The sequence below is a fragment of the Cetorhinus maximus genome, chromosome 20, assembly GCF_964194155.1.
Source record: "Cetorhinus maximus chromosome 20, sCetMax3.hap1.1, whole genome shotgun sequence".
In the NCBI taxonomy this organism is placed as follows: Eukaryota; Metazoa; Chordata; class Chondrichthyes; order Lamniformes; family Cetorhinidae; genus Cetorhinus; species Cetorhinus maximus.
In genome coordinates this window covers 50,716,568-51,004,925 of record NC_135898.1, presented here as the reverse complement: position 1 = coordinate 51,004,925, position 288,358 = coordinate 50,716,568, and the positions used below count along the sequence as shown (strand labels likewise).

The following is a 288,358-nucleotide window of genomic DNA, read 5'->3' as shown; positions in this document are numbered from 1 at the left end:
CTGATGTGGGTTTGAAATTTTAGTTCCTTGGATGTGGTGGTGTGGTGGAGAATAATATCAGGGCTTGAATCCACCTGGCTAATAGGAGGAGAATCTTTAAAATGTTGACAGCCTCATTCCAGATCATAATGGATTATAAAACTACTCATAACTTAATTCCAGTTGATCAGTCCTGATTCAACTCACCATATGGAAAGCTAGTGTAGAATACGGAAATGTCATACTGGGGCTGGTGGAGGTGTTTTTGTGGGGCTGAAATTAAATCAGAGTGCTGATACAATGTAGAGAGAGCATTCACCTCCAGCTAATGTATGCTATGCCTGATGTGATTGTGAATGATGTCATATTCTCTGCCCAACACCAGCATCTATCTTTTGGTGAACAAAAGATCATTTTGAACATTAAGTACGAAATGCAATAACAAGTTTATTACAACACGTTTCCCAACAGATATTTGAAATTCTTGCTAGCAATTGTATGTTTAAAGTGTATAGGAAAGAACATTGAATACTATGATAATTTAAGCATTAACTGAGATGGAGGAGGAACCTTAGTTACACTTAGATGACAGCTAAGCACCTATATACATTTATCTTTGGGGCTTCAAACTATTATTGATATGGATATAACACTCATAAAACATGAACATTGGATTAATATTTATCATATTTAAACTGTAAAGGTATTTCAGGGTGTGTGTGCATATGCATCTTTTACATTTGATTAGCTTTCATCATAACTGAAAAATTTTTTTAAGAAATAATTAGATCCTTGTAAACTGCACATTTGCATGTCAGAACACATAAATTACTTTGTGCGATCTTGAGTCTCCAATATCCATTTCTCTCATGTTTGACATCCTACACTGCATTAGTGATGACCACACCTACGCTTTCAACTTTCTCTGATGCAACACCAGTTACTTTTCATGGTGGAATGAACTCTGATCATTTGCTACTGTACATATAAAACATATGATATCTTCAGAACTACATATTGACCTCAAATATCAAAGCTCACCACACCACCTGAGGAGGAATGGTAGAGTAAGATTCCCAGGCACCTGAATCAAAAATATTGACCCCTTCCTAACTTCCAGGGACTAGTTCACTGAACAAGGATGCCTGCTCTGAAAAAATGATAGAACATTGGAGTAACATCCTACTGCTCTGGCTGGGGACTGGGGTGCCAAAGATGGGAATTTCCCACCAAAAATGCCTTTTCCTCCAAAATCCAGGCTGGGATCAATTATCATTCCTCAACCATTTGGAGTCTTGGGCAGACCTGTAAAGGAATTCACATCCGGGGTAGGATTTTCCCGCAGACCTCAAGACCCCAACTTTGGGACCAAATGGGGGTCCTGAGCACACATTTGCCAGACCGGTGACACTGTTTTCCTGGAGGCAACCTCTTAATTGGCCACCTCCGTGCTCACTGTCCTATTAAGGACGGCAGGTGGGCTCCCAATGTTGCTGGCCTCATCATGGGGCTGGCAGCTCTGGAGCCTCAGCGGCCCTACCAGCAGAGGTAGGCACTTCTGAGGCAGGTCTGAGAACGTGGTCATGCCTCAAAATAGAAGAATCCTCCGAGGCATAAATTTATACTAGAAATTCGGGGGGGGAGGCAATTCAATGGCCCCTTGAATTGTGGTCTTTCCTGTCGATGGCCCCCTTTTTGGGAATAGATCCTCTGCCTCTGATGACAGCCCCCCCAGCCTGCTGCAGGGAGGCTGCCTTGATTGAGCTAGAGGCTTCCCTGAGCAGTGGGGGAGTGTTCTCCTGCTGATGGGCTCTTTAAATCACTCCTAATTGGGGCCTTAATCACTTAAGTTGACTGCCGGCCTCTGTTCAGTGTGCAGCCAATCCAAATTCTGCCTGCCTCTGGGAAACTTCCTGGGTGCCGGGAATTTGTTGGGGATCTATCCTGACGCTGCACCCCGCTATTTTCCCAGTTTCCCCACCCCCTCCAAGCTCGCCATCTGCCTGGGGAATAAAATATTCACTGTTTGAGGTAAATTTTCACTTTCAGCAATGGCGTGAAACAAGCAGTAGCACATCGAGCGCCCATTTTTCTTGAGCCTTTTGAATTAATTGAGAAGGTTTTAGGTCTTCAGTGGCTGGAAACATTATTGTGCAAATAAATGCTGTTTGTTATTTTGCATCAGGGAACATCTTCAGTGAGTTGGAATGAAAATTCAATGGACAGGAACTTCAGGCAATGTCTACAGTGGCCAGCTGATTTACAGAAGGCCCGTTTACACCATCAGTAGAAGGGAAAATCTACCCTTTTGAGTGAGGGTGAATGGTAATAATAAACCCACATTGTTCAATGGTTATGGAACCATGAGAGGGTATTTCTGGAGAGCTGTATCAGGAATAACAGGAGCTTCAACAGAGGTATGTTTGAGTCTTAGCCGCTATAAATTTTGAGGATTTCTTTTGACTTTTTCCACCCTGTTAACTTTTTTCTCTTCATCTCTACACTACAATTCATTCGATAGATCAGAAGAAAGCATTGTATATGAGTGCACCAGGCTTCAAATCATCTCTTCCACAGTCCAGATGAAACCTTAGAAGGTACTTTTAATTTATCAACAGGCAGACATGTGTCCTACTCAGTTGTGAAGCAAGAATCTTAATGGCAATGGTACCCCATTTCTTTTTTTCCATTTACCCTTGTTTCCAATAAACAAAATAAGAAACTGAGTTGTAAATTTTTACCATATCTGATTTCATTGTTCCTTTCCATCATTGCCTCAGTCTAATGTATATCCTCTCTACCTGTGATAAATAATACAAAGTATAAAATTTCATCTTCATATTCATCAATTAAATTACCATGAGCAGTACATTGATATTTTGAATATAATGCATAACAACATTTGGTCATTTACCTGCAGAACACATCCTAGGTTCATCTAAAGTCGCCTACCATGACTAATTGAATGCCATCGTCTGCTTTCCTGTGTTTCAAACATCATTTAGTTAAAAACAAAAAGCTAAAAGCTACTGCGGATGCTGGAAATCCAAAACAAAAACAGAATTACCTGGAAAAACTCAGCAGGTCTGGCAGCATCGGTGGAGAAGAAATCAGTTAACGTTTCGAGTCTTCATGACCCTTCGGCAGAACTGAGTATAGTTAGGAGAAAGGTGAAATATAAGCTGGTCTAAGGTGGGGGGGGCGGGGGGGAGAGAAGTTGAGGGTGTGGTGATTGTGGAGATAAGCAAGCAGTGATAGGAGCAGATAATCAAAAGATGTCACAGACAAAAGGATCAAAGAGGTGTTGAAGGTGGTGATATTGTCTAAGAACAGTGCTAATTAAGAATGGAAGACAGGATACTCAAGGTACAGCTCTAGTGGGGGTGGGGTGAAAGACTAACAAAGTTTTAGTTTTAGATTTAAAAATAATGGAAATAGGTGGGAAAAGAAGAATCTATATAAATTATTGAAAAAAAAGGGGAGGGGGACGGAACGGGGTGGGGATGGGGGATGGGGGAGTTTAAGATCTAAAGTTGTTGAATTCAATATTCAGCCCAGAAGGCTGTAAAGTGCCTAGTCGGAAGATGAGGTGCTGTTCCTCCAGTTTGCGTTGGGCTTCACTGGAACAATGCAGCAAGCCAAGGACAGACATGTGGGCAAGAGAACAGGGTGGAATGTTAAAATGGCAAGCGACAGGGAGGTTTGGGTCTTTCTTGCGGACAGACCGCAGGTGTTCTGCAAAGCGGTCGCCCAGTTTGCGTTTGGTCTCTCCAATGTAGAGGAGACCGCATTGGGAGCAACAAATGCAGTAGACTAAGTTAGTGGAAATGCAAGTGAAATGCTGCTTCACTTGAAAGGAGTGTTTGGGCCCTTGGACGGTGAGGAGAGAGGAAGTGAAGGGGCAGGTGTTGCATCTTCTGCGTGGGCATGGGGAGGTGCCATAGGTGGGGGTTGAGGAGTAGGGGGTGATGGAGGAGTGGACCAGGGTGTCCCGGAGGAAACGATCCCTATGGAATGCCGTCAGGGGGGGTGAAGGGAAGATGTGTTTGGTGGTGGCATCATGCTGGAGTTGGCGGAAATGGCGGAGGATGATCCTTTGAATGCGGAGGCTGGTGGGGTGATAAGTGAGGACAAGGGGGACCCTATCATGTTTCTGGGAAGGAGGAGAAGGCGTGAGGGAGGATGCGCGGGATATGGGCCGGACACGGTTGAGGGCCCTGTCAACAACCGTGGGTGGAAAACCTCGGTTAAGGAAGAAGGAGGACATGTCAGAGGAGCTGTTTTTGAAGGTAGTGTCATCAGAACAGATGCGACGGAGGCGAAGGAACTGAGAGAATGGGATGGAGTCCTTACAGGAAGCGGGGTGTGAGGAGCTGTAGTCGAGGTAGCTGTGGGAGTCGGTAGGCTTGTAATTCATATTGGTGGACAGTATATCATCAGAAATTGAGACAGAGAGGTAAAGGAAGGGAAGAGAAGTGTCAGAGATGGACCATGTGAAAATGATGGAGGGGTGGAGATTGGAAGCAAAATTAATAAATTTTACCAGGTCCCGACGAGAGCATGAAGCAGCACCGAAGTAATCATCGATGTACCGGAGAAAGAGTTATGGGAGGGGGCCGGAGTAGGACTGGAACAAGGAATGTTCCACATACCCCATAAAGAGACAGGCATAGCTGGGGCCCATGCAGGTACCCATAGCCACACCTTTTATTTGGAGGAAGTGAGAGGAGTTAAAGGAGAAATTGTTCAGTGAGAGAACAAGTTCTCCAAACCCAACAACAAAGCAAACCTGCAGAAGTTTGCAACATACAGGGGAGCAGGATTTTACGATAGCTTGGAACTCCCCATAAGTAAGGAGGAGGTGATAGAGGCCATAAAGGGCATGGATAAGAACATGGCGGCAGGTCCCGATGGGATAAAATGGGAAAACATCGATGACATCCAGATGGAGTTTGAAGAAAGGATTCCACGCCTCTTCACTCTCTGGCTCACGTCTGGTTCCATCCCTCAGATGCTGAAAAAGAGCCGTACGGTCCTCATCCCCAAAACTGATGATACGGAGAAGCTTAAAAGTATAGACAACTGGCAGCCAATAACAATCGGCCCGATCTTATTAAGGCTCTACACAAAGATCATCGCCAAACGCCTAAGCCAATGGGTCCAGATCGACCCTAGACAGAAAGGGTTCCTGGTGGCGACTCCTGGTTGCAATGAGAATATAACGATTCTCAGTAACATCATGAAAGGGGCGAAACGCAACAGGAAAGAGCTGGCCTCTCCAATTAAGTATCTTGGCTAGAAATGTTACAGTTAAAAGCTGGATTTCTGCATACTACAGATAAAATAAGCACTTTGCAAATCTTTGAATTCCAACTCATTTCCTATTTTATTCAAAAAAAATCAATTGCCATACATTTTGTATTTTGCATTCTAAATTGTGCTGCTGGCTCTAAATGGAATTTTCCTCTTGATTTATTGTATTTAATGCATTTAAGTTGAACAATGTTCAAAGGTGTACTTCAGAATTATATTAGACACAGCATGTGCTTAATTGCACTTAACTACAATACCAGTGGGGCTTGAGAATCTGTGGCGGGCGCCTGATGCACTGAAGTGGGTGCCCCTTTCCTTGCAGCCTTGAGGGTCCAGTGCACTTTAATGTGGCTGGCTAGATGAAAACAATGCCAACTAAATTTCTAGACAAGAATCTGGGTCCTGCTATATATACTATTAAGCATTACGATGTAATCAATACCAGTGGAGTTCTATAGGGGTTGAGCTGACCCAGGTGACAATCTCTTTGAACTTCATAGCTGCGGATAGAAATTTGGTGCCTTGCAATTTGCAGATTCAAGACTGTACCCTGGCATCACCCTGTGTAGTGGATTGGGGCACTATTTCACTTAATGGACTCTAAATTTGCAATTATAAAGCTAAATCTTTTAGAACTTTAAAAAATTTTATAGCACTAACATTTCATTTTGTCACAAGGGTCTTTACCAGTAACTGGCTTCTACACTTTGTTTCAATAGTCTAGCCTCCAGCTTCAATGTTTAATCAACACAGGAGTCATTTACTGCTTCATAAAATCCTGAGGAGTGCATCAAGGATTTTTGGCCTTTTGTTTTGAAGATAAATTGAAATTGGATCAATATCCTGATTCAGATCACAAGTGATAGAAATATCACCTGAGTAATTCTTTTAATGTTATTAAAGCAAAGTATTGAAGCCCCTTGGATTAAAGGGCAGCAGCCTCACAAATACAAAATCAGCTAAGGGACAGAAATCAGAGTAGTGGTGAGTGATTGTGTTCCAGACTGGAAGGAAATGTGCAGTAGTGTCACCAAAAGTCTATATTAGGACTATGGCTCTTTTTGATTTATTTTAATGATCTGGATTTGGATATACGGGGCATAATTTCAAAGCTTGCAGATGAGACAAAACTTAAAAATGTAATTAACAGTGAGAAGCATAGTAACAAACTTTAGGAGGACATAGGCAACATTCAAAATTAACAGTATGCTGAGTGTAAATATATAATTAGTTTGAAATATGGAACAGGTTAGTGCTGCAAGTTTCATTTTTACTGGAAACTACTTAGAGTTTTGTTTCACTGGAAGCAAATCTCGTGGAATGATTATTCTTAAGTAATGGTAGTTGGCCCAAAAAGGGGCCATAGTTGGGTAAATGCATAAATAGATAACCATACTACAAAGCTGTGTTAGGTTTTTCATGTAATCTTGCTTAATTAAGATGCCTGCTAGAATGTAAAAGTTAATTGGTATGTAGGAATAGAATGGGAGTTACTGTAGTGAATCACTATGGTTCAATAATCTGATAAGAAATAAAGAACAGCTGGACTGAATAACCATTTTAAGTAGCTCATTAACACACCTTATGGACAGCTTTGGGCATAAACAGCTGATAACCAAAATAATGGAAGCTCTGAAAATGAGTTGAAGTCTGGAGATGGAATATTTCGAGAGCAGATGAAACTGTTAGGGGGAACAGCATGAAATAAGGCAAGAAAAGATAATGCAAAGGCCTCATTGATCAAGGGCAGTTGGTACGTGCAAAAGCCCTAGAAGCTCATGGCAGGTGGATAACATGAGGACAGGCTCTTACCCCATGGTTTAGACAAAGAAGTTAATATACTATTGGGAATAAAGTAAATATAGGACAATTAGGTCCTATCAGTATAACAGCCAGGTCCGCCCCTGGAAAAAGGTATTAAGTAAGAGACTTTGGAAAGTTGTGATGTTATGGCATACAAGGCTATAGGCCTAGTGCCGGAAAATGGGATTAGAATAATTAGGTACTTGTTGACCGACGCAGACTCGATGGGCCGAAGGGCCTTTTTCTGTGCTGTAGACTTCTATGACTCTATGAATTTCAACGTAGTTAGGCATTGGAGATGAACTCTCAAGGATGAGTCCAGTCCAAAACTTTAGGGAGTTTGAGAATTCAAGAAGACATGAGGCACTGAAAATTCCAGCTGTTAACTCTGTTTCCCTCCTGTAGATGTGGCCCTACCTGTTTAGTATTTCCAGCATTTTCTGTTTTTATGTCAGATTTACAGCATCCACAGTATTTTTGCTTTTGTAGTTTTTAAAAATAAATTATTTGGGGCTAGGAGATGCAGGATTGCTTCTCTGGTCTCCATGTAATCACCCTGGGTTCCTGTCATTCCAGATCCACCCCTCTCTATGGTCGACCCCACCCACTCCCAACAATAGACCTAATTCCTCCAGCCTGGAGTTTAGCTTTGATTCTGCCTCTGCCCCAGGTCCATAATATCATAAGGAATAGGAACAGGGATAGGCCACTCATCCCATCGAACCTGCTCTGTTATTTGGTAAGATCATGGCTGATCTGATTGTGGCCTTAACTCCACTTTCTTGTCTGTCTCCCATAACCCTTAACTTCCTTGTCTATCAAAACTCTGTCCTACTCAGCCTTGAATATATTCAATGACCCAGCCTCCACCGGTCTCTGTGGAAGAGAATTCCAAACACTAACAACCCTCAGAAGAAGAAATCCCTCCTCATCTCCATCTTAAATGGGAGACCCCTTATTTTTAAACTGTGCCCCCAGTTATAGATTCCCACAAGAGGGGGAATATCCTCCCAACATCTAACCTGTTTAGTCCCCTCAGAGTCTTATATGTTTCAATAAGATCGCCTCTTACTGTTCTAAACTCCAAAGAGTATAGGCCCAGCTTGCTCAACTTTTCTGTGGTGGCTTGGAGCTAGCAGGCTTCTGTGGACATTCATTTTAATTCACAGCCTAACAACCTGGTGTCCAATTTGGACCGGTCCCTCTGATTGGCACTATTAGGCTTCCAACCAATGGACTTTGCTGGTCAGCTCAACAAAACCTGTTAAAATCTCTACCATTGTCTTATTTACCAAAGCTGCAGACAGATCAACAGATGATGTTAAATCATATTTCTGATTATTAGCGCATGCAAGGATACATCTCCTTGTGCAAAGCACCGCACTACTGAATTGCTTCTGCCATGTTTCAAGAAATAATGGCTTACAAATTAAACTGTCATCTGTTTTGGATAGCTGAACAACAACTAGTCTGCCAGTGTATTATGGCCTTGACCTATCAGCTTGTTTAGTATGTGTTGTCTTACTTTACAAGGTTGATGTTGTAATTTGTCACATTATGCAAATTCCAGAATGAAGTGAAAGAGACAAGGTCAATGTAACACCGGACATAGAAGCCAATAATCTAGTTCCAGCACAGCGACACTGCTTATAAGGCACTGCTTCCAGATTGGGAGGCATAAATGCTTTTGCCCCCATATATAAATCAGCTCATTCACATGCTTAACAGATGCTCTCAGCAAATAGCTCATTGTATGTCAACAGCAAGGGGCAAGATATCCAAATCCAATTATTCTTAAAGTGCTGTTGGCGACCCTCCAAGGTGTCTTTCTTTTTTGGCTGGAAATGGGAACAGAATGGCCTCTTTCAGCAGAAGGATGGGCAGATTTACCAGGATGGCACAAAGTGTCACAAAATAGAGAAATAACAGCAACTTGCATTGACATGGCGCCTTTAAGGTAGTAAAACATCCCATAGCCCTTCATAGGAGCATTAGCAGATAAAACTTAACATCAAGTCAAAGAAGGAGAAATTAGGACCAGTGGCCAAAGGCCAAAGCATCTTAGAGGAGGAGAGAGCGCTGGAGAGCAGAAGTGGTTTGGGGAAGGGATTCTAGAACTTAGGGCTTAGATGGGTGAAGGCACAGATGCCAATGATGGGCAAAGGGATTTGGGAATGCACAAGAGACCAGATTTAGAGGGACACTGAAATCTCGCAAGGTTGTCAGGCTAAAGGAGATCACAGAGATATGTAGGGGTGAGACCATGGAGGTATTTGACCACAGCAATGTGAATTTTAAAACTGAGGAAACAGAGAATGTAAGAAATAGAAACTCAGAGGTGACAATGTAAGTTTGTGAGAAGCATATAAAAACAGAGTGGACATTTCCAGAAGGCCATCCCTCCACAGTTGCAGGAAGACACACAACTTTATTTCTATTTTCTTTGGAAAGCATGACCCCAGAAATGAAACTGAAGCGGATTCCATTTCTGGAGCTCAGACATATCCATTTTATAAATGATTAAAGGTTGAAGCTATCAAAAAATTAGGTTGAAGTTGACACATGTTTTCTCCAAAGGTAGGGCAGCACTAGAATTTTCATGGGCCATTCCCGCATTTATCCCATGCAGAGAAGTAAAAGTTAAGTTGGAGAGTCCAGTAAAAGGTAGAGGGCCGAATTTACCCTTGACCCACTCTTCCTGTGCTAAGTGCCGTGTTGCAGGACTTTAGGTTGCATTCCCGGTCCCGTCCTATTCCAGGGGTTGGAGATGTTTAAATATTTTGGGCGCCCACTCATGTACTTATGATGTTGTTTGGGTCCCCGCCTCAGGTGGCAAATAGGAAACTCACTGACAACCTTGCTGTTGGCCAGCTAGGTATGTCTGCTGAAACACTTAAAAAAATGTCAGCAAAGCCTTTGACAAGGTCCCACATGGGAGACTTATAAAGAAGGCAAAGGTACATGGGATACAGGGTAATTTGATAAGGTGGATTCAAAATTGGCTTAGTTGTAGGAGACAGAGGGTGATGACAGAAGGATTCTTTAGTGACTGGAAGCCAGTGTCCAGTGGCGTACCACAGGGATCTGTGCTGGGTCCCCTATTATTTGTCATTTATATAAACGACATAGATGACTATGTGGGGGGTAGAATTAGTAAGCTTGCGGATGACACAAAGATTGGCCGGCTGGTTAACAGTGAGGTTGAGTGTCTTGGGCTACAGGAAGATATAGACGGGATGGTCAAATGGGCAGTTAAGTGGCAGATGGAATTTAACCCTGAAAAGTGTGAAGTGATACACTTTGGAAGGAGTAATTTGACAAGGAAGTATTCAATGAACGGCATGATACTAGGCAGTTCTGAGGAACGAAGGGACCTTGGCGTGTGTGTCCATAGATCTCCGAAGGCGGAGGGGCTTGTTAGTTGGGTAGTGAAAAAGGCATATGGGACACTTGCCTTTATCAATCGAGGCATAGATTACAAAAGTAGGGAGGTCATGTTGGAATTGTATAGAGCCTTGGTGAGGCCACAGCTGGAGTACTGTGTGCAGTTCTGGTCGCCACATTATAGGAAGGATGTGATTGCGCTAGAGGGGGTGCAGAGGAGATTCACCAGGATGCTGCCTGGGATGAAACATTTAAGTTACGAAGAGAGGTTGGATAGACTTGGGTTGTTTTTGTTGGAGCAGAGAAGACTGAGGGCCGACCTGATCGAGGTGCACAAGATTATATGGGGCATGGACAGGGTGGATAGGGAGCAGCTGTTCCTCTTAGTTGAAGGGTCAGTCACGAGGGGACACAAGTTCAAGGTGAGGGGCAGGAGGTTAGGGGGGATGTGAGGAAAAACTTCTTTACCCAGAGGGTGGTGACGGTCTGGAATGCGTTGCCTGAGAGGGTAATGGAGGCGGGTTGCCTCACATCCTTTAAAAAGTACCTGGATGAGCACTTGGCACATCATAACACTCAAAGCTATGGGCCAAGTGCTGATAAATGGGACTAGGTAGGAAGGTCAGGTGTTTCTCACGTGTCGGTGCAGACTCAATGGGCCGAAGGGCCTCTTCTGCACTGTGTGATTTAGTGATTCTGTGAATGCAGCCAGGTTTTCAATTTGGCAGCGGTGCTATTGGAATTGATCTCTCTGCCATCGATTGCAGTAAAGAAAACCAGGCATTAAAAATTGAACGTCTTCCCAGCTCTCTAAAACACCAATCGCCAGGGATTCATGTGATTCTCTTGCAACTATCGTTGCCAACACACACATGATGAGGAATATGTGAGAAGAAGCTAATTCCCAGTTTCAATACTGACAGATGGAGTAAGGGTCAAGGGGGTGGCAGAATCACACCACCCAGAAAATCCCACTTCTTCACAGCTAGATCCCTAGAATTTCCATATGTCCCACTAGGGATTAGACATTTTCTGTGGCAGGGAATTGAATTTTCCATTTAATTACTGTATAATGTGAGGAGAGAAGCCCTTTCTATAATACTTCGAATTTATAGTAATAATATCACTTATATGACATTTACAGTTAAATATTGTTTCAATGTGTGTATTTAGAAAACAGAAATAATAACATGTTGATAAATAAAAATCCCCTACCCCAGTTGACAGCTCGTTCTGCTATTAGCTTTCAACTGGACTTCAATGGCCTCATCACAAATTGGGCCCTCTCACAATGAATAAATTCCCCTGAAAGAGAAACAAGTACAATCAGTCAGTTGTTTTAGCATAGCTGCTGCTATGCTCTCTGAAGACCACATCCTATCCATGACAATAAACAGGAAGTGGGCTTCACATAAAAGTCAGAGTTTGTGCACTGCTGTATTTTCAATCTTCTTTCTTCATCAAAAGTTGAGCTGAAGTAGATTTTTCAGAAAGAACTCTGACACAGCAATTAATGTACTTTTGTATTAACTTAAACCTCAAGACAAATCGAGCTGACAAATAATATCACTGAATTGCAATGATGAGGATGGTGGTGTATGTATGGATGAGTAGAATTTAATGCCCTCCCCCAAGGCAATTAATGCCCACTTAAGGGCCTCATCCCACCGCCAATGGTATTCAACCTGTAGTGGGCAGGGCAGTGTTCACACAGGGAGCCCAAAAAACAAACCCTCAGGAGTTTGCTTGTGGGCTCCTGGGGGAGGGGTCCCTCATTATCAGACACAGTGCCTGATTGAGGGACCTGGCATTGAGATGGTGGGGGGTGCCTGCTGAGAGCCATCCCCCTGCCCTTGCCTCTGATCCACCTGCACCCCCTAGCCAGCAGCCTCTTCCCCATGACCCCCATCCCACTCTCACTTACCTGTGGCCTGGATCCCATGTTGAACCTGGGCCTCTGGATGGTGCATTGCTGGCTGCTCCTGGTAGCGCTGAGGGCAATGGAAAGCAGCTCTCTGGGTTGTGGGGGCATCTTCATCTCCTTCCCTGGGGTCCTTGATCGTGCGTGTGTGTGTGTGTGTGTGTGTGGGGTTGTGGATGTAGATATGTGGGTGTGGGTGTGAGTGAGGGTGTCTGTACACATGTGGATGTGTGCAGTGGATGTTTGGAGGAATTGTCTCAATAATTGTACCAATCACATGGACAAAATGTCTGCAGTGAGTTATTCTGGTTTCTGATGCACCTCTTGGTGTTTGATTTGATCTTTAGTTAGCATTCATGCATTTGCACAAATTTAGCATTGATGAAAAGCTGCAACTATTTCACACTGGCGCTAAACTCAGAGTGTAAATCAGGTGCCAAAGCAAAGTAAAAAGAGCTGAAGTCTCCAGGCAGTCTTATAACACACTGCCTGACTAATACCTGATCCATGGACTGGTCGGAAAAGCTACCTCAGCAGGTCGTGTTGTTAATGGTATCAATTTGTAAAAATGCTTGCAGTTACACTCTAGACAATAAAAGCACTTGTGAAACACAGGCTGCATGCAGTATCTTAGCTTAAAACTTTGGCTTGTAAACAATAACCAGAAATGGGAACCATGTTATATTGATACTGAAACATGTCGTGGAATACGGGAAATTTAGCAGTCATTAAAGTAAGCTTCTACTGCATGTAATGCTCCACCTAGCAATTAGAATCTTAGGGCACACCCACCCTAAAAATATAACATCTGTACAAAGTGGCCCTGCTTCAAAGCAATTTTGCTGTTACACTGTAAATAGAGTCTGTGCTTGTGTTAGAGCCCAAACTGACAGTGTAGTATGTTATTTGTGCCCTTACACTAACTATTTTTGCAGTGTCAGCTTTATTTATGTGGTGTGTTGAGGTTCTGGTCCCTGTTGGGCCTAGAATTGGGAACTTGTCAAAGGAGGTTCAGGAATTTTTGCAGAATCAGTTCCCAGTATAATAAATGTGGAAGCAGGAGGCCAAGTGTGTGGTTAAGTGGCTAAGTGATGGAGGAGCACAACACTCCAATCCCATCTTCAATGGGTAATAAGATGGAGAAGGTGCAGATGGATGTGATAAGTAAGGAACATAGCCCAGCTGCCATTTCAGTGTACTGTCTCCGTGGACAGGAATGCAGGGTGCCTGGAAGGAGGCAGAGGAAGAAGAATGGATTAATAAAATTTGTACATTTATTTATACAGTGCCTGTCAGATCACTGGATGTCTCAAAGTGCTTTACAACCAATGAACTACTTTTGAAGTGTGGTCACTAATGGAGGGAACGTGGCTGTTAATTTGCACACAACAAATGCTTTTTGGATGAGAAGTTAAGGCAAGCCCTGTTGGTCTTGTGATATGGATGTAAGAGATCCCATGGCACTATTTTGAAGAAGAGCAGGGGGGTTGTCCCTGATGCCATGGCCAATCATCCCTCAATCAACATCACTAAAACAGATTATTTGGCCATGATCACATTGCTGTTTGTGGGAGCTTGTTGTGTGCAAATTGACAACCACGTTCCCTCCATTAGTGACCACACTTCAAAAGTGGTTGATTGGTTGTAAAGCACTTTGAGACATCCAGTGATCTGACAGGCACTGTATAAATAAATGTACAAATCTTATTAATCCATTCTTCTTTCTCTGCCTCCTACCAGGCACCCTGCATTCCTGTCCACGGAGACAGTACACTGAAATATCAGCAGATATATGTTCCTTACTTATCACATTCATCTGCACCTTCTCCATCTTATTACCCATTGAAGATGGGATTGGAGTGTTGTGCTCCTCCATCACTTACCCACACAGTGTGTAAGAATAATAAGGCAGTAATAGTAGGGGATTTTAACTACCCAAATATTAATTGGGATAGTTTTAGTGTGCAAGGTAGGGAGGGAGCAAAATTGTTAAACTGCATCCAGGAGAATGTTTTTAGCCAGTACGTAGAAAGCCAAACAAGGGAGGGGTCAGTTCTGGACCTAATATTTGGAGATGAGCCCGGGCAGGTGGAAGGTGTATCAGTAGGGGAGCATTTTGGAGATAGTGACCATAACTCAGTTAATTTAGGCTAGTTATGGAAAAGGATAAGGTTGGGCTGGAAATAAAAGTTCTAAACTGGGGAAAGGCTAATTTTACTAAGATGAGATACGACTTGGCCCAAGTGGACTGGGAGCAGCTACTTACAGATAAAACTGTGTCAGAGCAGTGGGAGGCTTTCAAGGAGGAAATAGTGAGAGTACAGGGCAAACATGTTCCCATAAAGACAAAAAAGGGACCAAGCCCCAAGAACCCTGGATGTCAAGGGACCGTAAAGTTTAGGATTAAGAAAAAAAGAGAAGCTTATGGCAGATACCGAGGGCTCAATACAGCAGAGTCCCCAGAGGAGTATAAAAAGTGCAGAGGGGAACTTGAAAAGGAAATTAGGAAAGCTAAGAGAGTGCATGAGAAAGCATTGGTAGGTAGAATAAAGGAAAACCCCAAAAGGTTTTTCAAAATATATAAAGAGCAGGAGAATAATTAGGGAAAGAGTAGGAACTTAGGGACCATAGAGATAATCTGTGTGTGATCCCGGGAAACGGGGGTACAGTCCTCAATTAATACTTTGAGTCATTCTTCACAATGGAAAAGGACAACACAGGGCGGAGGACTGTGAAATATTAGAGGAAATTAACATAGCGAGAGGGGAGGTGCTAGTGGATTTAGCGGCCTTAAAAGTGGATAAATCGGCAGGCCCGGATGAGATGAATCCCAAGCTGTTGAGGGAGGTAAGGGAAGATATTTCAGGGGCCCTGGCAGTAATTTTCAAATCCACTCTGGCCGTAGGTGAAGTGCCAGAGGACTGGAGGACTGCTAACGTTGTCCCATTATTAAAAATGGGAGGAAGGGATAGACCAGGAAATTACAGGCCAGTCAGTCTTAACATCGGTGGTGGGGAAGTTACTAGAAAGAATTCTGAGGGACAGAATATACCTGCACTTGGAGAGACACAGATTAATCAGGGATAGTCAGCATGGATTTGTTAAGGGAAGGTTGTGTTTGTCAAATTTGATCGAATTTTTTGGGCAGGTAACCAGGAGTATTGATGAGGGTAATGCATTTTTTGTGGTCTACATGGACTTTCACAAGGCTTTTGATAAGGTCCCTCATGGCAGACTGGTCAAGAAAGTAAGAGCCTATGGGATCCAAGGCAAAGTGGCACATTGGATCCAAAATTGGCTGAGAGGCAGGAAGCAGAGGATGATGGTAGAGGGATGTTTCTGTGACTGGAAGTCTGTTTCCATTGGGGTTCTGCTGGGGCCCTTGCTGTTTGTGGTGTACATAAATGATTTGGACTTAAATGTAGGGGGTATGATCAAGAAGTTCGCGGATGACACGAAAATTGGTAGAGTGGTAAATGCTGAGGAGGATAGCCGTAAACTGCAGGAGGATATCAATGGACTGGTCAGGTGGGCAGAGCAGTGGCAAATGGAATTCAACCTGGAAAATTGTGAGGTGATGCACTTGGGGAGGGCTAACAAGGCTAGGGATTACACTATGAATGGTAGGACCCTGGAAAGCACTGAAGATCAGAAGGACATTGGGTGCATATCCACAGATCCCTGAAGGTAGCAGGACAGGTAGATAAGGTGGTTAAGAAGGCATATGGGATACTTGCCTTTATTAGCTGAGACATAGAATACAAGAGCAGGGAGATTATGCTGGAACTGTATAAAAGTCTGGTTAGGCCACAATTGGAGTACTGTGTGCAATTCTGGACACCACATTATAGGAAGGATGTGATTGCACTGGAGATGCAGGATGTTGCCTGGGCTGGAGTGTCTGAGCTATGAGGAAAGATTGGATAGGCTGGGGTTGTTTTCCTTGGAGCAGTGAAGGTTGAGAGGGGACCTGATAGAGGTATATAAGATTATAAGGGGCATATGAGGGGTGGGTAGGAAGGCACTTTTTTCATTACTGGCGGAGTCAATAACCAAGGAGCATGGATTTAAGGTAAGAGGTAGAAGGCTAAGAGGGGAGTTGAGGAGACTTTTTTTCACCCAGAGGGTGGTGGGAGTCTGGAACTCACTGCCTGAAAGGGTGGTTGAGCCAGAAACTCTCATAACATTTAAGAAGTATTTAGATATCCACTTGCATTGCCATAGCCTCCTGCTTCCGCAGTTGTTATGCTGGGAACGGATTCTGCAAAAATCAGTGAGAGCACAAGATTCCTCCCTTGGAATGGGACTTGAAGCCAGAATATTCTGACTGAGAGGTGAGAGTGCTACTAACTGAGTCACAGCTGAAAATAAAGGAAATGCCTGTAGGGAATTTTTGATAGGAAATATTAAGTTTGAGTCTTGTCTTGTCTAAGACAATAAAATCATCAAGACAAGACAGGAGACTTATCAAATTCTGAGTGCATCAATAAATTATTTGGTTAACATTTCCTAACACTTACTCTCTTAGAGATTGTCTTAGCATTGTGAAAAAGTACAACTCTACCTGCCCCTACAATCTTTAGGTGTCATTATACTATATTAGATCTGATTGCCTGCTGAGAGACATGTGGTGCTGGCAGACCTGAGTTATACTACCAGCTCCACATCACCCTCTATCCAGAGAAATTACACTCTGGTAACATTGGAAAGACTAACATTTCCCTGGACCAATAATTACTTTTAGAATTTTGCTTTGCAGCTTATTGGAGCCACTATAAAACCGCACAATGTGAGGTTACCCACCCAGGTTAGTCAATCTTCCTTGTTAAATCTAATCCAGGTGACTTTACAGCCAAATCACACTGCACCATTTGCAAAGCCATTTTGAATTCAAACTGTTCAGGTAATTGGTCCATTTGCTAGCTTGCTTTAAAACTCTTAAAATGCTTCTCACCCTTATGAGTAGAGTTACAGCTTTAAAGAAATCCCAACCACAGCTTAAACCGAGAACTCTAGAAGATGTTTTACTTTCTGTCTTAGCATATTTCAATAACTGCTCTATTAGTTAAATGCTTTAAACAAGTTTTAAAGCAGGCCTAATGTTTAATTTATAAAACGAGCTCAAATGTAGTGTGAGAACAACTGAAGCAAATATGCTGAACAGTCGCCAATAATTCACAAATGCAGGGGTATATAATTCCCACATAAATCTCTAAATGTGTTTGCGGTGGTCACTGTGAGGCAGTGATACAGTGTTTTAAACAGGTATCTTGATGTGAGGTTACGTTAATGAAGAGGGATGTATTTAAAAAAAGAAACTACTGCTATCACATTTCCTGTATACAATCTCTGATCTGCTTCTAAACCACTTTGCTGAAGAAAGTTATGCTATCCAATCCCATGTTCAGTGAAATTATTCAAATAAATTGTCTCACTGACCCACTCAGCCGATGCCAACGATAAGACTTATTATACCAATGGCAACTCCTTAATGAATGGCAGCATAGACGAGACACAGATCATCACACTTCACTGAGATGCACCTGCTTTTTATTAGCTGCATAGTACAGAAAACTGACAATGAATTCTTTGGACCATTTGTGTTATTGACAACACAGAACAGCAAAGGACATGGCCTCCATCTATTTACATCAAGTTTATATATTGTCCATCTGTCGTCACACTTGGATACATGCAAATTTATGCATTGTCATGTTCATAAATAAGAATAAATCACAATGAAGACATGGGAGCATACCAATAAGCAAGTAAGATGCGAAATGAGAAATGCGCCAATATTAAATTCCTAGGACACAATACCCAACGACATGGTATTATGGTCATTCCTCAGAAAACAAAGGTCATTACTGTGCCTCCCTAACCAACATGCATCACTTGTATTTAACATTTCCTGGGGATAGTAAGCCAGGTGGGAAAGTTTATCCCTAACTTGGTCACGTTCACAGAACCCTTGAGCAATCCCCTTGGAAGGGCCAACAATGGTTCTGCGGCGCTGAACAAATCAAGGCCTTTCAATTCATTAGAGATCACATAGTCTCCTTGGGTGTCCTGGCACACTACAACCCCACGTTGCTTACGGTCGATGCTGCAGACACTTCCTCTATGGGCCTCGACGTTGTCTGACCCCCATTTCACCCTAACTGCAGTGTTCTGAAGCCTGGGGAGGGAATCCTGCCCAATAAACTGCTTCAAACACTTTTTGTAACTCCTTTTAGTCACCATTTTGTTTTCTTAATGTATTCCCATTAAGCTGAGGGTTTAACACTGGAAATACAAGGTTTAACTTAATAAAGTTACAAAACTCATAAGAAAATTAAGACACTGGCTGAAACAGCTGCTTTATGTGTTCTTCAAATTCTAAAGGCACAAAACCTAGGCTGACACTCCAGTGCAGTACTGAGGGAGTACTGTACTGTCGGAGATGCCACCATTTGACAAGTCAAACTGAAGTCCTGTGACCCTGCCTGCCCTCTCAAGTGAATGTAAGGAATCCCACGGCACTGTCTGAGGGAGATCAGGGGCATTCTTTCTGTTGTCCTGGCCAATATTTATCACTTAAACAAAATAATTAAAAAAACAATGATCTCGTCATTATCACATCTGTTTATGGGAGTTTGCTGCACACAAATTGATTGCTACATTTCCTACAATACAACAGTGACTACATTTTTTTAAAAATGAGGCCCTAAAAGGTATTATGTAAGCTTATTTAACCTGTGTAATATCATGAGGTTTCACTTGTCAATAAAGTTATTATGGAGTTCCAGAAGATAGCAGAAATGGTTTAATGGCCTCAAAATAGTGGTGATTATTAAAGCATTACACAAATAAAATGTAAAATGATCTGCAGAGGGAAGCAACAAGATGCTTAGAAATATTCTCCACAGCCTGCGAAGGTGAAAGTTCAAGTGTTTCCTCTCCAGGGCAAGAATGACAGCTCCAAGGTGACAGAGTCTACTACAGAGTCCGGGTAAGTGGTACGATATTGTTTGCTGTCTGATTTAGTCATAAATAAATATCACATCAATGCCCATAAGCTCTTCCATAATGTACATGTGAATAAATAGCAGTGACAGCTTGTAAATCCTCATATACAATATGCTGTGTCCATATTATTTCACATTGTTTCACCTCAATAAATTATTTAATGCTGGTTCCTCTTCTGGAGCAGTCTAATGGTTAAAAAAAGGAGTTCACACACAGTTCAATGTTCAATATTGAACAGTGTCTCTGATATCTTCACATACAAATCTAGTTCCAGCCATTTTCTCCAAAGCTTCAAGGCATTTTATCAATGCCATATGGGACCCTATTTCCCTAGAGTTGATATTTTTTGACAACAGCTCAGTTACAAATGGAACACAGCCATTTTTTATTAGAAGCTGCATAAAAACTGTGGCAGTGAGTAAAATATATCTGAATTGCACTTAATCCATAATATTGAAGTATGGTGATATATTAATGTTGACTTTTCCACGATAATTTTTAAATGGCTGTTGTGTAGATCCGTCCAGTATCAATTATGAAAATGTGAACGGCACATGTAACTCATTTCAAGGTAGTTAGAGAATAAGGTTCTGGAATCTCTCAAAGGTTCCGAGTGTTTCTAGGAGATTCCTGTTTGGCTTGTAAGACCAGGAAGATCCATCTGTCCCTTACAAGGGAAGGAACTGAGTTCCATGTGGCTGCAAAACTAGTTAAATCGTGTATTAGGTATAGAAGTACAGCAGTTCATTCAAATGCAGATCAGGTTTAGCAATACTGCAAGAGAAAGCTGCCTAAAGTGGTAATGATAGATGTTGACACCAGCTCATAGGGCCACTGGTTATGCAGATGCCCAAGGTTTACTCCTCAATTTTACATCTCACCATATTGGTGGGCATCCTGTTGGAAGGCCAACAACTTTATATAAAACAGACATTTTGAATATATTATAGAAAACACAAATAGATTAATTGCTTTCACTTCAACCTCAGGAAAATTCTGTGAGGTTTTTTTTCCATTTTCTATACCTCATTAAAGGCTCATCAAGTGGACTTACCAGTTTTCAGTTCTAATTCAGTTTGATGATTTATGAATAATATTATGTTGTAGGTCCTTACTCACCAGGAACTAGATCAAAACCAAATCCTTACAGCTTTCAGACAGGAAACTTTCAAACTATTAGTTGGGGTGGATTTGAATCAGGCCCCTGAGGTAAAATAAAAAGAGAGTTTGTTAACTCAATACACACCCGGTACCCCTCAAAAATCTCTTTACTGTTAGGGCCCTCAGCAAATTTATATTTCTGCTAACATTCTTCGATAGTCTAGATTGGTTTGTTTGAAGAGTAAAAAATTAATATTTTATTAAGAAATTTGGGGCTAAAAATTGGTTTGTGCAGATACTCAGGCGGGAAGAGGGGATTGTCATTCTCAACCTGCCGGCAGTGGTTCCAGTGTAAGTGGAAAGAACGCAAATTTGATGCTTCAACATTATTACCATGATTTTGGCACTGGGCTGACCATCTTCCAGGCCGCTGGTTTCCTCTCTGCCCAACAAGGAGCCAAGCAGCGTTGTGCTAATGGCATGTAGTGTAATCAGCCTTCAGTTCTTAAAGGCAGTTTGTCCCCTTTAAAGGGGATCTAATGCAATGTATGATAGGAGGTTGGCACTGTTCCAGCAATTGGAAAGAAGAAAAATAGAACACCAGGGTAAATAAAGGGCTCCAGAGTCTTGGATGTGGTGCAGGAAGCCTTAATGGTGCAGGTGGACAGAAGGAGAGATGCTGTGGTTATGTGGGAGGCCAGGAGGCTCTCAAGAACAAATCTCAGAAGGGAGAACATTTAGAAGTACGGGCTGAATTTTACATCCTGCAGGCGGGCACACTCCCGACCTGATCGGGTGTAAAATCACACGAGAAGATATCGGGTGAACATCCTGACGTCATCGTGCACTCACAATATTTTGCTCGGCGGGCACGCGCAAAAGTCAGAAGCGCGTCCGCCGACAATTAAGAGGGCAATTAAGCCCATTAACTGTGCAATTGTCTCCGATTTTCCCTGGCCCATCCAATCTTATGGTTGGCGGACGGGCGAATTGGCCTTTACATTTTTCATCAAACCTCATCCAAAGGCCGGATGAAATTTTCGCTTGCCCTCTTCCCACCCCACCCCGGCAGCGCTGAGGTTTTCAGTCCGCATATCATGCTGGCTGGCTGGTAATTGGCCAGTCAGTGTGAAATCACAATCGGGGGCCTGTTTACCGACCACTCCCGGGCCCGCCAATTGCGCCCGCCCACCAAAGGTAAAATTCAGGCCTATGTTACATTCCTGCCTTATTCCCCTTCTCAACTCCCAATTCACTCACATCCTGCTATCTATTATGATGATGCAAGCTGCAGATAGCGTGACCATAAACCTCTTGCTCTCCACTCCATCTCCATTTCCTCACCCCAAGCTTTCCCTTCTGGTTTTCTGCTCTCAGATACTCAAGAGCTGCCTCCTGCCTAGCCCCAGAAACCCCAGGAGAAGAAGGGAGAGTAACACTCATGAAGAAGAGCCATCACTTGATCTGACACTTGCAGCATCCAGCTCAGATACTGGCACTACGTGTACCTTAGAGGTTAGTATAGAGTTGGTATCGGTACATGATGAGTCACCAGCATGAGTGGGCTGCAGCCAGGCCAGGGGTAAAGGATGGTTTGTGTCGGCTCACCGGAGGGTGAGGTTGTATTCTGTTACAGGATACCCCGATGAGGATCTTGATGGGGCAGCACACAGGAGAATACTGAAGGACGTGCACACTGAGATGCTGAATGCATTGGCTGGCTGGCCAGATAGCCTCCTGTCAATGTCAAGGAACATGGGAGAGCCTGGGTTCAACTTGGCAGGTGTCATTGTGCAAAGCTGTCCTTCTCTTCAGGCTCTGTGCCATCGTCCTGTCATGCTGCAGACGTATGTGGTGTTGACCCATGTCTAACACGTCCTACGTGCTTGCCTGTGGTATCAAGTAATAACCAGGATGCACAAGTTTCCACTTAAACAATCACAATGCTTTATTTTACTAAAGGTAGCTTAATGACTAAATATCCCAATTACATTAACCAAATACTCTCCTATGTGTGTGATATTACCTGTCTGTCCTCAGGGTGATCAAGCCTGCTAGTGGGTACTTGCTCACAAAGTCCAACTTCGGGTCAGCTTCTGGAGTGTTGGTCCCAGGTTCTCCTGCCTCATCCGGCCTTCAGTCTTCCTTTTATCCTTCTTTCTTCATGCATGACCACAGCCGCTGGAATTCGGCTTATCAGTGGTATTGTACTGTTAATTAACACATCTCTTATGCCCAACCTGCTGGTTGATTAATTCATCTCTTGTGTTGCTCTTCTCAACAGGACACAATGGGCCCCACCTCATGGTGAGGACAAGTCCAGCTCTAAATGTGATCAATTCTGTTGTGATGGTGTTAAAGTGCAATATCACAGCAAATACCACAGCTTGTGGTTAAACAGTTTCCAGTAAGTTTATTATCATTCAGGAATGTGATCATCAGTCCCTGGTCATGCCCATCTCACTGAATTAGCTGTTTTCTGACACATTCTTGTTAGGTTAACCCTTTACTGGGTATCACAGTGGGCAGGTCACCTTCTCCTCTGCCTTTCCTGTGAGGACGTTGCAACTCTCCCTGCCTGCAAGTTGGATGCCTGGCCCTTTAAATACCAACTGGTGCTGCATCCCTCTTGCAGCTGAATTCTTGATCTTTTATAAACGATGTGCAAATGTGTTGAATGGGCAAGTATGGCCCAGATTTGGTACATAGGTAAGTGGGTATCACATCAGCCAGTAGGGCTATGTGATGCCACAGTATGACCAGTTTGTTGCTTCCAGCACTTGCAGGAGTGCCCCACATAACTGCCTGTCTCAAAACGGTGTGCCAGGCTGCTGGTGCTTACCTCAGGGTTGGGGGGGCGCAGGTGTGGGTACTGGCTTCTATAGTGCTGTCTCCAGCATTCTCCTGTCATCCTTGTGACTTTAAAGGTCTGGATTTCTCACTCTAGAAATTCACAGCAACCTGTAACTATTAAATGAGGGAGGGAGAATTCTCTTAAAATGAACAATTGAAACTAAATAATACTGTCACTAAATTCCTTTAGGGAATGAAATCTGCCATTCTTACCCGGTCTGGCCTACGTATGACTCCAGACCCACAGCAATGTGGTTGGATCCTAACTGCCCTCTGAAATAGCTGAGCAAAATAATCAGTTCAAGGGCAATTAGGGATTGGCACTTAAATGCTGGCCTGGCCAGTGACACCCATGTCCCATGAAAAAAATAAAGAAAAAAAGTAAATAATGCAACTAAATAAAAGCTGTTCCTCTCTGAGAATCAATTTTCTAAAGGTGGACAGCTAGTCCTTGCCAGCTGCCTATTAGGGACTGTAATAGGTTGAGGTTTGTTTGATACATAATCACAGCACACACTAGAGAAGGACAACAGAGTGCTACATAGTTCATACAACAGCTTGTCTGAGAGTTCAGGATACAAAATACACAGATCAGAGCCAGGTTGGATTAGAGAGGCCAGTAACCAGATCAATATCTACTGGTCTTGGCAGCAAAAGCACTTATCCGTATAATCAAGACATATATCTAGATCACTAATATAATTTTCTCTGTATATTTCTTCATGTCTTCTTCTCTTTCACTTTTTATCCTTTTGTTCTCTTTTTCACTCCTTTCCAGGGAGAAATAAACACCAGTGAGTTGGATTCAGTCACATTCATTTGGCGAAATTATAACCATGAGCCTCATCATATTGCAAACATACATGGTAATAAGTCATTCACAACCTGGCACTCTCACATGAACAGCAATGACTGTAAATGAGGGGCCTTTGCTGCCAAATCATCCATAATTAAACCATGCCCACAATGCTGAGAGTGGCGCAGCGTCAGAATTCAAACCCTATACATGCTGATAGGATTGTATGCTGTAGCAAACATACAGATAAAGCATCTCGCACATGAGGAGCCCGTAACTATACAACAACAGCTCTTTAAAAGAACTTGTGCACCATCCATCCATCATAGCGAATGGTCCAGTTTCCGATGTGGGCACCACATCCAACACCCCTGGCTTCCATATTCCCCTGTTTACCACACAAATCACATCCTGTGATAACTGAAATGCAAATACAGCCAAACTAGTGGGCAGAGCAGACAACCAATATTACCTGGATGATACATGGCCTCTCGTGCTGTGATGCCAACACCTAGACTAGTGTGTAACACTGCAGGGCAGATGAATGCCTCGCACCAGTCCTCATGCTTGAGATGCACCTGCTGCCAGCATCTGTTCATGGGGATCTAATCATCGCATCTCCCTTAAAGTCCAGCTTGGGCGGACAATAAAAGAAGCATCTTAGTGCTTGAGCCTTTGAATAACTGGAATCTTATATGTGATACAGCAGAGAAGGAAGAAGCCCTCCAAAGCATCACAAATCAGCCGACAACATTGATCCTGCAGATGGCACGTCAAGATGGTCTCAGCCGCCCTCATTATGACTGGTAAGAACCGCCTTCATAATGTTACCATTCTTTCTGAGCTCTCTCGTGTGCAAACACACACTGTGGGTGGAATTGCCCCAGATTTGCACTAAGTGCGGTAGCGGGCAGGAAAAAGGACGTTTTACCCGCTGGACGCAATGGCGGTTTTTCATGCTGTATCGTCCCATTCCCACCTTATTAATTATGCAGCCACACCAAAAAGGCCGTCTTGCTGGTGGGCTGCCTCTGCTTTTCCCGCCACACCGTTACCTCACCACTTCCTCACGCAGGCCGCCATATTTGAACAGCAGCTGCATGCACCCTTCTCAATGCCTGCAGCCCTGGAGGGCACCGGTGAAGATATGGCCCCAAGTTCCAAGAGGAATGCAGCCCCCCCCCAATTCAGTGACGCATTCCTGGGATGCCTTCTGGATGCCGTGGAGGCCCGTCGCGATGTCCTCTATCCCCGCTCTGGCCGCAGGAGGCCCATCAGAAAACCACTCCGGCTTGGTTGGCAATGGCAGAGGTAATCAGTGCTAATGCTGCACACAAGAGGTTGGCCATCCAGTGCAGAAAATGGATGACTGATCTCATCTGTGCCGCCAGGGTAAGGCAACCATCTTATCACTCTAAACACACACACTCACAAGACCATCACACATTCATTGGCATCTCACTCACTGCCAGCTCAAGGGACATCATCACACACTCTCTTACACACACCCTCACATCTCCATCTGGCCTCATCTCCTCTGGAGACTGCCTCCTCAGCCCTCACCATCTTGAGGCCACTTGCACAGATCAATATGTGCCCCCACACACATGCTGGGCTAGCCCCCTTCCCCAGTACAGCCCTCACCCTGCAGCCTCTTCCCTTGCCTGAGGCCACCTGTTCCCCTTCCCCAAGTAAGCCCGAGCCCTGCAGCTGTTGAAAAGCCACCCCTGTCTTATGGCTGGTCTGGTGGGACCTGCCCATGATCCCCCCTAAAAGTGATGTGGTGCTGCCTGTGAAGCCTGGCGCCGATGACCACAAGTGCTGCCCAAAGCAAGGTAGGCAAACAAACCTTGAGGTCCTGAGTGAAGTGCAGCTCGCCGGTTGCATGTCGCTTATGTAAAGTTGTGAAACACGTCAAAGTGCAACCGATATTGGACGTTGGAGAAGGCCGCCCACCATCGACGGCTGGAGCAGACGATCATAAATTGGTTTCACAATGGCGCAAAATTGATTTTTGAGCTTCTTGCCATATTGTTCCCCCCGCTTCCACCCGCCATGATGCCCAATGCCAACGGGGCCAGAAAATTCATGATGAGTCATGTACAAGAGTAAGTAAGTGTATTCAAGAAGTGCTCAAATTGCTATATACAATGTGAAAAGTGTAACCATGGTGAACCCATTAGTGCTCTAGGCAAGACAGCACCCTTCGCTCTTGCACGTTCCTACAAAGTGCCCCCCTCTCCACCACCCTCCGGAGGAGGTGGAGGCAGGCAACTGACATCTTGGTCTATACAGCAAGGAGGAGCATGGTTGCCTGCCTCACCATGCAGGCACCCGCTGGGGGACCTCCTTCAGACTGCTGCCTCTACATGGGCAGCTGTGGTCACTGGTACCTGTGGAGCAGATGAGGGCTCTGACAGAGGGGCTGGGGAGGTGGAGGAAGATGAAGGTGCTGAGGAGCTCTTGGCACCTTCACTCTCCTCATGGTCCTGCACAGCCCTGGCTTGGCCTTCAGGTGGGGTTGATGGGTCTGGTTGCTGGTGCACAGCAGTTGTCCATTCCAGCAACTAATGGGCCAACTATGCAACTGTCCTGTTAAGGGTACGAAGTCCTCCTGTACTCTGTGGATGTCAGCGCTCATACTCTGAGCAGGCTGATCCATGCCACTGAGTGAGGTTTGCAACCTTTCCTGGCCAAGACACTGCTCTTGCATCCACTTTGAGAGTTGCTACACGTATCTCTCCATAAGATTGGCCAGCTTCTCATGGTCATAGCTCATGTGATTGAGTCTCTGGGACAATGTGGAGCTTGTGATGGTGATGGACTCCTCCAATCACAGTTCTAAAGCTCCCATTGTCTCAGGCAACTCTGCCAGATATCCACATATCTGCTGCTGATTATCTAACCATTGAGCCCCAAAAGCTGACTCCTGAGGCACCACGTTCTTACCCACTGGAGCATCGTTGTGACTTTCCTCCTTCCTCTGAGGGGGACTGTGCACAGATGTCTCTGACCCTGACACTTCTTCCTGCACTTTGGCTCAGTGACTTTCACGCAGTCCCACCAACCCCACACATGTGCTACATCCTTCCAAAGCGCTTGTATCTGAGTTGGGGGGGTGTGGGCTAGTCAGATGAGACGCTGCCTCCTTGGACATCTCCTCCATCTCTTGATGCCCAAGGGATGATCTGGCCCGGTGGAGGGAGGGGTGAGCGAGCAGAGCTGGGACCAGTGTGAGACACAAAGGGAATTATTTAGGAGCAGCCCCTGTAATTGTAAAAGTACGTTCTGATGCACACCTCAATCATTCTTGCACTGCCCATATGACACAACCTCATTGTTGCATTCTCGCATGCTAATGTTTCCTTGTGCTCAGTGAACTGACAGCATGACCACCACCATTACCACCATGTGCCAAGGTCATTTCAACACCATCTTTATCACCTGCTCCCAGCAATTCACCTTCACCAACAGACAGCTGTTCAGAAACCTGGCAATCTCTGTGGATATCTGTTCTACAGATCAGATGCATCTCAGCCAGGCTGACCCACTCCCAGTCCAGGCCATCTCCGTGCTATTCTTCACCCTTTTAGACTGTAATGACAACATGAATTGATGTTAGCCTGATATATAGAGCTCTTCACTGCGCCTGTGCATCCCAGTGCTCATTCACATGTGTTCTGTACGCACCTACATGAGTTGTGAGGCAGCATTATGTGCTATGCCTCACACCTCAGCTGCAGCATGTAGATATGACCCTTCCCTTGGAGTTCTGTGTAGATGCGCCAAGTTACTGACCTTTTTGGAATGCAGCAACTCATTGAACTATTTCCTGCACTGAATCCATGAGTACTGATGGTCTCCTGCTGCACTGACCACAGCAACTATTTGAATCCAGGACCTCTTGATTGTTGCAAGTGGATTACAGTGGCCAGCAGGATGGAGGACTGGGCTCCTCTTCTGGACCCCTTCCACCAAAATGTGAAGGTCCTGGGAAGAAAAACGTGGGGCAGTTGGACCCATCCCTTCCCCCGCATCTCTTCTGTGTGACTTTCTATGAGTAGAAATGTAAGGCGAAAAGGACCGTGAGCCATTCAGGTTACAATGCTCTCATTCACTTTTGTCTGCTCACATGCACTAACCATTGTCACCATTCCACCAATAAGTATTGGTAAGGTTTGGTGGAGAAAATGGCTCTCCACAAATGCTTGGTGCCATTTATGTTGGTGCTGTGACTCCGAGGGAGCATTCTCGCTCTGTGACTACTGGCAGCCTTACTGGTTTACTCCCTCTTAATCACGCAGTTATGCCATGACAGCGTGCATCTGTGAGGGTATTGATCAAGGGTCAACTGTCTGGGCACATCCTGATGGCAAGAGGGCAAGTGGATGGGGTAATGAGCATGGCAATGTTCATCATTCATCCACCCACTGAGTCTTGGCAGCTAACTACATGACTGAAAATATCTGTAGCAGGTAGTGGTGGCAAGACGATGCCATCTCCATGGCTGTGCCTTGAGAATCCACTCCATGCTTTCAGTAGTTCTGTGGAGTACACTTTGATTAAGCAGCAACAATGACGGGTCCACCTTTGACCCCTCGTTACTTCTGGAGACGCACGCCCCAACTCCTATTCTAGCTTGCCCCCTGGACTGAAAATTGGAAGTCCGGGCAGACGTTTTTGTTGGTCATGTTCGCAGAGTTGGGAATTCTTCCATCTCTGAGCACTCAAAGCGGGAGCGAAAATCTGGGCCTTGCTGTTTCTTGCCATCATTTTCCCAGTACAGAAATGTAGGTGTAGTCTGCCATCTGGTGGTCAGATTGTGTATTACGTAGCTTTATAGGCTCAAAAGAAAATACTTGTCTAACCTGCAATTTATAGATTGCCTTTTATGACCTCCTGATGCCCCAAAGCTCTTTATTGGCAATGAATCCTTTTCAGGTGTAGTAACTGTTGCATTGCAGGAAACCCAGTTGCTAATTAGTACAATTAGTTAATCTGTTTTTAGTGCTGGAAAAACTGAAACAATTTCTAATACATTTTGTGGACAGTTAACAACAATGGAAACTTGAGAATCTGAGGAAAGTTACGATGCTGAAGAGTGCTGCAGCTAAATTACAGGCTGAATGCACTGTAAACATCTGGAAAAATTTAGAAATTATATTACCATAATAAGACTGACAGAGATTCCAAACACAGTTAAATACTTGGGTGTACCTTTGTTTTTTTTTAAAGAGTTACATATGTCAAAAACATTCAGGTTTGTAAACTTAGATCAGTACCAACATTCCCGACAATTGTCACATTCAGACAGGTGGCTTGAGCTGGAGTTTAGTTTCACTAGGTGCTATGGGAGGTGGGTGTCCTTGAAGTGCAGGGAATCTAGAAAGCAATGCACCTGTCAATAGCTTTGAAATCAGCCACTACATTAATATATCATCTGCATATTTCCCAACCAATTAGGTTGAGCAGTCATGATGATGACTCACATGAGTCCATTTCAACTCCAGTATTTAAAGGATGTTACAATCCCTGTACAGACGGTAACTTTTAAGAAGAAATTTCAACTTCCAGTAAATAGCTGAATGATGACATGACAAGATTGTAAGGCTTCTACTGTAACAAACAAATTAAAAGCACTATGACTAAGCACTATATCAGCAGGCAAGTTATATTTTAAACTACAGAACAGAACTTTCCCCTTCTACTTTTAATACAACTGAAAATCCCACTCCATGGTTATACTTTACACTGTTCCTTTAGTAGACATTCAATTCTCCAGAAACCAGTCCAAAGTGATTCTTAGGGTTTACTTCCATTCTTTTCCTTTTCCAACCTGGTAACCTTTAAACTCCAGAATTGTCTTTCACAGTCAGGATTTTCCTGGAGATTATCTCTCTAGCTCAAGCTAGGTGAATCTCCCAGCCTTATTTTAAATCCTCATGAATTTAGTCTTGATTCCTCGTTTGACCACAATAGTCTTTTTTCAAAGGATCCATTTGCCAATTTAGTGAATGTTTAACTGTTTACATACTGTGACCATAACAGGCATGATCAGACAGGTTTTCTTGAGTTTTTAAAAAGAAAAGAGGATAGATTTTATTGTACTTAACCTGGTCTAAGTAAAATATTAAAAACACTTTAAATTGCTTATTTTTTCCCTCCCACTCTCTAATATATTTGTATGTGTGTGTGTGTGTGTGAACTTTGAGTGTTTGTGTGTGAAAGTCAGAGTCCAGTAAAATTAAAGGGATATATGCTTCTTAAAGATTGGTGAACTGGCTGGCTTCAGGCTGAACAGTGGTCCTGCTGCTTTTGGCGATGAGGCAGTTTAAAAATGTAGACAGACGATTTATCTGTTTTTCTGTAAATAACATCTGCTGGTTTGAGTTCTTTTCAAAATCTCTGTCTGTGGCACCTGGATAGTCAAAATCAGCAGACAGGGTTCAAAACTTGCAAGCTGGATGGAGTTGGAGAGAGAAAGGGAGAGAGAGGGGGGGTTGTAATTAACTCACGGTCATGCTCCTTCAGCATCTCAGTTGCTTGACCTGTCTTGCAGAAAATGGAGCAGTTGCTTAAGCATACAAAGGGTAGCTGGCTTGTCACATGACCGCCTATCTCCAATTGCCCAGTGATCCAAATATGGTTATGGCTATGGTTTCCAGTTGTAACTTGATCAAATCATGGCTTGGAATTCCTCTCTCAGACAGGGTTCCATTGTTCAAGTGATTCTGTCCATTGGTTTGCCTCCACCTAGTTGAGTGCCCAGTTGATTGCCTGGACACTTTACTAATGGGATAGGAGATGGCCGCCATTTATACTCCTCCAAGACCATTGTTCCTGGTGCAGCTTTGCAGACAGGTTGTCTCCATTTCAATGCATTTAGAATGTAGAAGGTCCAGTGATGCAAATGTGTAGCCATCTTTGACTGTGATCCCAAGCCACTGTAATGCGAATTTACACTTTAAAAAAAAAATTCAAACAGGCTTGTCCAGCCTGTGGCCTGTGGGCTGGATGCTCCCCCTGAAGCCCCTCTATGCAGCCCCAGGAACAGTTTTCATAATGCCGGTCAAACAGGTAAGTTGGAGTGGAAGATTCTGCAAGGAGCTGCACCTCCAATCACAGGCTGCTCCATCCCCATGCTGCTGCCAATAGGCTCAGTGAGGAAGAGGCTGGCTGGTGTGTTTGAGAGATTCAGTGAGTGTGTGTGTGGGAGTCAGAGATTGAGAACATGTGTGTGTGTGTGTGTGTGTGTGTGTGTGTGTGTTAAAGAGTGAGTCTGTGCGTGGGAGTGGAAGTGAGAGTGTGTGTGGGGCTGGTGGGGGGTGTGGGGGAGTGAAAGAGTAAGTGTGTGTCTGTCTTACTCCCAGTCTCACCACCACACACCAACACATACTCACACCCACTCATACAATGGGCAAAATTTTCCATGCCCGCTGGCACAGTTGTATAGGTGGCATGAGTGGACAATATGGCATGAGCGATTTCACAATGGTGGGAAGGCAGGTTGCGATTGTCCACTCAGTCCACCCACAGCGGGCCACGTTAGTCGCCATCGGTGGTTGGGAACCTTACTGTAATACATCAGCATATTGTTATCAGGCTATCCCGTCAGGCCCTTGCACACCAACTAGATCGTCCGTCCATGTTGGTGGGAAAGCACACCGACGTGTTTCACAACAGCACAGAGGCAATGTGCACTTGGCAGCCTTCACTTTGGGTGAACTGAAAGTGCACAGCAACGTTCTGCAGAGCACGCCAGGGTTGCCTGCTGCTTTGCAGGCTTCAGAGGCACCTGTGTGTCGGGGTTAAGTGCCGCCCTGCCCGACTGGGGTCGGTGGGGATGGAGGGGGGTTAGGGGGCAAGTGCAGCCCTGACTTTGAGGTGACATTTGAGGGTGTGGGTGAGCACCGTGATGGGACTTCAGGGAGGGTGCCTCCAGATTCCTCTTCAGAGGTTTCTCCGGGGTTTGATTCAATGCCCTGGGTCATGGACTCTGTCGGCTGTTTGGCAGATGTGCCTGCGAAAGCAAGGGGAGATAATTAGTGACTGGCAGTGGCCTGTGAAAGAGGACACATCACTCACACCATGGTTGTCTGATGGATGTTGCACTGCTGGATCCTCACTTGGTAGAGCAGCGCTGACCTCACCGTCAGCACAGGACCGGTCCCGGTCATCGCCGGCCAGCTGGATGGTGGACCTTGATTTCAGGTATTTCTCCACTGGTCTGCGTCCTCTCCCTCTTATTGTGAGCCAGTTTGTCCTGCATGAATAGAGATGGGGAGAGTGTATCAGGACGCCTTCCAGGCCAAATGACATATATGCCTGGCCTATGTGGGTGGTGAGTGATCCCATGGATGGGATGAGGACAATGACGATGTGTGTGAGAGAGTGAACGGTGATGTCCCTTGAACTGGCAGTGAGTGAGGGCCCTTTGGATGTGTGATGGGTTTGTGAGTGTGTGAGTTGAGTGATGAGAAGAGTGACTTACCCTGGTGGAATGGAAAAGATCATTCATCCTCTTGCGGCACTGTGTGGCTGTCCTCCTTTGCAGGGTGTTGGTGCTGACCACCACTGCCACCCCCTCCCAAGCCGGGTTAGTGCTGTTGCTGCCCATCCTGCGGCCAGAGCGGGGGCAGGGGACATCCTGATGGGCCTCCACAGCATCCAAAAGTCACTCAAGAGACGCGCCGCTGAACCTGGGGGCTGCAGCCTCCTTCAGTTTCAGGGCCATGGCTTCCGTGCAGCAGTGTTGGTCTGAAAGCACTGAGACGTGAGGCTGCGCCTGGGCTTTAAACATGGCGCCCGGTGTGACGCAGTGGCGGGGTGGTGGGAGGAGAGCGAATGAGAGCCTGCCCACCATGGAAATGGCGTGTTCCCCGGGAGTACATAAATAATGAGGCGGGTTCGGGACAATACGGCATGAAAACCCGCCATTGTGACCAGCGGGTAAAACATCGTTTTACCCACCTGCTGCTGCACTTGGCGCAAATTTGGCAAAATTCGACCCAATGGGTGAGGGTGAGTGAGTGAGCACCCTGAGACTGGGAGTGAGTGAGGGTGAGTGAGCACCCTGAGACTGGGAGTGAGTGAGGGTGAGTGAGCACCCTGAGACTGGGAGTGAGTGAGGGTGAGTGAGTGAGCACCCTGAGACTGGGAGTGAGGGTGAGTGAGTGAGCACCCTGAGACTGGGAGTGAGTGAGGGTGAGTGAGCACCCTGAGACTGGGAGTGAGTGAGGGTGAGTGAGCACCCTGAGACTGGGAGTGAGTGAGGGTGAGTGAGCACCCTGAGATTGGGAGTGAGTGAGGGTGAGTGAGCACCCTGAGACTGGCAGTGAGGGTGAGTGAGTGAGCACCCTGAGACTGGGAGTGAGGGTGAGTGAGTGAGCACCCGGAGACTGGGAGTGAGTGAGGGTGAGTGGGCACCCTAAGACTGGGAGTGAGGGTGAGTGAGCACCCTGAAACAGGGAGTGAGGGTGAGTGAGTGAGCACCCTGAGACTGGGAGTGTGAGGGTGAGTGGGCACCCTGAGACTGGGAGTGAGTGAGGGTGAGTGAGCACCCTGAGACTGGGAGTGAGTGAGGGTGAGTGAGCACCCTGAGACTGGGAGTGAGGGTGAGTGAGTCAGCACCCTGAGAATGGGAGTGAGGGTGAGTGAGTGAGCACCCTGAGATTGGGAGTGAGTGAGGGTGAGTGAGTGGGCACCCAGAGACTGGGAGTGAGTGAGGGTGAGTGAGTGAGCACCCTGAGACTGGGAGTGAGTGAGGGTGAGTGGGCACCCTGAGACTGGGAGTGAGTGAGGGTGAGTGAGCACCCTGAGACTGGGAGTGAGTGAGGGTGAGTGAGCACCCTGAGACTGGGAGTGAGGGTGAGTGAGTGAGCACCCTGAGAATGGGAGTGAGGGTGAGTGAGTGAGCACCCTGAGACTGGGAGTGAGTGAGGGTGATTGAGTGGGCACCCTGAGAATGGGAGTGAGGGTGAGTGAGTGAGCACCCTGACATTGGGAGTGAGTGAGGGTGAGTGAGTGGGCACCCAGAGACTGGGAGTGAGTGAGGGTGAGTGAGTGAGCACCCTGAGACTGGGAGTGAGTGAGGGTGAGTGGGCACCCTGAGACTGGGAGTGAGTGAGGGTGAGTGAGCAGCCTGAGACTGGGAGTGAGGGTGAGTGAGTGAGCACCCTGAGACTGGGAGTGAGGGTGAGTGAGTGAGCACCCTGAGACTGGGAGCGAGTGAGGGTGAGTGAGTGGGCACCCTGAGACTGGGAGTGAGGGTGAGTGAGTGAGCACCCTGAGACTGGGAGTGAGTGAGGGTGAGTGGGCACCCTGAGACTGGGAGTGAGGGTGAGTGAGTGAGCACCCTGAGACTGGGAGTGAGTGAGGGTGAGTGAGCACCCTGAGACTAGGAGTGAGTGAGGGTGAGTGAGTGAGCACCCTGAGACTGGGAGTGAGTGAGGGTGAGTGAGCACGCTGAGACTGGGAGTGAGGGTGAGTGAGTGAGCACCCTGAGACTGGGAGTGAGTGAGGGTGAGTGTGTGAGCACCCTGAGACTGGGAGTGAGTGAGGGTGAGTGAGTGGGTACCCTGAGACTGGGAGTGAGGGTGAGTGAGTGAGCACACTGAGACTGGGAGTGAGGGTGAGTGAGTGAGCACCCTGAGACTGGGAGTGAGGGTGAGTGAGTGAGCACCCTGAGACTGGGAGTGAGGGTGAGTGAGTGAGCACCCTGAGACTGGGAGTGAGTGAGGTTGAGTGGGCACCCTGAGACTGGGAGTGAGTGAGGGTGAGTGAGTGAGCACCCTGAGACTGGGAGTGAGTGAGGGTGAGTGAGCACCCTGAGACTGGGAGTGAGGCTGAGTGAGTGAGTACTCTGAGACTGGGAGTGAGTGAGGGTGAGTGAGTGAGCACCCTGAGATTGGGAGTGAGGGTGAGTGAGCACCCGGAGACTGGGAGTGAGTGAGGGTGAGTGAGTGAGCACCCTGAGACTGGGAGTGAGTGAGAGTGAGTGAGCACCCTGAGACTGGGAGTGAGTGAGGGTGAGTGAGTGAGCACCCTGAGACTGGGAGTGAGTGAGGGTGAGTGAGTGAGCACCCTGAGACTGGGAGTGAGTGAGGGTGAGTGGGCACCCTGAGACTGGGAGTGAGTGAGGGTGAGTGGGCACCCTGAGATTGGGAGTGAGGGTGAGTGAGCACCCTGAGACTGGAAGTGAGGGTGAGTGAGCACCCTGAGACTGGGAGTGAGTGAGGGTGAGTGGGCACCCTGAGACTGGGAGTGAGGGTGAGTGAGCACCCTGAGACTGGGAGTGAGGGTGAGTGAGCACCCTGAGACTGGGAGTGAGGGTGAGTGAGCACCCTGAGACTGGGAGCGAGTGAGGGTGAGTGGGCACCCAGAGACTGGGAGCGAGTGAGGGTGAGTGGGCACCCTGAGACTGGGAGCGAGTGAGGGTGAGTGGGCACCCTGAGACTGGGAGTGAGTGAGGGTGAGTGAGCACCCTGAGACTGGGAGTGAGTGAGGGTGAGTGAGCACCCTGAGACTGGGAGTGAGTGAGAGTGAGTGGGCACCCTGAGACTGGGAGTGAGTGAGGGTGAGTGGGCACCCTGAGACTGGGAGTGAGGGTGAGTGAGCTCCCTGAGGCTGGGAGTGAGGGTGAGTGAGTGAGCACCCTGAGACTGGGAGTGAGTGAGGGTGAGTGAGCACCCTGAGACTGGCAGTGAGGGTGAGTGAGTGAGCACCCTGAGACTGGGAGTGAGTGAGGGTGAGTGGGCACCCTGAGACTGGGAGCGAGTGAGGGTGAGTGGGCACCCTGAGACTGGGAGCGAGTGAGGGTGAGTGGGCACCCTGAGACTGGGAGTGAGTGAGGGTGAGTGAGCACCCTGAGACTTGGAGTGAGTGAGGGTGAGTGAGTGAGCACCCTGAGACTGGGAGTGAATGAGGGTGAGTGAGTGAGCACCCTGAGACTGGGAGTGAGTGAGGGTGAGTGAGTGAGCACCCTGAGACTGGGAGTGAGGGTGAGTGAGCACCCTGAGACTGGGAGTGAGGGTGAGTGAGTGAACACCCTGAGACTGGGAGTGAGTGAGGGTGAGTGAGTGAGCACCCTGAGACTGGGAGTGAGTGAGGGTGAGTGAGTGAGCACCCTGAGACTGGGAGTGAGTGAGGGTGAATGAGCACCCTGAGACCGGGAGTGAGTGAGGGTGAGTGAGTGAGCACCCTGAGACAGGGAGTGAGTGAGGGTGAGTGAGTAAGCACCCTGAGACTGGGAGTGAGTGAGGGTGATTGAGTGAGCACCCTGAGACTGGGAGTGAGTGAGGGTGAGTGGGCACCCTGAGACTGGGAGTAAGTGAGGGTGAGTGAGCAGCCTGAGACTGGGAGTGAGGATGAGTGAGTGAGCACCCTGAGACTGGGAGTGAGTGAGGGTGAGTGAGTGGGCACCCTGAGACTGGGAGTGAGTGAGGGTGAGTGAGTACCCTGAGACTGGGAGTGAGGGTGAGTGAGTGAGCACCCTGAGACTGGGAGTGAGGGTGAGTGAGTGAGCACCCTGAGACTGGGAGTGAGTGAGGTTGAGTGGGCACCCTGAGACTGGGAGTGAGTGAGGGTGAGTGAGTGAGCACCCTGAGACTGGGAGTGAGTGAGGTTGAGTGGGCACCCTGAGACTGGGAGTGAGTGAGGGTGAGTGAGTGAGCACCCTGAGACTGGGAGTGAGGGTGAGTGAGTGAGCACCCTGAGACTGGGAGTGAGTGAGGGTGAGTGTGTGAGCACCCTGAGACTGGGAGTGAGTGAGGGTGAGTGGGCACCCTGAGACTGGGAGTGAGGGTGAGTGAGCACCCTGAGACTGGGAGTGAGTGAGGGTGAGTGTGTGAGCACCCTGAGAATGGGAGTGAGTGAGGGTGAGTGGGCACCCTGAGACTGGGCGTGAGTGAGGGTGAGTGAGTGAGCACCCTGAGACTGGGAGTGAGTGAGAGTGAGTAGCTACCCTGAGACTGGGAGTGAGGGTGAGTGAGTGAGCACCCTGAGACTGGGAGTGAGTGAGGGTGAGTGTGTGAGCACCCTGAGACTGGGAGTGAGTGAGGGTGAGTGAGTGAGCTCCCTGAGACTGGGAGTGAGTGAGGGTGAGTGTGTGAGCACCCTGAGACTGGGAGTGAGTGAGGTTGAGTGGGCACCCTGAGACTGGGAGTGAGGGTGAGTGAGCACCCTGAGACTGGGAGTGAGTGAGGGTGAGTGAGTGAGCACCCTGAGACTGGGAGTGAGTGAGGGTGAGTGAGTGAGCAGCCTGAGACTGGGAGTGAGGGTGAGTGAGCATCCTGAGACTGGGAGTGAGTGAGGGTGAGTGAGTGAGCACCCTGAGACTGGGAGTGAGGGTGAGTGAGCATCCTGAGACTGGGAGTGAGTGAGGGTGAGTGAGTGAGCACCCTGAGACTGGGAGTGAGTGAGGGTGAGTGAGTGAGCAGCCTGAGACTGGGAGTGAGGGTGAGTGAGCACCCTGAGACTGGGAGTGAGTGAGGGTGAGTGGGCACCCTGAGACTGGGAGTGAGGGTGATTGAGCACCCTGAGACTGGGAGTGAGGGTGAGTGAGCACCCTGAGACTGGGAGTGAGTGAGGGTGAGTGAGCACCCTGAGACTGGGAGTGAGTGAGGGTGAGTGAGCACCCTGAGACTGGGAGTGAGTGAGAGTGAGTGAGCACCCTGAGACTGGGAGTGAGTGAGGGTGAGTGGGCACCCTGAGACTGGGAGTGAGGGTGAGTGAGCTCCCTGAGACTGGGAGTGAGGGTGAGTGAGTGAGCACCCTGAGACTGGGAGTGAGTGAGGGTGAGTGAGCACCCTGAGACTGGCAGTGAGGGTGAGTGAGTGAGCACCCTGAGACTGGGAGTGAGTGAGGGTGAGTGGGCACCCTGAGACTGGGAGCGAGGGAGGGTGAGTGGGCACCCTGAGACTGGGAGCGAGTGAGGGTGAGTGGGCACCCTGAGACTGGGAGTGAGTGAGGGTGAGTGAGCACCCTGAGACTGGGAGTGAGTGAGGGTGAGTGAGCACCCTGAGACTGGGAGTGAGTAAGAGTGAGTGGGCACCCTGAGACTGGGAGTGAGTGAGGGTGAGTGGGCACCCTGAGACTGGGAGTGAGGGTGAGTGAGCTCCCTGAGGCTGGGAGTGAGGGTGAGTGAGTGAGCACCCTGAGACTGGGAGTGAGTGAGGGTGAGTGAGCACCCTGAGACTGGCAGTGAGGGTGAGTGAGTGAGCACCCTGAGACTGGGAGTGAGTGAGGGTGAGTGGGCACCCTGAGACTGGGAGCGAGTGAGGGTGAGTGGGCACCCTGAGACTGGGAGCGAGTGAGGGTGAGTGAGCACCCTGAGACTGGGAGTGAGTGAGGGTGAGTGAGCACCCTGAGACTTGGAGTGAGGGTGAGTGAGTGAGCATCCTGAGACTGGGAGTGAGTGAGGGTGAGTGAGTGAGCACCCTGAGACTGGGAGTGAGTGAGGGTGAGTGAGTGAGCACCCTGAGACTGGGAGTGAGGGTGAGTGAGCACCCTGAGACTGGGAGTGAGTGAGGGTGAGTGAGTGAGCACCCTGAGACTGGGAGTGAGTGAGGGTGAGTGAGTGAGCAGCCTGAGACTGGGAGTGAGGGTGAGTGAGCATCCTGAGACTGGGAGTGAGTGAGGGTGAGTGAGTGAGCACCCTGAGACTGGGAGTGAGGGTGAGTGAGCATCCTGAGACTGGGAGTGAGTGAGGGTGAGTGAGTGAGCACCCTGAGACTGGGAGTGAGTGAGGGTGAGTGAGTGAGCAGCCTGAGACTGGGAGTGAGGGTGAGTGAGCACCCTGAGACTGGGAGTGAGTGAGGGTGAGTGGGCACCCTGAGACTGGGAGTGAGGGTGATTGAGCACCCTGAGACTGGGAGTGAGGGTGAGTGAGCACCCTGAGACTGGGAGTGAGTGAGGGTGAGTGAGCACCCTGAGACTGGGAGTGAGTGAGGGTGAGTGAGCACCCTGAGACTGGGAGTGAGTGAGAGTGAGTGAGCACCCTGAGACTGGGAGTGAGTGAGGGTGAGTGGGCACCCTGAGACTGGGAGTGAGGGTGAGTGAGCTCCCTGAGACTGGGAGTGAGGGTGAGTGAGTGAGCACCCTGAGACTGGGAGTGAGTGAGGGTGAGTGAGCACCCTGAGACTGGCAGTGAGGGTGAGTGAGTGAGCACCCTGAGACTGGGAGTGAGTGAGGGTGAGTGGGCACCCTGAGACTGGGAGCGAGGGAGGGTGAGTGGGCACCCTGAGACTGGGAGCGAGTGAGGGTGAGTGGGCACCCTGAGACTGGGAGTGAGTGAGGGTGAGTGAGCACCCTGAGACTGGGAGTGAGTGAGGGTGAGTGAGCACCCTGAGACTGGGAGTGAGTAAGAGTGAGTGGGCACCCTGAGACTGGGAGTGAGTGAGGGTGAGTGGGCACCCTGAGACTGGGAGTGAGGGTGAGTGAGCTCCCTGAGGCTGGGAGTGAGGGTGAGTGAGTGAGCACCCTGAGACTGGGAGTGAGTGAGGGTGAGTGAGCACCCTGAGACTGGCAGTGAGGGTGAGTGAGTGAGCACCCTGAGACTGGGAGTGAGTGAGGGTGAGTGGGCACCCTGAGACTGGGAGCGAGTGAGGGTGAGTGGGCACCCTGAGACTGGGAGCGAGTGAGGGTGAGTGAGCACCCTGAGACTGGGAGTGAGTGAGGGTGAGTGAGCACCCTGAGACTTGGAGTGAGGGTGAGTGAGTGAGCATCCTGAGACTGGGAGTGAGTGAGGGTGAGTGAGTGAGCACCCTGAGACTGGGAGTGAGTGAGGGTGAGTGAGTGAGCACCCTGAGACTGGGAGTGAGGGTGAGTGAGCACCCTGAGACTGGGAGTGAGGGTGAGTGAGTGAACACCCTGAGACTGGGAGTGAGTGAGGGTGAGTGAGTGAGCACCCTGAGACTGGGAGTGAGTGAGGGTGAGTGAGTGAGCACCCTGAGACTGGGAGTGAGTGAGGGTGAGTGAGCACCCTGAGACCGGGAGTGAGTGAGGGTGAGTGAGTGAGCACCCTGAGACTGGGAGTGAGTGAGGGTGAGTGAGTGAGCACCCTGAGACTGGGAGTGAGTGAGGGTGATTGAGTGAGCACCCTGAGACTGGGAGTGAGTGAGGGTGAGTGGGCACCCTGAGACTGGGAGTAAGTGAGGGTGAGTGAGCAGCCTGAGACTGGGAGTTAGGATGAGTGAGTGAGCACCCTGAGACTGGGAGTGAGTGAGGGTGAGTGAGTGGGCACCCTGAGACTGGGAGTGAGTGAGGGTGAGTGGGCACCCTGAGACTGGGAGCGAGTGAGGGTGAGTGGGCACCCTGAGACTGGGAGCGAGTGAGGGTGAGTGGGCACCCTGAGACTGGGAGTGAGTGAGGGTGAGTGAGCACCCTGAGACTGGGAGTGAGTGAGGGTGAGTGAGTGAGCACCCTGAGACTGGGAGTGAATGAGGGTGAGTGAGTGAGCACCCTGAGACTGGGAGTGAGTGAGGGTGAGTGAGTGAGCACCCTGAGACTGGGAGTGAGGGTGAGTGAGCACCCTGAGACTGGGAGTGAGGGTGAGTGAGTGAACACCCTGAGACTGGGAGTGAGTGAGGGTGAGTGAGTGAGCACCCTGAGACTGGGAGTGAGTGAGGGTGAGTGAGTGAGCACCCTGAGACTGGGAGTGAGTGAGGGTGAATGAGCACCCTGAGACCGGGAGTGAGTGAGGGTGAGTGAGTGAGCACCCTGAGACAGGGAGTGAGTGAGGGTGAGTGAGTAAGCACCCTGAGACTGGGAGTGAGTGAGGGTGATTGAGTGAGCACCCTGAGACTGGGAGTGAGTGAGGGTGAGTGGGCACCCTGAGACTGGGAGTAAGTGAGGGTGAGTGAGCAGCCTGAGACTGGGAGTGAGGATGAGTGAGTGAGCACCCTGAGACTGGGAGTGAGTGAGGGTGAGTGAGTGGGCACCCTGAGACTGGGAGTGAGTGAGGGTGAGTGAGTACCCTGAGACTGGGAGTGAGGGTGAGTGAGTGAGCACCCTGAGACTGGGAGTGAGGGTGAGTGAGTGAGCACCCTGAGACTGGGAGTGAGTGAGGTTGAGTGGGCACCCTGAGACTGGGAGTGAGTGAGGGTGAGTGAGTGAGCACCCTGAGACTGGGAGTGAGTGAGGTTGAGTGGGCACCCTGAGACTGGGAGTGAGTGAGGGTGAGTGAGTGAGCACCCTGAGACTGGGAGTGAGGGTGAGTGAGTGAGCACCCTGAGACTGGGAGTGAGTGAGGGTGAGTGTGTGAGCACCCTGAGACTGGGAGTGAGTGAGGGTGAGTGGGCACCCTGAGACTGGGAGTGAGGGTGAGTGAGCACCCTGAGACTGGGAGTGAGTGAGGGTGAGTGTGTGAGCACCCTGAGAATGGGAGTGAGTGAGGGTGAGTGGGCACCCTGAGACTGGGCGTGAGTGAGGGTGAGTGAGTGAGCACCCTGAGACTGGGAGTGAGTGAGAGTGAGTAGCTACCCTGAGACTGGGAGTGAGGGTGAGTGAGTGAGCACCCTGAGACTGGGAGTGAGTGAGGGTGAGTGTGTGAGCACCCTGAGACTGGGAGTGAGTGAGGGTGAGTGAGTGAGCTCCCTGAGACTGGGAGTGAGTGAGGGTGAGTGTGTGAGCACCCTGAGACTGGGAGTGAGTGAGGTTGAGTGGGCACCCTGAGACTGGGAGTGAGGGTGAGTGAGCACCCTGAGACTGGGAGTGAGTGAGGGTGAGTGAGTGAGCACCCTGAGACTGGGAGTGAGTGAGGGTGAGTGAGTGAGCAGCCTGAGACTGGGAGTGAGGGTGAGTGAGCATCCTGAGACTGGGAGTGAGTGAGGGTGAGTGAGTGAGCACCCTGAGACTGGGAGTGAGGGTGAGTGAGCATCCTGAGACTGGGAGTGAGTGAGGGTGAGTGAGTGAGCACCCTGAGACTGGGAGTGAGTGAGGGTGAGTGAGTGAGCAGCCTGAGACTGGGAGTGAGGGTGAGTGAGCACCCTGAGACTGGGAGTGAGTGAGGGTGAGTGGGCACCCTGAGACTGGGAGTGAGGGTGATTGAGCACCCTGAGACTGGGAGTGAGGGTGAGTGAGCACCCTGAGACTGGGAGTGAGTGAGGGTGAGTGAGCACCCTGAGACTGGGAGTGAGTGAGGGTGAGTGAGCACCCTGAGACTGGGAGTGAGTGAGAGTGAGTGAGCACCCTGAGACTGGGAGTGAGTGAGGGTGAGTGGGCACCCTGAGACTGGGAGTGAGGGTGAGTGAGCTCCCTGAGACTGGGAGTGAGGGTGAGTGAGTGAGCACCCTGAGACTGGGAGTGAGTGAGGGTGAGTGAGCACCCTGAGACTGGCAGTGAGGGTGAGTGAGTGAGCACCCTGAGACTGGGAGTGAGTGAGGGTGAGTGGGCACCCTGAGACTGGGAGCGAGGGAGGGTGAGTGGGCACCCTGAGACTGGGAGCGAGTGAGGGTGAGTGGGCACCCTGAGACTGGGAGTGAGTGAGGGTGAGTGAGCACCCTGAGACTGGGAGTGAGTGAGGGTGAGTGAGCACCCTGAGACTGGGAGTGAGTAAGAGTGAGTGGGCACCCTGAGACTGGGAGTGAGTGAGGGTGAGTGGGCACCCTGAGACTGGGAGTGAGGGTGAGTGAGCTCCCTGAGGCTGGGAGTGAGGGTGAGTGAGTGAGCACCCTGAGACTGGGAGTGAGTGAGGGTGAGTGAGCACCCTGAGACTGGCAGTGAGGGTGAGTGAGTGAGCACCCTGAGACTGGGAGTGAGTGAGGGTGAGTGGGCACCCTGAGACTGGGAGCGAGTGAGGGTGAGTGGGCACCCTGAGACTGGGAGCGAGTGAGGGTGAGTGAGCACCCTGAGACTGGGAGTGAGTGAGGGTGAGTGAGCACCCTGAGACTTGGAGTGAGGGTGAGTGAGTGAGCATCCTGAGACTGGGAGTGAGTGAGGGTGAGTGAGTGAGCACCCTGAGACTGGGAGTGAGTGAGGGTGAGTGAGTGAGCACCCTGAGACTGGGAGTGAGGGTGAGTGAGCACCCTGAGACTGGGAGTGAGGGTGAGTGAGTGAACACCCTGAGACTGGGAGTGAGTGAGGGTGAGTGAGTGAGCACCCTGAGACTGGGAGTGAGTGAGGGTGAGTGAGTGAGCACCCTGAGACTGGGAGTGAGTGAGGGTGAGTGAGCACCCTGAGACCGGGAGTGAGTGAGGGTGAGTGAGTGAGCACCCTGAGACTGGGAGTGAGTGAGGGTGAGTGAGTGAGCACCCTGAGACTGGGAGTGAGTGAGGGTGATTGAGTGAGCACCCTGAGACTGGGAGTGAGTGAGGGTGAGTGGGCACCCTGAGACTGGGAGTAAGTGAGGGTGAGTGAGCAGCCTGAGACTGGGAGTTAGGATGAGTGAGTGAGCACCCTGAGACTGGGAGTGAGTGAGGGTGAGTGAGTGGGCACCCTGAGACTGGGAGTGAGTGAGGGTGAGTGAGCACCCTGAGACTTGGAGTGAGTGAGGGTGAGTGAGTGAGCACCCTGAGACTGGGAGTGAGTGAGGGTGATTGAGTGAGCACCCTGAGACTGGGAGTGAGTGAGGGTGAGTGGGCACCCTGAGACTGGGAGTAAGTGAGGGTGAGTGAGCAGCCTGAGACTGGGAGTTAGGATGAGTGAGTGAGCACCCTGAGACTGGGAGTGAGTGAGGGTGAGTGAGTGGGCACCCTGAGACTGGGAGTGAGTGAGGGTGAGTGAGTACCCTGAGACTGGGAGTGAGGGTGAGTGAGTGAGCACCCTGAGACTGGGAGTGAGGGTGAGTGAGTGAGCACCCTGAGACTGGGAGTGAGTGAGGTTGAGTGGGCACCCTGAGACTGGGAGTGAGTGAGGGTGAGTGAGTGAGCACCCTGAGACTGGGAGTGAGTGAGGTTGAGTGGGCACCCTGAGACTGGGAGTGAGTGAGGGTGAGTGAGTGAGCACCCTGAGACTGGGAGTGAGGGTGAGTGAGTGAGCACCCTGAGACTGGGAGTGAGTGAGGGTGAGTGTGTGAGCACCCTGAGACTGGGAGTGAGTGAGGGTGAGTGGGCACCCTGAGACTGGGAGTGAGGGTGAGTGAGCACCCTGAGACTGGGAGTGAGTGAGGGTGAGTGTGTGAGCACCCTGAGACTGGGAGTGAGTGAGGGTGAGTGAGTGGGCACCCTGAGACTGGGAGTGAGTGAGGGTGAGTGAGTGAGCTCCCTGAGACTGGGAGTGAGTGAGGGTGAGTGTGTGAGCACCCTGAGACTGGGAGTGAGTGAGGTTGAGTGGGCACCCTGAGACTGGGAGTGAGGGTGAGTGAGCACCCTGAGACTGGGAGTGAGTGAGGGTGAGTGAGTGAGCACCCTGAGACTGGGAGTGAGTGAGGGTGAGTGAGTGAGCAGCCTGAGACTGGGAGTGAGGGTGAGTGAGCATCCTGAGACTGGGAGTGAGTGAGGGTGAGTGAGTGAGCACCCTGAGACTGGGAGTGAGGGTGAGTGAGCATCCTGAGACTGGGAGTGAGTGAGGGTGAGTGAGTGAGCACCCTGAGACTGGGAGTGAGTGAGGGTGAGTGAGTGAGCAGCCTGAGACTGGGAGTGAGGGTGAGTGAGCACCCTGAGACTGGGAGTGAGGGTAAGTGAGTGAGCACCCTGAGACTGGGAGTGAGTGAGAGTGAGTGGGCACCCTGAGACTGGGAGTGAGGGTGAGTGAGCACCCTGAGACTGGGAGTGAGTGAGAGTGAGTGGGCACCCTGAGACTGGGAGTGAGGGTGAGTGAGTGAGCACCCGGAGACTGGGAGTGAGTGAGGGTGAGTGAGTGAGCACCCTGAGACTGGGAGTAAGGGTGAGTGAGTGAGCACCCGGAGACTGGGAGTGAGTGAGGGTGAGTGAGCACCCTGAGACTGGGAGTGAGGGTGAGTGAGCACCCTGAGACTGGGAGTGAGGGTGAGTGAGTGAGCACCCTGAGACTGGGAGTGAGTGAGGGTGAGTGAGTGAGCATCCTGAGACTGGGAGTGAGTGAGGGTGAGTGAGCACCCTGAGACTGGGAGTGAGTGAGGGTGAGTGAGTGAGCACCCTGAGACTGGGAGTGAGTGAGGGTGAGTGTGCACCCTGAGACTGGGAGTGAGTGAGGGTGAGTGAGTGAGCACCCTGAGACTGGGAGTGAGGGTGAGTGAGTGAGCACCCTGAGACTGGGAGTGAGTGAGGGTGAGTGGGCACCCTGAGACTGGGAGTGAGGGTGAGTGAGCACCCTGAGACTGGGAGTGAGTGAGGGTGAGTGAGTGAGCACCCTGAGACTGCGAGTGAGTGAGGGTGAGTGAGTGAGCACCCTGAGACTGGGAGTAAGTGAGGGTGAGTGAGCACACTGATACTGGGAGTGAGGGTGAGTGATCACCCTGAGACTGGGAGTGAGGGTGAGTGAGTGAGCACCCTGAGGCTGGGAGTGATTGAGGGTGAGTGAGTGGGCACCCTGAGACTGGGAATGAGTAAGGGTGAGTGAGCACCCTGAGACTGGGAGTGAGTGAGGGTGAGTGAGTGAGCACCCTGAGACTGGGAGTGAGTGAGGGTGAGTGAGGGTGAGCGAGCATCCTGAGACTGGGAGTGAGTGAGGGTGAGTGAGTGAGCACCCTGAGACTGGGAGCGAGTGAGGGTGAGTGAGCACCCTGAGACTGTGAGTGAGTGAGGGTGAGTGAGCACCCTGAGACTGGGAGCGAGTGAGGGTGAGTGAGTGAGCACCCTGAGACTGGGAGCGAGGGTGAGTGAGTGAGCACCCTGAGACTGGGAGTGAGTGAGGGTGAGTGGGCACCCTGAGACTGGGAGTGAGTGAGGGTGAGTGGGCACCCTGAGACTGGGAGTGAGGGTGAGTGAGCTCCCTGAGACTGGGAGTGAGGGTGAGTGAGCACCCTGAGACTGGGAGTAAGGGTGAGTGAGTGAGCACCCGGAGACTGGGAGTGAGTGAGGGTGAGTGGGCACCCTGAGACTGGGAGTAAGGGTGAGTGAGTGAGCACCCGGAGACTGGGAGTGAGTGAGGGTGAGTGAGCACCCTGAGACTGGGAGTGAGTGAGGGTGAGTGAGTGAGCACCCTGAGACTGGGAGTGAGGGTGAGTGAGTGAGCACCCTGAGACTGGGAGTGAGTGAGAGTGAATGAGCACCCTGAGACTGGGAGTGAGGGTGAGTGAGTGAGCACCCTGAGACTGGGAGTGAGTGAGAGTGAGTGAGCACCCTGAGACTGGGAGTGAGTGAGGGTGAGTGAGTGAGCATCCTGAGACTGGGAGTGAGTGAGGGTGAGTGAGTGAGCACCCTGAGACTGGGAGTGAGTGAGGGTGAGTGAGCACCCTGAGACTGGGAATGAGTGAGAGTGAGTGAGCACCCGGAGACTGGGAGTGAGGGTGAGTGAGTGAGCACCCTGAGACTGGGAGTGAGTGAGGGTGAGTGAGTGAGCACCCTGAGACTGGGAGTGAGTGAGGGTGAGTGAGCACCCTGAGACTGGGAGTGAGGGTGAGTGTTCACCCTGAGACTGGGAGCGAGTGAGGGTGAGTGAGCACCCTGAGACTGGGAGTGAGGGTGAGTGTGCACCCTGAGACTGGGAGCGAGTGAGGGTGAGTGAGCACCCTGAGACTGGGAGTGAGTGAGGGTGAGTGAGCACCCTGAGACTGGGAGCGAGTGAGGGTGAGTGAGTGAGCACCCTGAGACTGGGAGTGAGGGTGAGTGAGTGAGCACCCTGAGACTGGGAGTGAGTGAGGGTGAGTGAGCACCCTGAGACTGGGAGCGAGTGAGGGTGAGTGGGCACCCAGAGACTGGGAGTGAGGGTGAGTGAGTGAGCACCCTGAGACTGGGAGTGAGTGAGGGTGAGTGAGCACCCTGAAACTGGGAGTGAGTGAGGGTGAGTGAGGGTGAGTGGGCACCCTGAGACTGGGAGCGAGTGAGGGTGAGTGAGCACCCTGAGACTGGGAGTGAGTGAGGTTGAGTGAGCACCCTGAGACTGGGAGTGAGTGAGGGTGAGTGAGCACCCTGAGACTGGGAGTGAGTGAGGGTGAGTGAGCACCCTGAGACTGGGAGTGAGTGAGGGTGAGTGAGTGAGCACCCTGAGACTGGGAGTGAGTGAGGGTGAGTGAGTGAGCACCCTGAGACTGGGAGTGAGTGAGGGTGAGTGAGTGAGCACCCTGAGACTGGGAGTGAGTGAGGGTGAGTGAGCACCCTGAGACTGGGAGTGAGTGAGGGTGAGTGAGTGAGCACCCTGAGACTGGGAGTGAGTGAGGGTGAGTGAGCACCCTGAGACTGGGAGTGAGTGAGGGTGAGTGAGTGAGCACCCTGAGACTGGGAGTGAGTGAGGGTGAGTGAGTGAGCACCCTGAGACTGGGAGTGAGTGAGGGTGAGTGAGTGAGCACCCTGAGACTGGGAGTGAGTGAGGGTGAGTGAGTGAGCACCCTGAGACTGGGAGTGAGCCAGGCACACACACTCTGACTCTCTCACACTCTGGTCATTTTTATTAATTACTCTTTTCTGAATTAACAATTTCCTGCTTTGACATTGCTTTATTTTTGTGCAGAAAGTTGTTTCTTTTCTTAATAGCGTAACTTTGTTTTGAAGTTCAGTTTAATGTTGCGCCAGACCTCATCTCTCTGAAATTTGTTCATCAGTGAGAAAAAAAATGAAAATGTGCCCCCCCCCACCGCCCTCCCATGTGGAAAGATTGGACAAGCCTGATTAGGGGTTTCCAGTCAGTAAATTCAAAAACCATTTTTTTAATATAAAGCATGGTTTCACAACACAGCCCTTGTACCGAAGTCACTACCACAACTTTAGATATTTGTAGGGCTCCATTGCAACGCTGAAGACTGGTGTGTGCAGTCCTCTTCCAATTGTTCCCCCACTCCTGATCACTTGCCTCCCTCTCTGAATTGAATTTTCTCTCCCAGTCACCACCATCCCAGATCCTTTCCCTTGCCCTAATCATCCCCTCCATCCAGATTTCCTCACCTCCCCCTCCCCATTTGCCCTAGTCCACCCAATTGCTTTCCCTCCCTCTTTATTGCTTCCCCTCAATCCCAGGACCTACCTGACACCTATTGCTGGCAATGCACACACCCAAAATTGAAACCCTCTTTGGGCAGGTGGGAGCAGAATGAAAACTGACCCCAGGGAGGTGCATGATGCTAGTCAATTCTTCTTTCATAAACATCAAACCGTGTGGAACACTCATCACCCTTGGAAACATATGGGCGGTCAATAATAAAATGTGAATGAAGTGCAACTTCTAACTGATAACACTGGACATGTGCCCGTGTTGCATCCCCCACCCCGAAAAAAACCTGCCCACAGCATCAAATCTGTGTTTGACCAGGAAAGAGCAATTAAAATCAAGGCCTAATATTCACTTATTTAGCAACTCCCCACCAGTCAACTCTTCCTCGATAAACCTCACGCAGTCTGCAGATTGGCAGTAACCAATAAAGTGCCAATGAAATGGCCATGTTCACAGTAATATTCTTGGCACCTCCTGCTGGCCATTTAAATGGCCCTTATGTTGGATGGCAATCTCTTTAGAGACACAATGTTTATGATCCAACTCATTGAACCTGAGACACAATTGAGTGCAATGATGCAAGCAATAATGTTCTGCTGCAGAGATGTTGGCGCTCTGATGTAGAACAGAGAAACTCTCTCCTTGATTAAAACAGAAGGAATAATGAACAGAATTGGGAAGAATGCTGATTTCAGAGGTTATTTTAGTTACAACTCTCTTTGGTCTTGATGGAGGGGAGGTCCTCAATATGAGAGTTGCAGTCTGCTGAGGCACTGACAGACTATAATTGCACATTCTGTTCCACCAATTCAGGTTTGCTGTACCAATGCTCTCTGCATTCAGAGTATTTCAATTGCACAACCACATTCTTCACTCGTTCAATTCATCATTACTGTACAACACAAAATGGCTAGAATATACTCCCTCAGCATGTGCCAGTTATACAGCTGTATTCTTTATTATATTCAGTTCATCATTTCCCTCTTTCTTGCATGAATCCATTAGTAGCCAGCTTCAAGGTAATACCTGTCCATTCAAAAAGGGGTAAAATATATCTGCATGAATTGCATCAAGTTGACAATGTGATGAATATTTTCAAGTTGCAGTTTAACATTGTTATAGCTCAGAGAGTTTTTGAAATTCTGCTCAGATTATTATAGGGATATTGTAAACAGGGGATTCAGTAGAAGAATCTGTTCTGCTGCAGTTCATTCATCTCCTGAATCTCTATTTAATTCCAAAACGAGGCATCATCCATTAACATTTTATATTAATTGTATCAATTAATAAAGATGCCTTGTTAGGGAGCCTTGAAAACATTGTGTGTAATTTTACAGCTGATTGCAGGAGTTGAAGATGTGAACAATGTCAGCTGAGAAGTCATTCAGAACGTATACATTCCCCAGTCTGCTAACAACATTCAAAACTGAAGTGCAAAAATTAAATATTTCATAGATGTCTTCAAGGTAAATAAGCATTGTGAAAATATGTATGTAATCTAAGCGAGTTGAGAAAAAAATTATAAATGAAACAATGGAACTGCTATGATGATGTTCATGTGGCATTGGAAAATATGATCTATTTCTTGTTTATCGCTTTGCCTGTGTCTCTATGGGCAGAATTTTACGTCCCCCGGGGTGGGCGCGTGCCCGACCTGATTGGGTGTAAAATCGTGCGAGATGACATCGGGCAAGCGTCCCAACGTCAAAACGCACTCATGTGATATTTCACCCGGCGGGCACGCTCACAAGTCGCAAGCGCACCTGCCGACAATTAAGCGGGCAATTAAGCCTATTAACAGCGCAATTGTCTGCAATTTTTCATGGCCCGTCCAAACTTACGGTTGGTGGACGGGGAATCGGCCAGGCGGCCTATACATTTGTCGTCCAACCTCATCCAAGGTCGGGATGAAATTTCCGTTAGGAAATAAAATGAAAACAAATGTCTGGGGGCAGCATTTTTATGAGGTATGCTTTCAGGTGCTTGATGGTGATGCATGGACTTTTTTTTTGCAGCTTTTTTTACAGCTTTATTTCATTATTTGAAAGTCTGCAGCTCATTGAGGCAGCTGTCTGCCTTCAGGGAGCTCTCCCGCAGCGCGCACCCGCGCCCGCGGTGACGTTATCGCCCGTCCCCTTCCTGACCCCACCCCGACAGCGCTCAGCTTTTCAGCGCACGTTTCACACTGGCTGAATTAATTGGCCAGCCAGCGTGAAATCGTGGTCGGGGACCGATCGCGGTCGGAGGTCCATTTCCCGGCAACTCCCAGGCCCACCAATCGTGTGCGCTCGATGGCTGAAAACTTCAGCTCTATGTTTCCACTTCTGCTTTTGTCTCACTGTTCCTCTCTCTCCCTAATATCAAGAAACGGCTGAAGACATTGGTACTGCAGAGGCTGTGGGCCCTGACAATATTCTGGCAATATTACTGAAGACTTGTGCCCCAGAACTGGCTGCACTCTTAACTAAGCTGTTCTTGAACAGTTACAACATTGGCACCTACCTGGCAATGTGGAAAACTGCCCATATACACAAATATGCTGACACATTTATTGCAGTCATTTATACTCGGTCAAATACCATGTAAACAAACTGTGTAACACCTGCATCAGTATGTAATCCAATGCATCATTTAAGAAAACTTTTCAAAAGATTAAAAAGTATAATTTTTTCCATTATTATTTTTCCACCTGATGGTAGTTTACTCACCTGCAGCATCATCACACTTTGAAAATGTCAAAAAAATGCCAAATCCCTTAAGTAAATCCAAAATCATGAAAAAAAGAGAAATTGCTCCTGTAAAGCCCATGTTGAAGCATTATTCTGTATGTTTAATACCTGTGTAACCTATAGGGACCCTAATTGTTGGTCAACTTGTTCACACGACTCCAAGCACCAAAACATTTAAGAAGGTGGAATCAATGCTAATTCTTCTCTGTAACTGGCCACTATCAGTCAAAGTTATTCCTATTTCCCCCTCTTTGTATGATGAATTGATGAGCATTTGCTTAACACATCACTGGCCTGAAGATTAGCAAGTTATCCACGTGGAGAAACGTGGACATGTTCAAGTGTCAGAATATCCCTTGGCCTGTCACACATGTACAGCAGTGGAAAATGCTGCTGAGCCAATTAATTAATATTGAACAAAAAGTAACATTTGTTCAATAGGCTTTTCTTTAATCTTTACTGTAAAATGTACAAAGCTTCAATGATAAATTTAGCTCACCACAATAATTCCCAGGAGATGGAGCTAAGTAGAACGAGCAGTTTATTTTAAAATGTACGATATTTAAAAGTATGATATAGTCAAAAACTAGAGGTCCATAAATATAAGACAGTCACTCATAAATCCAATAAGGAGAAACTTCTTTTGGCAGAGAATGGTTAAAATATTGAACTTGTTACTGCAGGGAGTAGTTGAGGCACATAACATAGATGCATTTAGGGGGAAACTAGATAAACAGATGAGGGAAGAAAGAATTAAAGGATATGTTGATGGACTTAAATAAATTAAAAGGTAGAGAAGGCTTGTGTGGGATATAAACACCAGCAGAGATCAGTTGGGCTGAATGGCCTGTTTCTGTGCTTTAAATTTTATGTAATACTGGTTGCAGTTTGCAATATATGAAAACATCTCACAAGTCACACATATTGGCCTAGAAATTGGTTAACTCCACACTAATTTTACAGGTGTAAAATGGGTGCCAAAGGACTCATTATGCAGGCAACATACATATGGACATTACTTACCAGGAGTATTCTGTCCGTTATATTGATAATGGTAGAAAAGGAGGCATCCAGTTCCTGTGCCTGAAACAGGTGTTAGACTTTCTACTTACACAAGTGAAGGCTCACTGTCTGCTTCAGACACCCTTTGTTAAATTGGTTTGCCCTGAACACAGCCAATGCCAGGCTATGCAGCTGTGTTCAGAATAATGTAGTCTATAGGCGGCTTAACCAGTTGGTCCTTAAAGGGACTACTGCAAGACACAGCTAAAAGGTACATCTGTTAAAAATACTCAACTGAAATTTACTTGCCAAAGACTGTTGCCAGCTCTGATACTTAACCCGATCCCGATCACACCTCCGAACCCCCAGATCTCTTCCAATTGCTGCAGCCTCTTGATCGCGCTCTTGGGCCCGATCAACCACTCCTCCAAATTACATTCCCCTTTTCCAGTTGCTGCTTCCCTCATGATCACACCCCCACACCCACACCCAAACCCACCCCACCACACCCAACCGCATCACTCCTGATCACCTCCCTCCCTCCTGATCACTTTCTCTCCCTTTTCAGTCACTGGACCTACCTGAAGGTTGTGCCAGTGATACAGCCACCCAAAATCCCAGGCCAAATTGCTGGTAAAGTACCTGGGAGGAGATGTTCAGCATGCATCTGGAGCTTGCTGTTCTCATTCAAGTGAGATGTAATCAGGCCCAATATCAGGAGTGCAGTGTAAGCTGGTGCTATTTAATTTCTAGGAAATTTAGTTTAAATGATTTGTGTTTACAGTTTCAAGGACTCTATAGCATGAAGTCATGCCAACAGAGCAGGTGATCTGATCCAAGAACAGGTCTAACTGTGTGACTGTGTTATCAGTTTGTCCTCTAATTGAGACAACTACAGCAGCTGTATAATTCTTAAAACATGCTTATTTTTATATTAGATCTGAGAAATATCTAAAAGCATTTCATGTACAATGAGTTATCTTGAAGCGCTGTGGCTTCCTGTGCTCATAAATGTGGCAGCCATTTTGAATAGAGCAAAATTCCCCAAATAGCAATGAAATGAATGACTATTTAATGTGTTTTTGGTTTTACTCTTTGAAGGAGGGATATTGCCCAAGTTATGAAGAGATTCCCTGCTCGTCTTCAACTAATCTAATGAGATTTTTAATGAGCATGGGGAGACCAGAATAAAGCCTCAGTTTAATGTCTACTTCAGAGAGGGGATTTTAATATGGGGGAGAGGGTGAGATCAGGTGAGGGTGGAGACAGGGGTCGCTAAATGCCCAAAACATTGAAATAAGTTGCTTAGCCAGCTCCAACCTGCCAACCTCTTTACTGAGGCAAGAGAAAGGGCATGTAGCAACCTGATTCCAGGGCGCGGGATGGTATTTTACAGATGCGAATGAGACTGGAAGCCTCAGATTTGCTGGTGTAACTGTGGCTGGCTGTGGGGGGGCGTGGGGTGGGCAATACATGCGGGCCAGAAGGAACAGAGCTGCTTCCACCCAAAGCCCCTAAACTGTCCCATCATCCGAATGATCCCACACCAGCACCCCCCCACCCCCCCTCCCCCTCCAAACCCCCCCACCCTACAAACCCAACCAGCCCCAGTCTGGGATTGGATGCCCCTTGATATCAGTCTTCCTTTGGAATCAGGCGCTCCCTGCTCTGGGATTGGCCTCATGATGTCTCTCCCCTCACCACTATTGGAGATTGGAGACTCCTGGGAGTAGGGCTTGGACAACTCCATTCCCTTCCCATTCGGGAATTGGATCTCCTTGGATCAGGTGAATCAGACCTTCCTGGCCCTGTGGCCTCTTCTTCAGTGCTCCCCATCCGATTTGAAGCCAAGCCTGTCACTCAGCCTGACTCCCAGCTTGGAACCTGTCTGTGGCGTAACACGCACACTGTTGAATTAAAACCCCACAGCATATGAGGGAACCTAAACTTCCAGATTCCCACCCAATAGTGAGCAACACAACCCCCACTGTTTCCAGCATCTCTCAACTTTAAAATTCCCGCAAAGGTTTTTAAAAAAAATTAATTTACAGGATGTGGGCTTCACTGGCTGGACCAGCATTTATTGCCCATCCCTAATTGCCCTTGAGAAGGTGGTGGTGAGCTGCCTTCTTGAACCGCTGCAGTCCATGTGGTGTAAGTATGCCCATAGCGCTGTTAGGAAGGGAGTTCCAGGATTTTGACCCAGCAACAGTGAAGGAACGGCGATATATTTCCAAGTCAGGATGGTGAGTGGCTTGGAGGGGAACTTCCAGGTGGTGGTGTTCCCATCTATCTGCTGCTCTTGTCCTTCTAGATGGTAGCGGTCATGGATTTGGAAGGCGCTACCTAAGGAGCCTTGGTGAACTCATGCAGCGCATCTTGTAGATGGTACACACTGCTGCTACTGTGCATCGGTGGTGGAGGGAGTGAAATGTTTGTGGATGTGGTGCCAAACAAGCGAGCTGCTCTGTCCTGGATGGTGTCAAGCTTCTTGAGCGTTATGGGAGCTGCACTCATCCAGGCAAGTGGAGAGTATTCCATCACACTCCTGACTTGTGCCTTGTAGATGGTGGACAGGCTTTGGGGAGTCAGGAGGTGAATTACTCGTCACACGATTCCTAGCCTCTGACCTGCTCTTGCAGCCACAGTATTTATGTGGCTAGTCCAGTTCAGTTTCTGGTCAATGGTAGCCCCCAGGATGTTGATAGTGGGGAATTCAGTGATGGTAATGTCATTGAATGTCAAGGGGTGAGTGTTAGATTGTCTCTTGCTGGAGATGGTCATTGCCTGGCACCTGTGTGGCACGAATGTTACTTGCTGCTTGTCAGCCCAAGCCTGATCACACCCCCATGCAGCGCCTGATCTCGCCCACCATGACTCTCACTTCACTTTCGATTTAGACAGCATGGTGGTGATTCAGTTCTCTATTAACTTCACCGTCCTTTCCCCTCCCCCAGTCACCCATTTCCTTCCCCCATCACTGCTGACTCCCCTGTCATCACGTTCCACCTCCCCACCGTCACCTACCAGCCACAACTCTTTTCCTTCAGGGGTGTCCGGGTGAACGTGCACGTTCCTTTCCTTCCCGAAAATCCAACCCCCATCCCTGACTTCCCCCTTCCCATCCCCTGGATCCGTGTCTGCCTCCGAGTCCCTACCAACTACCCTCACTGGTCCTTCTGCCAATACTGTCGAACCCTCACCCTCACGCCCTACCACCTCACTCTGCCCTCGGTCATTCTCACCATTCCCTCCTACCACGCCCACCCTCAGTTCACTCCCCAGGAGGCAGTCATGGGCTCATCAGAGCCCTCCCTTGCACGTTCACCTGGATATCCCCCCCTATGGACCCCTTCTCCCCTTGGAACCCCTCCCCCCTTTGGAACCCCTTCCCTGACCACCCCACCCCACCACCGTCGGACTTACCCCACCTTGGTCCTCCCTTCTTTACCACTGGACTTCCCCACCCCAGAGTCCACCCCCACTTATTTCTTCCCCCATCCTGGCACCTTCAGACACTCTTACTTCTTCCTCAGACACTCTCATGCACTTGAACCATCTCATCCTGTGGACTAAGGAGGAGGCTTAGGGAATGGGGAGGTGGGGTGGGGTGGGGTGTGGTAAGGTGGGGGAGTGGGGTGGGGTGGGGTATGATGGGGAGGTGGGGTGGGGGAGTGGGGTGGGGTGAGGTGGGGTGGGGGGTAGGGTGGGGTGGGGTGGGGTGGGGAGGTGGCGTGGGGGTGGGGTGGGGTGTGGTGGGGTGGGGGAGTGGGGTGGGGTGGGGTGGGGTAGGATGGGGAGGTGGGGTGGGGGAGTGGGGTGGGGTGAGGTGGGGTGGGGGGTAGGGTGGGGTGGGGTGGGGTGGGGAGGTGGCGTGGGGGTAGGGTGGGGTGTGGTGGGGTGGGGGAGTGGGGTGGGGTGGGGTGGGGTAGGATGGGGAGGTGGGGTGGGGGAGTGGGGTGGGGTGAGGTGGGGTGGGGTGGGGAGGTGGGGAGGGGTGGGGTGAGGTGGGGTGGGGTGGGGAGGTGGGAGGGGTGGGGTGGGGTGGGGTGGGGAGGTGGGGAGGGGTGGGGTGGGGTGGGGTGGGGAGGGGGTGGAGTGGGGGTAGCGGTGGGGGGGTAGGGCGGGGTGGGGTGGGGAGGTGGGGTGGGGTGAGGTGGGGGGGTGGGTTGGGGTGGGGTTGGGTGGGGCGGGGTGAGGTGGGGAGGGTGGGGGAGTGGGGTGGGGTGGGGAGCTGGGGAGGGGTGGGGTGGGGTTGTGTGGGGAGGGGGGGTGGGGTGAGGTGAGGAGGGGGGAGCTGCAAAAAAAGTAAAGGGAAACACTTGAGGGAAAATGAAACAATGACAAATTCTTAATGTTTTCAACTCTCTGTTGTATTTTCATTTACTGATGTAAGTATAGTCTCATTTATAATTTGTAGAGAAAGTTGAGGCTGAACAATGAAAAGAGCAGCATATAGATTTAGAGTTGAACATTATGATTACTTAAACTCAACTGACGAGTATATGTAATGCTCCCTGTCGAAAACCATTTTCAAATTATGATAAGTTTTACTTTTGGTAAAGGGCTTTGGTACATCACATTTAAGCTCTCTATCTCCTTTCTCCCATCTGATCTTAATTAATGAATTAATAAAAACAAGGAAATTTTATCGAGAGTGCAGTGAAAATCATTACTTCTACTTAAAGAGCCACCCTTATTCCAGAGTTGTCTGCAATCCATTGTACAGCAGATGGCATAGCTTTACCTCATCGGGCAGGCGCATGCCCAACCTGAACGAGTGTAAAGTAACGCGCAATGATGTCAGGCGAGCGTCCTGACATCATCACGCACTTGCACGATATTTTGGCCTGTGGGCGTGTGTGCGAGGGAGTCAGCAGCACGCCCACCGACAATTAACAGGCCTATTAATGCCTTTCAAATATCCATTAAATGTAATTTTTCGCTGCCCATCCAACCTTACGATTGGTGGGCAGGCAAAAAGGCCAAGCATGCGCAAAGTTCCCCACTCGCCCTCCTCCTCCCTCCCACACAGTCAGCGCTGAGCGCTGCAGTGTGCGTTTCACGCTGGGTGGGCCAGTGTGGAATCGTGGTCCGGCCTCAATCGCGGGCGGAAGGCGGCTTCCTGATCGCTCCTGCCTACCCCTGCCGAGCCTGCCCGGCGTGGGCAAAAGCCTGGCCTCTGTGTTGTGAAGCAGAAGGAGTGAAGAACAGGTGTCCATTATGTGCCCGAGTGGAAATGTCTATAAACGTATGGCTCTTAATATTAATGATCGTAGCAACCAAAGCTAATGAAGTAATGTCTGGATTTTACAGTAATAATAATGGCAAAACTGTCAGTATTGACTGTCATTACTCCTCTGAAATTGACAGTAACTTCTGGAGTCCACAAATGTGTAGAATAACACAGAAATCCAGCAATTGCTGTTAGTGATTCTACGCTTTCCCATTAGGTGTGCAGTTCAAGTCCCCACAAGCTACAATCAATCAATCAAACACCCTGAGGGTTACCATAGGCCAGAAACTGAACAGACCAGCCATATAAATACTGTGGCTACAGGAATAGGGCAGAGGCTGGGAATTCTGTGGAACTCACCTCCTGACTCCCCAAGCCTGTCCACCTGTACAAGGCACAAGTCAGGAGTGTAATGAAATACTCCCTTGCCTGGATGAGTGCAGCTCCCACAACACTCAAGAAGCTGGACACCACTCAGGACAAAGCAGCCCACTTTACTGGCACCCCATCCACACCTTAAACATTCAATCCCTTAAACATTCAATCCCTCCACCACCAAAGCAGTGTATATCATCTACAAAATGCAATGCAGGAATTCACCAAGGCTCCTTTGACAGCACCTTCCGAACCTGCGACCTCTACCATCAAGGACAAGGACAGTAGATACATGGGAACACCACCATCTGCAAGTTCCCTTCCAAGCCATACACCATCCTGACCTGGAACTATATCGCCGTTCCTTCATTGTCACTGGGTCAAAATCCTGGAACTCCCTCTCTAACAGCACTGTGGCTGTACCTACAACACAGGGACTGCAGCGGTTCAAGAAGGCAGCTCACCACCACCTTCTCAAGGGCAATTAGGGATGGGCAATAAATGCTGGCCTAGCCAGCAATTCCCACACCTTGTGAAAGAATAAGAAACATCAATTAGAAAAAAACGGAACTGACAAAAACCTGACATTTTATGCTATTAGTTAAATTGTAAAAAACCCTTGAGAAAGTTACACCTTTTTGAATAAGGGTTAACTGGGTTTTTAATGGTATACTAACTTCATAACTACTGCTGAACAATATTACTATCCCTGGAAAAACTAATTTTACATTTGTGGAATGTAATTTTTTTTCCATTATGAGTAAAAATTCACATTTTTAAAATAAAATATTTTTTGAGGTTAATTACGTTTCAGTTTCTACGTTAACCCCATGACTGTATTCCAATTGGATTATTTCACTATCTGTGAAATTTCAATTAAAAGTGAAAAATTCAGTTACTTCCTGGTTCACTGTCTGTGAGAATGCTTCAATGTTTACCCTGCTTGATGGCGTCACTGTTGCTGGGCATCTGGAGATCCCCTTGACTTGGCACCAGATTCAAATAATAATTACGAAAGGGGAAATCCACAACACAGTATTTTCTAAATCTTTTCTTTGCCCCACTGCTGATTGCAAAATCCAGCGCTTTAAAGTGCTGGGAGCCAAAAATAATGGAGGACTATCAAGGAAAGCAAACTAATACCTGGGACAAAATGTAATTGAAAACGCTAAAATTGCCAACAACAAAATAAGCCTAAACCTCCCCATGTGCTCAATTCTGTGGGTAAGCAACATGATATGGACGAAGCCATGCCCACAACTAGGGAATCTGGCAAAAAAAATAATTCAAATATTCATCAAAGATGTTGCAATTTATATCACACTCAAAATCTTCTCAAATTGTAGAATTTATCTTCAGATGTACCTTTTCACCCTTGCTATTTCACTTGTACCTATTGTTGTGATTATTGCAATACCCTACAGTCTAAATGCAGTGAATCCAAGCATGTATGCAAAAATGCCTAACAGGTTTTCAGAAGCACAGGTTTACAGTGACTCTCTGTCAGTGATCACTTATATTGACCAATATGCTTACTAGCTGTTCTAAAAGGAGCTAAAAGTGTTTCAGCCATTGAATGAAATTTATGAATATAAAGTAGAAGGACTTTTAGAATTCTGTGCAACAGTCTCTCTTAGCAATGATCAAACTCACCATAATATGATAAGATGTGGGTCAGTGCCCAGATCCTAAGCTTCTGATTTAAAATTTAAAATGAGGACGGCCAGCACTCTCATACCCACCACTTGTGTGACACCCCGTGCGCATGGAATGGGTCATGATAAGTGCAGGCAACAACATTGTAGTTTTAAATCAAGATTCATTACTGTTGATTATGTTTGATTAATAAAGATGTAAGGTAGGTATTAGTTTCTCAGAAGAAGATTGTGATGATTTTATAACACATTGGAATGTTTCAAATAATGTTCCCTTGTAATATTAATGTTTACAATATGAAAATGTCCAAACTTATGTTTCTGGCATGAATTAATAATATATTTAAGATATTTAATTTAAAAAATGCATGTGAATTTAGCAAAAAGGCAGTGGAATGTTTATAGTTTCCATAAACGTATAGACTATAGTCATACTTCCCATTAATTCTGATGAGTATATTTTTGTGGTGGCAAGCAAAAGCAGGTGGAGTAGGACCATTCCGGTCGGACACAAAGATGGGTAGGAAAGTATGTTGTGAAGAGGACATGAGGAGGTTGCAGATGGATATAGATAAGTTGAGTGAGTGGGCAAAGATCTGGCAAATGGAGTTTAATGTGGGAAAATGTGAAGTAATTCACTTTGGCAGGAAGAACCAAAAAGCAGAGCACGACTTAAATGGAGAACAGCTGCATAATTCTGAGGTGCAGAGGGATCTAGGTGTTCTAGTACACGAGTCACAAAAAGTTAGTATGCAGGTACATAATTACTTGATGGAGCTAATGGAATGCTATCCTTTATCACGAAAGGGATTGAACATAAAAGTGAGGATGTTATGCTCTAGTTATACAGGGCATTGGTTAGACCGCACCTCGAATACTGTGTGCAGCTTTGGTCTCCTTATTTAAGGAAGGATGTAAATGCATTGGAGGCAGTTCAGAGGAGATTTACTAGATTGATGCCTGGATTTAGTGGGTTGACTTATCAGGAAAGGTTGGACAGACTGGGCTTGTTTCCACTGGAGTTTAGAAGAGTGAGGGGTGATTTGATTGAAATATACAAGATCCTGAGCGGCCTTGACAAGGTGGACGTCGAAAGGACGTTTCCTCTTTGGGTGAGTCCAGAACTGGGGGGCACTGTTTTAAAATTAGGTGTTGCCCTTATAGGACAGAGATTAGGAGAAATTTTTTCTCTGAGGATTGTGCGACTTTGGAATTCTCTACCTCAGAAGATGGTAGAGGTGGGGTCATTGAATATTTTAAAGGCAGAGGTAGATAGATTCTTGTTAGACAAGGGAATCAAAGGTTATTGGAGTTAGATGGAAATGTGGAAATCGAAACACAAGATGATCAGCCATGATCTTATTGAATGGTGGAGCAGGCTCGAGGAGCTGAATGGTCTACTCCTGTTCTTGTTTCTTATGTTCTTATGATATGTAAGGCTAATAATAGTTACAGATGTCTTTAAAACATTTGTTATAAATACATAGGCTTTTAACACCTTTTCCTCACACCATGAAATGGCCAATGATTGTTCATCATCTCCAAACAAAGCGTTAAAGATAAATGAAATTAAAATTATTGCTGTTTTAAAACTGAACTTGAGTCATTGACAATGCTGGCAGATAATAGAAGACATTCTAATGCTTAAGCTGGGGAATTGATTGTAGTTGTATGAGATGTACTAACATTCCCACCATGTTGTTATAGAAAGGCATTTCTGGTCTTTTCAACACCACAATAGCAATGTTCTTTGCACATAACCTCGCAAAGCAGTGGTATTAGTTTTCATAATGCTTTTGCACTGATGCAATTCACTTTTGACAGCATAAATGTTTACGTTAAATGACATGATTTAATTTCTAAGTTGCAGTGGGTAACAGCTGGATTCATCCCAACATTCTATTAAATTCCCATGTAATAGACTTGCCTTCAGCACTTTTTTTATTATTATTTCTGAAGTGTCAGATGCATAATGGTGGAAGTGATTGTAGTGCATCGTTTTGGTGCATTTTATTCCCATTCACGTCTTACCATCACAATCTTCCAAATGCCCATTAAAAAGCTGTTGTCCTGGGTTTTATTATGCCAGCGACATAACTTATGTTGTTATGCATGTGATAACTGATATTTTCATGTTTGTCATAGATTTGCTACTTTAAAATGGTTACAAATGCTATAAAGACTTGTATCTTTGAAGATTAATGTTGAAGGTTGTAATCAAAGTAATTTTCTAGATGAAAATTGTTTGCTTTAGCCAGTGCTGCTGCTCACCAGCTGATGTCATCTTGTGTCATTTTGATAAATTAATATTAAATGGTTGACTCATCAAGTGTTGGAAAACAAAAGATGATAACAGTAATTCTTCTTGTTGGAAAATGTTGCAATTTATTCACAAAATCTTTTGCACATGGATTTAAATTTCAAACTGACTATTTGAATTAAAATAGAATATTTTTCTGCTATAACCTCCTTTACTGGCTAGTTTATCATTATTATACAATATTTTAAAAGTCAGCTCAGTGGTTAGAGCACTGACTCTGTAAACCAGGGGGGTGTGAGCTGGATCCTTGCTAGCGATTGGCATGGTTCAGTCATTAGCAACTTGCCTCTCACAAGAAAGTTGTAGGTTCAAATCCCACTCCAAGCTTTGAGCATAAAATCTAAACTGTCACTTCACTACAATGCTGAGGCAATGCTGTGCTGTTGGGATTGCCATATTTTGGTTGAGGTTCCTGTCTGCGTTCTGAGGTACATGCAAAAGATCCCCTGGCATTATTTCAAAGGAGCACAGAGGAGTTATCCCTGGTATCCTGGCCAATAGTTATCCCTCAATCAACATCAGAAAAACAAATTGTCTTGTCATTATCACACTGCTGCTGTGGGAGTTGGCTGCGTGCAAATTAGCTACCATGTTTCCTACATTACAACAGTGACTACACTTCAAAGGGTACTTCAATGAGATACTGTAAAGCCAGCACATACAGTAGCATAAGCCTTTTACAATATTAGAGATGGTGTTTATATATTTAGGAAATAATAGGGTTGAGATTGGTACAAGTTGCAGTCTTGTGGTTTATCATAAACTACTGCCATATTTTACTTGTTCAAATGAATTTTTAATTGGACTAAGGCATTGGGCATTTAAAATGGAACTATGCAAGTAAACTGTATTTTTAAAGGAAGCACGTTTTACTGTGTGCTTGGGGTCTAGGTGGGGTTCTTTGGGGCTTGTCTGTTTTCCTAAAGTAAGCTGCTCGAGACTGTAGTTTGTTAAAACCATAACTCTTTATTTCCAGCTACCATATACATATTGGAACCCCTGCATGAGGTTGGACTTTCTCCTTCCTCCAGGTTGCTGTCACTCAATCATGTGGTACTGCATTAGCATCATATGATTCTGATGTTAACCCTCCCATCTCCCCGCAATCTTTATCCCAATTATATACATCCTCCTTCATCTTCCCCCAAAGTCTCAGACTTCACAGGGCTACTCCAACCAGCGGAGAGTTTTCCATCTGATTCCCATTGACTCCAGTTTTGCTTGGGCTCCTTGAGTGTGGCATCAAAGAACCCTAGCAAAACTGGAGTCAATGGGAATCGGGGGAAAACTCTCCATTGGCTGGAGTCATACCTAGCACAAAGGAAGATGGTTGTGGTTATTGGAGGTCAGTCATCTCAGCTCCAGGACATCACTGCAGGAATTCCTCAGGATAGTGTCCTAGGCCCAAACATCTTCATCTGCTTCATCAATGACCTTCCTTCCATCATAAAGTCAGAAGTGGGGATGTTCGCTGATGATTGCACAATGTTCAGCATTATTCACGACTCCTCAGATACTGAAGCAGTCATGTCCAAATGCAGCAAGACCTGGACAATATCCAGACTTGGGCTGATGAGTGGCAAGTAACATTCACATCACACAAGTGTCAGGCAATGACCATCTCCAACAAGGGAGAATCCAACCATCGCTGCTTGATGTTCAATGGCATTACCATCACTGAATCCCCCACCATCAACATCCTGGGGGTTACCATAGACCAGAAACTGAACTGGACTAGCCTTATAAATACTGTGGCTACAAAAGCAGGTCAGAGGCTAGAAATCGTGCGACAAGTGATACACCCCCTGGATCCCCAAAGCCTGTCCACCATCTACTAGGCACAAGTCAGGAGTGTGACGGAATACTGCCCACTTGCCTGGATGACAAGACTCAAGAATCTTGACACCATCTAGGACAAAGCAGCCCACTTGACTGGCACCCCATCCACAAACATTCATTCCCTCCACCACCGACGCACAGTAGCAGCAGCATGTACCATCTACAAGATGCACTGCAGGAATTCACCAAACCTTCCAAACCCACGACCACTACCACCTGGAAGGACAAGGGCAGCAGATAGATGGGAACACCACCACCTGTAGGTTCCCCTCCGAGTCACTCACCATCCAGACTTGGAAATATGTCGCTGTTCCTTCACTGTCACTGGGTCAAAATCCTGGAACTCCCTCCCTAACAGCACTGTGGGTGTACCTACACCACATGGACTGCAGCGGCTCAAGAAGGCAGCTCACCACCACCTTCTCAAGGGCAACTAGGGATGGGCAATAAATGCTGACCCAGCCAGCGAAGCCCACATCCCGTGAAGGAGTAAAAAAAGGAGTCTCTAATGTGCCTCGACCAATCTCCCTGATCTTATTCTGATCTCTTTCTGAGGTTGAGGACATTCGACTTCTCCTGGGTGGCTGAAAAGCTTTGTCTTGTTCCTTTTGCTTCATCAAATCTTTGATGGTTCGCACGCCTCTCTCAGCTACTCCATTTGCCTGAGGATAACAAGGTGAGCTGGTTACATGAATGAATCCATATTTCTATGCAAAATTTTGCAGTTATTCATTAGCAAATTGCGGACCATTGTCTGACACCACAATGTCCGGAGTGCCATGTGTTGCATAAATTCTCTTCAGTGATTGAATGACTGCTTTCACTGTGATGCTGTGCAATCTGTTCACTTCAGTCTACCTTGAGTAGTAATCAATGAAATGACAATGGCCCAGAACTTCTGATCTCTAAGGGAGGGTTGTACCCCGGAGTTACCCCAGAAGAAGCACTAGGCAATCCCCCCGGACACCCCCATACAAGGACTGCAAGGACTGCATGGGAATTGCCTTGGAAGTTTAAGTTTCCATTGGGCAATTACCCTGCACCTAGAACCATCTGATACACATTTAAATCGGAGGCTTTGGGTGTTCCGACTCTCTGAGCAGGAAAAGCTAGAATGATTAAAACCACTTCTAACTCCTGGGTAACTCTGGTACTGACCTCCACCCAACCCGCCCACTACCCTCCCAACATCCGGACTACCCCAAATCCCTCTTAATAAACCTATTGCTAAATCTCCCAGCCTACCGACCACCCGAGTAACCCCCCATGACTAACCCCTCCAACCCCCAACTATCTCCCCACCTAACGACTTCCCCCCCAACTACCCCCACACTCCTCGACTAACCGTCCACACCCCAACTACCTTCCTGACCAACTGATTACTCCCTCCATCCCCTGACATCACCCCCTCATCCCAACAACCCTCTAACGACACCCAACCCCTGACTTCCCTCCTAACCACCCCCTGACCACCTGAACGCCGACTAACCCCCACCCCACTCCCCAACTACCCTCATAACCCCCAACTACCCTGACCCCTCACCCCCGACTACCTTCTCAATCCCCCCACCCCGACCACATGACCCCAGATTCACACCCCATTCCCCCCAACTACCCTCCCAACCACCCAGTTCTTGCTTACCCACCCCACCCCCACTACCCTCCTGAACCCTCCCAACTACCCCCAAGCCCCTAGACTACCTCTCAACCCCCCAATCCCCATGACTAGCCTCCCCCACCTGGACCACTGGCCCCTGACCCCCCAACCCACCTGGCCCATCTTAGCCCCGAGCCCCCTTTGAACCCCATGATGCCCCCAGGCCTATCCTACCCCTGACCTATTCTACCATCTCAAGTCCCCCAACCCAGTCTACCACCTCCGACCCATTTTATCCTCCTGACCAATCCAACCCACATACCTTATATGCTTACTTTCTCCCTGGCTTCTCAAAGTGACATTTAAACACAGGGATCTTTAAACCTATTGCTTAATGGCAGCTTGTACCCTAAAAGGGGGTGTGGCTTCACTTCCTCCGACACTGCTGCGTTGCACTGGAAGGACTTGGGAACCTTGTACACATTTGTCACCAGGGACAGAAGCCTAGGTGAGAAATGTGCAACTCCCGACCTGAGTAAGTTAAAACGAGTGGAGTAGTAATCTGACTTTGATTGCCTCTCCACAAAAGTTCTGGGCAGTTAAGGAATATCTTGCCATTAAAATCAAATAAATCCATTCCTGGGCACTCCCATGGCCTTGATGGAAAAGTAGATTGTGATAGTTGTTCTCTTTGCTCTTGGCTGCTCACTGCACGCATAAGACAGCTGGAAATCATTCCTTCTATAGAATGAGTGATGCATAGCCAGCAGACTGATTGCTGAGCTCTCGTATGATATTTTGCTATCCCTAAGTGAGCTTGGTGAAGTCTTTGAAGGATACTAAGCTGAAGTGTTATCTTCTTATCTGGGCACATTCATCATCTTGCTCCTTTGCTTGTTTTATCTCTTGTACCTTCTTTGCAGTAGCCAGTAAGTATTGAGTAATGAGAGATGTTTATGCTTCCACTTCTCGATGAAATGCAAAACCTCTTGATTGGTTCCTTCGACTGGCATCCTTGATAGTACATCTGCTGTCATTTGGTACTTCACTTGAACGTACTCTGTTATGGAGTCATATCTCATTAATCTTAATCTGGACCATTGGATTCTAGGCAGCATCTTCACAATCTCTTTCATGTTCAGAAGAGTGACTAGTGGCTTATGATCTTTTTCAACTTTGAACTGCAATCCCATCATGTAGTCTGAGAATTTCTCACACACCCATGTTGCTGCCAATGCATCTTTCTCAATTGTAGCATATCTTTTCTCTGTGTGAATGACCTTAAGGTAAAGTAAACTGGTCTACGTTCACCATCTTTGTACTTGAAATAATAATATACCTGGAGCTGTTGATGATGTACCTGCTGCTGCAATGGTCAATAGTTCTGAATTGGAACATGCCAGAATTTCAGAAGAAATTAAAAGATTTTTGATTGCTCAAAAGCATTTTGCTGGTCCACATTCCAGCACTGTGTCAACAGCTGTCTCAAAGGCTCATTGACTTCTGCCAAAATTGGTAGGAACTTGCCTACTTAGTTGACCGTCCCGAGGAATCCCTGCATTCTGTAATGTTCCTGGGTTGTGGAAACTCTCTGATCATCTTTGTTTTTTGTGTGCTGACTGTTATTCCAGAGACTTATGCAGTGTGACATAGAAATGTAATCATAGGTTTGGTGAACTCACATTTTTCATTCAACGTTAGGCCTCCATCCTGGAAGACTCTTAGGACTGCTGTAACTCCACAGTCCCACTCTTCTCTTGTGGAGCCATGTACAAGTATGTTGTCCATATCGCATTTTACTCCTTCAATGCCTTCTAGGGTTTGAGGCATTGTCCTGTGGAAAATTTCAGGAGCGGACGCAATTCCGATTTGATAATCTATTAAAGCAATAATGCCCAAATGGTGTTGTAAAAGTGGTCAGCATCAGGATTCTTTGTCTAGACGCAACTGCCAAAGTCTGTTGTTTACATTTAATTTGGTGAATAGAGTACGCTTGGCTATGTTGGCAAGATTCTTATCCACTGAGGCCATCGGGTGGATCTCACATTCCATTGATTTGTTTAGCTGCGTTAAATCCACAAAGATTCTAATTGAGCTGTTTAGCTTTGGGACAATGACCATTCCTGAACACCATTTTGTTGGCATGGGACCAGTGATATAACTGCTTGCTATTGCACATTCCCAATTTCACCCTTGACTTTGTCCAAGAGTGGGTGAGGGATTTTCCTTGCTGTTGCAAAAAATTAGTTTAGCATCAGCTCTTATGATAATATGGTACTTGGTCTTCAGTCTTCCCAAACCTGTAAATAATCTTGGAAATTTGTTCCTGAATGTACTGCTGTAATGCTCATCAGGAACTATATCAATTTTATAGATTAGCTTCAATTTTAAGCACGCCTTCCTGCTTAGTAAAGAAGATTCCTGATTCTGGATGACATACAGAGGTTCAATGATTTCTGTATCTTTGTACTTCAATTTTGTCATGTATTTGGCCTGGAACTTTCATTGTAGTCCCACCAGGATCCTGTAACTGGGTAGATGAAGGCTGTAGTGTAATGTACTTAAGCTATCTTACTTCATTGGCTAAGACAGAAACTCCTGCCCCTCTGTCTAATTTAAACTCTGTGGGGTGTCCAACCTCATCAAGTTTAATACTCCAGTATTTATTTTCTGTTTCATTTACTTCCCCTAGGAAAGTTATTTCCTTTCTTGGTGGTTCTTCCATTTCTTTTGCATGGTTTGGCTTTAATATTTTTGCCTTCTTTTTGCAGGTTGTCAGCATTTTAGATCGGCAGACAATTTTAAAATGTCCTGTTTTTCCACAATTGTGGCACTCTGCTCTCCTTGATGGATATTCTTCCCGCTTGTGCGGGTTTTTCCTGCCGCACGGAGAACATTATGGCAATTGGCATGCATTTCCTCAATTTTTTGGACTTCTGCTATGGTGTGCTTTCTCTCTAATGGCCTATGTACTGAACAGTCTCACTCATTCTTTTCCATGGGACCTGACCTTCTCCACGAATAAAGTCTCTAATTTGTTTTCTGAGCTCAGCTTGTCTCGCAATTTGTACTGCCTTGACTAGAGTTAAATCCTCTCTCTTCTGCAAGAGATCTGATACAGCTTCATTTAAGACTCCAACTACTATTCAATCATAAATCAATTCTTCCCTCAATATTGCATAATTTTCTGCCAGTCTGTATAGATTGTTGATGAACGAATCCATGCTGGTCTTTGCTTTCACTTGTTAAATTTTGCCCTTCTATAATTAAATTTTTGTAAATACTGAAATATGAATTAAATATTTGTTGGACTTCATAAGAAGTTGAAGTCTCATTGACTCCCTGCCTCGCTATTACGTCATCGGCAATAGCTCCAACAGCATAGAGTAACGTAATGACCTGATCCTTCTGATGCTTTTTTGTGCAAATCAGAAGCTGTTCTATATCTGGAAAGCCTCTTTCTCCAATTGTCCCAGTGCTGAGCCCGTTGCAAGCCTTCAGTGCTCTAGAATAGTTCTGGGAATAGTAGTGTGAATTCCATGCTTCTACCAAGCCAGGAATAGTTGCCGCTTCACTGGTGTTGCTTCTTGTTTTTGGTCTGTGCTTACTGCTGTCCAGACTCTGGTTCTGTGTCTCAGCTTGCATCTGCTGCATCCACGATATTCCGACTTCTCAGTGAGTTTTGAATCCATTCCTTCCACCCTTCTAAGGATCTCTTGAGTTTCCAGGTCTGTAGCTGCGTCTTAGACTTTTTTTGGGTCTTTTATTCGCTGTCTACTGCCACCATGTTTTGCCACATATTTGGGGTCTAGACGCAATTTTTGGGGCTTGTCTATTCTTCTGTAGCAAATGGCTTCAGACTGTAGTTTGTTAAAACCATTACCCTTTATTTACAGCTGTTCTCTACATATTGGGACCTGTACACGTCTCCTCTCTCCAGATCTCATTACTTAATCATGTGGTGTTACACCATGATTACATCAGGGCCATGTGCTTCTTATGTTAACCCTTTACTCTACAGCAAGTGGCTTCGAGTTCATAAAGGAAGAATACACAATAACTATTTGGATCCAAATCTAATTTAAGTCAAATCTATTTAGCTAAACCAATTGTCTATTGTTGTAAATTCCTATTGTTTTTCGGCTGTCAGTGCAGTATGTAATTCAAAGTGGGACACTGACATTAAGTATGAGGGATACCTTTTTAAAAAATCTTTTGTTGTATAGCTTGGAAATCAAAGTAAAAAAGCCCTATAACCTTCTGGTGCCCTATGATTGTCTATTCCTCCTGTTTGCTGTGAGGCTTTAGTGTCAGTTTTGGTAAAAGTGTTGCCTCTGAGTCAGAAGGTTGTGGGTTCAAGCCCCTATTTTATCACATGAGCAGTGTTGATACTCTTGAGGAGCATTGAATTGTCGGATTTGTTCCCTTGGGTAAGTTGTTGCAATCAGGTGGATGCAATTGGCACACGGCACTACTTGATGACAAGCAGGAGCAGAAGATGTCAATGATCTGGTCATGGAGGCAACAAAATGGCAAATGGAATTCAAAACTGAGAAGTGAGAGGTATTGCATTTGTGGAGGGCAATAAAGCAAAGGAAAAGAGCTTTGGGATATCCCAAGGATATGAAATGTACCATGTAAATTTAAATTCTTTAATGCAGCATATAATGTAAAAAAGGAAATTAAAAATATCAGATGTAATGCAAAAGATTCTATGGAAAACTTTTCATGTTATGTGAAAATCACACATGAACTATATCAAAATATAAGTGTACACAGTGCCTATTAATCAAATCAATGAGGGGTGATAAATTTTAATGAAGTTTCATTTTTATTGCCAATATAATACACTGACTCCAGGGCATGTAACCCCAGAATGCCAAAACATACAAGTATGAAATTAGATTAATTTTTATCAGCGTCTGTACTCAAAGTCTGTGTAAGCAAATTGTGGAACAATACCAATGTACATCAGTGGAAAATTCTACTCAAAAGTAATGACGCTGAATTTTATCAGGCCTCCTGATGCCACACTGCCGTGACTTCACTGGACGTGTGCAGAAAGTCCTGCAAATTATGGCAAAAGAGTGTCAGAAATCACTTTCCCCTCCAAAATCAGGTTCTATGTTGTTGAAACCTAGTGAAAAATGTGTACCATATGACTGAGATTGCATTGATTATGACAATTATTAATAGATTATTGCTGTGGCTAATTTATCACCAGCATTTCATCCTGGGATGTTTAATGTTATTGTCAATATTGTGGTGAGAGATGTATATTTTTATGATTATGTTGTCTGTGTAGAAAGCTGTGGGTGTGTGTGTGTGTCCAGGATTAATTAAACAGGAGGAAGGTTACTAGAGGCAGCTTTGTTTGTGAGGTCTAAGAGATGAAAGGTTAAAGGTGCTAGGTTTGTGCATTTGTAATGAGAGATTATGGTGGGTTTGACTTACAAGTAAATAGGTTGGGTCTGAAATTTGCATTTTGAGATAAGTCAGGAAATTGATTTTTCAGCTGTTGAACTTCAAAAGGAATTTCAGAGATAACAAGGAACATTTGCATATTACTGTGGTTCCATGAGTAAACAGGGGAAGGTATATTAAATTTTATTGACCCAAAAGAAGAGGAAAAATAGAAACACGAAAGAATTTTATATTTGGAGAAGCTGAGTTTCAAAGAGGTGTTTGAGGTCAATGGAACCTGAGATGAAAGGGAAAAAAAGATAATTAAGGAAAGGGACATTTAACTGTTGGAAGTTGCTGTGGGGAAACTCTCTGAAGGACAGCTTCTTTGTGTGTGAGCTGCTGAGAAGCTGTGAAAGTTTTGAATTGGAAGCAGCCGCCCAGTGTTAAGCCAGGAGAACCTTTGCTTTAGGAAACAGTTTGTTTTTGAACCCCCTTTTGGGATTCCACGTCAGAGTGGAAGTGTCTAAGAAGTCATGAGATGTATCTTTATTAAAGTGACAACAATTCCTTGATTTGGGTAATATTTACTGGATTTTTATCGGTAAAAATCTATAAGGGGTTGTTGCCAGAAAGGTAGTTTAATTGTGTACTTATGTCCAAGCATGCTTTTTGTGGGTTGTCCTGTAAGACTGTTTTAATGTGTAACTTTTATCTTGTATGCTTAAGGTTTTTTACCTTTTTAATAAATCTTTTAATTTTTAAATGTCTAAAGGCGTTACTGGTGTTCTACGTTTTTGAGGCCAGTAGCTCTTCTTTCTTGTTGTTATCATTAAAAAAAAGGATTATGATCAGCGAGACAGGCTTTGCTCTGGAGTCTGGCTTGCTCAGCAATAACACCAGCTGTGGTTGTAATAATGTATGGTCATTAAAAATATTTAATAAAATGAATAACCTGATGGTATCAGCACAGCTTATCCAAAGTTTCCTGACAAGATATTATACATATAGGAATATTAGGGATAAGCGTTCAGATTAATTTGGAAGTGGGTTAAATTTCTTTGAAATTTGCACTATTCTAATATAAATCCTTTTATAACGCAATAACAATATCTTTGAAACTGATGAGCTATACTATTCTGTTGGAATGCAAATTCCCTTGTATACTTGCCCACTTTCTCTTTCTTCTTCCTTGAAGATCCCAGGAACTAACTGCACGAAGAATAGTGGAGATAATCTGCCTCCTGCCAGTCTATGTTGGGTCCCAAAAGTACACTTAAGGCGTTCAGAACAACTACACATACCTTGAATTATTTTCCTACCTGAATATTAATAGTAGGGATGGCAAGGAATTGCTGAAAGATCAGTCAAAATTTGGAGATATAAAGAAATATCAGGCCAGGTAACCAACAGCTTGGTCAAGGAGATAGGCTTTAAGGAATGTTTTAAAGTTGAAAAGGTGGAGAGGCTGACATTATTGCAAGATTTCCTTTTGTTGCTTACTTATATTTTCTAATTAAATTGTGAGACACACATTCCAAAAAGTCTTCTCTTTGGACCCTCCTATGTGATGCTGAGAATGAAGCATTTTATTTATTTCTAAAAGCAGCTCACCACCATCCCAACAACAGCTATATCTACTTCAGCTTGGAACTCTACATACTCAAAACATTGACCAAAAAACACCCTCTCCATCGGAATATTATAAGGTGATATGCAAATGACACCAGCAGCACCTGGAAGTGAAAGATGCAGAGCCAGGAGTGATAACTTAAAGCAATTATTGCACTGGCTAGCGACCCTCACAGGGGCCCCCTCTGATGCCCAGAAGTGAGGGCGCTTTCTGCACTACCAGGAGAGATCAAACCATAATCAGGTCCTTCATGGATAGCAACTTCACTGAGATGTGTGCCACCCAAGTCCTAATGGAAAAGTCTTAGCTACCTCTCTCACAAACACATGAAAATAGGAGCACTATGGAAGAGTAAGAGGTCAGCTTGTCAAGTAAGCAGGGTGTAGACCCAGTAGTAGATGCTGTGTTAAGAAATACAGAATGATGTGGCGATCGGTAATATTTGATTTTTTTTTGTACATTGGTGTCCTTGTGCATTTTCACATTAAACTCATCAGGTTTCTCTTAATTCAATGATCCAGTTTGGTACAAACTTTGCCCTGAGAGTTTTGGTTTGGCACATTGATTACATAGGAGCAGTGGGCTTTACAAATGTTCATCCACTCCCAGTCATGCCTTCAACTGTCTGGTTCCTAAGCTCTGAAATTCTCTCCCTAAATCTCTCCATCTCATTCTCATCTTTTAACACCTTCATTAAAACAGACCAAATTTTCCTCCTCTAATGCTCTTTCTTTAGTTTGGTGTCAATTTGTACCGGGTTATGCTTGGGAGGATTTTCTATGTTAAAGGTGCTAAATAAATGGAAGTTGTTTTTGTTGTTGTTGAACAGTGCTTCTGTGCTGATCAAACTATGACTAAGGTTACCTGTGGCTGCTTGGATTAGTCCTGTTGTCTAAAAATGAAGAGCTTTGTCAGTATGACAGGCACTGACAACTCACTGATAACTGCATTTGAAGGTTATCAACAGCACACCTACCAAAAGAATATAGGATCATAAAACAAACCGAAAAGGGGAATAAAGATGATGAGGATCAACTCCTAGAATATATTAGGAAGATATGGAAAAAAAATAGCATCAACCTTCTTCTTTCTTCTCATATTGTTGAACATTAAATACTTAAACCTTTAAACATGGACTAACCACAGATATTTGATCTTAATAGTCATCTTGAACTCAGTATAGATGACACAACCATCAATAATGTACACTTTAAATGAATTCATAAGAATGTTGACTATATCCTTTTGAGGTTTTTTTATTGTTGATGCTTTCAATTTTTCAGGAAATTCTGCTGTTGAACAGTAAACCTTCCACATGATGGTGCTGTTGAACTTCTTAGAAAGAAAAGAAGGATCAACTTGCTCAACACATTTCAAGATACTAATCACAATGATGCGGCAACAGCTGAATAGTGATCATTCAATTTGTTACTAACTACTAAAAAATGTTAACAATTGAAAGGAATTACTACCACCCCTTGAATGCTGATGTCGACAAGTTAAAATCAGCCCCAATTTTGAGTTTTGCGGTCGAGGAGCAGTCATTTAGCTGAGGTTCTGGGAGACAATTACAGCCCAAAAGAGTAAATGCTATTCAATGGAGGAATAAAATCAACAGATATGTCAAGAATGCCTTCATTTATTGCGTTTACATTAGGAAGTATCAAGAAATGAGGTTCCCACTGGTGCACTGATGTTTGGCTGTGTTTGTGAAAAAGCAAACCATTCACCGAATCAAACCAATATCAGAAAGAATACTATTCAAAGAAGAAAATCTCTGGGTAAATGGAACAACTTTTAATGTTGGAAGATACATATGATTATACATGAAACATAGATCTGCATTTCAAGATATGGCATTCACCATTAGGCATTTGATTTCTTTGCAGCTCAGTGCTGTTACAATAAATTTAACATAATCAAATATTTCATTTTAATATTTTTAATACTTGAAATAAAAGTATGTACAATACTTTAAATATTGTATATACAAAAATAAAAATAACTACTGGTTTGACTATTTATGGGCAAATTCCTTAACATTCCCAGTTTTGTCCATTTTAGTTATCAACAAAGTAAGCTTAATATTAAATTACTGCATGACCACATCAGTGCTCCATTTCGGCATTGTTAACATTAAGGGAATATGTATTAGCAAGCAGGCTGTGATTATATAATAGCATTCTCCAGGTAGCTTTATGCTGTTTCACTTTTCTTAATTGAACCAAGAGCAAATTCTTACTTTACATTCAGGAAATATAGATACTTAATCACATATTTGCATGTGTGTAGCATTTAAGGTAATATTTCTTGGCATTCCAGTAGTGTGGTGAAATGATTGGTATTGCTAGACTTTCTTTTCACTTACAGTAAACTTCCAATCTGAACTATAATAAGACTTCCAGTTTTAGACATAATCAATAATTCTGAATTAGGGCACGAGGGCTTTTGGATGACTGGTGACATCTTAGTAATTGAGGAAATCAATGCCAGCTTTGACACATTTGGAAGTGGCAATATCAACAGCCATTGCTTTTATCTCAGTGTCTCCAAACTGCATTAATGTTTGAATCTCTCTTCTTGCTGGCAGTGATGAACTATCAGTTCCCGTTAGGTCAAGACGAAGAGTGCCACACTTCTTCACACTAGTATCAGTGATGAAGTTAACATCATCATTTTCTGAGCAGTATATATTGATCACTATAACCATTTGTGATGGCTTTGCGGGAGTGTAACTGCGTTTGACAGTCTCTCCAAGAGCCACAGACTGGTCAGCTGTGATGAACTTGTCAAACACATCAGTACACCAGCGAGTGCCATCTTTAACCAGTAGCTTCTCGGTAGGGTGCTTCCCTTCCACAAATCGATTCAATACCCCAACTCCATAGGTCAGTGGCGAACGCCGTACTTTAATGATAGTGGGGTCCAGTCCAAATAGTACTGCTCCTTTTAGAATAGTAATTCCCACATCGTGAGGAATTATGACACGGCACTTGTCAGCGAGATTTGATTGAACGGCCTGCTGCAGTAAAGGTGACTCAGCGAATCCACCCACCAAGAACAGAAACTTCAAACCTGAAACTTCAGGTTTCTGGAAAAGATTAACTGGAGAAAAATAGAGTGATCAGAAACATTTTCTTATTAAACACAGATGAGTTCCTCATAACATAAGCACTTTTGCCAATGATGCTGGTGTTGCAAAATAGGGAGATTTCTGTATTGCATTTCAATTTGATCTTAGATGGGATGTATAAACATAATTTATAAACTAGGTTAAGCTAGCAATATCTGTAAAAGTATCCCTTTTGTCTCTATGATGGGGATGTGGGGAGTTGGGGGTAATACGGTAATTGACTAGCGTTATTTATATATTCACTAAGGATTTGTCTGGTCTTTGCTGGTGTCATTGCCCCAATATTAATTAGGTCAAAGATTGCTTATTGAGGAAGGAATTCTCTCTTTTAAATGTTAAGGTGTGTGAGGCTACAGAGCCAGGAGAATAGACAAATGCATAATGCCTCACTGTTGAGCCTAGCTGTGAGGGAATGTTTGTAAGGAAGATATTTAATATTTCAATATTAAAGCCTCTAAAGTAAAAGACTTTGTTTGGCATGAATGACTACTCTTGCTCTTCATTAAGTTTAGTTGTGAATTGATATCTGGACTTGATATATTTAACTAAAAGTCCTGTCACCCATGTGTAGCATTGTATCATGAAATTGTCTCAGATATGGCAGGGATAGATTGCAAGGTTTAGTCCATTATAGATCTGCTTATGGAAACTATTTCTTTTGCTGTGAATACAAGTTATAAGGTGTTGGGAGAAGATTCAAACCATAACACCTGATTAAAATAAATAAATTGCCTAGTAGTCTGGACAAAACTTGAGAAGTGTTTCATGAGATATATTTTGGAATGTTGCACTGGAACGAAGAGTGTTTGTTGCTGTTTTATATAAACAGGAAGTGCTGAAATTATACACATCTGAAAGAGAAAAACAGGTTAACATTTTAAATGGGGCCTTGCAGAGGGACCCTCGCATCTGAAACATTAGCCTTTCTTTACAGATGCATATCCAACATATAAAAAAGTCTCTATTTCAGATTCCCAGCATCCACAGTATTTTGTGTTCCTAATAGCAAGAGTTTGCTGCTATACATTTTTCCATTTGCACTTCTCACATTGGACCACTTGGCCTTACTATGTGTTGTGATAGCCTCTATAGGTCCAGTACCCATCAGAGATGCTCAAGAAGTATGTGATTATTGGTACAATCATGTTGATATTTTGCTGCTTGTTGTCCTGTATAAAATTAAGAGGCTTTGTGTCTGAAATTTCAATAAAAAAAAGTGATAAAGAAGCTCATAAGACAGACACTTTCACAACAAGATGTTTCTAAAAGCTCAGAACACACCTCAACCTTTTAGCTGTAAATTATGATATTTGTGGTGCATTTTCATGGTACTAATTTGGATTATAGGGCTTGGGTTATTCTGTAAAATTTATAAATAACATGCATTTGTATATTAATTGCTCTCTGAACTAACCAAATCAATCTTTAATTACATCTAATAACTCTGCGTTTTCATCTCAACAGTGTACTTACGTAGATGTTGGATGATATGGTCAACAGTGGGTTTAAATAGAGCATTCATAGCATCTGGGTTCATTCTTAGCATCCCTTGAGATGACCACTTTACAAAATTCACACTGCAGGAAAAATAGAATAACGGTTGAGCCAATGCACAATCTAAGAATGAGAATGTCTGAATCCAGTTATCATTTTGCTGTGTGTTAATAATTGCTAACTGGAAGAATAACTGTCAAAGAAAACAGGTCAGAATTACAGCTAGGTCAGCAGGGCGGGTGGGAATCTTATCCTTTTGCTACCCTGTCAGAAAGAGGGAAATCCAGTTCTATGTATCAAATAGTTCTAACAAAACACTCTGCATAGCCTTCACCGCTATATTAAAGTCTTCCCACTTACAAGAGAGAGTGACCCACAACTGTCAGGAATCTCAGGTATCGGGCTTTTGTCCTTTCTAGAAATCTGGCTCTGATATTTCATGAGGACAAGGCCTTGAAATTCTTGGGCCCATATTGCTAAACCTATTGGAGGTGGGGGATGCAGAAGGGCTACGTTAGGTCTGGTTCACCTGCAGCTCACCTGTGTAATAGTTTGAAAGTTCAAACACAGTGACATGTCACACAATTGGGCAAACTTACAACATCTGTTCATGTTTCTTTTGTCTAGATATCCCATCACAAAGTGCCAGAGAAGGAGGAGAAAGAAAAAGGTGAGCTGAATTCCAACTCTGCCCTACCAGCTTGATTCTTACCTACACTATCGCCAGCTCAGAATAATCCACTGTAAGGAAATATAGATAGTGCAGTGAGAATTGTTCACTGAGTGTGCTACAACACATAAAGGTGCTGCAGAAGTCAGATATAAATGAGATCTGACAACAGGAATGATGTGTTGCCAAAGTTCAAATCCCACTGTGGCAGCTGGGAATTTACATTCAGGCCAGAATTTTCCGATCCCATTGGCGTCAGGTATCATGGCTGGCAGAGGAGAAGAATATGGCGAGAAGGCCAAAAATGGGTTTTATGCCATCATGAAACCAGTTTGTGATCGTCTGCTCCACCCGTCAATGGCAGGTTGTGTTAGCCGCCGCTTCACGTCAGGAACCTAATTTCAATACTTTAGCATCTCAATATAAGCCCTGCTCGCTGGAATCATCCCCCCATGTCACATTTACTGCCTGCGTTGGCATAACTTCAGAACGGCATGCTTCACGACTGCATTTAAAAAGGTGCGCACCTGGTGACCTGAACTTTGAGGGGAACTCTGAGGTAAGTGCCCACAACCTTGCACAGCGCTTGCGAACATCACCCGTAGGACATCAAGGAAGAGGCACTGTGCATTTGCCGGGGTACAAGCAAGTCACTTTTTCCCAGCTGGCATTCAGTGCGGTGCCAGGACAACGGCTCCAGTGTGGGTCAGGCCGAGAGGCAGCAGCTCCTTTGACATGCATGGAGTCGGGCCCATTAAGTTTTTCTGACCACTCAAGAAATGTAAAAGTATGAAAATGCCACCAAATGCTCCAGAGTTTTTCACTCCTCTGGTACAGACTGCAAATTAATGTGTGTTTCAGGGGAAAGCAGAGCAATTGGCCGACTGGGCAAGTTGTAGAATCCCCTTGCGAAAAGTGGCCATGGCGCAGTCACTGGTGGAGGTGCTCACAGCCCCTTGCAATGTCTTTATTAAGGTTTGGACCAGTATCCATCATGGTTCAGGCTAACAGCGCATCCTTGCAGTGCGGGTTAGGAGAAGCCTGCGCCTGAGCTGAGGGCACAGCATGCAGTCCAGTGGCTGAAGCTGTCGCCAATCGGTCAAGTGCAGTAATGTGGAGGTGGTTGAGGTTTCAGACAGCCAATGAGCACACTACACACTGCCCATCCAAGTGGTGGCCAGCACCCTTCATGCATGAAGGGGCCTTCAGACCTAACCAAAATAGATTCTTAGTATACCTATGCTAACCCATGTGTCTCTCTCTTTGATCCTGCAGGAGGAGAACATCAAGATCATGGAGCCTGGTGGCTTAGTGGTATGCCTCATGGCTTACAGGGAGCAGAGAAGGAGGAGTAGTGCGGTGGAAGCATCTAGCTCAGCAAAGGGAGGTGCACCTCCCTCAAGATGAAGGGGTGGCAGGGCCTGCTGCGCACGCAGCTGAAGATCCACAGCGAGCTATTGCTTGTAGATGCCTTGCTAGACCCAGGGTCTATAGACAGCGCTTGTCATCCCTGCAGATGACTGAGAACCAGTGTTGCCGAAGACTGAGCATGTCAAAGGAACCGGTCGGTCATATATGTCACCTGCTGCAGGATTTGGCGTCACAGAGGCATGGAGGACATCTACTGCCAGTGGCTGTGAAAATGATTGCAGCGCTCCATTTTTATGTCAGTGGCTCCTTCCAGGGCTCCACAGGTGGCCTGTGCGAGATCTTGCTAGCCTCCACGCACAAATGTATCCAGGAGATCACGGATGTCATCTTTGCAGGGGCACAGAACTTTGTGCATTTTACCCAGAATCAGGAAAGCCAGGAAGCAAGAGCACTGGGATTCGTGCAGATATCTGGTTTTCCACAGGTGCAGGGTGCCATCGACTGCACTCATGTAGCACTTAAATCAGCAGGTAGAAACCCTTGCGGTTGACGTAGCTGACTGCTTGTTGCCATGGAGAATGTTCAGCTGGTGCATGTCCACCGCAAAATGCATCCTACAGGTCTGCACACGATTCTCAGGGAGTGTCCACAACTCCTCCATTCTTAGCAGGTCTCAGGTCCCTGGCATCTTCCAGGATCTAGAGAGACTGCAGGGTTGGCTCCTCGAGGACAAGAGCTACCTACAGAGGATGTGGCTGATGGCGTCCGTGTCGCAGACTCAGGCTGCAGCAGAGTGATGGTACAATACATGCAGTGACCCAGACTTTGGTGGAGCAAACGATAGGCATGTTGAAAATGAGGTTCCAGTGCCTTGACAGGTCTGGTGGGGCACTACAATAAAGTCCACCAAAGGTGTCACGCATCATCATTGCTTGCTGTGTGCTCCACAACCCGGCACTGCAACGGGGGGAGGACCTGACTGAGGAGGAGATGGAAGACCTGCACGTCTCCTCCGATAAGGAGGATGTCAAATGGATGATGGGGATGAGATCCTCGAAGGCGAGGATGCCGGCCATGAGGGCATTGCACTGGCCAGATGAGGCAGGCATGCTTAGGAGGCCCTCATAGAAGCAAGATTTGTGGAGGATGATGACGAGATGCAGTGAGGACAGCCCTGACATCCCCACCTTGCATCTGTGAATGTTTGACTCCTATGTGGCTGATGGCAGCACACATATCCTCAGTGCTGAGGCTCATGTTGTGGAGATGCAGCGAAGGTTCTGACAGTTGCTCGATTCCAGGAGGATGATGATGACATGCAGTGAGGACACTCCATAGATCTTCACATTGCCTCTGTGAATGTCTGACTCCTGTCCTGCAGAGGGCAGCTCGTTTGCGCTTTGTGATCGAGGTCATATCATGGAGACGCAGCTGTGAAACTTTAAATGCGCCTGATGCTTTGTCAGCCTTCAGCACCTGTCCCCTTCAGGAGCACACCCAGAAGAAAAACACAGTTCAGATCAATACTCTTATTTCCTAGTTTTTACTGGTGTTCCATTTGAAGTATACAAGACCAGTTCGGACCAATATTCTTATTTCCCAGTTTTTACTGTTTTTTTCCTTCTGGGCACCGTCACTGGTCACAGATGCTGAAGAGACGGGGTACAGAGGAGGGGCTGGGAACACACAGAAAGAATGACGGAACTATGTGACACTTGCCCACTACATTCTGGCAGCAATGACAAACACCACTGAGGTGCAGGCATCAGTAATGTGTCCAATGAGTGTGAAGCCAGACGATCACTTTGGTCTGAAAGTTACACACTGCACAGGGAAGACTCCCTGGACAGAGAAACCTGCATTTATCTTGTGTGGGAACCAAGGTTTCACTGCTCATCAGAACAAGGGGCCATAGGCAAGGAGACATTCTTGGGAGTTAATTTACAACAGTGAACATTATATACAGTGATTTACACCTATGCCCAGGCTGTGCAACTACATCTTCTTAACCTTCCTAACCCTGCCACTACATCATGGTGCTCCCGAAATCTACAGTGGAGGTGGAGGCAGCCTGCTGACTGCTACGCCCTGTCCGTGATCATTTTGGCGGGTGCCCTCTGGAGGGCCCCGGTCTGCTTTCGGGGTCCTGCTGTGTTGCAGTGGCACCCTCTTTGGCCTTTGAAGCTGGAGCAGGTGGGAGTCACAGGAAGAGGGGATTCGGATGGGTTGGACACTCCTTTTGGGTGGATGGCCCTGGGGTGTGCACCTGCTGATCCTCCTCCCTATGGGTGCCTGAGGGCCCCTGGCTGAATCCATGAGTAGAGTGAGATCAAGCTGCCCCATACTCCTCTCGTGTTGACACTGTTGTGACATCAGTGATGGAGCTCAGCTCATGCTGTAGTGCAGGACCGATGTCCTGGACCTAGGTCTCCATGCCAGATGCCATCCTGCCAATGTTGACCTCAGTGCATTGGCATCACCTCAGACTGAAGGTGGACGGAATCCTCCATTGTGCCTTGCAACCTGAAGAGTGCAGCAGACATGCCTTCCTGATGTTTCCGAGCTTGCCTTTGCAGCTCCAGCAACTGAGGTATGACTGAGCTCAAAGGCTCCTCATCTGACTCAGACTCAGCAGGTTTCTGGCCTCCAGCAGTCCTCTGAGTACTGAAAACCTGGGAAATTCCTGCTGCCATCTGCTGTTGATCAGATAGTGCGATGTGCTCACCAGATTGCGATCCCAAGGCTACTCTAGAACTAGGTCCCACCGAGGTGTGTGTCTCTGCGCTGGTGGAGGGTGTGGGCGAGCACTGTGACGGGTCTTCAATTAGGGTGTCATCAGATTCTTCTTCCGAGGAGTCTTTGGGGCTTGAGTCGAGGAGCTGGCTCATGGACCCCTTGGCTGTTTTCCAGATGTGCCTGTGAAAGCGAGGAGAGATAATTAGCACATGGCAGGGGACTGCGGAATAGGGGAACTGACTCATAGCATGATTGTCTGATGGATGTTGCGCTGCTGGATCCTCAGTTGGTTGAGCACTGCCGACCTCACTGTCAGCACAGGAATGGTCCAGAACCTCGCTGACCAGCTGGATGGCTCTATTCTCAAAGTCTGCGAGAACCCTGATGTCAGGCATTCTTCCACCAGCCTGTGACCTCTCCCTTTTGTTGTGTGCCAGCTTATCCTGCACGAACACAGGTGGAGAGAGTATAAGCAGAATGCCTGCCAGGCCAGATGAGAAGGATGTCTGGCATGTGTGGCTGGTGAGTGGTGCAATGGATGAGATGAGGACACAATCCACAAGTCAGGTGAAGGTGTGTGCGAAAGAGTGAATGGTGATGTCCCTTGAACTGGCAGTGAGTGAGATCCCTGTGGATGTGTGATGGGTTTGAAAGTGTGAGAGTTGAGCGAGATGAGAATAGTGACTTATCCTAGTGGAATGGAGATCATCATTCATGCTCTTTTGGCACTGGATCGCTGTCCTCTTTTGTAGGGCGTTGCTGCTGCCACCACCTCCCATGCTAGACTGGTGACCTTGCTTGCTGGTCTTTGCCCAGAGCAGGGGTAGAGGACTTCATAACGGGCTTCCACTGTATCCAGTAGGTACCCAAGGGAGGCATCGCTAAATTTGTGGGCAGCATGTTTCCTCCCTTTGGCAGCCATGACTTTCCAGTAGCTTCCGATCCCATACAGTGCTAGCTCTGTGCATGGGTGCCCTTTAATTATGGCACCTGGATTTCTGAAGGCCTGAGGTGCCTGTGGGGCATGCGAATCAGAGGCTGCCCTGCCAGGAACCTGGCATGTTTCCCGTGAATGCATTATTATTGCCAGGAATGGGACGATGTGGCACAAAAACCCACCATTGCGTCCGGAGGGTAAAATGACTTTTTTCACATCTGCTACCACGCTTAAGAGTAATTCTGGGATGATTCCGCCCTTTTACTCCAGCTTTATTTAATTAAATTAATATCAGTCATGATGACCATTTTCGTAAAAACCTATCTGGTACAATAATGTTCTTTCAGGAAAAAAATCAGATGTCCTTACATAGTCTGGTCTGTCTGTGACTTCAGATCCAGAACAATATGATTGACTCTTAGCTGCCCTCTGAAATGGCCTAGCAAGTCACTCAATGTCCGCAAGGCAATAAATGCTGACCTTGCTGGTGATGCCCACATCGTCCATATGAATTACAAAAAAATTCTCTTCTTAGCCTTCCCTGCTCCAGTGGAAATAGTCCCAGTATCCCAAATGCCTCCTCATTGGGTAAGGACAAATAAGAGGCTTCCTTTACCCACACATGATTGTACATGCGAATAACAGGTCTAATACCTGCCTGAGGTGCCCTGCACCAAGATTGGTTGTCTAGATGCAGCCAGCTCCATCATGGGCAGCATTCAGGAAAACCAATTCATGGGATTGCCTGCAATAAAGAAGTTAAGCAGCTTAACTGAATTTTACACCACATTTCACCTCCCTTTACTAGGTTGAGCCAATTCTGTGCCCCCTCGCCCCCACAAGCTGAGATACTTATATTTACCAACAAACCTGTGCTGTGCAAATTAAAGAATAAGGTACATGTGCTCAGACTACATACCTGCTTTTTCTAAGGGCATGCTCCACACTGTGACCTCGGAATTTTTTATAGTAATCGATGAATGAGAAAGGCAAATTGATATTGAGTGGATTGATTCTTCCAGGAGCAGCGGCCCTTTTACGTGACTCAAATGCTATCATCAAATCTACCCAAGCCGCTGGGCGTTTGATTTTAAACTGTTCAATGAAATCCTCCCCAAATATTTTACAGAGAAGTTTTTCAAACTCATAGTCCACTCCTATAGAGCCATAGGGACCACCTGGAATTTGAAAAAGGTATAAGTAAGAAAAATAACAACTTGCATTATTTAACTTCTTTAACATAGTAAAACATCCCAAGGTGATTCACAGCAACGTTATCAAACAAAATTTGACACTGTCACATAAGGAGAAATTGGGACAGGTGATCAAGCACATGAGCCTGAATTTTCATGGAGATGGAATGGCTCCACACCTTAGCCAAAATGGTGTTGGAGCCCCAAATCTGGAAGTCCCTCCCCCGTATTTGCCACTCACCATTTTCGCTGGGAGGGGGGTGGTGGAAATGAGGGCGGGACAGATTTCACATATCTGTGGTTCATGGAGGCAGTGGCATCTTCACTCAGAAGCAATTTTTATCACTCAGGTTTCTGAAACACAACTCTTGGGCTTTACCAATTTTAGGAAAAGATCCAAACCTACTGGAGTTCTTTGAAGAGGTCAGGTACCCTTTTGGAATTGTTAAGAGTAGATATGAACGTGAATAAAAGGTGGTTAAGGTCTGTGTAACTGTCAAGCTGGCAAATCATTTAAATCTCCAGCTCTTTAAACTTTGGGAAAAAAACAGCCTGCTGTGTTTGAACAGTTGAAAAAACAAATCGGTGCTCACAATTTCCGTAGATGTTTGTTGACATAAGCCTGCAGGCTATAATTCTAATATTAGTATTGCTTAGCTGCTTCCACAACCTATCATTATCACAGCAGGGACCCTGTAAATTTACAGTTTGATTGACAGCTCCAAGTGGTTATAAAGGGATTAGCTGTCTTTGATGTGGGATCATGAATACAAATGTTTACTGTTTAAGGGTTAAGTACTTAAACTGAATTAAATGTATTGAGTGGGCTTTTATCAATGTGAGTGTTTTATTAATATAGTGACAGCTGTAATAGATACATAGAACTTTATTTTATTTCATCTCAGTATGGCTCCTAAGGACTACCTATGGTGGATACTGGGTGAGTTGGCATGGAGGGTGGCAAAGGGTGACGGGTGAGAGGCATGGGTTGGCACTAAATTGGCAGGTAGTCATGGGGATGAGTGGAGGGTCATGGGTTGGCTTTGAGGGTATAAGAGGAGGGTATAAGAGGCCATAGGGGTGGGTGGGGGGGGCAAGAGGTGGCATGAGTTGGCATGGATAGGACATGGGTGTTTGTGGGGAATGAGATGATGTGAGGACTGACAGCCAGAGGGCTTTACTGTTTTTATTATAACTGTAACAAAGTCCCTTTTAAACAGCCCACCTTGGCACTCAGCAGCTCCTGTGGGTGCCTCTGCACTGTTTTTTGGGTTGCTGGGTCCGACTCCAGTTAGCACCTGCCACCACAGCCCCCCACCACCGCCCCCCCCCCACCCGCCCCCTGGCCAACGCCCCGCACCCCCCAGGGCACCCACTACCCCCGTGAGCGGAAATCCCGCCATTCAGAAAAGTTTCCCCCAAGTCAGATTTGGGGAGTTGGTAAATTTCCCAACTCTGCACACCTGACTTGGGAGTGAAAATTTGGGCCATGGTCAATGAGGTAGATTTTAAGGAGTGGATTAAAGGAGGAGAGAGAGAGCTGGATAGGTGGAGGAGTTCAGGGAGGGAATTCCAAAGCTTAGGTCTTGGCAGTTGAAAGCACAACTGCCAATCTGGAGCGATTGAAATCAGGGGTGTTCAAGGGTCCAGAAATGGAGGATTGCAGAGATCACAGAGGGCTAGGTAAATTTACAGAGAAATGGAAGGCAAAGTATTGGAGAGATTTGGAAACAAAGATTGAGAATTTTAAAATCGAGGCATCGCTGAACCAGGAGTCAGTATAGGTCAGAAAGAACAGGGAAAGAAAGGACAGTTAGTGTTTTATTCATTACTGGGATATGAGTGTCAGTGGCAAGGCCACCATTGGTTGTCCAGCCTTGAAAAGGTGTTGGTGAGTCTTCTCCTTGAACTGCTGCAGTCCACCTGACGCAGGTACACCCATTGTGATGTTAAATTTTGATCCAGCGACAGTGAAGCACCAGTGATACAGATCCAAGTGGTCTGTGATTTGGAGGGGTACTTGTAGTTGCTGGTGTTCTCTTGAATCTGCTGTGCTTGTCCTTCTAGATGGTAGTGGTTGTGGGTTTGGAAGTAGCTTCAAAGGAGACTTGGTGAGTCGCTGTGGGGAACCTTGTCAAAGATACACACTGCTGCCACAGTGCACCCATGGTGGAGAGAGTGATTGTTTAAGCTGGTGGATGGGGTGCTGATCAAGTGGGCTGCTTTATCCTGGATTGTACTGAGCTCTAGAGTGTTGTTGGAGCTGTACTCATCCAGGCAAGTGAAGGGTATTTCATCACACTCATGACTTGTGCCTTGTGGACAGGTTTTGAGGAGGAGAGGCATTGCTGGAAGATGATGTGGTCAACCTTGTCAAAGGCTGTAGATAGGTCATGAAGGATGAGCAGGGATAGTTTACCATGGTCATAGTCACATAGGAGGCTATTATTAACTTGCAAAAGGATTGTTTCGGTGCTTTGGCAAGGGCAGAAACCAGGCTTGGAAGAGTTCAAAATGCTTACTATGACCTGAAAATGGATCAGCGATATAGTACAAACATTTAATGTAATTTAATGTTGTTTTATTTTAAAAAGGTTAGCACTTCAATCCAGCATGTGAGGTAAATGTGCTAAGCACCTGTATGATTACCACCCACACCCTCACAGTTATTTTAAGGCTTTTGATAATATATAATTCTATTGTTAATATTTTCCTGAAATATATTTTTGTGGTCTTTATAAAAGTATATCTCAAGTTTCTTACATTTTCTTATTGGTATTAGATTTGAGAACTCCATGGTTATAGAGGGTTAGCATCAGTTAAATTGAATCATGATGTAAACCAATCGATGAAAGATTTTTTTTTCGGTACTGCTTTTGTTTCCAGTCCAGCCAGAACAGGAAAAACATTTTTTCCAGTAAATGTTGGGCAGTTAGAAATTTAAATGTCTGTCTGACCTATCAAATACAATGGGAAATCTGTTCACCTGTAATTCAATCATGGCACTTATTGACATTTATTGTGAATGTAGGGTAAGGGACAAGGTGGTGAATTTCAATTTGGGTGGACACCAGGCAGATGATGGCTGGAGTGTATCTGCCAGCTGCCCCATAACACTGGCAAGAGACCTAGCTAATTTTCATGGTTGGGAAGCATTAACATGATATGCCTAAACTGACTGTACATTTAGCAGATAGTTCACCAATCAGAAGTAGGCAGAATGTCCACTGATTTCTCCATGAGACCAAACTGACAGTCCCATTAAAAGGGGGAAGGGTACATAACAGGGTGGTGGAGTAACAATGGGGAGAATAGAAGCACGTGGACCAATTTTTGAATGTTCCTTCTAATCCATCAAAAACCATTAAAAAAAACTTACCTTTATCCATTTTTAGACTGGTTACCAATGGGTCCTTTAAAGACCTCTGGCTAGAACAGTCGATGGACGGTTCCACTGGACAGGCTTTGCACAACCTGTATTTCTGCTCAGTGGAATCCCAAAGTTGCATCCAGATTCTATGTGCATCCATATTATGAAGCACATTCAAATAGTGGTGGCTTGGATGCTGGTCGGAATGGGGTAGTAAAAGTTATGCCAACAAATTTTCAGTGTACTAGTCCCTTGTTGCTGCCTGACAGAGAGGATGAAAATCGACTCTCGTGACTGCCTTTGAATGAACAAAACATTTGACAATTGAATATAATTTATTTTTGAATTTTTATGAATGAGAGAAGGCTAATTTCCAATTTCATCCCCAAAATTGTTCTTCTTTTCCTGAAGGTGCTGATTCATCCCAAGTGCTGGCAGCCATCCAGTCTATTACCCAGGAGGACAACCTTCAGGTGTGAACTGAGAGAGTGTTATAGGAAGCTATTTTTCCATGTGGTCCTCACAGTTGAGCCTGACTCCCTTCTTTTATTCACATAACTCATTTCCTATTAAAGAGACACTAGATAACAGTTACGAGAGAAAACCCCTAGTGAAACCCCTAGCACTGCTGCTAAAAATAGCACTCTCATCACCATCTTGTCTAAGGTCAGATAACTCATTAAAAACAATGGAGGTAAATTTCCATGAGGACTCTCCTGATTTGGCTGCCATAACTGTGTCAAAATATTCACAGAAACCCTGGAAAAACATAGTTTTCTGTAGATCTTCCACTGATGCCATGACATCAGATTGGGAGAACTCTCATGGAAATTTAACTTCAAGGATCCAATCTAATATCTTTCTGATCTGTAGATGTCAGTCGCATATGAGCTGCTTCATTCATCCACTAAGCTATCACAAGAGCTTTGGCAAATAAAGAATAGGTGTAAGGGATCAAACGTACTTCTATTAATTTACCTGTGTTGTGGTTAGTCAAAGTTCTTTAGACACCAACATTTCAATACAATATGTGGCATTTTGCATAATGGCAATTGGTACAAAATCCCTACATTTACCTGAAGCTTTATAGAGTTCTTTCAGGTGTCCTTCAGGTAGTTTAACTTCATGGACAGTGAGATCTACAGTACCCCCTCCACAGTCAACCACAATATAGCGGTCACCTAATGAAACAAATTGCACTTTTAAATGCATTCATAAAGAACTTCCCTGAAACTGCAAAGTATACTATCCAAATGGATTACAGGAACATTGCTAAACACATCTTTCAAAAATAGTCATTTAATGATGCATGTTTATTTCAAACTGCAGCTTAATATTGAGCAATGCATTTTAATAAAGATTCTTTAACAATCAATGCTCAGAAAGACCACAAACGCATGTCATTATGCTCTAACATCATCAACAAATTAAATATGCCTCAAAGAATCACCAAGAATCACCCTAGTACAAGGTTCAAGCCTCTGAACCACCGTTATTGAATTTGTTAATGACTTCATGATAAATTCCTGCCTGCATTATTTAAATTAAGTTTATTTTACAAACTTACTAAAATAGCAAACATATTAACTAAACACATACACAGACAAATTCAAATTCATAGCATTACAGTTCAAAGTATGTTAGAGATTTGAAGAAATTAATATAAACATATTGTCGTACTGTATTATCTAAATTGTGGTTTTACCTTTTATTCCATATATATTTTTGTTCAGGCTTTAATACACGGCAAAGTGCAATTATAGAAACATCCGCAACTATCTAAACAAACTATGAAGCGAATTGAAGCTATTGTACAAAACATATATGAATCCATAGTTCAGGTATTATTAAGAGTATCTTGTATGGTAAACGTTTGAAACTCATTTATGCAAGGTTACTGTTGGAAATGTGAGCATTTTTATAAAATTATTATTGTTAAAGATAAATAATAGAGATGCATTGAGGAAAGGTGCAAAAATACCACAGCCATGTCACAGACTGGAGTGAAGCAATAGCAGTCCTTTTCTTTGATCTCCCTTCCCTCTCTGATATGTATGTCAATGTCACACAGAAACAAACTATACAGCATTAACAGGAAATGGCACCATTGCCAGCAACATGAAAATCAGCAAGAGCCAAGAATGCCAGGAAAGAAGACACTACCTTGCTCCAATTCTGACCAGATTTCTCCTATGACATTTTCCACCAAAAAGGTGCGACTCTGTCGATTACGTCGTGTGCATTCTTTAGCTAGTTGTTGATAGAGAGAAAATAACTGAGCATAATGCAGAAAGAATCAGAAATGCTGTCAATTTGCAACAATTCAGTTACTTAAGAAGAGTTTGTTCAGAATTTAAGAGCATTTAATGGAAGAAAGAAACCTGGCTTTGCATAAAATTTTGTTTTTAAGATGCTTTATCATCAAGTTAAATTTTGAGTTGGTGTTAAGTATGATAGGAGGGATGAAATATAAATATTGATATTAATAATAAGGCTTTCCAAATATCAAGATACAAATACTTAAAGTTTATATATCTCTGTTTTAATAGTGGACTGAGGAACATTGTATAAATTGTTTAAAAGCTAGTATCTTAATATTGTAGACATTACTTTCTAGGTTCATATTTTGGTACACATTTAAGGAAAACAAAAGTTGATGTAAAATTCTAGCAGAAAATCTGAGATAAGTCAAATTAATTAGAGAAACATACTTTTCCAAAATGAACAAAGCATTACTTTCAAATCAAATCTACCGGAGCCAAATTTGACTACTGCATTTTAAAAAATTAATTCTCCCAAAGATGATTTGAAGATTTGGAAATAAATTCTATTATATGCTATAACAATATTTGGTGTGTTTAATTTTCTCTGGCAGTGCACTAACTCTGAAAATAAATGGGTTAACAGTCTTATAAAGAGGCGCAAAGGAATTTTACGTGAATGCGCTAACCAGTGCACTAACAGAATAAATTAAGCTCTCGAATAGCAGAGTTCAGTTTGCATTACGCTTGAATAACCTATTTTATTCACATCAATGGTGCTGAAGAATTTGTGTTTCATTTCTATTAGAAGTTTTCAGAAATTTCAGTTTCTACTTTACCCTTTCTGTCCTTAATAATCTGGACCACCGAGAGATGCTTTCTCCTCTCTGAAACACAATTCCTAAAAGACATTGGGCAGAATTTTACGGGAGCCTCTGCTATCCGAAAAATCCTGTCATCGTTACTACTTACTGGCTTCATTTTTTAAGGAAAGCACAAAAAAAACCTTTAAATATCATGGGAACTGCTTTCAGTAAGGTTTTATTTGGTCCAGATCATTTAGATGATTGCAAGTGAAAACTGTGTTTATGGAATCTGTGGTTGCAAGAAAGAGAAATAATAATAGCAAAGTGCAGCATGCAAATATAAAGCTGATGAAGAAGAAATATAAGTGCAATATTTCTTATGATTGATACCATCTTCAAGTTAGTCATCTTAAAATGCATTCATTATTTTAACTATTTCTCACCAAAAATATAAGTAAGTACTCTATTTTTATAAAATGCTTTGGGACATCCTGAGAACATAATAAGGGTGTTACACAAGCACAAGCTTTTTCATTTTTCTTTCTTTTTTTACTCCAATTTTCACCTGAAGATGCAAACTTATCTTGAGGAAAGATCTGGAAACCAGCAGCCCTCTATATTCCAATCTTTATGTTTGATCCTGGACAGATTCTTGGTAGGCTATTTAAGACTGGAAGGGGAGCATCTCAGTGATTCTGGCCCTGTTTTCAATCAACGTCTGCACATCAGCACCCACACTTTACAGCAAGGGTTACTGAATAACGATCAAGAACTGGTAATAACTTCCCCCTGTCCCATATCAGAAACACGATGATTAACTACAACTTATCCACTGCTGTTCTTTATTCCACGTGGTAAGTAAAGCATTGGGGCAGAAGCCATTTACCCACAAAGGAATTGCAAAGGTTACATGACTATGGCAAGCCACAGTACACAACAGGTGACCGTGCACAAAAGCATTTCTTCAAACATCCATGCATGTGCAGTTGTAAGCATGGCTGCTATCTTTATGGGGGGCAATGTGTAGCAGGGCATATGCACGGTCATCACTCAGACTCAGAGCCTGCATGGAATTGCAAATATTATAGTGCTGGCAGCACCAAGTTAACACCTTTTACTAAGGAGAAGCAGTTTCTTTATACTGTTTGCAATTGCGGCCTCCCCGCAGTTTCTGAATCTCACACTCTGGAGCCTCTTCCCCTTAATCCAGGTCTGTCAACGGGAATAAGCCATGGAGCTGTGAATGGAATTGCAGCCGTCAACGGGTGGATCAGAAGCCTCCCCTAACTCCCCATCCCTGGAAACTGCGGGGAGGCAATGCCCTGACTGCCCACCCACTGCAGGGCTCAGAAATTGGGTGAACAGCTTCAGGATTCAAATAACATCCAACCAGCACTGCCTCTCCTACAAATGATGTCATTGGCTGCTACGCATCCGTGGACAAACGCGCATGGGCAGACAGGTATCGGTGGCCATCTTGCATTGGCAGGAGACACACTATAATTTGCAGTTGCCCGTTACCCATATCGACGGTCTATAAAAGACGTCATCACGTGCAAACAGAAAACTGTTCATTATAGTCTGTCTCACTTACCTCTATCTCTACACATGGATTGTACACATAATCTTTAAAGCTTTCAGGTCTTCTAATGGTACTTGTGCGGGTTGTTATTGGTTGTTCGTCTGGTGTCTGCTGGTTCCTAGGTGACTTTGCCTCTCCCGTGAATGTCATTGCTGTGGCAAGTGTTGCTGCTAATCTGTTTCATTTTTTGGGGAGCAGTTAACCTCTGGGACTGATGGTTGTCCGTTCCTTATTCAGTTGGCGAAATCAGCTCTTCCTCATCAGCGGTCTGCTGTGAAGCAGCAGTTTCACTTTCACTGTGTTTGAGTGAGGTGATAACTGCTTTACACAGGTTACAAGTTGCCAAGTGGGCTGACTTGTGTTGTGTTGAATGCTTGCACTCTCAGCGTTCCAAGTTTTTCACTACTATCACGCTGCTACTCCAGTCTGTAGGAGTTGTCACTTTCTTGATTACTCCCACCTTTTCAAGCTCTTCTACTTTGTCTATCAAGCTGGACTTGAGAGTAGCTGGAACTCTCTGCGGCAGATGCTGAGCTGGTTTCACATTCTTAGCTACTTCAAGATGATATTCACTAGGAAAACCTCTAAGACCCGTGAAAACATCTTTGTAATTCGTCAGGATCAGTTCAGCAGTCTAGGGCAGCTATGTGAAATACTGCAAATCTCTTCTGGTACATGGAGGATTACCAGTCCAAGCTTTTGACCTGTATGAGCTGAGATGAAGGGATTTTGCTTAGGGTCTACTATCTGGAATTGTAGATCTTCTTTCTTCCCATTGCATTGGGCTCTCAGCTTAGTTTTCCCTCTTGGGGTGAGCATCATTCCATCATATAGCCTCAATTTTACCTTCTGCTTCATTTTTGGGTCACCATCTCGAGCAACTTCACACAGGTCTGTGAAACTCATGGGGCTGAATTTTGTGCTTGACGGGCCCAACCGACTCGGTGGCGGCGGGTGGGCAGCCGATTGCCGCCGCTGAAACAGGCCCCACCGCCATTTTAAGTGGGCGGGCCAGTTAAAGCCCGCCCAGCGTGACACCTGACGGGAAGAGCTATGCGCTTCCTGTGCGGGCAGGGGGGGGATTCCCCAAATGCGAGAGTGCGCTCTTTCGCGCATGCGAGTGAAAGAGCGCACATCTCCCTGAGGCTAAGTACTGCCTCAGGGAGATCGCTGAAAGGTTTTCAAAGTTTAAAAATAGAGAAATAAAAATATCATTAACATGTTCCCCTCATGTGACAATGTCACATGAGATGGGACATGTTAATAAAGTGCACAATTAATTTATTAAACTTTTTAAACTTTATTAAACTTTTTAAAAACCAACATGAAACCTCATCCCGCCGGTGGATGAGGTTTCATGTTTTCTCTAGTTGCTGCCGGGGCTCCTGGCCTGCCCACCAACCTTAAGGTTGGACAGGCAAGTCCTTTAATTGTTTTAATTATCCTGTCAATGGCCTCAATTGGCCATTGACAGGTCAGCGGGCAGACAGCTAATCGCATTGTACCCCCACCTTCCTGAAGAGTTAAATGGGGTGGGATGATGTCGGGAGTTCCCCCCTTCTCGCCGACGGAAAAATTCAGCCCATGATGTTGCTTCGAAGCACCAGTGTCTGTCTGGTGCTTCACGTTACCTTGAAGCTCTCCTTCTGCAGTCATTATTCCAATAGTCACAAAGCAGTTTTTACCTTGAGACTTTATAATGCCAACCTCTTCCAGCCTGTTGAGTTATCCATCAGAATCATTGTCTGACATCTTTCCAGCAACCATCCTAATAGGCTTGCTTTTCTTCTTTCCAGCAAAACTCTTGCGTGCAAAGTGATTCATCTTCTTACAGTTAGAGTACTGCTTTCCTCAAGCCAGACTTGCTTTTGTGTGGTGCCCTCTGCATTATTTACATCCAGTACTCTGGCCTTGATCTTTCTGCTGGCCCTTCTGTAAATAATTCTTCCTTTTCTCCATTGTCTTGTGCTTGGAAGGCCTGAACTGCCTCTCCACATAGTGCAAAACTTCGTCAGTCCTCCCACCAATGCTCTTTAACTGATAAATAATCACTTCAGACCTTCTGTACATGTCAATAGCTTTCTTGTGAGTAAGCTTCTCTTCTCAGCATACATACCCTTATGGCAGGATCTCTCATTCCTAAGACAATCCTATCTTTATCAGATTGCTCTTCAGTTGCTCAAACTCACAAGATTCAGCTAGACGTCTCAGTGTAGTCACATACTGATCATTATTCTCCCCCTCAAAAATAACATTAGAGGGTTCAAAGTGGGTCGTCAAGGCCTCCAAAATTTCAGAAGACTGGCTTTTCTGCACCTCAGTGAAGTCTGGGGTGCAATACAGCTAGTAGCACTCTTTCCCCAGCACTGATAACAGAGTTGCTACTCTTATTTGTTTAGATTTCTTATTCAACTCTGTGGCAATTTCACATTTCTGCCATTGAGACTGGAAGAACTTCCAATTCATTCTCAAATCAGCCTTCATCTCCATAGGAGCTGGTACCGAAATATTCAAAGCTATACTGACTCACCCAGCAGTCAATGTCCTTTTCAAAGTTGCAGACTGAAGCTTTAATTATTCTCTGCTGTTTCTTACAGCAGCTGGCTTTCTTACAGCTATCAAAATCCACTCTAATTTATCTGTGCATTCCTGACACCATCTTCCATGTGGTGGGTAAAATAGCTACTGCCTCAATCCTTTACTCGCAAAAGAATTACATCAGAGGTACCATGACTATGGCAAGCCACAGTACACAACAGGCAACTATGCACAAGAGCACTCTTTGCAGTGTTCTTCAAACACTCTTGCTGAGACCAGGGATAAAAGCTTGGGTACTTCCTGTTCTGAAGGAAGTATTGCGATAAAAGAGTTTGCATTATTTTTTAAAGAAAATCGACCAATGTTTCACTTCACTTTCAGGTGAAACTATCAAGTGAAAATACCAAATCAACATAAGTAAGTCAAAATAAAGGAATTGTTAGTCAGCAGGCTAAAAACAAAGTTTGCATGCATTCAAAAGTGTCTGATACAAAGGATCATTGTTTGACTTTACAAACCTTCTTGGGTGTTTTAGCCACTTGGACACAAAATGGAAATTCAGTTACACAATTTTCCAGTTTTTGATATGAACATTCAGAAAATCATGTTCATTTGTGACTTAATTTTCAACATATGCTCCCAGTGGCCAAAGCTATCCCCTGAAGCATGAAGTCAGAAAATTATCTTCGCAATCTTGCTTTAAATATTATTCAAGCAAAATCTACAAGCTAGTGTGTATATTCATCACCAAGAATTTCTAGTTCATGGATTTCTTCTTTGTCATATATTTTGAAGTAGGAAACTTTCATTCTGCAATGAACACCAAAGAAAGAAATTCATGAGCATGAGATTAAAATGTAGCTACCAAGGCAAAATAGTTGCCTCCCTGCTGTGCACCTCCATAGCTAATTGCAGTGTGACTGACAGTGATGCAAAGTCAGCGGTATAATTCTAGTCTGCTGACTGCACATTGCACTCCACAGATACTGGTATGAGAATTCCGTTACAGAATAACTACAGTCTTGTATAAGGGTCAGCTTTGAGGATAAGAATGCTCCCCTGATTTGCTTCAGTAAACAAACAAGTTAAATTGTTCCTTGCACATAATTTCAGTAAATATCTTGAGCTAAAACAATTACAAAATTGTACTTGTTTTCATGTATTCTTACTCTCCTTCACAAGCACAGTCATCCAAGTTATGTAAGATTTGTTGATTACAGTTAACAATTCATGGTTTTCTTTGAGATCCTCTATACCACTTCTTCCTGTTTGCTAAGACCAAACTAAAAGCACTGAAAGGCCTGTTTTTGGTCAGGTAATATCCTTTATTCTATTATTCTAATTTTCTATTAAATAGAAATTACAACATAGGAACTGTGATTTAGTCCAGCCAGTTTATGTTGGCAGTTATCCTCCACGTAAACAGTACCAACTCAATTCTCATTTCCTTTAATGCGCTTCCTATCCTTCAACCTTTTCTTAAATGTTGACATGGCTTCTGCTTCAACTACTAAATCTGGTAGCACGTTACAACCTTCATAAACCTTTGTGCAAAAAAAAAAATCAGTTCTCAGTGCTAAATCTCATAATTATTCTTATATTAATGATGCGAAAGGAAGCAGTGCTGGATCTAGTTCTGGTGAATGAAGCAGGGCAAGTAAAGTGTGTTGCAGCAGGAGAACAGCAGGTTGATAGTGATCATTATATAATTAGGTTTATATAGTTATGGAAAGGGGCACAGAAAAGTCAAAGGTGAATATACCTAACTGAAAGAGAGCCACTTTTAGTGATTTGAGAAGGGATACAGCACAGGTGGACTAGAAACAAATATTTGCCAGGAAAACAGTAAATGAGCAGAGGCCTTCAGAGTGAAGGTAATATGGGTACAAGCCAAGCATATTCCCATGAGGAGGAAAGATAGGGCATCTATAGCCAGGACTTGCTGAATGATGAAGTGGTTAAAATAAAACAGAAAAAGGTTTATGACAAATGTCCAATCCAGAATACAGTCAAGAACCAGGTAGAATACTGAGAGTGCAGGGGATATTGAGAAAGGATGTAAGAAGGGCAAAAAGAGATGATGTGCGAGTAACATTGAAAAGAACCCAAAAATCTGTTAAGAAGATTGAGAGGTGAACTTATTGAAACATATAAGATTCTGAGGGGGCTTGCAGAGTAGATGCTGAGAGGATGTTTCCCATCATGGGGGAATTTAGAACCATGAGGCACACAGTTTCAAAATAAGGTGCATCCCAATTTGAATACACATATAAAATGGATAAAGAAAAATAAATAAACTGAATATTAAACTGATTAGTTGATTACTCATTTCCATTGTGAACTGGAAAATGGATTGTGTAATGTTCAGAAGGTGCATTACATCAGTTCTTGCAGAAAACACTGCTTTCTCCTGTTTAGTTTTTCCTTATTCTTTCCTACTGGAATTTTATTGAAACCTATGGTCTTAATCCTTGGGATGATTCGAGATGCCTGTTCATAGAATACTACAAAATGAACAAAGGCTATTGGATCGGCTCAATCCACAGACTGCCAATTTGCCATTGCTGCTTTTGGTTGATAATAAATCCAACCAATATTCGTACATTAGTGTAAGCTCCAGCTTGGTGTCCCATAATTCTCTTGCTTCAGAAAAACACAAACAAGGCAAATCTGTAGCATGCAAAATGGGGATAAACAAGCCCAGTGGCAGGTTGCATTGCATTTACAGTAAATCAAAGAGCATGCAAAATCTAATAGTTTTACAAATGCAATATCTGACTTACAAAGAAAGAATATTACAAACCTTTTCTTCTATTAACATAGAAGGTCCTGCATTTGATATATTTTTTAATGAATCTGATTAGTGCAGAGCTGCTTGTATCATTGTTTTAACTGTGATTAATTGTCAGTAAATGTTAAATATATTGGCAGTGTCTTTTAACAAAATCAACCTCTCAGGCTTTTAATATTGGGCAAAGAAAATTCTTGCAAATAATTGAAGAATGTGCAAAGCAATGAAGGAAGCATTCGCTTTGACAAACACAAATAGCATGCAGGACAACAAGCATTTCTCTGCCCAAATTAAAAATATGACAGGATCACATTTATTTTATCACATTTATCAAGGCTGATAGGAACTGAGTGTTATTCCATTGTTCCAATTATTTCTGAAAACTATTGGAAAATTAGGCACCAAAAGTGAACAAAAACACTTTACCAACTTTATACCATAGAAGAATTTAACCCTCTAAAGGTAGATGGCATCTGAAAATCTATGTACCAGTGATGCCAGACATTTTAGGCTTTGTTAAACACTCCTTCATGAAGATAATCCTGCTTTAATGACTGAAAAAGTTAATTAGCATTCAAGAGGAAATAATGCTTGGAAAATTTCTCACAAGATATGTAAACAGGTAAATTGGCAATAATCAGAAACAAGATAACATTCCATTTAAAATAGAGCTCCAATCCAACGTATACCTAAAATTGCACATTAAAAAAGCTCACAACCCTCAGTGGACATTTCAGGTTTAGAGGGTTCAGGTGCCCTTGCAACTAGAAGTACTGTAAAAATTCAAAACAAATTAGCTTCCTAAAGCTTCAGATGCCGAGGCCACATCATAGCCTGAACTCCACAACTGCTGGCTTTGGCGATCTACCTCCAGTGATCATAATCTGTATCCCACTAGGGGATGCAGGATCTCCTGCTTCTGGGAGTACATGCCCTGGGCCATGGCTCACACAATCCTTTAAGTGAAACCAAGATCTACCATATCTGGCCCCTAGCAATTTTCCAGTCATTCCAACGGGAAAGGGGGTGTATATTGGATTTTTGGGAAAACCGCTTTTCTGGAAAAGTTTTTCCTTATTAGTTGTTACACATACAATATAATGGCATAAATTATGTCATTGACTTGCACGCCACTTGCATGTAAACCACTGTGATGAAAATCATAGTTGACGATTTTGGATTATTCGAAAGAGAAAATGTTTTGTTAAACGCTTCTTCATGAAGACAATCCTGCTTGAATGACTGAAAAATTTAATATGCATTCAAGAGGAAATAATGCTTGGAAAATATCTCACAAGATATGTAAACAGATAAATTTGCAATAATCAGTAACAAAATGATAAAAAATTTAAAATAGAGCTCCAGCCCAATATATACCTAAAACTGCACATTTAAAAAGCTCAAAGCCTAACAATATCTTCTGTAAAATCAATTTTCACCATAGCAACTATAACACTCTTTTGCTGGCCTGCTCATACTTCCTGTTGTTCAGAAGTGTGGCCTGCCTGAAAACTCCCCCAGGTATTCACAAATTATAGCCTCAGAAAATTCAAAGTGCAAAAAATGAAACACAACAGTCTGAAATTCTTGCACTAATTTTGGATTATTAAAAGTTTTTTGGGGGGTCTCTCATACTGTTTTACCCAGGATATTCCTATTTTCAGTCTGTTGACAAAAGTTTGGGATGGCAGTCCTGCATAGTGGCTCAACTTTAATGCACAGAGCAGCACCAGATTCGCTGAAGCAGTTGTGAGCTGCAAATATGAACAGCCCAGCAATTGACATGGCATTGGGAAGACAAAGCTAGCTGTTGACTCACCAACTTGCTGTAAATAAAGGCGTTGTTGACCGAATAGAAGCCATTTTCATTCGCCAAGAATGGCATCTGCAAGGACTTAGCAAATGCCATTCTTGGCATCTTGCAGAATCCATTTGCAAAGACTTAGCAGAGATGGCACATGCTTAAAGAGACTGATAGCTATTTCCTTAGAAGCTCCTGCTGTAGTAGGCATGGGAAGAGATAGCTTAAGCATGTGACAATGTCTCAAATGTTTCTAAATTTCATAAAAGATCCCTTACAATGCACAGCCCAAAGATGTCTAGAGTCATCGGTATCACAAGAAAGCAAAGGTGAAATCCTGGTGCCAGCCAACATACTTTGTCTTAATTAAAAGGAGTGCTAGATTAGTTGTCAGACACATTGGGCTGCATCTTCCGGTGGGCGAGCGGGGGGTGGGGCCCGCTCGCCGACGCGTAAAATGACATGGTGTGACATTGGGCGTGCGTCCTGATGTCATCTCGCGTCATTTAGATTCGGCTGCATGCCCGCTGAACTGTCAAAGGCCTATTAAGGCCATTAAAAAAGTAATTAACATGATTAATGGACTTGTCCATCCAACCCTAAGGTTGGCGGGTAGGCCGGGAACCCAGTCGAGCTTCTGAAAACCATGAAACCTTATCCATGGACAGGATGAGGTTTCATGAGGGTATTAAAATTTTTATAAAATGTTTAAATAAAAGAAATTGACATGTCCCAGCTCATGTGACAGTGCCACATGAGTGGACATGTCAGTAATTTTTTCCCCCTTTATTGAAACTTTTAAACCTGAGCCGATCTCCCTGAGGCAGCACTTTGCCTCAGGGAGATCTGTGCACTCTTTCGAGCACATGCGTGAAAGAACGCACTCCCGGCTCAGGGAATCCACCCCCTCCCTCGCCTGCACAGGGAGCGCATAGCGCTTCCTGGCGGACGTCATGCTGGGCAGGCCTTAAGTGGCCCACCCACGTAAAATGGTGGCGCGCCCCCTACCGGGGTGCCAATTGGGAACCTGTCCGCTCGTGCCTGCTCCCGCACAACACCCACGATGGGGGGAAGATCCTGCCCATTAAACTATGCACAAGCACCAAGGGGAAAGTGCCATATTAACTCCAGTTGCCAACATGCATCCATTTGCAAATTAGGAAATAAATGCTCTGCACTTGACTTTGGCTGGTGCCCAACATGAATGACAATAGGTGTGTTTGAGGAATTAAGGCTGGGATTTTCCGGCGCCATCATAGCGGGACCTGCCGTGGGAGATTCGGCGACCAAGCGACCATCGACTTTCGGCAGGAGTGGATGATCCTGATGGTGGGCGGGGCCAGGAAATCCCACCCTAAGGATTAAAATACGGGACAAAGTGGTTTGGGTGTCATTATTTGACAGATGTGGTTTCCACTTTAAGAAATATTGCTCATGACACACATGAACTAATCATGATGTATGCAATGAAGCTCATGCTTAAATCAGAACAAATGTGCCATTGGTATCTTGAAACAGTGCTCTACTTGTATCGATGAATCGGGGCAGCCTTACAGCCTACCCCCTCCAAGGGTTTCCAGGATAATTATTCTCTGTTGAATGCCTCACAGCATTCATCTGGAACGAGCCCCCAACATGTATCTCAATAATTAGGATGACAAAGACATAGCAGAGTGTATGCCAATGAGGATATAGCAAAGGTGCCAGCAAACCAGCCAGGAAGACTATGTTCCAGGCAATAATTCCACACACCTTCCAAGGAGTGCCACAGGTGCATCATTTCTTAACGGAAAACCATACCTGCTGAGTCGTGATGCCCAAATCATTTTATACTCAATTACGAACATACGAAGTAGGAGAAGAAGGCCATTCAGCCCCTCGAGCCTGCTCTGTCATTCAATAAGATCATGGCTGGTTTGTTTGTGTTTCAAGTTCTACATTCCCATCTATGCTGACGACCTTTAATGCCCGTGCCTAACAAGAACCTATCTACCTCTGCCTTAAAAATATTCAGTGACCCCATTTTCACTGCCTTCTGAGGCAGAGAGCTCCAAAGTTGCATAACCCTCAGAAAAACATTTTTCTCATCTCTGTCCTATAAGGGCGACCTCTAATTTTAAAACAGTGGCCCCTAGTTTTGGACTCACCCACAAGAGGAAACATCCTTTCCACGTCCACCTTGCCAAGATCATTTGGGATATTATATACTTCAATCCAGTCACCCTTCACCCTTCTAAACTCTAGTGGAAACAAGCCCAGTCTTTGAAACCTATCCTCATAAGACAACTCGCTCATTCCAGGTATCTATCCAGTAAACCTCCTCTGAACCGCCTCCAATGCATTTACTTTCTTCCTTAAATAAGGAGACCAAAACTGCACACAGTATTCAAGATGCAGTCTCACTAATGCCCTATATAACTGAAGTATAACATTCTTACTTTTATAAATATAAAAATAGCTGGAAAAACTCAGGTCTGACAGCATCTGCGGAGAGGAACACAGTTAACATTTCGAGTCCGTATGACTCTTCATCAGAACTGAGGAAATATAGAAATGAGGTGAAATATAAGCTGAAAGCAAAATACTGCGGATGCTGGAAATCTAAAAATAGGCTAAATAGGAAATCGAAATAGGCTAAAAGATAGAGATAAAACAATGGATGGAAATACATTTAAAAATAATGGAAATGGTGGGAAATCAATATTCAGTCTGGAAGGCTGTAAAGTACCTAGTCAGAAGATGAGGTGCTGTTCCTCCAGTTTGCGTTGAGGTTCACTGGAACATTACAAACTGTTCACTGAAACATTGCTCAACGCAAACTGGAGGAACAGCACCTCATCTTCCGACTAGGTACTTTACAGCCTTCCAGAATGAATATTGAGTTCAACAACTTTAGATCATGAACTCTCTCCTCCTTTCCCACCCCCTTTCCGATCCCCCTTTTTCCAATAATTTATATATATTTTTCTTTTCCCACCTATTTCTATTATTTTTAAATGTATTTCCATCCATTGTTTTATCTCTATCTTTTAGCCTATTTCGATTCCCCCCCACTCCACCCTCACTAGGGCTATCTGCCCCTTGCTCGTCCTGCTTTCCACCCTTAATGTCCAATTAGCACATTCCTTAGATAATATCAACACCGTCAACACCCCTTTGTCCTTTTGTCAATGACATATTTTGGTAATCTCCACCTATCACTGGCCCTCTGTCCAGCTCTACCTGTCCCACTGCCCCTTAAGCCAGCTTATATTTCACCTATTTTCTATTTTTCCTTAGTTCTGATGAAGAGTCATTCGGACTCGAAACGTTAACTGTATTCCTCTCCGCAGATGCTGTCAGACCTGCTGAGTTTTTCCAGGTATTTTTGTTTTTGTTTTGTTTTGTGAAATATAAGCTGGTTGAGGGGGGGGTGGGACAGCTAGAGCTGGATAGGGGGCCAGTGACAGGTGGAGGCAAAGAAGAGATTACCAACGATGTCATAGACAAAAGGATAAAGGGTGTTGACAGTGGTGATATTAGCTAAGGAATGTGCTAATGGGGACATTAAGGGTAGAAAGCAGGATGAGCAAGTAACAGATAGCCCTAGTGGGGGTGGGTAGCACATTCCTTAGCTAATATCACCACCGTCAACAACCCTTTGTCCTTTTGTCTATGACATCTTTGGCAATCTCTTCTTTGCCTCCACCTCTCACTGGCCCTCTATCCAGCTCTAGCTGTCCCGCCCCCCTCAACCAGCTTATATTTCACCTCATTTCTATATTTCCTCAGTTCTGATGAAGAGTCATGCGGACTCGAAACATTGACTGTGTTCCTCTCCGCAGATGCTGTCAGACCTGCTGAGTTTTTCCAGCTATTTTTATTTTTGTTTCAGATTTCCAGCATTCGCAGTATTTTGCTTTTATTCTTACTTTTGTGTTCAATTACTCTCATGATAAAGGGTAGCATTCGATTAGCCTTCTTGATTACATGTTGTACCTGCATACTAACTTTTTGTGACTCATGCACTAGAACACCTAGATCCCTCTGCACCCTTGGAATTCTGCAGTCAATTCCTGTTACTCTTTTATTCTTTCTGCCAAATGAACAAATTCACATTTTTCCACATTATACTCCACCTGCCAGACTTTTGCCCACTCACTCGACTTATCTATATCCATCTGCAAACTCCTTGTCTTCTTCACAACAAAATTTCCTATCTATCTTTGTGTCATCTGCAAATTTAGCTACCGTGCCTTTGCTCCCCTCATCTAATTCATTGATATAAATTGTAAAAAGTTGAGGCCCCAGCACAGACCCCTGCGGGACTCCATTAGTCATATCCTGCCAAAGACCCATTTATGCGTACTCTCTGTTTTCTGCCAGCCAGCCAATCTTCAATCCATGCCAATATGTTACCCCTTACACCATGAGCTTTTATTTTCCGCAATAATCTTTGATGTGGCACCTTATCAATTAAACCAATGAAAATGAAATACTTATAAACAGAAAATGTTGACAACACTCAGGTCAGGCAGCATTGAAACCATTTCAAAAAGCCATCAACCTGAAACATTACTCTCCAGGAATGCTGCCTGGCCTGCCTAATATTTCCAGAATGTTCTTTTTTATTTCAAATTTCCAGCCTTCACAGTGTTTTGCTTTTTTAAAAAATGAACCACAAATCGCACGAATAATAATAAGCGTTGTTCGAGCATTCATAGTACTACAGCTAAATTGAATACTGCCCTATCACTGGGATACGGGCTGATTTTATGAGCCCATGGAGTCACAGTAGCTGGCAATGAACTTCAGACATTCAAGTGCAGACTGCATCATGATTTTCCTACTAGTGAAAACCAATATTTCCAATACGCTGTCAGTTGGTGAGACTGTCTGCTGCCAGTGCAGGCTTTTAAAATTATCTCCACATGATTAAATATTGAAACATTCAACTCTGTTGTTGTTTGATATAAAATTTCAAAAGGCTATCTATTGTAATGATACAGATTATACCACAGCTCATTGGAATTATCACCATTTAGAAATAAATTTAGGAACTGAGGAATTTAAAAAGGTTTTTTTGCCCTCTTTCCCAAACCAACAAAGGGGTGCAATTCCATTGGCATTTACTTTTACTTACTCGAGTAGATATTCTTCTGTGAACCCAGATAGTGATTGAAGGAAAGCTGATCCTGAGTCTGAGCCATCTGATCCTGTGCCCACTCCACAGACACACACACAGGTACAGACACAGACACACATACATACGCACAGACGTGCACACACACACACAGGCACAGACAGATACACACAAAGAGACACAAGTTGGTTTCAGCAATAGCTAATGGAACATGAACTGATATTCCTGCAGAAGCAGGAATTGGTCTGCCCATATTACTGGCTCTAATGGGATTAGTTAATTCAGCAGTGACTGAGGGAATTTGGGAGACTTCTCACTTCTGGAATACCACACTGTGAGAAAATTCTAAATTGTGGAATATTACAATTTTGATTGCTTCCATGGAATCCAGGCTTCATCTTCTACCATAGTCATAAGATAGAGGGGAAGTGTTGATTGCATCAGTAATTTATCACAGATACAATCCAGTTTGTTTTAAATACCCATTGATATAATCTGCATGACAGGATTGGTGTTATATTGTATATAAACATACTTCTAAGTATCAAAAAATAATTCAAATCCAGGCTTTTAAGTGCTGATTGATTACTAAAAAAGCTTTTATGCAGAATTTTTAAAATGGTCCTCAAAAGAATGAGTTAATCCTTCCACTATCCGCATTTTAAAACAAGCACTACTTTATTTGGCCTGAAAATTTATTAAATTCACAACTTTTGCCAACACCTTCGACGCATCCAAAAGTCAATTCAATGGGATCTTGTCATCTTCACCATGGAAATCATTTAACGACTTAAAGTCGCCGGCTGTTTCCAAAAGAAATTGCTAAAGAACAGCTTAGATCTTGGTGAAATGTCACTAATGTTTTAATGAAGCCCAATACTTAGAATAATAATTTTCATTAAAGCAGTGTTCAGAAAATTCTTTTGGGTAAGCCAATAACGTGGCACTGATGTATTGAATCATGCATATTTTTAAAAAGTGATTTTAACATGAAAAGAGGATTTAGCATTTTTCATGACCACACTACAGTCTTAGGTTGGCCTTATGGGTGGTTTTGAAAGGAAGAAAAAAAGTCTATTTTGCTAATGTTGAGTATAAGGTGAATGTTATATATATCTAGTGTGATATTGCACTATTTCTATTAAGAAATAGTTTGGTATTTGCTGACTCAAAGTGACAAACAGGCAAAGATACCATGTGTTATTCCAGATGCAAGTGTTTCAGTGGAGCTATAACCATTGACAGCCTCCTTGGCACTGAGATCAATCATCTGATGTAGGCGGAGTTTCCGGCAGTAGATGGAGGCAGCTTCCGGTTCAAGTGCAATTATCAGCTGTTCTGGACTATCAGGGGATGCCAAACCTGCCTGTGGAAGTGAACGAAAGAGGAAAATTAGTTCTAAATAAAATGAAGCTAGCTACAAGAGGAGGCCATTTGGCCCATCAATCCAGCTCTGCTATTTTATTAGCCTTGGTAGTTTTACATTTTCAATTCCCTAATGGTGATTACACAACCTGCTGTATATGATTTTCTGAGGTGGGCAGCCTGTGAGTGCCGCTCCCTGCCCAGAGCAGTGGATTATAAATTATACGAACAAGGAGCAGGAGTAGGCCATTCAGCCTCTTCAGTCTGCTTCACCATTTAATAAGATCATAGCTGATCTGATAGTAACCTCAAATCTCCATCCTGCCTAACACCAATAACCTATCACCCCCTTGCTTACCAAGAATCTATCCACCTCTGTCTTAAAAATGTTCAAAGACTCTGCTTTCACCAACTTTTCAGGAAGAGTGTTCCAGAGACTCACGGCCCTGATGGTGAAAAAAATTCGCCTCATCTCCGTTTTAAAGGGGCTACCCCTTATTTTTAAACGGTGACCCCCTAGTTCTAGACTCTCCCACAAAATGAAACATCATCTCCACATCCACCCTGTCAAGACCCCTCAGAACCTTACATGTTTCAATCAAGTCGCCCCTTACTCTTCTAAACTCTAGCGGATACAAGCCTAGCCTGTCCAACCTTTCCTCATAAGACAATCCACCCATTCCAGGTATTAGTCTGGTAAGCCTTCCCTGAACTGCTTCCAAAGCATTTGAATCCTTCCTTAAATAAGATGACCAGTACTGTACACAGTACTCTAGATGTGGTTTCACTAGTGCTCTGTATAACTGAAGCATAACCTCCCTACTTATGTATTCAATTCCCCTCGCAATAAATGATAACATTCTATTAGCTTTCCTAATTACTTGCTGTAACTGAATACTAGCCTTTTGCAATTCATGCACGAAGATACCCAGATCCCTCTGCATTTCAGACCTCTGTAATCTCTCACTATTAGATAATATGATTTTCTTTTATTCTTCCTGCCAAAATGGACAATCACATTTTTCCACATTATAATCCATTTGCCAGATCTTTGCCCACTCACTTAACCTATCTATATCTTTTTGTAGCCTCCTTTTGTCCTCTTCACAACTTACTTTCCTACCTATCTTTGTGTCGTGAGCAAATTTGGCAATCTCCATCCCATCCATCCCTTCATCCAAGACATTTATATAAATTGTAAAGTTGAGGATCCAGCATTGATCCCTGTGGCACACCACTCATTTCAGCTTGCCAACCTGAAAATACCCATTTATGCCTACTCTCTGCTCCCTGTTAGCCAGCCAATCCTCTATCCATTCCAATATGTTACCCCTACACCATGAGCTTTTATTTTCCACAATAATGTGGCACTTTATCAAATGCCTTCTGGAAAATCTAAGTACAGTACATCGACTAGTTCCCCTTTATCCACAGCACATGTTACTTCCTCAAAGAACTCCAATAGATTGGTTAAACATGATTTCCCTTTCACAAAACCATGTCAACTCTGCCCGATTAGCTTGAACTTATCCAAGTGCCCTGCTAAAGCTTCTTACATTTTCCCTATGGCAGATGTTAAGCTAACTGGCCTCTAGTTTCTTGCTTTCTGTCTCCCTCCCTTTTTGAATAATGGAGTTACATTTGCTAGCTTCCAATCTAATGGAACCTTCCCCAAATCTAGGGAGTTTTGGAAAATTAAAACCAATCGTCAACCATCTCACTAGCCACTTCTTTTAACTAACATCCTTAATAATTAACACCTCTTAATACCTTTACTTCCTAAGTGTCAATCTTAATTTTAAATACTTCAATTGATTTTGGATCTCTGGTCTTCACTGCCTCTACATTCACACAATCTTTTGCACGCAGAGATTTTTCCTGGCTTTTCCTTTGGTTTTAACTGATTTACCTTAAATTTTGAGATTTTGTCTCTTTGTTCTGGATTCTCCCAGTTCACTGCCAATTCCCTTCATTATCTGAAGAGCCTGAATCAGATCACCCCTTACCCTCCTCATGCCAAAGGGAATATTGTTTAGTCTGTCATCATGACATAGTCCCTTCATCCCAATTATCTATCTGGTGAGTCATTGCTGGGCTTCTTATGGTGCATATTATGCTTCCTACTGTGCATTTACAAAACTAAACCCAACATTATCAATGAGGTCTGACAGGTGCTGTCTGTGTAACTGCAGTAGTCCTTCATTATTTTGATATTCCATATTTTTTGTGATCAAATCAAGCTCCTATGTGTCACTTTTGAGACCTGCAAACCAACTACTAGTGACACATGTATTAGAACACCCAAGTTATTTTGTTCATCTGTCCCATCCCTGTCATGGTTCACTGATTAAACTGATTTCTCCTTGCCATTCTTACTTTCATTGTACCACCTTAAACTTTATGAAATTAAACTGCATCTTCATCATTTCATTCACTTGCTCAATCAGCCTCCTTTTACAAGTTTCCACTTAGCATTGTATTTCGTTGCAGAGAAAGTGTTTGTCTCCACCACAAGCGTGTAAATTTGGCAGAACAAATTTCTGATCTGTTTGAACTGATTTTCACTTTGTCGAATTCAACAGAATGATAAACGGGCAAATTTAATAACAGCAGTTGGTTCACGCTGCTAGATCGCCACCCACGTGGCAAAGACCAAACTCCTCCATCACCTAGCTTAGCATCTTTTACAGACTAGAGTACATTTTCCTATATTCCGAAATTCAGGTGAAATAACCAGGTGCATTGTTACACGAACTTTAATACCAGTTTTCTAGATATACATTCTCTGACCTTGTGCTGGTTTTTTTTATTCTTTCATGGGATGTGGGCACCACATTTTTATTGCCCATCCCTAATTGCCCTGAGAAGGTGATGGTGAGTTGCTTTCTTGAACCACTGCAGACATACCCATTAGTGCTGTTAGGGAGGGAGTCCCAAGATTTTGACCCAGCAACAGTGAAGGAGTGACGATATAATTCCAAGTCAGGATGGTAGGTAGCTTGGAGAGGAACTTGCAGATGGTGGTGTTCACATACATTTGCTGCCCTTGTCCTTCTAGGTGGTAGAGATCGCAAACGGAAAGTGCTGTCGAAGGACCCATGGTGATTTGCTGCAGCAAATCTTGCAGATGGTACACACTGCTGCCACTGTGTATTAGTGGTGGAGGGAATGAATGTTTAAGGTGGCAGATAGTAAGTAATAGTGAATATATTTTCCTATATTCCTAAGTTCAGGTGAAATAACCAGGTGCATTGTTACACGAACTTTAATGTCAGTTCTCTAGATATACATTCTCTGACCTTATGCTTGTTTTTTAAAAATTCTTTTATGGGATGTGGGGATCACATTTTTATTGCCCATCCCTAATTGCCCTGAGAAGGTGATGGTGAGTAAGCAATCTCCTTTGCCCTGGATGGTGTTGAGCTTCCTCAGTATTCAATCACACTCCTAACTTGTGCCTTGTAGATGGGTAAGCTTTAGGGAGTTAGGAGGTGAGTTACTCTCCACAGAATTCCCAGCCTCTGACCTGCTCTTGTAGCCACAGTATTTATACGGCTGCTTCAGTCAAGTTTCTGGTTAATGGTAAGCCCCAGGATATTGATAGTGGGGAGATTCAGTGATGGTAATGCCATTGAATGTAAGGGGCAATGGTTAGATTCTCACTTGTTGGAGATGGTCGTTGCCTGGCACTTGTGTGACATGAATGTTACTTGCCACTTGTCAGACCAAGCCTGAATATTGTCCAGGTCTTGCTGCATTTGGACATGGACTGCTTCAGTATCTGAGAAGTCGCAGATGGTGCTGAACATTGTGCAACCATCAGTGAGCATCCCCACTTCTGACCTTCTGATGGAAGGAAGGTCATTGATGAAGCAGCTGAAGATGGTTGGGCCTAGGATACTACCCATTGATTCTGGTTTTACTAGGGCTCCTTGATACCACATTCAGTCAAATGCTGCATTGATGTCAAGGGCAGTCACTCTCGCCTCACAAGTTCAGCTCTTTTGTCCATGTTTGGACTAAGGCTGTAATGAGGTCAAGATCTGAGCAGCCCTGGTGGAACCCAAACTGAGTGTTAGTGAGCAGGTTATTTCTGAGTAAGTGCCACTTGATAGCACTGTTGGGAAACCCTTCCATCACCTAACCGATGATTGAGGGTAGACTGATGGACCAGTAATTGGCCGGGTTATATTTGTCCTGCTTTTTTGCGTATTAGACATACCTGGGCAGTTTTCCACATAGCCTGGTTGTAGCTGTACTGGAACAGCTTGGCTAATGGCACAACAAAAACAGAATTACCTGGAAAAACTCAGCAAGTCTGGCAGCATCGGCGGAGAAGAAAAGAGTTGACGTTTCGAGTCCTCATGACCCTTCAGCAGAACTGAGTAAAGTTAGGAGAGGGGTGAAATATAAGCTGGTTTAAGGTGGGGGGTGGGGTGGGGGGAGAGAAGTTGAGGGGGGGTGGTGGTGGTTGTAGGAACAAGCAAGCAGTGATAGGAGCAGATAATCAAAAGATGTCACAGACAAAGGAACAAAGACGTGTTAAAGGTGGTGATATTATCTAAGAGAATGTGCTAATTAAGAATGGATGGCAGGACACTCAAGGTATAGCTCTAGTTGAGGTGGGGTGGAAAGACTGACAGGGCATTACAGGTATAGATTTAAAAATAATGGAAATAGGTGGGAAAAGAAAAATCTATATAAATTATTGGAAAAAACAAAAGGGAGGGGGAAGAAACGGAAAGGGGATGGGGATGGGGGAGGGAGTTCAATATCTAAAGTTGTTGAATTCAATATTCAGTCCGGAAGGCTGTAAAGTGCCTAGTCAGAAGATGACGTGCTGTTCCTCCAGTTTGCGTTGGGCTTCACTGGATCAATGCAGCAAGCCAAGGACAGACATGTGGGCAAGAGAGCAGGGTGGAGTGTTAAAATGGCAAGCGACAGGGAAGTTTGGGTCCTTCTTGCGGACAGACCGGTCTGCAAAGCGGTCGCCCAGTTTACGTTTGGTCTCTCCAAAGTAGAGGAGACCGCATTGGGAGCAACGAATGCAGTAGTCTAAGTTAGGGGAAACGCAAATGAAATGCTGCTTCACTTGAAAGGAGTGTTTGGGCCCTTGGACGGTGAGGAGAGAGGAAGTGAAGGGGCAGGTGTTGCATCTTCTGCGTGGGCATGGGGAGGTGCCATATGTGGGGGTTGAGGAGTAGGGGGTGATGGAGGAGTGGACCAGAGTGTCCCGGAGGGAACAATCCCTGCGGAATGCCGCCGGGGGGGGGTGAAGGGAAGATGTGTTTGGTGGTGGCATCATGCTGGAGTTGGCGGAAATGGCGGAGGATGATCCATTGAATGCGGAGGCTGGTGGGGTGATAAGTGAGGACAAGAGGGACCCTATCATGTTTCTGGGAGGGAGGAGAAGGCGTGAGGGTGGATGCGCGGGAGATGGGCCGGACACGGTTGAGGACCCTGTCAACAACCGTGGGTGGAAAACCTCGGTTAAGAAAGATGGAGGACATGTCAACGTTCAACGGATCCTTTTACCCACCTCCAATATTCTCCCTCCACCTGGACCCCTCCCGCTGGATTCTTACCTTCTCTTGATCTTTTCATTGAGAACTGTGCGCGTGACACTAGAGCTGTACCTTGAGTGTCCTGCCATCCATTCTTAATTAGCACATTCTCTTAGATAATATCACCACCTTTAACACGTCTTTGTTCCTTTGTCTGTGACATCTTTTGATTATCTGCTCCTATCACTGCTTGCTTGTCCCTACAACACCCCCCTCCCTCAACTTCTCTCCCCCCACCCCACCACCCACCTTAAACCAGCTTATATTTCACCCCTCTCCTAACTTTACTCAGTTCTGAAGGGTCATGAGGACTCGAAACGTCAACTCTTTTCTTCTCCGCCGATGCTGCCAGACCTGCTGAGTTTTTCCAGGTAATTCTGTTTTTGTTTTGGATTTCCAGCATCCGCAGTAGTTTTTTGTTTTTGGCTAATGGCACAGCTAGTTCTGGAGCACAAGACTATTGTTGGAATGTTGTCAGGGCCCATAACTTTTGCAGTATCAAGTGTCTTCAGCCATTTCTTGATATCATGTGGAGTGAATCGAATAGGCTGAAGGATGGCATCTGTAATGCTAGGAACCTCAGGATGAGGCTGAGATGAATCATCCACTCGACACTTCTGGCTGAAGATTGTTGCAAATGCTTCAGCCTTGCCTTTTGCACTGATGCGCTGGGCTCCACCATTATTAAGGATTTGTGGGGCCTCCTCCTCCAGTGAATTGTTCAATTATCCACCACCATCCATGACTGCATGTGGCAAGACTGCAGAGCTTTGATCTATTGGTTGTGGGATAATTTCGTTCTATCGCATGCTGCTGTCACTGTCTGGCATGCAATTACTCCTGTGTTGTGGCTACACCAGGTTGACAACTCATTTTTAGGTATGCCTGGTGCTACAACTGACATGCCCTCCTGCACTCTTCATTGAACCAGGGTTGATCCCCGGCTTGATAGTAATGGTAGAATGGGGATATGCTGGGCCATGAGGTTGACGATTGTATTTGAATACAATTCTGCTGCTACTGGTGGATCACAGTACCTAATGGATGCCCAGTTTTGAGTTGCTAGATCTGCTCAAAACCTATCCTATCCAGCACGGTGGTAATGTCACGCAACTTGATGTAGTCTCCTTAATGTGAAGACAGGACTTTATCTCCACAAGGGCATAGGTGGTTACTCCTATCAATACTGTCATAGATGTAGCTGTGACAGTTAAATTGGTGAGGGTGAGGTCAAGTATGTTTTTCCCTCTTGTTGGTTCCCTCACCGCCTGCTGCAGATCCAGTCTAGCAGCTGTGTCATTTTGGTCTTGGCCAGCTTGGTCAGTAGTGGTATTACCAAGCCACTCTTGGTGATAGACATAGAAATCTCCCAACCAGAGTACATTCTGTGCCCTAGCCACCCTCAGTTCTTCCTCTAAGTGGTGTTCAACATGGAGGAGCATTGATTCATCAGCTGAGGAGGGGCTGGAAGATGACAATCAGCAGGCAGATTTCCTTGGTCAGATTTGACCTGATGGCATGAGACTTCATGGGGTCCAGGGATGCTGTTGAGAACTTCCAAGGCAACTCCTTCCCGACTGTATACCACTGTGCCACCACCTCTGGTGGGTCTGTCCTATTGGTGGGACAGGACATACCCAGGGACGGTGATGGTGGTGTCTGGGACATTGTCTGTAAGGTATGATTCTGTGAGTATGACTGTGTCAGGCTGTCGTTTTGCTAACCTGTGCCACCAGATGTTAGTGAGGGGGACTTTGCAAGGTCGACAAGGCTGGATTTGCCATTGTCGTTTCCGGTGCCTAGGTTGCTGCCGAGTTATCCGTCTGGTTTTATTCCACTTTGTAGGCTTTTTAACGGTTTGATACAACTGCGTTAGGCCATTTCAGAGGGCTGTGGGTCTGGAGTCACATGTTGGCCAGTCCAGGTAAGAATGGTAGATTTCCTTCCCTAAAGGACATTAGAGAAGGAAATCTGCCATTTTATGTCTTCATAGCTAGATAAGTATAGTCTTCATACTAGGTTTCTCCCAATTATCATTCCACAATGAACAACAGGAACCATGATTTGTGGTTTAAGTGATGTTGATTTAAGTATATAGAAATCAAGAAATAATAAAAACACATCTGTTCCTTAGATTGTGTATAATCAACTTTATCTAACCTATGGAGAGGAAGACAAGTTAACATTTCAAGTCCATATGACTTGTCATCAGAACTTCATTAGTTCTGATGACGAGTCATACGGACTCGAAATGTTAACTCTGTCTTCCTCTCCACAGATGCTGTCAGGCCTGCTGAGCTTTTCCAGCAATTTTTGCTCTTGTTTCAGATTTCCAGCATCCGCAGTATTTTGCTTTTATCTAATCTATGTTGTCTTCTCTCAAAGGTGAACGTGGTAAAACTCACCTATCTAATCTCATGCCTTGCATTTCTCACTCTGGATCAACTGCCTTCCAAACTGTAACACTTGCATGATACCAGCATGGTGGTAACTATTACGGTCTGCACATCATGCAATCTTTTCTACTTGTACTGATCATCATAGGCCTCAATCTCCTCCTATGCTTTCTTTGTTTTTGTCAAAAGATTTCCTAAAGTGACCAAAAGAATTGTACCTGTACCAATTAAATGTACACAAACCATATCCATAAAATGATTCCTTAGGAGATATACAGACATTTTATAAATGAAGGTTTAAAAAGGCACTGTGTTTACAAAGTGCTGACCAAATCATATTGTTTGAGGAGAGATAAGTATCATAATGACATATACGCAACTGACTTGGTGGTGTGTTTCAGGACAATTTGCATCACTCTGTTATGGGTTTGTAAACTAATTTAAAGATGTTGCCAAAATGGCTAACTAAGAGGCCTGTAACAGATTGATGAGGCAATCTTGGTTAGAATGTTAATTGAACTCAAAGCACAGGAGGTTTCCATTGTGAGAGGATTAAGCCTATATTGGTATATATCTATAAATCTCTCTCAATCTTTTATCTCTCTAGCCAACTATATGTAGAGTAACACAGATTTTGCATTCTATTAGTGCACACCATCATTATTTTTCTGAAACACTTAGCAACTTCTAGAGTCTGAGCATGGGAATTTAAATGTGGTAACCTAGAAGTTGCTATCAGTGATTCTATGCTTCTCTATAGGCTGTGCTGTTGAAGACTCCACATGTTGCAATCAATTAGAAATCACTGGACTAACAAGAAGTTTCACTCTATGCTATTAGCCTCGCTGTAATAATTGTGAGAAGTTACACTTTGTTGAACGAGGTGTAACTGGGTTTTTAAAGGCATACTAAGTTCATAATTACTGCTGAACAACCTCCATGGTCCTGAAAATCTAGCTTTATATTTGTGGAATGTCAAATTTCTCCATTATGATAAAAAAATTCAGTGCATTATTAATTTTTTTTTAAGTCTATGATATTTCAGCTTCTAATGTGTATATTCCAATCATTTATTTCATTTGCTAAAATTTAATAAAAATGAAGAATAATCAATGCGTTTTACTTGCTTATGAGAATGCTTAAATGTGTTTGGTTACTTACCCAGCTTCATGATGTCACTGTTGTTGGATGCCTGGAGAACCCATTCATTTGAATCTGGTGTTAAATCAATTTTGTGAAAGGGGAAATCCACATCACAGAGATTGCCAGATCTTTGTGGAGAGCTTTCTTCAAGGTCAGTGGCAAGTGCTGTTGCTTCACTGTGGGCTACAAATCTCTTTCTATACTGAATTGTTGAAGTGGTTTTGGAACTCCAGCGTTTCATAGTGATGTTACCATTCAGATAATATATGGCCAATAAGTAAGCTTTGCCACTTGAATTTTGAAATAGTAAATGAAAGTTCAAAATACTAGCTGCAGTTCAGCAACAAACTGAAGTAAAAATCAATCCCAGTTAATCTCAAGATTTAAAGGTCTGGTTTACCAAAAATTACTGGTAAGATACTGGGCTAAACATTCTCAAAAAATATTTTATGAAATTAAGTTTGGCTGGGGGAAGGGGGTTGGCGGGGATATGTCAAAGAACCCTACTTTTATTAGCTGCAAAAGAAAGCCAATGTACAATTACACATCTATTTGAGAGATTTTCTTGTGGGTTGAGAGATTTTCTTCAATGAATTAAGAAGCGAAATGACTTGTAAAGATGCAAGAATTCTGAATGCTCCATTAAAACAGTTTTTACGATTACAAAACAAGAGACAAACTTAGCACAACTTCAACAATTTACTCAGAAATAGCCACAATGACTAAAATTTTATCAATTTCAAAATGTGTTGTCAGTATAAGTTTTGATTTAACATCAAAATACTGAAATAAATTAATATATATTATAGTATTTAATTAGCTCTGTTTATTACAACTTCATGTTGATTAGATACTTATCCTGAATAATCAATAATCACACTCAAATCCTTTTTTTTCTATTGCTGTTAAAGATTCCCATTCATTGTTTATCTATTTTCCAAATTTACAGTTCAAATACATTGCCAAAAAATATTATAGGTTCAATACTTGGTCACTCTGAAATGAGCAAGTGCCTGATTTCAAGGTTTGTATTGAGGTGTCTCCCATTTTTTAAATCCATTGTTATGCTCTTGGATCTAATGTGGATGTTAGTTAGAGCCAAAATTGACATTATGGCTCCACTTTGTCGAACTTGAAGTTGAGGTAACATTTTGTTGATACCAATTTATACTTGGGATCAAATTCAATTTGGAGTAAATTGATTTAAATGGAGTTCGATCTCTCAAGTATTTACTTTGACCCTTCCTCTAGAAACCTGCAGATGTGGCACATAATATCAGATTTCAAAGAAGAACATGGTTAAAGAAATTGCCTTCCTTGCTAGTTCATTCTACAATATATATATTTAAGGATTAGTCTGATTCAATTGTTGTGAATTGTTAGGATTGAGCTTTACTTCCCATCTTCTCTTATTTTTCAAAAGAGGAAAAACCTTAATAAGATGCTACATTCTCTTCACATTCCTGTCTACTTCAAATACCTGGACAATAAAAAATGATCTGTTGAAGAAATACAGGCCTTTGAAATGTGGATGCTAAGACATATGCTTAAAATTCCATATGCAGACCACAAGGCCAATGAAGAGGTGCTTGAAATTGCAAGAGCGAAATTAACTCTAAAAAGTGACATCCAGAAAAGAAAATGTATCTTGGGCATTTGATCAGAGCTGAAAAATTACAGATATCTCTTTTGAAGGGGAAAGTGGAGGGCAACAGAAAGAGGGGTTGACCTAGTGTAGTTGGATGACTGACATCACAGAGCGGTTGCAGACAAGCTACAGTGGATGTGTGAGCACTGCGTAAGATGGATGAGTGTGACATACTATGACAGCAGCTCCCTTGGTAGGGGTAGCTACAAGCAGGACAGGACATCAAACATTGCCCGAGACTGGATGATATTCGCAACAGTACAGTCAACATTATCTCAGTAAAGTGTCGTCGGAAAGTAGGTTAAGCCAAGTAGAAGTTGATTCGATCTCTAGCTGCAAGCCTAGCTGGAAATTATCAATGATTCTCCAATGAAGTGACAGACAAACCCTGATGGCCAAAAAATTGTGTTCATTATCTGATAAATTCTGCTGACAAAATTCTTAGACTTTTCAAATTACACCGATTCCAAATTCTCTCAGTGTATTCACTTCAACAGGCTATGAGGCACTCCCCAGCCGCCATAAAATTAATTACTAGGTTATTGGGCGGTCTTTCCAGTCCATCACAATATGTGGAATTTGCAGCTGGGATATCTAGATTAAGGTCTTGGATGTTCTCTTTAACAATTACAGCTTGTGTTACAAGCATTCGTTAATTACATTCAAGATATGTGAAATATGGAACTTATTTAAAATATGGAGATAGATTATTTTTCCCTTGGCATTGCTGTTGAGTTTTCCAGTAAAACATTTTTAGTTAAATAACAGAACTCTCATGTTCTTCTTTGACTAAATGGCCATCTGAGTGCGCAGACGGGGTTTCGGCTTAACACCTCATCCAAAAGACATTAGACGTAGCAAATGTAACAGTTGCCTTGGAACAATTCTCCCCTTCCTGATCTGCAGATTGATTCCACAGTTGTTAGGCTATCCCACTACACAATATTAATAATGACCTAGCTTGGAAACGCTCATATAACTATTCACACAGAAATGTGACTTTCTCTAAGTAACTAGTTGAGCTACAGTATTATTTAGCTTAGTAGGTAAATAACTAGAGCACAATATTTCTTTCAATACCGCAGTTACTTTTATTTTTATAGTTTAGAATAGGTTTATAAATCATGGCCATTTTTAATCAAATCAGAACAGTTTTACCAGGCAACTAATTCCCTTTAGAATGTGCTTTGCAGAATGGATTTAATTTAAATGAAAACTTGGATGCAATGCCAAACAATAATACTGTTTAAATATTACTTATCCAAAGAAATTGCTACTTTTGGTAATTTGAGTTTTGTAACAATATTGAAAACAATAGCATGAACCCTGACTATTTATCAATACTGATTTTAAAACTGTCTCTTTTGGACAGGAAACAAAATTGGTAGAACTGATCATCTTACCATAATATTGTAATAACAAATTTGAATTTTTCAATTTGTCTTTGGAACACTGTCAACAAAGCTTATTTTGCATTATGTGATTAATTTAAATTATTTTTGAACTTTATAATAACTTCCATTATATTTAACAGTAAGTACCTATAGCATGTGTGTGTAATGGATTTTGATTGTAGGTTTTTCATTCAATAAGCTAGTGATTTTGTGCCATAAATGCAGGCAAGTAAAAGGCAATGGTACATGAATACTTTGCAACAATGATTAATTTTCACAACATTGAAATAAACCTATCTAAACTAAAGTTATCCAAATGACAACTGAAAACTTTTGAAAACTTTGTAATGGTTTGAGCCAGACATTACCATCTTATGGATTAGATTCTTTTCAAAATGCAAGTTCTTGCTATGGCATTCAAGATGGTCGTGCGTGCAAGGTTGTTTCAGTGCTACTTCAATATCAAGAAATACATGACAGATTTGCAATAGTTTCAATATGTATTAAGTCATTGTGTGGATCTCTTTGGAATTACAGTCATTTCACTGAAAATCTAGCTGTCTTCTTACTGTATGTAGGTATTTAGAGTTACATCAGTAGCCTTAAATATAACTGAAAACAAATTATTTCGTAAAATTGGCTATATAAATTTATTTCACTGTTGGTTGGATTTTGAGCTGGTGAAACTGGAAAACAATGGATTCTGCCGTATTGGTTATTGGGTTACCCCATTAACTTTGCAAGCGTTTGACAGTTTTGGATCAAAATTAGTTAGGCAAACTTTTCATCTCAAGTTACAGTCTTTTGTTTTCAAAGTAATTAAGATTAATTTTTCTGTATTCTCAGGTAACAGACAGCAAATTGGCCCTTTACAACTTTGAAAGGCAAAGAGCACTTTCCTCATAGCATAGAGATGCCACAAATATTTCCAGGTGTCCAAGTCCTTGCTAATCTATCTTCATAAAAACACCATTCCTGAGTCCAAAACACAATACAGAACCCTAATCACCGATGGCTTTGGTGCATTCTTTCAAACAAACACATTATCTGCCACTGACAACACAGGTAGAAGTTAGAGCCAAGAAAATGTAAATAACATTAGTATTTTACTGTAATTGCTTACTCCATTTCTTGCATTCTCTTTGAAGTGTTTTCTCTTTAGTGTTTACTGTCAATATTAATACATTAATTATTCATTTATAAAATCATGTCTGAAATTTGAACTAATATGCAAATAAAAACATGACCACAAAGACCTTCACTGTCTGTTAATTATGGAAATATATGGGGAACCCACCTTAGAACTGCAACTTTTTCACCTCTGTGTGTTGTATGCATGTCAACACATAAGTGCACTGCAGCTTCAAATGGAATCTATGACTTGCGATATTTCAGTGCCCATATAATTAATGTAGTAGTAACCATTTCTGTAGTAAGTTTGTGTTGAAGATGTAACCTTTAATTGTAAATTTTAATATGTTATAGAATCGCAATAATATTCCTTCTGATATGCATGTGGCCTCACCTAACAATTGCACCTTAAACAGAAGCTGTGGCTTGTCTGAGCACGCTAGCGTCTTACATGCGATGCTGCTGATAAAACCTATGGGTTCAATTCACTGCTGCAATAAGAGAAGTAATCAACCTCTGACAGTGCTTATAACCTACCTTGTAGGCTGCCTGCCTCATAAATTGCTTTGCGGGTTGCTTCCATATAGCCGGCACAGTAATGACCCATCTGATATCTGGGTTCCCAAATTGTGAACCAGCTTGGTCACTCAGCTCCTAAAATTAGAATTATATCAATGACTGCTTTCCTGTTTTATCATTTGAAATGTTACACAACATCCTGGCTACTTTAGGTAACAACATGGCTTACGTGCACTTGCAATGTGCACACACCAAGGATGGAATTTTAGGGCCCCTACAGCCAGTGGGATCTTCTGTTCCTGTCAAAGTCAATGAAGTATTGAATGGCTCGCCGCATTTTATGGCCCCACCTCCGCCATGACGGGGCCGTAAAATTCCACCCCAAATCTGATCAAAAAAACAAAGCTTCCATTTGTAAGAACCATAGAATGTTAAAATTATTACTAATTAGCTTCCAGTAGCCTCTTACTGGATGTATCTGTTTATTAACATTCAAGAAACTTTAGGAACTTGAAACACAGTATTGCCGTCTACTTTTGGATCCATTTTCTTTAGCAAGCAACTGTACGGAGGGTGATTACTAGGTCATAGAATTGTGAAGAAGAGTAAAAGAATAGCTTTTTGTGAAGGTCAGTGTGGCTGCTCTGGGTCTACACCTGAACTAACAAGAATTGCCATACCAAGGGGAGTCCCAAAATCTTTTCAGAACGGAAGATTACTGTCGAAGTTTAAAAGAAAGCTTTTTTTGACAAGGGCTATCAAATTTCTTAAAAGTCCAAAGCAGTTTTAAGTACTACTGATTCTTTTAGTCTGTAATTATCCTCTGCACAGTTACTTGCCAAAGGAAATGGATCCAAAAATAGACGACAATTGCTGTGTTTCAAGTTTCTAGTGTTGCTTCTATGCTAATAAACAGATACATCCAGTAAAAATGCCACTGATTCTTTTGGTCTGCAGCATTAAGCTTTAAAACTATTGCGATCAACTGCAGTACCAAACGATGTTATTACACAGAACAGTCCAGTCACAATGCTTCATAATGTAGAATACTTAACAGCATAAATTTCAAAATAAACACAATTCCCAATTTTCCATCAAAACTGTCTGATGAACATAGCATTTTAAAAATTGTATATAAATTCTTTGCTGTTTCTAACACACCTGTAATGCATGGTCTTTAAAGAACATTAGAGCACAGGCAAAGATTTCGATAGCCTTGACCTTTTTCCCATTGGCAGCCTCCAGTTCTGTTTCAATTGTGAGATTCTAGATGACAGTGAAAGAAATAAATGCATCACACGATGATAGTTCCATAAAATGGCAATTACCCAAGCTTTCAGAGTTATAACTCTATCCAGGCACAAAGTGTACTCCACTTAAAAGCAATTCCTTCTCAAAGTAATTTATTGTCTGTATGATCAAACAGCCATACTGAAATCTTCTTGAGTGCATTTTTTTCTCACTATAGTTCTCAAGAGAAATTAGGTCTCTGCGGCCTTGCACAAAATGTACCAACCAGTATACAAAGGGTTACAGTCAATATTAACTGTACATACAATTCAAAAGGTCCAAGGGCAATTTTTTTTGTCTTTACTGCGTAGAACGTAACCTGCTGGGGCATGCGTGACATAGACCCTGCTTCATTTAAATTCCTTTGAGCTAGTGCTAAGAGAAAGTGCAAAATCAGCCCCAAAGTTTCTCTAAAACAAGACCAACTGGCTAAAATCAGGCAAGAGGTAAGAAAATATGAATATAAGAAATAAGAGCAGAATTAGGCCTTATCAATAAGGTCACGGTTTATCTCCTACCTCAACTTTATTTCCCTGTCCTATCCACATCTCTCGATTCCCTTTGCATCTAGGTAACTGAAGTATTGTGCCCAGCTCCCATCACCACTTTAGGAAGGATTTGAGGGTCCTTGAGAGCAAGCAGAGGAAATTTACCAGAATGGTTCCAGGGATGATGAAGAGTATTTAGTTACAAGGTTAGGTTGGAGAAGCTGAGGCTGTACTCCTTGGTGCACAGGAGATTAGGGGAGATTTGATAGAGGTGTGAAAGATTTTGATAGGTTTAAATAAGGTAGACAAAAGCTGTTCCCACTAGTTGATTGTACAAGGATTAGGGGAAACAGATGAGGTTTTGGGCAAGAGATGAAGAGGGCATGTGAGGAAGAGTTTTTTTTTGCATAGCGGGTGGTAATGACCTGGAACCCGCTTCCTAAAAGGGTGGTGGAAGTAGAGATGATGAATGATTTCAAAAGAAAATTAGATGAGTAATTGTGGAAAATAAACTTACAGGGCTACAGGGTTAGAACAGGGGAATGGTGCTGATTACCACGTACCGCCCTCCATCAGTTGATGAATCAGTATTCCTCCATGTTGAACGTCTCTAGGAGGAAGCATTGAGGGTGATAGGGGCACAGAATGTACTCTGAGTGGGGACTTCAATGTCCATCCCTAATGGTAGCACCATTACTGATCGAGTTGGCCGAATGCGAAAGGGCATTGGTGCTAGACTGGGTCTACGCCATGTGGTGAGGGAACCAACAAGAGGGAAACACATACGTGACCTCATCCTCATCAACCTGTCTGCCGCAGATGCATCTGTCCATGACTGTGCAGTGGTCACTTGTACCGACACTGTTGTTGTGGAGACAAAGGATACCTTTCATCATTTTTGTGGTGCTACCACCATGCTAAATGGGATAGATTTCAAACAGATCTAGCAACTCAAGACTGGGCATCCATGAGGCACTGTGGGCCATCAGCAGCAGCAGAATTGTACTCAAACACAATATGTAACTTCATGGCCTGGCATATCCCCTGCTCTACCGTTGCCATCAAGCCAGGGAATCAACCCTGGTTCAATGAAGAGTGCAGGAGGGCATGCCAGGAGCAGCACCAGGCATACCTGAAAATGAGGTATCAACCTGGTGAAGCTATAACACAGGACTATTTGCATGACAAACAGCATAAGCAGCAAGTGATAGACAGAGTTAAGCAATCCCACATCCAATGGGTCAGAGCTAAGCTCTGCAATCCTGCCACATCCAGTCGTGAATGATGGTGGACATTTAAACAACTCACTGGATGAGGAGACTCCACAAATATCCCCATCCTCAATGCTTGGGGAGCCCAGCACATCAATGCAAAAGATAAGACTGAAGTATTCGCAACGATCTGAGAAGTGCTGAGTGGATGATCCATCTCGACCTCCTCCGGAGGTCCCCAGCATTACAGATGCCAGTCTTCAGCCAATTCAATTCACTCCACGTGATATCAAGAAAAGGCTGAAAGCACTGGACACTGCAAATGCTATGGGTCCCGACAATATTCTAGCAATTGTGCTGAAAACTTGTGCTCCAGGACTTGCCGCGCCCCGAGTCAAGCTGTCCCAGTACAGCTACAACACTGGCATCTACCCGGCTATGTGGAAAATTGCCCAGGTATGTCCTGTACAGGACAAATCCAACCCAGCCAATTACTGCCCCATCAGTCTACTCTCCATCATCAGTAAAGTAATCTAAGGGGTCATCAACAGTGCTATCAAGCGGCACTTGCTTAGCAATAACCTGCTCACTGGCGTCCAGTTTTTGTTCCGCCAGGATCACTCAGCTCCTGACCTCATTACAGCTTTGGTTGAAACATGGACAAAACAGCTGAACTCCTGAGGTGAGAGTGACTGCCCTTAACATCAAGGCAACATTTGACTGAGTGTGACATCAAGGAGCCCTAACAAAACTGGCGTCAATGGGAATCGGGAGAAAACTCTCTACTGGTTGGCGTCGTACCTAGCAAAGGAAGATGGTTGTGGTTGTTGGAAGTCAGTCATCTCAGCTCCAGAAGATCACTGCAGGAGTTCCTCAGGGTAGTGTCCTCGGCCCAACCATCCTCAGCTGCTTCATCAATGGCCTTCCTTCCATCATAAGGTCAGAAGTGGGGATGTTCGCTGATGATTGCACAATGTTTAGCACCATTCGCGACTCCTCAGATACTGAAGCAGTCCATGTCCAAATACAGCAAGAACTGGGCAATATCCAGGCTTGGGCTGACAAGTGGCAAGTAACATTCACGCTACACAAGTGCCAGGCAATGACCATCTCCAATAAGAGAGAATCTAACCATCGCCAAAGGCATTATCACCACTGAATCCCCCACTATCAGCATCCTGAGGGTTACCATTGACCCGAAACGGAACTGGATTAGCCACATAAATACTGTGCTACAAGAGCAGGTCAGAGGCTAGGATTCCTGTGATGTGTAACCTACCTCCTGACTCCCCAAAGCCTGTCCACCATCTACAAAGCACAAGTCAGGAGTGTGATGGAATACTCTCCACTTGCCTGGATAAGTGAAGCTCGACACCACCCAGGGCAAAGCAGCCCGCTTGCTTAGCACCCCATCCACAAACATTCACTCCCTCCACCACCAATGCACAGTAGCAGCAGTGTGCATCATCTACAAGATGCACTGCAGGAATTCACCAAGGCTCCTTTGACAGCACCTTCCAAACCCACGACCACTACCATCTTGAAGGACCAGGGCTGCAAATAGATGGGAACACCACTGCCTCGAAGTTCCCCTCCAAGTCACTCACCATCCTGACTTGGAAATATATCGCCATCCTTTCACTGTCGCAGAGTAAAAATCCTGGAATTCCCTCCCTAACAGCACATGGACTGCAGCGGTTTAAGAAGGCAGCTCACCACCACCTTCTCATGGGCAACCAGGGATGAACACTAAATGCTGGCCCAGCCAACGAAGCCCACATCCCATGAATGAATAAAAAAAAAAGCACACTTGGATGAATTATATTCAGTACTCTCAAAAAATATAGATTGCAAATAGCTGAGGCCCAAACACTGATTCTTGCATTATCCAACTAGTTACAGCTTGCCGGCCAGAAAATGTCCTCTTTATTCTTACCCTCTATTTTCTCTCCATTAACCAAGGGTGGAATTTTCCATTTTGGAGACTAAGTGCAGTGACGGGAGGGGAAGTTGTCGTGATTCCCACTGGACAATGGGGTAGATTTTCGCACCCAATTTTCGGCTCATTAATTATGCATCAGCGAAGATCTCATCAAATCTCATGGCAGGGCGGGCAGTGATTCGTCCACCCACCATTATCTCATGGGGTCGAAGGTCCTGGCACCATATTTAAGTATCACCCACACAGATATTCACTCACTGCAGGCCAGGTGTGGGCTGAATGTCTACATTAGCATGCTGACCAAACATACAAAACTGTCTATTCCATGGTTCAGCGAGGCCTCCGTGGGGATTCTCCTCTAGGCCTTCCAGGAAAGGCAGGAAGTCCTCCTTCTTCAGGATGTGAGCAGGAGATCCTCCCACCTGACCACGCTGGCCTGGTAGGAGATTGACAGAGAAGTCAGTGCCCGTGGCACGCAAAAAAAGGACCACCCTGCGGTGCAGGAAACAAATGAATGATCTGATGTGCTCAGCCAGGGTAAGTGAAACTTCTACTCACTTCTAACTCACACTCTCATTAGGGCATCAGGCAGTCTAAGGGTGGGAGTCTAGAGAGATGTCACACTAACAGTCAACGGGATATCAGCACTGAATGTCTACCAGCCACTTTAAGCTCTCCATCTCAAGTGAGATCCCGTACAAACGGCATCTTAATCCCTTTCTGGGGAGGGCTCAGCACACATAGCAAACATGCATGCTTGTGAACTGCTCTTTCATCTATAGTGCTCACAGTCAATCCACCTGTCTATATGCAGGACAAGATCGCTCGAATGACAGGAGGATGCGAAGACTGGATGGTGTACCCCAGACCCCAGGACACACTCCTCCCACTAACCCTGCTAGTTACAACCTCAAAAAAGCCTAATAGATTTGCCAGACACAATTTCCTTTTTGCAACGTTCCTAATGATAGATTAGATATTTTCTCTAGCACTGATGTCAGGCTAACTGGCATACAGTTCCTTATTTTCTCCCTTTAGTGGAGTAATATTTGCGGCTGGAGAGCATGCAGGAACAGCCAAGATGACAGGACAGCAGGAGCACTGTGAGAAGAGGGAGGAGGAGGAGGATACTATGCAGGTCCTCAGGGAGATCTTCTCTTCTCCTGATTAAGGACCAATATGTCATGCACCATCATTACCCCAAGCAGGCAGTCACTGAGCTAACTCACCTTCTACAACCACAATTCATGCCTTCCTATGCTGCCAAGGCCAATGTGGCCCTTAACATTTATGCCATGGGATTATTCCAGGATGCATCAGGTAACATAAGTGACATCCCTCAGTTTGCTGTTCACATCTTATCAGAGAACACCGAGGGTTAATACACCAGATAGAATGACTACATTACTTTTCCAATGGATGGGATGAAGCAGGTGGGCACACTAAACTTTGCCTGTAGTGCAGCCTTCCACAGGGTACAAGGTACCATACACTGCACCTACATTGCTCACCATCACCAGCTAGGTGACTTTCTAAATAGAAAGATTTTCCACCCTCTCTATATCCAGCCTTAACACCAGTTAGAGCTAGATTACTTCAAGCTCTGGCTGCCTAGTCTACACGACCGTTACTGAAACAGCACATGAGGTTAACCTTCAGGAAGATCGAAATAATCTCGTCAAATAGGCCAATACAGAGGGAATGAAACTCAAAGTAGAGAAATGCAACATCCCGTGAATTAGCAATGCTCAATCTCCATCAGTACCCAATTACACAATGCATGATTCTCCCTTTGATATTACTAAAGAATACCATTACTTAGGAATCCACAACTAAAGTAATTTAAAGTGGAATGTACAAAGCAAACAAGCTTTGAAGGCATTCGAAGGTTCGTGAGACAAAACTCCATCACTCAACTACAGAAAAGGAAATGCTGTACCGAACACTAGTCAGGCCACACCTGGAGTACAGACAGCTGCTTGGGACCCATATACTACTAAAATCATTACCCTCCTTGAGAAAGTTCAGTGCCAGGCAGTTTTGTAACAAATAATTACTTTCGAGATACCAGGGTCTTCCAGTTGCTCAAGTCATTAGGCAGGCACAGTCTCCAGAACAAAGAAAGGCCCATAGGTTGACATGTCTCTGTAAAATTTTGAATGGACAATTAAGTATTTCTAAGCAAAGTGACCGAGCTCAAAGAGTTCATAAACACACAGCTCCAACTGTACACAACCTAAGATGCTTCCTTTGCCAACTCCTTTCTCGACAAGAATAATTAAGGACTCGAACAACCTCCCACAATCCTTAATCTCATGCCCTCTAAGGACTCATCTAAGGAAAGTCTGTTGAGTTTTTTTTTAAATTACTGTGACCACCAATGCACTCATTGTGCGCCTCCTGTGGAAATTCCCTAGTGGAAGACTATGGAGGGAAACCTTATCAAGTACTAGGTATCAAGTAGGTGCTACCTGGGAGACTTTTTGCTCCCTGGAGTAAACAGTATATCTCCCCTTCAATTTATCGCTAACTGAAGGCCTCCAATGCTGCATCAGGGAACTTGGGTGGCCTCTTTGGACCTCTTGCAGATATTTTTGGGAAGTTGCCCTCCTACTTGCAGCCAGAGCGCACCTTCCCTATAAGAGGTGCTGACTGACTTTATGGCATCAGTCAAGCTTGAATCCCTGACAGCACCCCACCCTCAAGTAAGCACACACAGCTAATGAATAGCGCAGGTAGTGCTGATCACACACCAGAGTCATGTTAATGAGCTGCCAACACCAATTTCACATGGTCCCTGCAATGGTCAGTAAACCTCTTTCCCTCTGACCATAAATGCATTAGGCTTCGTTTTGGAACAGAGTGTCATTTGAAACTGATATTCCTTCCTAATGTTTGGCTTATAGGTCAGTTCTTTCCATCCTTTTTGGACGATACTTCACATAGGTTATAATTTCCCACAAATGAGGCAGGAAGTGATGTAGTCAACTCTATAACTAAAGAAATATGATATGATTGCAATGCTGCTATGGCATCTGGGTTATGCAATCACAATGAAATAAGCAAAATTATAAAGATGTTTCCTGAAAATTCCTTAAGAATGTCAAATAAAATGAAGAAACATTTTTGGCCTAAGCTACACCCTCTATGTCATGTAAATATCATACTAGGCTTGGTTAGTTTTCTAATGGGATTTAAATTAGTGAATGAAAACTACATTTGAGACTGTGATGCCTTTAACGTTGTTTTGCAATGGGGCTGATGCATACAAACTGCTATTTCAAGAGGACCATGAGCTGCTTTCTTATAATGCAAAGTAAAAATATAAACTCCTAAAACTTGAATGGATGGCTTTCAAAGCAAATAATTTCAGTTTGCAGTAATTTGGGAAAATAACCTAGATCAGCTAAACCACTGGAGCACCATCTTTGATCTGAAAGATCATCTCCACCCTAATTATAACTGTGGAAAAGATAAAGGTCACCTACCATTATAGATAGACTTCAGCATAGAACTGGGAGGCTTTCTGTGATGGTAAAAGAGGTCATTTTTAAATCAGTCAAGGACTCAGCTTTTCTATTGATTCCAGCTTGCTTCTGAATAACCCCATAATAAGGCTTGAATAAAGAGGGCAATTAATCGTCATCAAAACATACGCTTTGCTTTTTAACTTAAAGCTACTTCAATGAAGATGACAGACTCTGTAGATGTGTCTGGTGCATAACATACCGCAGACTTAATATGCATGTGACAACTCGATAACACAAGCTGCAAAATGTGGTTTAGGTTTAAAGGGCTTTTTGTAGCAATGCTGAGATTGCCAACCTGAGTAGAGTCCACAAAGCCAGTTGTTAATTTGAATTGGTAATATTTACTTTTCAATGTGCAGAAGGGAATATAAACTCTGGCTGACAGAGATCAGGAATAATATTCTGTCTGCTTTCCCTGTGGACTGCAGATGTTATACATCTAATAATATATATGTATAAGTGGGGCTGATCCTACAGCAGCAGAGCAACAGAAAAGTAACTGCAGGATTGTACATTCTTCAAGGTTTTTAGTGGGGAACTTTACAGGCACAGAGAGCTCTGGTCTGAAGCAGGTGAAAGCCTTATTAATATATGTAAAGGGGACAGGGAAGGATGCCATACTATTTTCAGGCTCCTGGCACCAAGTCTCTGGCATGCCCAAAGAAATCTGGCATAAAGGAGTCTCAGGCAGATCTGCAGGCCACAGAATCTTTAAAAGGTTCACATATTTCTATTCTAAGTGTTTCAGGACTTTTAAAGCTCCTTCTTGCAGTATTTTTACATTTTTATTTCTGCTCTTACTCAGGCTTTCAATTACTTTTCTCTTCAGTAGGCTGTCCAATAAGGATTTTCTGAGTTGTTTTGCTCTCAGGAAGATGAGAAGCTGCAAAAGGGGGTGGCATGTTGGTCATCAATCAAGTGCCGTACATGCCAATCCCTTTCATTGGCACCCTCCCTTTTGGACCTGTTTTGGAGATAATCTACCGGCGGGGTTCCTCTTCCTCAAGGCGGCTGCGCCTGCAGATCCCCCAGAGCTATCACAATGAAAAGTGAGATCAGGAACAACGATTCTGCCGGGAGGTTTTTTCAAAGCACCTCAATCGGACGATCCCATTTTACATGCTACTGCATGAAAGAAGGCACGCCAACATGCTCAGGAAGCAGCGTTGCCTGTTGACTGTACCTGCCAAAATGACGCCAACCACTTCGGCAGGTCCAACCAAACTTACCTGGGACTGGCCATGCGAACCTGCTTTCTCAGGTCGGGGTCAGCAGACTGGAGGGTGACAAGCCATGCCAGCTGCTAAATGGAGACCTGCATCTATTGTGCAGCATAAAACTTGCATATGCTCAGGAACAATAACAGTCAGGTGAGGTATGAAGCTTGGTTGCAGACATGCTGCCTTGCTGACATATAGGCTGGTGCTTTGGTGTGGCACAACTGGCATCTATCCTTGTGAGCATCCCAGGCAGCATCACCTTGACTTGAACAGCTATCAAAGGAGAGTCTGGGTGCTGTGTTACATTTTCACTTACTGCAAACTGATTTCTGCACCAAAAAGCCCTTTCACCTTCACCTTGGCCATCCAATCCTTCATCCCTGCTCCTTCAGAATTGGCAAATTATGCATTAAAGGTTTTGCAGAAGCTTTCTGAATCTTTGCCCAACTTCTGATAACCCATTTTTAACTATTCCCATCCCTTTACAATTGGCTTGCACACAAACTTGCCCTCTGAGCAATGGTGTTGAACTTGGACCCATCTCCATTTGCACCTTCAGTTGTGAAGAACTAATGAAATAGGCTAAAATTAGAGAACTTAATACTATTTACAATTGAGATTCAAGTGAAACTTAGCTAATGGAAATCAAATTGAAGCTGACTTGCACCTGAAGATGAACATTGGTTCTGTATATTTTGCAATAGTTTGTGCTGGCAGCGAATCTAATATCTTAACAGTTTCGCTTGATGGGTTTTGTATGTTAAATAGGAAACATCAGTGACATTGTCTCCTTTAATAATATCAAACAATTTCTAGCAGTTGAAGGCAGAGTGTGTAGCTCATAATGGGCTGGATGTTGGCGATGGGGGTCTCACCCACCAGTTGAAGAATTGCTGGGAGCCCCGCATTGCTTCCATGGGGGAGGTCCAGGGGTGCAGCGGAGTCGAAGGCAAGGTCAGCGACGCTCCTCCCCTCCCAATTCCTGATGCTGGGGCCCTCAATTGGACACTGAGTGCCTGACAACAAGGGACCACTCCGGTAGACTGCGGGCAAATCCAACAGGTAAGGCTGTGTGACTCCCATTTAATCCCTGAGCCACCATTAAATTCCGGATGTCATACACAATCAGCAAATGAGACATCAGCACTGAATGTCGGTTAGCCTCTTTAAGCTCACTATCTCATGTAAGGTCCAGCACAAACAGCATCTTAATGCCTAACTGGGGAGGGCTCAGCAGACAAACAGGCATGCATGCTTCTGAACTGCTCTTTCATCCATAGTGCTCACAGTCAATCCATCTGTCTATATGCAGGACAATATCTCCCACAACAGAAGGGAGTGAGCAAAGGACGGAGATGGGACCCCAGAGCTGAGGACATTCTCCCCCCCATGAAGAGCAGGCGGCAGAGCTCGCTGGAGAAGAGAGAAATCTTTCCTGCACAGAAAGAGAGATCGACCTCCGCAACAAGCCAGAGAGGGTGCTTGCAGTAAAATTGGCTACATGCGGACAATGACTGTGAATGACCTATAATTTTGAAGCCTGCCTAGTCAATCAACAATTATCTCTTCTCTCTATTCCAGCTACCAGCACAAAAAGGTGCAGAAAGAGCTCCAGCAAGTGTCTCAGCTCCAGCCCCCAGACCGCTTCCGATGAGGAGGCAGTGCAACAATCAGATGAACACCCATCACTGCGTTCACCTGCAGCCTCCACCAGCACAAATACATGCACCTCGGTGAGGCATAGTTCAGATAGGCTTAGAGTAGGCATGAGTTCACAATCTGGTGATCACCTCACTTGTCCACAGCAGGCAGAGGCAGTGGCAGCCTGCTAGAGACCAGGCCCCTGCTGTGTTTGGGTCTGATGACAAGCTCTGGAATCGGCCCAGAGAGGAATATTGAAAATGCAAAGACAGGCAGGGGAACATCAGGCAGAATTGTCAGAGGCTGTCACCTGACTGGAACGAAGGATGTAGGAGTCTGTCCATGTTCTATCTGTTGTTGTGGCTCCTACATGCGAGTGTATCGAAGTCTCCATGGTGGTGACCGCCTTTCTAACGCATTTGCACTCGGACCTACACACAATCGCTCTAGCCATTGGTGCATTCCAGCAGTGATTAGGCAAGAGGAGTATGGAGCACCTTGACCTCGCTCCAGGTGCCCCTTCCCTTCAAGGAGTCAGCGAGGGGCCTCGGGCACCCAAAGGGAGAAGCGCCAGCCAGGCACCCCTGGGGCATCCACCCAGGACACTTCAAGAGCGTCCTGCTGCTCCAAATCCCCTCTGCCTATGACTCCATCAACTCCAGCAGGTCAGGCCGAGGAGGGTGCATCTGCCCCAGAGCAGGAGACCCTTAACAGCTTGAGGCCCTCCAGGTCTCGGACCTCCAGAGGAGGCCCATCAAAGTCATCTCAGGCAACAGGGCATAGCAGAAAGCAGGCTGCCTCCATCTCTGCTGTGGATGTTGGAGCAGCACCTAGCTGTAGCTGTAGCTGTAGGGTTAGAAAAATAAAGAAGTTTTGAATGCACAATGGTGGCATTTAATGTATATAGTCTGCACTATTGTAAATGTAGTTTGCATTTATCCCTCTCCAAGTCTCAGGTGTTGAAAAACTAATCAATGTCATATGTTCCTATGTTCATTCAAGGATCCAAAATAAACTGCCCCCAATTATCTCCTATCAGATTCCTCAGTTCCATTAAGTTTCACACAATCTCATCACAGTTAATCGCCTTGAGTTCCACATCTGAAGCATGAACATAGGCACTTCATATGTGAAAATGATGGCTGGACAATGCACATGTGAGCCTTGCATCTCAGGCCGACATTATTTGGCCTCATGAGAATTGTTCATCAAGGTTAATGATTACACTGATGCTGTCACACTGAAACCTGTAGTTTGTGGATGTGGCAAGTATACGTCATGGCCAACATTAGAGACTTTGGTCCCAAGTGTACTTTGCAATGGCTTTTATTTTAATTAGAATCAAAGGACCCAAGTCCTAGGGTCCACTGTCAGGCTTCTGGTGGTTGTTCTCCAGTGGCCTTGACAATAACTATCGATACTTAAACATTGCATTTATGTCACGACTGCAAGCATGGTGCCTTGAATGCCATGACCAGTGCACTGGGAACATGGAGGTTTGTAGAATCCATGCACTCCCTGCGCAGCAAATGTAGCCATTGATTTTATGACCTTACATCCATTCTGACATATCTCTGTAAGGGTCCGATGCTAATTAAGACCATATGCACTGTAGAATCAAAATTTAATGGATTCTCACCTGAATATGCACCATTAGGAAAGGAGCCAAACTTGTTCATTATGCATTAGACCCTCAAGTCCAGCACTCAGCTGAGCCATGCTGTCCATGGTTTGAGCAGGACATTTATAGGGTGCCCCTTCAATCGGCCAAAAATTGCTGTGATGAACTCCCATGTGCCCAGAGACCCCTCACCAATTGACTTTTCTAGCTTGTTTATCGAACTGTGTCACTGCAAGGTGAGATTGAAAATGGTGCTGCTGAGTTTCATTTCTGAGACCAGCTTCCAACCTCCCCTTATCACCCACCAAGTTCCTCCCGTCCTCCTCCATACTCACTGCCTCCTAATTCCCCTTACTCCCGTCACTAGGAAGAAGTGACCTCCCCCGTTACCCTTGAGCCCATCATTATCCATGTGGATATTCCTGTTCTCCTCCCTGAACCCTCTAATGTTGATGTTCCCATGCCCTTTGTTGACCTGACACCTCCCCATCGAGGCCACATGCACCCTGACTTTTTGGGACTCCCCCTTGGGATCATCCAATAACCCCATGACTTTTTAGCTACTGACTTATGGGATCTAGATGCCTCCCCTGAACATGACGGTCTCTTCAATAGGCCCCCAATAGTGTGGCCTCAGCCCCAGGACCATTTCTGACTCTTCTTTGCACAGTCTTATAACTCTTGCCTCAGGGCAGTCTTTAACTACTCCACTCTACTCCTTGACCTTCCCCTAGTCCTGCCTCAGTCTCCTTGCTCCGCTCTCATGTTCTGCTCACCAACCCCAGTCCTGCCTCCAACTCCCCCTCCCGTCTCGTATTCCACACACCACCCCCTTAGTCTGCCTCTGCCTCACTCCTCCCTTCTTGTGTTCCACACAATCCCCTCCACTCCTGCCAGTCCTGCCTGTCTCACCCCTCCACGCTGGTATTGCCTCCCGTGCCAAGCCTTGGCACAGCTTGTGCTATAGCACAATATCTCGCAACAACGCTCTTAAAGGTAGGTGAAAGCCAGCGTTTACTGACCTCCAAGGCGTGGATGAACTGAAGTTCGCCAGGTGAAGCACGCCACTTGCATACAGTCGGAAAAAGACCATTCTAGTTATCCACTGGAGGAATACTTAATTTGGAGGGGGGAACCTTAATTCTGGCAAGTTGGTCTTTTAATGAGCATTCATGAGATGCAAATGAATGCAAATGTGGTTCCTGACATAGATCAGCCGGAAACTCGACCTGCCTTTAACCTGCCATCAATGTCAGGAGAACAAAAATCCAAACTAATTTTCCGCTGGCAGGGAACAGACTTTTTCCATCACGCCAAATTCAGTGCCCCCGCCCGCCACGATTCCTGGCGCTGGCAGGAGCGGAAAATTCATCCCTATGTTTAATTGACAATCTCCATTGTTCAAATTGTGACCTTAAGTAAGCTAAACTAGTAAAATGAAGATAAGGAACTTACACCAGTTGTATGGAGCTTCATTTTGAACTTCTCAAAGTAGAGCCACTGTTTTGAATCATTTGGATCCAGATCATGATAAAAGTCCCTGGCTGCATAACCAAAGCTGTGGTATTCTCCATCCGGTGTCAGCAGGATAGTGGTGGGAGTCTTCTGATTGGATACGCCGGGGTCACCGCCTTCCCATCGCCTAATGAAGAAATCAGCTCAATGAGACAGTAGCTACTCTCTTTTGAGTCAAACAACCTTAATTAGAATTATGTACAGAATATATACTTATAGACCACCTCCTGGTATAACTCCCTGCTGACAAAAGAGTCCTTGTGAACAAAAAGTAAATGGTTATCTGCAGATGTCACTGAGATTTTAACATTCCTGCACTACATGGCCTCCGAATGAAGTTAAGAAAAGTCTGCAGCCAGAATGGCAATGCCATGCATCAGGCTAAGTACTGACAGCAAATGTTGCAAGTGCACCTGTTTGCTAAATCCATCCTCTCCCCTATAAATGAGGTGAATGCATCTTAATATGAACCAATTTGTGACGTGGAAATGAGATATCTACACTGGCTCACAATTGGTACAGGACAAAGATTACAAATTGATGTGCCATCTTTGGGGCCATGGGTGAATCCTGGAACATGAAACATGGAGAGGTTTTTATGTAATTTACCTAAATGTGCAAAAAGTATCTCAGTAATTGGTTAACATAATTAATTTTAAGGCAGATAATGGGGTAAATTATTTGTACATTTTAGTTGCCAGCGCCAAAAATGTTCTCTGTAGATTAATTATTTTATTGGATTATTAATTCTGAGTTTGTACTTTCAAAACACTAGAGGTGAATCTGGGTTAAATTAAACTTTTCTTCCATTTATGTTCATATTTTTGTTTAAGCAGTCAAATGTAGGGATTATTTTCCAATATACTTTGAATGAATCCACTGAACAATGTGCTTTTATTTTCATGTGAAGTCAGTGTTCTCTGTGCAGAAACAGAAATGAAAAGAGCAACTTTGGAAGCTGGGCATTCTGCTTAATAGGAAAGAAAGCATTAAAGAAAGAAAGAAATAAAAAAAAGACAGAAAGCAAAAAACCCTTGCATTTATATTGTACCTTTCACGTCCCCAAGATGTTTCAAAGAATTTTGTAGTCAAGTAAGCACTCAGTTCAGTTCAACCACACCTTGGAGGTCAGTGAAGTTTGGCTACAGAATAATTTAGGGAAATTTGCACAATTTGACAGTCAATTGCAGAAATACAAGTTTTATGGAAAACCTTGAGAAAAATGGCCCAATTGTGGTGGTGGTTGTGGAATAAATATAACTACAGATTAGATCATGTACTAGATTTTTTTAAATGCTGCCTTCATGTTATTGTAGTGACAAATGTTGCCCTCAAATCAAGTGTAGAAGCGTTACCACAATAGAATACAATCCCAAAATGAAAGAAAATGTATGTTTCTTGCTGTGACTCATTTCCCCCAGGATCCATTCCCACCCTTTCCTGTTTGAACTCTCAATGACCTGTTGCAGATTTTCCTCCTCCTTATTGCTGTAGCCCTTTGCTGGCCTGTTTGTTTAATATGGAATTAAGTTTTTAGTTTCTTGCTTACTTCTAATAAATCAGTGACATAGCTTCAAGTCTCACATGTAGCAGAAATGAGACAAGAAAGAGAAGGCTGTAGTATACCCAGATGTCGTTAACAGCTGCATCATACTGTCTTACTACAATTATAGGTTACTTAAATGTACTTGAGATTTTTCTAGCATCCCATTGACTAAGATGCCATATTTATTGTATGCAGGACATTCTTCATTCACGTTCTTCCCTGCATAAAAGGAATATAGATCACAGAGAATGATTTAGTTTTAACGCCATGACTCATTCATGCAACTATTTACCCTATCAAGCAGACCCATTTTAGATGTACAAGATGAATTAAATACTCAATAGGAGCAAACACTAGATGTGAAAAAATTAAAAATTCAAATTCTGGCCATTTTTTTTTCTAAACAAATATCTGCTTTTGTAAACTACATTAACATCAGGGCCCTTTACATCTAAACATACATAAATATTTAAACAACTGGCTCGGAAATTATTAACACTCGTTTAATATTTAAAGTTGCATTCCTTAGGAGTTCATGCAAGCTGATCGCTGCAAACTTAAGTAAATATTAAGAAGTAGATTTGAACTCTAGCGCCAAACAGGAAGAATGTGGTAGTGTAATTGGTCATCCTAAAGTTAAGGGAGGTTGTTTTATCTCCTGGTGAGTTGGTTGGCAGAATGGTAAGCAGACTGCCCAGGAGGTGTAGTGAGAGCCCTGGTTTATTTTAACAGCCTAGCATTGTTTAAGCGGAGCTAGCAAGCTGCCTGACTGACATTTAGAGGCAAGCCACTGTGATTGGGCCATAGAAATTTGCATTCAAAAGTGCACCTTTAACAAAGCAAAGTTCCCAAGATACTTCACAAGTGAGTCACTAAACAAAATTTGACACCAAGTCACACAGGACATATTAAGACAGGTGACCAAAAGCTTGGTCAAAGTGGAAGGTTTAAAAGAGTACGCTGAAAAAAATTAGGGAGAAGGTGGAGGTGGAGACGTAGGGCTGCATTTAATGCTCCCCTCCAGCGGGTGCGAAGGCAGGGGAAGGGCTCATTAAATTCAGCAGGCAGCCTGCACACCAACTTCCCGACAATCCCTGTCCCCACCCCAACTACACCAGTGGGCATAGAGCCAGGCAGCCTACTCGGCAGTGGGCTAATTGAGGCCCTTAACCGGGCAATTAATGCCCACTTAAGGGTCTCAACTGCCACTGCCATGAGAGACCCATGCCAAGTGGCCAGCCTGGGAGGTTTCCTTGTACAGGCTGCTGGTGGGCTGGGACAACCCGTCCTTAACAGGCCTCCTGGGCTCATTGGAAAGCCGCCAAGTTTATACCCTCCCAGGTTGCCCTCCCCACATGGCCTCTCAGACACCAACCCCCCCTTTACTCCCTTCGCTGCAGCTTGCCACCTAGAGAGACGCCCAATCGTACCTAAATGATCTAGTGTCACATGCCCAAAGTGCTGGAGAGATGCCTCTCTGATTGGCCAACAGCTCTGAGGTTGGACTTACTGACCCTGAGGGATGGAAATCCTACCTCCAGTCTGTTAATGGTCATTTGGCCATTTAATGGCTATGGGGCACCTAGTGTTCCCCTTAGCGGGCTCCTACCTACATGCAAACTATCTTTGTCTTCGGCTGCACATTAAAATTTAGAAAAATACAGAATTAATAAAGAGAGACGAGGAACACTTCTAGTCAGAAACCCTTTTTGCATCTGTGCTTTGGGACAGGAAAGGTAATGAACAAATTCAGCCATGGTCCATCACTCAAAGGAGGTGATTACCCCTGAATATTTTAGATGTTAAAAAGCCTCTGAGGTGGCCTAGATGGGGTCTTAAAGCTGAAACACATGTCCACCCATGTTTAGTGAGACACCATTTTGGTAAAGGAATTGAAACTTGCACTAGGTACAGCCATCCGGAGGATCATTAAGCAGCTAATTGCCACTTAAATTGCCTACTGTTAAATTAACAATGCTGCACAACAATTTGTGGATGGTGCTTGACCTAATGCTCGCTACTAATAGCAACCAGCTGATTGGGAATAAACAAATCATTGCTGAAGATTCAAGTACTACTTTTCTGTTCACTTACTGCTGGAGGCTTGATGATATTTGAAGCAAACAGTCATTTGGTAGTAGAGAACCTGAGTATTGTTGAAAAAAAGACATGTTTTGTCGAAGCTTTTCATCTTGCACTCATCAGGACAATTCACAAGAATACCAATGTAAGGGAAAAAACAAATTTATACTGTATTTGAAGAGAGTGCTGATTGGTTGGCAAGTGGATTCTGATTGGTAGAGTCGCCGCTACTGCAGCATTCACCACGGCAACGCTTGTTACCAATCAGAGTCCACTTGCCAACCAATCAGCACTCTCTTCTCATACAGTATAAATTTGTTGTTTCCCTTGCATTGTGTGCAAGATGAAAAGCTTTGACAAAAAAGTCTCTTTTTTCAGCAATATTTGAAACATATCAAGCAATGTCCAGGGACCCTTCACTAGGATTTCATCAAATCTCAAGCAGCATTTATTCTGGAACTTATTTAAGGACTTTACCTACAAAGAGTGAGTGCTGTAGTAATCTATCTTATTGAATAACTTATGGGAGTCACCAGGGGAAAGAGATGGTTTTGTCATTGACCTCTTGCTAGGTGTCCCCCTTGATCTCTCAGAGGAATGGCGGGAGGACATGAACCAGGCAGAGAAACCCCAAGTACTACAGGAGTGAGGGACAGGAGCAAAAGGTGGATCCCTTCCTCCCTGTATGTACAAGCCAACCCTCCTCCACAAGGTCCTCCAGTGCAGTGTGTGAGAACCTGTGCACCCTCTCATTCAGTTCCTGAGCCATTCTGAAATCTTCTGCTATGTCAGCCAGCACACACCACACCTTCAGTGGAAGTGCATGCATGGAGCCCATATATACTTCTCCACAAAAAATGTTTGAGTGCTAAGTCTGCCAGTATGAGGTAAATCCTTCTAGAAAGTTCATATTATCAGTAATCAGCGTTCAGGCTTAAAATCAGACTTTCAAACCAGTGTATCTTATCAACACAGTGTTTATTTTCATTCTTTCACCAAAATAACCCCCACTATGGGCCGAATTTTCCACTCCCACCAGTGGGAAACAAAATCTGTTTCCAACAGTGGGATAAACTGCGAATTTTGTTCTCTCGGCTTTCAAGGCAGGTTAAAGGCGGGTTGAGTTTCCCGACAAACAATGTCGGGAACCCTGTTTGCATTCATTAGCATCACATGCATGTGAATTAAAAGGCCACCTCACCCAGAATTAAGATTGTCCTCCAAATTAAGTTCCCCGCCAGCAAGAATTTGGAACGTTCATTTTTACAACCCTGTATAAGTGGCGTGCACCTGGTGAACTTCACTTCTTCCACAACTTTGAGGTCAGTAGATGTTGCTTTCTCCTTCTTGGGGACCTCACATAACTTCACTCGAGTGCCATTAGTAAACGCTGTGCCAAGGCTGGACAAGGGAGGCAGGTGAACGCAGGGGTGGAGGTGGTAGGGAGGAAAGGTGGATTGAAGGCTGCACAGGGGAGTCAGGCTTACCAGGGAAGGGTGGGGAAAGTGTCTGGGGAAGAAGGGGAAAGAGTCTTAGAGGGCGGGGTCAGTGGTGTCAATGGTGGGGTCCTGGGAGGGGTTCGGGGTGGGGGTCAACACAGGGTGCTGGTGACAGAAGGAAACAATCACAGTTAGAGGGGAGAGTGGAATGCAGTAGGGTGGCAGGCCCAGGTTAAGAGTCTGGTAGGTTAAGGTCTCATTGGGAGGGTCACGGAAGGGGGACTAGACAGGTGGCTCGGATAATGATAGGGGTCAGGGTGGGCATGGGGATGGTAACAGATGTCAGCTCTGAGGGGAGGGGCGGCATGTGAAGATGGATCATGATACGGTACAGGGTAACGGGAACGGGGGAAGGCTCAAGGGTCAGAGGGAATTGGAATGGTGATATTAGGTGAGTCAAGGATGATGGGAGTGAAGTTGGTAGTTGACGGGGGTAAAAGACAGTGGAGTGAGTTTGAAAGGTGACATGCAACACTTTTCCAATCTCACCTTGACGACACAGTCAGCCAGTGAGATCCCTCAAGGAGGAGGGTCTTTTCAGGTGAGTGGAGTTCAAAGTCAGCACAAGTGGCCGACTAAAGGGACACCCTAATAATTATGAGGCAACTAGATGTTAATCATGCTCAGCTGTGTTCTCCTCTCTATGATGATACCTGCATTGCAGCAGGTTTGGTTTGACTCACGTGAGATCCCAGCAAGGTGTGGAGCTGCTGTTCATTCTGTGCCATTTGCCATCGGCTGCTGTCAGAAGCAGGGATGAAGGGAGGGAGGGAGGTGGGTGCCTCCAAGGGGCGCGGCTGGCGGAGGGCAGCCAACTCAACTCCAAACCTCCATCTTCCCTGGTGAATGGTCATGGCTGACAAGGGCCCATATAGTTAGTCTTTCTATACTGCCAAGGCAATGGTCTCTCTATAGAGTCTTCAGGATAGTAGATTCAAGTGAGATAGTGTCAGAGGGAGGCTTCTTGTACATGGTTCTCATCACCCTGGTCAAAGAGTGTGTCTCCACAAGCATTCACATATGAATGGAAAATTGCATTCTTTGTCCACTGTGCAGAGGAAATGATTACATTTGCAATACAAAGACTATTGCTATTGAAAGATGCCCATTTTGGGCACTACATTGCAGTTGAACCTCTTTCAAGGCAAACATGAAAGCTACAAAACAATGAAAATAATCTTGTCACAATAATTCAAACTCTGTTTTAATACATTAGATTCTGAACCTTTTAGCCCATTCTTTGGGGAAATCATTCTGCACTTTGGTCTGTTTATAATTAGAACGACTGATTCATGGTGATAGAAGAGGATAAATTCTGATTTTATTACATAAAATTCTGGGGATTTTCCTGAATTTTTACAGGTGGTTTGGGGATAAGATTCTGCAATTTGTTTTATTTTTCCATGATAACTGCAAATCACCCTTGCAAAAAGGTCACAATAACCCCAACAAAGCAAGCAGGGACAAAAAAATCTGCAGAAATACCGCCCATCAAACTCAAGTCTTTTCAGAATTCCTAACAAGTACATCATGTACTTACAGGCATCACTGAACATGAGTACAGTAGAACACAACAAACTACCTACTTTATAATGGCATATGAAGGTCAAACTCATCTCACAACAGGTATAAAGCCAACATCTGTTATATAACACTAAGAATCAGCCTAACTACAACACTGAAGGAGACGATTTTTGATGTTCCTTTCTACTGCATCCGAGTTAACTAAAATGGGGTCTTGAGATGAAATATCAGTTTTGCGAGGAGTTGAAACTTGTGCTAGAAACAGGTGGCCAGAGGATTGTTAAGGGGCTCATTACCATTTAAATTGCCTGCTAGTGTTTATTAACAAGGCTGCAGTGTTTTGGTGGTTGGCACTTCACCTAATGTTCTCTCCTAAAGCCAACCTGTGATTGGGAGTAAACAAGTTGCCCCTGAGGTTTTCAAGTGCTACTTAAACGTAAAAAACTTTATTGTTCATTTGTTACTGGAGGTTTCAATAGGTCTTTTGAAACACATCAGGAGAATTTCTGGGATATTTTGTCAAGGCTTCACCAACATTGTCAACATTTATATAGAAATTCTCCGAAGATTCCACCTAAAAAGAGAGGGTACTGTGCTACTCTACCTTATAGGAGCCACCAGGAGAAAGGGAGCGCTTGGTCACCAGCTACTGCAGGGGAGAGGGACAGGAGGGCAAGGTAGGCTCCTTCCTCTTGTCGGTACAGGATATCCCTCCTTTTCCACAGGACCTCCAGTGACACACTGGAGAACCTGCGAGGCCTCTCAATCGGTCCCTGCACTATTCTGAAACAAGCTGCCATGTGTCAGTCAGCACACTCTACACCTTTACTCTACATCTTCAGTGGAAGTTGGTGTGTGGAGCACATATCTAATACTCCACGAAAATTGCATCTAGTCAGTGCCTCCGTGTTGAATCCATAGGGGCCTGATTTAGCACTTCCAGGTAAGTTTAAATTATGGTCATCAACAATTAGAACCAAAACTGTGCAGTAAAACCAGACTTTCAAACAGACGTATTTTATTTTCACAGCATGCATTTAACACCTGTTTTCACCCTTTCACCAAAATAACCCCCATAGTGTTGTACACCATCATTTTATTCACCAACCAAATGAAATCAACCCAAATTAGGACATATAAAGGACTGGACCTTCCACTCAGCATCACAAGTTGTGATATTTCCTGATTCTTGATCCAAACATGCTATGTCCTTCCACTCCCACAGTATTTTAATCTCCATGAGATGTGGGCGAGCAAGGTTCAGGTCTGGCGCCTCCCTAGGCAGGCCCAAGGCTGTGACGGAGTCATGTAGGAGTTGGGATGTGCTGGTGAGAAGGCCTACCTTGGTTCTCCGGGACACCAGCCCAGTCCTCTACGTGGTTGTAAGGCCCCCCCCCAAGCCCTCAGCACTCACAACCCCATCAATCCCCTCTGCCCCCCTCATATCCCCAATGTCCCTTCCATGCCCCATCATATTGCCCATGCACCTTCTAAATAAACAAACAGGCCTTGAAAACCCACATCAAAGATAGAAAAACTTACTACAACCTCATGAAAGTGTAAATCAAAACAAAGCTAGCACTCTCCTTCATGCTATGTCAACATTGCCTACATCACTGATTCCATGGTCAGTCTTGGAGCTCAGCCAAGCATTCATAATTAGGCCATTTGGCAACTGTATCCACAGAAGCATTTAGAATGGATGGCTAGGCATCTATTTTTCAGATAGCCACATCATGATTGTTTGGCTCAGCCCCAAGAATGGCTAATAGACACAGCTCAGCATGGGTCTGTTTGCACAGCTTAAAAGGGAATGCTAGATTTGTTTGATGCTTTTATGGGGTTGTAATAAGATTGTTTTCTTTGATATGGGTTTTCCAAAGCCTGTTTGTTTATTTGGGCAAGACTATGAAGTGTTAAGAGGATTACATCTTTATTAATTGACACTATGAATGGCTGTGGTTGACTGACACTTATATGAGGTTGTAAAATGAGCAACGGTTTGCAAAGGAGATTTTCAAAGTGTCTTTGCTTATTGTCTCCAGAGCATTTCAAAGACTTGCCAGACTTTCCAAAGGTTCATTGATTCTGCACATAATAGATACTGGGACAATGGATGTCGAGGATGTTAAGTTGCCAAAAGGACATGCAGCCTCAAATGTATTCTGCACTCGTTAAACTTTGCTTACTTATCATTCCTTTCCTTTCCCTGTGCCAACTGCATTCCTCATTCATGTGAAAACAGAAAAGTAGAAAAGTACTTTGGCCCCACCATGAGACTATCGCAAATCTCAGGTGTGGAATCATTCTGTTAATAGGGAAAGCCATTTACGCCACTCATGGCACAACTCACCTGGGTTAGCTGGAATCCCAAAGTGGCAGAGAGAGGGAATCATGGACCAGCTAGTTTGAAGATTTTTGGTACCTTTTCACAGTTTGCTTCTGCTCTCATGCAGGCGTTCACAAAATCTAATGGCAATCTAAATCTCAGAATGATTGCCATTTGATTTGTTCAGGGAGGTGGGGAGTCTGGGTCCACTTCCAGCTCACAATGGCACCTAAACCTGCTTTATACAGGCCTAGATATTGTTGTGTCTAATTGTTGTGCACATCTAGCAGAATTCCTGGGAGGAGCCAAGAACAACCATCAGACAAATCTTCAAACTGAAATCAGGATGGGCAGAAGAGAAGGCAGAAGAATCTCAATACCATCACAATTCAGCCTTCCTAATTTAAGCTAATTTACAGTTCCTCTGTCAAAATCATGACTGACTTCTGCCTCAAGGAGCAGCAACGGTTCTAGGCTAAAGACATTTTTTTATGCTTCATTCATGGGATGTGGGAGTTGCTGGTTTGACCATCCCTAATTGCCCTTGAGGTGGTGGTGATGAACTGCCTTCTTGAACTGTTGCAGTCCACGTGGTGTAGGTACACCCACAGTACTGTTAGGGAGGGTGTTCCAGGGTTTTGGCCCAGCAACAGTGAAAGGATATATTTCCAAGTCAGGATGGTGAGTGACTTGAAGGGGAACTTCCAGGTGGTGGTGTTCCCATGCATCTGCTGCCCTTATCCTTCTAGATAGCAGCAGTCATGGGTTTTGAAGGTGCTGTCTAAGGAGGCTTGGTGAGTTCCTGCAGTGCATCTTGTAGATGGTACACACTGTTGCCACTGTGCATTGGTGGTGGATGGAGTGCCATCAAGTAGGTTGCTTTATCCTGGATGGTGTCAAGCTTCCTGAATATGGTTGGAGCTGCACTCATCCAGGCAAGTGGAGAGTATCCCCTCGCACTCCTGACCCTGTGCCTTGTAGTTGGTGGACAGGCTTTAGACAGTCAGGAGGTGAGTTACTCACTGCAGGATTCCTAGACCCTGACCTGCTCTAGTAACCACAGTATTTATATGGCTAGTCCAGTTCAGTTTCTGGTCAATGGCAACAACCAGGATGTTGATAGTGGGGGTATCAGTAATGGTAATGCCATTGAATGTCAGGGGGTGATGGTTAGATTCTCTCTTGTTGCAGGTGGTCATTGCCCGACACTTGTGTGGCACGAATGTTACTTGTCACTTGACAGCCCAAGCCTGGATACTGTCCAGGCATTGCTGCATTTAGTATCTGAGGAGTCACGAATGGTGCTGAACATTGTGAAATCTTCAGCGAACATCCCCACTCCTGACCTTATGATGGAAGGAAGGTCGATGGAGTAGCTGAAGATGATTAGGCCTAGGACACTACCACGAGGAACTCCTGCAGTGATGTCCTGGAACTGAGATGTTTGACCTCCAAAAACTACAACCATCTTCTTTAGTGTTAGTATAACTCCAACCAGCAGAGAGTTCCCCCCACCCCCACCGATTCCCATTGATTCCAGTTTTGCTAGTGCTCCTTGATGCCACACTCGGTCAAATGCTACCTTGATGTCAAGAGCTGTCACTCTCACCTCAGCTCTTGAGTTCGGCTGTTTAGTCCATGTTTGAATTAATGCTGTAATGAGGTCAGGAGCTGAGTGACCCCGGTGGAACCCAAACTGAGCATCAATGAGCGGGTTATTGCTAAGCAAGTGCTGCTTGATAGCACTGTTGATGACACCTTTCGTCACTTTATTGATGACGGAGAGTAGGCTGACGGGGCAGTAATTAGCTGGGTTGGATTTGTCCTTTTTGTATACAGGACATACAGGCAGTTTTCCACATAGCCAGGTAGATGCCAGTGTTTTGGCTGTACTGGAACAGCTTGGCTAGGGGCGCAGCAAGTTCAGGAGCACAAGTCTTCAGTACTATTGCCGGAATATTGTCAGGGCCCATAGCCTTTGCAGTATCCAGTGCATTCAGCCATTTCTTGATATCATATGCAGTGAATCGAATTGGCTGAAGACTGGCATCTGTGGAACTCAGCAGGAGGCCAAGATGGATTATCCACTCAACACTTCTGGCTGAAGATGGCTGCAAATGCTTCAGCCTTATCTTTTGCACTGATGTGCTGGGCTCCCCCATCACTGAGGATGGGGATATTTGTGAAGCTTCCTCCTCCAGTGAGTTGTTTAATTGTCCACCACCATTCACGACTGGATGGGGCAGGACTGCAGAGCTTAGATCTGTTGGCTGTGGGATCATTTCGTTCTATCGCATGCTGCTTTCGATGTTTGGCACGGAATTAGTCCTGTGCTGTAGCTTGATGCTCCTCCTGGCATGCCCTCCCTCACTCTTCATTGAGCCAGGGTTGATCCCCTGGCTTTGTGGTAATGGTAGCGTGGGGGATATGCTGAGCCATGAGGTTACAGATTGTGGTTGAGTACAATTCTGCTGCTGCTTATGGCCTGCATCACCTCATGATTGCCCAGTTTTGAGTTGCAAGATCTGTTCTAAAGCTATCTCAATTAGCACGGTGGTAGTGCCACACAACATGATGGAGGGTATCCTCAATGTGAAGACAGGATTTTGTCTCCACAAGGACTGTGCGGTGGTCACTCCTGCTGATACTGTCATGGATAGATGTACCTGAGGCAGGCTGATTTGTGAAAATGAGGTCAAATATGTTGTTCTCCCTTGTTGGTTCCCTCACCACCTACCGCAGACCCGGTCTAGCAGCTATGTCCTTTAGGGCTCGGCCAGTAGTAGTGGTAGTGCTACTGATAGACGTTGAAGCCCCCACCCAGAGTACATTCTGTGCCATTGCTACCCTCTGCTTCGTCCAAGTGGTGTTCGACAGGCAGGGCGGAATGTGGTAATCAGTAGAAGTTTCCTTGCCCATGTTTGACCTGGTGTCATGAAACTTCATGGAGTCTATGTTGAGGACTCCCAGGGCCACACCCTCCCGACTGTATACCACTGTGCCACCACCTCTACTGGGTCTGTCCTGCTGGTCGTTTCTGGTGCCTAGGTCGATGCTGGGTGGCCCATCCGGTTTAGCAGTTTGGTACAACTGAGTGGCTAGCTAGGCAATCTCAGAGATCATGTAAGAGTGTGTCTGGAGTCACATGTAGGTTAGACCAGATAAAGGCAGATTGCCTTCCCTAAAGGGCATTAGTGAACCATATGGGTTTTTACGATAATTGACATAGTTTCGTGGTCATCATTAGATTTTAATTCCAGATATTTTATCATATTCAAATTCCACCATCTGCCGTGGTGGGATTTGAACCTGGTTCCCCAGATCATTACCCTGGATTACTAGTCCAGTGACAATACCAATATGCCACCACCTCCCCCATATGAAGTTTCAAAGATAGGCAGGGGGAGGCCATGGAGGAATTTGTACTTGTACCTACACATTTAACTGAACCAAACTGGAATGTATGAGCTTCTGTATGAGGCTGGAGGATGTTTTACCATGCATTTTGCAGTTCTATTTCTGATTGGGTGAGCTTGATGATGACACTTGATGTCCATGTTGAAAAGTGCTCCAATGACCAGCATTATCATCCCTCACCCTAATGTACATAACAAAATGCAGAAAAGAAATCTGCAGCAGTGTAACTAGTGGAGATCCAAAACAAAAATAAAAATACCTGGAAAAACTCAGCAGGTCTGGCAGCATCTGCGGAGAGGAACACAGTTAACATTTTGAGTCCGTATGACTCTTCAACAGAACTAAGTAAAAATAGAAAAGAGGTGAAATATAAGCTGGTTTAAGATGGGGGGGTTGGACAGGTAGAGCTGGATAGAGGGCCAGTGATAGGTGGAGATGGCCAAAAGGACAAAGAGGTGTTGAAGGTGGTGATATTATCTAAGGAATGTGTCAATTAAGGGTAGGAAGCAGGACAAGCAAGGTACAGATAGCCCTAGTGGGGGTGGAGTGGGGTGAAGGGAAGGGATCGAAATAGGCTAAAAGGTAGAGATAAAACAATGGATGGAAATACATTTAAAAATAATGGAAAAAGGTGGGAAAAGAAAAATCTATTTAAATTATTGGAGGAAAAAAAGGGGGATCGGAAAGGGGGTAGGAATGGAGGAGAAAGTTCATGATCTAAAATTGTTGAACTCAATATTCAGTCCGGAAGGCTGTAAAGTGCCTAGTCGGAAGATGAGGTGCTGTTCCTCCAGTTTGCGTTGAGTTTCCTGGAACAATGCAGCAGGCCAAGGACGGACATGTGGGCATGAAAGCAGGGTGGAGTGTTGAAATGGCAAGCGACAGGGAGGTCTGGGTCATACTTGTGGACAGACCGAAGGTGTTCTGCAAAGCGATCACCCGATCTGCGTTTGGTCTCTCCAATGTAGAGGAAACTGCATTGGGAGCAGCGAATGCAGTAGACTAAATTGAGGGAAGTGCAAGTGAAATGCTGCTTCACTTGAAAGGAGTATTTGGGCCCTTGGACGGTGAGGAGAGGGGAAGTAAAGGGGCAGGTGTTGCACCTTCTGCAGTTGCATGGGAAGGTGCTGTGGGAGGGGGTTGAGGTGTAGGGGGTGATGGAGGAGTGGACCAGGGTGTCACGGAGGGAATGATCCCTGCGGAACGCCGCCGGGGGGGTGAAGGGAAGATGTGTTTTGTGGTGGCATCATGCTGGAGTTGGCGGAAATGGCGGAGGATGATCCTTTGAATGCGGAGGCTGGTGGGGTGATAAGTGAGGACAAGGGGGACCCTATCATGGTTCTGAGGGGGAGAGGAAGGTGTGAGGGCAGATGCGCGGGAGATGGGCCGGACACGGTTGAGGGCCCTGTCAACCACTGTGGGTGGAAAACCTCGGTTAAGGAAGAAGGAAGACATGTCAGAGGTACTGTTTTTGAAAGTGGCATCATCAGAACAGATGCGACGGAGGCGAAGGAACTGAGAGAATGGGATGGCGTCCTTACAGGAAGCGGGGTGGGAGGAGCTGTAGTCGAGGTAGCTGTGGGAGTCGGTAGGCTTGTAATGAATATTGGTGCACAGTCTATCACCAGAAATTGAGACAGAGAGGTCAAGGAAGGGAAGGGAAGTGTCAGTGATGGACTATGTGAAAATGATGGAGGGGTGGAAATTGGAAGCAAAATTAATAAATTTTTCCAGGTCCAGACAAGAGCATGAAGCAATCATCGATGTACCGGAGAAAGAGTTGTGGGAGGGGGCCGGAGTAGGACTGGAACAAGGAATGTTCCACATACCCCATAAGGCGATAGGCATAACTGGGGCCCATGCGGGTACCCATAGCCACACCTTTTACTTGGAGGAAGTGAGAGGAGTTTAAGGAGAAATTGTTCAGTGTGAGAACAAGTTCAGCCAGACAGAGGAGAGTAGTGGTGGATGGGGATTGTTTGGGCCTCTGTTCAAGGAAGAAGCGGAGAGCCATCAGACCATCCGGGTGGGGGATGGAGGTGTAGAGGGATTGGATGTCCAAGGTGAAGAGGAGGCGGTTGGGGTGAGGGAACTGGAAATTGTTGATATGATGTAGGGTGTCAGAGGAATCACGGATGTAGGTGGGAAGGGACTGGAAAAGGGGAGAGAGAATGGAGTCAAGATAGCGAGAAATGAGTTCCGTGGGGCAGGAACAGGCTGACACGATTGGTCTGCAGGGACAGTCCTGTTTGTGGATTTTGGGTAGGAGGTAGAAGCGGGCCGTCCGAGTTTGGGAGACTATGAGGTTGAAAACTGTGGAGATGTTTAGTTTACAGAGGTATTAAGTTCCTTACCAAGAAATAATAAACAAGACAGTACATGGCCAATACATGGGGTAGTTGTTCTGGGGCTACTGCTCATCAGCTGCTAACCATGCCTACAGGCCTGACTGACTCTGTCCAATATCCACTCATATTATAACATCGCTCCCAGTATGTTGAGCATGAAATGCAAAAGAAGTAATGAGTTAATGGAAATGTGATTTCTAGCTGATCTTAAATGGGTACTTCTTTTTTTCTTGCAAAAATGGTCAAGGTTAGCATAGTCCTACTGATCAAATAGGCTTTGTTGGACCATTAGTAAAGGGTGGTCACATTTGAAAGAAAGGGGTAGCCTTCCAATAAAGATTATTATCAGAACACCTTGGATGGAGGTGACAAAGTGCTCCATATGTGGGATTGGGTGAGGAGGAACCCACATAATGTTGCCAAGGTAATTGTGAAAACATGTCAAGATTATAAAAGATTGTCTTGCCAAGCTTCTTTATTGTTCCTCACTGTCAGCTTGATACACAAAGATTGCAAATGTTATGGAACTTTGCCAACCACTGCCCTTTGTAAATGTACAGGACAACTCATTCTCCCATTTCAGTGGGCTGTGTTATCATATGATAGAGTCGCCTGGGTTGGCCATTAAATGGGTCAAGTGCCAGCATAATGCTGCTCACAGCTGAAATGTTAACACGTTCACATAAGGTGGCTGTAGTCCTGGACGTTTTGGCGGAACTCCTCTTTGAAATCCTTTTCTTACATATCTCCATGTCATATCATTTTTTGGGAGAAGGCTCACATTACAGGGACACCACTTGTAGATATGAAAGGAGGAGGGTGGGCACCAAAGCTACAAGCTTTGATTTAGGAGGAGAAATTCATCCAGATAATGGGCGTGGCAACAACATAGGAAATGGGGAATAATAAATTTGGAGTGTCCCTCAGGCTCATCATCAATATCCTTTGCTTTTCTTTGCTCATCTACTTATTTACTCACTCATTCATTCCCATAGAGCACAATACAATGTCTTACATCGAAATGCTGTAAAGAAAAATGATTTGCATATTAGAGTTTTCACTTTGTAGATTTTATATCTAAATATATAAGTTTTAAAAAAGAAAGGGACATGTGGCTTAAAAAATGTTTTTGTGGCCCTGTGGTGTCTGATATGTGCAAACACCCATCAACATTCTTAAGGATCCATTTCAATCACATGTAATTGACTTTTTGGAAAACAGGAACACTGCACCAACATTCTGCTCAATATTTAAATGAGTGGAGTCCCTATTCTTCCTGGAAGTCTTAAGTATCTACCACACACCCCATTCTCGAGGTTTAACAGCTATCATCTAAGAAACAGCTGGAAAATCAGCAGTGCCTCTGCATTGCAGTACTTACCTCATTATGTGAATGCACTCAGGGTCCCTAGCGAAGCTGTAAGCATATCCACTAGATGTAGTGCCAAAATCAATAGCTACCACCACAACAAATGACTGGTGCAAGGACGCAGTTTGTTCAGAGTCTTTCTGTAAGAAGAAACATCTTTGTGAGAAAATTACTTCAATAGAGATGATTTTAATCTTTGTTATTATTAGGTGCTTTTCAAGCTTTAATAGAATGTTTTATCTTATACTAATCACCCTCAAAATAGAATCATTTTATCTTTGGTTATTATTGTAGCTGATGAAGCTCTGAGTCAAGGATTATTCAGCTATCTTTCCATCATCTGAATTATGAATGCTGGAAGAAGATCATAAGTTAAGGACAGATTCGAAGCTCTATAAAGGAATGGAAAGAGGGGCCACTTCTCAGGCACTGTGACAGTAACCAAATACTATCTTTCACAATCATTCAATGACATTTTCAAACAGTTTCCCTGAATTAGTTTGATGTACTAAAGGATTATCAAAATATTTCACAATATTTGTGTGTCATACATATGAAAGTTAGTTACTTTATTATAGTGGCTCTGACAGCACATTCAGAGACAGGAAATATTTAGGGGTACTGGTACCTCTCGACTGCAGCATGGGGGATCAGCATACCCAGTTATGTTATCAGTTCTTGCTTGTTAACTTGCAGCAGTAGAACCTTCTGCATATGCCCTTGCACTTATATGCAGAGCTGTGCTCAGTAGTTTCCAAATGCAGGTTGAATACAAACGTTAAGTGGCAGCTGGTGGGACTGCCACCTTTCTCTGAACACTGTAAGAGTTTAAAATTGAACTTTAACATTTCCTGTGAGATTCTCTGTGTTATGTTCCAAAAAGTTAGTTGGTAAGGGATAGAACTGGGGCCAATTTTTACGCACTCTAATAAGCATTTATAAGCAGTGTTACACATTGCAAGCATGGACCTAGTAACCTAACAGCCATAGTTTCAGTCTATGTCTCTTTATAGGGGCAGAAGTGAATCCACAGTTAATGTACACCATGCACACGATTAAACACAATTAATATACAATTAAAATCCTGGAGATGGTCTCACACCTCCCACAGTAACATGGGGTGCATGATCAGATCACTAAACGGATTCGAGTTACACTACCGCTTTTGCAATTCATTAGAGTTAACTCAGAAGTGGTAGCATAACTAAAAATTAAAAGTTTCCTTTATCCAGGACTAGAATTTCACACATGTAGAAGATGGAGCAGATACCATGACAGTTAAGGTCAGTTTTATAAGTCTTATGTTTAGTAACAACTAGCAGAAACATGATTAATGACAACATGCATTTATCTGTGTCTTTAATGCAGTAAAGCATCACAAGGTTCTTTGCAGAGTTGGGTGGGGTCCCTCGTTCAAAGGTACTCGATGCCTGATCGAGGGGTCCAGCATCAGGAAGGGGAGCATCTGCTGATAGTCACCCCTTTGCCCTTGCTGCCAACCCACTTCCCACCCGCTGCAATCCCCATCCTGTGATCCCCTTAATACCATTGTTCACCTGTGCCTGGGTGTCTCCTTGATCCAAGGCCTTAGGTGGGTGTAGTAACGTTAGCAGCCACCTCCACCCTTATGGCATTGCTGAGTACAGAAAACAGCTGCTGCCAAAGTGGACCTTGATCCCTGGAGTGAATTGAGGGAAGACTATTGATCAGGACACTGGCAAAGCCGCTCTTGCTGTTCTTGGAAATAGCATCATGGGATCTTTTATATCGACTTGAGGGCAGACTGGGCCTCGGTCTAATGCATCATCAGAAAGACAGCAACTCCACAGAATAGCACTCCCTCAGTACTACACTGGGGTGTCAGCCTAGATTATGTACTCAGGTTCCTGGAGTGGAACTTGAATCTATGGCCTTCCAACTCAGAGATGGGAGCGCTACAACTGAGTCATGGTTGACACCATATAATGGTAATGTAGCATATATTTTTAACAAGTGTTATTAAGCTTATGCAGTAAACAATAAATAATTTGCATCTGCTGTGCTAACCATAGTAAGTAATATTCTCGTGTAGCAGTTCTTTTCTCATCGCCTATACCAGTCATGCCTTCACAGGCAGTTTGACCAAATGAAGAGATCAATATTGGGACATCCGCCTCGTGGCAGCAGCCCTTGAATAAGTCCCACTAGGGGCTGGAGCAGGCTAAGGGAGAGGAGGGGGGCAACTGTAACTTCTGACATGCCAAAGAAGCATCCTGCTTCGCCTGGCTGGTACCTTCTCAAAAAAATGTACCTTCCCTTGGCAGTTGCAGGACTGCTGAAGAAGCCTAAGCAGGTTAGGCCTGTTGCCTGCCCTACTCATGGCTGACTGATTTCTGGATGGTGTCTGTCAATTGACAACAGGCCCGTTATTTCCTTGTTAAAGAGAACTAGCACCTGTTTTAGGGTGTCTGCCTGAAACGTCAAAAAGAGGGCCCAGGAATTTAACAGTGGGATCAATGCCTGTGCAGCTTGGAAACAGGCTGTCCCACTGCTAAATTGGACCTGTTTTAGGCCTGAAAAATAGGCACAAGCATAATAATTTTTAAAATTCATTTACAGGATGTGGGTGTCACTGGCTAGGCCAGCATTTATTGCCCGTCCCTGTTTGCCCTTGAGAAGGTGGTGGTGAGCTGCCTTCCGATTAGTAAAAGGTGAACCGATAGATGCAAAATATGATCAGACTGAGCAATTCTAATACATAATGTTCAAAAAAGACTTCCAATCACATATTTCCCAAGGGACCTGTGTTTAAATTGAGTGGCTTGACTATTCACCAAAACTTCAGATGAACAGACTAATTCCAGTATTGAATCAAGATGGATTATGATTTCTATGAGTGCAGCTGATTTTGAAGCTTGGGAGAACCAATGAAGCCAACAACAAGCTTTCTTAGCAAATTTATCAGTTTTGTCAATGGTCTAAAGGGGACCTCTTGGATAGAGGCTTAATATCACAGTGACTTTCTCAGTTACAGAAAGAACTGCGTAAGTGCTGAAAGTTGACAGTAAGTCAACTGTAATAGCTAGCATAGTCTTCCCTCTCATGCAAACTTAAAAGATCCAAGGGCATTATTTGAAGGAGGACAGAGGAGTTCTCCCGAAGTTCTGGTCAACAATTATCACCCAACAAACCAATCTTATAACAGTAACTACACTTCAAGAAAGCTTCATTGGCTGTAAAGCTTTTTGGGATACCCTGGGGACATGAAAAGTGCTATACAGAATCATAGAATTTTATCAGCACAGAAGGAGGCCATTTGGCCCATTGCTCCTGTACCGGCTCTTCAAATGACATTATGACCTAATGCCTTTGCCCTGCCTTTTCCCCGTACCTCTATACATTGTTTCTATTCAAATATATAATGCCCTCTTAAATGCCTCAATTGAAACTGCCTCTACCACATTTCCAGGCAGTGCATTCGAGACCTGAACCACTCGTTGTGTGAAAAAGTTTTTTCTCGCGTTACATTTGCTTCTTTTGCAAATCACTTTAAATCTGTGCCCTTTTATTCTTGATCCTTGTACGAGTGGGAACAGCTTCTCCCTATCTACTCTGTCCATCCCTCATGATTTTGAACATTTCTACCAAATCTCCACTTAGCCTGCTTCTCTCCAAGGGGAACAGTCCCAACCTCCCCAGTCTATCTCCGTAACTGAAGTTTCTCATCCCTGGAACTATTCCTGTAAACCTCTTCTGCACTCTCTCCAATGCGTTCACATCCTTCCTGTAATATGGAGCTCAGAGCTGTACACAATACTGCAGCTGGGGTCTAACAGGTGTCTTACCTAAATTCAGCATAACCATAAATTCAGCAGGTTTTTCCTGTAACTTCATAATGAACAATTTTCTATTGACAAGGTGTACAGTAGAGCTGGGGTCTTTTGACCAATGTCATGGAATTTGCAAGGTCTCTTTTTTCATAAATATATTATTTAAATAAGGTTAGTTCATACCTCGTGCACTTTCTCATTCAGACTCCCAAAAATCTCACATTACAAAATTGGATGTGTCACGTATGTCTGGGATATGGAGCTGGGGTCTGGTTTCCAACCTGCCACTACTGAGGCTCTGCATCGCTGACAAAGCTTCAAAAACTCACATTCAGGTTTTAGTTTTGTCAAGCTGCCTCTAACCAGTGAGTTACCAGTTTTAACAATTGATTACATTCTGAATAATAACTATAAAAAAAAACATATACCCGAACTTGGAACAATTCTGTATCATTACATCAGGACAAAAGTACCATAAAGTAAATGTCCTAATTGTTATCAACATCATTAATAGCAGCATTATTGACAACTATTAATTCTGCTCTGACTGAAATCTCAAACAGTAATAATGTATCAAAAGAAATGTGAGCGATTTGAAGAGAAAGAAAGCATGCTCTTACTGGAGATATTGAAGGGCTAAGTGGGGTGATACCAGGCTCTCCCAGGCTTTTAGCTGGCGATGGATAAGTTGAAGAGGCATTTTCTGTGGAGAGGTAAGCAACATTAGGTCATGGTTCAATCTTTAAAAAGAAATTGCAAAGAGAACACAGAATTATAAAACAAGATTGGAGTAAATGATTTTGATTTACCTGTTGAAATCTGAGAAATAATCAGTTTTATTTGATTTGCAAGTTAAACTTTTAAGGAAAAAAACTTGAAATATTCTTTAGCTAAAGGCTGTTCAGCTGAAGTGCTAAATTATTTCTTTTTATGGCTGTTGATGAGCCTGCTGTAGATTTCCATCATGTTATCATTTTATTTCAGTTTTGCACACTAATTGAACAATTGAACTCAGATTCCGATTGGGTCCTTATCTCAAATTACCTAGAGACGTTATTATGAAATGTATCTATTTTTTAAATAAAAAAAGATTTGTTCTTACAAGCAGATTCACGTAATAGCCGTCACTGTGCTTACCTGGAACAAGCAGAGATGCTGCTAAAAATGACTTCAAAATAGAATAATTCAAATCGGACAATTGCAGAAATTAAAATTAGGAACTGTATAATGAGTGGTTAAATCAAGATTATTTTATATTATTACACAAAGTCAAAATTACCCCCTAAGATATTGAAAAATGCATCTGATTCAGAACTACCTGTTATAGAGCAACGAAATGCTCAGGATCACCGATTCTTTAAGTGATCCAGTAGGTTTTACAGCATTTAATGTTATTGCTAGGACCCCAGTAGACCAGTCCCCAAGGGGATAGCCATAAAATGAAATAAAATAAAACGCTGCTCTCCCAGTTTTCTGTTAAGTGCAGTTATTCCAGCCATGGGTTCATTAGAGGACCAAAAAAATGGAAGTCCATGTTTTGCATTCAGCTGCAGCTGTCAAGAGCATTTGGGCTGAGAGCATTGTTGGGGTCAAGGAATTTGTATCCTTTCTATTGATAACTGCTGGCAGTAATGGCACAGCACTACATGGATACAGCTGATAATATATTATGGAGATAAAACCACCTTTGGACATCTTTTTACAGGGTGTGAATTTAGCAACAATAAAAGTAAATTGCCAAAAGTAAAAAAGAAATATATTCTTCAACCACAGAGTTATTAGTTTAGTGAAAGGGTTCAGTGCTTGAAACTGTGACTAATGGATTAACAGCAGCAAATGCTTCCTCCATGTGGATATGATGGGTTCGTTTTGATGTCTTTGAAACTAGAGAAATATAATAGTGTACTTCCTGTCAGCTTCCTCTTGACTGAGGCCTTCACAATTAATACTGTGCTTTGGAATGAAAAGCAGTGATTTATTTTTTTGACGAGCTTTTTGAACCTTTCAAGATGCATCATTCAGCTGTATAAATTTACAGCTATCTGAAGCAAAAATATTTTCTGTTAGTAACAAAGGAACCATTTGTAACTGCAAATTTCCAAAGGTGTATAAACTACAACTGTTTACTTCCCAAATGAAAATTAAAAGCCTTTTAGTCTAGACAGAGCATTCGCTCCCTCCAACCCCTGTCCCCATGTCTCTTTGTACTTATGAAAATGTTTAATACTCATTTTGTTTTTTTTTTAAGTTTATCTGTAATCAATTTTAAAGTTGAGGCTTTGATTGTAAACACTAAGCTTAGATAAAAAAAAATAATGATTCCACTCTGATCCTGCTGTGCAGATGTTGGCTTGTTTTCAGTCTTGAAGCTTTCCCTAGCCAAATATACCACCGCCAGTAACAGTGTCAGTAAAGGAACACGTCTGAAGGATGAACATCTTCGGGGACGTAATGGAGGCTGGCGGCTACTATACCATAGCAAGGAGTCAGTTCCTTTAGGAGGTCGACAGGAAGGAGAAAATTAAAGAAAGGAAAGGTCTTTTGGAAAAAGCCGAAGCTCTCTGATGTTGGTTGTTACATGAGATGAAAGATCAGACTGCTTGCTAACAAAGAGCTGGCAGTGTAATGGTGCAGTACTTTAACTGTTAGCATAAATGAGAATACTTTAACTAAATGTTATTTGGATGTATGGCCTAGAATCATCTCTTATTGTATAAATTGCATACTATGAATGTTTTGCATGTCAACATGTTGAATTCAAAAAAACAGACTCAGTAAACACTTTTTTAAAAATCATATATGGATATTAGAAATATCCATTTTAGTGATGTTTACATAAGAGGTCTAAAATAATGAAATGTAATTATTAAAAACCTTTAGATCAGCTGTTCATGAACATTCAGAAGCACTAGAACTACGATAAAAAAGTACCTTAATTGTAAAGTATCTTTAGGCTGATCTAAAAAAAATGTCTAACACCCTAAAGGAACCTAGATACAAGCCTTAACAAAAACAGCCTGTTTCTGATCAGAACTGTTTTAATATTCATCAATGTAGTACATAACTGGAAAGGGATGCTGTTACTAATAATGGAAGACAGGAAATGGGTGCAGGAAGGGTGCAGAATCTGGAGTATAGTTTTTGGGCTGAATTTTAGGAGGTCATCGGAACCCAGTGTTGGGTTAAAACGTGGGTCTGGAACCCACACTTGCTGGCAATATGACCTACTCGGCATTTTTACCATAGGTAGCGTCCTGACTAGCTGCCTGTGTACCCGCCGTCCAATTAAGAAGAGCAGATGGGCTCCTGATGCTGCTGGCCTGATCAGAGGCAGTAGCTCTGAAGCTTCAGCAGTGCCACCAGGAGAGATGGTCACTGCTGAGGTATGCAGGAAGCCTTGGGAGATGGGCCAGGTAAGTAAATTTTTTTTTAAAATCACTGTGACAAGTGTTGGAGGGCTGGCCCCACCCAGCAGGTCATTGGGACTGTGGGTGCTGCCTTCCCTGCTCACAGCCTCTTCTTTGACCCATGAAACATTCCCTCCTGGGTTTCCACCTCCCCACATGGGGGGGAGGGGGGGTGTGCTCCCTGCCATTGACGTGTAAAATTGGGCCTTTACATATGTCAGTTGGGTTGGGGCGGGCAACCTGTCCATGTCCCATCCCCGGTGCTGGTAAAATGCTCCATGGTGTGGGGGAAAGCTGATCCAACCAGTCCCCCATCCCATGATTTTACCAGCTACCCCGCCTCCCACAACACCCTCTGGGGCCAATAGAATCATGGCCCTTCTGCCAGTTGCTCATCAGACTGCTATTCTGCAGTCTGCTTCATTTAGTGAACTGAAGTACATCTTCCTATTTTGTGCCTTAGCTTCATCAAGGCAGCAGACTTGTTGCGTAATGCAGTACAAGGGTCTGACACATATAGGGTTAATGTGGGACTGAGTACACTACTGCCCACAGTGATGTTAGAGAGCACATGACCCACACCTAGGGGTCAGACTAGTGTTTGAGAGTTGTGTGTACAACCAAGCATGGAGACAGCTCCTAGCTTGAACTCTTCACTGTATATATGTACATAGCTCTTGTAATTAATAAATATATACAGATAACCTACTTAAGACTACAAAAACTTCAAAAGCTCAATCAGGTGACTTTTCCCCACCTGATTGGTTTGCTCTTTTACGCTTGTGCATCTATTTGGAAAGACTCATCTGCAAAATAGTACTTAAAGTGCCTCAGATTTTTGTTCATGTTGAAGTTGTACTGGCACTGGAGGCAGTCCATAGAAGATTCTCTAGGTTGATCCAAGTTATGGAGGGATTTTCTTATGAGGAGAGGTTGAGTAGGTAGAGCCTCTACTCATTGGAGTTTAGAAGAATGAGAAGCGACCTTATTGAAATATATATTATTCTTAGGGAGCTTGACAGGGTAGATGCTGGAAGGTTGTTTCCCCTTGTGGGAGAGTCTAGGACCAGAGGGCATAACATCAGAGTAAGGGGGCGCCCATTTAAAAGAAATAAGGAGGAATTTCTTCTCTCTGAGTTGTTAATCTGTGGAATTCTTTACCACAGAGGGCTGTAGAGGCTGGGTCGTTAAGTATATTCAAGGCTGAGATGGGCAGATTTTTAATCTGTAAGTAAGTAAGAGAATCAAAGGTTATGGGGAAAAGGTAGGAAAGTGGAGTTGAGGATTATCAGATCTGCCATGATCTCATTGAATGGTGGTGAAGACTCGATGGTCCGAATGGCCTATTTCTGCTCCTATGTCTTATGGTCTTAAGTTTTTACATTCCTGTTTTTGAAAGTTTGCTTATATACTTCTGCTATTTTTGTTGCCAATATACTTTGCAACAATTTTTTGCAGTCAGTTTTTATTTCCTCCTTTTAGTAAGTTTGTTTTCAAGTACCTCAAATACAGTATCTCACAACAGAAGTGGCACAGGATTAAAGTAGGTATTCCAAAGCAATCAGTTGGCACCATACCATATCTGCAGACCTTGGCACACCCATATGACCATGACCTATGTGAACTGCCACAACTTGCTCCAGTTCAGTAGGGAGCCAGTTGCAGAGCTTTGCCAAGGGCAGCATCTCTGGTGTCTTTCAAAATTATCACTGCCCCCCCTAACTGTTATGCTTCTAGCTCATTCCCAGCAGCACTACGATATCAGCTAATTTGTTGTCCATGTTACATCAAGCAGATGACTGATATGTTAGTCAGCATGACAATACTTGCATCTTCCTTCCCACACATTGGAATGACATATCCAATGTGTCACACTGCTGAATTTTCCTGTGCACATGACACCATTGATACCTGTCTTGTGCCAATTTGGATGTTCATATTATATAAGCAAAATACTGTGAACGCTGGAAATCTGAAATAAAACCAAAAAATGCTGGAAAAACTCAGCAAGTCTGGCAGCATCTGTAGAGAGAGAAACAGAGTTAATGTTTCGAGTTCATATGACTCTTCTTTAGAGCAGTAAGCTGTGGGACGTGAGTGTGCCAAGTGACTGCTTGGCTATATGCCATGCTGAGGTATAGATGCACATGAAGCGCAATGAAAGAAAGCTAAGGTTGTACAATAGCTAGGCAGGGGCAGGCAACAGAGGTTGATGAGCAACACTTAGGTGTCTTGGAATACATCCTTCAAGTTCCCTCCAAGTCAAACACTAAGTCATATACAATCACGGCTTGGACATATATCACTTTTGTTGTTGCTGGATCAAAATCTTGGAGTGAACAATATTGTGGGAGAATCTTCAAGACATGGACTGTAGCAGTTCAACAACAAGAACAAATATAAAAACAGATAATAAGAGTCTCTACAGGTGTTTAAAAAGGGAAAGAAGAGTAACTAACGTGAGCATTGCTCTTCTCGAGGGAGCCTGGTGATTTAATAAATCGAAAATAAGGAAATGGCGGGTGCATTGAACAGACACTTGGACCTGGATTTTCGTCCTTGCGTCGGGTGCAGTCAGGCTCTGCGAACCCAACATCTATAAATGTGGCCCCAAACAGGGGCACAGACTATAATAGGAGTCTTGGGGGGGGGGGGGGGGGGGGGGGGGGTAGGGGGGAGGCGATCCCAGACATAGCGTGGAATTTTCTGCTCTGAAGTTTACGTTCGGTGGCGGGCAGGGAAGTTGGAGTGATTCCCGTTGTGCGGCAGGACGGTTGAGCATGCACAATCTTGAGCCGTTCAGCTCATTATTTATGCATCTGTGCAGAGCACAGCAAACCTCATGCTGGGGTGAAAAGAAACTCGTCCGCCCTGCTGTTGTTACCTCATGGGGTTGAAGGTCCTGACACCACATTTAAAGGGCACCCAGATGGAACCAAGACATGCGTGATATGCTGAGCCTTCTAACATGCCCCGGACAGTCTGGCAGCCTTCCACGGACAGACTTCCACCCTTCCCCACTGTTCTTTCCCCACCGTAGCCCTGCCTCTGTCCCACCCTTCCCTGCTGGTCCTGTGCTTGTGCTACCAGCACCTGATACGGCCAAGGCTCTAAATGGGCCCCAGGAAGGCAAAAGCAGCATCTGTTAACCTCAAAGTCATGGATGAAGTGAAGTTCGCCAGGTGCGCACTACTTATATAGTCATAAAACTGAACGTTCTAAATTCCTACTGACGGGGAACATAATTTGGAGGGGAAACTTAATTCTGGCAAGGCAGCCTTTTAATAAGCATGCATAAAATGCTGATGAATGCAGATGGGGTTCCTGACATCGTTTGTCAGGGAGCTCAACCCTCCTTTAACTTGCCTTGCAAGTCCCGAGAACAAAATACCGACAGTTCATCCCACCGTTAGGAAACGGATCTTTTGCCTCCCACCAAATTAAGTTTGCCCACCTGCCACGATTCCTACTGCTGGCAAGACCAGGGGGAGAATTTTCTCCCCATCATGCGGGCTGGGCTGGGGCGGGCGGCGATCGGCTGAGCACTGCCATTTTACATGGGCCCTCCCAGCGTGACGCGCAACCGGAAGCGCTCAGCGCTCCCTGTGCGGGCGGGGGAGGAGGGAGAGTCGGGGCCTGCGCTCTTTCGCACATGTGTCACATGAGCTGGGACATGTCAATGAATTTTACTAAAAATTTTTATTACATTTATAAACCCTTCATGAAACCTCATCCCACCTGTGGATGAGGTTCCATGAAAAATGCGAAGGCCGCCTGGGCTCTTCACCTGCCCACCAACCTTAAGGTTGGATGGGCAGCCCTGTTAATTATTTCAGTTGGTATTTAAATGGCCTTAATAGGCCTTTGACAGTTCGGCAGGCACGCAGCCGATTCTGGTGCGCCCGGCGAACTGAAGGTCGGAATGACGCACGGGGGCGTCGGGATGCATGCACGACGTCCCGTGCGTCATCTTGTGCATCGACGAGCGGGGCCCGTCCCCGCACGCCAACCAGGGCCCGTCCCCGCACGCCGACCAGGGCCCGTCCCCGCACGCCGACCAGGGCCCGTCCCCGCACGCCGACCAGGGCCCGTCCCCGCACGCCGACCAGGGCCCGTCCCCCCATGCCGACCAGGGCCCGTCCCCGCACGCCGACCAGGGCCCGTCCCCGCACGCCGACCAGGGCCCGTCCCCCCACGCCGACCAGGGCCCGTCCCCCCACGCCGACCAGGGCCCGTCCCCGCACGCCGACCAGGGCCCGTCCCCGCACGCCGACCAGGGCCCGTCCCCGCACGCCGACCAGGGCCCGTCCCCGCACGCCGACCAGGGCCCGTCCCCGCACGCCGACCAGGGCCCGTCCCCCCACGCCGACCAGGGCCCGTCCCCGCACGCCGACCAGGGCCCGTCCCCGCACGCCGACCAGGGCCCGTCCCCGCACGCCGACCAGGGCCCGTCCCCCCACGCCGACCAGAAGATTCAGGCCCAGAAGATTCTGCCTGCAGTGTGGGGTTGGAGGCAGGCCTGGCATGGGTTGGGCGACTCGGGCGCATATGAACAGCGGGCCTTTCAGAGGTGGGTCCCTGTTCTTCGGAGGAGATGTATTTGACTTGTCAGGTGAGTGGGAACTTTGTAAATGTTGTCCAACTGGTTGCTGACGCTAGAACGGATGGCCCATCAAGGGCTTTCCCTAGGAAAAATTGTTGCTGCCTATTCACAGTGTATTGCCCTGAACAACTGAAATCATGGAGTGGATTCACAAGACACAGCCATGGAGATGGAATTGTCTTTGCACCACTACCTGGTAAAGATATTCTGCAGTCATATAGTTAGCTGCCAAGACTCAATGGATGAGTGATGAATAGTACCATGGTCACCCATCTATCAGGATGTGACCGCATAGTTGACCCTCGACCAGTTCTCTCGCAGCTGCACACTGTCACAGCATAACAGTGTGACTAAGAGGGAGTAAATCAGCAAGGTATAGGTGGTCGAGGAGCACAGCATGCTACCTTGGAGTGACAGCCACAACACCCATTGCACAATGCATCTGTGCCAAGCCATTTTCTTCTCCCCACCTTTCGAGTACTCGTTGATTATACAGTGAAAATGGTTGGTGCATGTAAGCACTCAAACGTGAATGAGAGTATTGTAAGCTGAATGGCTCACAATCCTTTCCACCTTACATTTGTGTTGATCGGATGTCACACAGACTCTGGAGAAGGCATGGGTCCAGCTGTCCCACGCTTCTCAGATTAGGACCTGCAAGTATTAGTCAAGAGGAGGCAGTCCTGTATCCTGCTGGCCAACATAATCCACCAACAACCACAAACGAAGCCTGGATTCAAATTATAGTTGCAGTAAGCGCTGCAGGAGACCACGAGAGATCGTGGCTACAATGCCAAAAAAGGTTTAATGACTTATTGCATTCCGGCAAGGTGAGTAGCTTGGCTCATCCACACAGAGGTCCAAGGGAAGGGTCAGATCTGCATGCTGCAGTTAAGTTGTAGGAATTGGCACTACCTCTGCTATTGCATTGAGGCTTGTATTTGTAGGCTGCTCATGTAGGCGCACATAGAACAGATGTGACGTGCAAACACAGTAGAGAGAAATATCCCTGCATGCACAATACATCAGGCCCTGTTGTTGTTGCAGTCAAAGAGGGTGAAAGATGTCAAGACGATGGCCTGGACTGGGGATTGGTCAGCCTGGCTTTGCCAATTCACTTGATGGAACAGATGGCCATGAAAATAGCCAGGGTTCCTGAGCAGCTGTTTATTGGTGATGGTGAACTACGGGTAGCAGGTGATAAAAGCGATGGTAAATGCACCTTGGAACATGGTGGTAATAGAGGAGGTCATGCTGTCAATGCACTGAGCACAAGGGACGTTGGCATGAGAGGGAATGTAAGGATGGGGTTGGCAGTGTGGGCATGGTTAAGGCAGTGTTGTGCATCAGAGAGTGTATTCATAATGAGAAGGACTATACCTAAATATCTCCTTTTGTGCTTGACATAGGTTTCAGCTCTGCTCCCTCACCCACCCTGGGCCAGATCATCCCTTGGTCATCAAGGGGAGAAAAAGGCAGCGTCACATCTGACTAGCCCACAAGCCACCAACTCGGATACCAGCATATCAGAGGGATGAAGCACGGGTGTGGTATAGGGTGAAAGTCACCGCATCAGAGTCCGGGAGTATGTGTCAGAGTCAGAGACATTTGTGCAAAACCCTTTTGGAGCAGGGAGGAAAGGCATGATGGTCCAGTGGGCAGCAACGTGGTGCCTCGAGTCACCTTTTGGGGTGCAGTATTTGGACAATCAGCAACAGATATGGATCAGTCCACTAAGAGTAGGGGTGCTGACATGCATGGAATATATGAGGAGCTTCATAGCTTAAACAGTCGCACTGTTGGCACAGCGGTTGCTGGAATGGAAGACTGCTGTGTACCAACAGCCAGCCCCATTAACCCCACCTGAAGGCCAACCCAAGGCTGTGGAAGACATTGTGGAGGGTGATGGTACCATGAGTTTCTCAGCACCCTGATCTTCGTCCACCTCCCCAGCCCCAATGCCACAGCCATCATCTGCTCCACAGGTGCCAGTGACCATAGCTGCCCATGCAGAGATGCAGGGGCCGCAGTCTGAAGGAGGATCCCCAAAAGATGCTGGCATGATGAGACCGGCCACCATGCTCCTCATTGCCGTATAGACTGAGAAGGGAGTGCCCGGAATGTATAGGGCACAAGTTCATTCAAAGAGCACAGTTATGCACTGATCCAGCACAATATGCCTTATCTGCATGTATATTGGCACGTACAATCAGCATGTATTAGGTGTGAAGTCTTAAGTCATAATGGTACTCTCAGCTTTGTGGACATGGTTTGAGTGTGGACAGGGCGGCAGCTTTGATGCCTCATTCACAGGCACTGGTATTTATGTGAGAGGGCCAGGTTGTGAAGGACTTATTACCAGGTTTGTTTGCAATATGCTGAGGCCCATGATTATGATTTTGAGGGTTGCAGCCATTTTAATTTGACTGAGTCAAACTTATTGATGTTGTTTCTCTCCTTTGTTGGGGATGGGCATTCCTGAATAATTGTGGCGTCAAAGTAAAAGGTTCTTTATTTGGAAGTCGCTCATCAGGGACTGGCTGATAGCAAGTGAGAGATCGGAGGACCCTATGCGAATCGGTTTTACAAGCACACATCTGGTGATGGGCTCCTCCTGTACAGAGTCAGCCCTGGCTACACTGCTCTGCCATTGGCAGCCTCCTCATGCTCCTCTGGTTCAGAATCGTCAGAATGGACAGGGACTTCCTCATCCTCCTCTGGAGGTTGGAGCTCTGCCCATGGCATTACCATCTTAAAGTTGTAGGCCCCTCCATAGCATAATGTTGTACAGCATGCAACACGCCACTACTATTTTTGAAGCCCTTGCTGAGGCATACTGCAGGGCTCCACCTGAGTGATCGAGGCACCTGGCCTGCTCGATTGTCCTCCTTGTAACAACATGGCTGCTGTTGTAATTGTGCCCTGCCTCAGTTTGAGAGCTCCTAAAGGGGGTCATTAACCAAGTTTCCTAGAAGCCAACCACTGATCTGCGAAGGTGTCTGAAATAGCTGAGGGATTAGGGAACTCCTCAAAATGAAGGAATCATGGCAGCTATCAGGGAACCTTGCACACACTTGAAGGAAAACCTTGTTGTGGTCCCAAACGACCTGGACATTGAATGAGTGGAAGGACTTTCAGTTGACGAAGGTGTCCAGGTGCTGAATTGGAGCCTTTATCATGACTGGGTGCAATGAATAACAGCCTGCACCTGAGGGAAGCCTGACTGTGCTCTCTGCGACTGAGATGCCAAGTTAGCAAAGAAATTAATGTGCTCCCCCACACAAGCAAACAGAGTATTAGTTACTGCCTTAATGCAGCTTGTGCTGCTGACTGCCATATGCCACACAGGTCTTTTGCTGAGCCCTGGAAAGAGCCTGAGGCATAAAAATTGAGAGAGATGGTTACCACTACAGCCTCTGGAGCATGGGGTTGACAGAGTGTAGCTCTAGTTGTTGCTGGACAATGAGACATATGTCGGCGACCACTTCATGGCTTAACTTCAGTCGTCTTTGGCACTGGTTCTGCGTCATATTGAGATATGACATCCGAGGTTGGTACACCCTTCCCATAGGGAAGTATCTGGTTGTCCTGACTCTCCTCCTCCTTCTTTCTGGTGCACGTGGCACTGACTCTTCCTCCTGACGTTTTGCCCACCCTCTGGCCTCTGGCAGCTCATGGTGACTGGCTACCTTGGCTCTCTGTGCGAGGATGCCAAGCCCATCTTATATCTTCCTTCACATGAAATGCAATGCATCCTTTGCAAGCTCAAAATTCTTCCCGGCACCTGGGTGCAAAAAATCAGGAGGGGCAAAAAATATTGCCCTGCAAGTCCAGCAGCCCCACCCCCTTACTCCCTTGGGTTAAAGCCAGACAGTTGGAATTGAGTTCTTGCCAATTCTGGGGCAGTTAATGCAAATTTAAAGCAAATTCCAAAGGGGTCCCTGCATCTCTTCAAGAGAGTACCCTGGCTATCCAAACAAATCCATATTTCAAATCTCCTCCTACCAGGTCTGATTTGCACACATTGCATTTCACACACCTGTGACACCAGAATCAAACACAAGCAGAGACAGCTTCTAATTTAAACAGGCTGCCTCCACGAAATGCGCATGTGCAGAATGCGACCTGCCCCCACTCCTACCCCATAAAAATGGCGGATGCAATGATGTTGGAAAAATCCAGACCTGTGTGTATGTCTTCACTGTCGAAGACAAAAATAACATCCCAGAAATAATTGTAAATCAAAAGATGAAAGAGGGGGAAGAACATAAAACAGTTACAATCATCAGGGAAAGGGGACTGAGAAAATTATTAGAACTAAAGGCTGACAAGAACCCAGGTCCTGGCGGACTTCATCTTAGAGCCTTAAAAGAAGTGACTGTTGAGACAGTATAAGCATCGTTTTTTATTTTCCAAAATTCCCTAGAATCTGGAAATGCCCCATCAGATGGAATATAAAAAATCTAAGTCCTCTATTCAACAAAGGAGAGACACAGAAAGCAGGAAACTATAGGCCAGTTAGCCTAATATCAATCATAGGGAAAATGCTGGAACCTATTATTAAAGGAGATTATGACAGGGCACTTAGAAAATCTTAATGCAATCAAGCAGAGTCAACATGGTTTTGTGAAAGGGAAATAGTGTTTGACTAATTTATTAGAGTGCTTTGAGGAAGTAACAAGCAAGATGGATAAAGGGGAACCTGTAGATGTGCAGAGAGGGGAGGGAGTCTCGGGGGAGGAAGGAGTGCAGAGAGTGGAGGGAGTAAGGGTGGAGGAAGAAGCAAGGGTGGAGGAAGGAGTCAAGAAGGGGGAAGGAGTAAGGGTGGAGGAAGTAGTAAGCGTGTTTGAAGGAGTGAGAAAGGGGGAAGGACTAAGATAGGGGGAATCGGCAAGGGGTGGGGGGAATGACTAAGGGGGTGGATTCCGGGGGGTTGGGGAAGGAGTTACATGGGGTGGGGGGTGGTCCAAGAAACGGGTCCAGGGGGAGATTTTCCAGGTGCATGTGCAAGGGAGGGCTCTAATGAGTCCATAACTGTCTCCTGGGGAGCAAAATGAGGGTGGGTGTTGTACAAGGGAATGGTGAGAATGACTGAGAGCAGAGTGAGGTGGTAGGGTGGGAGGGCGAGGGTTCGACGGTATCAGTTGAAGGGATGGCAAGGGTGGTTGGTACACACTTGGAGGCTGACACAGACCCTGGGGGTGGGAAGGAGGTGGTCAGGGAGGTTAATGTTAATGGGGGGTGGGATTTTCGGGAAGTAAGGGAACGTGCATGTTCACCGGGACAGCCCCGAAAGAAGTGTTGTGGCTGGTAGGTCACGGAGGAGAGGTGGAAGGTGGTGCCAGGGGGAAAGGAAGTGGGTGACTGCGGAAGGGGAAAGGATGGGGAAGTGAAAGGGAAACTATTACAAACATGCTTGCCAAATCGAAAGTGAAGCGAAAGTCGTGGTGGGCGAGATCAGGCGCTGCATGGGAGTGTGATCAGTGGGTGGGCAGAGATGCAGGTCAGCTCAGGTGGTCAACTGAAAACAAACCCCAGCAGGCAGCATTGAAAATGCTCAGGACACTGAGGTGAATGTAATAAGTGAAGGATCTGTGTACGTGGGAGGGTGCTTGCACAAGGCTCCGAAATGCCCTGCCACACACACACACACACTTCTCCCTCAAGAATCACTAGTGGGCCAGCTGCATGCAGCTGAACTGCTAGCCGGGGGTGGGGGGGGGGGGGGGGGGGTGGGGGTGTAATGCAGTGGGAGGATTCGCGAAGCCTGTCCATGAAGGTGAAAGACACCATTACACAATGTTCAGTGAAAGTGAATTGATTTCCAGATTGTAAAGTGACAAAATGTGTTCACCAATGCAACCAACCGTGATCAGAATTTCTTAACTTTTCAACACCTTAGACTTCTAGATGCTACCCTGACATCTGCAGCAGGGCTGGAGACAGCCTGTGCAATGGTTGGCCCTGTTGCCTTCGGCGTGGGTCCTCTGGAGAGCCGAGGCCCCGGCTTGCTCTGGCTGTCCTCCTGTGGGCCACCTGCTCCCTCTTCAGTGATAGGATGAGGTTGAGGGGCTCACAAGCAAAGGGGACTTGGAGGGAGAGGACAGTCTCAAAATTTCTAAGTGGATGACCCAGGGGTGTCCAGCTGCCGCTTCTCCTCCCTTTGGTGCCCGAGGATCCCAGCCTGACTCTCCTTGAGGGGAATGAGCATCTGGGAAGTCATAGGAGGTGCCTCGTTTCCATCTCACGTTGCCACTGCAGGAACTCGGTTCCCGCGATGGAGTACAGGTTTGCACACATCTGCTGGACCAGGGTCTCCCTGGCATCCACCATCCTCCCAATGGAGACCTCCATACACGCACATGTGGGTACCTCTTCATCAGAGAGCAGACGGACGCACTCCTCCGATTCATGAGCCACTCTGTTGAGGGCTTCCAACAGCTCTGCGGGATGTTCCCCCGCCTTCTGCTGACTCTGCAGGATGAGCTGGAAGGCCAAATCCAGAGTTTTGTCATCTGACTTGGACCTCAGGTGTCTCTCCCCTAGCAGTCCTCCAAGTGCTGGGGAGCTCGGCTGCACCTGCCTACTCCTGTTGCGGCCACATGTCTGTGCAGTGACCACCAGATTATGAACCCAAGCCTTCTCTAGGTCAAGGTCTCACTGAGGTGTGTTTCTCTGCGCTGGTGCAGTGTACGGGTGAGCACTGTGACGGGTCTTCCAGGCTGCTTATTTCCAAATCTTCATTGGAGGAGGAGTCCTCTTGACTGGAGACAAGGTCGTGGATGGAGTCGAAGGACTGGCTGGCTGAGGGTGTCGGTAGCTTGGCAGGGCTCCCTGTGAACCAAAGTAGAGATAATTAGTGCATGGCAGCAGAGTCAAAAGCAGGAGAGAGAGCACTCACATTTATGTTTAGAGAGGGATGATGTGGTACAGGGTCCTCACGAGGGTGTTTGCCGACGTCCTCATCATCACTGCAGGCACGGACCATGTCCTCACCAGTCAGCATCAAAGTGAGTGAGGACCCTAATGTGGGCCACTCCACCCCACTCTCGTCTGGGACCTCTCCCTGATGTGAGCAGGCTTCTGCTGCATCCAGAGGATATGAGCCTGATGGAGATGTGAGGGTGTGTATGAGAGTTAGTGGTGTTGTCCCATGAGATGTGAGATCCCTGTGGATGTGTGAAGGGTTTGAGTGTGTGTGAGTTGAGAGTGATGAGAAGAGTGACTTATCCTGGTGGAATGGATGAGTCCATTCATCCTGTTGCAGCACTGGGTGGCTGTCCTCTTTTGCAGGGCATTGGCGCTGACCACCGCTGTGACCTCCTCCCATGCTGGGTTGGTGATGTTGCTGCCCATCCTGCGGCCAGAGTTGGGGTAGAGGACATCACGGCGATTCTCCACTGCATCCAAAAGGCACTCGCGGGTCATTAAACCTGGGGGCTGCAGTCATTTTGTGTTTCGGGGCCATGTCTTCCATGCAGCAGTTGTGGGCTGGAAGCACCCGGACGTGTGTGCACAGCTGCACTTTAAATATAGCGCCAGGCATGGTTACGCAGTGAGGTGACAGCATGGTGGGCAAATGAGAGCATGTCAGCCATTGAAATGGCATGTTTCCCAGGAAAGCATAATTAATGCAATGGGATTTTTACTTTTTTGAAAAAGCTGAAGAGAGGGTGCCTCCATTTTGAAGCACCCTTTCCCTTCCTTACTTCCTTTTGTAGCCTGCTGTCCATTTTAACCTGGTAGATCTCTGATTGGCCCTCCAGTTTCAGGGGCTCACCTGCCCTCCTTATTTGAATGGCAAGCCTTTCTCAAAGACAATTAAGGGGGCGCCTCTGTAAATATTGGTGCCAGTGACCGTTTCCCTGGGGGAGCAGGTCCAGGACCGAAATCCAGTCCTGCGTCGCATTCATTGCTGAAGCACAGCATAAAGGTATACATGTATAAACCTCTACATATATTAAATATAGTATGTATAAATATAGAGATGCTATTTGCTAAGCAGGATTAACATATGCTTCTGGAAACACCAGTGCTCGCAGCGGCAGCCCTGGAAACACCAGTGCTCGCAGCGGCAGCCCAGGAAACACCAGTGCTCGCAGCGGCAGCCCTGGAAACACCAGTGCTCGCAGCGGCAGCCCTGGAAACACCAGTGCTCGCAGCGGCAGCCCTGGAAACACCAGTGCTCGCAGCGGCAGCCCTGGAAACACCAGTGCTCGCAGCGGCAGCCCTGGAAACACCAGTGCTCGCAGCGGCAGCCCAGGAAACACCAGTGCTCGCAGCGGCAGCCCTGGAAACACCAGTGCTCGCAGCGGCAGCCCTGGAAACACCAGTGCTCGCAGCGGCAGCCCTGGAAACACCAGTGCTCGCAGCGGCAGCCCAGGAAACACCAGTGCTCGCAGCGGCAGCCCTGGAAACACCAGTGCTCGCAGCGGCAGCCCTGGAAACACCAGTGCTCGCAGCCGCAGCCCTGGAAACACCAGTGCTCGCAGCGGCAGCCCTGGAAACACCAGTGCTCGCAGCGGCAGCCCTGGAAACACCAGTGCTCGCAGCGGCAGCCCTGGAAACACCAGTGCTCGCAGCGGCAGCCCTGGAAACACCAGTGCTCGCAGCGGCAGCCCTGGAAACACCAGTGCTCGCAGCGGCAGCCCTGGAAACACCAGTGCTCGCAGCGGCAGCCCAGTAAACACCAGTGCTCGCAGCGGCAGCCCTGGAAACACCAGTGCTCGCAGCGGCAGCCCTGGAAACACCAGTGCTCGCAGCGGCAGCCCTGGAAACACCAGTGCTCGCAGCGGCAGCCCTGGAAACACCAGTGCTCGCAGCGGCAGCCCTGGAAACACCAGTGCTCGCAGCGCAGCCCTGGAAACACCAGTGCTCGCAGCCGCAGCCCTGGAAACACCAGTGCTCGCAGCGGCAGCCCTGGAAACACCAGTGCTCGCAGCGGCAGCCCTGGAAACACCAGTGCTCGCAGCGGCAGCCCTGGAAACACCAGTGCTCGCAGCCGCAGCCCTGGAAACACCAGTGCTCGCAGCCGCAGCCCTGGAAACACCAGTGCTCGCAGCCGCAGCCCTGGAAACACCAGTGCTCGCAGCCGCAGCCCTGGAAACACCAGTGCTCGCAGCGGCAGCCCTGGAAACACCAGTGCTCGCAGCGGCAGCCCTGGAAACACCAGTGCCATCAACACAATTCCAGAAACACCTGAGCTTTTACGATCAGCCCCAAGGACACCTTCACCCTAATTAAGCATCAAATTTTCCATCCCAAGTTACTGGATAATAGGAAACAGCCCACACCATTCCTGTTTCCACTTGGACTTTGCGCACCCCTGCAGCTCCCACTTCACCCAAGTGTTACATTCTTAGCCCTATGATTCATATTACAGAACACTATAGGAGGTTTATTAGTTAGTAAATAATGTCAAGTCCCACTGAAGCAATAACAAACAACACTCTGTTATAGACTGATCTGGTATAATACTCCTGCTTGACATTCAACTTCTGGGATGAGCTGACATTGACTTCGAGGCCTATGTAGATCAAAAGCACCCAGACTAAAAGCCGATTAACTGAATTAAGACTGTAGTTGTATTTTTAGGGTTTCCAATTAACCACATAAAACAAAACTCACAAAAGGATAGAATATTGCATAGAAAGCTTAGCTTTTTAAATGTATTCTGTTTTGTTCCTCTTAATAGTTCCACAAATTTGTGTGATTTCAGCTATTTTTCCAAAAAGATGTTTTTTAATTTATTTCTTTCAGATTCTGTTGCACTTTAATGACTATCACACTTCACACATTACTCATGAATAGTAAATTAAAAACTAATTACTTGAAATACAAGCAGTTAATACTTTTTGTTTCTTACAAGAATGTTAACTAATTGGCCAAAATTAAAATCTATTTAAACGTTATCCTTTTGATCACAAATAGCAATTATTTTCATTTCAATGCAATCAATGAAGATTGCTTTTTAGTAGCATGAGCAAGCTGTGAAATTACTTTCCATTCATTGGGTGTATTTTTAATTAACTAAAATCCTGTAAAATTGTTAGGAATAATTTGATTAAAAAGCTCTTGTAGATTCTAGAAATATCTGTTATAATTGATGAGAAAAATAAATCCACAGACTTATTACTGTCACAGCAAGGACATATGTTCGAGCCGAAATTATTCCGGAAAATGTATTAAAGAATTTCAATCCCATAATAGTTTATTGAAGGTAGTGCATACTATATGGCCTGAGTTCTCTTATTACACACCCAGACTCATTCTGGTACGATTGTGTCCAGGTAGCACTGCATGTGACTGGAGATCAAGTACTAAATTTAAATGTAGACATGTGGGCTTGTGCTAATACAAACTGAGAGGGAAACGTCCTTGGAGCTGTTCATGCTTCATTGCTATTACTTTTCAAGAAGCACAACATGAATCTCATTTACACATATAATGGGGTTTCCACTGCCCTTTACAACAAAGTTATGGCACCAGGGCAGGAACAGCTTTGAGGAAATTCTGGGCCTATCTGGTGAGATGGAACTATTGTTTTTGAGAAAGCTGGTTATCTGCTGTAACTATTGTCCCTTACTAACAACCGTGACTACACTTCCAAGTAATTACTTAGTTGGGACATGTTGTGGGATGTCCTGAGGCATGTGAAAACAGCTATATAAAATATAATTTGTCTTCTTTCCTTTAATTTGAAGGGAAAGTTATATGGTAAATGCTGAAAACACAGTCTCATCCTCATGTGAAGCAAAGTGCTGTAGTGCTAGCTTTGTAGTATGACAAGGGTATCTGTGCTTTGCCAGTAGAGGTATTACTCTGCTGACCATATCAATGAAAAATAGAAGTACTTGGTATAAATAACTGGCATACAAATGTGGGTGAGTGGGAGTTCTCCTCTAGTCTGCTGTTACTTCTGTGCAAGATTCACAGAAATCCTGGAAAAACAGTGGAAATTCAACCCCAATGTCGAGAACATTGCTTAGTTTAAATTTCTTGGCTTTCAAGTTGTCCTCATATGACAGAAACTTTAATGCTTCATTAAAAAATACGGAGCAAAAACTCAGATTGACACTGTGGTGCACGTTGGAATTATGAATTGAATTGAACTGAGGAACATTAAGGACTTGACAGGATACATTTAGTAATACATGTACGAGTCACTATTTTAATACATCCATGTCATACTACAATACAATTATAAATTTTTAAAGGCTGAGAAACTAATAGTCACAATCATGCTCATGTTTCATTTAATTTAATCACAGTCTTCATGAAAGAGATAGCTTAAAATAATCAAACTACTATTTTGTTTGAGAAGGAAGGGAGAGCTATTTACTGGCTGATACAGTTCACAGCAATATCAATGGTCATTGGTACTTCACTTTATAGACCATTATCTGACTTTATTATGACTATATAAAATAATACAGCTTTCAATATTCACACATTGACTCCCTCCAAAAGATTTCAATGCAGCACTTTCATTCACAACAACTAATGTGTTTTAGAAAATCACAAACAGCACGTACTTTTGCAAGTAAGTGACTTGGTTGCATATAACTGCAGATGCAGGGTGGGAGACTTGTGTTTTGTAAAGTTTTAATGGCACATTCCAACTTGTAAATATTGCCAAAATAATTCTTCAAAGACAATCTTTGTTCCCCTTCATTCATTGCCTTTTACCAGTGCCAGGGTATTACACTTTCAATTGGTCCATTTCAGGGATCCCCTTACTACTTGATATGCTGCTGCTATCAGATTTCTCTGTCTTCTATTGCAATTGATGTGAAGCATTGACTCAAGTGCAAGAAAAACTGCCCAGCATTATCAGCAAAAGGTCACTAAATTCAACAATATAGATGTGATAATTACAAGCAGATTTTTTTTTTGGTCCCAATTATGCTAGATGAAAATTTTCACCCAATCATTTCTATTGTGGTGGGAAAGCTAAATTTAACAGTTTGGCTTGGTTCCATATCCAATGAAGTTTGACTTTTTTTTATTTAGCAGACCTCTGATTTAGGACTGGTTTACTCTCCTGTAAGGACATATCACATTCCAACTGTCGTACCTGTTATAGAGTAAATGCAGCTTGAAACCAGAGTAAGACATAACCTGACACCACAGCACAGTGAGATTCCTGAGAGGCCGGAAACACACTCAGCTGTGGTTGACAGTCTGATTGGGCCTTCACACTCAATTTAAACTACAAAAATTTAGTGACGCTGTGAAGTTAAAGCCAAGCACTATCACTTCACCTGTACTGTGAATGCACCATAGAGAAGTGGGTGCATCTGCAGAAGGGGAATTGGAAGCTTGATTCGACCAGAACTCAAGATAGGAAGCTTGGAAACCCTTGTATGAAGTGGGGTGTGGGAGGGGAGTTGGAGGAAAAGATGAATTTTCCACCTATCCAGGAAATTAACGCAAAATGACATCTCTTCATGCCCATATGAACTCACAGCAAATGAAAACAAGAAAATACTCTATTACAAGCCTTCCTTAAGGTGCCTCAGGTAAAGAATAATTTATTGTGGGGCTATCAATTACCTTAAAGAGCCAGTGCCTTTCGGTGTTGATGGGCTGTGCAATTCCATTTCTGTTAGGCCCCTCCCAGGCTGCCTGCCCTCTGTTGGGGTGTTGGGGTGGCAGGATGCCACTGGCGTACCTTTACAGAGCAATGTGATTTGGGACGTGTTCAGCATTGTCCTGAGTTGGTGGGCTTAGGCCTACACCACCATATTTTCACCAGTGAAGCAGGGCCATATTACTTAATGCACACATGAAAGATTCCCAACTTTAGGTGAAACATACAAATTAAGAGGAATAGGCCATTTGGCCCTTCAAGCCTGCTCCACCATTCAATAAGATCATGGCTGATCTGACTGTGGCCTCAACTTCACATTCCATCTACCTCCAATAACCTTCGACTCCCTTGTTAGTCAAGAATCTATCTACCACTGCCTTAAAAACATTCAATGACCCTGCCTCCACTGCTTTCCGAGGAAGAGTTTTCTAAGGACACACAACCATCAGATAAAAAATGTCTTCTCATCTCCATCTTAAATGGGAGACCCCTTATTTTTAAACTGTGTCCCCTAGTTCTAATCTCTCCCACAAGGGGAAACATTCTTTCAACATCCACCCTGTCAAGTCCCTGTTGTAATAAGACCACCATTCATTCATTTAAACTCCAAAGGATACAGGTCCAGCCTGTCCAAGCTTTCCTGATCAGATAACACTCCTCCATCCCAAGTATCAGTTAGGCGAACCTTCTCTGAGCTGCTTCTAACGCATTTTTATCCTTTCTTAAATAAGGAGCCCCAAACTGTACACAATACTCAGTACACAGATGTGGTCTCACCAACATCCTGTACAACTGTCGTAATACAATCCTACTTTTATATTCAATTCCCTTTGCAACAAACAACAACATTCCATTTGCTTTTCTAATCACTTGCTATACCTGCATACTAACATTTTGTGATTCATGTACCAGGGCACCCAGTTCCCTCTGTACCTCAAAAGTTCTGCAATCTCTCTCTTCATTTAAATAATATGCTGCTTTTTATTCATCTTGCCAAAGTGGGCAAGTTCACATTTTATCACATTATTCTTCTTCATCTGCCAAATTTCTTCCCACTCATCTAACCTATCAATGTTCCTTTGCAGACTCCTTATATTCTCTTCAAACTTACTTTCCTACTTAGCTTTGTGTCATCAGCAAATTTAGCAACCATACATTTGACACCTTCAAAGTAATTGATATAAATTGTAAATAGTTGAGGCCGCAGCACTGATCCCTGCAGTACTCCAATCGTCACATCTTGCCAACCTGAAAATGACCCATTTATTCCTACTCTGTTTCCTATTAGCTGACCAATCCTCTATCCATGCTGATATGTTACCCTCTACACCAGGAGCTCTTATTTGTGTAGTAACCTTTGATATAGCACCTTGTCAAATGTCTTCTGGAAATCTAAGTACAGCACATTCTCAGGTTCCCCTTTACCCATGTTGTTTCTTACTTCGTCAAATCACACTAAAAATTTAGTCAAAGATAATTTTTCTTTCACAAAACCATATTAACTCTGCCCAATTGCATTAAGATTTTCTAAGTGCCCCCTATAACACCTCAAAAATAGATTCCAGCAATGAAAATTGTTAAGCTAACTGGACCCAGGGTAATGCTCTGAGGACCTGGGTTCAAATCCTGCCATGGCAGATGGTGAAATTTGAAGTCAATAAAAATCTGGAATAAAAAGTCTGACGATGACCACAAAACCATTGTCTCTGGCTCACTAATGTCCTTTAGGGAAGGAAATCTGCCGTTTTTACCAGGTCTGGCCTATATGTGACTTGAGACCCACAGCAATGACTGTTAAATACTCTCTGAATTGGCCGAGCAATATATCAAATTGCTATAAAAAAGAAATTAAACCGAACAGACCATCCGGCATTGACCTAGGCACCAGAAATGACAACGGCAAACTCAACGCTGTTGACCCCGCAAAGTCCTCCTTACTAACATGTGGGGGCGAGTGCCAAAATTGGGAGAACTGTCTCTCAGACTTAACAGCCTGACATAGTCATCCTCGAAGGATCATATCTTACAGATAAATGACCCAGACACCACCATCACCATCCCTCGATATGTCCTGTCCCACCGGCAGGACAGACCCAGCAGAGGTGGTGGCACGGTGGCATACAGTTGGGAGGGAGTAGCCCTGGGAGTCCTCAACATCAACTCCATGAATTCTCATGGCACCAGGTCAAACATAGGCAAAGAAATCGCCCGCTGATTACCACGAACCACCCTCCCTCAGCTGATGAATCAGTGCTCCTCCATGTTGAACAACACCTGGAGGAAGCATTGGGGGTGGTAAGGACCCAGAATGTACTCTAGGTAGGGGACTTCAATGTCCATCACCAAGAGTGGCTTGGTAGCACCACTAGTGACCGAGCTGGCCGAGTCCTAAATGACTGCTAGACAGGGTCTGCGGCAGGTGGCGAGGGAATCAACAAGAGGGAAAAACCTACTTGACCTCACCCTCACCAACCTGCCTGCTGCAGGTGCAACTGTCCATGACAGTATCGATAGGAGTGACCACCGCACAGTCGTTGTGGAGACGAAGTCACGCCTTCACATTAATGATACCCTCCATCGTGTTGTGTGTCACTAACGCTGTGCTAAATGTGATAGATTTTGAACAGATCTAGCAACTCAAGACTGGGCATCCATGAGGCACTGTGGGCCATCAGCAACAGCAGAATTGTACTCGAAAACAATCTGCACCTTCATGACCTGGCATATCCCTCCCCCTCTACCATTACCATTAAGCCAGGGGATCAACCCTAGTTTAATCAAGAACACAGGAGGGCATGCCCGGAGTAGCACCAGGCATACCGAAAAATGAGGTGTCAACCTGCTGAAGCTATAACACAGGACTACTTGTATGCCAACCAGCATGAGCAGCAAGTGATAGACAGAACTAAGCAATCCTACAACCAATGGATCAGATCTAAGCTCTGCGGTCCTGCCACATCCAGTTGTGAATGGTGGTGGACAATTAAACACTCACTGGAGGAGGAGGATCCACAAATATCCCCATTCTCAATGATGAGGGAACCCCAGCACATTAGTGCAAAAGATAAGGCTGAAGCATTTGCAACAATCTTTAGCCAGAAGTGCTGAGTGGATAATCCATCTTAGCCCCCTCCGGAGGTCCCCATCATCACAGATGCCAGTCTTCAGCCAATTCAATTCACTCCACGTGATAACAAGAAATGGCGAAGGCACTGGATAGTGCAAAGGCTGTAGGCCCTGACAATATTCCAGCAATAGTATTGAAGGCTTGTGCTCCAGAACTTGCTGCACTCCTAGCCAAGCTGTTCCAGTACAACTATAGCACCGGCATCTACCCAGCTATGTGGAAAATTGCCTAGGTATGTCCTATACACAAAAAGCAGAACAAATCCACCCCAGCCAATTACCTCTCCATCAGTCTGCTCTCCATCATCAGTAAAGTAATGGAAGGGGTCATCAACAGTGCTATCAAGTGGCACTTGCTTAGCAATAGCCTGCTCACTGACACCCAGTTTGGGTTCCACCAGGGCCACTCAGCTCCTGATCTCATTACAGCCTTGGTGCAAACATGGACAAAAGAGCTGAACTCCCGAAGTGAGGTGAGAGTGACTGCCCTTGACATCAAGGCAGCATTTGATCGAGTATGGCATCAAGGAGCCCTAGCAAAACTGGAGTCAATAGGAATCAGGGGGAAAACTCTCTGCTGGTTGGAGTCATACCTAGCACAAAGGAAGATGGTTGTGATTGTTGGAGGTCAGTCATCTCAGCTCCAGGACATCTCTGCAGAGTTCCTCAGGGTAGTGTCCTCAGCCAAACCATCTTCAGCTGCTTCATCAATGATCTTCCTTCCATCATAAGGTCAGAAGTGGGGATGTTCGCTGATGACTGCACAATGTTCAGCACCATTCACGACTCCTCAGATACAGAAGCAGTCCATGTCCAAATGAGCAAGACCCAGACAATATCCAGGTTGGGCTGACAAGTGGCAAGTTACGTTCACGCCACACAAGTGCTGGGCAATGACCACCTCCAACAAGAGAGAATCTAGCCATTGCCCCTTGACATTTAATGACATTACCATCACTGAGTCCCCCACTATCAACATCCTGGGGGTTACCATTGACCAGAAACTGAACTGGTCTAGCCATATAAATACTGTGCTACAAGAGCAGGTCAGAGGCTAGGAATCTTGTGGCGAGTACTCATCTCCTGGCTCTCCAAAGCCTGTCCACTATCTGCAAGGCACAAGTCAGGAGTGTGATGGAATACTCCCCACTTGCCTTGATGAGTGCAGCTCTCACAACACTCAAGAAGCTTGGCACTGCCCAGGACAAAGCAGCCCACTTGATTGGTGCCACATCCACAAACATTCACTCCCTCCACACTGAAGTACAGTAGCAGCAGTGTATACCATCTACAAGATGCACTGCAGGAATTCACCAAGACAGCAGCATCCAAATCCATGACTGCTGCCATCTACAAGGACAAGGACAGCAAGTAAATGGGAACACCACCACCTGGAAGTTCCCCTCCAAGTCACTCACCATCCTGCCTTGGAAATATATCGCTGTTCCTTCACTGTCGCTGGGTCAAAATCCTGGAACTCCCTTCCTAACAGCACTGTGGGTGTACCTACACCACATGGGCTGCAGCGGTTCAAGAAGGCAGCTCACCACCACCTTCTCGAGGGCATCTAGGGATGGGCAATAAATGCTGGCCCAGCTAACGAAGCCCAGCTCACGTGAATGAATAGAAAAAAGATCTCTGTTCAATTTCATTTTTCTTTATTCTTTCATGGGATGTGGGCATTGCTGACAAGGCCAGCATTTGTTGCCCATCCCTAATTTCCCTTGAACTGAGCGGTTCACTAAACCAGTTCAGAAGGCAGTTAAGTGTCAACCACATTGCTGTGGGTCTGGATTCACATGTAGACCAGGCCGGGTAGAGATGGCAGATTTCTTTCCCTTAAGGACATTCGTGAACCAGATGGGTTTTTGCAACAAGTGATAGTTTCATGGTTCCAGATTATATTCCAGATTTTATTTATTGAATTCAAAATCCACCAGCTGCCATGGTGGGATTTGAACAAAAGTCCCCAGAGCATTGGTCTTCACTGGAGTGCTGCTTTGGGTGTATAGAGTGCAAAGTGGAAGTTTGGTGAGTTTGGGAGTTTGGTGAAGAGGAAAAGGAGGTGCTCCTTTCTCTTTCTTTATCTTTACCATTGTTCTACCTCCAGTAGTTGGCTCTTACTTTGGTACAGAGGAAGAAGCTGATTGGTGAATAACTGGTAAGTTATTCCACTTATCCTAATTGTAATAAATTGTTTTCAAGTTACGGGATGGCCCAGTGGAATGTACATCTTGCAGGACGTGGGAAGTAATTTACATATCGTGTGTCCTAGATGAATACATCTACAGAAAGCATCACTGGCTGCAGATGCTTGAGAGCCAGGTTTTGGAACTTGAGTGGCAGCTGGAGTCACTGTGGTGCATCTGCAAAGCAGAGAACTATGTGGCTGGCACATTTAGGGAGGTGGTCACACCGCAGTTTAGGAGGATTCAGGTAGAGAGGGAATGTATAACCATCAGGCAATCTAAGAGAATTAGGCAGGTAGTCCAGGAGTCCCGAGTCAACTTTGCCTACTAATCGGGTTTTCCATTTTGGATACTGGTGAGAACGATGGTTCCTCGTGAGAGCAATGGTTCCTCAGGGGGGTGCAGCCAGAACCAAATCCCTGGCACCATGGGTGGCTCAACTGCACAGAAGGGGAGCAAGACTGGAAGAGAGATAGTGATAGAGAATTTGGTAGTCCGGGTATCAGACAGGCATTTCTGTGGCAGTAAGCGTGACTTCAGGATGGTGTTGCCTCCCTAGTACCAGGGTTAAGGATGTCACAGAGCAGCTGCAGGACATCCTTCTGGGGCAGGGTGAGCCAGGGGTTGTGGTCCACACTGGTACCAACAATATAGGTAGAAAAAGGGAAGAGGTTCTGCAGGGTGAGTTTAGGGAGTTAAGAAAGAGATTAGCGAGCAGGACCTCAAAGGTGATCTCTGGATTACTCCCAAGGCCACGTTCTAGTGAGTATGGGAATAGGAAAATAGGGGCATTGGGACCGGTTCTGGGGAAGCTGGGATCTGTACAAGTCAGATGGTCTCTACACCTGAATAGGACCAGGACGAATGTCTTTGCAGGGAGATTTGCTAGTGTTGTTGAGGAGGGTTTAAATTAGATTGGCAGAGGGATGGGAACCTGAGGGCAGATTCAGATAGAACAAATACAGAACAGGGAGCAGGAGATAGAAAATTAGCGAGTGACTCTGAAAGTCAGAAGCAAAGGTTAGGAAGTGTGCACCGCAGGAATTTTGTTAAAAACGTATACATGTAAATGCAAGGAGCATAGCAAACAAAGCCAATGAGCTGAGAGCACAGGTAGCAATGATATCATGCTCCCGTGTATCTATAATGGAAATCTGGCTTAAAGATGGGCAAAAATGGGAGCTCAGCATCCCTGGATATAGGGTTTTCAGGCAGGATAGAGAGTGGGCTAAAAAGGTAGGGGTGTAACATTACTGGTTAAAGAATGAATTACTTCTGTGAGGAGGGATGATATACTAAATGAATCATCAAATGAGGCCATATGGGTTGTGCACAGGAATAAAAAAGGGGCAGCACGTTACTAAGAGTGTACTATAGACCCCCAAATAGTGAGAGGAAGATAGAAGAGCAAGTATGTAGGCAAATTTCTAAGTGCAAAAACAATAGGACAATAACAGTTGGGGACTTCAACCACCCTAATATCAACTGGGATACCAACAGTGTGAAAGGCACAAAATTGTTGAACTGCATTCAAAAGAACTTTTTTAACCAGCACATAACAAGCCCAATAAGGGAGCATAATTCTAGATTGAGTCTTAGGAAATGAAGCTGGGCACGTGGATGAAGTAGCAGTGGGGGACCATTGTGGAGATAGTGACCATAACACAGTTAGATTTAGCATAATTATGGAAAAGGATAAAGATAGAACAGGAGTAAAAGTTCTAAATTGGGGAAAGGGAAATTATACGAAGTTGAGGTGATCTGGCGAAAATGGACTGGTTACAGCTACTTGAAGGGATGTCAGTGACAGACCAGTGGGAGACAGTCAAAAGCGAGATTCTACCGGCACAGTGTAGACGTGACCTCACTAAGTAAAAGGGTGGTACTGCCAAATCTAGAGCCCTCCTGGTTATCTAGAAGCATACAGAGGAAGATAAACAAGAAATAGATAGCTTTTAACAGTCACTAAAAAGTAATGTTAGAAAACCTAGAAGAGCATAGAAAATACAGGGGTGAAGTAAAAAAGAAAATCAGGAAAGCAAAGAGGATATGAAAAAAATATTGGCAGATAAAATCAAGGAAAACCTGAAGATGCTTATCAGTACATTAAGAGCAAGAGGATAACTAAGGAAAGGGTAGGGCCTAACAGGGATGTACAAGGTAACTTATTTGTTGATGCAGGAGGTGTGGGCAGGATTCTGAATGAGTACTTCATCCTGCTGCTGTTTTGTGAAAATAGAGTAAAGGCAGACAATCTAGTTGGTTAGGAGTGCGAAATATTAGATACAATAACCATAATGAGGGGAAGTACCGGAGGGACTGACATCCTTGAAGGTGGATACATCACCAGGGCCGGATAGACTGTATCCCAGGCTGTTAAAGGAAGTCAAGGATACAGGTGAGGTACCAGAGGATTGGAGGTCTGCAAATGTTGTACCATTGTTTAAAAAGGATGCAAGGGATGGGACAAATAACCATAGGCCAGTAAGCCTGACTTCAGTGGTGGGCAAATTATTAGAATCAATTCTGAGAGCCAGGAAAAGCTGTCACTTAGAAAGGCATGGATTAGTCAGGGATAGCCAGCATGGTTTTGTTAAGAGAAAGTCGAGTCTTACTAACAAATTTTGAGAGGACATAACAAGGAGGATTGATGAGGGCAGTGCGGTGGATGTGGTCTACATAGATTTTAGTAAGGCATTTGACAAGGTCCCACATGGCAGACTGGTCTGAAAAATAAAAGCCCGTGGGGTACAGGGGAATATGTCAAGTTAGATCCAAAATTGGCTCAGCAACAGGAAACAAAGGGTAATGGTTGATGAATGTTTTTGCAAATGTAAAGTGGTTTCCAATGGTGTTCCACGGGGCTGTGTTGGGTCGCTTGCTATTTGTTGTACATATTAGTGATTTGGACGTAAATGTGGGGCGCCTGACTGGGAAATTTGCAGGTGGCCCAAAAATGGCCATGTAATTGATAGTGAAGAGGATAGCTGTGGACTCCAGAATGATATCAATGGTTTGGTTGAGCGGGCGGAAAAGTGGCAAATGAAATTCAATCCAAAGAAGTGTGAGGTAATGTACTTTGGGAGGGCAAACAAAGCAAAGGAATACACAATAAACTGCAGGATATTGAGGGGGGTAGAGGAAGTGAGAGACCTTGGAGTGCATGTCTACAGGTTCCTGAAGGTGGCAGGACAGGTAGATAAGGTGGTAAAGAAGGCAAATGGCATGCTGTCATGAAAATATAATAATTTTCATAATATTATTGAGATTTATTGTAAAGTAGGAATAGTGGGATCTGGATATGTGTGTCTTAATTGAATTAAAGACAGCTGGTCTGAAGGCTTTGATGTATCAGAAGAGAAGCTAGTTTTGAAATGCTAAATAAGTAAACATGGCTGAAGTTTTAGAATGTGAGGTGTAAAGGAAAATTTGCATTTTTAGATAAACCAGAGTAGTTTGAATTTCAAAGGAGAGGGTAAAATGCCAGAAGAAGCCAGTATGTTTATTTTTCCCAAAGCTTACTGATAAAATTGGTACTATGAAAGATTATTATTAGAAAGGTAAATTCCAAACACATATTGAAACAATGAAGTTTGCATTCAAAGAATAAAATATTTATAAAAGAGTGTAAGAAGGAGGCATTCTAAGATCTAATAAGTATGAAAAGCCTCCAGCCTCTATGTACCAAGCTGCTGCCTATAAGAACCGAAGCTAAGAGAATTCACTGTGAATATCTTTGTCCAGGGTATTGTGTGCTTTACCTGGGTCTGTTAAAATCTATTTTGTTTCTACTGTTGCCTTAATGGGGGTGTAACTGGGAGTCATATTAATTAGGGGAGCTAGGAGTTATCATAGTAGTAATTTGTAGGCCTATATATGTGCTTAAAATTATGTTTTATTAATAAATGTTTAATTTAGTTTTGTAAAAAAAAAACCTTTAAAGCCCAGTGGACTTATTACTACTGAATTCAAGGCACACATCTCAAAATAAAATACAAACTGCGAAACAGTTGTGGCAGTTGTTTCAAGTTTCCTCTGGGATTTGAGCAGCTTAGCATTTACCATCTGCTGTGCCATAACAAAATGGGGGGCTTTTTGCAGGATATATTTGAAACTCCTTGATTGGTTTTGAGTTGGTGAATCTTAAGATTACAAGTACAAGAAGCATTTTGAATTCAGGAGTTGGTGTGAGGCTTTTTGTAAAAAGTGGTGAGACCACAATATGGCCTTGGCTGTTGTTAAGACTTGTCTGGGAGTTGAAGTTATAAATTTGGTTGGTTTACAAAAGGTAAATAAAGCAAAGTTAATGGAATTGGCAGAAGTTATAATTAGGATTACCTGCAGGGGTAAGGAAATCACACAAATTGAAGGTATAGCACAGCATTTAAAATTGGAAGGAATACCCGAGAGACCCAAGGGTGGGTTGTTGGAATGGGCTCAAATTCAGTTGCAAATGAAAAATTTGGAACTAGAGGCAGTAGAAAAAGAAAAGGAAAGAGAAAGGGCATTCCAAAGGGAACAGGCAAAAAGGCAGGAAAGAGAAAAAGAGAGAGTCAGAGAATTCCAGCTTAAAATGCTGGCAGTTAAAAGAGAGACATCAAAAGGTGAGGAAGGACTTAGGACCAGATCAGAACCCAGTGGGAAGAAGTTTAAATTTGTTCAAGCTCTTCTAAAGTTTGAAGGAGGAGATGTTGAAGCATTCTTTATTTAATTTGAGAAGATAGCTAAATAAATGAAATGGCCACAGGAAAACTGGACATTGTTGTTACAATCCAGGTTGGTGAGTAGAGCACGTGAGGTTTATGCTTCATTGTCAGAAGAAATGTTGGTGAACTATGATATGGTAAAAAAAGGATATTTTGAGTGCATATGAGTTGGTTCCTGAGGCATTCAGGCAGAAATTTAGGAATATGAGAAAACAGCCTGGGCAAACTTGTATTGAGTTTGAGAGGGTAAAACAAAGTAATTTTGTCCAATGGATATGGACATTAAAGATAGAGATAACATATGCAGCTCTTAGAGAAGTGATTCTTTTGGAAGAATTTAAAGATTCAATTCCTTTGGCAGTGAGAACTCATGTGGAGGAACAAAGAATTGAAATGGTAAGACAAGCAGCAGAAATAGTTTATGATTATGGGTTAGTTTATAGAGCTAAACCTTTTTCTCATCACCCTTTTAAATCAGAGAAGGATAGAAAGTGGGGAGGCGAAAGGAAGGTGGGTAGTCAAGGAAGACGAGTAGGTGGAAATTCCCAGGAAGGTTTTTCTCAGAGTAAAAAAGATGCTGAGGGTAGAGGTGGCACTTGAAAATTGAGGTGTTTTCATTGTAATAAAGTTGGACACATGGGCCAGAATTTTCCTGTTGGCGATTTGGGGGTGGGGCCCTCTCGCCGACGGGAAAATGACACGGGATGACGTCGGGAGGAACCCCTGACGTCATCCTGGTCTCTTTAAATTTTCAGGAAGACGGGCGGACAGCAAAATCAGCTGTCTGCCCGCCAACCTGTCAATGGCCAATTGAGGCCATTGACAGGGTAATTAAAGTAATTAAAGGCCCTGCCCATCCAACCTTAAGGCTGGCGGGCAGGCCATTAGCCCCAGCAGGCTTCTGATAATACATGAAACCTCATCCACTGGCGGGATGAGGATTCATGTTCCTCTTTAAAAACTTTAATAAATGTAATGTGATATTTATTAACATGTCCCATCTCGTGTGACATTGTCACATGAGGGGGAACATGTTAATAATAGTTTTATTTTTCTATTTTTTAAGTTTTGTACACTGTCACTAATCTCCCTGAGACAGCACTTTAACAGCTGGGGATTCCCTCCCACCCCACCGCACAGGAAGCGCATAGTGTTTCCTGTCGGGCAGGCCGCTGGGTGGACATTAATTGGCCCGCCCACTCAAAATGGCGGCAGAGGTCGGCTGTCCACCCGCCGCTGAGCCGGTGGGGCCCGCCCGCCCATCAAGGGCAAAATTCTGCTCATGAAGCCAGTGTGTTGAAAATTGTAGGGAAAATCTGTTGGGAATATTGGGGTGCAGAAAAGTTCTGGAAGTAAAAGTACTATGGGCTCTGAAGTTCAGGCACAGGAAAAACCAGTGGGTTGTGTACAGGTAAAGCAGGAATCAATAATGATAGGTAAAGAGGTGGGACTGTGTTCACAATTTACCCAAGGGAGTTCTGAGGAGCAGAAATGTTTAAAGATTTGTATGTGAAGGGAAAGTCTTTCCATGTGTACAGGGTGGAGTAGGTAAAGATGTTAAAATGGTAAGAGCACAGGGGCTAGTCAATCCCTAATGTTGTGGGATAGTGACAATTGTTGTTCAGAGGGAGTATTGCAGGAACAGGTGATAATAAGTGGGGTTCATGGAGATGCTAAACCTATTCCATTGTGAAAGGTAAATTTAAAGAGTAAGTGGAAAACAGGGTGAGCTGATTGTCGGAGTATGATTGGTAGAAAGATTAGAGGGGATATCAGGAAAAACTTTCACCCAGAGGGTTGTTGGTGTCTGGAATTCACTGCCTGGATTGGTGATTAAGGCAGCCATCCTCAACTCATTTAAAAAGGTACCTGGATCTACACCTGAAGTTCTGTAACCTGCAAAGTTATGGACCAGGCGCTAGAAGGTAGGATTAGAATGGGTGGCTAGTTTTTTTCCGGCCAGTGGAGACACTATGGGCTGAATGGCCCCTTTCTGTGCTCTAACTTTTCCATGGTTCTATTTGCAAAGGCCTCTGGATTACTAGTCCAATAATGTTACCACTATGCCACCAGCTCCCCAGTTCCTTATTTTCCATTATTAATTCCCCAAACACTCACTCTAGAGGACCACCATCCACTTTACTCTTTTCCTTTTTAAATTCCTGTAGAAACTCTTACTGTTTTATGTTTCTAGCTAACATTCTCTTGTACTCTAATTTCTCTCTCCTTATTAATCTTTTAGTCATTCTTTGCTGTTCTTTATATTGTGTCCAATCTTCTGACCTGCCACTCATCTTTGCAGAAATATATGCTTTTTATTTCAATTTGATAGTGTCTTTAACTTCCTTAGTTAGCCATGGATGGTGCGTCCTTCCCTTAAGAGGCTTTCTTTCTCACTGGAATGTGTCTTTTCTGAGTATTTAGTAATATCTCCATAAATGTCTGCCACTGCATCTCTACTAACCTATCCCCTAACCTAATTTCCCAGTTCACTGTAGTCAGCTCTGTCTTCATGCCCTCATTGTCCTTATTTAAATTTAAAACGCTAATCTTAGATCCACTCCTCTCAACTGAATGTGAAATTCAATCATTATGATCACTGCTACCTAGCGGCGCCTTCACTGAGGTCATTAATTAATCCTGTCTCATTCCACATTATCAGATCTAGCATAGCCTGCTCTCTGGTTGGTGCTAGAACGTGCTGCTCTAAAGAAACTGTCCCGAAAACTATACTAGCAATTAAGTTACATGCCGTGTCAGTATCTGAGATGGCCTCTGCACCTGAAAAAGGGTCCATACCAATTTCTAGCCCTGCATGTTTCAGTAAGGATTCTTCAATCTGATTGGTTAAGGAGACACGCTGTTGTTTACCTTGTTCACACAGGTCCTAGGTCCCCTGTAAAGGGTGCTGTGCTGTTTTGACTTTCCAATTGCGGCAAGTCAGTGCAAAAACCTATAGAATTTGCCTGTGGACAAGAGTAAGCGTAATGAACAGCAAGCACCATTTTGCTACAATGCTGCTTTGTAAGGGGCAAGTATTCTGCTGGCAGTCGATCCCTCTGGTTCCAGAAACATTTTGGATACATATTTCAGAGATTTATAATCCTGTGAATTGTGCATACATTGAATGTAATCTAACCAAGGGTGTCAAATGTATATAATCCATGAGAGTAAATCTTGATTGGTTTACAAACATCATCTGAAGTCTAAGATTGAGTTATGCAGCCCCAGGAGGACAAGGGAGAGTAACAAAACAGCACTGATGGAGAGACAATGTCAATTGTTCTGACAGAACTTAAACGGAAATTTCTGTAAAGTTCATTCAATTTTGTTGACAATTGAAGGGATTTCTGTTTTTTAGTTTAAACATGGATGATTTAGGCAGACATACCTATCCTATTCCAGGCCCAACACTAGGCCCTTGATTTCAGACCTGTTCTCATCCAGCAACTAAACAATTGGCTATTGCATCAGGCAGCCTTCCAAAACAATCAATAATAACGTTCTTTGAAAGAATTATATTCTATCTATGGTCCATGGCACCAAGCCCCTCCCTTCCTCAACCAGGTCGATTTCCTTCCTAGCTATCTTTCAAATCAGTCAATGAAGATAATCATATTAGTTCCATATTGGACATGATGTATTTGGCGCAATTAGTTTCCTAAATGGATTTTACGAATAATTTAGTAATTGTTTTATTCACTCTGCATATCACCAGCCAATCTTGATTGAGGAGATTATGAAAGGTATCCATCATACCAAAATGTTGTCAGTGCTGATACTGATACCAGCTCTATTCTGTATGCTTCACCATTTTATCCACACATGCCAAGTTCCTGAGGAAGTACGAATCAACAAAGGCAATAAGTCCACATTGCAAACTTAAAAGAGTGTATGCTGATTGACAAGATATGTGCATGAACATAATTGGAACAGATTATTTTTAATTGCAGAATAATTTTGACCAAACGCTCAAGTTATATCTTCAATTTTAATTGAACATGAGCATCTTTTTTTTTTCTGTTCAAAGGGTACATTTGCCTCTTCCTTTTTTTGGGTGTATGACGTAGCGCACTATTCTCAGCCAAAACAATGGGCAAATAAGCAGCTCTGAGACCTCCATCAATAAAGCTATTGCCAGGCATTGTGCAAGAGAAACAGCATGACTCTCCCAGTATGAAGCTTTTTTGGTTTCCACTGGAAACATATCTAAACTGTTATCAGTGAGACCTGAAAATCTCACAGAATCACAGAATTGTTACTGCACAGAAGGAGGCCATATGCCCTATCATGTCTGCACCTGCTTTCCTAACGACCAATTCCCTCAGTGCCATTCTTCCACCTTCTCCTCGTAACCCTGCACATTCTTGTTTATTGGATAACAGTCTAATTTCCCTTTGAATGTTTCAATTGAAACTGCCTCCACCACACTCTCAGGTAGTACATTCACAGACCTTAACCATTCACTGCATCAAAAAGTTTCTCTCTTGTCCCTTTTGCTTTTTTCACTAATTACTTTAAATCTGTGCCCTCTCGTTCTCGATCCTTTCACAAGTGGGAAGTTGCTCCCCATCTACTCTGTCCAGACCCCTCATGATTTTGAATGCTTCTACCAAATCTCCTCTCAGCTTTCTTTTCGCCTAGGCAAACAGTCCTAACTTCTCCAATCAATCTTCATGACTGAAGTCAAGCAACAATTGTTTATTCCTGTCTAGCGCAAAAGTAAAACAGGAAAGGTGGCCAAACCATGGCTTACAAGGGAAATTAGAGATAGTATTAGATCCAAGGAAGAGGCATACAAATTGGCCAGAAAATACAACAGACCTGAGGATTGGGAGCACTTTAGAATTCAGCAAAGGAGGACCAAGGGATTGATTAAGAAGGGGAAGATAGAGTATGAGAATAAACTTGCGGGGAACATAAAAACTGACTGTAAAAGTTTCTATAGGTATGTGAAGAGAAAAAGATTGGTGAAGACAAATGTAGGTCCCTTACAGTCTGAAACAGGGGAATTTATAATGGGGAACAAAGAAATGGCTGACCAACCAAATACATACTTTGGTCCTGTCTTCACAAAGGAGGACACAAATAATATACCAGAAATGTTGGGGAACACAGGGTTTAGTGAGAAGGAGGAACTGAAAGAATTCAGTATTAGTAGGGAAATGGTGTTGGAGAACTTAATGGGATTGAAGGCCGATAAATCTCCGGGGCCTGAAAATCTACATTCCAGAGTACTTAAGGAAGTGGCCCTAGAAATAGTGGATGCATTGGTGATCATCTTCCGAGATTCTATAGGCTCTGGAACAGTTCCTACAGATTGGAGGTAGTTAATATAACCCCACTATTTAAAAAGGGAGGTAGAGAGAAAACAGGGAATTATACACCAGTCAGCCTGACGTCAGTAGTGGGGAAAAGTCTAGAGTGCATTATAAAAGATTTAATAGCTGAGCACTTGGAAAACAGTGGCAGAATTGGACAGAATCAGCATGGATTTACGAAAGGGAAATCATGCTTGACAAATCTACTGGAATTTTTCAAAAATGTAATTAGTAGAGTTGATGAGGGGGAGCCAGTGGATGTGGTTTATTTGGACTTTCAGAAGGCTTTCGACAAAGTCCCACATAAGAGATTAGCGTGTAAAATTAAAGCGCATGAAATTTGGGGTAGTGTATTGAGATGGATAGAAAACTGGTTGTCAGACAGGAGACAAAGAGTAGGAATAAATGGGTCTTTTTCCGAATGGCAGGCAGTGACTAGTGGGGTACCGCAGGGATCGGTGCTGGGATCCCAGCTATTCACAATATATATTAATGATTTAGATGAGGGACCTAAATATATCTTCAAATTTGAAGATGACACAAAGCTGGTGGGAGCTGTGAGGAGGATGCAGAGATGCTTCAGTGTGATTTGGACAAGCTGAGTGATTGGGCAAATGCATGGCAGATGCAGTATAATGTGGATAAATGTGAGGTCATCCACTTTGGTAGCAAAAACAGGAAGGCAGACTATTATTTGAATGGCTATAAATTGAGAGAGGGGAATGTGCAACAAGACCTGGGTGTCCTCGTACACCAGTCACTGAAGGTAAACATGCAGGTGCAGCAGGCGTTAAAGGCGGCAAATGGTATGTTGACCTTCATAGCCAGAGGATTCGAGTACAGGAGCAAGGATGTCTTGCTGAAATTTTACAGGACCTTGGTGAGACCACACTTGGAATATTGTGTGCAGTTTTGGTCACCTTATCTGAGGAAGGATGTTCTTGATATAGAGGGAGTGCAGTGAAGGTTTACCAGACTGATTGCTGGGATGGCGGGAATGACATATGAGGAGAGATTGAGTCGGTTAGGATTATATTCGCTGGAGTTCTGGAGAATGAGGGGGGGATCTCATAGAAACCTATAAAATTCTAATAGGACTAGACAGGGTAGATGCAGGAAGGATGTTCCCAATGGTGGGGAAAGTCCAGAACCAGGAGTCACAGTCTGAGGATACGGGGTAGACCATTTAGGACTGAGGTGAGGAGAAATTTCTTTCACCCAGAGAGTGGTGAGCCTGTGGAATTCGCTACCACAGAAAGTAGTTGAGGCCAAAACATTGTATGTTTTCAAGAAGGAGTTAGATATAGCTCTAGGGGCGAAAGGCATCAAAGGATATGGGGAGAAAGTGGGAGCAGGCTATTGAGTTGGATGATCAGCCATGATCATAATGAATGGCGGAGCAGGCTCGAAGGGCCGAATGGCCTACTCCTGCTCCTATTTTCTATGTTTTTATGTTTCTAAGTTCCTTATTCCTGGAACCATTCCCGTGAATCTTTTCTGCACTCTATCCAATGCCTTCAAATCCTTCCTATAGTGTGGCGCCCAGAACTGGACGCAATACTCCAGTTAAGGCCAATGTCTTATACAAGTTCAACATAACCTCCTTGCTAGTATACTCTATGGCCTTATTAATAAAGCCCAAGATACTGTATCCTATGAGTAACTAGATGTTTTTATTCAGTTTGTACTGCAGAAGGACATGGCACCATGCAGTGAAAAGTTGGATTTTGTTTGTACTTTGAGGGTCATCCAACTATGACTAATTGGAAATTAGGCAACAGTAAGATATTAGTAAAAACAAAACAGAGAATAGTGAAACACCGAGCTGGCCAGTCAGAGGCTGTGACTTGAACAGAAAAGTTGATGTTTTGAATGTAGATCCTTCGTGAAAGGGTCCACACCTGCAATGTCTTCTTTTCTGTTCACTCCACAACTGCTGCCTGACCAGCTGACTGTTCCCAGGATTTTCTGCTTTTGTGTCCGATATCCAACATCTGCAAATTTCTGCTTTTTGTTTATCGTGAAAATGGTTAAACTTCTTAAAGTGGAAGCTGAGAGACTGCTTTTCATTCGATAAATTGCATATTTGTTCATTATTTTGCATCTCCAACATTCCTGAGTAAAGGGAACTAAATTATTCCTTGAAGTTTTCAAAGATCTTTTACTTTTTCCAACAAGCATAATGCAACTTTTCTGACGTGATGGACACACGGACATTGCTGAGATTCCAAATGCATAACCACAGCTCTGAACTATCAGAATTATTTCACCAGCTGTTGAACCATAACCGTTTTGTTTAATGTTGATTGTTCACTTAATCTTTCCCTTTAAAGCCAATGCAGAGAGTCAACAAGATTACGCTTAGTGGTGGCTGAATCACTGTTAAAAATTGCTAACAGCTTGTATGCTCATCTAAAAAAATATTTTTAATAACACAGGAAGATAACTATTGTGTAAATGAGCACATCTCTTCTGGTGTTATAGTGAGAAATTGAAAGGGATGACCTGATCCTAAACCATATAAGCAATAAGGTCCCCAATTTAACCATGGAGCTGAATTTCCACGAAGGTTCCCTAACTCGTCTGCCTTAACTCCAGAAGATGATCAAGTTCCACCCAGTTTTGGTTTCCTAATCTATACTGACACTTCAGCAATGTAGTGTACCCTAACTATTGAAGTGATGGTGCTGTCCATTAGAACAGAGTGCTATCTTGTCCTGGCAAACATTTCTTCCTTAACCAATGCCACTAAATGCAAATTAACTGATCAATTATCTTACTGTCATTAATGTGATCTGGTGTGCAAAATGGCTGCTGCACTTAATATCATTTTGCCTACATAGGAACAGTCACTGCATTCAAAGTAATTAACGGAGCGGGAATTTTAACTGGCTTGCTTTAGCACAGTAAATATCTAAATACCATGGACACCCAGGTACATAACGGAAAATGAACCTGCCCAATTTTCCAGTTATGCTGTGTAAACCAAAATATGTGTTCCTTTGTATGTAAATGTTATAGGACAACCTGAGAAATATGACCTAATAAGGGACTACCAAATTCTCTCTAGATCCAAATCTGCCTTTATGACAAACTCTCACTTGCCATAGATACTCTCTCCTAGTCAGCGGGGTCAGTTGCTTATTGTAATCAATATAATTTTGCTTAGTGTCACAATATAAAATAATGAATGCATTCCTCTCCCTCACCTCATTGAGTTGTCTTATAGAAGGTGACAGAACCTCTCTCCTGTGTTCTGTCCTATAGGACAGAACCTCTTGTCACAGCAAGTCTGCTGTCCTTTTTTGAACCTGCCTTTTGCTGTCTGACTGTCTTCACAACAGTCATAGACCAAGGGCGGTATTTAATGGAGGAAACGGGGGTCTCACCCACTGGCTGGAAAGCTGACGAGAGCCCCACAATGCCTCCTTTTAGGGAGGCCTGCCAAAATAAGCACAAATCAGGCACTTAACTGGGCTTAACATATCAGGCACTTAACTTCCCCGAGATCAAGAAAGCTCACCCCGAGAGCTGCCGGCCAATCATAGAACCGTGGAAAAGTTACGGCACAAAAAGAGGCCATTCAGCCCATTGTGTTTGTGCTGGCCTGAAAAAGATGCTCAGCAGAGCCACCCCCCCGGGGAATGGTGACAGTTGCTGGCAATGCCTCCACCCGAGGCCCAGGATCACCAAGGAACCCAAACACGGGTGAACCAGGGCAGGATGGGGGTCGTGGTGGTGCCATCAGTAAGGGCTGCGGGGTGGTTCTCATTGGGCTCCCGCCCCTTCTAATGCTGGGTCCTTCAATTAGGCTCCGAGTGCTTTTGAATGAGTGAACACCCGCCACCACACCCCCTGCCCCCTGGAAGCCCACACGAAACCCCAACAGAGTTTGCTTTTCCGGCCTCCCACATGGCAGGTCCCCTGCCCGCCACTGGTTGGATACCTGAGGCGGTGAGATGAGGCCCTTAAAGTGGACATTAATTGCCCACTTAGGGCTTCCGTTGGTGGAAGGGCAGGAATGCCATCCATGAGTCTTCCCGTCCCAATTGAATTGGGGAGCAGATGGGTGGGCACCACCCTCCCACCCAAGTGACCCTCACCAAACTCACCTCAGGGAAGGGTATTAAATTCCACCCTAAGAGGTAGATCTTGACTTTGTGTGATGCTGTAAAATGGATGGCAGCAAGTCAGCAACCCATTTTACATCACTCTTGATTTTTATTTCCATTGACTTCAATGGAGAGCCAATGTCTAGAACTAAGGGTCATTGTTTAAAAATAAGGGGTCACCCATTTAAAACAGAGATGAAGCCAAATCTTTTCACTCAAGAGGGTCAAGAGTCTTTGGAGGTCTTCCTGAAAAGGTGGTGGAAGCAGAGCCTTTGAATAATTTTAAGGCAGAGGTGGATAGATTCTTGGTAAGCAAGGGGGTGATAGGTAATCCAGGATGGGTGGGATGCAGGTTTCAGGTTACTAGCAGATCAGCCATGATCTTATTAAATAGTGAAGCAGGCTCGAGGGGCTGAATGGCCTACTCCTCCTCCTCATTTATATGTTCGTATGTAGCTAAGCAAGCACAGAGGTGAGTTAGGATATGTGCAGCAGAGTTTTGAATGAGCTCAAACTTATGGTGGGTGAAAGATCAGAGGCTGACCAGGAGAGCATTGGGACAGCCAAGTGTGGAGATATCAAAAGCATGGATGAGGATTTCAGGAACAGATAAGCTGAGGCAAGTGCAGAAATGCATGAAGTTAAGAAGGTAGAATTAGGCCATCATTGTGATGAAAGGATATGGTTCAGAAATGATCAGCTTATGTTTAATTAAACATTAAAGTTGTGAACAGTCTGGTTCAGCTTGAGACAATGGCCAGGGAAGGGAATGAATTCAGTGGTAAGGGAACAAAGTTTGTGATGGGGAATGAAGACAATGACTTTTGTCTTCCCTATATTTAATTGGAGAAAATTGAGGCCCACACAGGATTGGATGTCGTATGAGCAGTCTCACAACACACAGGTAGAAAGGCCGAGAGAGATGGTGGAGATGTAGAGCTGGGTATTGCCGGTGCACATGTAGAACTTAATGTCATGTCACTAGATGATGTAGCCAAAGGACAGTTATGTAGATGAGAACTAGGAGGGGATCAAGCTGACAGCCTTGGAAGACTCCAGAAGTAACGGTGCAGCTAATTACTCTAAACCACGTCTGGCTATCTTCTGGGAATATGCTCATGTAGAGCTGACTCCTCCAACTCCTGGAGAAATCCCAGTGGCTGTTGAACGCTTCAAGGGTCTTGTGGCATCATTTAAGGCTGGGAGTTACAAACAAATAACTGTAAAGGATGCCCCGAGGAACACATTTGTGGCCACGGAAATTGTGATGTGGATTTACATTGGCAAGGTCTTTGGCCAAAGAAGCCTGATTGGATATAATGTCTGAACTCTACCCTGTGTTGGACCAGCATTCCATTGTAAATGAATGAATAATATTTCAAATTAAATAAAAGCCATTATTAGGACTTAAAAAAAATATTAGCTGCCTATTATCAAAGTCACATTCCTTATTAAAATTTATGACAGTGCAATCTGCTTTAAAAAAAACTCTCTCCAAAACTCTCTTTGTGAACAAATAAATGTTGGAATGTGATAAGCACCCAATTGTATTTTGGATGCAATCAAAGTCAAGAAGGTCCCATTATTTAAAAAGGGAGGAAGGGATGGGCCAGGAAATTACAGGCCAGTCAGTTTAATCTTGGTGGTGTGGTAGTTACTAGAAGGAATTCTGAGGGACAGAATATATCTGCACTTGGAGAGACATGGACTAATCAGGAACAGTCAACATGGATTTGTTAAGGGAAGGTCGTGTTTGACAAATTTGATCAAATTTTTTGAGGAGATAACCAGGAGTATTGATGAGGGTATTGCATTTAATGTGGTCCACATGGACTTTAGCAAGGCTTTTGATAAGGTCCCTCATGGCAGATTGGTCAAGAAAGTAAGAGCCCATGGGATCTAAGGAAAAGTGGCACATTGGATCCAAAATTGGCTGCAAGGCAGGAAGCAGGTGGTGATCGTAGAGGGATGTTTCTGTGACTGGAAGTCTGTTTCCAGTGGGGTTCCGCAGGGCTTGGTGCTGGGCCCTTGCCGTTTGTGGTGTACATAATTGATTTGGACTTAAATGTAGGGGGTATGATCAAGAAGTTCATGGTTGACACGAAAATTGGTAGGGTGGTAAATAGTGAGGAGGATAGCCGTAAACTGCAGGAGGATATCAATGGGCTGGTCAGGTGGGCAGAGTAGTGGCAAATGGAATTCAACCCAGAAAAGTGTGAGGTAATGCACTTGGTGAGGGCTAACAAGGCTAGGGATTACACTATGAATGGTAGGACCCTGGAAAGTACTGAAGATCAGCGGGATCTTGATGTGCATATCCACAGATCCCTGAAGGTAGCAGGGCAGGTGGATAAGGTGGTTAAGAAGGCACATGGGATACTTGCCTTTATTAGCTGAGGCGTAGAATACAAGAGCAAAAAGGTTTTGCTGGAACTGTATAAAATGCTGGTTAGGTCACAACTGTAGTACTGCGTGCAGTTCTGGTCTCTACATTGTAGGAAGGTTGTGATTGCACTGGAGAGGGTGCAGAGGAGATTTACCAGGACGCTGCCTGGGCTGGAGGGTCTGAGCTACGAGAAAACATTGGATAGGCTAGGGTTGTTTTCCTTGGAGCAGTGAAGGTTGAAAGGGGACCTGATAGAGGTGTATAAGATTATGAGGGCCATAGATAGGAAGGCACTTTTTCCATTGGTAGAGGGGTCAATAACCAGGGGGCATAGATTTAAGGTAAGAGGTAGAAGGCTAAGAGGGGAGTCGAGGAGAAATTTTTTATCCAGAGGGTGGTGGGAGTCTGGACCTCACTGCCCGAAAGGGTGGTTGAGTCAGAAACTCTCGTAACATCTCAGAAGTATTTAGATATTCACTTGTATTGCCATAGCATCCAGAGCTATGGGCCAAGCGCTGGAAAATGGGATTAGTGTAGTCAGATCTTTGCTGACCGGCACGGACACGATGGGCCAAATGGCCTCCTTCTGTGCTCTAGACGTCATTGAGTCTATGGTATTAGTAGGCCGAGTTAATTGGAACATAATTCCTTCTTTGAAGATTAGTCTAGCTGTAAATAAAAAAAAAAATGATTTGTCCACTTCAACTTTAATAATTATGAATATGTTTAATAGCGGTAAGTAAAAGACATTTGCATCTGGTTTTAAAGTGCATGCAAACTGTACTTCCTTTTCTTTAGATTACAAGGGAAGCTTGAGCTCTATAGGATTGAGCTCTTTTCCATGACAATATCACAATTGGTCACCGTCCTAATAGGGCTGGTTAAAGCTGACCTCAAAACTTCTAGATTCCAGAGTGCTGCAGTTTCAGATACCCTTTAACACCCTTGACCATTATTAGTTGTAGCCCTTCTCCTGAGAACAGGGCAGACATCAGAATTCAATTTAATTTGTTCCTGTTGACTTGCTAATCTTGTTATCTGTCAATAGTGTGTTAAAGGAACCAGAAAGGCAAACATTCTGACCGCTTCAGCAAACTCTAAAAATATTGAGGGTTAGAAGCTAATTGCCTGTTTTTTTTCGCAAAGTTCAATTGTTTTCAGATATCCTTCATGACAGTTAGTAATTTCTTTACAGGCTCGATAGTAAACATGTAGTGGATCTGTTCTTATTTAAAAAACCAAATCGTGAACTTGCCTTTAACACACAAATTATACACAATTAGTAGATAACATTGCTAATCTCAAAGTGAAGACAGTGCAAAGTAGCTCAGGTCAGAGAGTCGATGGCATAGTGGTAATGTCATTGTATTGAAATCCAGAGGGCCAGGCTAATGCTCCCAGGACACAAGTTCAAGTCCAACCATAGCACCTTGTGGAATCTAAATACAATTAGTAAAATCTGAAATTAAAAGCTAATCTCAGTAATAGTGAGATTAAAACCCATCTGGTTCACAAGTGCCCTTTAGGAAAGGAAATCTGCCATCCTTGCCTGGCCTGGCCTACATGGGACTCTAAACCCTCAGCAATATGGTTGACTCTTAACTGGCCTAGCAAGCCACTTAGTTCAAGGGCAATTAGGGATGGGCAACAAGTGCTGGCCTTGGCTGAGATCTTGTGACAAACAAAACCTTGGTTCAGGTTTTTTTTTAAGAAAATTACTCAAATGTTTTTGAAAGAAAAGTTTATGGTTCTTAACTGCTGACTTCAATAATTGGGTATCCAAATAGAGTTGCCAATGCTGGCTGGGCATATTCTGGGAGATGTCATCACATGACCTCCTACCTTCAACAGCCCCTCCCCCAGATTCCTGCCATTGGTTGCTCAACATGTCAATCATCACAGAGCCTTCCTCAGGCTTTTAAATGTGTCCTGGTTTTGACTTTTGAAAATCTGGTCACCCTACTTTGAGAAATACTTAGTACGAGATGCTTCTTATTTGCCATGTTGTTACTGAATCATGGCTCTGGAATATTTCCTGTTACCTTTATACTAGGGGGCGTTTTATGGAGGCGACAAGGTCTCAGCTGGTAGCTGCAGAGCTGGCAAGAGTCCCACATTGCCTTCTCCTGGGAAAGCTCACCTGTATTATGTACCAATTGAGCAGTTGAGAGATCACCAGCAGGCCTTTCACCTGGATCAAGGCTCCCAGGGGCAGAAGTCCCACCTGCTGAGAGCTGCCAATCAGAAGCTGGCAGCTGTTTTGTTCAGCAGTGCCACTGGGGAGGCAGTGGCTGCTGCAGGAAAGAGGACTACCCAAAGCCTGCATCTTCGCTGGATCCCTGGACTCAGGCAAGTAATGGCAGGCGGTGTTTCGTGGGTTGAGGGTCTCAGGGGGAAAAGAGGGAGTAGTGGGGGTTGGCAGCAAGGGCAGGGGTTGGTTCCCAGCACACTACCACACCACACTCCCTCTTCCAGATGCTGGGTCACTTGATCAGGCACTGAGTGCCTTTGAGCAAGGGACCCTCCCAGAAGCCCACAAGCAACCTGCACAGGTTGGCTCCTGTTCCTTGTATTATGATAGGCAGCCTGCCGCTAGTTTAATATCAGTGGCAGCAGGATGAGTCCCTTATTTGGGCATTAATTACCTACTTAAGGGCCTCGATTGGCAGCAGGATAAAAAGGCTGTCTAAGGGCCTTCCTGCCATGGACATAATCACGGTAGAGGCAGGGTCTTCACTGGCCACCATGCCACCCAATTAAATACCCTCCCAGCCTCCAAACTCACCATGGAGAGCAGAAAATACTGCCTGTTTTATAAAACATACAGACCTCATTATAACAAGCAAAGCTTGTGATCCCAAGAACCATGTCACAATAATGGAGTCAGCCTATATTAAGAAAATATTTATTTTAATTCATTATACAGTAAGTCAATAAGCACTAACAGCAGGTTTGTATTAGGTTACAAGATGCAGTTTGAACTGACCCTCAAGAGCTCCATAGGACTGAGTCTATGAAACGTACTGTGTTATTGGGGATCTCCTGTGGGGGATCTTCCATGGGGAGGCACTTTGTGGGATAATTTTTTTTCAATTCTTTTCACGGGATTTGGGTGTCGCTGGCTAGGCCAGCATTTTTATGGCCCATTTCTAATTGCCCTCAAGAAGCTGCCTTCTTAAAAGGTGAGCTGCCTTCTAAAACCGCTGAAGTCCATGTGGTGTAGGTACGCCCACAGTGTCGTTAGGAAGGGTGTTCCAGGATTTTGACTCAGTGAAAGTGCAGGAACAGCGACAGATTTACAAGTCAGGGTGGTGTGTGGTTTGGAGGAGAGCTTGCAGGTGGTGGTGCTTCCATGCATCTGCTGCCCTGGTCTAAGTGGTAGAGGTCGGGGGTTTGGAAGGCGCTGTCGAAGTTGAGTTGCTGCAGTGCATCTTGTAGACGATACATGCAACTTCCATTGAGCATCAGTGGTGGAGGGAGTGGATGTTGAAGGTGGCGGATGGGGTACCAACTAAGTGGACTGTTTTGTCCTGGATGGTGTTGAGCTTCTTGTGCTGTTGGAGCTGCACTCATCCAGTCAAGTGGAGGGTATTCAATTACACTCCCAACTTGGGCCTTGTAGATGGTGGACAGGCTTTGGGGAGTCAGGAGATGAGTTAATTTCCGCAGAATTCCCAGCCTCTGACTTGCTCTTATAGCCACAGTATTTATATGGCTGCTCCAGTTCAGTTTCTGGTCAATGGTAACCCCAGGATGTTGATAGTGGGGGATTCAGCAATGATAATGCCATTGAATGTCAAGGGAAGATGGTTGGATTCTCTCTTGTTGGAGATGGTCATTGCCTGGTACTTTTGTGGTGCAAATGTTACTTACCACTTACCAGCCCAAGCCTCAACGTTGTACTGGTCTTGCTGCATATCAGCGTGGACTGCTTCAGTATCTGAGAGGTCACAAATGGTGCTGAAAATCGCACTGTGAATGTCCCCACTTCTCACCTCATGGAGGGCAGGTCATTGATGAGACAGCTGAAGGTGGTTGGGCCTAGGACACTATCTTGAGGAACTCCTGCAGGGATGTCCTGGGACTGAGATGATTGATCTCCAACACCTGCAACCACTTTCGTTTCTGCTAGGTATGACAGAAATGCAGAAATCTTGGAGAGTTGTAGAGCTAGTGAAGGTTACAGAGATAGGGAAGGGCTAGGCCATGGAGTGATTTGAAAACAAGGATGAAAATTTTAAAATTGAGGCTTCCTAAGGAACGTCTGCCCCTGGAAATACTGAGCCAAGCAGGTCCAATTTCTTGGAGGGGATTTAAACATGCATTAGGCTCCGAATTAACATAAGCAAGGGCCAAACACCTATTTTAGAATCAAAAACAAAAATAGCTGGAAAAACTCAGCAGGTCTGACAGCATCTGCGGAGAGGAATACAGTTAACGTTTCGAGTCCGAATGACTCATCAGAACCATTTCTGATGAAGAGTCATATGGACTCAAAACGTTAACTGTATTCCTCTCCGCAGATGCTGTCAGATCTGCTGAGTTTTTCCAGCTATTTGTGTTTCAGATTTCCAGCATCCGCAGTATTTTGCTTTTAACTATTTTAGAATGTTGCACAGATACCTAGAAATTGCCTTTGCGCAATAAGGCATAATGGCAACCAAAATGAACATAATGATCAATTTCTATCTCAAAGTGTAAGGGACATCGGGCGGAATCTTCCATGCCTGTTGGCTGTGGCGTGTCCGGCGGTGAGAGCAGACAATATGGCGAGAAGGCCAAAAATCGGTTTCACAACATCCCGAAACCAGTTTGTGATCATCCATTCTGCCTGTCAATGGCAGGCCATGTTTTCCGCTGTCTGATGTCAGAACTTCATTGTAATACAGCTGCATATTATAAGCCTAGTTTGCCGGAAATATCCCCCCCCACCCAATGTCAAGTTTACCACCCACGACGGTGGGAAAGCATGCCAGTGCACAACACGTCTTGACAAGTGTAATAAGTCAGGACTTATTGTCAGGACCTTGTTCGCATCGGACATCCAAGCAACAGAGGATGCTGGAGGCAGACAGCAACGGGACCCTGGAGAAACGTCCATCGCATGCTGGGTGGATCCTTATGGACATGGCTCTGCTGTGAAGCAGCTCACAGAAGGTGGAAAGTCACCATTGAGGGTCTGCTCAGTGTCTTGGGCTTGGTCTACAATGAATGATTGTCAATGGGTGGGAGAGGAAGGTCCAGCTGTGTTTGGGAGAGGAAGGTGTATGGGGTGGGGGTGGGGGGCAGTGGTTGGAGAGGGAGGAACGAGTCAGGAAGGTGTCCCAAGTGGTGGTTGGGGGTGGGGTGGGGTGAGGGGGGGGGGGGTGTGTGTGTGTGTGTGTATGTGTGTGTGTGTGTGTGTGTGTGTGTTTGTGTGTATCCAGGTGAATGTGCAAGGGAGGTTCTGTGGAGTCGATGACTGCCTCCTGGGGAGTGAACTGAAGCTGGGCGTGGTAAGAGGGAATGGTGAGAATGAGCCAGGGCAGAGTGAGGCGGGAGGGTGGGAGGATGAGAGTGTGATGGTAAAAGGAATGGCGAGGGTGGTTGGTGGGATCTAGGAGGCAGACATGGACCCTGGGGGTGGGATTTTAGGGAAGGTAAGGAATGTGCACGTTCACCTGGACATTCCCAAAAGAAAAGGGTTGTGGCTGGTAGGCGACAGCGGGAAGGTGGAACGTGATGCCAGGAGGGGTCGACAGTGATGTGGGAGGGGAAAGGGTGGGGTTACCTGGGGAAAAACTGTAGCAATACTTGTTAAATCGGAAGTGAAATGAGACTCGTGGTTGATGAGAACAGGCGCTGCATGGGAGTGTGATCAGTGGGTGGGCGGAGATGCAGGTCAGCTCAGATGGGCAACGGAAAGCAAAGCCCAGCAGGCAGCAATGAAAATGCTTGGGACAGTGAGATGAGTGTGACGGGGGAAGGATCCACGTGCGTGGAAGTGTGTTTGCACAAGACTCCGAAAGGCCCTGCCACACACACTTCTCCCTCCAAAATCACTCATGGCTGTGTGCAGCTGAACTGCTAGTGGGATTGGTTGGGCGTGGGGGGAATGGTGGAGGGGGAGGTTGCAGGGGGCCGACTCACGAAGCCTGTAAATGAAGCTCAAACACAACAACATTACACATTACTCACTGAAAGTGAATATATGTTCAGGTTGTAAAGTGACAAAATGTGTTCACCCGTGCAGCCAACTGTGATCGGAATTTAACTTTTCTATGCCTTAGAATTCTAGGTGCTGCCCTGACATCTGCAGCAAGGGTGGAGACAGCCTGGACAATGGTTGACCCTGTTGCCTCTAATGACTTCGGCATGGGTCCTCTGGAGAGCTGAGGCCTTGGGGGCCCCAGCTTGCTTTGGCTGTCCTCCTGTGGGCCAGCTGATCCCTCTGCAGCGACAGAGGACGTGTTTGAGGGGGTCACAGGCAAAGGGGAATTGGAAGGAGAAGACAGCCTCTGAAGATCCCCGAGTGGATGACCCCAAGGTGTCCAACTGCTGCTCCCCCTCCCTTCTGGTGCCCAAGGGCCCCGGCCTGACTCCTTGAGGCGAAGGAGTGCCTGGAGGGAAGTTGAGGTGCCCCATTTCTCCCTCATGTCGCCACTGCTACCATGATAGACTGCAGGTCTATGCACATCTCTGCATTCTGTTGGGCCAGAGTCTCCATGGTGCCCATCATCCTTGCCATGGAGACCTCCATACGCGGACATGTGGACACTGTTTCATCAGAGAGAAAGCGGACATATTCCGACTCACATGCCACTCTGTTGAGGGCTTCCAATAGCTCTGCCTGATGTTCCTCTGCTTTTTGTTGACTCTCCAGGATGAGTTGGAAGGCCAAATCCAGAGGCTTGTCATCTGACTCAGATCTCACAGATGCCTCTTCCCCAGCAATCCTCGGTGCCGGGGAGCTCGGCTGAACTTGCATCTTCCTGCTGTGAACACATGTCAATGCAGTGACCACCAGATTGAGAACCCGAGCCTGCTCTAGATCTAGTGTCTCTGCACTGGTGGAGGGTGTGGGTAAGCGCTGTGATGGGTCTTCCAGGCTGATGATTTCCAGCTCTTCAATGGAGGAGGAGTCCTCTTGGCTGGAGATGAGGAACTGGATGGAGCTGAGGGACTGGCTGGCTGAGGGTTTCAGTCGCTTGGCAGAGCTCCCTGTGAACCAAAGTAGAGGTAATTAGTGCATGGCAACAGAGTCAGATGCAGGAGAGAGAGCACTCACATTTGCATTGAGGGGAATGATGTGGTGCAGGATCCTCATAAGGGTGTCCACTTACCGACTTCACCGTCGCTGCAGACACAGTCTACATCCTCACCAGTCAGCGCAATGGCACGCTCCTCAAAATGAGCGAGGGGCCTAATGTGGACCACTCCACCCAGTCTGGGACCTCTCCCTGCTGCTTTGAGCAGGCTTCTCCTGCATGAAAACAAATGGAGAGAATGTGAGCATGACACATGGCACTGCATGGAATGTTTGTGTGGTGAGCGGAGACATGGACAGGATGAGGATGTGAGCTCAAGAGGATATGAGCCTGATGGAGATGTAAGGGTGTGTGTGAATGTGTGTGTGAGAGTTAGTGGTGTTGTCCCTTGAGGTGCGAGGTCCCTGTGGATATGTGATGGGTTTGTGAGCGTGTGAGTTGAGAGTGATGAGAAGAGTGACTTACCCTGGCGGAACGGATGAAACCATCCATCCTCTTGTGGCACTGAGGGGCTGCCCTCTTTTGCAGGGCATTGGCACTGACCACAACTGCCACCCCCTCCCATGCTGGATTGGTGACCTTGTCTTCGCCCATAGCGGAAGTAAAGGACATCACAGCGGGCCTCCATGGCATCCAAAAGGCACTCGAGGGAATGTGGTCATTGAACCAGGGGGGCTGCAGTCTTCTTGCCTTTCGGGGCCATGCCTTCTTTGCAGCAGTCATGGGCTGGAAGCACTGAGGTGCGCGTGTAGCTGCACTTTAAATATGGCGCCCGGCGTGAAGCAGCGGCGAGGTGATGGCTTGGTGGGCGAACGAGAGCCCGCCCACCATGGAAACGCGTGTTTCCCGGGAATGCATGATTAATGAGGTGGGATTGGGATGATACGGCGTGAAATGCCACCATTGCGGCTGGTGGGTAAAATGTCCTTTTTCCCGCCCGCTGCCACACTTAGTGCGAATCTAGGACAATTCCACCCACAGTTTAAAGACAAAGAAGTAAAAGGAAAATGAAATTTAAGCCAAATCTTTTTCCGTAAGAGGGTGATTGAACAATGGAGGAAGTTATAAATCAGGCGGTAGAGAGAAACATGACATTTTTTTAAAAAGGCTTGATGAATTCCTATTTGACAAATGGGAATTTCAGAATCATGTTAAGAAAACTGAAGGGAGATTTTGAAGGGCGGACTAGGTGGATGAATTCCTGATTGAAATACTGCGCACAGTTAGGGAGAGACAAATTTCTACAGGAGTTGTCCTGTTTATCTGTTGTAATTTTAGCTGTTTACATTCAGCAAAAGAACGGAGATGCAAAACTGAGGCACTGTGATGCTACTACTTACAGGAGGCTGTACTTCCAATGTGACAAGTTTACACAGGCAGTTTCTATTATGATGGCAAAAGTTGACAAAAGTTTGATAAAACATGACAACAAGTTTTGTAGACATGGAATGTGCCTAGATATAGGATTTGTAATATGGTGCCAATCATTGCATGGTGCCTTACCAATAGGACTTGGAGGAATGCAGACATCGTGACAGGTTGTAGAGCTAGTGAAGGTTACAGAGATAGGAAGGGGGCGAGGCAATGTAGTGATTTGAAAACAAGGATGAAAATCTTAAAATTTATGCTTTCGCAATGCTCTGAATTCTTGAAATCAATGCTGGTGTCAGCTACAGATTAGGTTGTAAATAGGAATGCTGGGCTTGTTTGATAGACAGGTCAACTGAAAATATTGGAACTTGGACGAAACCAATATGTTTTTGCAAAGAGGGAACTGGAACAGGAGTGAGAATTTCCGCAAGAATTATTCCATAATTTTGACAAATGACCAGGAGAAATGGTATAAACAGCCATTATTAGCCATTTTCACATTTCTCCAAGGGTTCAGAACAGTTCACAGATCAGGAAAACTCCATGGAAATTACAATGGTATTTTAAGATTGCTCTGCACAACTGCACGGAGAATGGAAAATAGTACAAAAGTCGTACTTATGCTTACAGAAAATGCAGAGTTACTTTTGGGGGGGGGCGAGATTTTCACTGGCTCATCACATGGAAATTGGGAAAAACCTACATCCCCATTTCCACTCGACCTGATCAATGCCATGCTGCAGTAGCTTCCTACTGGATGGCCGCAAAGCCTGCCTGTTATGTCGCCCCCCCCTTTTTATATGCAAATAAGAGGGTCCTATGACGTACATTGAGACACAAGTATATGGAGGATATGCTCAACACACTCAGAACCAGAGGAGGAGCAGCTAAATACGTTAACTTTAAAATTAATTTTGTGGAACAAAAAAATGATTCCCCCAGGCTCCACAGGAATAACATGGGCCATTATCACCCAATGCTTCCTCTTTTCCATAACACATCCTCCTGGAACTATCTTGCTGTTGTCAGGTCAGCCTCTAAGCCACCCGATATTGCCTGTTGAGGGGTTCCTATGTAGCACCCAGGAAAATATGACACGATTCCTAATAAATATATATGTATTTTACATAACCATAAGAACAACTGTGCAAGTTATACCTGTATAATGTGGTTAAAATACCTATGGGATATATGCCAGCTAGAAAAGTAAAGAATTGACTCCTAGCGCAGAAATTTTCGCTCGACGGGTGGGCGCGCGCCAGGCCTGCTCCAGCTTGAAATGATGCGCATTGATGTCGGCCGAGCATGCCAATGTCAACGTGCAGTTGCGCGGTAGTTCCGTCAGCGGACGCACACCGGAGCTGGCAGCGTGCCCACCGACAATCAAAAGGTTTGTTAAGGCCATTAAGTAATCAATTAACTTAAATTTTTCGCTGCCCGTCCAACCTAACGGCTGGCGGGCAGGCAAAAAGACCAAGCGATCTTTGAATTTTTTTGGAAACCTCATCCACGGGCGGGATGAGGTTTCCAAAAGCAAATAAAGATAAAACAAAAATTTTAAAATTGATTTTTGACAGAGTCACATGAGGGGACATGTTTCATTACGTTTTTTTTTTCAATTCTCTTCATCTCCCCGCAATAGCTCCGTGCCTCAGGGAGATTATGAGGTGTGCATGTGTGAAGGTTGCACTCACCCGGCTCACACTCCTCCGCCTCCCCACACAGCCGCTCATGTTTCGCGCTGGGCGGGTGTTAATTGGCCCGCCCGCATGAAATCACGGTGCGGTGCCAATTGCGGGCGGAGGTCGGCTTCCCGGCTCCTGCCGAGCCCACCCGACATGGGCGAAATTCTGTCCCTAAAGTTTGGAAAATAGCCAAGCTTACTGTAAGATTACTTGATGACAGTGTTCCCCTCCCCCATGAGGGCAGACAAGATAACAGCGGGCCAACTCAGATCAGGAAAACTAGTTAACAACAATCCATGATCACAAAGCCCCACAAAGGGTATGGCACAATCCCAAAAGCCTATCATTCCATCCCAGCCAAAACCCAGAGATGATCACAGTCACTGTCAAATTTGCTTTATGTTCAGCCAGTGCATACCTGTGCTAATCCTCATGTACCAATGCATGTTTCCTATGTGCCAAAAATGCTTTGCAAAATACATTTTTTCTTAAAATCATTTTAAAGATTTTCTATTCATTCAGTGATGGTACAGCTGCAATGCTGGTCACATATCTTGCTTATAAATCTTGAACAATTATCAAAGCTGTTCCAGTATAACAGCAGCATTTTTTGTATTCAAATGTACATAGAATGAAACTATACCTGAGGAAAAGTTCATATGTTGTAAAGAACATATTTTTATTTTTTTCTTGGACTGTGGCTTTAAGATTGGGCTGTGGCTTTAAAAACTACCATAGTTGCAGTTTAAAAGAGATGTTCACTAGAGCAGGAAGAAGAAAATCTACAATTTGCTATTGAAACAGTGTGCGCCAGGTTGGACAGAATGGTGCTGGAAAGGAGACCTGGTTTAAGATGGAACGACGACAGAGTTTTGATTGGCTCCTGATCAAGTGGCCAGGTTCTGAGAGAGGATAGTGCAGTAAATCAGCTCCTAGCCTGAAGAGAGGAAAAACCTGAAACCTCTTTCTCCTGTGTTTTGTAAGACTCCAGTAATCCTGCCATGGTAGCTAGCTGGCTATTCCTCACATCGCTGTAACCTACTTTTTTTTTGAGAAAACCCTCTCAGGAGGAAAAGGGGTAAAAAAAATCACCAGTAAAGACATTAAAAGCAAGTTTCAACCAGAGAACCATAGACTAAGTGCTGGTAGACCACCTCGTGTCAGCCACAACAACTTGCAAGGAATCTGGAAGAAAGCAATCAAAGTCAACCCATCTAATCCTGAACTCTGGATTGGTGCTACTGGACTGTTTTATCTCACCCTTAAAATTCATGTTTTTGTGTGTGTGTTTGCATATGGGGGTTTAAGAAGGGGTAGAGTTTAAGTTATAGAGTTAAAAGTTAGCAGTTCATATTTCTTTCTTTTGCCACTGGCTACAGACAATTTGTTTAATAAACAATTATTTACTGAAATTCACAAGCCTGGCGCTCATATTCTGTAACCTAAATTACACAGTTAGGTAGAATTGGGGCAGTTTGGTGGTCTGATTAAACTTCTCACATTTGTCACGGCTCGGGGAGCAGTGGGACTGGATATTGCAGCGCACTATCCCCAGTGACTCGTAACTATTTCGTGAAATATTCACAACAACAAAGTTTATATTCATCACTTTGATCTACTTGAGACTGGTCCTGATAAAAGCATTCTCTAACATGCCAAATTCTGCCCATTCCTCTCAACTTTCCCAGGGCATAGGTTTGTTTTATTTGTATGATCTCCTACAGCACATTACTGAATTTTTGTGAATTAAAAGGCGGAATTTTACAGTCCCATCGCAGTGAGACAAGGGCACAAATGCGGCGAGCCATTCAAAAATCCATTAGTTTTGGTGGGACCGGAAAATCCCACCAATGGGAGGAGCCGTAAAATGCGCCCTGAGAAAGGAATCACATTTTTTGTTGTTTCATAATAGCTATAATGCCAACTAAAGTCATTTATACCAACAGAAGTATTTTAATTCATTTGTACAAAATTGATTTGACCAGATTTCTGCTGCTCTCCTGAACCTAATTAATTTGCACTTTTCTACAATTCTTATATCAAATTCAGTTTGTGTTAACCTTCCTCCCCTGCATTTGTTTTGCATTAATATGCATTCTCAGAGTCTTCCCTCCAACCACCACATTACCACTATTTAAAGGTGTAAGTTATTATAAGGGCTACTAGTTTACAATGACCAAATTAGTTAAATTTTGTTGTCACTTAGCATTCCAAGATTTTTACTGTTCTTTTGGAATTTCATTCCACAATTTCATCAGCTTACTATAAGGATCAAAATACTGCAGGGTTAGATGAAGAGCAGTGGGAGGAGGCTTGTATGACACATAAATGCTACGATAGGCCAGATGCTCCGAATGGCCTGTTTTTGTGCTGTAGACTCCATATAAATCAAACTCCAGTTTTATTATATGGCATTTTGTTATTTACTTGGATTTTTGTTATTTTGGAATCATTTTGCAATCCTGAAAAAGATCTAAACTTGTGATATTGTTTGTGGGCCATTCCCTCTTCATTCATCATTTCGCATCACTACTACTCAACTGCTGGCAAAATCTACAACTTAATCCGTTAAATGAAAACAGACATTGAAACAGGAACTTATAATCCCTATAATAAATGTTTGAAAGAAAATAAATGTTCTGAAAAACAGTGTTAGCATTTTTTGATCCCTGTAATGTACAAGCTTAAAAAGCTCATGGTTGAAGATGCAAATGCTCAGTCGACTTGCATTCCTTGTCTTGCTAGTGTTGCTAAAAATGACTTTGCTTCCCTTTAGCAGCTTATCATTGTTTACTGAGAATCTAAACAAAGCTGAGTACTTCTCAAACAATAAGTTGCATTTATATAGCATGCTTAACTTAGTAAAACATCCCAACATGCTTCATAGGAGTGTTATCAGATAAAAGGTTGACACAAGAAAAACGACCAAAAGCTTGGTCAAAGATGCAGATTTTTAAGGAGCATCTTAGAGGAGAGAGATACAGACAGGCTGAGCAATTTAGGGAGGGAATTCCAGAGCTTAGAGCCTAGGCAGCTGAAGGCATGCTACCAATGCAATGTGATGAGTTTAAGAGGCCAGTATTGGAGGACATGACAAAAACACTGGAAATAAAAATAGTGAACGAAAATGTAAACAGCTTTGCACACAAACGTTTGAGAAGGGAGTGGTATAATCCAGTAATGATGTACTCAAGTCTTGTCACACACAGGTCTGCGGATTTATAATCCTTTGCAACCTTTGTATGTAACAGGAGCCCATTGTATATATGATAAAGGATCTGCTACACCAACAGGCAATTAAAATTTCAGGGTAAAAGGTATTTGTCTGCTTCTTTCAGGAATGATCAAATAAGCAGGAGGAGGTAGCATTCGCAAGGCTGCAGTAACAAGTACTTTCCCAACAAGTTAATGAGCCAACAATGACTGCATGATGGCAAAAGGAGTTATTCAATCACTATTCAAAGGTAGCCATTTTAACGAAAAATTGTTTCGCTGATACCAAGAGGAAAAATTGCCAAAAACAGCCGATTCCGTTCTGCTAATTTAATACTGCACCAAAAAAATATATTGGTTTGTAACCTTAATGGAAAATAGAGTTGATGAATCTTATTTTCTCTGAGAAATGTAATCACTTTTATAAAACTGAATGATCCTTCCATCTTACTCGCAACTGGCCCCTAACACTCTGAAGGACTACAAAAACATCTAAACACCAAAATTAAACAGTGAAGCAAGCTTATGTTTTGTTTTACTTATTCTAAGAATATTTTTGAATGAAGAATTCTGCTTTGACTTGTGCATTTCTCTGATGCCATTTCTTAACATTCAGGTTTTGAAGAATGCTTTTATTCAATCTGCTGGATTAAAGAAAGATGATGTGGATTTTGGAAACTGACAAAGACATTCAATGTATGAAATTTTTTGAAAGGGTTCAATTGCAAAATTACCATTGTTGGCTTGATAAACTAATTGAAAAAATGTTATTCTTAAAACTTACAAAACAGATTTACAAGGTGGTGTTGAACTGTTAAGAATATTTCAGGAATGTAACCCACTCCCTCAATATTTAAGCTCTGTTTACTGTGACACATGGGCCTGAATTTTCATAAGCATGGTCTCCAACTTATCCAAAGTGGTGCCTGAGGCCCGATTCCGGAAGCCTCGCGCCTGAACAGGACACCTACCATTATCACCCGTGGGGTAAAACAGAGGTGGGTTGCAATTTGCACATGACGACTCATGGAGGCAGCTGCACATGTAAACGTGCAGATGCCTTCAGTCACAACTAATTTTCACTAGTGGGATATCCAAAACAATTTGTGAACTCTAGACCCATTAGGAAGAAATGTAAAGTTAGCAGAGTTTTTTTTACAAGAAGGTCCCTTTGGGATTGTTAAAACTAGGCATCAATGTGCCTTAAAAAGAGTCTAAACATGTTGGAATTTGTCAAGCTCATTGGAACTATTAAGCCGTCAAGGGAACTGTCAATGAAGCTATCGAAGCTTAGTGGAACTGTCAAGCTGCTAAGGAATTTAAATCTCCTCGGCTTTAAATTTAAAAAAAACAGTCCGCACATTTTTAAAAAGTGCTTGCTATTTCACACTGTCTGTTGATATAAACCTGAGAGCTATTATAGGATTTGCATACATATGAACATATGAAATAGGAGATGTAGGCTATTCAGCTCCTCAAGCCTGCTCCACCATTCAATATGATCATGGCTGATCCGTTTGTGTTTCGAGTTCCACATTCCCATCTACCTGATAGCTTTTGATTCACTTGCCTAACAAGAATCTATCTACCTCTGCCTTAAAAATATTCAGTGACCCCCGTTTCCACCACCATCTGAGACAAAGAGTTCCAAAGTCACACAACCCTCAGAAAAATTTTCCCTTCACCTATACGGGTGATCCCTAATTTTAAAACAGTGCTCCCTAGTTCTGGACTCACACACAAGAGGAAACATCCTTTCCACGTCCACTTTGTCAAGACCATTCAGGATCTTAAATATTTTAATCAAGTCACCCCTCACTCTTCTAAACTCCAGTGGAAACAAGCCCAGTCTGTCCAATCTATCCCCATAAGACAACCCACTCATTCCAGGTATCTATCTAGTAAAGCTCCTCTGAACAGCCTCCAATGCACTTACATCCTTCCTTAAATAAGGAAACCAAAACCGCAGACAGTATTCAAGACGCGGTCTCACCAATGCCCTGTATAACAGAAGCATAGCATCCTTATTTTTATGTTCAACTCTTCTTGTAATAAAGGGTAGCATTCCATTAGCCTTCTTAATTACTTGCTGTACCTGCATACTAACTTTTTGTGACTCATGCACAAGAACACCTAGATCCCTCTGCGCCCTTGGAATTCTGCAGTCATTCTCTGTTTGAGTAATACTCTGCTTTTTTATTATTCCTGCCAAAGTGAACAAATTCACATTTTCCCATATCATACTACTGTAAGACTTTTTCCCGACTCACTCAACTTATCTATATCTGTCTGCAAACTCCTTATGGTCTTCTTCACAACATACTTTCCTACCTATCTTTGTGTCTTCTGCAAATTTAGCTACCCTCATCTAAGTCATTGATGTAAATTGTAAAAAAATTGAGGTCCCAGCGGGACTCCACTTGTCACATCCTGCCAATCAGAGAAGGGCCCATTTATGCATACCCTGTTTTCTGCCAGCCAGCCAGCTAATCTTCTATCCAGGCTAATATGTTACCCCCTACATTATAAGCTTTTATTTTCTGCAATAATCTTTGATGTGGCACCTTATCAAATGCTTTCTGGAAATCCAAGTACAGTATGTCTACAGGCTCCCCTCTATCCACTGCTTCAAAGAACTCTAACAAATTGGTTAAACATTATTTCCCTTTCATAGAACCATGCTGACTCTTCCTGATTACCGTGGGCTTTTCTAAGTGCCCAACTATAACCTTTTTAATGATCGATTCTAACACCTTCCCCACAACAGACATCAAGCTAACTGGCCTGTAGCTTCCTGCCTCCTCCCTTCTTGAATAGAGGGGTTAGATTTGCTACTTTCCAGTCTGATAATTTTCCAAAATTTCCTAGATTTTGAAAAGGTTCTAACACCAACACATCTACTACCTCATTAGCCACCTCTTTTAAAGGCACTAGGATGAAGTCCATCTGGACCCAGAAACTTGTCAGCCCACAGCTCCATCAGTTTGCTCAGTACTGCTTCCCTAGTGATTGTAATTTCATCAAGTTCCTCTCTCCCCTCCACCTTATCATTTACAGCTATTACTAGAATGTTTTTTGTATCCTCTATAGCAAAGACAGAAGCAAAAATTTGTTCATTTCATCTGCTATTTCCTTATTATCTACTGCTAACTCCCCATTCTCACACTCTAGAGGACTACTCACCTTACCTACTCCGATTGCATTACCTGTTATTATCACAGTGGGATGCCTGTCAGTTCATGGTTTGATTGACAGCTCCTAGTGGTTATAAAATCTTTGATGTAGGGATGTGATTACAAATCCTTGTGGTTGAAGGAATTGAAATGCGGTGAATGGGTTTTTCTCAAAGACTGTTTTTCTTAAATAGTGAATTCATTAATAGACACTTAAAACTTTATTTTATTTCCTCTCAGCATGGGTCCTGAGGTCTGCCCATGGTAGATACTGGGTGAGCCAGCATGGAGGGTGTAAGGGCAAAGGGTGGTAGGTGTAGGGTATGGGTTGGCATGAGCTGGTAATAAGTTCGTATAGGGACAATAAATGGCCATAGGGATGTTGGTAGAGGGGCATAGGTTGGCAATGAGTTTTTTTTTAATTCATTCATGGGATGTGGGCATACTGGCTAGGCCAGAATGTATTGCCCATCCCTAATTGCCCTTGAGAAGGTGGTGGTGAGCTGCTGCCTTGAACTGCTGCAGTCCATGTGATGTAGGTACACCCACATTGCTGTCAGGGAGGATGTACCAGGATTTTGACCCAGCGACAGTGAAGGAATGGCAACATTTTTCCAAGTCAGGATGGTGAGTGGCTTGGAGGGGAACTTGCAGGTGGTGGTGTTCCCATGTTTCTGCTGCCCTTGATCTTCTAGATGGTGGTAGGCACTTAGAAAAATTCAAGGCAATCAGGCACAGCCAACATGGTTTTGAGAAAGGGAAATCATGTTTAACCAATTTATTGGAGTTCTTTGAAGGAATCACATGTGCTGTGGATAAAGGGGAGCCTGTTGACGTGCTGTACTTAGATTTCCAGAAGTCATTTGATAAAAGGTGCCACATCAAAAGGTCATTGCGGAAAATAAAAGCATGGTGTAGGGGGTAATATATTGGCATGGATAGAAGATTGGCTGGCTAACAGGAAGCAGAAAGTTGGCACAAATGGGTCTTTTCGTGTTGGCAGGATGTGACGAGTGGTGTGCCACAAGGATCAGGGCTGGGGCCTCAACTTTTTCCAATTTATATAAATGACTTGGATGAAGGGACAGAAGGTATGGTTGCTAAATTTGCTGATGACACAAAGATAGGTAAGTAAATTGTGAAGAGGACATAAGGAGGCAACAAAGAAACATTGATAGGTTAAGTGAGTGGGAAAAAATCTGGCAAATGGAGTAGAATGTGGACAAATGTGAAGTTGTCCACTTTGGCAGGAAGAATAATAAAGCAGATTATCTAAATGGTGAGCGATTGCAGAGCTCAGATTCAGAGGGATCTGGGTGTCTTAGTGCATGAATTGCAAAAGGTTAGTCTGCAGCTACAGCTAGTAATTAGAAAAGCCAATAGAATGTTATTATTTATTGTGAGGGGAATTGAATACAAAAGTAGGGAGGTTATGCTTCAGTTGTACAGGGCACTGGTGAGACCACATTTGGAGTACTGTGTACAGTACTGGTCTCCTTATTTAAGGAAAGATGTAAATGCATTAGAAGAGTTCAGAGAAGGTTTACTAGACTAATACCCGGAATAGGAGAGTTGACTTATGAGGAAATGTTGGACAGGTTAGGCTTGTATCCACTGGAGTTTAGAAGAGTAAGAGGCAATTTGGTCAAAACCTTTAAGATCCTGAGTGTCTTGAGAGGGTGGATGTGGAGAGGACGTTTCATCTTGTGGGAGAAGCTAGAAATAGGGGTCACTATTTAAAAATAAAAATAAGGGGTCGCTCATTTAAGACAGATGAGGAGAAATTCTCTGATGGCCATGAGTCTTTGGAACTCTCTTCCTCAAAAAGGCAGTGGAAGCAGGGTCTTTGAATAATTTTAAAAGGCAGAGCTAGATAAATTCTTGATTAACAAGGGGGTGGGTGAAAGGTTAGCGGGGGTAGGCAGGAATGTGGGGTTCAGGTTTGAATTAGATCAGCCATGATCGTATTGAATGACTGAACAAGCTCGAGGGGCTGAGTGGCCTGCTCCATGTTCATATGTTCATAGTGGTGGTAGGTTTGGAAGGTGCTGTCTAAGAAGGCTTGGTGAGTTCCTGCAGTGCATCTTGTAGATGGTACACGCTGCTGCCACTGTGTGTCGGTGGTGGACAGAGTGAATGTTTGTGGATAGGGTGCCAGTCAAGCAGGCTGCTTTGTCCTGGATGGTGTCAAGCTTCACGAGTATTGTTGGAGCTGTACTCATCCGGACAAGCGGAGAGTATTTCATCACACTACACTCCTGACTTGTGCCTTGTAGATGGTGGGGAGTCAGGTGCTGAGTTACTCGCCACAGGATTCCTAGCCTCTGACTTGCTCTTGTATCCACAGTATGTATATGGCTAGTCCAGTTTGTCAATGGTAACCTCAGGATGTTGACTATGGGGGACTCATCAATAGTAATGCCATTGAATGTCAAGGGCGATGGTTAGATTCTCTCTTGCTGGAGATGGACACTGGTGCCACACAAGTGCCAGGCAATGTTACTTGCCACTTGTCAGCCCAAGCCTGGATATTGTCCAGGTCTTGCTACATTTGGACATGGACTGCTTCAGTGAACATTGTACAATCGTCAGCGAACATCCCCACTTCTGACCTGATGATGGAAGGTAGGTCATTGATGAAGCAGCTGAAGGTAGTTGGGCCTAGGACACTATCCTGAGGAACTCCTGCAGTGAATGTCCTGGAACTGAGATGGTTGACCTCTAACAATCACAACCATCTTCCTTTGTGTTAGGTATGGCTACACTAACGGAGGGTCTCCCCACTTTTTGGCCATGTTTGAATCAAGGCTGTAATGAGGTCAGGAGCCGAGTGGCCTTGGCAGAACCCAAACCGAGCATCAGTGAGCAGGTTATTGCTGAGCAAGTGCCACTTGATTGGCACTATTGGTGACACCTTCCATCACTTTACTGATGAAGAGTAGACTGATGGGGCAGTGATTGGCCAGGTTGGATTTGTCTTGCTTTTCTGCGTACAAGACATACCTGGGCAATTTTCCATATTGCCAGGTAGATGCCAGGGTTGTAGCCATGTTGTATGAAAAGCCATGGGACGGTTGGGCAACGAGGGGGTGTGAGGTGAGGGCTAAAGGCTGTTTTTGTTTCACTATTTCTTTTTCAGCTAGGACAAAGTGCCAGATCACCAAGGTGTGCCTTTCGCCCAGCCTGCCTCCGCATCCAGCAGTCCCTTTGTTGCCTTTGAATTGTTGCAGGGATAGTGGGCACAAATCTTGTTACAGCCCGAGGAATTCTACAGATTTTCCAGCCCCACGATGTATCATGGCTCAAAGGCCTTAGACAGTGACCTTTCTCCATTAACTCAGCGGCGGCTGTTCCAAGCTTTAGTGAATTCCTCAGCATGTTGTCCAGGACCTTGGAATGTGCTAGTCTGCAACATTCAGTTGAGGACAACTCTTTACACTGGAAGACCAGCAAGGTTCGGGTAGATCAAAGAGCATCTTTGGTGGTCCTCCAGCAGCCGTTGATGTTTATCGGTGTGCGTCTTTGCGAACAGCCCATAGAGCAGAGTCCTACATCACAGAGCTGCTTGGGATGAACCTCGACAAAAAGCACTTCAGCTCTCTCCAGATCTTCTTTGCAAAGGCACATCAGAGGTGAACAACTAGCTCTTCCCTATCACAACCACCTCGAGGGCAAGATGCAGAGGGTGCGAGACTCCAGGCATGTAGGAGGGATCGGATGGGGAGGGCCTCTCACACCACCAGCCCAGCTACGTCTTTGTGCTTGTTCGAAAGTTCTAGCAATGAGGGGCTCTGTCAAATTACTTTCACAGTCTGCTTAAGGAATTATCCAACAGGAGATATCTTTTCCTTTTCCCATTAGGGCCTCGAAGACATGACATGCAGACCACTGCCTGATGGGCACGTGGTCAAAGGTGTTTTTCTGCATAAATTTTTCCAAGTGGGATAAGTGGCATGGCATGGTCCAACTGCTTGAAGCGTTCTGCATCAACATGCCAGACCATCCTTCACAACTTTGGGAACAGGTAGACCTGTGCACGTAGTGACACCTTGTTTGTGTCTCGAGGGCCTACACAAAGCTTGATGCAGCCACACACAAAAAGGTGGCCATCAGGATGAGGACAATGTTGGGCACGATTTCCCCCCTTCATGTAGAGATTTGTACACTCTGTCCCTGCAAAGAGTCAATTTTTGATGTCCAGATAAAGCAGAAGATAGCTTGGGTGATTGCCACAGTGCAGGATTGAGAAATGGGCCAGACCTGCACCATTTACACCGTGCGCGCCTCACAACTGATGATCAGGTTCTTACCTGCAATGGAGAGGGAGCATGGCTCCCACATGCTCATTTCTGTTTAATCATTACTACTCACTCCTTCCAGTTTCTAGAGCATACTTTGGTCCCTCTGAACAATATCTCCAGCATCTTCAGGCAGTCTGACCTGACAGTGAAGGGGACAAAGGGTCAGTCGGACCAGTTCCTAAATAACATGGCCTCGCTCTTGCCGCGACTGACCTTGACTCAAACTGCATTGATTGAAACTGCACTTCTGATGTTTGTGTAGAGCAGCTGGATCCAATTGTGGATTCCCAAAACCTCATACTGGAGAGCACATCTGTCATGTAGATGTGAGATATTCTGTCAAAGGTCTTCTCCTGATCCAAGCTGATGAGGCAGATGTCCACACCCCTGTCCTGTACATAGCCTTGTCCTATTCAGGGGCACGATTGCCTATCGGAGATCTTCCTGCCAGGTACGGCACAGGTTTGATCAGGGTGGATCACCAACTCCTGAGCAGACTTGACCCAATTGGCAATGACCTTGAAAAGGACTTTAGAGTCCACATTCAGCAGTGAAATAGGTCGTCAATTTCTAATTTCCTCCTTTTTCCTCTTCCGCTTATAGATGATGGACTCTGACATGCTGCCAGCCAAAAGCATACTCTCACACACTTCCAGTAGATCTGGGCCGATCCAGTCCCACAGAGCCACAGAATACAACTCAGCCAGTAAGCCAGGAGTTTTACTCTTCTCAAAAGGACTCGAGGGCCTTAGTCAGCTAGTCCAGAGTCAGCAATTTGCCCAGACTCGCCTGCACACTGGACCTCCGTGCCGGAGGACAGGAAGAATTTAGCGAAACAAATTTTCCTCCTCTCCCTAAAACAGATTCAGATTTCACCCACTCTACACACTTGATCTTGTTATATTATGCCTTTGAAGAGATTGCAGCATGCCGTCACTTTAAGGGAATGTGTCATGTGATCCAACCTCAGTTTCACTTCAGCCTGGAGCAGAACAGATACACAGCTCTGGTGTCCTCAAGCTTTCTGTCCATGTGCCTAGAATTAATAAATGAATGCACGTGTTTGCACAATCCCTTCTGAGCGATTCATGCCTTCATATCTTTATAACACACATGGTATGCAGTGATTCCTTCTAAGTGACATTGTGCTCAGGCTGGCAGCAAGATTAAGTACAGGTACAATATGGTGAACAGTCTTAGATCATGCTACATGGCATGAGATGACCCTTGATGTTCTGGTTAGACCACAATGGAGTTGACATGTTGAGAGTGTGTTGAGAACACAGCACACTAACTTTGCAGAAAATCTTTAAAGAGACAGTGCTCAAATAAAGAACTGGTAAGCAGACAGATCCCTCATGGTGAGACTGCAGTGCATAGCCTGTCAGTTCAGTGAGCGGGACAGTGTGTTCAGAGGACCAGCAGCAGGTTAGCTCAGCCAGGAAAGACAAGTGACCAGAGTGTGGGCTGGATGGATAGTGAGCAAGGGAAAGTCAAAAAAAGAAAACAACAAAGTCCTAAAAATTGGGCCAGAGAAGGTTGAAATATAATGGGCAGAGCTTCAGAAAAGCACGAAAGCAGCTACAGCAACACTCAATGTCAGGTTAAACTTCCGTATTCATCAACTAGAGTTCGTGTCATCTCAACAACAACCTACAGAATCCATAAACCACTTACAGCAGATGCAGAGAAAAGGGTACATATTGTGATTTTTCAAAGGCAGAGCTAGCAGACAGAATTGCTGAGTTGGTGATTGCATCCACTCCCAAGGAAGCATTCCAGAAAGATCTGCTAGACAAGACCAAAACATATAGCATCGAGGAGCTACTTAAGAATGAACATAAGTATGAAGCGATCCTCTCATATCTGCAAAGCTTGCAGGTCCTACGCACAACCACAATAGCTGACTACTTACCAGAACACCCAAATCTAGCAAGACATGTGGAAGGTGTGGCCTTCTGCATGCACCAAGGAAATGCCCAACTTTCCAGCAATTCTGCAAGGTATGTGGCAGAAAGGGCCATTGGCAGTAGCAGTGCACTAGAGCAAAGGCTAATGCAACAATAAAGAGCTGTACACTGATGCAGAAATGTATACAGCGGCTACCTTCAAGCATTAAGAATGACTGTCTGGTATTCCAAGGTGATTGGCAAACCAGAAAATGACGATGTGCAGGACGAGATGAAGAGTGGCGAATATGATTCACAGAAAAATCTTTTGGCAAACATAAATGCCATCACACTATCTGATTTGTTTACCAAGATTCAAAATTATCTAATAAAGTTAGTAACTGCTTGTTATTGGCGAAGATTGACACAGGGGTAAGTGACAACATACTATCTCTGAGGATTCTAAAAGACATGTATCCACAGACATGGAAGGCCATGACGAAACCCACTACTGCACAATTTTCAGCATACGATGGTTCACTAATCCCATACACAGGTGCCATAGTCATGCAGTGCAAGTACAATCAATCCTCCTGGGTGTCACAGATGTTCTACAGCGTGGGAACAAAAGGCCCAGCAAATGCAGGTCTACCACATGCCATGAGCTCACATTCATAACAGTACATGGAATCAGTCAGACCTCATATGGCAGATCAACCTTTGAAACTACTCCCATCACCTCAGTGCACGACCTAACATCAAAACATCCAGAATACTTCAACAAAATTGGCACCTTAAGGGAGCTACAGCATTACACTTGCAGGAGAATGCAAGTCCATCCACTGATCCACCACACAAGTGCAGCATCCACTTACAAGACAAATTAAAGGTGGAACTAGACCAAATGGAGAAAGACAATCATTAGAACAGTACAGGAGCACACTGACTGGTGCAGGTCCATTATATGTATCATAAAGAAAGACGAATCACAGAGTATGCCTCAATCCACAACGTTTAAATGCAGCTTTGAAACACTCCTTAAAAATACCCACATAAGAAGAGCAAAATCTGAGATTTGCAGGTGCAATTCATCTCAAAGCTTAATGCCAGCATGGCTACTGGTCTGTACATCTCGCGGAGAAGTCCCAAGAGCTTACTACATTTCGTACCCCATTCAGACTATACCGTTTTCAGTGACTTCCTTTCGGGCTGTTAGCCAGGATCTCTTTCAAGCTCACGTGGACCGCATTACATGCGCTGTTCCAGAATGCATCTGTATCGCCGATGACATTACTGTTGTGGGCACAACAAAGCAAGAACATGACCATAATCTGTACCTATTGATGCAAGCGGCACACAAGGAAGGATTGGTGTTCATTTAGGAAGGACAGGCAAAAAGGAAAAGCTGTTGCGCTGATAATGCGGGATGGGATCAGTACATTAGTAAGGGAGCAGCTCAGGTCAGAAGAACAAAATGTGGAATCTCTTTGGGTGGAAGAAACAAACAAACAGCAAGGAACAGCGAACATTGGTGGTTGTTTATAGGCCACCAAACAGAAGTGATAGTGTGGGGCATGGTATTAATCAAGAGATTAGAGAAGCATGTAGCATGGGTAATACAGTAATCATGGGTGACTTCAATCTGCATACAAGCTGAGTAGGCTGAGTAAATCTAATGAGCACTAATGCTGTGGAGGACAAGTTTTTGGAGTGTGTTAGATATGATTTTCCAGATTTTGTAGAGGAATCGACTAGAGAACAAACTATTTTAGATCTGGTATTATGTAACGAGAAAGGGCTAATTAATAATCTTATTGTAAAAGAACCTTTAGGGATGATTGACATTAATATGATAGAATTTTACATTCTGTTTGAAAGTGAGGATGTTCAATCTGACGTTAGGGTGTTAAATTTGAACAAAGACAATTATGAAGGTATGAGGAGTAAATTGGCTGAGATGGATTGGGAAAATACATCAAAAGGTATGACAGTACACAGGCAATGGATAGTCTTTAAATAATTATTACATAGTTTACAGCAACCGTGGCTAACAAAGTTAAGGATTGTATAAGGTTAAAAAGAAAAGGCCTATAAAGTTGCCAGAAATAGTAGTAAACCCGAGGATTGAGCATTTTAGAATACAGCAAAAGGAGGGTCAAGAAACTGATGAAGGGAGAATAGAGTATGAATACAATACAAAAAGCATAAAAACAGACTGTAAAGCTACTATAGGTATGTAAAAAGGAAATGTTTCACTAAGACAAATGTGAGTCCATTGCAGGCAGAGTCAGAATTTATAATGGGGTAGAGAAATTGCAGAGAAGCTAAATGATTACTTCACTGGGGAAGACACAAGAAATCTCCCAGAATTAGAGATCCAAGGGACTGCGGAAAATGAGGAATTGAAGGGAATTAGTATTTAAGCAGGTTGTATTGACCTGAACAGTCCCATTCACTTCAATAAATCCCCGGAACCTGAAATTCTACATCCCAAAGAACTGAAAGAGGTAGCTTGAACCATATAAAAGTTATGGTGCAGAAAACGGCCATTCAGCCCACCATGTCTGCGCCAGCCAAAAAGAGAAAAAAAACTAGCTGCTCATTTTAATCCCACATTCCGGCACCTGCAGGTTACGGCACTTCAGGTACAGATCCAAGTACCTTTTAAATGAGTGGAGCGTTTCAGCCTCATCCACTAACTTAGGCAGTGAATTCCAAATGCCCATCACCCTCTGGGTGAAAAAGTTTTTCCTCATGTCCCCTCTAATCCTTCTACCAATCACCTTAAATCTATAATCCCTGGTAATTGACCACTCAGCCTTTCCTGTCTATTCTATCTAGGCCCCTGAATTAGGTCACCCCTTAGCCTCCTCTGATCTCAAAGAAAACAACCCTAGCCTATCCAATTTCTCCTCATAGCTGCAATTTTTAAGTCCTGGCAACATCTTTGTAAATCTCCTCTGCACTCTCTCCAGAGCAATTATGTCCTTCCTGTAAAGTGGTGACCAAAGCTGTACACAAAATTCCAACTGTGGCCTAACCAGTGTTTTATACAGTTGCATCATTACATCCATGCTTTTGTATTCAATACCTCGCCCAATAAAGGAAAACATTCCATATGCTTTCCAGATCACCTTGTCCACCTGTCCTGCAACGAAGGACCTGTGGACATACACTCCAACTTCTCTCGCTTCCTCAAACCCTCTCAATAACTGCCCATTTATTGAGTATTCCCTTGCTTTTTTTGTCCTCCCCAAATATTACCTCACACTTTTCAGGAATATAATACGGAAAAATGTGAGGTTATCCACTTTGGTAGGAGGGACAGATGTGCAGGGTATTTCTTAAATGGTAAGAGATTAGAAAGTATAAAAGGGTGTCCATGTCAATAAGCCACTGAAAGCTAACATGCAGGTGCAGCAAGCAATTAGGAAGGCTAATGGTATGTTAGCCTTTATCGCAAGAGGATTTGAGTACAGGAGTAGCAACGTCTTGCTTCAATTGGATAGAACCTTGGTTAGACCGCACCTGGAGTAGTGTGCGCAGTTTTGGTCCCCTTACCTTCGGAAGGATTTAATTGCCATAGAAGGAGTGCAGCGAAGGTTCACCAGACTTGTTCCTGGGATGGCGGGACTGTCCTATGAAAAGAGATTAGGGAAACTGGGCCTGTATTCTCTAGAATTTTGAAGAATGAGAGGCGATATCATTGAAACCGACATAATACCTGAAAGGATACAGAGGGCAGATGCAGGTAAGATGTTTCCGACTGTCTAGAACCAGGGGACACAATTTCATAATAAAGGGGGAAGCCACTTAGGACCAAGATGAGGAGAAACCATTTTACTCAGAGGGTTGTGAATCTTTGGAATTCTCTACCTCCGAGGGCTGTGGAAGCCCAGTCATCGTGTATGTTTAACGCCGAGATTGGTATTTAGAAATCTGTCAATGACATAAAAGGATATGGGGATAGTGTGGGGAAAAAGGCATTGAAATGGATGGATTAGCCATGGTCATGCTGAGTGGTGGAGCAGGCTTGATGCGCTGAATGGCCTACTCCTGCTCCTATGTTTAACAGTCTAAAATGTGCCATCAGTGTGCAGCAGATCAATTTCTTTGATTCTATTTATTCCAATGCTGGCATACATCCCGATTCAAGTAAAATATAAGATATTAAAGCCATGCCAACTCCAAGATAAGGATGATCTTGGAAGATGTCTAGGATCCTTTAATTTCCTGTCTCCATACCTTCCCAATTTTGCTCAAAAATCTTCATCACTAAGGGAATTGTTGAGAAAGGACATGCCTTTCCTATGGCACGAAGACCATCATTATTTCTTCGAAGCACTGGAATAGTCATTATCAGAATCATTGACATTGTAATTTTATGATTCTGGGTAGACAACTATCCTAGAGATAGATGCCACACGGAAAGGTCTGGGAGCATACATACTACAAAAAAAAAGCAAACTAATTGCATTTGCTTCAAAATCTCTGTCTGTATTGGTATCCAACTACTCCGACATTGAGTGGGAAACATTAGCTTTAGTGTTTGGAATCATGTGTTTTCATACCTATTTATTTGGCAAAAGATTTTTGGTAGAGACCGACCACAAGCAACTGAAGATGATTTGGTAAAAACCATTGACCATTGCACCGCCAAGATTGCATCATTTCTTGATAAAGATTTGAGGTTACGACTGTAAGGTTAAATACATGCCAGGTAACTTGATGGTCAAAATCGAATGCACTTAAGATTGCCTAACCCAGTGAAAATAGAAAATGTATCCTTAGATCTATTAGTTGACTTCATGGACATCGAACTGAGAGATGTCCTCCAAGTTGATCTGGTACATTTTGCACACCACAAATGCCAGCAGCTACAAGAAGAAACGTCAAAAGATTCCACACTACAGAAACTGTGGAAAACCATAATTGAAGAATGGCCTGATTCAATTCAGCATGTCTATGAACATGTGAGATCATTTTGACCTAACTGGGATGAGCTAGGCATCTCCCAGGGAGTCTTAGGAGGTAGGTAGGTCATCATACCCAAAACTTTGCGACCTGATATTCTTCAGCAACTTCATCAATCACACATGGGCATAGACCAGACAAGAAGACTCACAGGAGGGACAGTCTGTTGGTTGGGTATGAACAATGACATTGAAGTCAGTCATCGCCAAGTAGTGCTAGGCAGGTCAAGAGCAAATGCCAAGTCAACAAAAAAGAACCACTTATTCCATGTGAAGTTCCTACCCATCCTTAGTCCAAAATCGCATCCAATCTTTTTCACACCAATGGCACTGACTTCATCGTCATCTACTCTATGAAGTGCCCCATCATTCGACAATTGCACAATATCTTGCAAGCACGAAGTGCTATTTTCAGTTTATTTGGCGTGCCTAGAGATTATTATGGATAACAGCATGCAACTCATTGGTAAGCCATTTCAGAATGTGAGTGAGAATATTGATCACACTACTTCTCCTCCTCATTACCCTAGATCTGACAGCCTAGCTGAATGAATGATTCACATGGTGAAATCCCCAATTCTCAAATGTAGATAGATCAAGCAAGATCTACATATTGCAATGTTACACCTGAGAGCAACACCTTTAAGTGCAACTATTCCATCACCGACAGAGCTTGTTTGGCAGACCAGTGCGTACCAATTTACCTACTTTTACCTATTCTACTCTCTCAGAAATGAGAGAGAGTAACTTTTAAAACTACAAGAGAAGGTGACCAACATGCATGATAAAAATGTGGGTACAGAATTGTCAAGTTTACATTTGGGACAACAAGTTCACATTCAGGATCCCACAAAAGGCACATGGTAACCAGCTGAGGTGACAAGGATTTGTTCAGAACCAAGGTCCTTAAAGTTATTACACGCAAAGGTGCTACAGTGAGGCATAACCAAGGGCAAATCAGATCTATTCCAGATCCTCAATCACCAAGGACAAGATCCAAAATGCAGCCAGAAACAACATCCAAGAATGACAAATGCACAAATAACTGTGAGCAATTGAAGAAACCTCCAGACATGGTTACCATTCCAAGATCTGGGCATACCAGCAGATTACCTCTGCGCTTTAGAGACTCAGATTTGCCAGTCCTGTACATTTATGTAATGGTAATTAAACACGAACATGTATTTGCAAATAGTTATACTTCATTGGAAGAGGGGGAAAAGTATCTTTAAAAACAAAGGGAGATGTTGTAATATGCCTTTAAGGGATTACTGCATGCCATCATTTTAAGGGAAATATGTCATGTGATCCAGCCTCAGTTTCACTTCAGTCTGGAGCAGAACACAGACACACAGCTCTGCAGTTCTGATGTCCATGTATTTATGTTCACATATGCCTAGAATTAATAAATGAACCCACAATGTATTTGCACATTCCCTTATGAGCGGTTGATGCCTTTGTATCACTAACACACATGACAGACCTCACCTTTGTCAATCCCTCTACTTTTAAGTAACAGTGAATGGGGAGAGCTAGGGAAAGAATTCAATTTCCCTGTCATCCTACTGTACTGGCACTGACCAACAGAGATCATAAGTACCAAATCAAGTGATGGAAGTGGCGAGTGGAAATCTGGGCCCAGATTTTCACCCCCGGGTTGGGTGTGCAGTGAAGAGAGAATTCCCGGCTCCGTGAACCCGACCTTTAAAAATTCCACCTGCAGGTCAGATCTTCAGTCGGTTGGCGTGTGGGCTGGAATCAGAGTCAGGGCAGGCGAGCCTTGAAGTGGTGAGGAGTTACAGGTGGGCCCGGCACTGTTCGGGCAACTCAGAGGTATAAAGTGCCGCTTCAGAGTTGTTGATCCAAGTTTTACCTCCTGAACGCAGCACATCCGGAGCCTTCAAGGAGATGTTATTGAATTGTCAGGTGAGTGTCAAAGCTGTAAATGTTGTCTAACTGTTAGATTATCCTAGAACGGATGGCCCATCATGGGCTTTCCCTATGGGTGAATTGTCATTGATGCTTCCTAATCAAAAGTGCGAACTAAACCACTGAGTGGATTCTCAAGGCACAGCCATGGAGATGGCACCGTTTTGCTACCACTACTTGATGTAGATAAAATGCATCGATTTAGTAAACTGGCTAGACTCAGTGGATGAATGGACCATTGCCATGGTTATTAGCCCATCCACTTGACCCATTGCTACTTGTCTCTCTGGATGTGCCCACAATGTGGACCCTTGACTATGTCCCTCACATGTGCACAGTATAGTGGCATAACAGTCTGAATAAGATGCAGTAAGCCAGTAGGGCTGTCAGTTGTCATTGAGCACAGCATGTCATCTTGGAGTGGCAGCCACAACATACACAGCACCAAACATATGTGCAGAGCCCTTCTCTCAACCACACCATTAAAAGTAGATGAGATGATGTAAATGGTTAGTGCAAGTAAGCACACAAAAGTGAATTATAGCAATGTATTCTGGGTTGCTCATGACCCTTGTTGTCTTACATTTTCATTAATTAATAGAAGGTCACACAGATCGGCTGCATCTGAAGGGATGGGGTCAGCTGCCCCACGCTTTTCCCGACTGGGACCCGAGGTCCTGGTAGAGGAGGTGCAAAGGGGAAGAGGCATCATCAACCCAGCTGCCATCACAAACCACTGCCACGACCAACAAGGCATGGGTTCAGATTGCAGCAGCAGGAAGCATCACCAGAGACCATCGTAGATTGTGGATCCAGTGCCGCAAAAGATTCAGTGACCTGTTGCATTCTGGCAAGGTGAGTTGCTTGGCTCATAGACACAGAGGTCCAAGGGAAGGGTCACATCTGCGTGCTGCAGATAAAATAAGAGATCTGGCTGAAGCAGAGGAATGTGTAAGCAGCTTATTTAGCTGCAAACAAAACATATGAATAGGAAATATGATGCACAGACACACTGAAGAACATTTTCTTTGCATGCACTATTTATGAGGGTGACAAATTCATGTTGTGATTGCAAAACAAAAGAGTGAAGAACACCAAAGAGATGGCCCAGTCTGGGGCTGGAAGAGCCTACCTGAGGTCCATGTGCACCATAAAGCAAATGGCCATGGAGATCACCTGGGTGCCAGAGCAGCTGACCGTTTGCTGATGGTGAATCTCCAGTAGCAGATGATAAAGGAGGTGCTGAGATTATCTTGGCAATGGTGGAGGTCATGCTGTCTCTTCGCTGAGCACAGTGGGGCACTGGCCTGAGAGGGAGTGCAACAATGGGGTTGCATCATGGGGGCAGGGTAAGCATGGTTAAGGCAATGGAGTGCATCAGAGAGTGCTTTCCCTATGAGAAGGGCTATAGCTAAATATCTCATTTTGTGGCTCACACAGGTCCCAGCTCTGCTCACTGTTCCCCCCGGGCCCATATCATCCCTCAGGCATCAAGAGCAGGAAGAGATGTCTGAGGAAGCAGCATCACATCATACTTGCTCACACCCCGCTAACTCAGACACAGGCACACCGGATGAATGTAGCGTGCGTTTAGAGTTAGTGGCACAGGGTGAAAGGCACCCCACCAGAGTGCAGGAGGTGGTGTCAGAGTCAGAGACATGTGTGCAAAATCCCCCTCGGAGGAGGGAGAAAGTCACAACGATGCTCCAGTAGGCAGGAACATGGCGCCTCAGAAGTTCATCTTTTAGGGTATAGTATTTGTCCAATCAGGAGCATGTGTGGGGGCATCTAGCAGAGTTCCCTGAGGCAGTGGGAGCTCTTGGGTTGTGAATGGAGGAGTTTGTCACAATAATAGCTGATTGTGGTTGTGCACTCCAGTATTAGATACTATACAGTACTCTGTACGATATACAGGGTCACCTGATCTGGGGGTTAAAGCTGTCTTGATAGAGTTCAAACGCTGCAGATGTGTCCATGTTAGGAAAACATGTTATCAATAAAGTTAGCTCAGCTACAATGTCAACAGTCTGTGTGCATCATTGAAACAAGAAACAAGGCATGGTGTCAGAAGTAAACTAAACACAACAATAGAGGTTCTGAAACCATCAACAGAGCTCAGTTTGGAGGGCAACCTCGCCGAAATCTGGCAGCGATTTGAGCTGTACCTCACAGCAACAGGCAGTGATAAACAAAACTCTCAGGTACAATCATCCATCTTTCTTCACGTAGCAGAGGAAGCAGCCCTAGAAGTCTATAACACATTCACGTCTAAAAGTGATGAGAAACTAAATGACCTGAAAGAAGTAATAGAAAAATTCAAAGCCTACTGCAGCCCTAATATAAACATAACGTGTGAAAGATACAGATTTTTTTTATGTGCAAGTAAGGCAGTGACAACATTAGTCAGTACAAAACGGAGCTGAGAAGACAAGCTACATCGTGTGAATTTGGAGAGCTTGAAGAATCACTCATCCAAGATAGAACAATTTGCAGGATTGCAAATGACTCTCTGAGGCAACGGCTTTTGAGAGAAGTTGATCTCACGCTGGAGAAAGCAATACATATCTGCGGAGTGACAGAGACAACAAAATGCCAGATTACACAAATGACAGAAGATAAGCTGCACACAGTCAAGCAGTTAGATGCAGTTAAACAGAAACAGCTCTGGGAAGGTAGAAAGAACAAACCTGCTATTAAAACATTTAAATGTAGCAGATGCGGAACACAGCATTTACCACATAGTCATCCAGCCTATAGAAATCTGCAAGAATTGTCATAAACTAAATCACTTCGCTAAGATGTGTAAATCAAAGAAAGTGTACACCATTGTGGATGATGACACAGACACTGAAACTGAAATTTTCCAAAGACGACGAATGGAAGGTTGATTTAAAAATGGCCAACATGATGGTGAATTTCAAGCTTGACACAGGTGCACAAGCAAATGTCATTCCCATAAGCTTTTATCACAAGATAAGCAAAGAAAAACAGCTAACTAAAACAAAAGTGAAGCTGTCTACTTATGCAAGTGAAAAAATTACTGTAGAAGGCAAGTGCACCATTAAATTAAACTATAAAGTAAACTACAAAAAAAAGTCTCAAGCACTTCCATTCATAGTGGTGAAAACTGATGGAAAACCCATTTTTGGAATCAAAGCTTGTAAAATTCTGAAGATAATCAAGAGAATAATGACCGTCATCACTGCTAACATCCTGAGCAAATATAAAGATAAATTTCCGGGGATTAGCTGCCTAAAAGGAGAACACACCATCAATGATTGATGAAACTGTGACTCCCAGAATACACCCGCCCAGGAAAATACCAGTAATGCCGAGAGATCAACTGAAAGCAGAGTTGGACAGATGGAGAAACTTCACATCATCAAGAAAATTGAAGAATTGTCAAAGTGGGTTAAACCAATTGTAACTGTAGAAAAATCAGATCGGAATCGGAGTGTCTGTCTGGATCCCAGGGACCTAAACCAGGCAGTACAGAGAGTGCATTGCCAGCTGCCCACAGTAGGAGAGATCACATGTAAGCTAGCTGATGCTAAATACTATTCAGTCTTGGATGCGGGTTCAGGCTTCTGACAGGACAAGCTAGATGAACACAGCTCCTATCTCTGTACCTTCAACACACAACACGGGCGATACAGGTTTTTTCACATATCTTTTGCTATTAATTCAACTCAGGAGGCGTTCCACAGAACAGTGAAGCAGCTGTTTGAAGGCTTACAGGGTGTGGAAACCTATATCCGCGATGTGCTGGTCTGGCGAGCCTCACGAGAAGAGCACAACCACAGACTGAGACAGGTGCTGGCCAGAGCTATAGAAAGGAACCTCAATTTAAAGAAGGAAAAAAGTATAAAATAGGTCTTCATGAAATCAATTACTTGGAACATGTGCTAACAAGTGAGACTCTGAGGCTGGACCAGAGTAAAATCGAAGCAGTCGTGAACATGCCACCCCCAGAATGTAAGAATGACTTGGAGAAGTTTTTGGGAATGATTACCTATCTTGGGAAATTCATTCCGAACATGTCAGACCTGACAGCACCTCTGAGAACTTCTGCAAAATGACGTGGAATGGCACTGGGAACAAAGTCACCGGAGGCTATGACCAGTCTGAATGAACACCAACCCAGGCACCAGTATTAAAGTGTTATGATGTCAGTCAGCCAGTCAAGATCTCAGTGGTAGCTTCAATGACTGGCCTGGGAGCTGCCCTCTTACAAAATGAAGCAACAGTGGCATACGGTATGTCCAAACAGAGAAAGAAATGCTAGCAATTGTGTTTGTCCTAGAACTTGTCCTAGCTTCCACTAGTTTATCTATGGCAAAGACATGGAGGTAGAGTCGGATCATGAGCCTTTGGAAGCTATACTTAAAAAGCCCCTGAACTGAGAATCACCAAGAATCTAAAGATTACTAATGTGTCTGGAGAAGAACCAGGTCAGAGTTAAACACAAATCGGGCAAGGAAACGTACATCGCAGACACTCTCATGTGCATACCTACCCATCACGGAGGAAGAAGATAAAGAAATGGAAGCACAGGTTCACACACTGACAAAGAACTTATCTGTGGCTGCAAGCAAACTGAATGAGATCAGGGAAGTGACCAAGGACAACACCACCCTCAGGAAACTGCAGCAGATTGTGCAAACTGGCTGGCCCACACATTAGAGCCAAGCCCTTTCTGCTATACAAGAATACTGGAACTTTCATGAGGAACTTCATGTAGCAGAAGGAATACTTTTCAAGGGAGATAAGATCATAATTCCTGCAACACTGAAGAAAGAAGTGGTGCAGCATAGACTTGAAAGTCACCTCAGCATAGAAACATGCAGGAGAAGAGCTCAAGATGTAATGTATTGGCCTGGAATGGGAGCACAGATCGGGGAAATGATGAATGCGTGTGCGTGTGCCAAAAATATAGTAAATCACAATAAAAAGAACCGCTTCAACCACACAGTGTTCCAGAGAGGCCCTGGCAGTAAATTGGAATGGACTTTTCACATTTGACAACAGTGAGTACCTACTAGCAGTAGATTACTACTCAAAGGTTTTTTGAGTCTGTGCTGCTGAGAAATGATGGCAAGAGCATCAATGCAATAAATCATTTAAAAACCAATTTTGGCTCGCCACAGCATACCTGAAGTGGTCATCTCAGATACCGGTCCACAATTCTCAGGCATGGAGTTTCACAAATTTGCAGAGGACTGGGAGTTTTGCCACACTACATCAAGTCCCAAATATCCACAATCCAATGGAATGGTGGAACGTACTGTGCAGACCTTAAAACACCTGTTGAAGAGGCAAAGGCGGATGGAAGAGATTTCAGGAATACTCATTAGGGGCCACTGGATCATCTCTAGCACAGCCCCTGATGGAGAAATACTAAAAGATCTAAGCTTCCAACTGCACCCGAACTGTTATTTCCACAGCCAGTGAGCTACAGCATGCAGGCCATGCTCAAATGGAGACAGCAGAAGCAGAGGCAGTACTTTGATCGAGGCACCCGACCTCTACCTGACCTGAACATGGGAAAGACAGTGAGGATTCAGCATGAATGGATCTGAAATCCTGCTGTTGTCACAGGAATCACCAGAGAACCAAGTCTTCCATAGCGCAGACTCAAAACGGACAACAGTACAGGAGAAAGCGAAAATTCTTCTCGGAAAACAAAATGAAACGCAACCCTGCTCTAAACCAGAAACTGTAGCTGAAGATCAAAAATCAGAATGCACCAGTGAAGCAACAGATAACCAGACAAAGCCTGAGAGTCCTGAAAACTATCCAAGGGGGTGACAGTGACACAGAGCTGGAGAAGGCCCCTCGTCCTTCAAAATCACCTCTTCTCACCATTCAGAACATGCAGTGGAAAAATTGTGAAAAAAATCACAGAGATATAGAGATGAGTAAAAGACAAAACAGACTGATCAAAACATGGAGAAAGAATAGATAAGAGACTGTGTTCTTGAGCTGTATAAGTTTTTTTTTTAAAAAAGGAAATGTTATGATAATAGCTGATTGTGGTTGTGTGCTTCAGTATTAGATACTATACGGTACACTGTACTATATATGGAGCCACCTGACCTGGGGGTTGACAGTCAGATAGCACATGTTGGAGCCTGTCTTGATAGAGTTCAGACACTGCAGATATGTGTTCATGTTAGGAAAATGTGTTATTGATAAAGTTAGCTCAGTTACAATGTCAACAGCCTGTGTACATCATTAAAAAAAGAAGAAACAAGGAACAAGACAGAGTCCATCGCCATCATGAGTTCTGCGTTCTCCTGGGGGCTCAACAATATGAGCTCCGACCATGAGAGATTGGCCAATCTCATGGAGAGTCATATGCAGCAACATCGGGGTGGATGCAAGAGCAGCATCTCAGCCAGGAGTTAAGAAAATAGAAAGTTATGAATGAATGACATTTTTTTAAAAAAAAGCTTTTTCACAAATCCTATTGTTATTATATGGTGCATTGGTTCTGTACAGACTGTAAAGTGGGTGAATGGGCATGGACATGTCATAGCTTGGCATGGAGGGTATGAGGGACCACAGTGCATAGCTTGGCATGGAGGGTACAAGGGGCAATAGGAGGTGGATAGAGGGGCATAGTTTGGGAGGGGGAAGACTTTTTGGACTTATCTTTCAAAAGATTCCCTCATCCAGACTATGATTCATAGCACCTCTGAGGTGTGTGAACCACGCGTCCTTTAAAAGCTGGTCTGACTCAATGAAAATTTTAAGAGGGCTAGGACATGCCTATCCCCGTAATGGAGCTGGCCAGGTTGGGAATGCAGGCTTGTGACTACCACCAGCCGCACCCTTAACCTGCACTGGTGAAAACTGGAGGCACTGGGTATAGGGTTGGGAATCCTGGAATTGGGTCCCAGCTGCCATTTTCACAGCTCCAGGGAGTTTCCCCTGACACCATGAAAACCCAGTCCTCTTGTTTTTTTTCAGACTTCCAGCATCCTCAGTATTTTGCTTTTCTTTCATACTGCCAATTTCATTTTCTTAACCAAAACTATCTAGTTTGAAGCCCTCTCTACAGCCCTAGTCATAACTCGCCAGGACACTGATCCCAGTGCAATACAGCTCCCTCTTTCCCCAGTACTGGTGCTAGTGCACCATGAATTGAAACCCTTTTCTCCCACACCACTCTTTAAGCATGCATTCAACTCTCTGACTTTATTTACCCTATACCAATTTGCTTGTGGCACAGGTAATAACCTACAGAGATACCTTTGTGTTTCTGCTTTTTAATTTAGCCCCTAGCTGCTTGTACTCCCTCAGTGGCACCTCTTTCTTAGTCCTACCTATGTCATTGGTACCCAATTGCACCATGCCAACCGGATCCTTCCCCTCCCACTCCTCTCCAGCCCAGAGATGTCCTCAAACCTGGCACCGGGCAGGCAACACAGCTTTCGGAGCTCATGCTGCAGAGAACAGCGCATATCCATCTAACTATATTGTCCCCTACTACATTGCTTTTTATTCCCCCACCCTCCCCTTTGAATGGCTCCCTATGCCATGGTGTCATGATCAGTTTGCCCTCTCTCCCCGCAATCCCTGCTCACGTCCACATAAGCCACAAGAACCTCAAACCTATTGGACAATTGCAGAGGCTGAGACTCCTCTATTGCTACCTTGTGGATCCATATACCTGTCTCACTCACAGTCACTCCAATCTGTCCCTGACCACGGACCAAAATCAGAAGTACCTAGCCTTAAGGGTGTGACTGCTTCCTGGAACAGGTAAATTTACCCCTCACTGATGCATTGCAGAGTTCAAATCTCAGAGTCCAGCTCATCAACTCTGAGCCAGAGTTCCATGAGCAGCAGACACTTACTGCAGATATGGTTGCCATGGATCACAGCTTCCACACGATAGGAAAGATAGGTGGACAGAGGAAATGGTATAAAGTGATTTGGGAACGGGGTATAAATGTGATTAAGTCTTGTTACTCAATTTCAGAGTAAATATCAACGTGGGTTGATTGTAACACATGTTATAACCTCTGCTTCTCCAAGTATATACCATGTTCACAGTCTTATTAAAAGGTATTGAGATGATGCATGCTCCTTCTGAACTTCTATCAGAAGAAAACCTTCCTCCACTTTTAAATTATTTCTTCCTTTTTATTAAATTCCTCTTTCAATGGCTGGAATACCAAGTAGGGAGCTTTTCCTTGGTGTAGTCCAGTCCATTTACTGATTTCCAGTATAGTTTCAAACTCATAAAAGGTATCTGAATGCAACAGGATTCTCTAAATGCCATTGATTTTTAGTAATTGAGAAGTGCTTTTAAGCAAATTCATGTCCTGAGTGTGAGCAGATGACATTATATTACTTGGGCTTGATGCCAACATCTGTCACATTCCTCTAATTGAACATTTGGATTAAATGGATTGCGATTGATTTTTTTTTAACTATTGGAGAATGAATCATAACGTTCTGTGATGGATTTGATTGCTGAGAGTCGGAGGGATATGTACAGCACAGTATAATTAATCACTGTCTCCTCTCAGCCTTACTTACCACTGCTTCATGATAGCTTCCCCCTTCACTGAAAAAGGGTGGGGTCATAGAATGCTGACTTCTTCACAGCTGCGCACAGCAGCACTCCAGTCTGCTCACTCCTGGACATCGCATGCATGCCAGATGCAAGAATTGGCTGACATCATTAGCTGAAGGTCACCAAGCTCAATGTAAGTCAAGGCTGGGGTTTAAACGGGATGCGAATACCAGCTGCTGCCTCCGGCACCATCTTTTCTTAAAATATTATATGCAGGAAATTACCTTCTGCAGTATTTTACTCAGACATTATAAACGGACTGACACCTCTGAAAATAGCAGAGAGGTGAATTTGATGCAAAAGCATTTAGCGTTCATACAATCACATCAGCAAAAGTAAATTTTAGCCTCATATAGAGCATGATTACATACGTCCACCTTGCCTCGCCCAACATTTATGAACTTTGCTACCTACAATTTTCCAGCTGTTTAATGATCATTAAATCCTGGACAGCACATGTCTGAATTTCTGGTATCACAGAATCTTTACAGTGCAGAAGGAGGCCATTCGGCGCATCGAGTCTGCACTGGCTCTGAAAGAGCATTCTACCTAGTCCCATTCCCCTGCCTTATCCTCTATGCACACACTCTTTTCAGGCAGCAATCCAATTCCCTTTTGAATACCTCAATCAAACCTGCCTCCACCACGCTCAGGAAGTTTGTTCCAGACTCCAACCCCCTCTGGGTGAAAAAACCTTTCCTCACATCACATTTACTGCTTTTGCCAATTATTTTGAATCAGTGCCCTCTAGTTCTTGATGCTCTCTTAATGAGTGGGAACAGTTTCTTACTATTCACCCTGTCCATACCCCTCAGGATCTTGAATACCTCTATCAAGTCTCCTCTCAACCTTCTTTTCTCAAAAGGAAAACAATCCCAACCTCTTCAATCTATCCTCGTAGCTAACGTTCTTTATCCCTGGAATCATTCTTTGACTCTCCTCTGTACTCTCTCCAATCCTCCCTCAAGTATGGCACCCAGTACTCCAGATGAGGCCTAACTAGTGTCTTATACAGGTTCAACATGACCTTCTTACTCTTTACTCAAATGTCCCTATTAATAAAGCCCAAAATACTATATGCTTTATTAAATGCTCTCTCAACATGCCCTATCTTCAATGACCTATATATGAATACACCAAGGTCCCTCTGTTCCTGCACCTCCTTTAGAGACTCTCCCTTTACTTTATACTGTCTCACCATATCTTTCCTGCCAAAATGAATCACTTCACACTTCTCTGCATTGAACTTCATCTGCCACTTGTCTGCCCAATCCACCAGCATGTCTAAGTACTTTTGAAGTTCAAGACTATCCCCATCACAGTTGACAACATTTCCAATCTTCGTATCATCTGCAAATTTTGAAATCATGCCCTGCACACCGCAGTCTAGGTCATTAATATATATCAGGTAGAGCAAGGATCCCAATACTGACATATGGGAAACTCCACTACAAACCTTCCTCCAATCTGAAAAACAATTATTCATCACTACTTTTTGTTCCCTGTCACTCAGCCAATTTCTTACCCAGGCGCTTACTTTCCCCTTTATTCAATGACCTAGAATTTTGTTCACAAGTCTGTTGTGTGGCACTGTATCAAAAGCCTTTTGAAAATCCACATACACCACATCAACAGCATTTCCTTTATCAACCTCAGTTACCTCCTCAAAAACTCCAAGTTAGTTAAACATGATTTTCCCTTGATGAACCCATGCTGGCTTTCTTTAATTAGCCTGCACTTGTCCAAGTGATTACTGATTTTATCCTGTACTATAGTTTCCAGAAGTTTACCTACCACTGAGGTCAAACAGACAGGCCCATAGTTGCCGGCTTTATCCTTGCACCCTTTTTTTGAACAAGGGTGTAACATTCGCAGTTCTCCAGTCCTCTGGCACCTCCCCTGTGTCTAAGGAAAACTGGAAGATCACTAGTGCCTCTGCAATCTCCACTCTCACTTCCCTCAGATGCATCTCTTCCAGTCCTGGTAACTTATCTATTGTAAGTATATAGCCTTTCCAACACCTCCTTCCTCTCAATTGCAAGTTCTTTTAGTATACCAGTTACCTCCTCTCTCACCTTGGCCTGGGTAGCAAGTTCTTCCATTCCATAAAGGCAGATGCAGAGTACTCGATCAACACCTCCGCTATTTCTCCAACTTCCACATGCAAGTCCCCTTTTTTGTCAGCCTAATCAGCCCTACTCTTTCTTTTACCACCCTTTTATTACTTATATATTTATAGAAGACCTTGGGATCCCCTTTTATGTTCGCTGCCAGCCTCTTTTCATGCTCTCTCCTTGCTTTTCTTATTAGTTTCTCCACTTCCCCTCTGATCCTGCTATATTTAGCCTGATTCTCTATTGTATTTTCTACCTAACATCTGTTGTACACACACTTCCTTTTCATCTTTACCTCCATCTCTATCATCTAGGGTGCTCTGGATTTATTTGTCCTACCTTTCCTCTCCGAGGGAATATACCTTGACATTGGCTGCATTACTGTTTCTTTGAAGCTGGCCCATTGTTCAGCCACTGTCTTTTCTGCCAACATTTCATTCCATCCCACTCGAGTCAGATGCATTCTCATCCCATCGAAGTTGGCTTTCCCCCAATTAATTATCCCTGCTCTGGATTGTTCTGTCCTTTTCCATAATTAACCTAAACCTTATGATACAATGGTCACTGTCCCCTAGAGGCTGTCCCATTGATATTTGATCCACTTGGGCCAATTTATTCCCCAGAAGCAGGTCCAAAAGTTCATGTCCTCTCGCTGGACTGGAAACATACCGCTGTAGAAAATTATCTTGAACACATTCCAGGAACTCTCACCCCTCTTGTCCTTTTGTACTATTCCTAGCTCAGTCTATATTTGGATAATTGAAGTCCCCCGTTATGATTATTCTATAGCTCTTGCACCTCTCCATAATTTATTTGTAAATTTGTTTTTCCACATCCCTACCACTAGTTGGTGGTCTATATACTACACCAATGTTATTGTACCTTTCCCATTCTTTACCTCTAGTCAGAGAGATTATCTCCTTGACCCTTCTGGGACATCCTCTCTCTCCAATACTGTACTACCATCTTTAAGCTATACTGCCACTCTTTCCCCACCACTCCCCCCTGCATTTTCTTCCTTTCCCGTCTCTCCTAAACACCTTGTACTCAGGGATATTTAATGGCCAGTCCGCCCTTCTTTGAGCCAGGTCTCTGTTATAACAATACTATCATGGTATGTCCTGCTGGCAGGCAAGGGCCCACACAAGTAACGTGGATTGATAAAATCACCACTATAATGTACATGTGCTACAAATGTGTACATTTCAGAGGAATGTTGAATTCTACTAAGTTTGATTAATAACTCCACTTATATAAGCATAAGATGTTAACCACAAAATATTGAAAACCAAAGCCCATTGCTTCAATAGTTTGAACAATTCTGAGCACTAATTTCTCTGGAGTTATTTCTGCCATACAGCTCCTAGGGTTTGTTTTTCATGCTTTTTTCCATCTGAATTTAGTTGGTTGTTCCTTTTATTCAAAAGATTTGCCCATTTGTAAAAAGGACAAAATTCTATCAATTGAAAACTAAAAGCAAATGAATTTAAATATAATAATATTCATCAGCCAACCTCAAAAAGTTACATTTTCATAATTATTTTTAATAGGCCTTTGATTTGCCTGGTGTATATATCACTGGAGAACAGAATGTTCTTTCTGCACTGGATCAGCACCAGGTGACATTTCCATTCTCAACACGTTCAAAACATGTGCTGAGATTGCTGAATTAGCTCTGTATCAAGGGAATACAATGATCTCAGGATGCTGACGTTCATGACTGATGACCCTCATTAACCACTAGTAGAAGGTGACCTTCGTATCAGAATTCAAGTGCAGATTTGCTAAAACTATTAGTAGCTTTCTGACGGTACTGACTACGTTCTATGGTACAGTTTCATGGGCATCAGGGACTCTCCTAGTACCTCAATCAATTGACCATTCTTCATCTGTGAGACCATAAAATGAGCGCCAGCAGTTTATTTACTTGTAAGGGACATCACAGCTGAGCCTGATCCAATCCTATCCTTGCCTGATGACCATACATGGCTTAGGAAAAAAAATGTCTGATTTTTTCCTTTCCCCAAATGAGGTCCTCTGAGGTCAAAATGTTTGTTAAGTGCAGGGTGAACAAAATGGTGCAATTAGTCAGCAACAACTCAATGAATAGACATGGAAGCCCGTCAAGTTTAGTACCAATGTTCCCAGTATTTTGCTTTTGTTAATCTGGGATCGCAATATACTGTGTGCAACCTATTCATTTAGGTGTGCAGGCCATGTAAATTTTTTTGCAAGGTAACTTAAAGAAGCCAATTTGAGCTCAGCTGCACAGGAATTTCAGGGTCGCTGCGCAGCTACACAGCTTAGAGGGAGCATTATTCATAACGAGTGTTATATTGAGCACAAGCAATACTAAAAATGCACCTAGCAAAAGCCAAGTATTGTATTAGCTTAACTTTATACAATATGCTGTCACTCACAAGGCTACATTAACCAATAGATGATCTAAGCCATTCCCTGCCAAAATGTGTTAATTCATTTAAAATTGTTTCCATCCAAGCTGAACCATAGTGCAACACTGGGATCACAATATACTGACTTGGAATTTCTTGGAATCTCTCAGCTTAAGAGTGACATTGCTTCATTTTTTCCTGAGAAAGCCAGTTTTATGCCAAAACATTGCTATATGCTAATTTATTTGATTTTTCTGCATTGTTCCTGAGTTACATTTGCCCAAATCCTACACAGCTGATTAGCACAGATCCATTCTCATGTGAAAAACCAGAGAACCTAAAAGTCCTGCAATTGCACCTCTTCTAAATGGGCATAAATTTACAACCAAAGTTTTCAGGACAGCAATCTATCAGCAAATACTTTAAAAATTTCTCCATACTGGGATCTTCACTGTATCCTCTGTACCTTTGAATTATTTTTTATACAACATCAGAACCTGTTACATTTAGAAGAGAAAGGCTTCTATAGTTGCATCTTTTAAAACATGCTGAGCTTAACGTGCATGAACGATAGTTTGTTGACTTCAACCTCCAACTTTCGTAACATCATAAGATAAAGAGAGATAATGGTGTATGTTCCGGGCTTTCCTTGAACTCCGATTAGTTCCACTCGTTTTCTGATGGTTTTTATGTTCTGGAGTGTGCTAATGAGGTTCTCATGAAATTTCAGCATAAATTGCCATCAGAAAGAGTGACATAGAAACTGGAATTAAGTCAGATGGAGAAAATTGCAGCCTAAAGAATAAGGGACGTAACTCTGTGCCATAATGCTCCATGTGCCCAATCTTGGCTACATAATGTTGGGAAGCAAATAAAGAGCTAGAAAAATCAGAGAGCAAGAGCTATCCCAAATTGCTTTTGTAAGTTTGTGGTAATCAGTTTAATGGGTGTTAACAGACAGCTGGGACTAGTCATCTTCCGATCTATTGTTGGGGTTACTGTATGATGTGGAATGAGCTAAAAATGGGTAAAGGAAAAAAATTGTCTTGCAAGAAGGAATTCTTGCTCTCAACAACAAAATCACTTTCGTTCCATACATGATGTACAGCGGATGAGAAATTTTAATAGTTCACATTCTTCATGGGCAAGGCTTCACAAGATAAATTTTAAGACAATTTTTTGAACTGAAGGTATGAGATATAATATACAAATAGTATTTTACCAAAATGCAAGCAAGTTAAAAATATTTGCAGTGATTAAATTTTGAAACTCTTACTTCTCTCCCCTTTGGTCCTGAAGATGCTGACTCATTATCAACATGTATTTCCACAGATAACAGGCATTGCCCCCAGTACCTAACCCTAGTGGACATTCTTCATGAGGCAGAAGATCAGCTATGATCTTGTTGAATGGCAGAGCAGGCTCAAAAGGGCCAAATGTCCTACTCCAGCTCCTATTTCTTATGTCCTTATGTTCGAATTTGGACAGTGAGGGGATAAAATTCAAACTTGGGAAGGGTGCAAATTATGCTCAACTAGAAAGAAAAATTGAGCAGAGTGTGTAATTTACAACCCTGCCAAGCTGTAATTTTACAGCCCTCCCCACCCCACTTAGTCTATGCATCCTTAAATGCTACTCAGCTGTGAGGGCATCACAAAAGCTCAACTCTTGTGCTTACCTTATATCACCATCTGATACACTTTATATATGGGTGAAAATACATTTTTAAAAAGTATACTGAAAGGCTTACCTAGCAATCTTTGGAATTTCATACTCAGCTATTGAATTTACCATTTATCTATTTAGGCTTCAGTGATAATTCTTGCTGTCTTACAGCATGTGAATGTAGGCCTGGATTTTCACTCCAGAAGCAGGTGCACAAAAAAAAAGGAAATTTTCCGGCTTGCTGCACGCACCTCAGGAAAAAGTGCCCCGAATGGTAGGATCTTTGTTCTGGGGTGGTGGGGGCAATGAATGTTGAAGTAAGGCCCGCGTCACAACAGATTGGAGGCAGCCACAGGGCTGCCAAAAGCAGAGGCGGGCTGGTTAAAAAGGCCCATCTCACTTCTTTGGGACTTTATCCAAGTTGTGTTTTTAAATATTAGGTCCTCTAGCCCTCATTCCTCACTCCCCACCCACTCACTATGCCCTATCCATGCCCCTCCACTCATCCCCATGGCCCCTTATAGCCCTGTGTCAACTTTGTGCCAGCCCATTATCCCTCAACCAGCACCTTTTTCTCCTAAACCGTCCATGCCAACACACACAGTATCCAGCATGGGCAGACCTCAGGAGCCATGCAGAGATTAAATAAAATTCTAAATATTACGTACTTTACCATATAAAAAACACTCATTCATAAAAGCCCATTCAATACAACTAAGTCTCCTCAATTACTTAGTCCTTTATAAAAACATGTGTTCATCACCCCACATCAGACTAATCAGCTAATCCTTTAATAACCTCTTGAAGCTGTCAATAAAACAGTGAACTTACAGCCCCCCACTGTGATAATGACCGGTTGTGGAAGCAGTCAAGCACAGGTTTTTTTTCAACTCTCAGACACAGACAGGTTGTCTTTTTAAAATTTAATTCAAAGAACTGGCCATTTAAATAACTTGACAGCTCCACCTTATCTGCCCTTGATGACTATTTGCATCTACTCTTTAAAAAGTCATAACTCACACACAGCAGGATAACGCCCATGCTCCAGCAAAAACGGGGTCCGTTTGAATTCAGAAATGATGCTGAGTTCAGGTTTTCCAGTGTGCGAGTCACACCCTGCTCCCTGATCCCATAACGAAAAAAAGGATCTGTCAGAAATGTAGCATGTCTTCCGGATCTGGATTCCCGGTGCCGGTGCCATTTTGGACAAGCCTCCATGAAAATCTGGGCCTAAGATTTCTGCAGAACCAGTATTACTGTATTCACATTTATGGTAGTGTCAAATTTTACTCATATAGTTAGAATAGGTAGTGCCTGCTGCATTTTGTCCATTGATTATGATGCAAGTCCATAAAGCTAGTCAGCTAAGGAAAAAAAAATCACAGCACTATCATCCAGTATATAATTCAGAAACAGTATGCACTTGACCTTCTTATAACTATAAAATGAAGCGCAAAATTGACTAAAAGAGACAATTATTTCATAGTACTATAATTACTTCGCTTTTTTCTCAAAGGAAGGACTTACTTTGAAGTTTCAAGGGAAAGTAAATTAAAGGGTACAAACATATCTTTGCTCATTGACCTCTCAATTTCACCTTCCTGAATATCCGTGATAATTTCATCTTTCTGTAACTAATAGTCAACATGATGCATTTTTTGGTGATTTCTAGGGTGCAAGCAGAGCCATCAATGTCAACGGAACAGCTCTTCCTCGAGTGCAAGTACATTCTTTTGAGAGGCCCTGGGGTAGAAGGCACCGTGTCTAGACATCGATGTAAAACAGCATTATGTATCTCTGGAGTCTGAGCATGTTGCAGAAAACCTGCTTAGTTAGGCACAAAATAATGTGGATGACTATTAATGATATCACAACTGTAAAGGTGCTTTACAGGGCTTGGGTAACAGAGGACAAAGTTAAAATATTCACTTGTCACTTTCTAAATATATTTTAAAGTGGTTAGTGATGAATCTGCTTTTGACATTCAACCATTTCATACTCCACTGCAGCTTTAATTGTGTCATTCAGGATACCAACATTATTTAACAGCAGTTAAAAATATGTCCACAAGAGAAAGACTGAACCACTATTTGAATCTCATCACATGCAGCTTCCCAAATTTCAGTTAGTTTTATCTAAGAACTCACTTTAAAGTAACCTTGATTGAAATCATTATCGTCGCTATGACTGGCATTAACCACAGGCAGGTCAGCAATTCTGAAATCTTAACCAATACATTTTATAAAGGTAACTGCAGATAAAAGATTTTCCAAAGGGAAAGAAATTCCAAATCTGGTTACTGGGATTAAAATATGTCATAGCAAAAATGGTTTATTCTCACACAGGGACTGAGAACTTGAAGTACACCGTAAGTAGCTAAGAGAAGAAAAGCCAAATGAAACGGATTATGCCACAAGGTTTCTTCACCTGGAACAAATCAGTTTGTTCTAATTTTATGCTGCATTGTGTCCCACAAGTCCCCATGTGACTATTGCAATGGCTGGGCTCTGCAGTGAAGCCAGAGAGACTTAGCAGGATATTACATCCACACAGGATCCTACAGATATATAAAAAACTAGCAGTGAATGAAAAAGGCAGCAAGCACTGTTCTGATCCTGACAGGATTACCAGCCACTGCAGCATGGATTTACGCTGACAATAGTAAAGTCTCGCCTACCTGCAGTATGGCCTTCAGTCACAGACTCCTTCTCAGACATTGTAGTGAATCCAGTCAAAATCTGCAGTGTTTAAAATCTTTTAACCATTAAGCTAGCAGTACCTTTAGCTCACTGTGCAGTCTCTGCCATTGAATAACTGCAATCTGACTGAATTGCAGCTTCTCTTTAAACTGCTAAAACAAGCTTTTCCTTTCTCCCCTTCTCTCTCCAAATGTTTGCTATACTGGTAGTTCAGTAAAGCCCCAATCTTTGACTCCCACCCCCACTATGCTTAAAAGGCTTTCTTGTTGAAATTAGCCCAAACATAAGGGAAGAAATGAGCTGCTTGCACTCTTACTCCGCGTGTTTCTGCAGAGCTCCGCCTCCCTAATGTGCTCATACAGTGTCAGCAACAGCAGCAGGGAAGGGCTTCCCATGCTGCAGTAAACGACTGAGCAGTAGCAGTCTGGCAGGATGGAGCACAGCGAGAAACAATTAAAATCCCTAAGTAAATGCGGAAGATTGATCAGATTATTTTCAAATCTTCTGGATTTCATTATTTAGCATTCTGTTTGTCAATCTTAATTCAGTTCCCCTTGAAATGTGCACAGCAATAGTTAAAAAAATAGTTTTAAGCCCAATTGATTATAATTGTAGGAATACCTTGTAGCAAGACCTAGTTATAATGACCTCACGTTAATCATGCCTTTAGTCTTGCATATAAAGTGCTATATACTATGCAGTGACAATTATTTCTTATATTAAATATACCGGAAACATTTCGAATGCAGAGATTAGACAAAGTATTGTATGCACAGCTACTCCAAGTCCCGCTAGCCTTCCATTAAACGTCCCCACCCCTTCCTGCACCACATGTTATTCAGTTAACACATATCATTTTCAACTAAGTTTCACTTCCACATCATTCCACAAGGATCATGAAAATAGCAAGAAGCCATTTTTATTCTGCTCTGGGTGTAACTGCTAAAAGATTACACTGAAAGTTCAAACACTGCTTCAGCACAGCATCAATGGACTCAATATTTAAAAGTCTATACTCAAGATTTTAATGTTTCATGCTTTTTATAGCTCAGGTGGCAGGTGCACTGATCAGTATTACAGCAAGCTTCCAGTCTAAAAATGCCTAAATTTGAAAATGCTTACCATTGTGTTCAAAAGCCTCCAGGGCTTCACCCCTCCCTATCTCAGCAACCTCTTCCAGCTGGACAGCATTCACAGATTTCTGCGCTCCTCCAATTCTGGCCTATTTTGCATCCTCAACTTTCACCACTCCACCACTGGCAGCTATGCCTTCAGTTGCCTAGGTCCTAAACTCTGGAATTCCCTTCCTAAACTTTGCTGCCTCTTTACCTCATTCTTATCCTTTAAGATGCTCCTTAAAATCTAGCTGTCTCAATGGGCCAGATTTTCACAGAGTTGGGAGACCTTTAAAAATGGTGGATGGGACCCCATTCTGGGATTCCCTCCTCCGTCCCTGGTACCCCCAATTTTTGCTGGCATGGGAGAAGGGTGCAGACAGTGAGTCCGACCCTGTATGCCCGATCCAGTTGGCTCTATTGTCCAAGTAGACATATCCTAGCCTGCCCAGCACCCCCCACCACCCCGGCAATTCTTGCAGAATTGGGCCAGTTTCTCAAGGGCTCATGGGTCACAGCCCCTCACAGGAATCGTGAACCATAGGATGGATGTGGGAACCTTTTGAAAGTTCTTATCTGTGTATGCCCATGCCAGCTCATGCCCCCATCAACTCCAATGGCCCCTGATACCCTTCATGCCAACTCATAGCACTTCCATGCCCATTCACCCTGTATATACTCCATACAGAACCAATGAACACTATAGTGACAATGGCATGCACGAAAATGCTTAAAAACAGCCATTCATAATGTTCTTAAGAAAGCTGCTGCAACAATCTTATAATAGTGTCAATCAACCAGAGATTTAAAGTATCAATAACAGAAACCTGATAACCCTTTATCTTACGTAAATAAACATTGAGCCATGGATAATGTAAATCTAAGGAAAAAATGCTTGAGCTGTCAATCAAGCAACGTGTTTTCTTCTGTGCACCTGTTTCAACAAAGTAATGGAAGCCTGGGCTCTCAGCCAAGCTTCACCACCACCTTCTTAAGGGCAATTTGGGATGGACAACAAATGCTGGCCTAGCCAGTGACACCTACATTCTGTGAAAGAATAAAACAAAATCTTCCTAACTATAGTGCCTCCTGGTGCTACTACATTCATTTTACTCCCCCCAACCTAAATGCCACCATGTATCATGATCAGTTTGCTCATCCTCCCTGCACTCCCAGCTCTTGTCCACACAAACTGTAAGAAACTTGTACCTGTTGAACAAGTTTCAAGGGCTGAGCTCCTCCAGTGCTACCTCACTCATAGTCACACCCTCCTGTCCAATATACTTAACTTAATTGGTGTGTTTCCCAAAACAATGTGTCCACTTAACTTTATCCCTCCTTGATTGATTACATTGTCCACAGCTTGGTGTCCAGCTCCAACTCAATCAAAATCCCTCGAACTGCAGACACTAACTGCAGATGTGGTTGCTGTGGATCACACTGGTGTCTACCAATACCCACATGCTGTAGCTGCAACATATCACATACATTGCCATAGAGTTATACAGCACAAAAACAGGCCCTTCAGCCCATCATGTCCATGTGGCTATCAAGCACCTATCTATTCTAATCCCATTTTCCAGCACTTGGCCCATAGCCTGTAAGCTATGGCATTTCAAGTGCTCATTGAAATACTTCTTAAATGTTGTGAGGGTTCCTGCCTCTACCACCCCCTCAGGAAGTGTGTTCCAGATTCCAACCACCCTCTGGGTGAAAAAACCTTTCCACAAATCCCCCCTAAACCTCATGCCCCTTACCTTAAATCTATGCCCCCTGGTTATTGACACCTCCGCTAAGGGGAAAATTTTCTTCCTACCTGCCCTGTCTATGCCCCTCATAATTTTATATACCTCTATCAGGTCTCCCCTCAGTCTTCTCTGCTCTAAGGAAAACAACCCCAGCCTATCAGTCTCTTTTCATAGCTGAAATGCTCCAGCCCAGGCAACATCCTGGTGAATCTCCTCTGCACCCTCTCCAGTGCAAACACATCCTTCCTATAGTGTGGCAACCAGAACTGCACACAGTACTCTTGCTGTGGCCCAACTAGCTTTTCACACAGTGCCAACATAACCTCCCTGTTCTTATATTCTATGCCTCGGCTAATAAAGGCAAGTATCCCATATGCCTTCTTAACCACCTTATCTACCTGTGCTGCTGCCTTCAGGGATCTATGGACATGTACACCAAGATCCCTCTGATCCTCTGTACTTCCGAGGGTCCTACCATTCATCATGTATTCCCTTGCTGTGTTTGTCCTCCCAAAATGCATCACCTCACAATTCTCAGGATTAAATTCCATTTGCCACTGCTCTGTCCATCTTACCAGCCCATCTATATCGTCCTGTAATCCAAGGCTTTTCTCCTCACTATTTACAACACCAACAATTTTCGTGTCATCTGCGAACTGCAATCATACCTCTTATCTTCACGTCTAAATCATTAATGTACACTACAAACAGCAAGGGTCCCAGGACCGATCCCTGTGGTACACCACTCGTCACAGGCTTCCAACCACAAAAACAACCTTCGACCATCATCCTCTGCTTCCTGCCACTAAGCCAATTTTGGATCCAATTTTCCAAATTGCCCTGGATCCCTTGACCATTCTCCCATGTGGGACCTTGTCAAAAGCCTCACTGAAGTCCATGTAGACTACATCAACTGCACTACCTTCATCTACGCAACTAGTCACCTCCGCTAAGGGGAAAATTTTCTTCCTAACTACCCTATCTATGCCCCTCATAATTTTATATACCATCAAATTCAAGCAAATTTGTTAGACATGATCTCCCCCTAACAAAGCCATGCTGATTATCCCTGATTAATCCCTGCCTCTCCAAGTGGAGATTAATCCTGTCCCTCACAATTTTTTCCAATCGTTTCCCTACCACTGATTTTAGACTCACTGGTCTGTAAATATTTGGTTTATCCCCTCTACCCTTCTTGAATAACGGTACCGCATTAGCTGTCCTCCAGTCCTCTGACACCTCTTCTGTGGCCAAGAGGATTTGAAAATTAGTGTCATAGCCCCTGCAATCTCCTCCCTTGCCTCACATAGCAGAATGGGATACATCTCATCTGGGCCTGGGGATTTATCCACTTGTAAGCCCGGTAAAACCGCTAATACCTCCTCCCTTTCAAGTATATCACAGTCCCCCTCTCTGATTTCTACACCTACATCGTCTTTCTTCATAGTGAACACAGATGAAAAGTAATCATTTAAAACCTCACCTACATCATCCGGTTCCACTCACAGATTGCCACTTTGGTCCCTAATTGGCCCTTCTCTTTCCCTGGTTATCCTCTTGCCCTTAATATATTTATAAAATGCCTTGGGATTTTTCCCCCTCTTCACTCTCCTAATTACTTTTTTTAGTACCCCCCCAACCACCACCCCCGCCACACTTTCTATACTCCTCTAGGGCTTCCGCTGTTTTCAGCCCTCTGTATCTGCCATAAGCCTCCTTATTTTTCCTTATCCAATCCTCTATATCCCTTGATATCCAGGGTTCCCTGGAATTGTTGGTCCTACCCTTCGCCTTTACAGGAATATGGTAGCCCTGAACTCTCAATATTTCCTTTTTCAATAACTCCCACTGTTTGATATAGACTACCCTACAAGTAGCTGCTCCAGGTCCACTTTACTAGTCCTGTCCTATCATATTGAAATCGGCCTTCCCCCAATTCAGGGCCTTAATTTCTGGCCCATCTTTGTCATTTTCCAAAACTACCTTAAATCTTACAGAGTTATGGTCATTATCCCCGAAATGCTCCCCCACTGACACTTCTACCACTTGCCTGGCTTCATTCCCTAAGATTACATCCAGTACCACCCCTTCTCTTGTAGGACTTTCTATGTGCTGGCTCAAAAAGCCCTCCTGGATGCACTTTAAGAATTCTGCCCCCTCTAAGCCTTTCACACTAAGACTATCCCAGTTAATATTGGGGAAGTTGAAATCCCCTACTAATATTACCCTATTATTTTTACACTTCTCCTAGATTTGCCTACATACCTGCTCCTCTATCTCCCGTTGACTGTTTGGGGGCCTATAGTACACTCCCAGCAAAGTGATTGCCCGCTCTTTGTTTTTAAGTTCTACCCATATGACCTCATTTGAGGAACCTTCTAAGATACCATCCCTCCTTACTGCAGTAATTGACTCCTTCATCAATAGTGCAATGCCACCTCCTCTTTTACATCCCCCCACCCCGCACCCGCCCCCTCCACTGCCACCCCCGCCCCCCCACCCCATCACACCTGAAGATTGTGTATCCTGGAATGTTGAGTTGCCAGTCCTGCCCTTCCCTCAACCATATCTCTGTGATACAATATCATATTTCAATATCATAGCAACAATATCATATTCTCATGTGTTAATCAACGCCCTCAATTTATCTCCCTTACTTGTAAGACTCATTGCGTTAAAATAGATGCAATCCAGCCTTGCATATTCCCTTGTGCCTTAAAAGCTCTCTATTTGCTCTGCCTTCCAGACTGACTTAGTTTCTCTTCTATATTTGGCTGTGTATCACCCCCTACCATACCTCCACTCTGTATCCCATCCGACTGCCAAATTAGTTTAAACCCCCCCCTCCAACAGCACTAGCAAACCTCCCCGCAAGGATGTTGGCACCATTCCGGTTCAGGTGCAACCTTTCAGTCTTGTACAAGCCCCACCTTCGCCAGAAACAGACCCAGTGATCCAGGAAACTAAAGCCCTCCCTCCTGCACCACCTCTTCAGCCACGTATTCATCCTCTCTATCCTCCTATTCCTATACTCACTAGCATGTGGCACAGGGAATAATCCAGAGATTACAACCTTTGAGGACCTGCTTTTAAATCTGCTACCCAGCCCCCTAAATTTTTGTTGCAGGACCTCATCCCTCTTTCTACTTATGTCATTGGTACCAATGTGAACCATGACCTCCGAGCGTTCGCCCTCCCCCTTCAGAATGCCCTGCAGCCATTCTGTGACATCCTTGATCCTGGCACCAGGGAGACAACACCATCCTGGAGTCATGTCTACAGCCGCAGAAGCACCTATCTGCACCACTCACTATTGAGTCTCCTACCACTATTGCTCTTGCACTCTTACTCCTCCCCACTTGTACAGCTAAGCCACCCAGAGTGCTATGGCCTTTGCTCTGGTTGGCCTCCACAGAGGAACCATCACTCTCACTGTTTTCCAACACAGAAAAACGGTTCTTGAGTGAGATGCACTCTGGGGTTTTTCTGACTACTTGCCTGCGTCCCTTCTTCTGACTAGTGGTCACCCATTCCCTCTCTGACTGCACTTCCTTAAGCTGTGGAGTGACCACATCTAAAAACATGCTATTCCCGTAATCCTCAGCCTCACTGCTGTACCGCTGTGTCTCCAGCTGACGCTCAAGCTCCGAAGCCCGTTACTCAAGCTGGTCAAGCCAGCGGCACTTCCTGCACATGTGGTCATCCAGACTGCAAGGAGTGTCTAAGAATTCCCACATGCTGCAGGCTGTACAACACACGGGACTGAGCTCACTTTCTATAATTTTTGTTTGTTTTAATGAAAAGACTATTTCCTTAAATTTAAGCCAAGTAGAAAAACTATCTCGTTTTTCTTTAAAAAGAACAATGCCGAGACTCTTACCTTCTGTAAAGTCACTTTAAAGTGGAAAAAAAAATTTACCCACTACCTACCAATCAGCCCTCTCCCTTGTACTGACATCACTCCTTTCGAATTCCAGCACCACCGAGCGCCTGGGTGAGAATCGGCTCCCTCACCGGTAAACTCCACTCCCACTCTTTATACAGCCACTCCGCTTCCTCACAGGTAAACTCTTTAGGCCCTCCTCTTGCACTCTCCTCTAGGTGCTGCTGACTGCCTGTCCCAGGGTCCTCCTCTCGCTCTCTCCTCTAGGTGCTGCTGATTGCCTGTCCTAGGGTCCTCCTCTCGCATTCTCCTCTAGATGCTGCTGATTGCCTGTCCCAGGGTCCTCCTCTCGCACTCTCCTCTGACCATCTTGCCATCTCTATTGTTTTTATTTAATTAATCAGGGTTTCAAGTTTTGAAATGTCACTCAATGATTTGTGGTTATATTAAGTAATTTAGCTATAGTCACTTGGTAGTATAGAACTTGGGATTTGCTGAGAAAAGAGACATGCTGCCAAAGCTTTTCATCTTGCACTCATCAGGACAGATGCAAAAATGCCAAATTTCAAAGGAAGCAACAAGTTATACTGCATGAGAAAAGGTGCTGATTGGTTGGTAAGTTAACTCTGATTGGTTGAGGTGTTGTCATGGAGAATGCACCAGGGAACTATTGTCCCCCATGCTTTTGTTTAATTCAAAAAAGGTTCAATGGCTGGACATCTTCCTTTTGTCAGCAGAAAACAGCTCCTTGCATGTTCATATATATAGCTGCAGGAGTATATTATGAGTAAATGTGAACTTGTTCACTTTGGCAGGAAGAATGGAAAACCAGTATACTATTTTAAATGGAGTAAGATTGGTGTACCTTGGTGTCCTGATACATAAATCACAATAAGTTAGTATGCAGGTACAGCAAGTGATTAGGAAGGCAAATGACATGTTGGCATTTATTGCAAGAGTAATGGAATATAAAAGTAAGGAAGTTTTACTACAGTTGTACAGGGCCTTGGTGAGAACACATCTAGAGTACTGTGTGCAGTTTTGGTCTCCTTGTTTAGAAAAATACTTCAGAAGCAGTTCAGAGAAAGTTCACTAGACTCATTCCTGAGATGAAGGGGTTGTTTATGAAGAAAGGCTGAACAGTTTAGGCCTGTACCACTGGAGTTTAGAAAGAATGAAAGGTGATCTTATTAAAACTCTTACGATCCCAGCTGATGCTAATACTGGACAAGTCAGGTCCTGGAGTGAAACCTGGCTTAATAAATCCTAACTTTGTTTTTTTAAGAAACCATGGAGGAAAGTTACTGAACAAATTCACAGGAGTCTGCTGATGAACTTTTAACACAAAGAATTAAACAAGAAAAAAATGAACTATATTCCACCAGACAAAAAGGTTGGAAAAATCTCAATGGTGGGAATTTTATGGCCCCATCCCTGCTGCAGTGGGGTGGTAAAATGTGGCAAACCATTTTAAACTCATTGACTTTGGCAGCAATGTGAAATCCCTCTGCCATAAAACTCCAGCCAATAAAAACACAAGAAGGTGATCCAAATATTCCCTATTCCTTCATCCAGCAATATCCTTAAAAACACATATAAATTCGGAAAGATAAAATAATTTACACTATCTATCCTATACTCTAATATTCAGGCTAATATGAGGTGCACGTGAATTAACAGATGAACTGTGGTCAGCCATGCCACACTCCAAAGTAAATGACAAATATGACCAAAGCAAATTCCATGGATTTTTCAACCAGATGTTTGTCACATTGTGAACCAACCAGTCTCACAGAAACGTTGTCTTTGTCACGCGGGTTTCCAATCTCCACATTTGAATAACTTGCCTTGGAATTCTCTCCAAATGTCACTCCCACTCAGATGGCTTCAACAAGGATCCACTTCCATTGTGTCAATCTCACCTTCCGAGGTTCCTTTCTCCTGGATCTCCGAGTACACTCAAGCTTCACCTTCCAAACACAATTTCAGATCTCTGGCCATGCCAAGCAGAACACCACTGCTCCAAAAGGCTCACAGTAAGGAGTCACCAACCTTTGGCTGCCTCCTCGGATCTTCAGGGCTTCTCTCAAGCCTGCTTTGCTTCAAGTCTGCTCCTCACAGCTCTCTCTGACTCGGAGTCTATAGCTTTGCTCCTTCCTTTTAACTTGACTTCTGGGGTCTCATTTTTATTCTTGTCTTTGTCCCTGCTTGGGACTTTCTTCTGTCCTTCTCCCCATGTCTTGCTCCTTGGGACACCTTCCTCAATAATGGTGCTCAGGTTCAGATCACCTGACCTGCAGTTCCATGCCATTTCATTTCTTTGCTTCTGCGCAGGGGCACAGGGCCAGTTTCCAGCTGAAAAATGCAAAAAAAACTCAAACTGAGCATGTGTGGCCATTTCCCGGCTGACACACGCACAGAATGTCCAGGCCTGTTGGGAACTGGAGTTCCCAACATTTGACTTTAAATCAAGGTAAGTTTTTGCATTTCGTAACAAAATGTATAAGATCCAGAGGGGACTTTTTAGGGTGGCTAGCTGGAGGATATTTCCCCTTGTGGGGGAGACTAAAACTAGGAGACTTAGTTTAAAATAAGAGGTCTCACTTTTAAGACAAAGATGAGGAGAAACCTTTTCTCCCAAAGGGTCATTGGTGTGTGGAATTCTCTTCCCCAAAAAGTAATGGAAGCTGGTCTTTGAATTTATTCCAGAGTTAGACAGATTTTTGTTAGGCAACGAAGTCAAGGGTTATGGGGAACAGACAGGAAAGTGGAGCTGAGACTACAACCAGGTCATCCATAATCTTATTGAATGGTGGAGCAGGCTCAAAGGGCCAAATGGCCTACTCCTGCTGCTATGTTCCTGTGTTCCAGCAAGCGTAAGTGAGTCACTTTGCAAGCCCGACTGATAATCTTAAATTGGTTGTTCATGTAGTTCGTAGCACACTTGGGATTTTCAGCAAGTACTGTCCAATTGAGGAATCACATCTAATATTATATGCTCAGTTTTGCAAGCACGGGCTGGTTTAGTACAGTCAGTAATTTGCCTATTGTAAACAGCCAAAAGGACGCACTGTTTGATACATTCCACCAGTTGTTGGAGCTTACAGCCGAAGGTCAGATGAAAGGTCAGAGACCTGCAACTTTGGCCGGAATTATTTGAAAAATAGACAGTGACGGAGGTGGAAGTTGGGGGGAGGGGGCTATAAAATCACGGGAGATGGCGCAGGGTCAGGCCTGATGTCATGATGTCGGGACACAACTTTACCAGCAGTGGATGGTAAGTAAAGTGAGGAGTCCGCTCTCAATTTCTAAACGAGCAATTAAGATCATTGAATAGGCAATTAACAGCAATTTTATGAGTCTCTCAGAATTTTGCAAACATGGGGCTCAGAGCCTAAATAGCATTTAAAAGGAGGCAACATGGTGGGAGTTGTTGGTGTTGTTGCATTGGCAGCTGTTCACTGAGGTTTTTTCATTAAATTGAAAGGAAGAAGGGCAACCATTTGTTTTGGCTTTCCGCCTGGTTGAGCAGTCAGCCCTCGGGGCAGGGGCCTCACTGGAGAGAGTCCTAAGAGTGGTCTTAGACTGAGAAGTGTTTCAATCACAACATTAACATTTTCCAGTACTCTCAGGTGCCACAGCGTTTCACTCCACCCTGCACATCTGCAGAAATGGCACACAAGGGATGCCCACTAAAGAGATGGCTGCTGACACCAATAAGGAGCTGTAGGACCGAGGCAGAGGGACACTATAGCACAAACCATGCTGCGACCAGAGTGACCTTTGAACAGAGCATCGGTCTCCTCAAGATGAGATTCAGATTCCTGAACTAATCGGGTGGTGCTCTTCAAAATGCCCCAGCAAGGGTTTCCTGGTTTGCTGCACTTTACACAAATGGCACTGCAGAGGGTGAAGCTCTGGTTGCTGAAGACATAGCGGAGCTGAACAATCCTGACAGACATGGAAGGCCGCTTAGAGGGCATCAAGATCTAGGTGCAAGGAGGCACTTATATTCATGTGTTCCCCCTGATCCTTACCACTTCAACCCTATAGCCAAATAAAGATTCACACTCCAAACACAAAAAATCCACACACCTCTGCTGGAAGCCCATACCCCTTCATCCACTAGTAACTGTTGTTTTTGCAATGCGCAAATGATGAGCCCACATGGCATGCTTGCCCCCAGCCAGCCCTGCACATAGCACTGTTGCATTGCTGGGTGGCCAGCAGCATGTATGAAGATGTTCATAAGTCAAATTAAACATTTAAACCAATAATTGTTGCACACTGGCAGATGATCATTACTTTTTTGAGCACTCTTGAGGCCCTCAAGTACATCCAGTGTGATATATTAAATTTCATTTGTGTGCTCCTATGTGGGGCTCCCTCTTCACTGCCAGCTGTGATGGAGATAGTTTGTTGGCCTTTCTGCCCCATGGCTTGGGATGACCTTGGCAGCCATCCTCAAGCTTGAGGGCTACTGGAGAGGTATTGGGCCTTCCTCTGTTATCGAGGCTACTTGGGGCATTGATTTCAATGGCTGAAGAGGGGCTGATGAGCCACTGTTCACAATACTGTGAGAGAAGCCCCCAGGTGCAGAAGTCAGCTGCTCACCATCACTTGCAAGGCACATTAATTGTACCTCCCTGCTGATCCAAGAAGGACAAAGGCTTGGTTCCTCATTCGCCTCTTTCCCTTTCATGCCTTGCGATTGCTCCTGTGAGCTCAGGGACAAGGCAATGGTATGCAGGTCTGCACACATTTCTGACAGCCACTGATTGGTCTGCTGGGGTAGTGTTTCAATGCTGCTGATGTGGTGTATATGGATTTTCAAAAGGAATTTGATGCAGCGCCACACAACAGGCTTGTGAGCAAAATTCTAAGTCATAGGATAAAAGGGAAAGCAGGCACTTCAATAAAAAAATTGGCTCGGTGACAGGAAACAGAGTAATGATAAATGGTTGTTTTTCAGGTTGGAGGAAGGTACGCAGTGGAGTTTCCCGTGAGTCAGTGTTGGGACCCTTGCTCTTCCTGATATATATTATTGATCTAGACTGTGGTGTTCAGGGTACGATTTCAAAATTTGCAGATGATACAAAGATTGAAAACATTGTCAACTGTGATGAGGATAGTCTTGAACTTCAAAAGGACATAGACAAGTTGCTGGGTTGGGCAGACAAATGGCAGATGAGGTTCAATGCAGAGAAGTGTGAGGTGATACATTTTGGCAGGAAGAATATTGTGAGACAGTATAAAATCAAGGGAGGAACTCTAAAAGAGGTGCAGGAACAGAGGGACCTCGGCGTATATGTACATAAGTGATTGAAGATGGCAGGGCATGTTGAGAGAGCAGTTAATAAAGCATATAGTATTGTTAGGGGGAAATTAAAAATGCTAAAAGAGAATACAGTAAGAGTTTACTGAAAAACCCTTAAAATCTCCAGGCTTACATGGCTGCTAAACATATTGAGAGTTGAAGATTACTAGATGAACATTGCACAGCCTTGAGAGTCAGACTGGAGACAAAAGTAGGACATAAATTATATTAAGTGTACTCCCTTCTCACATAGGGAAGGGGCAGATTACTTTAGCTCAGATATGGGAAGATATACAATGGACAAAGAGGGGGCTTTGATGAAACACAAACAGTCTTGAGTTGTGAGAACCAAGGTCTTTGCATACGTGTTTTAATTTTGATTGGATAATATAATTATGTATACATCCTTTAGAATAATTGGTTAGCAAAATTACATGTTTATGCACTCAATAGGATAGAGTTAGCCTGGGATTGGTGTGCCGGTTACTGATTGGATGTATTCAAATGTATTATTATAAGAAAAAGTACAAAAGTAATGAAATGTAATCAATCTAGGAGCTGGGTCTTCATTCTTAGGAATGATTACGGCTCCCTTGCATATGCTTGAATAAAACCGGTTAAAAGGAAGCCTGAGTCTCTGTGGTCATTGCGGGATCGGAGAGTGTAACATTACCTCTTCAGTATCTTAGGCTTTATTAATAGGGGCATTGAGTATATGACTAAGAAGGTCATGTTGAATTTGTATAAGACACTAGATAGCCCTCATTCCAAGGACTGCGAAATACAGCTTATGGACAACTTCAGAGACACACTATCAGCCTGGGGCTTAGATTGGGACTCAGCCTCACTCAGTCCTTCAACTGTCAGTGGCCTCGGCTCTGACAGCTGGTCAGGCGTGTGGTGCTTGAACCAGACTGTGACTCTGAATCCACCCCCAAGCACATACCCACTGAGGTGACAGTATCTGAGCTCTGATCACACCATCTTCAATGGAGCGGCTGCTCTGGTATCCTGCCAGCTCTAGCACCTCCTGCTCCACTACAGTCAAGATTGCTATGAGCAGAGTGCCACCACCATTCCGTTCTATCTCTCTGGCATTCTGGGCTTTTTTCTCCTGTGAAAACACAGGAGAATAATGTTAGTGACCACAAAATACCTAATCACTTTGCATGGTTGCTGCAACATCTGTGGCCAATGGCATATGTTATGATTATGAGATTTATAAGATTGTTATGTTTTTGGAATAATTTAATTGTGTCTTTAATTTAAGATAAAATGAAGGAGGTCATGCAACCTGTTCTGAAGTCTGCCTGACAGTAAACCTGGGTGGTTTGTTAGTTAGAGATTAAAGGGAAATTGATTTACTGGGAAGAAGGTACAAGGTGTTTACACTTGGAGACAATGGCAGCAGTCTGTGTGCTAACAATGAATAGACTCTGAACCTTCAAAGTACCAGGGAAGTGTTGAGAATGACAAGTTGCAAACGGTTGTGTTTTAAACTATCCATTTACTTCCAAGATAAAAGAGAGTTGATGTCTCAATGATAGCTAATCAGCATTTCTACGTGAAATCAAGGCTCATGTGATTCATGTTGACATAGAGATGGACTTTGAGAGGGGAAGGGTCTAAGATATCCCTCAAATAAGGTTAGTCTACCAGGATCTTGGAGAGCAGCTATAGGCAGCAAGGCACTGTGGTCCACCACGCATGTGGGAGCTCGTGCTTCAATTCGTGAGGAGTTAAAACAAAGCTGGAAGATTTGCCTAGCTTGCACTAGAGGAAGAATCTCAAGAGAAAAAACTTCACTGTGAAAGACAGTTTTAAAATAAAATTTCTGAGGATGAGAAAGGAAAAGAACAGAAGTAAATTCCCAGGAGCTAAGAATAACCTTGGACTGGTTCCAGGAGATTTGAATGTCTACTTAAAGGACAGTGTAAAGTAAAGCTGTGAAATGTGGTTTAGGTTGTGCTAAAAGTAAAAGGGGAGTGTTCTGTTTCATGGTTTAAAGTATAAGTGGCCTACAAAAATAGTGTTTAGCCAATCATGCTTTCAGTCTTTTGTTTCAGTAAAAGCCTTAAATTGTGAAATCTTGTAGTGTCATATTTTCAGCTATTAACTGGAAGTTTGAATTTCTTTTGAAAAGTTATTGGTCTCTACAGAGATTGTAACACATGTATGTGGCATTGGACCACTCTGGACCACCCTTGGACAGTTCCGTATTAGCAGGCTTGTGCCTCCTAACAGAGCTGCATCCATTCCTTTCCCAGGAGATGCTGCATCCTCCACCCATAGGCACCAACATTGTGGACTCTCTCCCCCCAGTATCCACACCATCATACTTACCCATATGCTGACTCCCCCAAAGAGTACTGAGGTTTGTCACTCACTCTGGCAGAGCAGAGAAGGTCGTTGACACTCTTGCTGCACTGCAGGCAGATTCACCAGATGAGCACAAGGCTGTTGACCTTCTCTGCGACTTCTATCCAGGCTAGCTTGATTCATTGGGTCTTTAGGAGATAGGACCTCCCACTTTGCCTGAGTAGCCCAGAGGGGAACATGCAAGGAGTAATTACTGAACTATGCAGCCACATGGGTTCTGACTTGCGGCATACCAACAAGTAGGTTCCACTGTGCCTTGGTTGGCCAAAACATTTGTAGCTGCTGGTATAAGGCTGACAGAGGATCCTTGGTATGAAGCAGAACGGTGCTGGTCTCAGGCTGAAGAGGGGTGGTCTAAGGCTTAAAGCGGTTTGTATCACACTGCTGGCTTCTTGCTGGCCACAGCTTTCTTCAGGGTTTGGGTGCTGGCAGCCCTTTAAACATGCTGCCTGCATCTCCTTCCAAATGAGGTGATGACAAGGCCACTGCCTCAAGTTCCACCTGTGGATGCAGAGCCATCAGCAACCCCACCTCTATCCATTAAATAGGCAGCTGCTCAGCATGAGATCACCCTGCAAGTGGAGGTCAGAGTGGGAGGGCTTTGGCTACCCGATTCAGGCAAAATTCCAGACATTAACTCTGCTTCTCTCCACAGATTCTGTCAGAACTGCTGATTATTTCCAGTATTTCCTGTTTTTGTTTCAAAAACTCAACTCTTTCGTCCTGTCTTTGGTCATGAAAGTCATCTAGCCATCATTTATATTTACTTGTCTGCACTGTAAACTGTTCTGAGAAGTTCTTTTATATCATTAGTGCCACATACATCATTGTAGTGTCACAATTTGTTTCAACATTGCAATGTATGCCAAAGATTGTAGAAAGAGGAACCCTGAAGGGCATGGTCGCAGTTACACAGTCACCAACAGGTTTAGCTCACAAGGGAAGCAAAACAGTGTAAAATAATGCATTACCAACATGGTTCAGGATTTCCTCCTGAACCCTGCAACTGGAGATAGAGAAAAATGTAGTAGACTGAAAAGTGTTAGCATCCAGGTAAGAAAATAAGGTATTCTTTGAGCTTTATACAGATGAACTACACTGGAATGAGAAAACTGGGGCATGCTAAGAAATTGAGCATGTATGGCTGATCCCTGACTAGACAGATGAATTATTTATGATCTCTGCAGCAAAAGTAAAGTAATTATTTTTAGCAGAAGTCAGACAGGGATTGGTAAAATATCAATTTAGAGGCTATGCTTCGTGCTTTAAAGATTCATTTTGCTGACCAAAGCAGGGCCATATATTTTCAAAACTAAATTAATTGAACTGATAGATGCAAGTACATCCTGATATTCCTCTTCAGAAGATTTGAAATATGCTTCCATTGTCTTTATTGGTAGAATTCAATCTCCCATTGAAACCTATCTGAGCTGACACAATGTACTTGCATAAAAGAAATTGTCCTGTAACTTTGAAGCATAAAAAGAATTAAAAGAGCAATAACGTCCAGGTTGGATTTATACAAGTCCTTTAGTTTAGCAATATTGCTTAGCTTTATAATGGATTTCCTATTCACAAAACTGCATGATGTGTGGAAATTAGTGTGAGTTACACAAGGAGCCTTGAAAATACTGCAGGTTAGTCAGTAGAAACGGAAATAGACTAGCCTCTGCAATTCCTGTGTTGTGATGCAGAAAAATCAGTGATCATAACAACGCTACATTAATGTTCCAATCCCAATGGATTGGAAAACCACTAATATAACTGCTCTATTCAGGAAAGGAGGGAGCGAGAAAGCAGAAAACTATGGGCCAGTTAGCCTAACATCTGTTTTAGAGAGAAGGCTTGAATTCATTATGATCTTGGTAGGGATCAATAACTTTTTTTTTAAAAGCAAGCGAAGTTCGAAATCCTGATTATTTACTAAGGGAATGAAGCCACAAGATTCCACAGCTTAAAGCAAAATATTTTTTTTATACAAGTGTCAACAAAGCAAACACTAAATATTATCTATCCTATGCTCTAACATCCAGGGTTAACATGCATTAAATGTGAATTAACAAACAAATTGTGGTTGAATATAAAGAATAAATTGCTCATTGAATGGCAGATACGACTAAGACAGGTCTTACGAATTGGCTCAGCAGTCCACTCAGATTTTGGTGATCACAATCAGTCACTAAGTCCTTCAATCTCTGTCTTCCTCGCAAGGAATTTCAGCTCCAATCCTAGTAGGAGCTAGTCTGATCCCCAGCCAACAGCAGCACATGAAAAACCTGGGTTCCATGGGATGGTCTTCACCATAAATGGCACACATCTGCAGAACCATCTGCTCAACTTGGTCTGGATGGCATTGATCAATTACTGTTGTCTTCAAGTAATAGAAACAGCTGCAGCAAGTCAGTCTCTTGGATTATTCTCAGATTCTGGATCTAGTCTCTTCTTGAGTCTTCATCAACTTTTCAGTTCTGCTCCAGTGGACTCAACATCTGCTACTGCAGGGCTTGGACTGATCCATGTCCTTTTATATCTTTCAAGAAGGTTTCAGTTTTGACTTCTCAACTTCAGCTTGCTCCTGATTTCCTTAGAGACTGGGAACTTCAGTTTCATTTCTGTATTTACCTTTTCTGTTTCCCTTAAGTTTCATTTTCAGTTCAGCTTCTGTTTTGAGGTAGAGTATGCCTCAAAAATATACAAATTTAATTTAAAAATATAGATTCCCTCACATCATTATTAAGGAGGTGAGAGCAGGGCGTTTAGAAAATCATAATACAATCAAACAGAGTCAACATTGTTTTGTGAAAGGGAAATTATGTTTGACTAATTTATTCCAGTTCTTTGAGGAAGTAATAAGCAAGGTAGTAATGGGGAACCAGTAGATGTGGTGCATTTGAATTTGCAAAAGGCATTTGCTAAGGTGCCACATAAAAGGTTACTACACAAGGTAAGAGCTCATTGTGTTGGGGTAACATATTAGAATGGATAGAGGATTGGTTAGCTAACATGGAGCAGAATTGAGATAAATGGGTTGTTTTCAGGTTGGCAAACTGTAACTATTGGAGTGTCACATGGATCAGTGCTGGGGCCCCAACTATTTACAATCTACATTAATGACTTGGAGGAAGGGACTGAATGTATGGCAGCTAAATTTGCTGACGGCACACAGATAGATAAGATAGCAAGTCATGAATAGGACACAAAGAGTCTGCAAAGGGATATAGCCAGTTAAGTGAGTGAGCAAAAATTTGGCAGATGCAGTATAAATGTGAGAAAATGTGAGCTTGTCACTTTGGCAGGAAGAATTGAAAGCAGAATTTAAATGGAGACTGGAGAAATCTGTTGTACAGAGGGATCTGTGTGTCCTGGTACATAAATCACAAAAATCTACCATGTAAGTATAGCAAATAATTAGAAAGGCAAATGGAATTTTGGCCTTTATTACAAAGGGAATGGAGTATAAAAGTAGGGAAGTCAGCTGTACAAGGCCTTAATAAGACCTCACCTGGAGTACTATGTGTAATTTTGCCTCCTTACTTAAGGAGGGATATAATTGCATTGGAAACAGTTTAGAGGAGGTTCAATCAGCTGATGTCTGGCATGAAGGAGTTGTCTTTCAAGGAAAGGTTGAGCAAGTTAGGCCTGCACTCATTGGGGTTTAGCAGAATAAGAGGTGACCTCATTGAAACATAAGATTCTGAGGGACTTGACAGGGTGATGCTGGAAGGATGTTTCTCCTTTGGTGGGAATTCTAGAACGATGGGGCACAATACATAAATAAGGGGTCTCCCATTTAAGACAGAGATGAAGAGGGATTTTTTTCTCTCAGAAGTTTATTAGACTTTGGAATTCGCTTCTCCAAAGAGCAGCGGAGGCTGGGTCATTGAATATATTCAAGGCTGAGTTAGACATATTTTTGATAAGCAAGGGAATCAAGGTTTATGGGTGGGCAGGCAGGAAAGTGAAGTTAAGGCCACAATCAGAACAGCCATGATTTTATTGAATGGCGGAGCACTTATGCTCCTATTTCTTATGATCTTATGACGCCAGCCAAATAGCGAAGTGCACTTAATTACAATGTAAAATTACAATGCAGTTGATATGCTTAATATTAATAATAATCACCAATATACATGTCCTTGCCAGCCTGAAGGTAGGCAGCACATGCAGATTCCATTTAAGTCACTTAAATAGTGGGTTCATAGCGTTTACGATCACTTTACACTCTTAATTTTAGACAGGCCATGGACAAGAGAAAGATCAGAAGACCAAGAAACTGAAAATGATGGATTCATGCTGTCCCATATGTTTCTTTGAAAGTTTGCACATTGAGATAAAGCCAAGTGCACAATCTTCCTTATAGTTAACTCACATTAAAGATTTTCTTTCAGTATCTTTTCTGTAGCATGTTCCTTTTTTGTGCAGCATGTGCCTTTTCACTGTCACTGACAATTAAAATGACAATACAGGCAAATCAAAATCACTGTCTCTTCCATCATTTCGAATTCTATGTCTGTGTCTATATTCGAGAGAAACAACTAAAAAAGATTCTATGCTTTCCTAATTAAAATGTCGTTTAATCCTCACCCAGCTTCAGGGACAGGAACTCTATATGACTGGCATACATTATAGTGAAAGCATTTTTGAAGACTTAAGGTGCATTTTATTTCTTACAATTGCTTTCTGCTTTATTGTACTGTCCTCTGTTTTGTACGATGTCCCAGAAAGTAAGGAAGAGAGGAAATTAGTGGATGACTATTTCTAGGCTGCTCTTGTTTACTTCCAGTGGTTAGATCAGGATCAGTGGTTGCAGAGCATTGCTGAATGCTTGCCTAGGCAATGGTTTATGGCTTAACAAGAACTAAATGGAAGAAAATAAGATAACATTTTAAATGTTAAAAATAGCTTCTTTTTACAGTTAACTCATATTTAACGTTTAAGATATATTACCATTAGCGGTCAACTATTAATAAAATGCAAAGGCCGTCATAGGTCCAAGAATAATGCTCAGTATCAGAAATCTGTGTCTCTCAGAAAGCCTAACTGTGTAATTTACAGAGGCTACAGGCTACATTGTTGTACACATATAATGACCATTCATCACTTAATTAAAAATATTATTTGTGAGGGGTAGAGATTAAACTTGTGCTACTGAATGAATATTGCTCCATACATATTGAGTTCCCAGTCTCTGTAATATTATCATGGGCAGGCACCAAACATAATTTAAAGGTTTCTTGCAAGGGTGTTAGGAAAATTGGGTACGATTAATAGAAACCTGGGAACTGATTGTATGGCAAGAAAGGAAATGGAAAAATAAAACATAATTTTTTTAAAATTTTGAAATTAGGCAATTACTTTGATCCCACCTACCATTTATAAGAGGATATTCAAATTCATACTCTCCTTAGACGCATCTCTAGGAGCTCAATGAGCTGTAGAATGCTTTCTGTGGGTAATTTTGGAAAATATACCTGAGTTATGCGTAGTGATATCATCAGCAGGTCTTTTTTTTTGGTGATGTTATTTCCTGTCAGTTTCCATTTATCACACACTCCTACAGCTGAGAAGCCCAATACCATTCCACAGTTAGTTGCTAGGAGGCACACAGAGCAGTCAGAGTGACCATGGCTCCGGTTTTCTTGTTCTCAATTTGAAGAAATATCAATGCATCTTTCAATGACAATGTTGAGATTGGCCATTCATGATATGAGGAATCAGAGGTGGAATTGTAACCCATGTTGCAACTTCATAGTGCTGTCTAATTCTATCCAATCAATGTATGAGGGATACCCATCTGTTCAGCTTTTGTTTTGCTCATGGCAGTGCCATAGTTATGTTCTACCTGACAATAATAGACCAGCTTGTGTAAAACAAATGCTTCTAGTGTAGCTTATGCGCCTAATCGAAGGGAAAATGTTTTACTCACAGGTTGGAAATGGATCTTAAACAACGAAAGGAATATTGTCTTTGTTCAATTAATCTTACTGGCTAGAATTGCAGGTTTAAAGATAAAGGATAGAGAAACGATGTAATTGTTTCTGAGATGTGAAGCCTGCAATTTGGATGTTGAATATGTATTATCAGCAAAATAAGCTTAGTTGAGGTGGATAACCTTCCTAATAGCCCTGCTTAGTCTTGTTGCTAACGTTTTGGTAAGCAATTTATATTGAAAGATTTTTGTCTATAGTTAATGTACAATAATGAATACTTTGCTGAGTAATGTATGTTACATGAATGCACTTACCATAATTCTTGTCATTGTCTCCTCCTATCAAATATCTAATAAAAGTGAAACCATTCTACTGACAAATTGAGACTGTTGGAAAGGCAAGTAAAATGCTGCACTCACAGAAAGGTTAATAAGTTGGAACAGGGATATTGGTACGAGAAAATAGAAATTATTTTATGCAGACCATGATTGCAAACAGTGTACCGTAAAATGGAATTACCATACTAAACTACCCTGTCTCAGTCCACATAGCTCTTATAATTATAATAATGATACTTAATGTCTCAGAATCAAAGTTGATCAGATGATAAACATTGCCAGTAGAAACCTTAAACAAAATGCAAGAGAATAGATGATTAATTTTGAGCCTACTCTAAAAGCTTAGAGCTTGAAAAGACTGGTGTGGTTTACATGAAGACAATGGCAGATTCTTTGCAAGCGAAGATCATTGAAGGCTTAACTCTGTGATAGTTGGCATGACTGTTGGTAACTGAAGAGGCCAATTCTTGATCTGGAGGCTCAAGAGCAGGTGGGGTATAAGAACTCTTGGTTTGGAAGGGCTTTGGTATAAGCAGATTCCTTCTGTGTCTTTGCCTATCTTCAGTAGCCTCGCATCTGTTTGTTTCAAACTTATAGGTTGCTTTCTTGGTTGTTGTGCACCAGCTGACTCGGTTGGCAGCCTCCTGCTCCCACACCCGTTTGTCAATGTCAGTCAGACAGAGCTGGCTTTTCAAAAATCCAATTTCTGTCTTTTTTGAACAAAAGGTCGAACAGGTGGGACACACCAAGGGGCTTAGAATAAAAGGATGAGAGACCTGACCCAGGGAGACAACTGGTCTTGAAGTGTTTGTGAGGTGCTTCTCAGTCTCGCTTACTGGAACATAGTTCACCATAAGGACTGCTTTTGGCATACTAGAATCCTCATATGTGTGACACATGTCATGCCCAGCACAATTAGCATTGTAAGAGAATGCATTTGATGCTGGGAAGATTGGCTCTGTTATGGACTTAATGTTTGTGATGTAGTCCTGCCATCTGATGTTCATGATAGATCAAAGGCAGCATTGGTGGGAGCGTTCCAGCAGTTGCATTTGCTTTCTGCACAAATCCCATGATTCTGACCCATACAAGTGGGTGGTAATGACAACTGCCTTGTATAGTTGAATTTTGGTAGAGATGCATAGTAAATAATTTCGCCAGGCATGCTTTGAGAGGCTGCCAAAGGAGCTGTTAGTTTTGGGCAGTTAATTGTCTATGTCCTAATAGGAACATAGAAAATAGGAGCAGGATTAGGTCATTCGGCCCTTCAAGCCTGCTCTGTCATTCAATATGGTCACGGCTGATCCTCTATCCCAATGCCACACTCCTGCTCTCTCCCTAAACCCCTTGTCGCCTTTAGAGTCTAGAAATCTATCTATTTCCTTCTTAAATATATTCAATGACTTGACCTCCACAGCCTTCTGTGGTAGAGAATTCCACAGGTTCGCCACCCTCTGAGTGAAGAAGTTTCTCCTCACCTCAGTCCTAAATGGCTACCCCGTTACCCTGAGACTGTGGCCCTTTGTTATAGACACCTCAGCCGAAGGAAACAGCATCCCTGCATCCAGTCTGGCCAGCCCTGTCTTAACTTTATACGTTTCAATGAGATCCCCTCTCATTCTTCTAAACTCCAGTGAATATAGGCCTAGTCGACCTAATCCTCTCCTAGTACGACAATCCTGCCATCCCAAGAATCAGTCTGGTGAACCTTCGCTACATTCCCTCTATGGCACGTATATCCTTTCTTAGCTAAGGGAACCAAAACTGCATACAATACTCCAGGTATGGTCTCACCAAGGCCCTGTACAGCTGCAGTAAGCCATCCTTGCTCCTGTACGCAAGCCCTCCCCCAATGAAGGCCAACATACCATTTGCCTTCTTAACCTCTTGCTGCACCTGCATGCTTGTTTTCAGTGATTTCAGTGGCATCATTTAAGATAATGCTGCCTGGATAGGTAAACTGTTCTACTACACTGAGGCTGATGCTGTCAATGCTGATCTGCAGTGGATTGTAATTTCCTCAGGCGATGATTGGTACAGAATTTCTGTTTTCTTTAGGCTAATGATAAGACAAAAGGCATTTCCTGCCTCAAGAGACAGTTTATAATGAGTTGCATTGCCTCCTTCATGTATGCCAGAAGGGTGTAATTGCCAGCAAACGGTAGCTCCACAATGAGCTCTTCTGAGGTTTTGGCATGTGTCAGTAGTTGCTGCAGGTTTAAGAGACTTCTGTTTGTTCAGAGGTAGATGTATATGCCCTCTGTCAAATCTGCCTTTGTCTTTGAAGCATCATACTCAAGAAAATGGAGAAAAGAGTTAATCCCAGAACACAATCTTGCTTGTCACCATTGAAAATAGGGAAGCCATCTGAGAGGACTCCATTTTGCTGGACTGAGCTTTTCTGGCCTTCGTGTAGTTGTGGGAGACAAAAGACAGGTAACTATAGGCCAATTAGCTCAACATCTGTCATTGGGAAAATGTTAGAGTTTATTATAAAGGATGTAATAGCTGAGCATTCAGAAATACATAATATAATCAAGCAGAGTCAGCATGGCTTCATGAAGGGGAAATCATGCCTAACAAATTTAATAGAATTCTTTGAGGAGGTAACAAGCAGGATAGATAAAGGGGAACCAGTAGATATAACATATTTGAATTTCCAAAAGGCATTCGATAAGGTACCACACATAAGGCTACTTAATAAGATAAGAGCCCATGGTGTTGGGGGTAGTATATTAGCATGGATAGAGGATTGGCTAACTAATAGTAGACAGAGAGTTGGGATAAGGGCGCCATTTTCAGGATGGCAACCTGTAACTAGTGGAGTGCCACAGGGATCAGTACTGGGGCCACAATTATTTAAAATATATATTAATGACTTGGATGAGGGAAGTGAATGTACTATCACTAAGTTTGCAGATGACACAAAATACAGTGGGAAGGCAAGTGGTAAGGATGACACAAAGAGCCTACAGAGGGATATAGACAGGTTAAGTGAGTGGGCAAAAACTTGGCAGATGGAATATAATGTGGGAAAATGTGAGGTTAAGCACTTCGGCAGGAAGAATAGAGGAGCTGAATATTATTTAAATGGAGAAAAACTGAAAAAAGCTGCAGCACAGAAGGATTCGGGAGTCCTCGTGCATGAATTGCAAAAAGTTAGCATACAAGTTCAGCAGGTAATAGGAAAGGCAAATGGAATGTTGGCCTTTATTTCGAAGGGAATGGAGTATAAAAATAGGGAAGTCTTGTTAAAACTATACAAGGCACTAGTTAGGCCACACCTAGAATACTGTGAACAGTTTTGGTCCCCTTATCTAAGGAAATATATACTGGCATTGGAGGCAGTCCAGAGAAGATTCTCTAGGTTGATCCCGGGTATGGAGGGATTTTCTTATGAGGAGAGGTTGAGTAGGTTAGGCCTGTACTCCTTGGAGTTTAGAATAATGACAGACGACCTTATTGAAACATATAAGATTCTTAGGGGGCTTAGCTGGGTAGATGCTGAGAGGTTGTTTCCCTTTGTGGGAGAGTCTAGGTCCAGAGGGCATAATATCAGAGTAAGGGGTCGCCTATTTAAGACAGAGGTGAGGAGGAATTTCTTCTCTCAGAGGGTAGTGAATCTGTGGAATTCTCTACCACAGAGGGCTGTAGAAGTTGGGTCATTAAGTATATTCAAGGCTTAGATTGATAGATGTTTAATCGGGAAGGGAATCAAGGGTTATGGGGAAAAGGCAGGAAAATGGAGTTGAGGATTATCAGATCAGCCATGATCTCATTGAATGGCGGAGCAGACTCAATGGACCAAATGGCCTACTTCTGCTCCTATGTCTTATGGTCTTAAACCATCTCAATACTAAACCTGCTCAATGAAATTCCTACCTCAGCACTAAATCCCCTCAATAACTCACCTCTAAATAAAATGAGCGCACTGATCATGATCCCACTCCCACTACCGGGTCTTGGAGCTGGTGAAACTGCTGCTCAGGCCGCCCCAATAGCACCATCCCAGGCTCAGGCCCCACCCAGCCTGGGTACCAGCCCTACCTCTGTCTATACTACATCAGAAGCTTCCAACCCAGACAGCTAACCTAACTCTTGACCCACTGTGATTCAGGTGTACATATATATTCATAAATCATATTCTGTGATTTTCATAATATAGTATATAAATATGGCTTTATACAATGATTGTATGTAAATGACTATAGTGAGCCTATTTGAATAGGCATTCTATATAATCATTAAGGTCCCGCTGTACAATTCACAGAACAAGAAGAACCAAGTCACCACAATCACCACCTGCACGTGCATCAGGATAGATATGGACATTTTATGGCAATTACACAGTGAGGTGTTTGTGGAGACACAGCACAAAACATCAGTGATGAAACAGCACCTGTAGCGGTTGTTGATGAATGGCCAAGATGGTAAAACGCAGAAGTCTATCTATATTACTTCCCTACATTGCAACTGTGACTACACTTCAAAAAAAATTCATTGACTGTAAAACGTGTTAGGATACCTCAAGTTGTGAAAGATGCTACATAAATTCAAGTTCTTTCTTTCATTCTTTCTTTACATAGAAAGATAAATTCTCATACTTTTGCTTACAACAGTAGAATATCTAGATATACCTTAGTGGGCCTGATTGCCAGCAGATTGGTTCTTTGCCTTTATACACCAACAATGGGCGGTGGTTTACTTAAAGTGCAAATATGTTACTCTGCACTACAGTTTGCCATTGAGAAGGGAGCAACAACAGTAACAACTGCAGTGATAATCTTAGTGAAAGGACATAGACAGAATATTGTTTATAAATGATCCCATTGCTTATATGGATGTCTTAAGGTTACACTTTTATCTATAACTTCTGACGAATTTCAGAGACTTTGTTTTAATTTCACCTATTTGTGAAGCTATGTGAAAGGAACTAGATATAAGTAAAAATTATTGTTGTGATCCCTGTGCAGAAGCAGTGAAGGTTAGTTCTCTGTTTAATTCTTACATTCTTATTAAAATATTTTCTTTAGCACCAGTTAGATAACTCCATCATCTTCAGCTGACAGAACAACAATTATGCCAGCCAAAAATACTCAGGGTTCACATTCCTGGACCCTAATTGAAGCATATGTATGCATATGCATACGAGATGGGGTCAAGATTGGGTTTGGTTGTGATGCTCTGATTACCAAGTTCACTGACTAAACAATAACATGAAGAGTGCTTGCATGATTGAGGTGCCAAGTCTATCACTTGTAGATTTGTATCGCAGCATAAATTAGCATATTCAGAGAGAAAAAAAATTGATGGATGGGGAAAAATATAAATCAATATATGTGAATCAGATTGATTTAGCTATTTTTTCCAATAGTACATTTTAGCAGTGCTGGATTACAGTCTGACATTTCAGATCAATTTTTAATGACAGTCAACTTTTGAACAGAATTCAGGTCTTGTGGCTTAGGCAGTAGCACCACTAGTACTGAACCAGAATGCTCTGAGTTTGAATCCCACTCCAGGGCTTGTTGACCATGAAGCACCAGCCAGTGCTGCAGGGAAGCCAGTGTGCAATTCTGCAAGTCCCCAACTAGGATAAATGGGATTAGCAGCAGGAAGGGCATCTGGCTGTAAAGAAAAGCACCCACCAAATCCCAAAATGTTGTTTGATATGAATGGAGATGGAGAGGCATGATTAACCAGCACTGTGGTGACCCCATGCAACATGGGAAAAAGCTGAAGGAGTCAACCTTTGATCAGACCAGTACTGTAAGTATTTAATAAAAACAAAAAGTGAACATACTCAGCAGGCATTTTACATACTTCAAAAAACATCCTTAAGAGAATTTGTTCATGGTTTCATCACGATTTGTACATTCCTATTTACAAATTGAGTATAGTTCATGTCCATATAATACTGAGACTTTGCCCACAGGAGTAAAACCAAGATCTTCACTGGATGTTGACACTCTAGATAACTAGCTCTTTTTAAAGATTTGGATATTTCTTGAAGTGCGCATTTGGTTGAATTACACAATCATCACCTTAGCTATAGTGGAGCATCCATGGAAACCCCATTTCTTCAGGGTTTTTGGGAATTTTCAGTTGAAGTTATGGCAGGCGATTAGGAGAACTACCTCTGAAATTTAGCCCAATATTTTAATTTTAATATTTGTTCTTTAAATAGAGATGGTGAGATTAGATAAGCATTTTAAAACTTAGATTGATTATAATAGAGAACTGTCATTTTAAATTATTTCAGAAGGCTGAGTTGAAGTGGATGGATGGGGGGTGTACACATGATAACACTGATTGTATCTTGTTTGTGGAATAAGCAGGTTTGGCGGGCAAATAGCATTTTCTTTTTGCATGCTTTCCAATATTCTACTGCCACTTATGAAACTAGATAGCTGAATGCGCTAACAAATTATAATTTCACCTATGGGTCAAAGCTTAGATAAACCTAAGCTGAATGAAACCCTGCTGTCTCTGGCTGACTAATTTAAGGACAGTTACTGGTGAATGTGAATACGAAGCACAAAACAGAAGCTGTAACTCTGGGAGTGATTTTCAGCTTCGGCAGTTCACCTGCCCACTATAGAAGCTGCCTGATTTTTCAGCCCATTGAAGGTCCAAGGGGGTAGACTCTTCATGAGAATTATACTCAGGATGGATCCATCCGTTGGGAGAAAAGCAAGGAAAATTGAAGGGAAAAAAATCAATGGTAATGGTTATAAATTTTGAGAAAGTTTCACATTTCAGTCAATTCTGCTACCTATAGCTTTACATAGGCACACTCATCAACTCTGCAGAGGTCACAGGAAACTATAAAGAGACAATTACAATTGTCCGTAAATGTCTATGGATGTGTTCTTGGTAAGCCAACCATATCTTGAACCATCAGAAATTGAAATGATTACATACAGAACTACCTCAGTTACAACAAAAGGAATTTCACGAGTGCCAGTGCAGCACATTAAATGCGACAGAGTGGAAGTTCCTGTCCTCACCATAGCCCCATCCCAAATCTGGGCAAACAAGTCACATATAAATTAGGAGTAAACATCCATGCCAGCAGTAGTGCTAATGGGTGCACGATGCCTCTTTTTTTATTAGCGACGAACTTGCACTTAAGGAAGAACTTTAATAAAACAAAACATCCCAAGGCAATTCACAAAGGATGAAGGATTGGACACTTGTAGTTAGGGAAAGCAAATAAAAGGTGTGATCTAAAAATAGGTTTCCAAGAGACTTTTGAAGATGGCAAGATAATTTTAAGATGGTTAATAATACCATTGAAATAGCACACAAGGAAACTGCATATGAACACTTTATGCATTCATGCATTACTCTTCCTCCAACCTTTGCCTTTTACTTTATCTTATTTTTCTTTTGTTCCAGTTTGCATTTCATATTTTGTGTGCAAAAATTAAAAAGCAACAATCATCTCATGACCACCACAGCAAAATAATTTGTAAAAGGTTTTGCCCTTTTCACATTTATTTCACTTTTTCAGTCTTTGGCAGTATAGTTTTACTGATCTTTTGGAATAAACAATGATGTCTGGATGCGAGCCACAAAGGAATTTTGTATTGTCTATTGCAGGTTGCAGGAACAAGATTCCAGGACCCAGAGACCAAAGACAAAAAGAATGGTAACGTAAAAAGAAACAATGTCCTTTCCTTAGTTCTGAAATATTTTAGCTCAGATCATCCAGATGTTGTAAGATTTAAAGCTTTGGGGTGCTTTAGATTTCTCAAAATAGAATTTTGCTTCAACTTATATTTTAGTGAATTTTTGTGTTCATCAGGGTTATGGATATTAATGTTGTGAGTGGAATAGATACATTCCAGCATCGGAAATTCCCAGGTCAGATACAAAATAGGTTACATGAAGAGTAGCATACAGGAAATTTTAAAAGAAGGAAAACCTTATTTGACCTAATCAGTCCTAACATTCATAGGTCAACATAACTAGTTTCTACAATACTCAACATGTTAATATTTGATTCTACTAAATTACAAGAAAAAGCTGCATTATTGGGAACAAAAACACACAGAAACACAGCATACAGAAATAAGCTTTATTTAACTATAGCATAAAGTAAAACCAATGGCTCCTTTACCCTGTAATGTATTATATATTGTTCTCAAAGTATTAATCTGAACTAGCCACTACATTTGGTTTGTCAAACATAGTTTTTAAATTGAAATTGCATATTATATATAAAATATTTAATGCAAAATTGCTTAATAAAGGCTGTTTAAAAAAGACTCAAATGAACACCATAACAGCTCTCAAAAAAAGTGGCTTGATCTGAACTTTGTCTTTATAGCACACACAAGGCCAAGTTTAATGTTCCCCCACTCGGAGGCTGGGGGGGAGGGGGGGTCCATATAGTGACATGGGAAGACAAGGGGTAGAAAGGCTGTCACTTTCCTGATGCCCCCAATTAAGTGCAGGGCAGGAACAGTCGAGAATGGCTTTCCCACCTTGAAGCAATTGGGTCCTTATGTGGCCACTTAAGGGCCGCCAAGGACCTCATCCCGCTGCTACTGGTAATCAAGCAGTGGTGGGTGAGGACTGTGCTATCTGGGCAAACTGCCAGGTAAACCCTGGCAGGCATGACTACAGTCTGCTGGAGGTTCCTCCTTCTTGGGCATCCTGTGCCCAATGGAGAGACCTGCCAGGAGCAAGGGTGGGAACTGCTGGAAGATACTCTCCCTCCCCTCTATCTACAGGACCTCCTGTGTTCCGGGACTCCAGCAACAATCCTTCTCCTGGGGACCTCCTGTAGTACCAGCAATGGTCATCACTCTTGATGCTGCCGATACTGGAGAGCTACCAGCCTCTGTTTGACCAGCAACTCACAGAGGAGGAAATTTCCCCTGCAGGAGCTAGGAACCCGATTGGGATTTAATCCCGACTAGGTTCCCAGAAATGGCCAGGGCAAAGTTTTAACAAGCTCTCCAGCTGATGGATGGGCCCAGCACCATGTCAATTAAATTCCACCCACATTGTGTCAAATTTTATAGTTCATCAGTTCAAATCCAATCTCTGTAGTCATTGTTGTAATACAAAAATTACTGCAGTTAAATTTGCACACAAGAAACTCCCACAAGCAGCAACATGATAATGACCAGATAATCTGTTTTTGTGATGTAGATTGAGGGATAAATATTGATGAGGACACTGCAGCTCTTCGAAAAGCTTATATAATTGATTATGCGTGAACTACTCTACCACGTTTGCTGTTTTGTTTTCATGTAATTCTGGAGCTTTTACCCCCTCTTGTGGTACAGTTTGCTCTGTTAGCTTAAATCTTCTACAATGACATGTTTTAACCTTATACAAGATTAACGATACAAGATCCTAGTGAGATAAGATGACTACAAAGTATTACAAAATTAGTTTAGACTATCGTTGTTAATCTCATGTATTGTAGAACATCTAATTGAGGAGATTCACATTCAAACACAGAGCCAGATATTTGCAGAGTTGCAAAGATTCTTTAGACCTTTAAAAATGGCAGGTGGTACCCGGATGCAGAAGTCCTGCCCCCATATCTGGCAGATCCCATTTTTGCCAGTGGGGGAAAGGGGCTAAATTTCAAAAACTACAATATTCTCAGCAGGAGGTGGAGTTCACAGTCTTATTGACAGTTTCAAGAGGCTATTATAGGATTAGGGGTATGAACAGCAGTTTGTTTTTAAAAGAAATTAACCAGGAGGTTTAAATGCTTTGAAGTTTTCATGAATGCGAGTTTTATTTTTCACTAGTCTTTTTCAGTCTGCACGAGAGCTGTATTAGATTATTAGAAAGTCAATTTATTTCATCTCCACGTGGCTCCCAAGGTCTGCCCATGGTGGATACTGGGTGAGTGGCTATGTAGTTGGTTTGGAGGGTATGAGGAGCCATGGGGGGGTGGACGGAGAAGTGAGGGGGTGTAAGGGGTGAGGACTAGAAGGCCTAAAATCTTCTAAAAGAACTGGGAGTTCCAGGGAACTGAAGTGGGCCTTCTAACCAGCCCACCTCAGCACTCGCTTGTCCTGTGGCCCCCTGCACTCTGCTTCTGGGGTTTGCAGGCCTGACTCCATTCCACATCAAAACCTAATCCCCTCCCCTGCACCTAAGGACAAAAATCTCGCTTTTTAGAGAGGCTGGAATTTTCCCTACTCAAGCTACCTGCCTCCGTAGCCAAAATCCAGCCCTTAATGTACTCATAACACCATCCAGATTAATGAGGCTTCATTCTGCTTGGCATCCTTGATTGCAATATACATATACAGCTTGCAGAATGCATATTCAATAATGATTATTAATATGTACATAACAGTAAATTCAAGACCCCACACCACTGGTGGAAACTTGTGTTCAATAAGTGGTTTGTCAGAAAGTTGTTGTGTATGGCAATAATCATGAAGAGACCTTTTGTAAGTATTCTCCAAGTTTAAGAAAAGTCTCATATTACAGGGATTGCTGATGTGTATTAAAGTCTGAATGGCTAGTTTGTGAATGTTACAATTCACAGTCTATTTCAAACCAATACAAAAAGAGCCATCACAAGCCTATTCGCTAAAATGGGAAAAATTGTCCCAAAATTTCCAATGTGTCAGAACGCCTATGTCTGATGCTGATCGGACAGAAAACTGACCACTTGCCTGCATACATTGAAAAGGCTCGGATGTCCGATCCACCACACAGAATAACTCCCTCAGCGCAAGAATGCATGCAAAGAGCAGCAAAGAGAATCAGTGCAGAAGCCATGCCCCCTTTTTACAGCACTAGCTGCCATAAGTTAAGTTTAAATGTCCAGTGTGAATGCTTGTGAATGGGTGATGGATGAATGAGTAGGATGGTAGGATGAGTAGGTAGGTAATGTGGCAGGTAGATGAGGTGGTAAGTGAGTAAGGTTGCAGGTCAGCAGGTGAGTGAGGTGGTAGGTGGGTAGTATAGCAGGTGAGAGAGGTGGCAGGTGGCTAGGGTGGCAGGTGGGTGAGGTGGTGGGGTGGCAGGTGGGGAGGTGAGTAGATGGGTCATGTCAGGACAGGTTGTCAGGTCAGGGGCCAGTCAGGTCAGGTTGGGGTGCAGGGAGTCAGGTGGAGGGGCCTAGTCAGGACATGTTATGGGGAATCTGAGGAGTGGTGGGGTTGGGGGAGGGATTTGGGTGGTGAGGCTAGGTCAGGTCAATGTGGAGTGAGGGTTCAGAGGCGTAGGAGCTAGTCAGGTGGGGCTGGGAGGGAGTGAGGAGGGTCAGTGGGGGTGGGGAACGGGGACGGCGGGGGAAGCCTGGGGGCTCAGTATAGTTACCCAGGAGTTGGGACTAAGATTTTCCAGGCAAGTTGAAACTGTCTAAAGTCTCCGACTTTAGCTCAGACTCAAAAACTTTTTTGGAGTATCCTGGAGAGCAGGGAAATTGCCCATCAGAAGGTCAAACTTCCTGGGAAATTTCCATGGAGTCAGTGCATTGCGGTTTCTACATGGTCCGTCGATCTGGAGGATGGAAGATCTGGGCCATTAATTTTAAGAACAGGAGGAAATGTTGGCTCTGAAATTATCAGGGATTCTACCAACCTTTGCTATAACTTTGGTGGGAGACCAGCAGAACCTCCTTGGAAACAATTATTGGTTACAATGGATCTCTGCATAGAACTACAATCCTCAGATAGGTGCCAATCATCGGTGATTTAAAACATCAGATTTTTCTTTGATGTTCATTTATTTTCTGGCAGTTTTAGGCAATAAAGTTCATAAAACATGGTAGGACTACATTAACCTCAACTCTGTCAGTTAAAAAAAATCAGATTTCTCCTCCAGAAATACTGTTGCATCATTCCCCTTGAACACCTCCTTGGAGCCTATTTTGCCAGATTTAAAGAGGATCAAAGGGAATGCCTAACTCTCCTGCTGCTTTCTTCCATTTCCACATCAGATTTGAGCCAAATCATTACGAATCCTCTAAAAAGTAATGGACAAGGAACACTGAGCCAGGTGCCTATTTGAAGAGAACATTTTATTTATTAGATCTACAGGTTGATTTACTTTGACTATTTCACTGTTTGTTGCTTTGTAGGATCTGTCTGGACTTTTATTGCCCTGTTTAGCCAACTCTGCAAGAAATGCAGTTCTAGGCTGGGGACAGGGATTTCCCTACGGGAATCCTTCTATTTTAGGGAAGTTAAAACAAAGTAGACAAACAATGCTGTTTCCTAGCAATATGAGGCATGTAGAGAGAAAGAGCAAAACAGCTTGAGTTCAGTTGGTCAGCAGCCACCTCTCCCAAGGGACTACCATCGATGAGGAAGTCCAACACCAAGTCAACTGTGCCAGCGGTGCTTTCTTCAATCTGTACCAACATGTTTTGGACAACAGGGACCTTTGGGTGTCAACAAAGGTTCTGGTTTATAAAGCCGTTGTGTTAAACACCCTCCTCTACTGCAGCGAAACATGGACTGTCCACTAATGCCACATTAAGATTGTCAAGAGCTTCCATCAGTGGCAATTGCATTGAATCCTGGGGATCAAATGGGAGGACCGCCAGACTAACTCTAGCATCCTCCATGAAGCTGCGTCCGCCAGCATTGACGCCCTGCACCTGCGGAACCAATTCTGATGGATGGGCCATTGCGTCGGATGTCCGAAAACTGCCTCCCTCTGCAGGTTCTCTTTTCATTGCTCTCCGCTGGCCAACACTCAAAAGGTGGCCAAAGAAAAAGGTATAAGGATTCACTCAAGGTCGCCATAAAGCACAGAGGCATTAACACCACTGACTGGGAGGAGAATGCTGCCGATTGCTCTGCATGGCACCACCTGCTCCATCAAGGCACAAGTCACTTCGAGGCTCAGCGACTCAACAGTGAGGTGGAATGGCGGCAGCAGAGGGAGGAGAAGGAAGCCAATCTGGGGCTGCGATTTCCACTCCCCTGCGCAACAACGTGCCCCCCCGCTGTGGGAGAACATGTGGGTCCAGAATTGGGCTCCTCAGTGATCTGAAGTCTCACCAAGCCTGATGGAGGTCATCCTCAATTCCAAGGGACCGCCGATGACGACAACGATCTACATGACTCAGTACCCTATACATTCAAACACTCTTACATAGTGCTCCCCCTGTTGCGTCAGAGGAGGTGGAGGCAGTCTGCTTAAATTTTTGGCTATCTAGTTGTAAGGACCATGGCTGTTGGCCTAGTCATGAAGGGACCCATTGAGGTCCCTCCTGGGAGTTTGCTACCTGCATCGCTGCAGGGCCAGCCATTGTCACTGGGGCCTGCATCAGAGACGATCCCTCTGTCAGAGGGGCCGGGGTAGTCGAGGATAATCAGGATACCTCAAGCTACATGGAGCACTCTTGCACATCCTCAGCCCTTGGTAGGTTTTCTTTCTGGTTTGAGGGAGTCTTCTACTCAGGCGAAGCTGGCATCCCCTGCAGCCACTTTTGGGCCACCTGCATGACTTTCCTGTTCCGGAAGTTTAGCACTTCATGTATTCCAAGGACATCAATGCTCAGATCCTGAACTGACTGGTCCAGACAACTTAAAGTGCCCTGCACTCTGTGCAAGACATTATGCACTCCTGAATGCACCACAGGTGCTCCATATGTGGCTCTCCATGAGGTTCCCCACTCTGTTATAGAAGGAGCTCATGCCCTCATGCCCCGAGACATGGTCAAGCTCTATGGGCTCCTCCATTTGTAGTCCATGAGCCCGCACCACCTCAGGGAACTCTGACAGATGGCTACACATCTGCTGTTTCTCCAAGTACTTAACCCCAAACTGAGACTCATGAGGCCATTCCTCACTGCCCACCAAAGCATCAATGTGACCATCCTTCCAATTCTGAGAGGATATGTCAACAGGCCCCTCTGCCTCAGACACCTCTTCCTGCAAACTAACGCTGTTCTCCTCACCCAGTCACCATTTCTACTCGTGGCACGTACCCACCAAGATGCTAGTTTCTGCACTGGTGGATGGTGCGTTAGTCAGATGAGTGGTGCATCCTCAGACAACTCTTTCTCCTGATGTCCGAAGGATTCCTCAGTTTGTGAGGGTGCTCGGACACAAAAGGAGCTCATGAGAGTTAACCTCACAGACTCTGAAGGCTCTGCAGTGCTCAGCATGCTCTCAGATGAGGTGTCATGCAAAGCCAGTGCCCTCCCACTCCACAAACGCACCGTCCCCATCCAACTACCGCCACCACACCACGCACATATAAGCCCCTTCAATGGCCATGAGCACCTGGAATGAGGGTCTCACCATCACCAACTTGTTCATATGATGAGACCCTGGCGATCTCCGCTGCTATCTCAATGCCCTTATTGTCTGCAGCATTGGTGTGTCACCCGCAGTCCAGGCCATCTGCCTGTTTCTCCTGCAAGGACAGGAGGAAGAGGGCGTTCAGGCAGTGTGGTCTTGCATGGAAAAGGGCAGCTCTTCCTAATTGGTTTGAGACTCCATGCAACCATCTCCAAATGACTCCAGAACCACTGAACACTTTGTGAGTGTCCTGGGTATGCACCCCTCCAAAGTTGAGGAGCAGCATGTGCCCTCTCAGCTGCTGTAAATTCTGCAGGCGGTGTGCCAAGGGCCTCTTGGACTAGTTGGAGGCCTCGCTTATCTTTCAGATGTAGAAGGTCATCAATCGTTTCTGGCAGTGAGACCATGTGCTGCTCCCTAGTGGCACTTACAGCATCAGCAATCTCCAACCAAACTCTCTTGGTGATTGCTAGTGACATCTTGTAGTCTGGGTAATGAATCTGACACCTCTCCCGGACTGCCTGAATGAGGAGCTGCAGGTCAGTTAAACTGCAGGTCTGCCCGCTAAACCTGGACAGGTCGAGCCCCAGCTCCCTTGACTGCTGGCTGGTTGAGACATTCTAGCATTAGAGTACATGAAGCACATAGGTCAGCATGTGTGTAAGCTACATGCCTGGTACATCAGCTAGGCATGGTTATATGATGCGAGGGGCTCGTGGATCTTGGTTTGAATACTAGTGATGGATTGGCATTGTTTGGCTTGGTGGCCTCACTTTATGAGGGTGCATGCCAGCACAGCATGGCCTCATGCTCTGCGGCAATGATCTCGGAGCTCTTTGAAGTGCACACTTGCATCAGGATGGTGTGCGGCTGAGTGGCATTGCTCTGTGGTTGTCTTCTTCTGTTGCGGGTGAAGGGATAGGGGTTCCATGAGGGGAAGTACAGGTCAGGGCTGAATGCGGGGAGCAGCCGCTGAGCTTGGCTGCTGTGTTCAATTGCTTTGACCTGCTGAAGCTACACGTCAGATCGCAGCTACTTGCAGGAGAGAACACAGACAGGTTGAACCACCCGGACAGTTGTGATGCGGCTCTCAAGGAGCAGAATGAAAACTCCAAGGAGCCTGCAATGGTTTGGGACTTAGGGGTTCTTTCATGCTGACTCAACTTTCACAGGGTCAGCAGCCCATTGGACATGCATCGAGGAGAGAGATTGCTAAAATAAAAAGCACTTACACTTTGAGTTGCAGGCAGCACTTTAGATGATTTTGCTCCGTGGAACCTGTGGACACCTGAGAACTCGGGCAGGGGATTTAAAGATCGGATTTTATCCGACCCGCTCCGATGTCGCCCTGTTTCCAATTCCGCCTCGAGCTTACCACTGAAGACGGCAAGTCCTGGCTCAGTTCATAGCACCCTCGCCTTTGAATCAGAGGGTTGTGGGTTCATGTCCCACTCCCGGAAACCAAGAACTGTGATTGTACTCGAAAGAGTTGCAATCTGTGACTGTTGATAACTCGAAAGAGTTTGAGAAAGAGAAAGGCAGAAAAAAGTGAATTAGGGAGGGGGGTTTAACCGTTTTAATTGGGGTAAAAATACGGGTTTGCCCTCAGAAGTTGTTTTAATTTTTTATCGCCTTTGAAAAGAGATGTGAATGGGCATTTAAGGTCTGGAAAAAAAAATAAGTTGAGGCTAATTAAGGCCGTGACCGCCGGAAAATCCTGTTTCCCTGCAGCCTGGCGACAAGAAGCGAGATGATGGCAGCGGGATTAGTCCTGCTTCCCGGTTCCTGAGCTCCAACATGAAAATCCAGCAAGAGAGTGAGCCATTTGATTCTATAGATAGGAGGAATTCCCACAGTTGCAAGGATAGTTGGAATGTTTGTAGTGCTTAAAGTCTCTTGAGACAACGCCCGTAATTTCATGAACAGGAAAGGCTTCCATTTTATTGATGTGCAGCTACAATTTCCACTCTTCTCATGATAAGGTTTACAGAGCAGCTGTCATTCCTGCTGTTGAAAAGCTGATGTCCTCTTCTTAAGATAAAAGCAAAAAAACTGCGGATGCTGGAAATCCAAAACAAAAGCAAAAATACCTGGAAAAACTCAGCTGGTCTGACAGCATCTGCGGAGAGGAACACAGTTAACGTTTTGAGTCCGTATGACCCTTCAACAGAACTAACTGGCCCTCTATCCAGCTCTACTTGTCCCAACCCCCCTTAAACCAGCTTATATTTCACCTCTCTTCTATTTTTCCTTAGTTCTATTGAAGGGTCATTCGGACTCGAAACGTTAACTGTGCTCCTCCCCGGAGATGCTGCCAGACATGCTGAGTTTTTCCAGGTATTTTTGTTTTTGTCCTCTTCTTAAGGTTGTAATAGTACTCAGTTTGCCTTCCACGTCAGTGCTATATACAATGACAGTAAATATTACAGCCTCCGATCTGCCCTTCTTCGATAATCAGAGCCTTGGAAAGGAAGCTCAAGTGGTTAGCAACAGTCATTTGACCTGGCAGAAGTTCTGCCCTAACACTTACCCACAATGGGAGGAGAATTCAACTCCAGAACTCTGGTAGATTACCCAAAAAGCAGAAGGAGAGGCACCTGTGAAACATGCCCTGGAAATGGAAATATTTAAATTATGCATCCAAAAAAAATATACAGAATGCTTGGAAGAGCTTGGTGTCAAGCTGTTGCTTTCTGAAGAAAAGCAATGCACGTGTTTTTCTCTATTCGCATTAGAAGGGGGAGGATTTTTTGCCTGCAGAGGTAAGTGGGAGTGAAAACTTGTACCGCCGGCTGATGTGCTGGCACCATTACCACCCCACTGGGCCATTTTCCTGGAGAGGGAATCAATGGAGGAAGGGCTAACTATTCGCAAGCAGCAGGTAACCAATTAAGGGGAGTTAATGACCTAATCAGGTCTATTGTCAGAGGCCTCACAGCAGCAGACTGGGGGAGCCAGTGCTCCAGGCAGGCATCAAGGCCTTGCCTGCCTGCAACTGCCCACAACAGGCTCACCCTGTGGAGAGCTTCTGCTGAGGCCATTTTTCAAAGTTAGAACTATTAGAAGTTGTAAAGAGGATGCCTCAAGATGGATCTTTACTGAACTGCAGGCTGTTCCTTCTGTGCTGGAGGGCCCCCCCCAATGGCCCTCCAACTTCGTGCCTGCCCACCTTCCTTATTTGGATGGCAAGCCTGCCCTATGGCCACTAATTGACCAATTCAAAGAAAATCACTGCCAGCTGACTGTTTCCCACACAATGTGGGTTCGTGACCCCATTTGCCCCAACATCAGGATCCTGCTCCAAAAGGCAAAAGCCTGCCCAAAGTTCTCAGAGCACTCTATTTGATACATAGATATTGAATTTCATTTCATTTATTTGATATAGATTTTCTCCGATAAAATTCTGAAGTTAAAAGTAAGATGATGCAAGTCAAAGTTGTCTTTGCAGGCAGCACAATATTGCTGACTGTTGGTCTCAGAAGATAAACTGTCTTATTTTTCACGATAATTTTAAACAAGTCTTATTTGATTTTGAAGAAACCCAGCTAATTTTCCAGTAATCTGCATTCTGAGATATATTACAACAGCCATCCATCGTGTTACGTGGTATTGTATTTTGCATAAAAGCATCTGCTACTGTATGAAAGCTTTGGCCTTCAGCCCCTCTTGTTCCCAAACAAAATCAATGCAGAATGTATGAAACATAGCTATATAATGAATAGAAAAGTACAACCGTTAACTTATTTTGTGGATACAATCAAATATGCTGTTGCAGCCCAAAAATTGGAAGAAATTATGCTACTTACATAGCACCATTTTATGAAAATTTGTGAGCCACTGAAGCTGTTATGTACTATGCAGCAATATTGTGATTGCTAAACCAATTTCAATTGCATGGTGTCTAATCTCAGATCAAATCACCCAAGGAAATCTTATTTTGGAAACCATTTCTATCTCATTACTATCAGGGTTGTGTGCTTTAAGTCCATCCCTATGATTACTTCTGCTGTCAATCAGCACCTGATTTCATGGTGATTTCAACTAAAATGGTGCAGTTCTATTATTACGTTGTGAAACAATTCAGGACTGACATTCGCCAGCAATCACATCTTCTTCAACTTTAACATATACACAATTATTTTGTTTCTTGCAGCTAGGAAACAATGTGTAAAACTTTTTGCTCCTTAATTGTATATTTTATATTCATATATGTATTTTTTTTACCAAGGTTTTGCTCCCACCCACTGTTCTCTTCCACTAATTCCTGTATGCTATGGCTTACTTTGGTTGTTGATATTGCATTTCTCTTGTATATTAAATTGTTTTTTGTCTATAGATTAGAAATTACTGGTGGCAATATTAAGGGACAAATATCTTGGAACACAAACTTGAATAGAAGTGGTGGACAACTAGTTTCACCAGTCACCATTCAAGATCTGGCTTGACCAAATTAAACACTATCAGATCTTAAGCTTATCTGCCAAAATTGCTCACTATTCCAGGATAATCCTAGAATGCAAAGATAACACCAATTTATTTTCTCTCCTGCAAATGACCTTCATAAGCCCCTCTCTCCTCCATCCTCACCTCCAGCAAGTGAAAAGAGCTCATAGGCTTCACTGAATCACAGAATTGTTAGAGTGCAGAAGGAGGCCATTAGGCCCATTGTGTCTGTACCAGCTGTCTGAACGAGCAATTCACTTAGTGCCATTGTTCCACCTTCTCTCTATAATCCTGCACACTCTTTGTCTGAAGATTGAGATCATCCAATCCAAAGCCTCTGCCGCTTCCCTCCCTTCCCTAAACTTCTTCTAAGGCAACCACCACCACCACCACCCCATCCTAAGCCACTGCATTACCTAAATGCCTCAGATTTGGCTGCAAATGAAAAATAGATTTGTTGGCATCTGGAGGAAGGTAAAGGAAAATGTTCTGCTATTTTACACACGTTTTTTGTGAGATGCATTAGCAATGGCACAAATCTGCTTTGGGGAATTATGAATCCTCTGAGAAGTATAATTTCAAATGCTGTGCATAACAACCATCTTTACCACATGCTTTTCCATTGTTTACATAGGAATCACAGCACAGAAATAGGCCATTGTGCCCAATCAGTCCATATTGGTGTTTATATTCCACTTTCTTACAGATGGATGTGTTAGCCAAAGCAAAGCAAAAGACATTTGGACTTCCAGCCTGAATTACTTCCTGAGCCATCATCCCAATGTTTCTTCTTTGGATAAATGCGAGCATTGTAGACTGCTGTCTAATTAAGAGATTATTCTACCTAAAGATAAAGGCAACATACTGTGGCTGCTGGAAATCTGAAACAAAAACAAAAAGTGCTGGAAAAACTCAGCAGTTCTGACAGCATCTGTGGAGAGAAAGACAGAGTTAATGTTTCGAGTCCGTATGACTTCTTCAGAATTATTATTCTACATCATAGGTACTGACCATAGGCATGCATAATCATCATTCTATGGTTAGATAATGTTAGATGAACATTATTTGAGAGCACATTCCTTCTGGCCATGAGTTTGGTAAGCCCACAAATATGCCATCTTCACCACATTGCACTTGAGAGAACCCTGCCATTGGATGAGAACACTTCATCCTATTCTACATGATCTCTTTCCACAGGGAAATGATGAAGGCATTGCTTCTTGCAAATGTGCTTGTTTGATGCCTGTGTGTGTAACAGTCTGCCTGATGGGGGATGCCCCCGAAGTGGCTTGGAAACTTCTTGCTTTGGTAACCTTCAATACTACAGCAAGAGTGGTCCCTTCTCCAGCTGTTGTCTGCAGGTCACCATTCAGCAGATGGTACAACTGTATGACAGCCAATCTTATGAAGCAAAGACACTAAAGGTGCATCTTCTCTATGATGACCATAAAAGCGCAGAGCAGTCTATAAATACTGATCCTTGCATTGTGACAAGAGCAGATAGAACACCTCAACTGTTGCTGCAAATTAAATTGCTAGTTTGTGATTAGTTTCCCTACCTCATCTAAATCAGGCAGTGCTATGGAATCCGCCAAAAGGAATTACCATCATCACCACTTTATATAGCACTACTTAATTGGCAACCAAAACCAAAAATTTAATGAAAGTATAAAAAAAAACTGCAACCAACTGAAGTATTAAAAAAATGCTGCAAAATGTTATTGATAACCCCTCCCCTCATTTCCACACCCCCCCCCCACCCCCCCCCCCACCCCCCACCCCCGCCCCTCCCCACCAAAAAAAAACACTTAACAATCTCTCTTTAAAAAGCTTACTTGAGTAGGCTGGGTCTCAGGACTCCCAAAGGCATGCAGTATGAACAAGATGCCCACCACGAGTACAACCTTGCCTAAAAATGTGAAATATGCCATAGGGCCTAATTCAAATGAATATTCTGTGCTACTGAGGCTTATTGAAGCCTAGGGCATAGATTCATTTCTCTAACCAAAATTGTGCCTTACAATGTGAATTGGTTACATGAGATTAGGTGGAATTTTCAACCTGAGGCACTGTCAACAAAGCTTTTTATGGCCACTGGAACCTAGGAAAATTAGAGCTAATGAACCCACATTGTATCTCAATCTCAGCGGAGGAACAGAGAAAATGGCAAAATAAAACAAATCTTATGTGTGGACATCATATGAGGATAGCATCAGGCTCAGCTGTGATGAACCTCAAGACTTAAGAACGTTAAGAAAGGAACAAATAAATTTGTACCATTTGTGTATTTCAGTTCACTTTAAAATGCAAGCAAACTATTTAGCAGATGGAATTTGAACAGAAACAAAACACAAGTGCAAATATGTTAATCTGTTTAACAGTATCTTGTATTTGATAGAGGGAAGGGACTGAATGTCTATGGAAGGGTGCACTCTGTTGGTTCTTTTATATATCACAGGGATCAGATAATCTAATGTTGGAGTAAAACATCTGTAACAGGGAACTTAATATTACTAATAATAAACTAATTGTTTTTTAAATTTAAAGTTGGTTTATCTTGTCACAAGGGTTGTTTTTATTTGCCCTGTCTTCTGTGAATGTGCACGGTCAATTTACAAAAAAGCTTTGTATTCAGAAGAATGACAGCCAAGATGTCCCATGCCAAAGATTTTGTGATAAATATCTTCTAAGATATATGGGCCTGGATTTTCAGAGTTGGGCCTACTCTGGAGGCCATTCAAAATGGCAGCTGGGACCCAATTCCAGGATTCCCAACCTCATCCCCGTTTCCAGCTATTTCCACTGCGCATACGATAAGGGTGTGCTCCCAACCTGACGGTTACCTGGGGGTAGGTATCTCATACCATCTGCAATTTTTGTGGCAACCATCCAGCCTCTCAAGTACTCATGGCTCACAGTTCCTCAGAGGAATTGTGAACCATAGTCTGAATACGGGAACCTTTTGGCAGGTAAATTTAAACACTCCCTTATATCCTCCATGCCTCCCATACCGTCATGCCCCCTCCATCCCCCCTCATATTCCCATGCCTTGTCAATGCCACCTCATATCCCCCATGCTCCCTCATATCCCCTATGCCCCCTCATAGCGTCCAAACTCCCTTCATATGCCTTCCATTATCCCCCTGCACCTGCATCCTCCATAACCATTCACCCAGTATGCATTATGTACAAAACCAATGAGCCATGTAAGTGGCCAGTGTCGGAAATGCCCATGAAAAATTACCCAAAAAAAATCTCCTTTGAGAAAAACTGCTGTTCTTACAACCTTAGAAAACTGTCAATCAGACAGAGCCATTCATCATGTCAAGAACAGAAGATTTACCCATTTCACACCTCTTCACACTTTCTGTTATTTAATCTTTCCTACCCACCATCCTTTCACAAACATTCTCTTTTGTTCTTCCTGCCCCTTCCATTGGCTTAAAAATGCTTACATTTCTATCTTTCTTCAGTTCTGATGAAAGGTCATCTTGACTGGAAAGGTTAACTCTATTTTTCTCCACAGATGTTGCCTGACCTTTCGAGTATTTCCAGCATTTTTTGTTTTTATTTGCACCTCTTAATCTTGTCCAAATAAACACAGACTTTGGAACAGCACATAAAAAAATGAATAACTTATTATAACCTCATAAAAATGTCAGGCAATCAAAGCTAACACTCACCCTTCAAGCTGTCTAAACAGACCCCTGCTGAGCTGCTTCCATGAGTGAGTCTTGGAGTTTGACAAGCATTCATAATGAGGTCAACTGGAGAAACCGATATCTGGCCATCTGTTTCTGTTGATACAGTTACCAGAGGGTGATGTGAAAGGTGAGGGCTAGAAAGTCTAACAGCCTTTAGTACAACTGGGCCAAAGTCCCAAAGAACCGAGGTAGGCCTTCCAACAAGCCTGCCTCCATGGCTGCCTCCAAACTGCCTCCAGAGGTAGTGGGCCCGACTCCATCTCACCCCTGCTTCCCTGGGTCAGGATGTTTCCCACTTCAACCATCCCACCTCCTTCATGAAATCTGGCCCATAATGTTTGTTCAGATTTATGAGTTCCACGTATAAGAATAAACAAATATTATGCTGCTGATTTCCTAACTTAAATGTGAGCATCTGAATCCAATCTCTGGCTAATCATCTCACCTTGGATGGATGTGTCAATCTGGAATTTGAATTTCCAGTCTAACATGACTTGGTACAAGATTTGTGTCTTTAACTTGATCTATCTATGACCTGCACAGATATCTTTAAAAATCACAATATATAAAATAACAGAAAAATTACTCAGCCAATGGAAAATGTTGACTAGAATGTAAACCTGTGTAGAAATCCCAGTTTCATTTACGTTAACTAAACTGTTGCTGGTCTCAAAATTAATAACAAAAACAGAATGTGTTGATTACACTCAGCATGGCAGGTAACATCTGTAAAGAAAGGTAATTCATTACATGAGATTAGGTGAATTTTTCCAACCTGAGACAGTGTCAACAAAGCTTTGTATGACCACTGAAGCCTAGGAAAATTGGAGCTAAAGAGCCTAAATTGCATTTCAATACGATTCCACGCCTTCAGCGGAGGAACAGAGAAAATGGCAAAATAAAACAAAGCATATATATGATCAATGTTTCGAGTTTAAACCCACATCGGAACTGTAAGGTATTTGGTGATATCAAAACTGATGTTGCCAGGCCTGTTGAGTGCTCCAGCACGTTTCGATTTTGTTTCAGATTTGCAGCATCTGCAGTAATTTTTTTGACAATGACATTAATGTTCAACTCAATAATATTTCATCTAGAACTGGAAATCCCATTCTGTAGGCATTTTGCAATAAACTCTTGAATAGTGCTGGAAATTGCACTTCCCAAAGGATTCAAGAGTTCTATGTGTTGCATATAGCTCCTTTAAATTACTTTTGAAGGTTTGTTACCCTTTATATTCCCCTTTCAATTTTCTCCAATCCATGTACCTTATTTAGCAAAGATGGTGAGGTTTCTACTCCCAGCATCCCATTAAAGCTGATCTTAAAGAAGTCACTCCATTACTAGGAATCTCCAAAACTGGTAGCCATTCCCTCAGCCACCATGCACCATGTCCCTGCCCTCTGAAACTCACATCCTAAGTCCCTATGCATGGTCGCATTCCGTCCTACTTTCAAAGGCTTCCCAAAACATTTATCTTCATCTACTCTTTCAGCCCATCATTGAATAGTGTCTACTGTTCTTCCCTTCTGCTGCATGCCCACTTTTCTTTCCACACTGTAAAATACTTCATGATGTCTTCCTAATATGAGGATCATGATATAAATCATTGTACTGTCAAGGTTTTGTCAAGAGTTTCCTCAGCTAATTTGTAATCCTAGTAGAGCTAAAAGATTTCTAATCACTAAACAAGAATATTTAGTGTTATGTACAAAAATGTATTAGCTGGATTTTACTTATTCTGAACTAAAAACAGAAAAGTGCTAGAAAAACTCAGCACGTCTGGCAGCATCTGCAGAGAGAGAAATAGAGTTAATGTTTCAAGTCTAATATGACTCTTCTTTGGAACTTAAGAGAGGTAGAACATATTGCCTCTCTTGAGGAAATTTATTATTCCCAGGTAGCACAGATGTGTTCCTAGCTATAGCCCATTAACATAAGATGATTGATTTTCAATGAAACTATAGTGGGCATGAGTTTTGCCAAATCCCCATGACCAGACCAATTCAAAGGACCAATTAAGATGGAAGGAGAAATCCTTATCTCTTTCAGATTGCATGTTCTGTGATCCCTCTGAAGGCAGTCACACCTCTTAGGATAGGGTCTTCTGATTTGGTCAGTGGCCACGGACTGAGGATGTGACTGCGAGTGAGGCAGGTAAGGGGACCCAGAGGGCAGGAATGTGAGTCTCTTCAATTGTCCAAAAGGTTTGAGGTTCTCTCAGCTTGTTTGGATGAGGGTGGGGGCTGCAGGGTGGATGAGCAAACTGACCATGGCA

At 44.1% G+C, this 288,358-nt stretch overlaps 1 protein-coding gene and 1 long non-coding RNA gene across 4 annotated transcripts; one reads left to right on the top strand and one right to left on the bottom strand.

Annotated features, from left to right (window-relative positions):
• The first annotated feature begins 71,659 nt into the window (after positions 1-71,659).
• Positions 71,660-74,022, top strand: LOC144694364 (uncharacterized). Its single transcript, XR_013579730.1, has 2 exons — positions 71,660-71,716; positions 72,777-74,022. It is a non-coding gene; the product is annotated as an uncharacterized LOC144694364 (long non-coding RNA).
• Positions 73,722-279,296, bottom strand: hspa12a (heat shock protein 12A). Of its 3 annotated transcripts, none has more exons than XM_078564662.1 (12): positions 279,166-279,296; positions 153,914-153,996; positions 149,497-149,624; positions 133,311-133,497; positions 120,074-120,178; positions 118,931-119,047; positions 104,947-105,118; positions 89,015-89,101; positions 87,928-88,032; positions 83,208-83,466; positions 76,554-76,657; positions 73,722-75,052 (listed from the first exon to the last, which is right to left on the bottom strand). In XM_078564662.1, exons 3-12 carry the CDS (start codon positions 149,499-149,501, stop codon positions 74,415-74,417), a joined length of 1,779 nt encoding a protein of 592 aa, XP_078420788.1. In that variant the 5' UTR covers positions 149,502-149,624; positions 153,914-153,996; positions 279,166-279,296; the 3' UTR covers positions 73,722-74,414. The 3 variants fall into 3 exon arrangements, with proteins under 3 accessions (XP_078420788.1, XP_078420786.1, XP_078420787.1); XM_078564660.1 differs by lacking the exon at positions 279,166-279,296 and adding an exon at positions 242,953-243,439; XM_078564661.1 differs by lacking the exons at positions 89,015-89,101; positions 279,166-279,296 and adding an exon at positions 242,953-243,434.
• Positions 279,297-288,358: the final 9,062 nt, after the last annotated feature.

Bases quoted from the DNA above. Each gene is read 5' to 3' on its own strand.
- hspa12a (XM_078564660.1), bottom strand. From the start codon at position 242,992: ATGTCTGAGAAGGAGTCTGTGACTGAAGGCCATACTGCAG. The intron at 149,625-153,913 runs GTAAGAGCATGC...TTCTTCTTACAG, and splicing joins TTAGCCCTTCAATATCTCCA to AAAGACTCTGAACAAACTGC. The intron at 75,053-76,553 runs GTAAGTACACTG...ATTTTTCTCCAG, and splicing joins CCATATCATCCAACATCTAC to TTAATCTTTTCCAGAAACCT.